The sequence below is a fragment of the Salarias fasciatus genome, chromosome 3, assembly GCF_902148845.1.
Source record: "Salarias fasciatus chromosome 3, fSalaFa1.1, whole genome shotgun sequence".
In the NCBI taxonomy this organism is placed as follows: domain Eukaryota; kingdom Metazoa; phylum Chordata; class Actinopteri; order Blenniiformes; family Blenniidae; genus Salarias; species Salarias fasciatus.
The window spans coordinates 18,899,700-19,188,057 of record NC_043747.1 but is presented as its reverse complement, the minus strand read 5'-3'; the positions used below and the strand labels follow the sequence as shown (position 1 = coordinate 19,188,057).

General features: G+C 42.4%; 10 protein-coding genes and 1 long non-coding RNA gene across 25 annotated transcripts in view; 7 read left to right on the top strand and 4 right to left on the bottom strand.

Moving 5' to 3' along the window:
• Positions 1-6,350: 6,350 nt before the first annotated feature.
• LOC115386066 (uncharacterized) lies at positions 6,351-7,623 on the top strand. The gene is made up of 6 exons (XR_003931265.1): positions 6,351-6,401; positions 6,552-6,605; positions 6,745-6,798; positions 6,903-6,965; positions 7,283-7,342; positions 7,549-7,623. It is a non-coding gene; the product is annotated as an uncharacterized LOC115386066 (long non-coding RNA).
• A 45,316-nt stretch (positions 7,624-52,939) lies between these two features.
• LOC115386234 (Fc receptor-like protein 5) lies at positions 52,940-93,854 on the top strand (the record flags this gene model as incomplete). Its single annotated transcript, XM_030088465.1, has 13 exons — positions 52,940-52,957; positions 53,139-53,174; positions 53,489-53,755; positions 56,676-56,948; positions 57,061-57,330; positions 57,813-58,097; positions 58,220-58,489; positions 59,726-59,998; positions 60,111-60,383; positions 92,104-92,376; positions 92,488-92,757; positions 93,239-93,514; positions 93,637-93,854. Coding segments are annotated over exons 4-13 (2,439 nt in total), but the record flags the coding sequence as incomplete, so codon positions are not given.
• A 15,387-nt stretch (positions 93,855-109,241) lies between these two features.
• On the bottom strand, positions 109,242-115,481 carry LOC115386050 (Fc receptor-like protein 5). Of its 5 annotated transcripts, none has more exons than XM_030088250.1 (14): positions 115,452-115,481; positions 114,669-114,918; positions 113,744-114,019; positions 112,913-113,206; positions 112,518-112,790; positions 111,973-112,269; positions 111,620-111,880; positions 111,026-111,268; positions 110,554-110,664; positions 110,425-110,440; positions 110,260-110,351; positions 110,114-110,164; positions 109,910-109,972; positions 109,242-109,812 (listed from the first exon to the last, which is right to left on the bottom strand). In XM_030088250.1, exons 3-13 carry the CDS (start codon positions 113,811-113,813, stop codon positions 109,911-109,913), a joined length of 1,770 nt encoding a protein of 589 aa, XP_029944110.1. In that variant the 5' UTR covers positions 113,814-114,019; positions 114,669-114,918; positions 115,452-115,481; the 3' UTR covers positions 109,242-109,812; position 109,910. The 5 variants fall into 5 exon arrangements, 3 of the variants coding, with proteins under 3 accessions (XP_029944110.1, XP_029944109.1, XP_029944108.1); XM_030088249.1 differs by lacking the exon at positions 115,452-115,481 and adding an exon at positions 115,236-115,277; XM_030088248.1 differs by lacking the exon at positions 115,452-115,481 and having other exon boundaries at positions 114,669-114,968.
• A 7,485-nt stretch (positions 115,482-122,966) lies between these two features.
• Positions 122,967-139,877, top strand: LOC115386048 (Fc receptor-like protein 5). Its single transcript, XM_030088240.1, has 19 exons — positions 122,967-122,987; positions 125,197-125,460; positions 127,682-127,945; positions 128,055-128,330; positions 128,823-129,107; positions 129,230-129,499; positions 133,637-133,909; positions 134,021-134,296; positions 135,060-135,356; positions 135,449-135,709; positions 137,551-137,793; positions 137,896-138,003; positions 138,139-138,154; positions 138,244-138,332; positions 138,485-138,538; positions 138,842-138,904; positions 139,223-139,282; positions 139,488-139,553; positions 139,669-139,877. The coding sequence occupies exons 2-19, from the start codon at positions 125,331-125,333 to the stop codon at positions 139,674-139,676; spliced, it is 3,039 nt and encodes a 1,012-aa protein (XP_029944100.1). The 5' UTR covers positions 122,967-122,987; positions 125,197-125,330; the 3' UTR covers positions 139,677-139,877.
• A 13,241-nt stretch (positions 139,878-153,118) lies between these two features.
• Positions 153,119-160,180, top strand: LOC115386055 (SLAM family member 5-like). Of its 4 annotated transcripts, none has more exons than XM_030088259.1 (7): positions 153,119-153,244; positions 157,927-158,232; positions 158,609-158,884; positions 159,149-159,247; positions 159,333-159,391; positions 159,502-159,573; positions 159,760-160,180. In XM_030088259.1, exons 1-7 carry the CDS (start codon positions 153,163-153,165, stop codon positions 159,802-159,804), a joined length of 939 nt encoding a protein of 312 aa, XP_029944119.1. In that variant the 5' UTR covers positions 153,119-153,162; the 3' UTR covers positions 159,805-160,180. The 4 variants fall into 4 exon arrangements, with proteins under 4 accessions (XP_029944119.1, XP_029944118.1, XP_029944117.1 ...); XM_030088258.1 differs by having other exon boundaries at positions 159,330-159,391; XM_030088257.1 differs by having other exon boundaries at positions 159,122-159,247.
• A 787-nt stretch (positions 160,181-160,967) lies between these two features.
• LOC115385896 (uncharacterized) lies at positions 160,968-166,531 on the bottom strand. Its single transcript, XM_030087976.1, has 7 exons — positions 166,431-166,531; positions 165,038-165,241; positions 164,837-164,944; positions 164,463-164,729; positions 163,490-163,630; positions 163,257-163,289; positions 160,968-163,179 (listed from the first exon to the last, which is right to left on the bottom strand). The coding sequence occupies exons 1-7, from the start codon at positions 166,471-166,473 to the stop codon at positions 163,148-163,150; spliced, it is 828 nt and encodes a 275-aa protein (XP_029943836.1). The 5' UTR covers positions 166,474-166,531; the 3' UTR covers positions 160,968-163,147.
• A 317-nt stretch (positions 166,532-166,848) lies between these two features.
• On the bottom strand, positions 166,849-174,091 carry LOC115385895 (vang-like protein 2). Its single transcript, XM_030087975.1, has 8 exons — positions 173,889-174,091; positions 170,898-171,133; positions 170,697-170,820; positions 170,012-170,619; positions 169,342-169,478; positions 169,116-169,251; positions 168,764-169,022; positions 166,849-168,524 (listed from the first exon to the last, which is right to left on the bottom strand). The coding sequence occupies exons 2-8, from the start codon at positions 170,966-170,968 to the stop codon at positions 168,267-168,269; spliced, it is 1,593 nt and encodes a 530-aa protein (XP_029943835.1). The 5' UTR covers positions 170,969-171,133; positions 173,889-174,091; the 3' UTR covers positions 166,849-168,266.
• A 1,198-nt stretch (positions 174,092-175,289) lies between these two features.
• On the bottom strand, positions 175,290-196,203 carry arhgef11 (Rho guanine nucleotide exchange factor (GEF) 11). Of its 3 annotated transcripts, XM_030086591.1 has the most exons (42): positions 194,683-196,203; positions 193,563-193,577; positions 192,709-192,800; positions 192,521-192,625; positions 191,912-191,961; positions 191,771-191,828; positions 191,490-191,689; positions 191,301-191,372; positions 191,006-191,113; positions 190,596-190,644; positions 190,432-190,469; positions 190,209-190,301; positions 188,826-188,888; positions 188,639-188,743; positions 188,434-188,532; positions 188,311-188,353; positions 188,059-188,155; positions 187,227-187,349; positions 186,795-186,818; positions 186,556-186,682; positions 185,807-185,900; positions 185,308-185,337; positions 185,016-185,148; positions 182,534-182,743; positions 182,306-182,353; positions 181,986-182,134; positions 181,616-181,756; positions 181,436-181,512; positions 181,223-181,348; positions 180,954-181,071; positions 180,719-180,867; positions 180,552-180,627; positions 180,274-180,456; positions 180,098-180,179; positions 179,926-180,006; positions 179,791-179,846; positions 179,551-179,703; positions 179,171-179,467; positions 178,727-178,831; positions 178,338-178,606; positions 178,022-178,139; positions 175,290-177,922 (listed from the first exon to the last, which is right to left on the bottom strand). In XM_030086591.1, the coding sequence occupies exons 1-42, from the start codon at positions 194,715-194,717 to the stop codon at positions 177,873-177,875; spliced, it is 4,341 nt and encodes a 1,446-aa protein (XP_029942451.1). In that variant the 5' UTR covers positions 194,718-196,203; the 3' UTR covers positions 175,290-177,872. The 3 variants fall into 3 exon arrangements, with proteins under 3 accessions (XP_029942451.1, XP_029942450.1, XP_029942457.1); XM_030086590.1 differs by lacking the exon at positions 193,563-193,577 and having other exon boundaries at positions 190,405-190,469; XM_030086597.1 differs by lacking the exon at positions 193,563-193,577.
• A 2,786-nt stretch (positions 196,204-198,989) lies between these two features.
• Positions 198,990-203,050, top strand: LOC115386083 (myeloid-associated differentiation marker homolog). Its single transcript, XM_030088274.1, has 2 exons — positions 198,990-199,112; positions 201,629-203,050. Exon 2 carries the CDS (start codon positions 201,756-201,758, stop codon positions 202,605-202,607), a length of 852 nt encoding a protein of 283 aa, XP_029944134.1. The 5' UTR covers positions 198,990-199,112; positions 201,629-201,755; the 3' UTR covers positions 202,608-203,050.
• A 1,203-nt stretch (positions 203,051-204,253) lies between these two features.
• Positions 204,254-207,135, top strand: LOC115386289 (GTPase IMAP family member 7-like). Of its 4 annotated transcripts, none has more exons than XM_030088546.1 (3): positions 204,254-204,401; positions 204,611-204,763; positions 206,051-207,135. In XM_030088546.1, the coding sequence occupies exons 2-3, from the start codon at positions 204,612-204,614 to the stop codon at positions 206,730-206,732; spliced, it is 834 nt and encodes a 277-aa protein (XP_029944406.1). In that variant the 5' UTR covers positions 204,254-204,401; position 204,611; the 3' UTR covers positions 206,733-207,135. The 4 variants fall into 4 exon arrangements, with proteins under 4 accessions (XP_029944406.1, XP_029944403.1, XP_029944405.1 ...); XM_030088543.1 differs by having other exon boundaries at positions 204,255-204,401; positions 205,849-207,135; XM_030088545.1 differs by lacking the exon at positions 204,254-204,401 and having other exon boundaries at positions 204,425-204,763.
• Positions 207,136-287,032: 79,897 nt separating this feature from the next.
• Positions 287,033-288,358, top strand: part of LOC115386028 (GTPase IMAP family member 7-like) — a 632,686-nt gene continuing 631,360 nt past the window's right edge. For all 3 annotated transcript variants that reach the window (XR_003931244.1, XR_003931243.1, XM_030088212.1), the window contains exon 1: positions 287,033-287,333. The gene's annotated coding sequence lies outside the window, so the exon portion shown is untranslated. The remainder of the gene's footprint in view (positions 287,334-288,358) is intronic.

The following is a 288,358-nucleotide window of genomic DNA, read 5'->3' as shown; positions in this document are numbered from 1 at the left end:
CAGTACTCACCCCTGGGGGAGGAAACAAGCCATGTCCAATCATGAAGAACTGAAGTTTTCCATCTTCACAATCTGTCAAGCAAATCAAAATGTGGTTTCTTGAAGTGAAGAGAAAAATCATTGTTGTGTGGTGAACGTCTCTGTTGAATAAATCGTCAGTCACACAGCTGTTTTAGAAGTACATCAGCATAAGAATGGAAAAACAAAGTTTTCAGAGAGTTCATTAAAGATGTGTGTGTTTTCCATCCACAGAGAAACCCAGGGTTACACTGCCACCAGGCACCACAACCATCTCAGTCGGAGGCTCAGTGAGTCTTTCCTGCTCTGTGAGAGACTCTGATGGATGGAAATATGAGTTTTACAGAAAATCATTGACCAGGTGGGAGAAACTAGTTGAAACAAATGTTGGGGACAATGGAGTCATCCAGGTATCTAAAGGAGGAATATATCGGTGCAGAGGAGAGAGAGAAACATCAGGTTATGTCTCTGACATGAGTGGTGAAGCCACCATTCTGATAACTTGTGAGTTCAGTATTTTTGCGATAAATAAATGTGTTTTGTTTTTTGTTTTTGTTTTTATCAGCATAGAAATCCTGATGAAACTAATGTGTCTGTTTGTTTGTTCCTTTGTTTCCTCATATCTGGTGGAAACAGTCACCAACAAGCTTGTCATAACACGACAACCCAGCTGGTCTCAGATATTCCAGGGTGAGAAGATCACTCTGACATGTGAGGTCCAGGGAGGAGAGAAGACTGACTGGAAGTATTACTGGTGGAGAAATTCAAAATCACTTCCAGACAATGAAAAGTTGTTACAATTCACTGCTTCTGAGTCCCTCAGTGGAGAGTATGAATGTATGGCCAGACGCAAAGTTGACTTCTATTCTTCAACCACATGGAGTGAAGTCTTCACAGTGTCAGTGTTACGTAAGTGATGTTTGTTGGTTTTTCCTGTGTTTGTTTGATTGATACTCAGAAAATGAGCTGATAAAATATAACATAATGTAACTGATAATAAGACATTGTTGGGCTGCCAGTCCACCCATTAAAAATGATATGGATATTTAAATGATTCAATCATAAAGAGATTTAAATGTCTTAATGGATTGTCTTGTCTGGGTTTTAGTGTTTTAGACAAGTCATATTGACACTTCTTCACCATCTAAGATATTAAAGGAAAGCAAACAAATAGATGCTGCTCAGATTCTGAGGTTTAGTTTTACTTTTATTTCAAATGTTTATCATAAAGTGTAACTTTACTGTAGATTGACATGAGTTGATTGGAGCTGAGTGCAGACCAAGTGTCTTTGAAGGGATTTGAAAATTTAAAATGACCCTGTTTGATCATATTTGCCTCTGGACATGAGATTTCACATGTTTAAGATCAAATTCATGCATCGAAAGTGTGTGTGCGTCAGCTGGATTGACTCCAAACACGTGACAGATCAAGCAGTACAGACGATGAATGGAAGAGAAAACAGTCTGAATGACCTTGTTGTTTTGTTTCAGGTTAAGCACCAAGTTCCACACATGGTTAGTTTTCAGTGGATGCAGACCTGTAGACTTCTCTGAATGTGAGAGCCATGAGTGCAGAGGGTTGTGAGCATGAAGATCAGGTCAACTGAGATGCTTTCCTGGGGATCTTTTGTTTGGAGGTTTAGTTTGATGTTACAGTAAAGGAACTTATGAGGGTGAGATTCAGGGCAGAGACCAGGAAGAAACTGACTATTTGGCACCAACCAGCTGGAGGGCAGAGGAGATGGAGCCCACCTGCTGATGAAGCCAACTGATAAGAACAGGAGTGAATGAGATCCAGAGGAAGGACAATATATTATGCATTAAAGGGCAACTCCGGTTTTTTGACACCTGGACCTTATTTCTCGGTGTGTGCATGCTCTTACACTCACTCAGACAAACATCGTGCAGCTCAGAGTCCTTCAGAAGTTATTTAGATCCAACCGATTCAGTGGGGGCCACGGCAGGGAAGCTTCAGCGCAGAACATAATCTCTACAAAATCGCTCATTTCGGCTATATTTTTTCATCAATCGCCAGTGTTATAAAGTCAGCTCGTCTCGGAGCAGATCCCACCAGAGCAGAGCAGAGCAGAGCTTTGAGCATCCAACCCCGGACCAAAAGGCAACCCCGGCATGGCACCCAGCGCCGCCGCCGTTTCGGATGTTTCCCCCGACCCAGCGGCCTAGCCTCCAGGCCCAGCTTCGCAGGCAGGAGACCGGACACACGCGCAGGCCGCCCCTGGCGTCTGACCATCTTCAGGTGGGTCAGCTGACCCTCCTGAAGACGGTAGACGAGCTGACTGTATGATAACACTGGTGATTGATGAAAAAATATAGCCGAAATGAGCGATTTTGCAGAGATTATGTCCCGTGCTGAAGCTTCCCTGCACTTCATCTGTTGTAGTTTATGGATGAATAAATTTAACTTCAACAATCCGGAGGAAACGTTTGTCCCTGCCATCTGCTGCTGAATCCATGTGTGTGTGTGTGTGTGTGTGTGTGTGTGTGTGTGTGTGTGTGACTCCTCCATATTCACTGTGAGCTCTGAGCTGAGATCAGCCAAAACAGACTCAGCAGGTGTGTTTTGTTGTCATAGAGACCAGCAGCACCCGGCAGCTGAAGAAATGTTGTCTTGAAAATCAAGACATGAAATTGTTTTTGTTTTTTTGTTTTTTTTGTTTTTTTGTCTCCCCCCAAATCTCTCTCCAAAATGCATTGGAGCAGATAGGAGAAAATTCTGCACTCTCCTCAAACAAATGCATCTGGAGAGAGAACCATTGCGCATTGTGAGAATCACAAGGAAAATTAAGCCAGAAATGCGGCCATGGGGATGAGAGAAAACTTCTTTTTTGGGTGGTTTGAATTCAGAGCCTCCCGCACTCTATATTCCATTCTCCATCTCTGACCCTCTCCAATATCGCACCCATTATAAACTCCAAAAATGGCCAAAATTCTTACCAAACTTTAAAGCTCACAGTTTAAAGGGATAGTTCAGGATTTTTGACATGAATCTGAATGGCATCCCCGTCAGCAGTATTGTTCATTCACACTGACTTACCCCTGACAGCATCCAGTGAGCGGAGATCCTGTCCGGTTGAGGTCCAGAGGAAAGTAGTCCGGCAAGTTTGCTGGGGGCACGAAATTAAAGCATTTTTCTTCTCAAACCAATATGTGTTTGAAAGAGTGATATATTTGCATCACAAAACTGTTGTCGGCGAAAAAGTCAGACCTCGTAAATGCTTGGCACTATTTTCTCTCCCTTCATATCACTCCACGCCGTCTCCACCTGCTGGCAGCGTGGAGATGCTAACAGCTAAAGCTAGAGCTAGCTAGCTCTTTACTAGCGGTAAACAAAATGAAACCAGCGTGGCTGCCCGCATCTTGAACTCTTCTGTGAGGCCACTGAGAGGAAGCTGCAGGATGTTACTTGTTCCAATACAGGGCAGCGCTGGCTGTGGGGAAGGCCCAGCCACTTTCAAAGAAAGCCGCTGATCTTCCTCTCTCGGGTCTCCACTGCTGTCATTGGGACTGCATAAATTAGCAGGGGCCACAGGATGCGGGGCAGGATTGAATGCTGGTAGATCCAGGCTTTAAACCTACCAGGCAGGCCAGACTTGTCTACCTTGGTAAGCCAGGCGGCTCAGGACCTTGCACAAGGACCGTCCTGCAAATCCCCTGCAGCCTGCCTCTATGGGCTCGTAGAAGGTCCTCCAGCCTCCCCCCCTGCACTCCTCCACCAGTTCCTGGTACTTGGCCGGCCCTCTTCCTCTCATTTACTTCCTCCAAGTGTGCTATAATTAATCTTCCGTTAAATTTTATAATGCGTTAATTTGCGGTGTAATTAATTAATCTCAATGCATTAAAGTGACAGCATTAATTTTAATGACGTCTACGCAAAAGTATGGCGAGGCACGACGGACTTGTTCAGGGATGGCTTTTGGCATTTTGTTCAGTCAGCTCTCATCCCTTTTTCATGGGGAAAAAAATGCCTGGTTTTAGGCAATTTTCTCGGAATTCTTTCAGTGGAACGGTGACAAAAGTCATAGCACACCATTCCCCAATTTTCCACACGTTTTGATGTGCTTTTTGTGTGCTGCTCCAAATGGTGAGATACGAGTTATGGACCAAAACATCGGCAGAAGACAAAAAATAAGCTCGAAATCTTGACCCTGGAAGAGGACCGGCTCGGATAGTAATCTTTGCGCCTTGCCAGAGAGGTAGACTCGAAGAATTATTGAATTCTGATCTGCTGTCGTCTATCTCTTCTTTATGAATGTTGCGAAAGAAATTCAGGGGTGGAAAAAAGTTTAACCATACAGTATACTTTGTGAGAAGATGTTCAGATGTTTTTTGATTTTTTTTTTTTTTTTTTTTTTACACATTTAATGTAATGAGAATAGTGTTCATGTGAAATGAATCATGTAATCCAGGCCAATACGTAATAACGGAATATTCTCTCTCCTACAGGACTGAAGCTCGTCCTCTCTGTGTCTCCATCATGGTTGATTCCTGGAGCTTCAGTCACTCTGATCTGTCACACTGAGCCTCCGTCAGCAGGGTGGAGCTTCTACTGGTTCAAAGCTGTTCCAAACTCTCAGGATTCCTACACCTATGAGCCTCTACCTGGTACCAGCAGTGGGACAGCAAACAATTCCTTCACAGTTCATGGACAGACACACACAGCAGGATATGCATGTTCAGCTGGACGAGGGGATCCGCTGATTTACACACAATACAGTCGTCCCACATTTGTCTGGTCTTCAGGTCAGTTTGTCTTTCTGGAACACTTGAACTGTTGTCTTCCAGCAGCCACAATAGAAATGCCATCCTTCACTGAGCCTTGATGTTTTGTCCAGGTGTTCATCCATCAGCGTCTCTCACAGTGAATCCTGACAGAGTCCAACACTTCACCTCTGAATCTCTCTCACTGACATGTGAAGGAAGCTCTTCCCAGTGGAGGCTGATCCAGTTTCTGACTGACGACTCGCTGTTGAGCTTTCTTCCTCCAGCTACAATCAGACGATCAACATATATTAAGAATGAGGCTCCAAGAAAAGCTGTGTACTGGTGTGAGTCTGGAACAGAGTTCAGCAATGCAGTCAATATCTCCACACACTGTGAGTTGTCTTTTTCTCTCCTTGTTGGAAATTTGAACCTTTTTTTTTTTTTTTTACCTGATCAGGACTGTTTCTTGAAATTGTTGATATGAATTGTATTTGTAAAGGCCTTTTGATCCCTAAACTGCAGCTCAAAGTGTAGTTTAAAAAAAGAAAGAAAAAATGAATGAAAATCAAAGCTGGTGTGATGTGAATGTGTTTGATTTTCTGTCCTGTGATGAAGTGTTGAACTGTCCAGCGTGTCCTCTGTCCTCACCCAGAGTCTGCTGAGATTTAACTCCAGCAGCCTGGAACATTCAGTATGATGGAGCGCTACAGAAGATGGACAGATGGATGAAAAACACCAACTTATTAGTGTGTATTTTCCATCCTCATCATCTCACCTTCTAATGAATGAACTGAACTCTGTTTTCCAGCTGATGGCGTTATCCTGGTGAGCCCTGTGTATCCTGTACCTGTGGGAGAGTCTGTAACTCTCCTCTGTGTCATGAAGACTGGAAATATTCCCTCTGATGTGTTTTTCTACAAAAATAACAAACTCATTGGAAATGAGAGACGAGGAGAGATGAAGATCTCTGCAGTGTCAGAATCAGATGAAGGTTTCTACAAGTGTCAGTACAATGGAAGAGAATCAGCTCAAAGCTGGATGGCTGTGAAATGTAAGTCATCTGCTGATTATTATCATCATTATCATTATTGGTACTAGTGATAATGTATTTGTTTTTTCAAAACCCATTGATCTCTGCAGTTGTATCCAGGAAAAAATGCTTTCCATTGTGGTCTATTGGGTTGATTTGTGGACTTTTACTTCTTATTTTTCTGCTGCTGTTGTTATGGCGCTCCAAAAGGACAAAAGGTAAGAGCTTTATTTCCTACGTTTCACTGATATTTTTTCAAACCTAAAACTAAAGATATGTTCGGACTCTTCAGTTCAGTTCAGTTTATTTGAGCAGATGTTGAACAATCAAGCAACAAATTAAAAATAAAAATAAAACTCTGGATTTTATTTCAAATTCGAGATTAAACAGTTTGGATTGGAAGAAAATTTATACTCTCAAACGCCTTTTTCACAGATTCATGCTTCAACAGGTTGGTATGATGCTTCTTTCTTCCTTTACAACAAACTAAAATTGCAGTTTCTTTTTGAACCTGCTGTATTAAATATTTTGAGGGTTCACAGGTGTCAAAGTTCACAGCAGAGCCAAACTCCAGACCACAGCAGCAACCAGCTGGAAGATCAGTGCAACACATATGCTTCTCCGTTCCAAGGTCAGCTTTAATACAAACTATTTTCCAACAATGTTGAAATTTACTCAGTGATGTTCAACACTATGAAGCAATCACTGCATCTCATACGTAATAAATTAATACCAGTGTTTGGAACAGTCAGTGATCTAAAAATTTAAAACTTCATTTCAGGTGAATCCACTAATGTGTTATATTCTTCAGTAGAACTTAAAAACATCAAGAACGGTGAGTACTGAATGAATGATAATCCTCAAAGAGACTGATTCTACTGACAGTAAAGAAAAAAGTTTTCCACACATGAAGCAGAGTAAAGTAAATGATTCAATGCCAGTTTCTAAACTCTAACAGTAAAACTTCATTTCAGGTGAATCTGATAATGTGACTTATTCTTCAATTGAGCTTAAAAAAGTCAAGAATGGTGAGTATTGGATGTTGTAAAGTGGATATGCTGCAGATAAAATTATCAGCCAGTGGAACAAATATGTCTACTTTCAATGAGTGAATTTTATTTCATTCTCACAGTGAAGAAGAAGAAACCAGAAGAGAGCACTGTTTATGCTGATGTGAGGACCACATCATCTCAAGGTTTGATGAAGAACAAAAGCAAAAACTCTTTTCTGATCTGTCAAACATACATTTGTTCTCCATATTAAACCAACTGGTAAAGAACAGCAGACAGCTGCTGTACAGAGAGAGCAGGGTTGTTCACTGCATGTTCAACCTCCAACATTTGTTTGAATGGAACATAAAAAAATAACTGAGCTGCTGTTGTTCCCTGAAGCTAGAACCAAAACATCTAACAATCGCTCAACAGCAAATTAGAAAATAAAGGTGGAAATGTTGGTCTGTGAACACCTGCAGAGTTTGACATCCATCCTTTTGCTTTGTTTCCTGTATTTCAGATGATGAAGTGACCTATGCTCAAGTACTCCCCAATAAACGTAAAGCAAAAGGCAAGAAAGGTACGAGACGTCTGCATCCATGTCTGCATCTGTATGTGTATTTTCAACAGGATCGTCTTGAAAACAAGGAAATGAGACGCCTGCATTTTCCTATTGATTCCTTATTACAGTAAACTTCAGGAAATGTTAAGAAAATTTGTGGAACATTTAACCATTAATTTGTAAAATAAATAATGACATGAATCCATGTAAACATTTGTTTGTAGGGAGGACAGCTCCAGCAGCCACTGAAGAAACAGTTTATTCCGAAGTCAAAGCAGAAACCACTCACGGTAACTGAGCAACAGTAAAATGTCATGTTTACCAAGATGTTAACGTTGACATGAAATGAGCTGTTGGGAACCACATCTACACAAACCCTCTGCTTCTTTTTCTTTCCTTTCAGCTGAATGAGGTACTTCATCACCATCAACAACATAAAAGAGGGACACACTCTGATCTATCCTTCTCTGATCTGATCAATTATCCTTTTGATTGTTTTTAGGTTTTTGCATCTATTCATGCACAACACTTTGTTTCAGCTAATTTTTTAAAAATGCGTAAAGTCGAGCTGAGTTTTGACCAGAAGATACAAATTAGTTAAATGGTTGATAATTATGCTGTCAATTTTAATTTGTTATGAACTGAATTCAAGAAAGTTTGACTTTAAAGGAAAAGCTGGAGTGAGTTTCTGCAACTGATGCAGCTGAAACAAAGTCAAACATTTTATTTTTTATGTTTATACATCTATTATCTAAGTTTTCTAAGTGCTACTATCTATTCATTGACAGAATTTAATCCTCACACTTTCATCCCACAGACAAAATTTGTGAAAATCTAATGTAAATATTCTGTTTATCATGTAAATAGTGAATATTCACTTGTATGTAATAAGCAGCATAACTTGTAATGATCAATAACTGCAATCATGGATGTGAGAAGTCTGTTTTCCATGGAATAGATACAACTGATATATTTAAATATTAAAACTTCTCCTGTGTAAATCCTATTTAAACAACTCAGAAACTTTAAAATTGCCAGTATTTTTCTTGACACAACTGGAATTATCTTTTTTTTTTCTAATCAAATTGATTTGAGTTCTTCCTGTCATGACCATCTCTTCTTCATCACCGCTTCATTTTGGTTTTATGGAAAATACTCCTCTCCTGATAATACCTGACATCCCAAATGTCAAAATATTACTGATAAAAATATGCTTTTGAGTTGTTTTCACTCACCAATGAAAGAATTGAGCTGCTGTGGAGATGAACGGTCTCACTCCTTGTTTCAGTCTCTCAGTGATCAACAGCAACATGAAGCTAATAAACTGTCCTGTGTGAAGATGGTTGGTTTTGTGTGACGTGAACCAAATTGAAGCCACAAGCAGGAAGTGGAATTACTGTACATTTTGTGAGTTTTCTGATTAAGAGGAGGAGGAAAGAAAAGCTTTCCTGTTTTTAATGCAAATTCAAAAACTGCACAACATTAAAAGAGTCACCAGAGGTTTAAAAGGTTTTGTTGAGACTTTATCAGTTCCACAAATGTGAATATTAAAATCATCACCTATTAAAATATGAACCAAACCTGTTCCTCCATGAAAGACTGGTGACTCAGAACGAGAGGCAGGAGTTCAGTTAAAAAAAAAAAAAAAAAAGAAAAAGTTTCAACACATCCTTTCCCATACACTGTTTTTCTAAATGTTACTGTGATCATTAGTGAACTATTCAGCAGCACATTAGAAAGGAATGAAGAAGTTCTATTTATTCATTTCATCCCGTTTCAAGGCGCCTTCCTACTTTAAACCCCAGTTAGATCTGTTTATAACAAAGTTTCAGAAAACAACTGCTGATTTCGTCTTTTAACGGAGTGATTATCACGGTTTCTTCATCCATGCTCTGTTCTGTCGCCCGTCAAGAAGAGTCAAAATGTGGAAACACATCATGTGGATTTAACAGAACGAAGTAAAGCTGGTCTGTACAACCGCGTGGCGCCCTCGGCGGCCACCTAGTACATGCGTGCGTGCGTGTGTGTGTGTGTTGTTCTGGGGTAACTTACTGACCAGCTGGACAGCAGCAATCTTGGAGGTGTGGAGCTCAAGGTCTTTCTCCCTGTTGTGGAATGAACAAGGAAGATCAATGAGAAGAGCTGGGATGGATGGAAATGTTTACTGTCATCACTGCCCAGGTGGTGTGGAGTGAACCCACACACAGCCAATCAGCTGAGTCTCCAGTCAGTCTTCTTGTGTTTGAGTTGATGGTTTAAATCAGGGGTCGGCAACCCTTGGCACGCGTGGCACTAACACTGGGCACGTTTACATGCCACCCATATAATGGCTTATAAGGCAGAGCGGATGTGTCATGTAGACGTCCGAGTGGACCAGCTTCACTCTGAGCGGATTGTATTTCGGAGCCGATTGTACGAGGTGGTGTAGACCGATCGATAACCCGCTCCGTGTCTCATATAAAAGCTGCCTGACAGCGGAGCGAAAAAAACGGGGGATTATTTGTTCCGCATGCGCGCCCCCGCACGTAGTGACGTGGCGACGTGCGCAGTAAACGGGAAACAGGACTAGGGCTGAACGATATGGGCAAAATTTCATATCTCGATATCCATGCCAGATATCTCGATATCGATACAATATATTACAATGGATTCAGTGAAAGTTAAGCATTTTTCAGAAAAATAAAAATATGCAGGGCATGAAATTCGTCAAAATTTTAACAGGCCCTCCAAATTTTTTCAGTAGGTCCTCAGAAAATGTTATCAGGTCCTCAAAAGTTTTAACAGGTCCTTAATTTTCAATTTTGTAAAATGCTGATCAAAAACAGGATCCAACAATAATTTTTTAATTAACTGTTGTATTTTGTTGTGCTTGTTTAGTTCTGTTTATATCTATTTGCTGCACTGTGTCTGGGATGGTAGATCTTCTTATGCTATATGGTCCACCCTAAGTTGCAAATTTATAAAATGATTTTTATTTATTTTGTTGTTGCATGTTGCTAATTGCTGATTGAAGCATCCCAGCTTTGACAAGTTCCTCTGGTGGTGGTGGCACATTAACCCTAGAATCCATACCAGCACAAATCACATTTCATATCATGTAGTTGCACCAAATTGAAACTAAATATTTTAGCTAAGATCCTGGTGATGGCTGTGAATATTAGTGTAGATTCTGATTCTATTCAGTTCATAATCTGACCAGGTTAGGTCTCTGTATGTATCAGACCCTAGAGGACCTCTCTCACTGATGTTCATTGATGTTGTTCTGCAGCTGTGATTGCCTCAATCAGGGGTGTAGAACTCTACTATCGCAGTAAATCATTAACTGTTTCGGCAGATTTGCATATTTACATTTAGTACTGTTTACACCCATTGCTGTCATTGTGTTCTGAAGTATTTGTTTGTTCACAGCAGCGCCTGAATCAAGCAGTACCTCCTTCAATCCAGCAGAGGGCGCATTGTGGTTGTTACATGCATAGTGCAGAGTGACGCACAGAGAAGAAGAATGCAAACATGGGATCCCAGAGTCACGAGGCGTGTTGGTTATGATTGATTCATTAAAAGAGACGCAACGCAATTTCATGATAAAAAAAACCCAACAGGCAGTAAGGACCTACTTATATGGCACCAAAACCGGCGGAGATTCCATCTCAATTGGTCCCCGCCGCCATTTTATAGGGAATTTCGCGCCCTGATAATACAAAAGAATGTAAAAAAATGCAGTTTTTTTTTTAATTATGAGAACTTACTGCCACTGCCACCAAACTCATTTGTGCAGATTCTGCAACCGCCCTCTCTTCAGCTCTCATGTTGTTGTTTTGCTTACTCTCTGCTGCGTGTAACACATGTGAGTGTGCATCTCAGTCTCCCTCCTGCCCCTCCCTCTGATGTTTCTCATTGGCTGCCATCAGTAAACGAGGTTTGTGGTTGGCTGGCCTGACCTGTGCACCGGCAAGCTTACATGCAGGGCAAGCAGGGGCAATCTTGATATCGTCTATTTTGAGAAACTAATATCCTGAATGTTCATATCCCGATATCGATATGATAACGATATATCGTTCAGCCCTCAACAGGACTGTCAAAAACAAGCAGAAAAACATTTTTTTAATAAAAACCCCGAGAGAAAAAACACTGGACAGAAGAAATGGAAGCAAATCACGCTACAGCGAGTTGTTTAAAGAGCTCCATAGCAAAAAACGAGCGACGCCCCGCCGGTGTTATGGATTAACTGGTTCCCGTGTTAACGAGTGACGGCGGACTTCTGTGTAAACACATGCTGATAACAGCAGCTGTTAAAGTAAGACTCATAAAAGACTTTAAACTTATACATTCGCTGTAACTGTAGAAAACCGACGTTCGCTAGATCGACTTCAAGTCTCATTCATCTATTGGTCCCAAGTTTACACGGGCACCAGTTAATTCAAAACATGAGCATGCAGAGCACAAAACACAAAGTTTATGAAAGCACTTTTTGGAGTAACAGAAAAAATATCTTTAAAGATATGTTTGTATCTGCTTTATCTGAAAGGAATACATTTCCAGGTATGTTGGAAATCTTTTTGTATTTTGTGTTAACTTGCGTTTTAGTTGATAATGGCACACATACTGATGAGAACATTTTAAACTGGCACTCCATGACAAAAAGGTTGCCGACCCCTGGTTTAAATGATGTGAAGCACATGATGGACAGACCCGGTTTTCCTCTAGAAAGTTGGTTTTCTGTTCCTGGATGTCTTCAGTCTTGTTTTTTGGTCTGAACATTGTTTAAGGAGCACCAAAACAGCTGTGCTTTTTGATGTCGCTCCACAAGCTCAAAGGTCAAGCACACCTGCAGAAAACCAACAAGAGTACTGGAACAGAACCATTTTCTTGCCGTTCGTCAATCACCTGACCACAGAAGTGAGACAGAGTCTGTCTTGCACTACCACGTCTCAAAGCTCAGGACCTTCTCCCTACAAATTGCCACTTTTGACACACAGGTTATGGATGGAGATAAAGGAGGAGTACGGTGCATTGATGCCCAGTGTTGACACTGCAGACATGGAGCTGAATTTATGGAGGCAGCACAACAGGCTGATGATAAACCTGTCACCAGTGACATCCTGCAACTTCTGAGTAACTGCAGACTTGTGGAGACCAGTGTTGCCAGGTGGGAAATGTAGGATTATCGTACCAGAGACATAAAATTATCGTATTTTGAGGAAAATTATCGTACACCCGTCATAATCAAACTAAAAAAGTCTGTTGATGCGCTATAGTCACTCTAGTGTTAAAAAGCATCTAACAGGCACTCACGGCGTTGCGCCAATGCGGAATGGATCAAAGAACTTCTGAATAGATTCATCAGCAGCTCCACAGTGGCGTTAGGAGAAGGTGTCCCCCATAAACAATGATGGGTGGGAACTAATGAGCCAAATCATGAGGCCTGGAGGCCACCTAATGTCAGGAAATAGACATAGCACCAGGTTTAAAAGGTAAATAGTTTTCATGATAACTGACAAGGAAATAAAGATCTGGCTTCAAGTATTGAAATTTTATTTTCAGTGAAGTAACATTGTCTCTGTCCTCACAATGAAAACAGTTCATAAAATAAACAAAAACTACACTTATGCAAACTTAAAAGCGCCTGTGTCGTGCCAAAACTTGATTTTTGCCAGAAAGTGATTTCCAGTAGGCGGAATCAGTTTTTGTCAAGCAAAATAAGCTGATTTTGACATTGTAATGTCTTTACTCATTTTTGAAGTGGTATAAAGTATTGGTTGTGTTCAAATGTTGTAAATCTGACTCTGCTGTGTTATATTAAATCATTTTGGGGCAAAATATCCCTCTATATACAATACCAGAGGCATGAATCTGTCTTTGGCAAGCAAAATAAGCTGATTTTCACATAATGTCCCTTTACTCAATATTCAAACTGTGCAAAGCACTGCTTGGGGTGAAATCACTCTGTTGAGCGATCTAGTAATTTTGGTGCAGAAAAAAAAACACATAGAACAAGGCAGCTGGACGTACAGGAGGCTATCAAATGCAAACACATATAAACATCGTTCGATGTTCTTAAACTAACTTGTTTGAGCCCGATGAAGACTGCTGCAGAGCCTCAGAAGCTGCGCTTTTCAGCCGTTCGCAGACCGGCTACGTTTCTTCTTCTATGTTTTTTTTTTTTCCTTTCCTCACTCATGGGGCGGCGCAGCGACTATTCAGCCAATCATTACTGTTGTTCTGAGGCAAGCTCATGTAACCCTCTCACCACCGGCTCTACATAAAACACTGTATAATGGACGGATGAAATAAGAGTCCCTTTAGATTAATAAAATTAAGGTGAGAGAGACATTCCAATGAAAAAAAACAGTCTAGGGTAATGTATGATTCTCACTTCACTTTGTATGAATACACCGCAGAAATAATACAACCACAACGATTGAAGTGAACTCTGTATTGAACTCTTTCAAAACCACATCAAATTAACACCTTGAATGAACAATGAATCAATCAATATAAACACAATCACCCGGGATTTAAATGAAAAAAACTATATTCTGTGAGCCTGAGTGCACTCTTGTTTTAAAGTTCAGTTTATAGTTCGTTGGCGCGCTTTACGTTGGAGCTCTTAAATGGCGTTCCCCCCCAGTTTCAAAGGTGACGGTATCCCTGCCACGCGTGTAGTTCCCCTGCCGGCAGACTGTCCTCTCTCTGTGCGAAGAAACAGCGGCCAACTGCAGGGCTCGGTCCCTCCTGCTGACCACGTACTGACCTCCACCAGGCAGCGTCCGTGCTGATTCCACAGCTCCCACCGACAGCGCTCCCCGTTCCTGTGGCGTCCGACGTTCCTCAAGCAAGCCGTGCCAAGGCCGCTCCAGCAAGCTAAGCTAATCTCGTTAGCTCCAGCTGCACGACAAATAAGCACGGGGTTCCGTCATCAAAACCCGCTCCACCCGACAGGATGAGCGAGGTCCACCCGAGAAAAGTCCGCCTGACTGGGATATAATCCAGATTTCGCTCTCCAGTACGGCTCCAAGTCTGGTTTTCTCCCCACACGTTTCTCGTTCTCTCGTTCCTCCATGCGCGGCCCCCCGTGAACCTCCGCGCCGACACCAAACTAGTCCCTCCTGCTGTGTCGTCACACACACAAAAAAAACTTTCTCCAAATTCAAAAAAAAATAATCAATATCAATTAACTATTTTTGAATTCAGTTCACAACCTCACAATGAATTATAAAAAACATTTTAACAACCATTTATGAATTTGATTCTGAACATACATAAACATCAGATAATTAAAAAACAACAACAGAGAAACACACAACTGATATTTATCAGGTTATTACACTCTCCCCCCACTAATTTAAAGGCATGCCCTCATGACTTTGTACATTACACAAATATATCAGTATCCCAAAAATGAATCACCTTGTAACATTCAAGCAACAAGTGGAGTGCCAATCCACTTATAAAAACAGGAAACATGCCTAACTGTGGGAGTGGCAATAATACTGGGACAACCAAGAGTGTCATAGGTTAACTTGAGAGGAGCTCGTCTGAGTCTGTGTGCACGTCTGGTCTCAGTCTCAAAAGCAACGTCCGGCTCAGTTTCAAAGTCTGTCTCATCTTCATGAGTTGACGGAGGTTCAGGCTCTTCGACTGTCTCAGCTGGCTCTGAACGTCCCTCTTTCTCACTCGCTTCTGGTGAAGTCACAGAGTCCACTGTTGATGGCTGTTCATTCTGGTCATGCCACAGAATGTCGAGGTCAAGACTGAAAGGTTCAGTACTTCCAGTGTGATCCCCGTTCCTGTGAGCTCCATCATCAAACCATACACCCTGTTCTTCATCATCTGAGTCTGAACTCTCAACATTATGTGCAGTAACTGTCCCTTCTTCATCTTCCAGTCTGTTCAACAATTCGACTGGTGTCTGTTCACTGTCTGATTGGTCAACACCATTGCAATGTCTCTTTCTCCTCCTATGCTTGATTCTGACAGGAAGTGCACATTCAGGATCAGAAAGTGGCTGCTGAGTCACAGTTTGTCCCAGGGGTAGGAGGTGATTCCGATGGAGAGTTTTTTCTGGTCCCTGTCCATCAGCCGGTCTTAACCGAAACACGGGCAAGTCGGACATTTGACTCTCAACAATGTACGGGTTAGAAGCCCAACGATCAGCTAACTTGTGCTTCCCTGATAACCCCAAGTTCCGTATCAGAACCCTGTCCCCAGGCAACAACTGTGTAAAACGAATCTTTTGATCATATCTCTGTTTGTTGTCTTTGTTTTGCTTAGCAGCAGCTGCTTCAGCTAAGTTATATGCTGCTTTTAACTCCCTTTTCAGGTCAGCAACATACTTCAAGTACTTTTTGGGTCGAGTTCCATCACTTGAAGTTCCAAAACAAAGATCCACAGGCATTCTGGCCTCACGCCCAAACATGAGATAATAAGGGGAGAACCCGGTGGCCTCATTAGGAGTGCAGTTATATGCATGGACCAACTGTGCAACATACTGACTCCACCTTCTCTTTCTGCTCGGCTCCAAAGTCCCCAACATGTCTAACAATGTCCTGTTGAATCTCTCGGGCTGAGGATCACCCTGAGGATGATAGGGGGTGGTCCTGGATTTGTCAATGCCAAGCATAGTCAACAGCTCACGAATAAGACAACTCTCAAAGTCCCGTCCCTGATCACTATGCATCCTCTTCGGCAGCCCATAGTGAACAAAGTACTTCTCCACCAAAACCTTTGCCACAGTCGCCGCTTTCTGATCTTTTGTGGGGAAGGCCTGAGCGTACCGTGTATAGTGATCAGTGACAACAAGAACGTTTTCAGTGTTGCTTGAGTCTGGTTCGATGGATAAAAAATCCATGCACACCAAATCCAGTGGACCATCACTGTGCATATGAGACAAAGGGGCAACTTTTCGGGGTAGAGTTTTCCTCCTGATGCAGCGTGCACATGCTTTGCAATAGTCCTCGACCGCAGTTTTCATCCTCGGCCAGTAAAACCGGTCTTTAATCAATCCATAGGTCTTATCCACCCCGAGATGACCAGAATCATCATGTAGTGACTTCAGCACCATCTCCCTATACTTCTCAGGCAAGACAAGCTGAAATTGTTGTGCTTTGCCAGGGGGAGTTGTGAACCGGTACAGGACACCCTGTTGCATCTTGAAATTACCCCATTCTCTCAAAAGTGAAGGGCAGGTTTCATGTTTAGTCTTGTCAACTCTCGACACATCACCCTGCTGAAAAGCTGACCATATTTCTCCAATGGCAACATCCTCTTGCTGAGCTTCTGACAACTCCCTGTGAGTCAAAACTGGCATTCCTTGGGTGTTCAGAGTGGACAAATTACAGAAAACCTGTGGAAGGGCATGGACAGAAGGCACTAACTGATCAATTGCCCTTGTCAGACAATGATTTCTCTGCTTGGTCACTGTAGAACTCTGACACATAGCTCTCACACCTGCAGGGGAAATGTCTTTCCATTTTTGTTCTGAGGTCTGTGAAAGATGTGGGCGACGCGACAACGCATCAGCATCAATGTTTTGAACCCCAGACCTGTACTTCAGGCTGAAGTCATATGTCGACAATGCCGCTAGCCAGCGGTGACCGGTGGCATCAAGTTTAGCAGAGGTCAGCACATAAGTCAGTGGATTGTTGTCCGTGCGGACTTCAAACTTCACCCCATACAGGTAGTCATGTAGCTTATCCACCACTGCCCACTTCAATGCCAGAAACTCAAGTTTATGAGCAGGGTAATGTTTTTCCGAGGGAGTTAAGCTCCGACTCACAAAAGCAACTGGTCTCAGGCCTTCGCCCTGATCCTGATAAAGCACACCCCCTAAGCCTTCTCGGCTGGCATCCACGTGCAAAACGTAGGGTAACCGTGGATCGGCAAAAGCTAACACAGGAGCTTGTGTAAGTCTCTGCTTAAGCATTTCAAAGGCTGCTTCACATTCTCCATCCCATCTACTCCCAAAAGGCTCAGCTGGGTTGAGGTAGTCCCTGTTGTTGTTCAACTTCGACTTCTTTGCAGCAGGTGGATAACCGGACAGTAGTTGGTTCAAAGGATAAGTGATTTTGGAATAATCCTTCACGAACCGCCTGTAGTATCCACAGAAACCAAGAAATGACCTCAAAGCAGTTACTGTGGTTGGTCTGGGCCATGTGGTTACAGCCTCGGTCTTTTTGGGATCGGTAGACACACCATTTTGAGAGATGACATGTCCAACATATGTCACTGATGGCTGACAAAACTGGCATTTGTCCAGCGACAGCTTAAGCCCTTCATCCTTGAGTCGATCAAGCACCTTTAACAACCTCGCCTCATGCTCTTCAAGAGTGGCACCAAACACAATAAGGTCGTCAAGATAAACCAACACCTCAAGCAGATTCATGTCCCCGACAGTTTTCTCCATAATGCGTTGGAATGTGGCAGGAGCCCCTGACACTCCCTGTGGCATCCGTTCAAATTGGTAGAAACCAATCGGGCAAATGAAAGCTGTCTTTTCTTTGTCACTCTCACTCATCGGCACTTGATAGTAGCCACTCCTCAAGTCAAGCACACTGAACCATTTGCTGCCATTTAGACAAGCTAAAGCATATTCAATCCTCGGCACAGTATACTGGTCTGGGACAGTACGCCTGTTCAAGGTCCTGAAATCCACACACATCCGTATTTTGCCATTCTTTTTCCTTACCACCACTATAGGCGAAGCATAAGGGCTGCGGGACTCAGTAATGATCCCAGCCTTCTTTAGCTGCCCTAAATGCTCTCTCAATGCCTCAACATCAGCAGGTGGCAGTCGACGAGACCTCTCCCTGAAGGGTCTGTCGTCGGTGGTTTTAATGGTGTGGCATGTGTTTTGACTGCATCCCACGTCAAACTCATGAGTGGAGAAAACTTCGGAGCGCTCCATCAATTTCTTTGTCAGTCTCTCTTTCCATTCTTTAGAGACGGGAGAATCTCCAAAATTTAAAGAGGCTGGAGTCATTTTATTCTTGGACTTATCTTTGGTCTCTTTGCTCACTCCATGTGGAGGCATCACCTCCACAGGAAAGAGATGAGCAATTGGCGTGCCCTTGGTCAGCGTGACTGCTTTGGCTGAAACATTTCTGACAAGCACCGTGATTCTTTTCGACATTACTACAGATGATGCCTGCAGTTCTGACCGCACCAGAATCTGATCGGGGAATCTTGAGTCATCTGACTGTTCATCGGGAGAATCCACAAGGATCGCATGACTACTGGGAATTCCTTGAAACTTTGGAACACCTGTCACTCTAGCCACTCCCCCAGGGCGCAAGGTTACAGGTTTTGTTTGAGTGAACCACACAGTCCCTCTCTTATCATCGTCATCATCACAACAGGGTGGCGTGTCAGCTAACTTTTCAAACACACCTTGGAACACAGGGTGAATTTGCATTGTGCTCAAAAAGTCCTCCCCCCTCTTGTCTTTACAGCTTTTCAGCAACCGCTGCACAGTGGGTGTGTTTGTGCCAATGAGAATGGATGCCTCGCCTTTAACCGCGGGGTCAGGACAGACCAGCACAAGAGCATCAATGTTCTCAACCACTCCGACATCAGCCTCCATGAACTCCAACCTGACTGACAAATAACCATCATAAGGGTACTCAGAAGGGCTAAGTCCCCATATTTGTAAGGCACTGATAGGCGTCAATGGCAAATGAGTCAGGTACTTCTCATAGAAAGACTTGTACAGCAGAGTAACTTGAGAGCCAGTGTCAAGGATGGCTTTAGCATAAATGCCCTCAATCTGTACTGACACAGCTGAACTGGGGCCCACTAAGCCTTCTGGTATAGTGTCTACCACTTGTTTATCACTTTTGATGCACTTGTTGGAACTTGTTTTTACCACCGGGACCCCAGGCCGTTCCTTTACTGGGTCCCTCGGTAGTTTCCCATTTTCTTGGTTAATTTTATCAGGCGATTGTTGACTCTCTTGAGGTTCTCCTCACCCTCACACTCACGTTTGAAATGTCCATCCTCCCCGCACTTATAACAGAAAATCCCTGGTTTGTCCTCATCATAGTGGGACTTTTGTAGCTGATCACTTTTCCTGAATTTCCCTTTTGGGATTTCGGCCCGTGCTTCGCGGGTGTCTGTGGGAGTCATTACGGTTGCAGCTCTAAGATTCACCATCTCTGCCTTCATGACACTGATCTCCTTTCTCAGCTGCTCCACATCAGAGTGCTCTTTGTCATCAGGAGTTGGTAAGGGCACTGAAACAGTGTTGGACACAACTTTACTTTTGACATCACGTCTGCTCTGAAGCACATCCTCCTCCTCCCTCACTTCCTTCAATAACTCGCTAAAAGAAGGAGGTGCTCGCAGCTTATGAGTCATGCGGATGCGTAAGGCAATCATGTCACTGGGTAACGCACCCCTCACAATCTGGTCAACGCGAAGCTGATCCATTTCAGGAACCTTGATCCCACCTTTTCGCAACACAGAGTGCAGTAATTTATCCAACCTGAACAGGTAACTGGAAAGTTTTTCACCATCATTCTGAAATGTGTGTCTGAATCTCACAAGAAGGTCAGAAGTGCTCTCAGTGGTCCCAAAAGCCACTTCCAAAGCCTGCATGTAGTCATAAGAAGTAGCAGAAGGGTTCTGCGTTTTTAGAAATCGGACAATGTCTGCTGCAGGCCCTTTCAAACTTTCCACCACTCTCTGTTTTTTCACAGCATCATTGCACTGCCACTCCTCGAGCAAATGCATGGTCTGCTCAGCCCAAGCATCGTACTCCTCTTCCCCACTGGGAACAGGCTTGACTCCAGAAAACATGCGCAGCTTGCGGTAGCTATGGGTATCAGCAGAGGCTGGGCTACATTTGTCCACAATGGAGCTAAGTGCATTGATCAGTGCTGTGTTTACATTAAGTGGGGAGGGATCAAGAAACCCTTGGATGTCAGCAACCGTCTTCCCTTCCTGCTCCAAAAAGGACAGTAGTTTATCTTTAAACCCTCCCTCCCCTTGAGAAACAGGAAGCACATGAACAGGCCAGGGCCCAACTTCCCCGGGAAGTCCAACACAGTCTGGCAGGTCTTGCTTAGTCAGGTCAGTGGAAGTCCGAATTAGCACAAACTGCGTCTTAGAAGCGGTGTCAAGACAGCGATCGACAATCGTACATTTTCCCAAAACTTTGACCTGGCTTAAAGCTCTGAGCAGCACATCATCTGCAACATCAGAAGCAATGTTACTCAACACAAGAGCATTTTCACAGGCGACCTGTTTCCTTCTGCACCATGCTTCAATCTCAGCAGCATCCATTTTGAAAGTCACACAGAATCACACAAGATGCTGACTTAGTTCGCCACGAGTTTCACACATCCACAGAAAAATAAAACAATCCCGGACGAGCCCCCAAAAATGTAACCCTCTCACCACCGGCTCTACATAAAACACTGTATAATGGACGGATGAAATAAGAGTCCCTTTAGATTAATAAAATTAAGGTGAGAGAGACATTCCAATGAAAAAAAACAGTCTAGGGTAATGTATGATTCTCACTTCACTTTGTATGAATACACCGCAGAAATAATACAACCACAACGATTGAAGTGAACTCTGTATTGAACTCTTTCAAAACCACATCAAATTAACACCTTGAATGAACAATGAATCAATCAATATAAACACAATCACCCGGGATTTAAATGAAAAAAACTATATTCTGTGAGCCTGAGTGCACTCTTGTTTTAAAGTTCAGTTTATAGTTCGTTGGCGCGCTTTACGTTGGAGCTCTTAAATGGCGTTCCCCCCCAGTTTCAAAGGTGACGGTATCCCTGCCACGCGTGTAGTTCCCCTGCCGGCAGACTGTCCTCTCTCTGTGCGAAGAAACAGCGGCCAACTGCAGGGCTCGGTCCCTCCTGCTGACCACGTACTGACCTCCACCAGGCAGCGTCCGTGCTGATTCCACAGCTCCCACCGACAGCGCTCCCCGTTCCTGTGGCGTCCGACGTTCCTCAAGCAAGCCGTGCCAAGGCCGCTCCAGCAAGCTAAGCTAATCTCGTTAGCTCCAGCTGCACGGCAAATAAGCACGGGGTTCCGTCATCAAAACCCGCTCCACCCGACAGGATGAGCGAGGTCCACCCGAGAAAAGTCCGCCTGACTGGGATATAATCCAGATTTCGCTCTCCAGTACGGCTCCAAGTCTGGTTTTCTCCCCACACGTTTCTCGTTCTCTCGTTCCTCCATGCGCGGCCCCCCGTGAACCTCCGCGCCGACACCAAACTAGTCCCTCCTGCTGTGTCGTCACACACACAAAAAAAACTTTCTCCAAATTCAAAAAAAAATAATCAATATCAATTAACTATTTTTGAATTCAGTTCACAACCTCACAATGAATTATAAAAAACATTTTAACAACCATTTATGAATTTGATTCTGAACATACATAAACATCAGATAATTAAAAAACAACAACAGAGAAACACACAACTGATATTTATCAGGTTATTACACTCACATTTAGAAAAGCACGATTGGCTTGAAACTGGTCACAAGGAAAGAGATGCCTTCAGGGTTCACAAAAAAAATCCGACAGACAGTGGCGACAGGCTGATTACGACCAATTACAACCACACTTTCACGGAATGGTCAAATTATCGTATATTTGGCCTTTTTGGGGATTATTCATCGTACAGAGGGCAAAATTATTGTACAAATACGATAATGATCGTACACCTGGCAACACTGGTGGAGACAGCCATGCCCACAGCCAGTGCTGAGCCTTCATTCAGTTGTTTGTGTCACTTGAAAACATACCAAGGGATAGGGATGGGAATCGAGAACTGGTTCTACAAAACAATCGATTCCAAGGAATTGTTTGTCTGTCTCCTTGATGATTCCGCTCATCGGTTCCGCTGTGTGCGTGACGACATACCATGTGCAGAGAGTAACTGAGCTCACAGCAGCCACAGCGTGGCTGCAGACCTGCTCCGGCACCAGTGTTGTCACTAACGCGCTACTAATTAATGTGTTACTTTAATCTGATTACTTTCTGTCAATTCCTCTGAGCAATTCCTTAGTCATTTCGAACAGCATACTTACTTTTTTTGTGAGGGCGATCTGTTGCTTATTCAGAGGTGAGTCGGGGAAGGTTTTCGGTACAGACACAATGGAAGTGGGTGGTATTTTTATTCCCCCTCGTCAATCTCATCAAATACAAAATCAAACAACCCCCAAACACTTTGGTGGACACGTTATAATCTGCACATTCACTACACTGTGGAAAACCAAGAAATAATATTGTAGCGTTACGACACTGAAGAAAATACTGGGAACTACTTTTTCTTTTGAAATCTCTACACCCAGATGCCATATTTATAGTAAGTAGTTCCGTCTTAGCAATCTTCGCATTAACAACTCAATCTGGTCATTTTGCATTAATATTTCACAGCGTAGTGAATGTGCCCACCAAAGTGTTTTGGGGTTGTTGGATTGTGTATGTGATGACTTTGACGAGGGAGAACAAAAATACCGTTCACCTCCATTGTGTCCGTCCCCAAAACCTTCCCCGACTCGCCTCTGAATAAACAACAGCTCGCCCTCACAAAAACAGTAAGTATGCTGTTCGAAATGACTAAGGAATTGCGCTAAATAGGCCAATTTGCCAAAATGTTGAAGTATCGCTTTAACAACTCCCATCCCTGCCAAGGGAACACCATGACAGACAAGAGGCTGAGTGAACTTGGGCTGATGCACATTCATGATATTCTATCTTTCTGCAGGAGTTCAACACAATGGGAGGCACAGACTTAATTTCAAATAGGTAGGAATAGTACTATTATATGTATTATGATTAAGTGTATTTTTGTGTGTTTTTCCACGTTTGTCTGCCTGGTGTGCCGTCACCAGGCACGTGCCGTGAGCTCCAGGGTTAAGTAGGCAGGCAGTCGCAAATTGCGACGGACACACCAATGACAATTTACATGTGTAGGCAGGTAAGTGCCAGCTTACTCTAACAAAATCAAGATCATATAACACCATTAAAAAAAGCTTAAACAATGACTTAAAGGGGAACGGTCGTTTTTACAATCTGGACCTTATTTCACATTCGTAACAACTGCATTTACTCACCCGTTTGACTTTCGTGTGGTTTGCAGTTAGTTCGGAGATAATTAGATACTCCCATATCCTTATAACGGCAGCGGGCGGGGCACCGACATGCAGCCATTACAGACGCTCTTTTCTCTTATGTTTGTTGTGGTGTGGTAGATACATGTAAATTTATTAACTCAGCATCACTTAGCGCTATTGGGAAGTCTGTAAAGCGGCTAGATTGAGCAACTCTCCGGGAGCGCTGAAGTGATGATGTCATCACACTGCGCCATGGCGCACACTCATTCTGTTTGTTTGCATGGACGTAGCGTCTCTGCTCTGCAGTCAGACCACGGCATCTCGATTGGCTTTTTTAGGCAGTCAGAGTTTATTTTCAGCTGGTTGTAACTTTGGTACAATGGTTCCAGTGTGCATATATCCTGGCTGTGAAAGTAAAATGACAGGATGGACGTCACTGAGCTCACAGGCTCCCACTTCGTGACCGGGATTTATTGACACTATGGCTAATAGCGCTCAACATGGACCCCAGCATCAAAGTTGAAACTTAACCACATTTGGATTATCGGGTGTGTAGTGCCCACTTCACATCTGTGGACTTCTTCCCAGTTCAGGAATGAAATGAAGGCCAGAAGATCCAGAGAATGAACCTCAAAAAGAATGCCATTCCAGCGGCTGCAGCAGGAGAACGGGTCGAGGTAACGTGATGCTAATGATATTCATTTTTTTCTTTATCTGTATAATTGTTAGGGATATACTTTAATTAGCACTACTACTTTGGAATAATTGTATTAACTGCACATTAGGCCTTTCCTGAGAGAAGTACACCAAGGTTATAAGATGTTCTGCTAAAGTGTAAACATACCCACACGTTCCGGAGAAACCAACACACACTCACTAGTGTTCCAAAACATACTGGATAAGGATGTCAGCTCTCGGTTGGCAGCTGACATCAATACCAAATTGTCCAATTGCGAACAAAGTCCAGCCTATCTGTCGGGGCAGGCCCAGCCCAGAAGAACATGGAATAAAAACTCTGTTTCTTCAACAATCAGGATCCTTTCGGGGCGAAATACTTTGTATCTTTCCCTGTAAGGTCCAGCGCTGAGCATTACATCTGGCTGTACTTAAATAAATGGTAATAATCTGAAGTCAGTCGTTTTGGCATTCTTTATACCAAGCATAGAATAAGAGAACCGGGTGGAGTCAGTGGGACGGAAGTCCTGGGCTCCAACAATTGGTGCCGTGACCCGGATTCTTCTTGGTATTAGGTCATTCGGAATCACGATCTTTCCAGACGGGCCTGTCTTCACCACCCAACGACAAAGGGGCGCTCTAACAAAAGAGGTAAGCAGAAAGCCTTTTCTAAAGTTTCTGCCGGACTTCGGTCTGTTTGTCGTTTGGGCGGAGATCAGAGGTCCGGAAGAAAAATCCTAATATTTGTAAGCAGCGACTCTTTAGTCCTTTTTCTCTATATAGCCACATGTAATGTATAAATCACATAAAACACACATAGGGAAAGTTAATAAGTGTCCGACCTAAATTCTAATTGGAAAACATAAGGACTCAAATGATTCTGGGAATCGGCCCTCCTTAAAAACGACGGGTGTCCGAAAATTTTTGGAAAAATCCTAGTCTGGGACTAGGTAGACCTGGGACTTTACACGCCTGCAAATTTTAGAAAAACCCTATTGTGGGACTAGGTCGGTCTGGGACCGCCGGAGTGACTACCGAAGACAGTCTGGGACTGTAAAGGCCTCTAAATTTTAGAAAATCCCTAGTCTGGGACTAGGTCGGTTGGGGATCGCCGGTGTGATTACCGAAGACAGTCTGGGACTGTATACGCCTGCAGATTTTATAAGTTCCCTAATCTGGGACTAGATCGGTCTGTGGACCGCCGGTGTGAATACCGAAGACAGTCTGGGACTGTACAGGCATCCAAATTTTTAGAAAATCCCTAGTCTGGGACTAGGTCGGTCTGGGACCGCCGGTGTAATTACCGAAGACAGCCTGGGACTGTGAAGGCCTCCAAATTTTGTAAATTTCAGAAAATCCCTAGTTAGGAACATAGGGAGTCAGGGACTCGCCTAAGAAATAAGAAATACTGGTTGACGAACCGAGGAAGAGTTAAGAGGAAATAAGGACACAGGGACAGATCTTCATCTTTATTGTTTTTCACATCAGCTGTGAGGTGGTTCCTGTGCTCTGAAGTGAATTAAACCCTCGGGGCTCAGGCCCATTGCACGGGGGTCTCCAGGCACAGTTCTGTGGGGACATTGTGGTTGGTGATAGTGCAAAACAATAAAAACGGGCATAATTTGAATTGGATACCTTAGGACACTGACTCTGAGTCTGTTGTAAAAGGGAGACCAGAAGGGTTGAGAGAAGGTTAGCAAGATTTCCCAGTTCTACGGGACTAAAAGTGGAAATACTCTCAAACCGCCGACTCGGGCCTGGGTCACACCCAGGTAGAAACAGAGCCCTCTGCCTCCCCGGCGCGGTGGATAGCGGGACCCTATGTCCCCCACTGTAGACCACATCAGACAATACGAGCAGTGTGTGTGGAACCCTTTATCGGCGTGGTGTGTATTTTCACTGAATCTGTGGCAGTAGGCCCAGGGGACACTGGTAGAGCAGATCCTCCTATTTTGACACTCACTCGGTTGCTGTATGGCGCTTGACCTCTTGGCTTGAGTCTATCGCCTCCCCAGACGTGGGGACATCGGTAGAGCAGAGCCTCACTCCTTGACACTCACGTGATCGCAGTACCGTTTGCCCTCCAGTAGCGAGTCTATCACCTCCCTAGACGAAGAGGATACTGGGAGAACTGACCCTCATCCCTTGAGATTCGCTCGACCGCAGAAAGGCGTGTGACCTCTTGGCTTTTGAGTCTCTCACCTCCTCTGAATCAAAAACCACTGCTGGAAGCAGTTCAGTGTGTGTGTGGCAATCCTTGCCTAAATATATTTTTGTGTAAAACTTAGGTTTGAAGGTTATTGACGGAGTGCAAACTAACTGAAAAACCTGTAGATATATGCGGCTCTAACACAGGGTGCTGAGGTAAAAGAACTACAATCGAACAAATTAAAACGGAGTTTTGAGCCAAGCTACTATTAAAACTAGACCAAAAGAACTCGTAAATTGTGTAACTTGGTAATTTACTTCACCTCGTACAGGTGTAGAAGAACAACTCAAACATTCTCCAGAATAGACTATTTTTTGACCTCTGCTTCATTGTCATCATCTATTTCAAAAAGCTGGTACGACAGTATTATTATCTCAGACCATGCTTCAGTGTCCCTATGCTTAAATATTCAGCACTCCTTAAATTCTGCCATAAGATGGCGCCTTCAACCTTTCTGGCTGAAAGACCCCAATTTTTTAGAGTATATTGGTGTTCAGATCAGTGATTTCTTTATAAATAACACAAATCAAACTTCAGCTTCTGTACGATGGGAGGCATTTAAAGCATTTTTAAGGGGACACATGATAAGCTATACGAGTTCGAAACATAAATCCTGGAAAGTTGAAACGGAACAATTGGAATCAAAAATAATTGAAGCTCAAGCCCAACATTTCATTAACCCTTCCCTTCAGACATATAGCGAATTAAATAAACTCAGAGCTCAATACAACACTCTCTCTACCAACAAAGCTACCAAAAGTCTTCTGAAATTAAAACAATCCTATTATGAGCAAGGGGAAAAAGCGAGCAAACTCTTAGCCTGGCGAATCAAACAGTTCGAAGCTGAAAGGTCCATAAATGCAATAGAACTGGATGATGGTTCAGAAACCACTGATCTCAATGAGATCAATAACGTTTTTAAGACATTCTATAAGAAATTATATTGCTCTGATATTACCTCTTCTGCCTTACAAAAACAAAAAGATTTTCTGGATTTACTAAACATTGCTCCACTAGAAGAAAACTTGGTTGATAATTTAAATCTTGACATATCTTGTGAAGAACTGGCAGCAGCAACTAGGGATATGAAGGGGGCAAAGACCCCTGGACCCGATGGCATTCCTATAGAAATTTACAAAACTTTCCAGGATACATTAATGCAACCCTTACTCGAGATGTACCAAGAGTCCTTTGACAGTGGGTCATTGCCCCCATCATTGAATATGGCTGTGATCACGTTATTGTTAAAACCAGGAAAAATATCTACATCATGTGGATCTTATAGGCCAATATCCCTCCTTAATCATGATTTAAAAATACTTTGTAAAGTCTTAGCCCGTCGCCTTGAGAAAGTGTTGCCAAGAATGGTCCATTCTGATCAGAATGGTTTTGTCCAAGGGCGGCATGGTTTTCACAATATTCGCCGTGTGTTTAATTTTGTGTTTGAATGCTCTGGTTTTAAGGACACTGCTATTTTGTCTTTAGATGCAGAGAAGGCCTTTGATAAGGTAGAATGGCCTTTCCTGTTTGATGTTCTTCAAAGATTTGGCATAAAGAACACCTTTCTTAGATGGGTTAAATTACTTTATTCGGACCCTCAGGCTACAGTATTAACTAATGGACAATTATCTACAGCTTTTAAACTTTACAGGGGTACAAGACAGGGCTGTCCTCTATCCCCACTATTGTTCACAATGGTAATTGAGCCGCTTGCAATAGCGATTCGAAACCATGCTCTTTTGAAAGGCATAAGTATAGGTGATACTGAGCACCGTGTTGCTCTGTATGCCGATGATGTGGCTTTGTTTTGCTCCAATTTAAAACAGTCTATTCCAGCTCTACTAGAATTGATACAGGACTTCAGTGAATTTTCAGGTTATAAAATAAACTACTCAAAATCTGTAATACTGTTTATGAATAAGAAAGAACAAATTAACCCTCCCATTCACACTCCTTTTACAGTGTCAACCAATTTTACATATCTCGGCGTTACAATTCCATCAACAGTTGATGACATTATCTCTTATAATTACAACATTCTAATAGATAAAGTTAACTTATTGTTAAACAGATGGAACAACTTACCCATTTCATTGATTGGTTGAATAAATATAATAAAAATGTCAATTCTACCAAAATTTTTATATCTTTTTCAAACTATTCCTCTTGCTCCTCCATGTTCATTTTTTAAAACACTTAACAAACTGTTCTCCGATTTCATATGGAACAATAAGCGTCCTAGGATTCGGTTTTCCTTGTTACATTTACCATATGATAGAGGGGGTTTGAATCTGCCAAATCTTCAGTGGTACTACTGGGCGGCTCAAATACGAGCCTCAATGTTCTATTTTGACAGGAACTATCCGCCAGCTTGGGTTCTAATGGAAACACATCTCCTAAATATTCCTCCAAACCTTTATATGTATTCGGCTACTAAACGTAAACTTCTTAAAAACACTAAAAATCCATTTCTCAGAAACGCGTTGTCAGTTTGGCATACTTCTCTAGCATATTTGGAAGAGGTTGCTGAACTTTCCCAGTTCTCCCCAATCTATGGCAATGATGATTTTGTTCCCGGCAGAGCAGACTTGGGATTTAAAATTTGGGCCGCCCAGGGCATTGCAAAGATGTCAGACTTATATGATGAAAACGAAACCCTTATGTCTTTTGAACAGTTAAAAGCAAAATACAATATTCCTATAAAACATTTTTTTAAATACTTGCAGCTTAGAAGTTTTATTCTTTCCAGGCAGAAAAACAATCTGACACTCCCAACTTTAACTACTCTTGAAGACTGTGCTTTGAGGGGGTTACACTCTAAAGCCCAGGTTTCAATTCTGTATCGGATCTTTGTAAGCAAATCCAAAGAATCATCTATTCAGTCTCTTCAAGCATGGAGAAAGGATTTATCTGAAGGAGTAACAGAGGAAGAATGGTCACAAGCTTGCGTATTAGCTCAGACCCAATCTATTAATACTAATTCAAAACTGTTACAATTTAAATGGTTGAGCAGGTTATACATTACACCTGTTAAACTACACCGATTTAACCCCTGCATACCCGATTTCTGTGTGAAATGTGGGGATCAGAAAGGCACACTTTTTCATTGTATGTGGGAGTGTCAGCATGTTCTATCTTTCTGGGGAAAAGTGGTAAATCTTGTGAGTGAAATTATAGGCAGGAAAATTCCTCTATCTCCTAAAATGTGTCTGTTGAATATTTATCCAAAAGAATTTGTGGTTCCTAAAAAAGTGAAATCTTTGCTAAATATATGTTTACTAGAGGCTAAAAGGTGTATTGCTTCATCATGGAAATCAGAGACTGTTTGTACAGCTTCACAGTGGATGAAGGGATTGACTTTCTATCTTGCTTTGGAAAAAATAAGCTACACAGCAAAGAACAGACTTGACAAGTTTCAGGAAATATGGACTCTCTTCTATAAATTTCTTGAGAAAAATAACATATCTGTTGATGGCTGGATGGATGACTGCTGACTTTCTTTGATTGGTTTTTTTCTGTTCTAAATGAGCAACTGCCTTCCACTATAGTTTCTAATGTCTTTACTGTTATTTCATTCGGTTATTAGAAATGAGGTGCCTCGCTGTGTGTTGCGTGTTTTTTTTTTTTGTTTTTTTTTTTTTTTTTTTTTTTTTTCGTTTTGTTTTGTTTGTTTTTGTTGTTGGTCTGTTTTTTGTATGTTCTGTTAAAATAACAAAAAATTAATAAAAACATGTTTGAAGAAAAAAGAAGAACAACAGAATGAAAGACAAAACTCTTAAGTGTTGGCAGAAACAGCAGCCAAACAGCCTGGGAGGTCTGATGTTCAAAATTAATCTTAAACAAAACACCAGACTGACCAAGAAAGATCAGGGACCGGCGTTAGAACGTTTGACTGAATGGACAGAACAGCCTCAGACAGAGGGAGAGCTGGGAACATGAGAATGGCCGCATCCAGATCCACTAAGTATACAAAACCTGATGAAAATCAAAAAAGGAAAAAGAGAGAAGGGACTTTTCTTTTTCAGAGGACAGAAAGAAAGAGGAAAGTTAAAGAGAGAGAGCAGACAGGACGGCTGGCAGTAAACACGCTCGAGCCGACCTTGAGAGAGCGAACACACAGATAGCATTTCTCACTCCTCTCCATTCAGAGAGGAGCACACACACACACACACACACACACACACACACACACACACACACACACACACACACACACACACACACACACACACACACACACACACACACACACACACACACAGGTGGTGACCATCCAAGTGAGAACATTTAAACATTCACACTGACCCATAGAGGAAGCTTGGACTGGATCACATCTCGAGAAGATCAAGTAATTTTAATTTTCACGTTGGCAGTGAAATTCTATAACTTTAAAGTTTTCAGACCGGCTTAAACCTTGCAATAGGTTAACTGTTTAGTGAAGAGACTTTAAAACTAGACATCAGGCCTTGAGTGACAATAATTAAGAATGAATGAATAAGAACACAAAACTGTCCTGAGAGTCATGATTGTTTAAAAGCCAAAGATTAAATATTTCTATCATTAACAACAGGTAACATAAAAACAACATTTCTGACCAGACCTCACAGAGTTGGTGGTCACATAGAAGTCATTTTATAAAAAAAAAAAAAAAAGAGAAAATAGAAATAATCTAACTAAGTATAATGAGGGAAAGAAAAAAAATTAATTAAATAAATAACATAAAATAAATAAATAAATAAATAAATAAATAAAGAGAAATTAAATACTGCAAAAGTCATCGCAATATGCAAATCTACAAACAGACACCAGGTCAATAATTAAGGTCTGTCTCTTTCCAAAATCATACAAAAAGTTTTTATTCACTGATCAGATAAATCTGCTGCCAAACTCAAACTGCAGTGAAAATCAGAATAGACCCAGGCCACAAAGATCCACTGCATCAATGGAGAGAAAAGATCAAATCAAACCAAATTTTACTTATAGATTATTTTTCCTGCAAATACAGGCCGCAACAGTATTAACTGTTAATACTGGACTCCTCACTAATCCTGACCCTCACTCTGGAACACCATACAGCACAATACACCAGCCACACACACCCTCAATACACACACCAGCTGTAATATTTTCCAGCAAAAAACAGAGCTATGGCCACTTTATAAAGAAATTAAAACACAAATGGGGAAGGTTAAGAACTGGAGCAGACGTTTCTACTCTGATCTGACTGTCCTGGAAATCTGCTGATGAAGGTCGTGACAGCGACCATGAACGCACAAATAATCTGTTGAAGAAAAACACACTGACATTATTTTCCCTGATGGTAGAATCAGGCGGCATCTCTGAGACAAAACATCCCATCAGCTGATACAAACAGCAGCTCAGCTCACACAGGCAGAGGTCAGAGGTCAGAGACATGGTGGGACAGGCTGAGACGTCCTGGTGAGACTCCTCTCCACGAGGCTTAGAAGAAATGGGAGCCGTGGATTAGAAGCCTCAGGACGTACATGCCCCCCGTCCACACCCCACATTGTACCTACAACTACTCACTGAACCCTGATCCAGAATATGCCGCCCTCTGGGAAGCAAAAGAACATCTATTGACCCAGGAAGACACACCGGGGTTAACAGTGGAAAACATCTACGTTGGACCAGAAGGCGTGGCCGCTGCACTGAATCTACTACAATAAAAGAAGTTATCAGAGGTAAACGTATCTCTCTTGGGACAGTAATTAAAAAAACAAACAAACAAACAAAAAAAAAACCTTAAAGAACTTAAGAATTATCCAAAAGGTCTGCGGAAAAATAACAGCGAGAAATAAGATCCTCAAGTAATGATTAGAATGAAAGAAGCTGCAAACTAAAATGTGGACATGTATAAAGAAAAGAAAAGTGGATAAAATAAAAGTTGAGGTTTCAAAACATTTGTCAGGCAAGACCTAAAGCTGCAAAATGACTGTTAAACAAAAATATGGAAAAGACAAACTATACGATCAAAATATAGAATAGCAGTACCAAAACCAAGATAAACTTACATTATACGGAAAGAGATTAATGCAGCATTTCAGAATTATTATAAACCTCTATTAAACTTAGCCACAACAACAAAATGAAGAGAATATTAAAAGATCCTTCAACTGATTAATCTTAGCATCAATCGGAAAATAAAAGAAGAAATATGACAAACCACAAGAAAAGATTTTGTCGCAACTCTGAATAGATTTAAAATTACAAGAAACCAGGAAGTGCCAGTTCACCAGTATTAGAATATTTTAAATAAGACTTTCCTCAAACACTTTCGAATTCATTTAACTGGACACAAAAAAGTGGCAACATGACCCCCTGACCCCGGGGTCAGTCCCTCCTTAGTGGATTAAGGAGGAACTTGTAGTAATTATTGCTTAATTTGATATTATTTTGAATATTTTTTGGATCATTTTAGAACATTTCAATTTATTTGGGTTTTCTCGTAGAGATTTAGACAAACTTAAAGAGATGGTTTATTTGCTCACTGAGCTGATAAATGAAAAACGACAGAGTGAATATACTACAAGAGCTCAGTTTAAAATCACTTGAGAAGATCAGGCTTAGGACATTACTGACTACATGCAAACTCTAACCTGAACTATGAAAAGTCTATCTTCACAGGATCAGGAGGTCCGGTTCCAAGACCCGGACCAAGACCAGCCTCACCAGGGACAGTGGGGGACGAGTCCCAAGAAACAACAGGGGCTGCAATAAACCATGTGACCCAGGAGACCGACCACAGTCTGACTAGACGATAACAGAGGTGACTGATGGCACAGGACTCAACATGTCTTTACTGACCCACCGACTGGCACCTGACGACACCTGAAAGACCTGGACAGAGACCCTGAGGACGAGGACGGACAAGCCTCACAGGAGGTTTGATAAGCCGTTGTGTAGATTGGGTTGTGATATTCAGTCAGGCCTGATCACCCTGCTGGTTATCACAATCCTGGCCGTCACACTCACTTTGTGGTGGGAAGCCCAGAAACATGAGAAGAGAAGATACTAATCAAATAAAATGTGACATTATGGCATTTGGAGCCTGAATAATTTAAGGGGAGACGAGTTTGAACATTGGACTCTGTATTGGCTGAAAAAGGTGGAGGAGCAGCATGTTGGAACAGTCTGCTGCTCATGTTTTCCAAACAACACAGCTCCTGATAAGTTTCTCACAAAGGCCTTCGAAGGTCTGAGCTCAGTGTCAGAGCGACTGGCTGAACACTCTGGAGCTAATAATCCCCCAACAGAAGGGGGGAGAAAACCTTTGGGAGGTAGAAATCATATATTCTCCCTCTGATGGAGCCGCTCACTGTCGTCACAGTGGTGGAGACTCTCAGCAGGTGCTGCTGTATCCCTCATATCAGAGCACTCTGCCTTAGATGCATCAATTTGGCCTTGACTAAAAGTTACACTCGAGATCCACCACCACCTTTTCAAATGGCTAAAAATTGCCCCACTGATGTCTCCCTCTGAGCCCAGAGGTCCTGACATTGAAGAAGACGACTACCTGGACCAGGACCAAGTGGGCCACTGGAGCATCCATGGCGATATCGGGATGAAGAGGATGAAGAGGACGCTGCCGTCTGATGAAGATCACCTCCCCGCCCCTCCCCATTTGAGTATAACATTTGCGTTGCTACTGCTAATACATATCTACATATATTCACGCTGCACACATGTAGAAACTCCGGAACTTTGATTTTTGAGCTTGATTCTTTAGGATGATTTTTTTTTTTTTTTAGGTTTATTTTTTCAGGTTAATGTAGGATGATTTTTTAGATAAAACATTTTTTTTTAGATCATTAATTTTTGGGTTGGGTTAGCTTGATTAGTAAATGGGTTAATTCAGTTACACATTGTCTTTTTATTTCTTTTTTTCTCTCTTCTTTCCTTCAAATTAGATTAAGTTTGGTTTAGTGATTTATGTATTGATTTACAAAAAGGATACAATCAGTAGAAGGAAAATCAGGAAAAAAAAATGACAATTTATTAAAATTAAAGTTACGGTTTAAAACAGAAATTAATTACAATATTAGATGTATTATTTTTTCTTGAAAAAAAATTAAAAATAATCATAAAATAAATAAAAATAAAAAAGAAATCAATCAATCGATAAAATCAGTAAATAAATAGTGGTAATAATAATAGTAATAATAATACAAATCACATCGTTTTTAGACAACAGATTTTACTTGGAATGATTGGGAAAAATCTTAAGGTCCAATGGCAATGGTAAGACTAAAATGATTTTTGGACACTATTAATGATTACAAATGATTACCATTAAGAACCTTAATATAAGTTTTTAATTTCATATACTAGCATTAGAAAATAGCTTCCATGCTTATTATTTTATATAAACAAAATTGTGCAAATTGCTGGAGCTGTGATCTGTGGCAATTAAGGGTTTAGAGCTCCTGAGGAAAGGTTTTCCGTCAGTACGGAGGAAGATAGGTCTAGATCAGTGAAGGGACGCTTGCTGTTTTTTCTTTTATCTTAACCTTGGTTTTTTTTCATTCTTTTAATTTTTTCTCTTTTCATCTTCTTTCCCTATACATGCAGATTTACACACGTGTCCAGCAATGAAGAACGCTTGCTGCCCTTAACTGCCTTTTCAACACGCTGACACATAGTCGCAGATGTCTTGGGATGGTAAAGGATCCTGTCTGAGATCGGAATGTACCGAGAGGGGGCGGTGCTACGTCATAGAGGATTGATGACAGGCTATTTTACCTACCTCGGCATACACATTAGCACTCACACACACGCACGCACTCACACACAATCACACACGTTCATTTTTTGGTGATATGATGAAATCATATCAAAGGGGGGAACTGTTAGGGATATACTTTAATTAGCACTACTACTTTGGAATAATTGTATTAACTGCACATTAGGCCTTTCCTGAGAGAAGTACACCAAGGTTATAAGATGCTCTGCTAAAGTGTAAACATACCCACACGTTCCGGAGAAACCAACACACACTCACTAGTGTTCCAAAACATACTGGATAAGGATGTCAGCTCTCGGTTGGCAGCTGACATCAATACCAAATTGTCCAATTGCGAACAAAGTCCAGCCTATCTGTCGGGGCAGGCCCAGCCCAGAAGAACATGGAATAAAAACTCTGTTTCATCAACAATCAGGATCCTTTTGGGGCGAAATACTTTGTATCTTTCCCTGTAAGGTCCAGCGCTGAGCATTACATCTGGCTGTACTTAAATAAATGGTAATAATCTGAAGTCAGTCATTTTGGCATTCTTTATACCAAGCATAGAATAAGAGAACCGGGTGGAGTCAGTGGGACGGAAGTCCTGGGCTCCAACATAATTATTCAAATATTTCTATCTTCTTGATGGGTGGACTGACAGGCCAACAAGGTAATGGTATTAACTATATTATGTTATGTTTTATCATCTCATTGTCTGAATATCAATCTAACAAACAAGAAAAACCAACAAGCATCACTTACGTAACACTGACACTGTGAAGGCTTCACTCCATGTGGTTGAAGAATAAGAGTCATCTCTGCATGTGGCCATACATTCATACTCTCCATTGAGGGACTCAGAAGCAGTGAATTGTAACATCTTTTCATTGTCTGGAAGAAAATCTGAGTTTCTCCTCCAGTAATACCTCCAGTCAGTCTTCTCTCCTCCCTGGACCTCACATGTCAGAGTGATCTTCTCACCCTGGAATATCTGAGACCAGCTGGGTTGTCGTGTTATGACAGGCTTGTTGGTGACTGTTTCCACCAGATATGAGGAAACAAAGACAAACACACACATTAGTTTCATCAGGATTTCTATGATGAAAAAGAAAATGAAAATATTTGAAACAAAAATACTGAACTCAGAAGTTGTCCTCATGGTGGCTTCATCACTCATGTCAGAGAGATAACCTGATGTTTCTCTCTCTCCTCTGCACCGGTAAATTCCTCCTTTAGATACCTGGATGACTCCATTGTCCCCAACATCAGTTTCAACTCGTGTCTCCGAGCTGGTTGATGATGTTCTTCTGTAAAACTCATATTTCCATCCATCAGAGTCTCTCACAGAGCAGGAAAGACTCACTGAGCCTCCGACTGAGATGGTTGTGTTGCCTGATGTCAGTGTAGCCCTGGGTTTCTCTGTGGATGGAAAAACAACACACACCTTTAAATAACTCTGAGAACTTTGTGTGTGTTTTTTTTCTTACAATGATTAAATTCTAAAATGACTTTAAATAAATTTATTGTGAGTTTATTGTGAAGTACATCTTTAACACACACTCAGTGAGAACATTTGTTCATTAGAATGAGTTTAAACCAACCTTAAAGAGCAACTAGACACATGGAGAACCAGAAATATGAAATAAATGTAGAATTAGTAAAATATATTTTGGAGAAGAAAAAGAAAAAAAAAAACTTTTGTCATGTTGATATTCAAGGTCCAGAACAAAAACATGCAAAATTTGTAAAACAGTTTTAACAACTAAAGCGGTCACACACTCTTTTCGTAAAGTGTCTTGATGGTTTATTCATTCATTCATTTATAGCTGCTCGTCCTTTTCAGGGTCAGGGGGTCTGGAGCCAATCCCAGATTCATAAAGGCGAATGCAGAGTCCAGCCTGGACAGTTCATCAGTCTGTCACAGGGCCAACACACACACACAACTTGAGGCAATTTCGGCTCACCAATTAACCTCACATGCATGTTTTTGACCACAGTACCCAGAGGGAACCAACACACACTCAGAGACACTAAATCCCAGTAGGGATTTGAACCCAGGACCTTCTTGCTGTTAGACAAGAGCAATAATCACTGCACCACCATGCAGCATGGAGGAGAAAAACATTTGTCATTCATCAGTTTTGACAGTACTGACACCACAGGATCAATACAGCTTATACTGTGTGTCAGAATGATGATAAAATGAAGAAGTTCTGTTTTACTGCTGTTGTTCATGTTGATAAAATGTTCAGGACTCACCTGCTGCAGTAAAAGAGACAGTTTTACTTTTCTCTGTTTCAGATGAACCCTTGTGACGACCAACACAATCATATTCACCACCATCATTTGAGGAAGTTATTTGGAATCTGCAGTAATTGGCTGTTTGGTAACCAGGAGAGTATTGATGTTGGTCTTTGTAGAAACTGTATTCCCAGCCTGCCTCTGCTCCTTCAACGTCACATGTCAGAGTAAAAAACTCTCCAATGAAAAGAGTCGACCAGCCAGGGTCAATCTTCAGCACAGCACCAAGAAACAAATAGAAAACAAAGCTCACAGGCAGCGCTGGAGTCCTCATACAAAACACACACATGCACAGGGACAACATGCAAACTCCACATGGAAAGGCTCCCTGGACTGGACAGTTTTCACTCTGAGGTGGAGCACCAGCCAACATGCATCCAGTCAAAACACACTGACTCCTGTAGAAGTAGCTGATACAACAATTACATTTTTAAAGATTCTGCTTTTTTAGTCGTTCATGGAAGAACAACAATGAAATAAATATCAATAACTTAAATAAAAGGCAACCGCAACAAAAAGGAGGAGAGTGTAAATGAATCACCTGCAGCACAGCCTCTGCAGAGCAGGACACAAAACACTGAAATAAAGATGAAACATGAAGACATTAGAGCTTCAGTGACTTTGACTGGTTGGTGTGTAACATTAAGTTGAATCCAATAATGACAAAATCCAACAAGTGAAAGAAACTCAGCTCTGCTCACTAAAACCCGACTGCTGGTCTGTGTGAACCGAAGAGAAGAAGTGTGTGAAATACTCACAGAAAAACCACAGATGAGAGAATAACCTGCCTCCCATTCTGACATGCAGCCTTTATCACAGGAAGTCTTTGTGTGAAGAAGAAAAGATCAGCGTTAGAGACAAAAGAGGAACTGTCAGGAAACAGAAGTGACACTTCATAGAAATGCTGCATTTTAACCTCCTTAAATTTTTTCTGCTCTTCATCCTAACAGGTTGGATGCAGCGTTGGAAAAGTGTGAAAAGATTTTAATCTGACTTGTGAGTTCAGTGAAAAAACAATATTCTGCTCTGCAAAATAAGGACAGGATATCAGCTCAGTTTTCCACATTTGAGTTCATTTAAACTGCAGTTACTCCTTAAATATTCTGCAACTGAATGAATTTGAAGGTGGAGAAAACCAAATGCAGTTTGATTCAATAATCTAATTTAAAGACATTTAATTACATGTTTGTATAAATTAGTTGTGCAAATTTTGGAAAGTAATTCATTACCATTTTTCATAACCTTACTTTAATAAACATTTGCATCCCTATCAATCATTCTGATCAATGAAAACGATTCAGAGTTCCAGTTAAGGATGAACACAGCTGATGGCAAAGTTTATTAAAGTTACAGTAAATATAAAACTCTGATTTCATAGGTTCTCTCAGAAACTTTTTAATGAGAAAACCATTTAGTTTCTGTCTGAAAGTAAGTTGAAAAAAGTTGAATGTAATTTCTCAATATTCAGCTGGAGTTTGCAAACAAACAAACATCATTCTGGAGTAAAAATAGACATCAAGTTAACGTATGTGAGATTTCCTCTTTCTTCACTGCCAGCAAAAAAAAAAAAACATTTAAACAGTCATTGTGTTGCAGTCAGGTCTTTTTCACTTCTGTACCTTCCATCAGAAGCTGCATTGTTTCACTTTTATTGAAGTTAAAAAGTTGAATCAGTCTTTTTTACACATGGATCTTAATTTATAGTTTTATCACTGACTGTCTGATGGTGATCCTCCTGATGAACTTTTATTCTTTTCATGAAACTTCAATTCAAAGACACAAAACCAAACGATCAGACAAAGAAGAAAAAACGAAATTACATCCAAAATAATTTAACAAACAGAGAAAACACAGTGGCTCTCATTTATCAAACGGTCGTACGGCCATATGCTGTATGATCATTTGATAAATGAGGGCCAGTGACATTTCCTAAAATGGCTCCAAAATATTTCTTTTAAAAAAGTTCAATATTCACACTACCAGCAAAAACAAGAGGCCAGAGATCCACAAGGCTAATTAATCCACCAAGACTTAATACATGATCAATACTGATCATCAAAGTTCTCATCATACTCACTGATCTCAGTTCTGCTCAGCAGATGTTGGAAATCCACTGAACTCTTTCACCAATATGTGGAAAATATCTACTTCTTAAAGATTTCATGTGAAAACTGAGAGTCTCTATCATGGAGAGTCCCATTAATGTGACTCAGAGGCGTCTGACTCGTCTTCTGAACGTTGAGCTGAGCTTCTGGTTTCATCAATTCTCTCACAGGAAGCCAAAAGAGACACGTTGAAAATGACAGATGAAGTTCAGCCTCCTCTGCCTGCAGCTTTCAATGATAACATGCAGTCAGTTTGCTCACAATCTGAACATTTGTGATCGGTTTTATTCTCTTTGTAACAATTCTTTTGAAAATCAGCCTTATTGCTACAAACCTGCACATGACATCTGATTTTTATCTCTCTGTGAAGTATTATTTTTTACATTTGTCCTTGTTCAATAAATGTAAAAAAAAGTATGTGTGTTGACACAAATGTATGTTTCTGAAGTCTACACAATGAGAAATCCCTGACTTTAATCTTGGCTGTGCGTTATTTTTTTCTTGAATTAAAAGTGATAAATGTCCATGTTGTCAAGTAGATTGCAGGAACTTTCTGCAGGTCTTGGTTGTTCATGCTGATCCACTCACTGATCTGCTCTCCAGACAGGGAAGAACTCCATCTGCTGATCAGCTCATGTGTTCTCCATCTGTCAGTCAGTAGTCAGAGTGTGTCCAGCGTTCATCAACTGCTTTCCAGCCTTCATGATTAACTTGTCTTGTTTGATCTGAGCTCCTTTCATCCTGTTCTGCCCTGTTGGTGGCGCTGTCACTTCACTTTTCCTGTCCTCTGCAGCCCACAGTAAAGCCTCAACCTCTGAGAGCTGCTGTGTCTCACTGACAGAGACAAGCCTTGGATTACAGAAACTGTATTAATGCTCAAAGTAAGGAGACAACAATTTCATTCAAACACCGAGTTTAAAAACATCTTCTGGTTTTGCAAAAAAAAAAAAAAAAACACAAAAGTTTAATGCAGATAGAACAAAATGTATGACCTTGTCTGATCTGAATCAGTTGCAGAAACTAAATAATTATCTGAACCACTTCAAATGTAATTTACAGCTTATCTGTCAACCAATTGTAAATCACATATTATATCCATCATATTAAACGCTACAGAATAAGTTCGAAGTTAATGTGTGAGCTTCATTCTCAGTGCTTGAGAGTTAACAGCTCTGCTTCACTTTTAAAATACATTTATTTGACATTTTATCTTCTGTTCAAAAGGATAATTTATTATGTAACCCGGTGGTAATTGTGAAATTATTACCACGTATTTTTCTGTGATGGTGATCAGTATTCCTATTTCATCCCAGTATTGAAAATTATTGGATAAGGAATATTTATATTTGACTCATGATTCATGTATTTCTCTTTTGGTTTTGTTTGCTGCTTGACTGAAGGTGATTCAGAAAAGAATTGTATTATTTAAAAGAATGATATTATTTTGTTCAAATAACGTGATGTGTTTGAAGTATCATGTTTCACCACTCTGATTGGTTGCTGATGATTAGAGGGGGTGTGGTTTTTTTGGACCTGGGGTGTGAGAAAAAAAAAGAGGGGTTCGGCTGGAGACGGTGCAGTCGGGAGATGTCTAAACGAATTCAGACGTTGTTTCTGGGACTGGGCCGTGATTTGTCCTCACTTGGACCAAGTGTTAGCAAGGCTGAGGGTTCTTGTTTCGGGGACGGTGAGGAGACCCCCAGAAGTTTCAGTTTGGACTGAGTTAGGTGGGACCGCGAGCGTCGCCATTTTTTTCCCTTTGGTACTTCCGCGTTCGCCGACACAGCGTCGGAGCAGGGAAGAGAGAGAGACTCGGGGAAATAATCGGACGGAGTTCGAAGCTGGAAGCCACGAGGCTGTGGATTATACCTGTCGGAGTATAACTTTTTTCCCGGACTTGTGGATTACTTTTGTTATTTGGGTTTTTTTTTCTTTCTCAAGGACTATCAGGCCTGCAACGAGTTTTTTTTTTCATCTCTCGCGTGATCTCCGGAGCGTGAGTACTGTGTGTGAGTGAGTGTGGGCCCACCATTTGCTGACTTTTGTGATTTTGAACCGTTCTTACCTTTCTTGTTGTATTTGATTATTGCATTGCAGTGTTGGTTTGAGTATAATTGTGTTTATATTGCAAGGAAGTTTATTGATTAGAGGAAGTGGGTGATTGAAGTGTGTTTTTTGATATTTGCATTTTCATATTATTGTTCATTAAATACGTTCCCTGTTTTATATATCTCTGGGTTGCAATATTATTCTTAAGTAGTTTGAAATTGGCATTTAAGAGTTTATTTTTTGGGGTTTTATAACAACCATCGAACCCAAGCACCCATCCTTCTCAGCTACAGAGGTGACACGGGTGCTACATAAAAATTGGAGGCACCGGCTGGGATTAAGAAAAGAAAAAAGAAAATAAAGTCTAAAACTACCTTTAAACCTAGTTTGACCCAGAGATTTAAAGTTTTATTTGGGTACAGAAAAAAAGATTTCAAAGCCTAAAACAGTGAAACTAATGGTTATTAACCCTAATTTATCTGAAATAACTCAAAGTTGGGCAAAGCAATTTTAACAAAAATTCAGAGCAACAGCACAACGTCTGGGGATGGCTCAGCTGAAGAATTGGTGTGTTGGAGAGGGAATAGATCCAGCAAACGCCTTGTTGGTCAAAGATGTTTCCCCCCAAACTGAGGTGAGCACCATTGAAGAAGCACTGCAGAGCATCAAAGCACTTGGGAGAGTCAGAGTTAGAGGGAGGATGTATGACCCAGAGTCTCAAAGCCTAACTGTGCTGTGTGAGTGCAGAGAGAAGGTCAACACAAGCTCCATTCCTCCTGATCTTCTGCCTGAAGGAGCTGCTGTGCCGTGGAGAATATTTGCATATTCTGAGCAGAGGGACGAGCTACCAGCTCAGACAGCTGGTGATGGCCACACCTTGCTGCAGCCTGATTCCAGTGTTCTGCCCACACTTCAAGCATCTACTCCTGAAGCCATAATCAGAGCCGTTGGTGACATTTTGCAACAGACAAACCCGTCGACCAGAAATGACAACAGCCCATATCGAAGACTGCGAACCTTCTCAGGGGTCACACCCACACCTGCTGGAGAAGAACAGTTGGAAAATTGGGTTGAACAAGCCAGACTCATGATTGAAGAATGTGACAAACCTGAAAGAGAAAAGAAAATGAGAATCATGGAGAGTGTCAAGGGTCCTGCTTTGGAGGTCCTACAAGCTGTCAGATTCAATGAACCAAATGCAACATCTGTGGATTACCTGAACATCCTGGAAAACACATTCGGCACTCCAGAAAATGGTGAAGAACTGTATTTTGCCTTCAGAATGATGTGCCAACATGCTGGTGAGAAGCTCTCCGAATTCCTGAGAAGAATGGAGCGAATTCTGAATAAAGTGACCCAGAAGGGTGGACTCCCAGCCGGCACAGCAGACAAAGCACGCCTCGAACAGCTCATTAAGGGGGCGACTAGATCTGATCTAATGATCTTGAACCTGAGATTGAGAGAGCGTCATGACAACCCGCCAACATTTCTGCAGCTGTTGAACGAAATACGTCTCGAGGAGGAACATGAAGCTGCACGTCGCCGACTGAACCCACCAAAAGCTGTTTATGCCAAAAGTGCCACTGCAACCTCAGAGACTGAGATTAACAGTTTAAAAGACGAAATACGGCAACTCACAGCACAAGTTTGTGAGCTCACTGTTTCCCCAGTCATGTCCAGTCATCCTTCACCAAGCTTTCAGCCATTAGCTAATGCAGTGACTGAGAGCTCAGAAGACAAGAATGTCCAAGCTCTAAAGAAAGAAGTAGTAAAGCTGCGAAAACAGTTGTCAGTCATGTCAGTCAAACCCCAGTACAACCCAGTTTCTGAGCCATGGCAAAGAGAGACTCGATCAAAGCCACCGCAGCAAAGGGCATTCACTCCCAGAGATTCAAGTGACTTCTTCTGTTATCGGTGTGGTGAAGATGGGCACATCGCACCTAAATGTTCTGCTCCTGAGAATTACCCCAAAGTGATTCAGAGACTCCTGCAAGCCCAGAGAAAGTCAAAGCATAATCAGAAACCTGATGAAACAGGAACAAAGACAACAAACGCAACCGTCAACAGAAGTGCTGTCAATGTCAGAACCAACAGTCTGCCCGAGGGACTAGTGGGCCCCCCTTCTACTGCCCAGGTGAAAATCAATGGCCGCCCCTGCACAGCACTGATGGACAGCGGTTCCCAAGTTACCATCATATTCGACAGTTGGTACACTGAAAACCTGTCACACGTCCCGCTACACCCTGTGACTGGTCTAGCCATTTGGGGCTTAAGCAAATCAGAGGACAGTTACCCATACAAAGGTTACATTCAAGTGGAGCTAGAGTGTCCCAGAAAGTCCAACAAAGTCAAGTCTGTTCCTGTACTGGCCCTGGTGTGTCCCGACCCCCGCTGTTCTGAAACCGTACCAGTCCTCATTGGCACCAATGTCAGTGGAATACGGCCTTTTGACTCCAAAGCAGTGAAAAGAGAAACTGAAAATGTCAATGTAGCCAAAGTTCAAGTGCACGGAGAAAGCCACTTACCTGTGCTTGACAGAAAGATACCTAAAGAGAACCAAAAAGACTTACCCGTTGCTGAGGTGAAGTGGGCAGGGCCTGGTCCTTTGGTCATCCCACCTGGAACCGAACACATTGCCATCTGCAAAGTTAAAGAAAAGCAAAACCTTGGAGACAGCATCTTGATCACTGAACGTGCTCACTCACCTGCCCTTCCCCCCAGTGTTCTCATCCAACCAACTGTGCTCTTCTCCAAGATGCTTGATCCTGACCAGTTCCTCGTGCTTCTGCGAAATGAGTCCCTAAAGACAACTGCCATTCCTATGGGGACAGTGATTGCTCATCTGAGTGTTGTTGACATTGTGACAGATGCACAAAGTCCTAAGGTGGACACTGTTCCAGCCATGAACCCATCTTTGTTTGACTTCGGTGATTCACCCATCAGCAAAGAGTGGAAAGAGAGATTAAGTTACAAGCTTGCTCAGCACTCCAATGTGTTCTCTACAGAGGAATGGGATGTGGGTTTGGCCAAGGGAGTAGAACATCCTATCCGTTTAAGCGACGACACCCCGTTCAGGGAGAGATCCCGCCGCATTGCCCCAGCAGACTTGGATGATCTTCGGCGTCACCTTCAAGGACTGTTGGTGGCTGGAATCATTAAAGAGTCAAGAAGTCCATTTGCCTCACCTATTGTACTCGCCCGGAAAAAGAATGGTAAACTCCGCATGTGTGTCGACTACCGCACCCTGAACCGCAGAACCGTCCCAGATCAGTATGCTGTTCCACGGATTGATGACGCCCTCGATTGCTTGGCAGGCAGCAAGTGGTTTTCAGTGCTGGATCTGCGCAGCGGTTACTACCAAATCCCAATGGTTGAAGAGGATAAAGAGAAAACGGCCTTCATATGTCCTCTGGGATTCTTTCAATTTGAGAGGATGCCTCAGGGGATTACAGGAGCCCCGGCAACATTTCAACGGCTCATGGAGAAGGTGGTCGGTGATATGCACCTGCTCGAAGTCATTGTTTACCTCGACGATCTGATCATTTTTGGCAAAACTTTGGAAGAACATGAGAGAAGACTCCTGAAAGTCATAACTCGTCTGGAAGAGGCCGGTCTGAAACTGTCTCTCGACAAGTGTCAGTTCTGCCGTCCTCGAGTAACTTATGTTGGGCATATTATCTCAGAACATGGCATCGCCACAGACCCAGCCAAAGTGGAGGCGGTAGCCAAGTGGAAACAGCCAACAGACCTCCCATCCCTACAATCATTCCTGGGGTTCTGTGGATATTACCGCCGATTCATAAAAAATTACTCCATCATTGTCCGACCACTCACCGAACTGTGTAAAGGATATCCTCCCACACAAAAGAAACGGAAGTCCCGTGCATCACCAGAACAATCCTACTACAAAGTCAAAGAGCCATTTGGGGACCGGTGGGATGAGTCCTGCTCAGAGGCGTTTCAGAAGATTATCCAGTGCCTCACAAATGCACCAGTGCTGGCATTTGCCGATCCAACCAAACCATACACGCTTCACATTGATGCAAGTTTGCATGGTTTAGGTGCAGTTCTAAACCAAGAGTCCGCAGAAGGATTAAGACCCGTTGCCTTCGCCAGTCGCAAGCTCAGTGCTTCTGAAAGGAACTATCCTGTGCACCAACTGGAGTTTTTGGCACTCAAGTGGGCCGTGGTCGACAAGTTCCACGACTACTTGTATGGAGCCCAGTTCACTGTGAGAACGGATAACAATCCCCTCACTTATATTCTGACTACAGCCAAACTAAATGCAACTGGTCATCGTTGGCTTTCCGCACTCTCAACATACAGTTTCACCCTGCAGTACAGGCCAGGGAACAGCAATATTGATGCAGATTCCCTGTCACGCAACCCACTCACCACTGCAGAAGGAGGTTGGGAAACTATATCACCTGAAAGTGTCAAAGCTCTCTGTAAACAGATCACGTGTGCAGAAACATCTGAAGAGTCCTCAACAGTTGCTGAGTCAATCGGGATGTCACCCAATGCCATTCCTGAATGCTTTGCCTACCCCGTCCGGCTGGATCTAGGGGCGTTAACACAAGTTAGCCGCAAAGAACTCATTCATGCTCAAGACATGGACCCCACTATTGCTCCAGTTAAACAGTCACTGAATGGGGGTACACCATTCTCATCCAGTTGCAACCCAAATTCTACACTGCTCAACAAAGAAGCAAGTAGACTTGTGATTCAAGATGATTTACTCCACAGGAAAGTTGAAAAGGAGGGGGCCACCGTGAATCAGCTGGTACTCCCACAACAGTATATTGACATGGTTTTGAGATCTCTGCATGACGAGTCAGGGCACCTTGGTGTGGAAAAGACTCTGAAACTGGTCAGAGACAGATTCTACTGGCCAAAGATGGGAACTGAGGTGGAGCAGTATGTAAAGAACTGTGGAAGGTGCATAACTCGCAAAGCCCTGCCCCAAAGAGCTGCTCCTTTGAACCAGATAACAAGCCAAGGCCCCCTTGACCTTGTGTGTATTGATTTCCTGTCACTCGAGCCAGACTCCCAAGGTTACGCCAACATCCTAGTAGTGACAGATCATTTTACCCGGTACGCTCAAGCCTTTCCAGCCAAAGACCAAAAAGCGACCACAGTAGCCAAAATCTTGTGTGAGCGCTACTTCGTTCATTATGGTCTTCCAGCCCGCATCCATTCTGATCAGGGGCGGGATTTTGAGAGCAAGCTGATCCAAGACCTCCTCAGGATGCTAGGTATTCGCAAGTCAAGGACCTCTCCCTACCATCCTCAGGGAGATCCTCAGCCTGAACGATTCAATCGAACCCTCTTGTCTATGCTGGGTACTCTCGATCCGAAGCAAAAACTGAGGTGGAGTCAGAAAATCAGTCAACTGGTGCATGCCTACAACTGTTCGCAAAATGAAGCCACGGGTTACTCGCCTTACCTGTTAATGTTCGGTCGAGAATCTCGCCTTCCCATCGATACCTGTTTCGGCGTGTATGACGAAAGTGAAAAGACAAGATCCTACCATCAGTATGTGGCCAAACTCAAGCAAGATCTCCAACGAGCATACACTCTCGCCACCGAAATGTCAGACAAGAACCACCAAAGAAACAAGAAAGCGTATGACAGGCACGTCAAAGAGCAAGTTCTTGACGTAGGCGATCGAGTGCTACTGAGAAACTTTGGAGTTCAGGGAAAACACAAGCTGAAATGTAAATGGAGACCTTCACCATATGTGGTTGTGGAGAAACTGCCAAACCTACCTGTCTACAGAATCAAGCCGGAGAGAGGTATGGGTGTGGAGAAAACCATCCATCGTAACCACTTGCTACCCATTGGTTATCTTGTGAGATTTCCTGTGGATGACAGTGAAGAGAACTCGCAACCAAGACCTCTAACCAGATCACAGCAACCAACCAACAGAGACCTCCCAGAGTCCCATGACAACAACGAAGACATATTCCCAGACTCAGAGTATGAGGAAGTGTCACAAACCAGACCTTTGGAGATTGACTGGGACAAGCTTCTGACACATCCATATCTGTCAAACAAGCCAGCCCAACCAGTCATCTCTGAAGAAGACAGACAAGCTCAAGATCTAACTGACACAGTGTCGGTTGATGATGTCACAGACGTGCCCCACCATGCTGATTCGGAAGCCAATCAACTAGAAGGGGGAGCAAACCAAAACCCAAGTCCAGATCAGGAAGTGGAGATCCAGCCAGTGGAACGCTCAAAACGAGTCATTCGTCCTGTGGTCAGGTTGACCTATGATGAACTGGGAAAGTCATGTGAGCAGCCTGTGAATGCCCTCAGCCATGGAGTGATGGTGGGAAGCGGAATCTACAGAGACTCCCGGAGAAGCCCCTGCCAAACCCTCTGGTGCCACCCCATGGCGTTGTGCTTAGATTGCCCAAATTTGACCTCTGCCCCTGACCGTCAGACTGTGTCAGTCATTTAAGTATATTTGATGGGGACATCAAACTCTTCTAGAAGGGGGAGAGTGTAACCCGGTGGTAATTGTGAAATTATTACCACGTATTTTTCTGTGATGGTGATCAGTATTCCTATTTCATCCCAGTATTGAAAATTATTGGATAAGGAATATTTATATTTGACTCATGATTCATGTATTTCTCTTTTGGTTTTGTTTGCTGCTTGACTGAAGGTGATTCAGAAAAGAATTGTATTATTTAAAAGAATGATATTATTTTGTTCAAATAACGTGATGTGTTTGAAGTATCATGTTTCACCACTCTGATTGGTTGCTGATGATTAGAGGGGGTGTGGTTTTTTTGGACCTGGGGTGTGAGAAAAAAAAAGAGGGGTTCGGCTGGAGACGGTGCAGTCGGGAGATGTCTGAACGAATTCAGACGTTGTTTCTGGGACTGGGCCGTGATTTGTCCTCACTTGGACCAAGTGTTAGCAAGGCTGAGGGTTCTTGTTTCGGGGACGGTGAGGAGACCCCCAGAAGTTTCAGTTTGGACTGAGTTAGGTGGGACCGCGAGCGTCGCCATTTTTTTCCCTTTGGTACTTCCGCGTTCGCCGACACAGCGTCGGAGCAGGGAAGAGAGAGAGACTCGGGGAAATAATCGGACGGAGTTCGAAGCTGGAAGCCACGAGGCTGTGGATTATACCTGTCGGAGTATAACTTTTTTCCCGGACTTGTGGATTACTTTTGTTATTTGGGTTTTTTTTTCTTTCTCAAGGACTATCAGGCCTGCAACGAGTTTTTTTTTCATCTCTCGCGTGATCTCCGGAGCGTGAGTACTGTGTGTGAGTGAGTGTGGGCCCACCATTTGCTGACTTTTGTGATTTTGAACCGTTCTTACCTTTCTTGTTGTATTTGATTATTGCATTGCAGTGTTGGTTTGAGTATAATTGTGTTTATATTGCAAGGAAGTTTATTGATTAGAGGAAGTGGGTGATTGAAGTGTGTTTTTTGATATTTGCATTTTCATATTATTGTTCATTAAATACGTTCCCTGTTTTATATATCTCTGGGTTGCAATATTATTCTTAAGTAGTTTGAAATTGGCATTTAAGAGTTTATTTTTTGGGGTTTTATAACAACCATCGAACCCAAGCACCCATCCTTCTCAGCTACAGAGGTGACACGGGTGCTACAATTAAATCTGAGGATAAATGTTCAGATTGATCCATCATGAGAAAACTGACTGATTATCATCAAGACAATGTTTTATAATATGTGTTTTTAGTAGTGCTGTCAAAAATAACGCGTTAATTGCGTTAATTAATATATGTAATTAATGTAATTAAAAATTTTAACACAGTTTAACGCATGCGCATCATGACAAGCCTGACCTCTTCCAGCGGGTGGCGGTAGTGCACCCGCATGGAATGCAAGCTGCCTGCAAGCTGCCAGCAACCGAAGAAGAAGAAGCCTCACCTCAGCCTCAGCTCGTCCATGTACGCGTATCCGCGTCCGCTTTGGAATGTCCGCGCACCACCGCAGCCAGTGCAGTGCATACTCCGATCTGGCTGCTGCGCGGACGTCCGCGCGGACCCTGGCGGACAGGAATTCATGAAGATTTTTACGTCACGCGGACCAACGCGCAGCACACACCCACGCGGACATGTGAAGCATGGACAGCAGCAGACAGGAGGCAAAGGAGGCCTGGCGTCAATGCATTCAAAACAGAAGAAGACAGGAATATGGAGGGAGATAAGCCGGCTGGCCCCATGGATTCTACTTGTTTGATGAAAAAAATGTTGAAGCAGTTTTCTGTTTTCCGCACAAAAAGGAACACTGGTTAAGAATGTCCTGTTTAATTGTGAAAGAAAAAAGTGTGATATCTGTCAGTTTTACTTTTCTTGTGGTACTACATTTGTGACAGACCTAAAAATGTAACTCCTGCCAAAAGCCAACTTTAGAGGGACTGCAGAGGGAGCACTGCACACACAGACAATATGTTATGGTGTGCATGTTTTAGTTTTTTGATTATTTATTTTATTTGGAGCCTTAAATATAAAACACATCACGTGTTAAATATATATAATCCTGTCCTGTCTTTTTTTTTGTTAATGCAATACAGGAAAAAAGGGCATATTTCAGACATAGTTGGAAATTGCGATTATTTGTGATTAATCATGATTAATTAATTTGTAAGCTGTGTTTAATCTGTGATTAATCATTTGACAGCCCTAGTTTTTAGCCATTTAGATCTCAGTATTACAACCTGCCACATTTCCAGCAGCTGAAAGACTGCAGGCAAAGTGAACATGTGAGGAAAAGTAATCTGATTACTGCTGCAAACTGTCCACTTCCTTCTGTTTCTGTCATTGAAAGCTGCAGGCAGAGGAGGCGGAACTTCATCTGTCATTTTCAACGTGTCTCTTTTGGCTTCCTGTGAGAGAATTGATGAAACCAGAAGCTCAGCTCAACGTTCAGAAGACGAGTCAGACGCCTCTGAGTCACATTAATGGGACTCTCCATGATAGAGACTCTCAGTTTTCACATGAAATCTTTAAGAAGTAGATATTTTCCACAGATTGGTGAAAGAGTTCAGTGGATTTCCAACATCTGCTGAGCAGACCTGAGATCAGTGAGTATGATGAGAACTTTGATTATCAGTATTGATCATGTATTAATTCTTGGTGGATTAGTTGTCGTTGTGTGTGTCAGATCTGAAAAATTTGTTATTTTAATGGAAACCTTTAAAGAAAAAGTATTTTGGAACTACTTTAGGAAATTTCAATGAATTTAAAAGTAAAACTATACATGTCTTCATATTTTTATGCCAAATGTTTAAAAGCCTGAATTCTTATCGAGGATTGAGGAGTTAACCTGAATTTACAAGTGTTTTGAATGAAACGTGGTCCGTTTTCAGCAGGAGGATCAGTTCTGAGACAGGAAGTAATGAATCAAACTACAAGTCCGGATACATGTTTAAAAGAGACTGTGGTAAAACTACTGATTCTACTAATTACTAATCTACTAAATCTACTAATCTACTAAAAAATAAAGCTTCTGATAGAGGGTGCGAAAGTAAAACCAAAAAAACTTTACTCTTTCAAAATGTCTGTTTCACACTTGTTTTGAGCTTGTGGTGAAGAAAGAGGAAATCACACTCGCCTCATCATAGTTTCTATTTTTATTTGAAAACGGTTGTTTGCGTGCAAACTCCAGCTTCATTCTGAGAAAAGGCATTCAACTTTGATTTTCCAGACTTTACGGTTTGCAAAAATACTTTTGCTACTAAATGATGCAAACATCTAAGTCAATAACCTCCTTGAATCAAACCGCTTTGGTGATCTCTTCACCACAAAGCATTCAGTTTAAAACACTGAAGAACTCATTTTAGTTGACTTGATTGTCGATGGCGGTGAAGTGATCTGATTTCATGTCTTTATTTGAGGAGGCAGCATGTGGCCCTCCATCATCTGAACAAGAACCAGGAGAAGAAAGACTGATGTTCAAATGAAGGACGAAAAAGAAAGAAAGTCATTAGAAAAGTAAAAACATCAGAACAGATACCTGAAAAATATCTCCTGAAATAAAAATACTTGATGTTCTCCATCTGAAGTTCCAACAGGAAACCATTTCAATGTTTTTTTTTTTTTCCATGGTGATTTTGAAAGTCGATTTAATATCACTCTTTAAAACACTTTGGATCACTTCCAGTAATCTCATGTTTGTAGATTTCTTGATCAAACTTTTTAATTTTTAATCCACATTTTAACCCATTGAAATTTTGTCACCAAAACAGACTTCAGGTGTAAATAACATCCAATAATTGATTGAGCTTTAGGACTGAGGACGCCTCAGTCAGACGGACTCAGTTTATTTACTGTGTAAAAGAATGATCTGAAATCACAATCTGATGGAAATATGTGCATGAAAGAGTGTGTATACACCACACACTGTGTCATCAATTAGTTAATGTAGTGATATCATTATATTGTTAAAAGCATCTGAATTTGATTGAAAGTTTTTTAGATATAACATTAAACACGCAGATAATCGACATTATTCTGTATTTATGTTGAAAGTTAAACAGACCAGTCATGATTCTTTAAATGAGAATCAGATTCAAATCTTTTGCAATTTTCAACACTGTTCAACCTGTCAGGCTGCTGGTTTGAGATAACAGAACATGAAGAGCAGAAAGAAGAACTTAAAGCGATACTTCAACATTTTGGCAAATTGGCCCATCTAGGGCAATTCGGAAGTCATTTAGAACAGCCTAATTACTTTTTTTGTGAGGGCGAGCTGTTGTTTATTCAGCGGTGGGTCTGAGGAGAGCTTCACTGCGGACATAATGGAAGTGGACGGTACAGTTGCTTCCCTCGTCAAACTCATCAAATACACAATCCAACAACCCCAAAACACTCGGGTGGACACGTTATAATCCGCACATTCACTACGCTGTGAAACACCAACAAATAATATTGTAGCGTTACGACATTGAAGCAAATACTGGGAACTACTTTTTCGTTTTAAATCACTACGCCCAGACGCCATGTTTAGTAAGTAGTTCCGTTTTAGCAATCTTCGCAAAAAACGCTCAATCTCGTAATTTTGCATTAATATTTCACAGCGTAGTGAATGTGCGGATTATAACGTGTCCACCAAAGTGTTTTGGGGTTGTTGGATTGTGTATTTGATGAGTTTGACGAGGGAAGCTACTGTACCATCCACTTCCATTATGTCCACCATGAAGCTCTCCTCAGACGCACCGCTGAATAAACAACAGCTCGCCCTCACAAAAAAGTAAGTAGGCTGTTCTAAATGACTACCGAATTGCCCTAGATGGGCCAATTTGCCAAAATGTTGAAGTATCGCTTTAAGGAGGTTAAAATGCAGTATTTCTATCAGTGTCTCTTCTGTTTACTGACAGTTCTTTTGCTGATCTTTTCTTCTTCAAACAAAGACTTCCTGTGATAAAGGCTGCATGTCAGAATGGGAGGCAGGTTATTCTCTCATCTGTGGTTTTTCTGTGAGTATTTCACACACTTCTTCTCTTCAGTTCACACAGACCAGCAGTCGGGTTTTAGTGAGAGGAGCTGAGTTTCTTTCACTTGTTGGATTTTCTCATTATTGGATTCAAGTTAATGTTACACACCAACCAGTCAAAGTCACTGAAGCTCTAATGTCTTCATGTTTCATCTTTATTTCAGTGTTTTGTGTCCTGCTCTGCAGAGGCTGTGCTGCAGGTGATTCATTTACACTCTCCTCTCTTTTCTTACGGTTGCCTTTTATTTAAGTTATTGATATTTATTTCATTGTCGTTCTTACATGAACAACTGAAAAAGAAGAATCTTTAAAAATGTCATTGTTGTATCAGCTCCTTCTACAGGAGTCAGTGTGTTTTGACTGGATGCATGTTGGCTGGTGCTCCACCTCAGAGTGAAAACTGTCCAGTCCAGGGAGCCTTTCCATGTGGAGTTTGCATGTTGTCCCTGTGCATGTGGGTTTTGTTGGAGGACTCCAGCGCTGCCTGTGAGCTTTGTTTTCTATTTGTTTCCAGGTGCTGTGCTGAAGATTGACCCTGGCTGGTCGACTCTTTTCATTGGAGAGTTTGTTACTCTGACATGTGACATTGAAGGAGCAGAGGCAGGCTGGGAATACAGTTTCTACAAAGATCAACAGGAATACTCTCCTGGTTACCAAACAACTAATTACTACAGATTCCAAATAACTTCCTCAAATGATGGTGGTGAATATGGTTGTGTTGGTCGTCACAAGTGGTCATTTGAAACAGAGAAAAGTGAAACAGTCTCTTTTACTGCAGCAGGTGAGTCCTGAACATTTTATCAACATGACCAACTCTCTCTTCTTCTTCATTTTATCATCATTCATACAAACAATATAATAGGGACGCACCGAAATGAAAATTCTTGTCCGAAACCGAAACCGAAAAATGAGGAAACTAAAGCCGAAAGACCGAAAGAAATGAATAATTATTAGCCTATATTCCTCAGGGATGTCCTTCAGGGATGATCAGGTTCATCGGATTAATCACTGCATCCAATTAGGTAGGACAGGAAAAGATCCTGTCTGTGGCATTTAACCTACCGTATTTTCCGCTCTTTAAGTAACACATAAAAGCCTCTAACTTTCTCAAAACCCAACAGTGCACCTTATAATGTGGTGCGCCTTTTTTGCAGAAAACACGGTAATAAAGACCACCCGGTTGTCAGTCTGTTGTCTTGACTACGCTTCCCATAATTAGTTGCGATGTGATCACATGAGCAAACAACCTCTGCTTGCTGTAGCTAAGCCAGCCACTTCAAACAGAACGGTAAACAACAGCGGAATCCACCTCTAACCCGTCAGTCACAGTTTGTCCTCCAGTCTCACGACCGGAGAGCACGGCCCGCGGCTGGCAGTCCGCACGCTGTGCCGCCGAGAGCGGACAGCCGGGACGCTGGGAGCGGCCGGCCGCTGGCCGACAGCCCGTCCGCCGGGCCGCCGGGAGCGATGGGGGACTTCACTAGCTGGCTGGACATCGGTGACCAACAGCCAAGATGGTCTGACAGACCGTTTGGGTTTTTATCATTCAAATAAATCTGTTAAAAATAATTCCCCTGTTCTCTAATTCTTTGACTTTTCCTCAATATGTGTCTTGTATGATTTTCTGAAACAAATATGGTCCTAACAATGACACACATAATATTACAAAGCATTCAGTGTCTCCAGAGGTGCCAATTCCAGATTCAGGTATCCTACATCAAAGTACAGCAAACCATGTATTTCTCGGTTCCAAAAATTTATTTTATAACGAAAATATTTTTCTGAATAAATACCTTTGTCCTGTAGAGCCTGCAGTCCCAGAATCAAATGAGCAGGGTGAGGACGGGACCGTGTGGGAAGGTGTCCGTCCCGGTGTGCAGCCGGGGAGACTTATTTTACTCATTTTAATATGTTCTTGATTATTATTGACGGTCAGTAATACATCAATTTTGTGTGTGTTGGTGTGTGTGTGCCTGTGTTTGTCAGGGAAACGAGTGCGCGGAGTGTGAGGTGACGCTGTGCAAATACGCATTGTAAAAACTTTAAAACCTGATTTGAGGCATTAGTACAGCACACATGAGGCATTAAAAGGTTTGCTTTAGCATTACCGCCACGTCATCACCATTTTTTTTCGGCCGTGTTGTTTTGGTGATTTTTTTCTTTCGGCCAAAAGCCGAAAATACACTTCTGAGTCATTTTCGGCCGAAAATTTTCGGTGGCCAAATTTTCGGTGCATTACTACAATATAAGCTGTAGTGATCCTGTGGTGTCAGTACTGTCAAACTGAGAAATATTTTTCTTTTACTGCATGGTGGTGCAGTGATTATTGCTCTTAACTCACAGCAAGGAGGCCCCGGGTTCAAATACCAACTGGGGCTTGGGGCCTTTCTGTGTGGAATTTGCATGTTCTCCCTGTGTGTGTTGGTTCCCTCTGAGGACTCTGGCCATAAACATGTATGTGAGGTTAATTGGTGACCCTCAATTGCCCTCGGTGTGTGTGTGTGTGTGTGTGTGTGTGTGTGTGTGTGTGTGTGTGTGTGTGTGTGTGTGTGTGTGTGTGCGTGTGTGTGTGTGTGTGTGTGTGTGTGTGTGTGTGTTGGCCCTGTGACAGACTGATGAACTGTCCAGGATGGACTCTGCCTCATTGTATATTTCTGTCACTGGTTCTCGATGTGTCCAGCTGCTCTTTAAGATCGGTTTAAACACATTCTTATAAATAAGTATTGTCACAGAGTCTGTGTTGAACCCAGTGTTGGACAAGTTACTCTTCAAAAGTAATTGGTGATAAATACTCACCCCCCAGAAAGGTAACTGATGTAGTAACTGAGTTACAATACTTTAAAACTAGCTAATAACTAGGAAAAGTAATGATTGTGTTGCTTAAAAAAAATTGTTTAAATGTTTCAAAAAATTTGGATCCCCTCTTAATGGAACTTTAAGATGTATGTATGTTTATTATAAACCTGAATATTGAATAATGAAATAAATGGACACTCGACAGAATAAATCACAAACAGGAAATGCTACATGAATCTAAATTATTGAAATGTTGCTGTGTGATGAAATGAGACAAGCTGCCAATCAAATTTCATTTGTACCTGCAGATAACGGTTCTACATCTGTTGACATAGATGTTTGTTGACAGATGTCTGTACTTCCATTTAAAAGCTGCCTTTGAATGAGCAGGGCTCTCTATGGCTGTATCTCTCTGATGTCAGGTGACACACTTTCCACCAATACGGTTCCTTCTTTCTGTCCTCAAACTTCATGCTCCTCCAGCTCTGCTGGACTCCAGCGAGGAAGAACCAAGCTGAAAGTGGTGAATTATAGAAACAGAAATGCATCTCATGTTATTGTCAGAAATGGTGTTTAAACACTAGAAAAAATAATTAGATTACACCTTACTAAAACTACTAATGCTGTTTACTTTAAAGCAGATATTCCCTTCATTGGTTAAATCTTCTGATGACAAACAAACATTTTTGAAGCCAACATCACTCCGGACATGGCACCATGTTAAACGCAAATCACAACGTGGTTTCTTGAAGTGAAGAGAAAAATCATCATTGTGTTCTGAATGCCTCTGTTCAATAAACTCACAATAAATTGAAAAGTTGTTTTAGAATTAAATCAGTACAAAAATGAAGAAACAGAAAGTTCTCAGAGTTATTTAAAGCTGTGTGTTGTTTTTCCATCCACAGAGAGACCCAGGGCTACACTGACATCAGGCACCACAACCATCTCAGTCGGAGGCTCAGTGATTCTTTCCTGCTCTGTGAGAGACTCTGATGGATGGAAATATGAGTTTTACAGAAGAGAAACATCAACCAGCTGGGAGAAACTAGTTGAAACAAATGTTGGGGACAATGGAGTCATCCAGGTATCTAAAGGAGGAATTTACCGGTGCAGAGGAGAGAGAGAAACATCAGGTTATCTCTCTGACATGAGTGATGAAGTCACCATTAGGATAACTTGTGAGTTCAGTATTTTTGGTTTCAAATATTTTCATTTTCTTTATCGTCATAGAAATCCTGATGAAACTAATGTGTGTGTTTGTCTTTGTTTCCTCATATCTGGTGGAAACAGTCACCAACAAGCCTGTCATAACACGACAACCCAGCTGGTCTCAGATATTCCAGGGTGAGAAGATCACTCTGACATGTGAGGTCCAGGGAGGAGAGAAGACTGACTGGAGGTATTCCTGGTGGAGAAATTCACAACAACTTCCAGAGGATGAAAAGTTGTTAGAATTCACTGCTTCCGAGTCCCTCAGTGGAGAGTATGAATGTAAGACCAGACTCAGAGATGATTATTCTTCAACCACATGGAGTGAAGCCTTCACAGTGTCAGTGTTACGTAAGTGATGTTTGTTGGTTTTTCTTGTGTTTGTTAGATTGGTATTCAGACAATGAGATAATAAAATCCAAGTTAAAGTCATGACTATGAAGTTGTAGTGGTACTGGGTTGCCAGTTCAGTCCTTTAGCTGTACATGAGTAGTAAACTGTTATTTGGCAAAACTAACTCAAGACTCAGTCTTTAAAGGATCATACATTTTAAAGTATTTCTCTTTCATGTTGGACATGTTTGGAGTCAAGTCAATCCAAACAGCAATGCAAAACATAAATCATTAGTTTTAGTAACTTATTAAAATTCGATCCAAACAGATTGACAGAATGTTTATTTTTTTGTTTACAACAGACTGTAATTCATCTTGTAGTTCAGGACATGTTTACTGACACTATTATCAGCACTACAGTCAGTCTGAAACACTGGCTCAGTCACATCTCCACCAGACTTTATACTGTTGACATGTTTATTCTGTGACTGTTCTCAACAGCTCAACCAAAAGCTCAACTGGGAACCAATAAATTCAACATGTCTGAAGGCAGCAGAGTGACGCTGACCTGCTCAGTGAATCAACCAGCTGGATGGAAATACTTCTGGTACAGAGACTCCAAAACCTCCCTCCTGAACACACATGATACTGATGAGTATCGGAGTCAGTCTGAAGTCTCACAGGAGGGTCGTTACTGGTGCAGAGGAGGAAGAGGAGGAAGAGGAGGAAGAGGAGATCCACTTTACTACACAGAGTACAGTGATCCCATCAGTGTCACTAAAATAAGTGAGCAGGATTTTCTGAAGTGCAGATTCAAATACATAAAGTTATTATAAGATTTTTTTCGCTGTTGTCTGATCCACCTGTCCTGAGTTTTCATCCTGTTTTGTGCTTTCTAACATGGACAGTCCCAAACAAGGCAACCCTGACTCTGCAACACGACAGACCACAGCTCTACCAAGGAGAGACCATCGCTCTCAGATGTGCCATCGATGGAGGAAACACAGGATGGGAGTATGAGTGGGAAACCAGCAGTTTACTCAAACCAGCAAATGTCAGCCAATACAGGATGGAGGCTCTTTCTTCACAGCACCAGGGAGAATACAGATGTAAAGGAAACAAGCTGAGAGGAGCACAGTCAACAGATTGGAGCAACACCGTCACACTGACTGTAATCAGTAAGTCACATCAGAGTTTATCTGTCCGTGTGTGTGTGTGTGTGTGTGTGTGTGTGTGTGTGTGTGTGTGTGTGTGTGTGTGTGTGTGTGTGTGTGTGTGTGTGTGTGTGTGTGTGTGTGTGTGTGTGTGTGTGTTGGCCCTGTGACAGACTGATGAACTGTCCAGGATGGACTCTGCCTCATTGTATATTTCTGTCACTGGTTCTCGATGTGTCTCGCTGCTCTTTAAGATCGGTTTAAACACATTCTTATAAATAAGTATTGTCACAGAGTCTGTGTTGAACCCAGTGTTGGACAAGTTACTCTTCAAAAGTAATTGGTGATAAATACTCACCCCCCAGAAAGGTAACTGATGTAGTAACTGAGTTACAATACTTTAAAACTAGCTAATAACTAGGAAAAGTAATGATTGTGTTGCTTAAAAAAAATTGTTTAAATGTTTCAAAAAACTTGGATCCCCTCTTAATGGAACTTTAAGATGTATGTATGTTTATTATAAACCTGAATATTGAATAATGAAATAAATGGACACTCAACAGAATAAATCACAAACAGGAAATGCTACATGAATCTAAATTATTGAAATGTTGCTGTGTGTTGAAATGAGACAAGCTGCCAATCAAATTTCATTTGTACCTGCAGATAACGTTTCTACATCTGTTGACATAGATGTTTGTTGACAGATGTCTGTACTTCCATTTAAAAGCTGCCTTTGAATGAGCAGGGCTCTCTATGGCTGTATCTCTCTGATGTCAGGTGACACACTTTCCACCAATACGGTTCCTTCTTTCTGTCCACAAACTTCATGCTCCTCCAGCTCTGCTGGACTCGAGGAAGAACCAAGCTGAAAGTGGTGAATTATAGAAACAGAAATGCGTCTCATGTTATTGTCAGTAACAAGTGTTGAAACACTAGAAAAAATAATGAGATTACACCTTACTAAAACTACTAACGCTGTTTATTTTAAAGCAGATATTCCCTTCATTGGTTAAATCTCCTGATGACAAACAAACATTTTTGAAGCCAACATTACTCCGGACATGGCACCATGTTAAACGCAAATCACAACGTGGTTTCTTGAAGTGAAGAGAAAAATCATCATTGTGTTCTGTATGCCTCTGTTCAATAAACTCACAATAAATTGAAAAGTTGTTTTAGAATTCAATCAGTACAAAAATGAAGAAACACAAAGTTCTCAGAGTTATTCAAAGGTGTGTGTTGTTTATCCATCCACAGAGAAACCCAGGGCTACACTGACATCAGGCACCACAACCATCTCAGTCGGAGGCTCAGTGAGTCTTTCCTGCTCTGTGAGAGACTCTGATGGATGGAAATATGAGTTTTACAGAAGAGAAACATCAACCAGCTGGGAGAAACTAGTTGAAACAAATGTTGGGGACAATGGAGTCATCCAGGTATCTAAAGGAGGAATTTACCGGTGCAGAGGAGAGAGAGAAACATCAGGTTATCTCTCTGACATGAGTGATGAAGTCACCATTAGGATAACTTGTGAGTTCAGTATTTTTGGTTTCAAATATTTTCATTTTCTTTATCGTCATAGAAATCCTGATGAAACTAATGTGTGTGTTTGTCTTTGTTTCCTCATATCTGGTGGAAACAGTCACCAACAAGCCTGTCATAACACGACAACCCAGCTGGTCTCAGATATTCCAGGGTGAGAAGATCACTCTGACATGTGAGGTCCAGGGAGGAGAGGAGACTGACTGGTGGTGTTACTGGAGGAGAAATTCACAATATCTTCCAGAGAATGAAAAGTTGTTACAATTCATTGCTTTTGAGTCCCTCAATAGAGAGTATGAATGTATGGCCAGACGCAGAGATGACTTTTATTCTTCAACTACATGGAGTGAAGCCTTCACAGTGTCAGTGTTACGTAAGTGATGTTTGTTGGTTTTTCTTGTTTGTTAGATTGATATTCAGACAATGAGATTATTACATGCAGTATAACATATTTTAATTGATAATAACACATTGTCGGGCTGTCAGTCTACCCAATAAGAATCAAGAAATATTTGAATAATTGTATTGTACAGAGTTTTGTCTTACGGTTATTTTCGATTGCTAAAACACGTTTTTCAAAACTGTACGTTTTTTTCAAAACTGCACACACAAAACTCCAAACATGACACACAAATTTCTAAATCCTTACATCCCCTTACAAAACAACTCTGCCGTCAAATGTATTAACATCTTCACAAAATTGAACTCGTGTTTTCATTTGATAAACACAGCCATTTTTTCACATGACACACACATACCATTATTGAAAAAACACAACTAAGCTTTTGGCTGAACACGACCAAGCAAGTACAGAACACTGTAACCCTGCAAACAGAGATGTTTTCCTATGTGGCCCACGAGCAATGGTAAGTTGAGTAGCCCTGCTGTAGCTGAAAGAGATTAATTCCTGTAACTAAAGCAGTTCAGAAGAACAATGTGTGGCTCTTCTGTCTCTCAGTACACAAACTGTGGCGGTCGTCTGATAAAACAAAAAATGTGAGTTTTAAACTGAATCTGCTTCTGTTTTTCAGATGTGGAGGCCTCCAATGAGGAATTTCTCATCCATAAAAATGTTGGAGAAACTGTGGAGTTTAAATCAGGTTTACTGTCGACTGAAGGAGTCACATCGGCAGAGTGGAAATATGGAGGCGTCAAACTTACACCAATCAACGGGCCAGTGAAAGAAAACCATCAGTTTAAGGACAGAATACAAATAAACCCTCAGAACTTTAGTTTAACAGTCAGAAATCTGACTCCTCAAGACTCAGGAGATTACCGTTTTGTCTCAGAGGTGAATGACGTGCAAAGACCAGTAGTCATGTTTGCTTTACGTGTTCATGGTAAGAAACATTATTTGTCATGCTTTGTTGTTTTTAATAATTTATTGAAGAAGTAATGACATGTAGAAATCAACATGAAGTTGCTCATCAATGACCAGTGATCGCTGTTTCTGGAACCTTTTTTGTCATTCTAACTTGGTGTGAAGGGAATTTATGATAAAGAAAAAAAGATATCATGGTGATTTTCATACAACAGTTCAATTCAGAAAAACCTCTAAGAATAAACACTTTACATCTGTTTCCAAGTGGTATTTCCATATTATCTACAGTGACAAAAGGAGGGTCAGAGTTTACTGTAAACCTGCAGATCTTGCTCATAGCAGTGATGCTAAAGCTGCTCTGTCCCTCTTTTCTCTTTCTGTTCCCACATTAGAGCCCATAAAGAAGCCTCTCCTGTCAATAATCAATGTGACTCGTGATGCATTGAATCGATCCTGCACAGTTTTCCTGGAGTGCAGTACATCTGTTCATGACGTCTCCTACAGCTGGACTGTGGGGAGTCAAAAAAAATCTGGCTCCAAGCTGCAGCACGTCATCCGACCTCAGGACGGAGAGATCAGATTCACCTGCACGATCTCAGATCAGTTCACTGAGGAATCCTCGTCCATAAGCCAAACCTGCAGCAATGACACTTTTATACACAAACCAGGTATGTTACCAAAAAATCTTTGTTTTTTGACCTCCTGTTGCAGCTGGAGTCTTCTCAACAGATTTAAATGATTTTATCATGTTATCAAACTGGACAATGTCATAATACTAGCAGACTATATTCCTCCTGTTGACCACATGTCCTGTAACATGGCTGCACAATTTAGATCTTTACTGAGTCTTTCAACTTTAAACAACATGTCTCCGGCCCACTCACACATACAAGGGTGAAGACTGGACCTTGTTATCTGTGTGTTATTGTGTCCACTGTGAAAGATGCTGTATTGGCCAAATTTCCAAAAACTATGTATTTTTTCAATTGAAACATTGTAGGATGACAGATGGTGAAATAGTCCACACTCCTCCTTCAGTGTGTGAGTCACATAAAATCACACAAACACACTAATATCACTCAACTCAGGAGGTTCCAGCCACCTGAGGAAGGTTCCTGATGTTTAGTGAGAGGTGAACTTTCAATACGTCTGTGTGATGTCATGCTTGTGTTGTCATGGTAACGCAGGTTCCAGCTCCGGCTTTATTGGCCCGTTTTTCATGGCACTGGTTCGTGGAGTTTTACTGATCGTCGTCACTTTGCTGCTGCTGCTGTTTTGCTGCAGAAAGTTTCAGGGTGAGACTCTCCTCAGTAAAAATAACTGAAACTCTGAGCTCATACAGGAACTGAAAACTTTCTTCTTTTTTTTAACAGGTCCCTGTTTCGACAGGTTGGTATAATCCCTCATTTTAGCATCAGGAACATAAGTTTAATGCTTCTTATTAAATGTTTTCATGCTTCAGGTTCAGTCAGGTTCTGGGTAGAGGCTCTGGTGCACAGCAACCAGCAAACCAGAATGAAACTCAACTTTATTCCACTCTTCTTCATGGTCAGTACGGATATTTTCCAACACTGACGTCTTTCATCACACTCATTGATTTTCTGTTTTTAAAGGATTAAGTGATTTATCATCTCGATGCTGTTTCCTCTGGTTTCCAGGTGATGGTGCTGTCTACGAGTCTGTTCAAGGCTCTGGAAGAGGAGGTGCTCTATATGTTTTAGTTAATACACAGCGGGCAAAAATAATATCTCTACAGCTGATTTTAAACATTTATTCCTCTATTGTTTAGTCTGAACTGTGTTCAGAGTTTATTCTGAAGTACAAATCATTTCATGTGATGTACTATGTTCTTTCTAAATGATAAATCACCACTGAGTTCACATTTAGGCAGCGTTTACATGACATTTAAAGTGAAAATGGAACTTTTAAGGTGAACAAGGCAACATTAATACAAAGTCTGTTTACATGGAAGCAGCAGAAAATATTATCATGCCTGACCACCAGTAGGCGCTACGGTTTATGTCATGAAACCACACACACAATTCACAATGGTGATGAGACATTAAAATTTAATGAAGTTGCAGATTTTTCCCTTCTAGTAATTTTTTGTAGGTACCTGGAGCACAACAAAGCAAATAATGTTAACTCTGAGTTCTCTCAATCAATCAACATTTGCAGTTTTAATTCAACTTTTTCTTTTCTTGTGGTTTTCTTTCAGGTCCATAAAAAGAAGACAAAATAAGAGAATCGTGGATGATGTCCTGAAAAATGTTTTGTTTTCTCAACAAATGTTACAGCTTTTGGAAAACGTTTGTCCTGCATATAAACAAATAATCAGGCTGTAATTTGTGGGAAAACAGCTGTAAATGCAATTATAGAGAGTAAAGATAACCAGCCTTTAGAAATGTATTTTATTGACTGCACAGTGTTCAATTGGAAAGTAATAGAAATTTACATGGAATATGAACCTAATTGTAGAAGAGCTTTGTTTAGTTAGTTTGTTGCTTGATCCTTCAATTCCAAAAAGCATCAGAGTTTGGTTTTATTGCAAGTTTACTGAAGAGACAGATTTGTTTGATTTGTCACAAAGCCTGAATACCAAGATAGAAAATGTTCACATTTGATAGGTGTTAGTTTACTTATTGTATTACACTTGTGCTTTTATCTGTTGTTTTGTTGTTGTTGTTGTTGTTGTTTTTTGTTTTGTTTTTTTGTGATTCATCATGACGCATTTCTGCATATTCTCTTTGTCTGGTCTATGTAATTTGTTTTAATTCACCTTTAAAGCTTCCGCATCTTATGTTGAACTGCTGTATTAAATTTTAACATTTATTTCTTTTTTGGGTTGTGAAGCACATTGTATGAAAGGTGCTTTTATAAGAATATGTTCAGTGTGGACTTGGAAAAGAAATTAGATAAAGACAAAATGAATACAAACATAATTGGAACCTGAATGACCTCTGCATGACTGGACAATGATATAGCCACACATATTTTTTCAGTTGTACAGTTTTGTTTGGGTCGTTTTTTTTTGGTTTTTTTTCTGACAAAATCCTGAATAAAGACTAAATTTTGAATGGGACTGGATGACTGAATCAGACAGTACCGACAGCTCAGCACTTGTACCTTCATCTTATGTGAGAATTAGTAGTTACTGGATGTAACTCCAGTTCTACGAGTAAGTGCGTGCCCGCCTACGGGCTTCGCTAGTGGCACACCTCCAATCTCTGTCCAATCCACTGAGACTATACAAAGCTCGACGCACCAATCCCCCGCACGCGATGGCGCAGCGCCACGCCCCACACCGAGGGTACATAACCTCGGATGGCGCTAAGCAAACCCTTCTTCTGACGTAGCAAAAACAAGGGAAGCAGACAGCTGGGCCAGCAGGTAGGCGGGCACGCACTTACTCGTAGAACTGGAGTTACATCCAGTAACTACTAATTCTACTTCGTAAGTGCTTAGCCCGCCTACGGGCTTCGCTAGTGGTACTCACCAAGGCGAAGGCCGTAGGTCGATGAATGTACTCCCAGCTGGCCTGCTGACGGGATTGGTGCATAAGACGGAAGTAAACAAACCGTACGTCCAGAACAGCCGTAGAACTCCCGAAGGACGAGGCGGGCACCTAGCGATGTAGCGCGGCCCACGACGTACAAAGCATCGCCACAGCGACACACACACACGCCGGCCGGGAAACCACAGAGGCAGGTGGTGAAGGGGGGGACCCCTGGCCCGCGTCCCACGCACGGGGAGCGGCAGCGAACCCAAAAACAGCAAGCGGCAGAACTCCTGCCCCTGCAAGACCGTAAACAACATCCGCAGACCGCGGCAGAGCCGAGCGGCAGGTGGGGAACCCCTGGTCCGCGAGCCCACCCGGGACGCGGCAGCCAGGCCAGAAGGACCGAAACAGTTAGACGACTGAACTCCTGTTCTCGCCGAAAACCGACATGGCCACAGAGTCAGTGCACATATCCAACAGATACGAACGCACGAAGGTGGACGCAGAGGCCCAGGAGGCAGCCTGGCAGATGTCACTCACCGTGACCCCTCTGCACAGGGCCGCAGAGGCAGCCACACGTCGTGTGGAATGAGCACGAATCACTGCTGGTGGCGAGAGATTCTGTGCCTCGTAGGCAGCTGCAATAGCGCCCCCCACCCAGTGGGCGAGACGCTGAGAGGTCAGCGGGGAACCACGCCCCCGGGCTCCAAACCTCACAAACAGCTGGTCCGTGGTGCGAAAGCCAGCTGTGCGCTGGACATAAAGACGCAGAGCCCTGACCGGGCACAGTGACCGCAGGCGTGGGTCGTCCCCAGACGAACCAGGCATGGAGTCAAACGTCCTGACCCGGATCACTCGCGACCGGAAGTCCGAAGTGATCACCTTGGGATGAAAGGCCGGGTTAGGCCAGAGGTGCACGAGTCCCCCATCCTGGCTGAACACCATGCAGGATGGGTGGACTGACAATGCGCAGAGATCCCCAACTCTCTTGGCGGATGCTAGCGCCAACAAGATGGCGGCCTTAAAGGAGAGAAAGCGGTCCTCCGCCTGCTCCAAAGGCTCGAAAGGAGGTCCCTTAAGGCCCTCCAACACCACATGGAGGTCCCATGGAGAGACCACATGCCTGGGGGGCGGTCGCAACCGACACGCCCCGCGCAGAAACCGCTTCACAAGCGGGTGGCTGCGTGCAGAAAAGCGGCCGAAACCGCCGTGGCCCGCTGTGATGGCCGATGCAAACACCGCCAGGGTGGATGCAGCACGACCGCTGTCCAGCAGGGCCTGGAGGAACTCCAAAACTCCACCAACGGTGCAGGAGACCGGGTCCAAGCCCCTCTCCGAGCACCATGATGTGAAGAGCTTCCACCGAGACCTGTAGGCCTTGACAGTAGAGGGGGCCCTGGCACTCTGGATGGTGGACACCACCGCTGGGGGGAGGTCTAGTTCCACCAGCCTCACCCGCTCAGCCTCCAAGCCAGGAGCCTCCCGCCCAGGAAGGGGCGGGACCGAAGGGCGCCTCCTGCCTGCTGCAGTGCGTCGGGCCCGTCGGGAATCGGCCACGGGTCCCCGACTGCCAACTGAACCAGGTCCGGGAACCACCGCGCACTCGGGGTGTCCGGAGCCACCACGATCACGTGAAGATTGTGCAACCTCACCCTGCGCAGCAGCGGGGTCAAGAGGTGGACTGGAGGGAATGCGTACAGGATGCCCGACGGCCAGCTCCTGTGTGCGAAGGCATCTACCCCTAGAGGGGGGGCGTCTGACAACCTGAGCGAGAACCAGAGTGGGCACTGTGCGTTCTCTGCACTGGCGAAAAGGTCTGCCACTGGGCATCCGAACCTGCGCCAGAGTCGGGCTGCGAACCACGGGGACAGGCCCCACTCGTCGTGGAGTGGGCCTCCCCGGGACATTCTGTCTGCACCGACGTTGAGGACTCCGGGCACGTGACGCGCCCTGAGAGACGCGAGGTGCCGGTCCGCCCACCTGAGGATCTCCGCCGCTATGCGATGAAGAGGGGGAGACCGGGTCCCCCCCTGCCTGTTCAGGTACGCGACCACCGTAGTGTTGTCCGTCCTGATGAGCACATGGCTGTCCTTCAGCCTGGCTTGGAAATGGAGCAGGACCCTCTGCACCGCCGTCATTTCCAGCACATTGATGTGAGTGGGAGTCAAATCCCAAGCACCGCCCACCGCGTGGTGGTCTAGGGTGCCTCCCCATCCCGCGAGAGACGCATCGGTGAACACTTCGACGTGATGCGACACGCAGCCCAGGGGAACTCCTTGCATTAGGAGAGCAGGATCCATCCAATAAAGGAGATCCTGGCGTGCTTGGGGCGGGATCGGGAACCGTTTGCATCCGTCCCACTTTCCCACGCAGCGGAGGCGTGCAAACCACCGTTGCAGCCTGCGCATGTGTAGAAGGCCCAGCCGGACCACTGGGTGGGCCGCGGCCATTAAACCCAGGACGGTCCTGATCAGACGAACCCCGACCAGGGGTGTGGTCACTGCAGACCTCAGGGTTGAGAGAAGGGAGGTCCGTCTCTCCTCGGAGAGGTGGGCAGTCATAGAGAGCGAGTCCAGCTCCAACCCCAGATAAGCCATGCTCTGAGCTGGGGTGAGTGCGCTCTTGTGTCGGTTCACCATGAACCCCAGGAGCTCGATGTGGTGCAGGACCTGGGTCGTGTGCAGCACAGCCTCCTGATGAGAGGACGCCAGTATGAGCCAGTCGTCGATGTAAGTGAGGATCCTCAGACCACGACGACGGAGGGGCTCCAACACTGCTTCGACACACTTGGTAAAGGTGCGAGGGGCGAGAGAATAGCCGAAGGGGAGCCGGTTGTATTGAAAATACCTGGTCCCCACGGCAAAGCGGAGGAAGGCTCTGTGCCTTCTGAGAATGGGGATGTGGAAGTAGGCGTCCGTCAGATCGATCGTAGTCATCCAGTCCCCGGGTCGAATGCTCTCCAGGAGGTGTTTGACCGTCAGCATGCAGAACCTCCTGGTGGCTATGTGAGTGTTGAGGACCCTCAGGTCCAGAATGGGTCTTACACCTCTGCTTTTCTTGGGGACCAAGAAGTAGGGGGAATAAAAACCCGAGTGCGCCTCTGTCGCGGTCAGCTCCGTGACTGCACCCCGGCGGAGGAGTGAGGCTACTTCTGCCTCGAGAGCGGCCGTCCCCGCAGGGCATGCGAGCCGCGTACGAAGGATGCCGTTGAAGAGAGGCGGACGACAGGCGAACTGCAGGGCATAACCGTTTCTCAGCGTCCTGGACAGCCAGGGAGAAAGCGGTCCCAACATAACACGCCACGTGTGAAACCGGAGCGTGAGTGGCTGTACCACGGCCAGCGGGGACGGCCCACCCGTCCTCCCGGCCTCGGGAGACGGGGGCCCCCGGCGAAAGGGCTGTGGAGCAGGCGTCCCCTGAATGAGAGCGGGCGGCCGCCAGGCGGCCGCCAGGCGGCCGCCAGGCGGCCGCGGACCGGCGCTTTGCTGGGGACAACCCGAGCAGAGGCAGCGCGATCCCGGAGTTTCCCGGGTCGCTGTCCTCGGTGCTGATGTCGGAGCCTTCCGGATCGCTGGCCGTGATGCTGAAGCCGGAGCCGGGACGCTCAATAGCGGGAGCCCGGGACGGCAGAGCTCCGCTGCTCCGAGGCTCCGCTGTGACAACACATGGGGAAGCCGAGGGAGCGCTGCCGGGAGCAACACCAATAAGGCCGGGATCGGGGCGCTTTACGGCGGACACCCGGGCCGGCGTGAGTCCGCCGCTCGGCGGAGAAACTCCGCCGGGAGCGGCATGAGTGGCGCCGGGGCTGGGGCGCTGCACGTCGGCAGCCCGGGGCGTAACGGCACCGCCGCTCTGACGCCTCGTCATGCTAACACGAGCGGAGGTCAGCGGACAGACGCTGCTGAAAGCGCTATGGGTGCGGCCGGGGCCGGGATACCCCACGGCGGGGATCCGGGCCGGGCCGGAGCCGTCGCTCTGACGTTTCGAAATGCTCACTCGAGCCGAAGCCGGTGGAGAGTGCAGCCTGAAGCGTTTGCGGGGCGCTGAAAAGACATCAGCAGCGCACCGCTTGCGTGACGCACACAGCGGGAAAGCTAGCGGCTCCAGCGCGCTGCTATGCCCCGCGTCCGCAGCCGCATTGCGGCCAGAGCGCGAAGAAAGCGCCGGTGAAGAGGCGGTTCCGTGCGCATTCCGCTCACCATCCTCAGCCGCCTTATCGCGGAGCGGGAGGAGGGAGGGAGAAGGGCCCAGCCGGGTTTTGCACTTTTCAATCATGCTAACAGGGGGGAGAGGAGGGACTGCTGCTCTCTGGAAGATGTAACGGGCCTGACGGCCTTTATTTGCATGTTTGCTGGCAGGTGCGGGTCGAGCGGACGGGGCGCTCCGTGTCTCGGGAGCGCGGGACCGTCTGGGCTGATCGGCGCCCCGGGAGGATCGGTGGAAAGACGGTCCGGTCTGTCCAGGTGCCGAGGTGCTCCAAGGAGCGGGACACCGCTGGTCCGCGGAGCGGCGGCGCTGCGGCGGCGGCTCACGGCGGGGCTGGAGGTGCGGGGCGAGCTGCTGCGAGCCTCGTGCTGCTGCCTCCAGGCGCTCGATGATCACCTGTATATCGGGCCCAAAAAGAGAAGAGGTGGACAAGGGGAGTCCCAGGACGCCCCGCTGGTCCCGCTCAGATAACGAAGACAGACCAAGCCACAGGTGCCTCATGGCGAGCTGTGCGTTGGCCATGACGCGGCCTCCACTGACGGCGATGGCTCTGCACATGCGCATCAGGACTTCGGCCGTATTTTGGACTTCCACGATGTCTTCGGGGGAAAGCTGGGACTTCTCGTGGCAGATCTTGTCCACAGAGCCCAGGAGGAAGGTCATGTTATTGGCTAGGGCGAACGTCAGGTTGCCGCTAGCGTAGCCACGATCCAGGAAGCTCGCCATGCGCCTGTCCCTTTCAGACGGCAGCACGGGCTTTCCGCTGGGCCAGGCGGAGGATCGGGGGAGGAGGCACAGCCGAACGGAGTCCTCAATGGCAGGCACTCCGGAGACCGGCGGCCAGCCCTCCACACAAGAATACTCTCGGTAGCCCTCCACCGTACCCTTGGCGGCAAGTGGCGTACCCCAGTCCCGCTGCACGTGAGCTTGAAACGACGGCACGGCGGGACATAGGACCGCAGTCCGGGACCGAGCCCGTGACTGGGTTGCCAGCCCGAGTGCAAAATCACGCTGCACCGGCTCCGGAGGCTGCGGCGGCAGCGCAAGGCCGGTGCGCTCGGCGGCTGAAGTGAAGAGCCCCGCGAGGTGCTCCACAGGCTCACGGGGGAGACGGGATGCGGTGGAGGCGGAGTCGAACCGAGTCGAACTCCGTGACACAGACATGCTGCTGCTGCTGCTGCTGCTGCTGCTGACGCTGCCGCGGATCTCGGCCCAGTCGTAGGCGGCGGCGGTGGTCTCCTCGGCGTCGTCCTCACCGGCAGGAACCGGGGAGGTTGAGCCCATGAAGGCTGCTCGCCGCTGGCTCTCTTCGAGCGGCAGCGCGAGGCAGGCCGGGCAGGAGGTCCGCTGGCGGTGATGCTGCCAGCCAAGGCAGAGGAAGCAGAGCTCGTGACAGTCCTGTACGATGAGCGGAATGCCGCAGGAGCGGCAGGAGAACGGCCCGACGCCCGATGGCGACTGGTCCCGGGCCAGCGAATCCATTCAAGTCGAATCTTGATCCGGAGAATAGAGGCTTCTAAGTCTCATGGAGATGCTGAGAAAGAAGAAGGGTTTGCTTAGCGCCATCCGAGGTTATGTACCCTCGGTGTGGGGCGTGGCGCTGCGCCATCGCGTGCGGGGGATTGGTGCGTCGAGCTTTGTATAGTCTCAGTGGATTGGACAGAGATTGGAGGTGTGCCACTAGCGAAGCCCGTAGGCGGGCTAAGCACTTACGAAGTAGAACACTGAAAGAAGCTGTGATCCTCTATTCCCACTTGTCAGCTGCGTAAACTGCAGTTTAAACAACCTGATCTCACAGAAATGCGTGACATGAGCACGCATTGTTAGAATCAGAGGGTCCCAGATTGCGTGCTCATTTCACGCAAAGTGCTGAAATTGCGTGTGCTCACCACGCAAACAGTCTCCACTAAAAGTCAATTAGAATCCGCGGCGTGGTGGAGACACGCATTCTCAGCTTCAACGACGTCGCTCCGTGGGTGCCGTTTCAGAGATCCCGGAAGTGCAAATGTAGACTAATCGATATTCTGAAGAAAGATGTGATTATTATCCAAAGCAGTGCAGCCATCCGAGGCAGACTGTGTAGCAGTGGTATGAGCTTCTGCTGAGTCAAAAAGCACCGTGAAATATCAACTCTATTTTAAGAAAACACGTTTTATTGTCAATGTAACATCACGGAGAAGGACTACAATACCCATAATCCTCATGTTTAACAGCGACGTGTCTGATTGGTCCACCTTGCTGTTACCAGCAGATTAAAAAAAAAAAAAAATTGAGCTTTTATCATATTCCCTTGGTCCTTTTTGTTCTCAACATTGGACATTAAGTCACTGCACACCTTATATTGCGCACTTTTTTTGCCATATCTGTCTTATTGTGTTGAGGTCTGGGGAAACAGCTACAGAACCACTCTACAGCCTATATGCACGATACAGAAAAGAGCAATTAGGATACTAAACAATGCAGGATACAGAGACCACACAAACCCACTATTCATAAAATCACACTTGTTGAAATTCATGGATCTAGTCAAATTCAAAACAGCACAAATAATGTTCAAAGCAAGAAATAATTTACTGCCAAAAAATATACAGGGGATGTTTGCGGAAAGGGAGGGTGGATATAATCTAAGAGGAGACCTGAATTATAAAAAACCAAAAGTTCGAACTACACTGAAAAGTATGTGCATGTCAAGCTGTGGAGTGGCTCTGTGGAACAGTCTGGACCCAGAAATAAAACAAAGTAGCAACATAAATCTGTTTAAAAAAAAGTACAAAAAAATATTTCTTAATAAGTATATGGAGGAGGAAGTCTGGAACTGTGGATGATGATAACAAATGGTGTTGAGTATTATACATATAGTGGAAATTGATATATTGCTGTTATACTGTAGTTATGTTATAATTATTCTGTTATATAGTATATATTTATGGGGATAAGTATATGGTATGTGTGGGTATATATTATGTATTTATAGGGATATCTGCACGGTATATGTATACATATATTATATTATATGATGTCCTATGATGTATGATTTTAAAACTTGTTAATAGTTAAAAAGGGGTAGGAATCTCTAAAAAGTGTTTACTTCTTCCTACTCCTTTTTTCGAACGATGCTGTTATGTTGTTTTTTTTTGTTTTGTTTGTTTTTGTTTGGGTTTTTTTTCTTTTTTCTTTGATTCGCATTAACTTTCCTTTTTATCTTTTTTCTTTTTATAAATGTTCGAAAAATAAATAAATTCATTCATTCATTCATTCATAAAATTGAATTTTCATTTTCTAATTCAATGAGTGAAATGTTCTTTTTTTTTAAATCTGAAAAACACTGGCGTTTCCCGTTGCCTTGGTAACGCTGTAGGCGTATCTGCTTAGGGTGGTGACAGAAAGAGAGCGAAACATTTATTTCCTGGTCCCAGTCATTATATGTTCTGAATTACACATATGATGTTCGTGGAATGAAATGATAATTTGTCGTGTTGAGAGTTTGATGGTTTGTTGCTCCGATTGCTTCCCTCCACTCGCTCGGTGCAGGACGGTCGGAGCACACTCTTAAAACTGCTGGGTTATTTTCCCTACCCATTTTCTGGGTAGCCCTAGATTTTGTGCAGATAGGGTCGCTTTTACCCAAAATTGGGTTAATTATTTTAACCCAGCAGACTGGGTTGATCTTTTGGCGGGAGGAAGAGAAGAGGAGAATCGCCATTTCGCCATTTTCTTCTTAACTCCTGCTGTTCCTTCTCCACCTACAGACGGATGCGTAAATGATGAGGAAGTAAGTATAAATAAGTAAATAAATAAGTAAGTATAAATTCTGCATTTGAAAGCTTAATGTGGTAGCCACTAGCCAGATAATGTTGTCTTTTCGTTACTTCTAAACGACGGTCGGCAACCTGTGGCTCCGAAGCGGTTTGAGGATGGAAAAGTTGAAAAAAAAAGTTATTTGTTTTGCATTAAACTCGAATTAATTGATGTAAATTCTGCATGGTTTAGTGATATCTGCAAACGATCTGCATTTATTTTCTATTGAATGATTATTCATTTTTTACATCGACAACTTTGCGTCATGTATGCGCCTCCCGTGACATCTGTCTGTGATCCTCAGCAGATCCGAGTGAGACGCTGCTGGAGCCGGACGCAGCTGCATCGTTCTGGGGCGACACGGAGGGCGACAGCCAGGGGTGAGATGCGAAAGTATTCAGCACACACGAAAAACAGCAGCAGCAGGCAACATCGTCAGGAGCCGCGCTGTGCAGATGTCTCTAGGGGTGTGCGATATGACGATATAAGATCGTTAAGGATTTTAACGTTGAGACGATCTCATAAATCAGAAAGATCGTTAAATCGTCAGGCACGTTCTCCTCCTCGTTCTTTTTTCACCAATATATAATATATTTTTGGAGTGATGATGTTACCTGAAAGCTTCAGATAATATCAACTAAATATTCCCTCTAGTGCAGTTCTCCACATACATAATAGATACATGCATGCAAGAATGCAGAACTTGCACGAGAGGCCCGTTTCTTGAGGAAACAAAAGAAAATATCAGCTACATGGACCTCAAATTGTAAGATTTTTGTCAGGTCAAATGGTAGTCCAGAAGAGGCAAGAGTAACGATAATTAAAAGTATAGATGATCTACAGAAATACAGAGCATAAATGTTCACCTTGATATATGGACCAAAGAAGACAAGAGGTTGAATGCACTACATCATGGACACTTAGACTGAATCATGGACACTCATATAGACACAAACAGTGACAAAATTTACAACATGGAAGCGGACATCACTGATACCATACTAACGCCAGGGAGATGTGATTATTTTACTGTTCAGCAATTCAATAACAGAACAGATATGGTGTCGGATGAGGCATTTTCCATCATTCACTTTAACAGTCAGAGTCTAAAACGGAAATTACCAAAAATTAATGAGCTTTTTGCTGATATCAAACAATCATTTAAAGTGATTGCTGTGACGGAAACCTGGTTAAAAGAGATTCATATTGATAAAGTTCAAATCAAAGGTTATAATCTGTTTTATGCAAATCGGGTGGAAAAAGGAGGTGGAGGAGTAGCCCTTTATGTAGATGAAAATCTGCATGCAAAGTCATTGAAATGAAAACTGTAATTATTCCAAACTTAATGGAAGTGCTCACAATTGAGATCATCAGCGATATTGGCAAAAATATACTTGTTAGTTGTGTTTATAGACCACCTGGGCCTGGTATAGAGCTGTTCACAGACAAAATTCTTGAATTGTTTGCAGATGTTAAAAATAAAACAATTATAGTCTGTGGTGACTTCAACATTGATCTGGGTAATAATGCAGCGTCAAATGACTTTAAAAATTATATGCAAATGGCAGGACTATGTCCTATGATTACAAAGCCAACTAGAATTACTACCCATAGCGCAACCATCATTGATAACATATACACAACTTTACATGGAGACATAATTAGTGGCATTCTTATGACCGATGTGAGTGATCACCTACCTGTATTTACTATTTTTAAAAAATTGTGCATTACCCCTGAGCGAGAAAAAACTTCAATTTTTATACGAGACAAATCCAATAAAGCCATTGAGGCATTCAGAGAGGATTTAAAGAAACAAAATTGGGATCAACTTTATACAGGAGATTTAAATAATGCCTACAACACTTTCATGGAGATACTTATTAATTTATACAACAAAAATTGCAAAATAACCAAAGTTGCTTGTGTCGAGAAAAATACTATTAATAACCCATGGATGACAAGTGGTCTGAAAAACGCCTGTAAGAAAAAAAATTATCTCAACAGAATGTTTCTCAAACTAAGAACAAAAGAAGCCGAGGTTCGGTATAAAAAATATAAAAATAAACTGATATCAATTCTAAGACAACAGAAAAAGGATTACTACACAAAATTAATAGAGAAAAGCAAAAATAGTACAAAAAACACATGGAGTGTAATTAACACAGTCTTGCACAAAGGCAAGGTTAAACCCATAATTCCAAACCATATAACCAAAAACAAAATAGACATTTTTGAAAAACAGGACATTGTAGAGGAATTTAATAATTACTTTGTGAATATAGGGAAAAATCTATCTCAAAATATCCCAGACGAAAACATAAATAGTGGAATAATACAAAATAATGAACGTAGCATCTTTCTTGAGCCTGTACAAGCAAATGAAATATTCAGTATTGTTCGTAAATTTCCAAATAAAAATTCCAATGACTATACAGACATGAACATGTCACTGATAAAACAAATAATAGATGTCGTGATTGAACCCTTTAAATACATCTGTAACTTGTCATTTACCACAGGAACATTTCCAGAGAGTATGAAAATAGCCAAAGTAATTCCACTTTTCAAAAAAGGAAATAAAAATGATGTCTCCAATTACAGACCTATATCGTTACTTCCTCAGCTCTCAAAAATTTTAGAAAAATTATTTGTGATCAGATTAAATAAATTTATTGTTAAACACAACATTTTAAGTAACAATCAATATGGATTTCGGACGAATCACTCAACCGCTACAGCAATTATGGAACTGGCAGAAGAAATTACAAATGCAATGGACAAGAAACGTTTCTTAGTAAGTGTCTTCGTAGATCTTCAAAAAGCATTTGATACTCTAGATCACGACATATTGCTGTATAAATTATATAAGTACGGTATAAGAGGTGTTGCTCACGAATGGGTCAAAAGCTATTTAAAAGACAGAAAACAATTTGTTCAAATCAACGATATAAAATCTAAAAATGGAAACGTAACTTGTGGGGTTCCTCAAGGATCCGTCCTTGGACCAGTACTCTTTCTTCTTTATATCAATGACATTGACACTGCTTCCAGCTTATTGAAATGCATCTTGTTTGCGGATGATACTACTTTGTATTATGCTGGAGACAATATAAATGAAGTATTAGAAATTGTAGAAAAAGAGTTTCAGAATGTTATAAAATGGTTCAACGCTAACAAACTATCTTTGAACATCAGTAAGACCAAATATATGATTTTCAGTTACAGAAGGACAGACGTTGACACAACACTGACAGTGGAAGGTATAGAAATTGAGAGAACAAATGAAATTAAGTTTTTAGGTGTATTGCTGGATGAACAACTAACATGGAAATCCCATATAGAGTACGTTAAAACTAAGATTTCTCAAACCATTGCTGTTCTGTACAAATTGAAAGAGTCACTTCACAATAATTCTTTGTTTCTGTTGTACAATTCATTGATTATACCATATCTGACCTACTGCGTTGAAGTCTGGGGAAATGCTTGTAAGACCTACATTGAACCACTCTTCCTTTTACAGAAACGAGTGATTCGTGTGGTGAATGGAAGTGGTTACAGAGACCACACTAACCCAATATTTATAAAATTGAAATCCTTAAAAATGAAAGAATTGGTAGAACTCAACCTTCTTAAAACAATGTATAAAGCTCACCGGAAAAAATTACCATTTAATTTACAGAATAGATTTGCAAAGCGAGACAGTCAATATAGATTAAGAGGCACTGAAGTTTTCAAACGACCAGAATCAAGAACCAAATTGAAAGAAAGATGCATCACAACAAAAGGAATCAATTTATGGAATAAACTTGACAGTGAAATTAAGAGGTCTCAGTCCATTCATATCTTCAAGAAATGTTTAAAAGCACAGTTATTGGGAGGGTACGACTCTGTTTCAAAGAATGGTCAAACTTAGAATGATTGTTTCTTTTGAACATATTTCATTAAGGTTTTTTTTTTTTTTTTCTTTTTTTGTATTTACACTTGGGAAATGGTTGTATTTGATCTGCAATTATTTGTGAAATGGTCATATTTGTATTTTGATTTAGTGAAATTGTTGTATTGAATTTTGCATTTTTTTTTTGTGATATGTTAAATCTTGACAAATTGTCATTTATTTTATGTTAATAGGGGCAGACATCATAAGTCTCACTTCTTTCTGTTCCTTTTCATTTCTTTCTTTTAAAAAAGAATGAAACAAATAAAATCAATCAATCAAAAAAAAACATGCGGAGCAACACTAACGATGATGGAAAAAAAAAACAAAAACAAAAAAAGCAGCCACAGCCAGTGCTGCGTTCAGGACGCAAAGGCAGCTAACAAGGAGCTGAGCGCTGTGGAGCTTTGCTGACTGGAGCTACTGCTGGGTGGAGGCTGTGTCAGGCAGAGCTGGTTTACAGCAGCAGTACGGGCTCTACAAGAGATCAGCCGCCATAGAAACACCCCGAAAAGCTAAAGATAAAAGCTTAGATCTCTGAACAAAAAAATTATTCTCAAGCAGCTGTATTATTCACTCAGGTTATAGATATTAAAGTTAAATTGTTTTTGTTCTAAATTGTTGCCCTTTAAGTGGTAACCGGCTAAGTTTGCATTTTTATTGACCCTTTTTAATAATGTATTTGGTGTGTTTAGTTTTTGTGTTACAAAAGTGCACTCCATTGCTCTTCATTACTTTTTATGTTTGTGTTCACTGCACATTTTGATTAGAAAAAAACTGTACTATTTAAATTAAATTCAGTTTCTTTAGTTTAAATTTTCTTTTTTTTTTCTTTGAGGGTTTTACATGTTTAAATACATTTCATACGTTTTATATGTTTGACATTGGGGAAAAAATGGTCAAACTTGAAAATTAGTCTAGAAAAATCAATACAAAAAAGAATCGTGATAAAATTGTGATCGTGATATTGATTTTAAAGAATCGTGATATGACATTTTTGCCATATCGCCCACCCCTAGATGTCTCTCTGTAACATCTGTTGGCCTGTGAGGAGGGGAGGTCTTCTCCTCGCCGTGGCCAAACTGCGCAGCCCAGCGAGCGGCTGAATCTCCCAACATAGCCGTGACACTGCACGCTACTTGCTGATAGCAGGGAAGCTACACACTCAGAGCTCACCCATGATGCTGTTTTTATGGGGATGGTTTGATTAACTTGCTTACTTTTAAATCATCGCTCCTGTTTTGAAGGGATTCAAACTTCTAAAAGATGTGTAGCCCTGGAAACATTAAGGAAGTAATTAATTTTGCTCCTAAAAGACAACAAAAATGATATTATTGTGCCATTTCAATTTGTTTGAATATACAAGTTTGTTGTATTACAATATGTGATGTAAGATTTGGAAATAATGTGTGTGGAACTGAGTTATGAGAATGAAAACACAGAGTGCTGCGGAAGTGTTTTTTTTTTAATTGGATTATTGGCTGGAAGGAAGTGTCCAATTATAAGGACTTGGTTGGAGCGTGGGGAGGAGAAGCAGCCGGAAGAGGAAGGGACTGCAAATCAAGCGAGAGGAAGTAGAAAAGAGCGCGAGGAAGGAGAAAGCACAGCACAGCAGAGCGGAGGAGAGCGATAGAGAGCTTTTAACTTTGAAAGTGGGAGAAAAGACTGTAAAACGTCCCGTTAATGCAGTGGCACGTTTCTGCAGTGGCTAACGAGCAGCTGCGTCGTCGCTCCATGTGTCGCTGTAACTACGGAGGTGAAATGGCGTCTTCTGCCCAATCCAGTGATTAAAAACAATGTTTTTGATTTTTTAAAGATGGATGAGTTTGTCCAGAAAAAACTTCAAGAGTGGAACCTGACTGAGTTTATCCCAACATTTGAAGGTATGCAAAAATGTCCAACACAAAGCAATAATAACTTTATATTTACTGTAAAAATGTATCAAATACAATGTGAATTACTCTACAAATAAACTAATTTCATGTTCATTCTATTCACATATTTCTTTCAGATATTACGGTACTTTCTCTGCTTTCCTGCTTATCAGTATATGTCATGTTGTTTCTTGCAGCTCAACAGATAGACAAAGATATTTTCTTTCTGCTGGATGAAAACAGCTTGGCCTCCCTCATCCCACTCATTGGACCACGCCTCAAGTTTCTGCACAACTTAAAAAAATTATTGGAGGTACGCCTTGCATCACAGTACTGGACATAATGGGTTATGTGTGCTTCAAGTGTAAAAAGTCTGCAGGCAAGAATGTTGTTAGGCAGTTTTTCAGCCACCTTAGGGTAATGCACAATGTATACTTTGCATCAACATTTTTTCAATGTGCTCAGCTTGGTTGTCAGCGTTCATTTAACCAAATAAGATCATTCAGGAGACATTTGTTAGCTCATGCAGGAGAACGCGTGCAGTGGGCGTTGACGCGCGCACACGCAAACGGACGTGAACGTGCAGCAGCGCACCGCAGGTAGACGCGTGCTGTGGGATCCGGGGGTGAGAAAGTCTTATTTCTGGAATTTTTTATTCTCGCATCAACACCATTGTTTTGTGTTTTTGCTTTCTAACATCTCCCCCATTCCCACTTGTCAACTGGCTAAATGTTTGCAGTGTCCACTACTATGAGGAATGTCAAATGTGTGATTTTGGTCAGTTTTCCACAGTATTTCAACTGATTTTACTGCATATTTTGATGTAATGATGATGAGTGTTTATACTGACTTTAGACTGATTTTTCGTGTGTTTGACTGGTGACAGTAGTGATGCATATATTTGTTCATTTCATATAATATCAGATAATCAGTTACTTGGAAATATGTAAATCGTAAGTAAATCAAGTAAATCAAACCATTAAATCATTGCGAGTGGATGCAACGATCCAGGAAGGCACTCTGTTCAGAAAAACCGTGTGGGTGTTAGTGAAGAGAGGAAAAGTGATTCAGTGCCAGAGTCTTATTTTCCAAAAGAATAATCAATAATTTTACTACAAAAAAAAAGGGTTTACCATAGATCAAGGAAGGAACAAAGTGAAGTCTGATTTCACTAAAATCACGAGTGAACTCAACCGACACAAAGGAACCAGGATCGAGGCCGACCAGGCAGCCAGTAAACACACACACAAGGGCGATCTACACACCAAGTGGCACCACAACCAAGGACACCCAGAGTGCACGTCACTGCAGCCAACAGACCACCACCACCGAGGGATCTGGCTGGTCTGGGGGTTTACAGTTCATGTTCCAAAAAGAGAAAAACAAGGGGGAAACGAATCAAATACACAAAACCTGCAATAGAATGGATAATACAAACAAAAAATGGAGGGTGAAGGAAAAAAAAGACACAACAATCACCACAGTGTAGGCTTCAACAGTTAAAATGAAAAAAAATATATATATTAATAATAAATTCAGCTTGGCAGCCTGACGTGGACTCAGGGTCTCTCGTAGTTCAAGTCCAGCAGAACAGCTGAGCCAAGCTGAAGCACACCAGCAGGGGCGAAGAACCAGGAATAAAATACTGCTGTGCAATGTCAAGAAAAAAAACCCATCACGGCTCTAAGCCTGCAAATAACATTTAAAATCAGTACTCTGAAGGTGCAATATTGTTCATGGCCAAGGAGCCAATCCTCACAGGTGAGCCAAGTGAAGGAGTCACGGACGGCTGTACAGCAGTGCAGAGAGTCTGCAGACAGGAAACGGCCACAACGAGCTACAAGAGCCAGCCCCAGCAGCGGGTGGGAAACACAACCTGCAGTCAGCCACACATGCAAACGTGCTGCAGGCACAACACGAGTGGTCACACAGATGCATTGTGTGAAGTGAGGGGGAAGATAAACTCACCTTTTTTCAATAGTGCAACGCCCTCAAGGCAGACCAGAAGCTTTCATACAGAAACCACAGTGCAGCCTGATACTGCCCAGCAGCACCTCTGCAGCAGTGTGAAATGAGGAAACAGGGCAGGTGTGAGTGAGAAATGGGGCAGAGATCATTCTGCTATAAATGGACGCGTGTTCAGCGCTGGAAAGTGAACAGAATCACACGTGTAATTAACAAAACTTCAGTTTAAGTTCAACAAATAAAAAAAAAACCCACAAGTTTGGACACGACCACACTTCTGTCTCAGCCTGCAGGCACCAACCTCTTGGGGAGAGAGGGTCGTATCGATGCAGCTGCTCTCTGGGTGGTCCTGCAGGCGTTCGTGGTGATTTCTTAGGAGTTAAAGACGTCACTTTAACTCAGCTTTTCTGCTGCGTCCAGCAGAACTTCGGCCGATGTGGCTCTTTTGGACGTTCATGTGATGAAAGGATGAAGTCCAGTCCGCTTCGGTCCAGACGATCCTGAGGCTGCAGAGACGGAGTTGCAGGCTGCTGATGAGAGAGGAGGGAATTCACCAGTGAAGAAGAGGCGAGAATATGGTGCAGTCGAGTCTGGGCCAGGAAGGCGGTTTTGGACCACGTGTTCTTTGCGTTCCCGTTTTGATCAGGCATCAACAAGGAACCTGACTCCTGTCATGTCTGCTTCAGTCCATCAGATTCATTCTTCATCATCCATGAGTTCCAACACAATTCTAAATCAAAAGAAGATCTAACATTTACAGAAATAGACAAATGATAACAACTAAATGTGCACACATACAAATCAAATTAATATATTTCAACTAAATTCAAACAAAGATGTAAAAAAAATGTGATGGTTCCTGTAGAAAATACCTGCTATTCTTACATTTTCCATGATGATAAACTTTGTCATGTTTTCACTCACTTTGTGATAATGTCCGACTCGAGCAGCTAAAAAGGTGAGAAGAGCTGAAACTGACAGGAAAACCACAGACCTCCATCATGTGGCAACAGATATGAGCATACAGACACGAGCCACGAATGACACTTTCTCGTTCAGTGGAATTTGGTCGAACTGACAAATTGTATTTTGTTTTAATCATAAAGTCATGATGGGCCAGACGACGCAGTTCAGGCTGCTAGTTTAAATCCACTACTGTAAAACTTCTCAGTCAGTGTCAAGATTCATCATTACATCAAATTATACAGTAAAATCAGGTGAAATCTGATAGACTGACCAGAATCACACATATTGAAACATTTCTCGTGATCAGAATAAATATTCAGGCAGTTAAAAACTGGGAATCGGAGAAATGTCAGCAAAACAATCCAGTTCAGCTCAAGATTTTGCTACCTGCTGCTTTGACCTCCTGGAGGAGACATTACTGGACTGAAGACGGAGAGAGGCTGGACTGCATGTGCCGGATCAGCAGAGCGCACGAGAGAGGAGAGACCACCGGGCTGCAGCTCTGTGAGCATCAGCCAGAGGAGGAAAGACTGCTGAAAGGTTGGACTGAGGACAGTTACTATACTTGAATTATGCTCAGTTGAAAGTAAAAGTGCTCTTGTTAGAAGAATACTGAAGAGTACAAGTTACTCTTACTCGTCTCAAAAACTACCCAGAGTACAAATTACTTTTTAACCAATGGATGTTTTCCTGCATCATCAATACCAGATATTTGACTGAATTCAAATCACAAAAAGTAGCTGAACAGGAGCTAAAAATGTTTTGATTCTGATCTTCATGTTATGAAGTTCATTGAACTCATGAGCAGACGCTGCTGTCCTCCTAGATCCTGTCCACTTGTGACAAAACCATCTTTTTTCTCCCCGTTGTTCCTAAAAAGTTCCCCGTCCACACAGCATCACTGCAGGAGATATCTGCAGCCACACAACATGAAAAAGACTCAGAACACACCAAGGAAGCAGCCCAGATGTTCCTGCCTCTGCTGGCTGAAGTCACAGCAGTAAAGACACGACTGGACAGGAGATCAATACAGCTGATTCCAACCTCTGTCCAGAGAAACGTTACAAACAGTAAAAATCTGATGACAAATGTTCAGATTGATCCGTGATGAGCAAACTGACTGATTCTCATCCAGACAATGTTTAAAAATGTGTCTGTTTTTAACCAGTTAGGTCTCAGTATTACAACCTGCCACATTTCCAGCAGCTGAAAGACTGCAGGCAAAGTGAACTTGTGTAGAAAAAGTAATCTGATTACTGCTGCAAACTGTTTAGTTTCTTCTGTTCCTGTCATTGAAAGCTGCAGGCAGAGGAGGCGGAACTTCATCTGTCATTGTCAACGTGTCTCTTTTGGCTTCCTGTGAGAGAATTGATGAAACCAGAAGCTCAGCTCAACGTTCAGAAGACGAGTCAGACGCCTCTGAGTCACATTAATGGGACTCTCCATGATAGAGACTCAGTTTTCACATGAAATCTTTAAGAAGTAGATATTTTCCACAGATTGGTGAAAGAGTTCAGTGGATTTCCAACATCTGCTGAGCAGAACTGAGATCAGTGAGTATGATGAGAACTTTGATTATCAGTATTGATTATGTATTAATTCTTGGTGGATTAATCAGCCTTGTGGATCTCTGGCCTCTTGTTTTCACTGCAAGTGTGAATATTGGACTTAAAAAAAAACATTGTAGAGCTATTTTAGGAATGTCAATGACTTTACAGGTTCAGTTCTTAACATTTTAATGTCAAATGTCAAAAAGCTCCATTTTGCCCAGGATTGAAGAGTTAGTGTGATGGAACAAAAACTTCCGGATCAAATATAATCTATTTCTCAAATGTTAAGATGGGAGATTTTTAAATGTTAAATGAGGAAAATCTGTTGTGTGACTGAATAAATAAAGATAATGATAAAGATACAAACGTGTCGGATTAAATAAGTTTTCACTTATTCCCTTTTGAACATGTGAAACCAGATTGGCACATATCGAAGATAGACTGTGTTTTCTCTGTTTGTTCACTCATTTGGATGTCATTTCTTTACTTTATCTGATTGTACGGCTTTGTGTCTTTAAATTGAAGTTTTCCAGAAAGAATAAAAAGTCATGAGGAGGATCACCATCAGACAGTCAGAGATGAAACTAGAAATTCAGATCCATGTGGAAAAAAGACTGAATCAACTTTTTAACTTCATTATATATAAATAAATAAAATAAGATAAGATAAGATAAAAGATAATAAATAAGATAATACAGCTTCTGATAGAAAGCAAAAAAGTCAAAAAAAATTTGACGGCACGCAATGACTGTCTAAAACATTTTTTTTTAAGAAAGAGGAAATCTCACACACACATTAACATGATGTCTATTTTCACCCCAGAACTGTGTTTGTTTGTTTGCAAACTCCAGCTTAATTCTGAGAAATTGCATTCAACTTTTTTCAACTTACTTTCAGACAGAAACTAAATGTTTTGTTTTTTCATTAAAACGTTTGAGAGAACTTAGGAAATTAGAGTTTTAAATTTACTGTAACTTTAATAAACTTTGCCATCAGCTGTGTTCATCCTTCAACTGGAACTCTGAATTGTTTTCATTGATCAGAATGATTGATAGGGATGGCAAATGTTTATTAAAGTGAGGTTATCAAAAATGGTAATGAATTACTTTCCAGAATTTGCACAACTAATTTGGACAAACATGTAATTAAATGTCTTTAAATTAGATTATTGAATCAAACTGCATTTGGTTTTCTGCACCTTCAAATTCATTCAGTTGTCGAATATTTAAGGAGTAACTGCAGTTTCAATTGATTCAAATGTGGAAAACTGAGCTGATTTCATGTCCTTATTTGGCAGAACAGAATATTGTTTTTTCATGAAGTGAGATTAAAATATTTTCACACCTTTTCAACGCTGCATCCAAACTGAGGATGAAGAGCAGAAAGAAGAACTTGAGGAGGTTAAAATGCAGCATTTCTATGAAGTGTCTCTTCTGTTTCCTGACAGTTCTTCTTTTGTCTCTAATGCTGATCTTTTCTTCTTCACACAAAGACTTCCTGTGATAAAGGCTGCATGTCAGAATGGGAGGCAGGTTATTCTCTCATCTGTGGTTTTTCTGTGAGTATTTCACATACTTCTTCTCCTCAGTTCACACAGACCAGCAGTCGGGTTTCAGTGAGAAGAGCTGAGTTTCTTTCACTTGTTGGATTTTCTCATTATTGGATTCAAGTTAATGTTACACACCAACCAGTCAAAGTCACTGAAGCTCTAATGTCTTCATGTTTCATCTTTATTTCAGTGTTTTGTGTCCTGCTCTGCAGAGGCTGTGCTGCAGGTGATTCATTTACACTCTCCTCTCCTTTGTTACAGTTGCCTTTTACTTAAGTTATTGATATTTATTTCATTGTCGTTGTTCTTACATGAATGACTAAAAAAGAAGAGTCTTTAAAAATGTCATTGTTGTATCAGCTACTTCTACAGGAGTCAGTGAGTTTTGACTGGATGCATGTTGGCTGGTGCTCCACCTCAGAGTGAAAACTGTCCAGTCCAGGGAGTCTTTCCATGTGGAGTTTGCATGTTGTCCCTGTGCATGTGTGGGTTTTGTATGAGGACTCCAGCGCTGCCTGTGTGCTTTGTTTTCTATTTGTTTCTTGGTGCTGTGCTGAAGATTGACCCTGGCTGGTCGACTCTTTTCATTGGAGAGGTTGTTACTCTGACATGTGACATTGAAGGAGCAGAGGCAGGCTGGGAATACAGTTTCTACAGAGACCAACAGACATACTCTCCTGGTTACCAAACAACTAATTACTACAGATTCCAAATAACTTCCTCACATGATGGTGGTGAATATGGTTGTGTTGGTCGTAACCAGTGGTCATCTGAAACAGAGCAAAGTCAAACTGTCTCTTTTACTGCAGCAGGTGAGTCCTGAACATTTTATCAACATGACCAACAGCAGTAAAACAGAACTTCTTCATTTTATCATCATTCTGACACACAATATAAGCTGCATTGATCCTGTGGTGTCAGTACTGTCAAAATTAATTCCTGACTAATATTTTTCTCCTCCATACTGCATGGTGGTGCAGTGATTATTGCTCTTGTCTAACAGCAAGAAGGTCCTGGGTTTAAATACCAACTGGGGCTTGGGGTCTTTCTGTGTGGAATCTGCATGTTCTCCCTGAGTGTGTGTTGGTTCCCTCTGGGTACTGTGGTCAAAAACATGCATGTGAGGTTAATTGGTGAGCCTAAATTGCCCCCAGTGTGAATGTGAGAGTGCATGGTTGTCTGTGTGTGTCTGTGTGTGTGTGTGTGTGTGTGTGTGTGTGTGTGTGTGTGTGTGTGTGTGTGTGTGTGTGTGTGTGTGTGTGTGTGTGTGTGTGTGTGTGTGTGTGTGTGTGTGTGTGTGTGTGTGTGTGTGTGTGTGTGTGTTGGCCCTGTGACAGACTGGTGAACTGTCCAGGATGGACTCTGCCTCATTGTATATTTCTGTCTCTGGTTCTCGATGTGTCTCGCTGCTCTTTAAGATCGGTTTTAACTCATTGTGATGAACAAGTATTCTCACCGAGTCTGTGTTGAACCCAGTGTTGGACAAGTTACTCTTCAAAAGTCATTTGTTACAAATACTTCCTCAAAAAAGTAACTGAGTTAGGAACTGAGTTACAATACTTTAAAAGTAACTAATAACTAGGCAAAGTAATGATTGTGTTGCTTAAAAAAATGTAAAAGTGTCAAATCATTTGGATCCCCTCTCAATGAAACTTTAAGATGTATGTATGTTTATTATAAACCTGAATATTGAATAATGAAATAAATGGACACTTGACAGAATAAATCACAAACAGGAAATGCTACATGAATCTAAATTATTCAAATGTTGCTCTGTGATGAAATGAGACAAGACGCCAATCAAATTTCATTTGTACCTGCAGATAACGGTTCTACATCTGTTGACATAGATGTTTGCTGACAGATGTCTGTACTTCCATTTAAAATCTGCCTTTGAATGAGCAGGGCTCTCTATGGCTGTATCTCTCTGATGTCAGGTGACACACTTTCCACCAATACGGTTCCTTCTTTCTGTCCTCAAACTTCATGCTCCTCCAGCTCTGCTGGACTCCAGCGAGGAAGAACCAAGCTGAAAGTGGTGAATTATAGAAACAGAAATGCGCCTCATGTTGTTGTCAGTAACAAGTGTTGAAACACTGGAAAAATAATGAGATTACACCTTACTAAAACTACTACCGCTGTTTATTTTAAAGCAGATATTCCCTTCATTGGTTCAATCTCCTGATGACAAACAAACATTTTTGAAGCCAACATCACTCCGGACATGGCACCATGTTAAACGCAAATCACAACGTGGTTTCTTGAAGTGAAGAGAAAAATCATCATTGTGTTCTGTATGCCTCTGTTCAATAAACTCACAATAAATTGAAAAGTTGTTTTAGAATTAAATCAGTACAAAAATGAAGAAACACAAAGTTCTCAGTGTTATTCAAAGCTGTGTGTTGTTTATCCATCCACAGAGAGACCCAGGGCTACACTGACATCAGGCACCACAACCATCTCAGTCGGAGGCTCAGTGAGTCTTTCCTGCTCTGTGAGAGACTCTGATGGATGGAAATATGAGTTTTACAGAAGAGAAACATCAACCAGCTCGGAGACACGAGTTGAAACAAATGTTGGGGACAATGGAGTCATCCAGGTATCTAAAGGAGGAATTTACCGGTGCAGAGGAGAGAGAGAAACATCAGGTTATGTCTCTGACATGAGTGATGACGTCATCATTAGGATAACTTGTGAGTTCAGTTTTTTTGTCACCAATAAGTTGTTTGTCGATCGTCATAGAAATCCTGATGAAACTAATGTGTGTGTTTGTCTTTGTTTCCTCATATCTGGTGGAAACAGTCACCAACAAGCCTGTCATAACACGACAACCCAGCTGGTCTCAGATATTCCAGGGTGAGAAGATCACTCTGACATGTGAGGTCCAGGGAGGAGAGAAGACTGACTGGTGGTATTACTGGAGGAGGAATTCAGAATCACTTCAACAGAAGAGTGAAAAAGTTTTACAGGTCACTGCTTCTACACACCACGATGAGTACGACTGTATGGCCACATCCAGAGATGACTCTTATTCTTCAACCACATGGAGTGAAGCCTTCACAGTGTCAGTGTTACGTAAGTGATGTTTGTTGGTTTTTCTTATGTTAGATTGATAATCAGACAATGAGATAATAAAGCACAACATAATTTAACTGGTGGGGCTGTCAGGTTCAAAATTGTTAATCGTGATTATGTAGTTAATTAGTTCTGTCGAATGATATATTTTTCTATCATGATAAATTGCAGAACTATGATTAAGGTGATTAGTTCGCTCGAATAAACAAAATACGAGAGTGTCGAGTTTTATGTTGGGCAATTTGTATTAAATTACTGAAGTATCGATTGCCGGGAGTAATTTATTTGAGTAAATTGTCATTTACCAATTAATAATTACAGGTCAACAATCTATTACTGTGTAACAAACTGTTTAAAGTGAAGCACAAAGTAATCTATCCAAAATGCCATTATTATTAATCCGAATAAACTGTAATTTATTCATTAATAATTTCAAATAATTAACTGTTTGGAAATGAGTAGAACATCATGGAGTGATTTAACCATTAAATCATTCATTAACCAGGTGTTATTAATTAATCAACAATGCCACAAATGACCAATTACTTGAAATGGGTGAATTCCTGAAACTGAGCTGACAGAAGTTGTGAATTATGCTTTTTTTTTTCTTTTTTAACCTGTCCTGTCCAACATGGAAGCAGCAGAATGGAAGTCTGGCTGCTGTTATATGCCCGAAAGATTTGCTCCTCCAAGAGGAGCTGATGAATATATAACTCCTCTTGTTAACATGCTTTCTTAATTATATTCATATTGAGTACTGATACATGATGTTACTGAACTGACAGGGGGGCAGAAAGACAGGTCAGAAAAACAGAAAGGAGGAAGAAAGTACAAGAAAGAAACTTGTGAACAAACCATCAAACAACACCAACAAAAAAAGAGTGAAGAGAAGGAAGAGAGTGCAAAGATATGACGGTCTTTTAACTAATGTCGACACTCCAGACAATCGGCTCCTGCACCTACATAAAGACATGGCAGAGGGCATCCTACGAACTTCTGTTGGAGAATATAGCTGGTAGTAAACTGGGGCATGAAGCTGAGGATCCAGGTACGAAATTACACAAGAGCATCAGGAGAGGCCGAGAGAGGGTGGAGGGAGAGGGAGAGAGAGAGAGAGAGAGAGAGAGAGAGAGAGGAAGTGTTTCTCGACCCTCCCAGGTCTGCGGGTCTTCCCTCCTACTTCCGCTGTAGAAGGTGGAGGGGGGAGGGAAGACTCGCTCTCTGCATACTCCACATGAGTTGAGGCGACACGCGGGCACGTGCGGGGATCCGACTGACGCTTTGCGCGCTTCTTTGAAGAATACTGTGCTTGGTTATTAGTATGAAGAGGAAAGAGATGAGCCTGCTGCTTCTTATCTAATAAGCATGAACATGGTGGCTCTGGCTGGCCGTCCTGCGGGTCTGAGGTGAGAGGGAAGTGGCTTCCTCGAGCGGCGTGTGCACATGAGTGTGCACGAGAGAACAAAAGGAAAGCAGAAACAGTCACACGTGTGAAAGAACAAAACTTCAGCTTCAGTTCACAAAAAAAAAAAAAAAAAAAAAAAAAAACACACAAGCTTGGAGATGATCACACTTCTGTCTTATCTGCCCAGCCACCCACCTCCTGTTGGGAAGAGAGGGGTGGAGCCGCTCTGCATGCGGTGAGGGGAGTCGTTCCAACTCAGTCCATCTCTGATGCGTCCAGCAGAGACTTATGGCTCATTTTGGAGGTTCACCTTAAGAAAAGATCCGGTCCGCGTCTCGGGTGACCACCTGTCCCGTTTAAGGCTATTTTGTCCCGCTATTTCAGTGTTTGTCCCGCATCATGCATATCAGGACAATGTCCCGCTTTTCCATTCATTGGCAAAAAAAAAAAAAAAAAATACAAACAAAATTAACCAGCCCAGAGCGGGTCTATTCCTCTACCTCGATGCTCTGATCTGCGCGAGCGGAGAGCATTTCGAACGCGGAATCGCTGCGCGCGGTAGCGCCGTGCACGGCGCTTCTGATCGCCCCCCACGCTATCTGACTGGCCGCACACAACATGGGGGCGCCGCGCGCACCGCGGCTCGCGCTCTGCGGCGCCCGCTCCGCTTCGTTCTATTTTTCACGCGAGCCGCGAGCGCCGAGACCGCCAATTGTCAAGCTGGATCAAGCAGATCGGACAGGACAGGAGTTCAGAAACAGGCCAACTGAGGAGCCCGACAAAGCCCTGTTCAGCTCCCTGTGCAGCAGCAGCTTCTCCTGGTGGAGAACATGATGTCAAACGACATGCTGGATGTGATTCTCATCAAAAAAAGGTCTGACAGCAAGAGACATCTAATGCAGTCGTTTTTATTGAGCCTCTGCAGTGAAAGAGAGGATCTTACTTGAGGCTGTAAGGTCAAGCAAAAAGTATAAATTCAAATCAAATCAAACTTTATTTCATATTTTTTTCATATTTATTAAAAAAAAATGTAAAGTGCTGAACAGGAAAAAGAAGAAAAGAAGAAAAAATTCAAGAAAAACTAAGGTGAGATTCAATGGTCAAATAATCATGTTTTATTGTGTATGTATCTAATGATGCTAATATTTGTTGGGTGTTTTTCCTTCTGTTTCAGAAATGTGTCCTGAGCCTCTACACAGCGCTGCAAGAAGCTGACCTACTGAGAGAAAGACACAGACTATTTCTATTACCTTGTACATTACAGTTAAACATGGCTATGCAAAAGCATGAGATTTGAAGTTGATATATATATATATATATATATATATATATATATATATATATATATATATATATATATATATTCCCACTGATATTTTATTTAAGCCAAGATTTTCACACAGTGTGCTAGTTGAATTCTGACAGTATGGGGTATGTTGGAAGTGCATATAGGCCTGTTGGTTATTGTACTGTATACTTGAAAGGCTTTATGTTCGGCCTTTTCGGTGCTTTTAGATGGATTATTAATGTTAATGTGTCAGTATATGTTTTACTTAAGTAAGTAAAATACATTTGTTACTTAATTCTGTGTGATGTTTCCTCAAAATATATAGGCTACATATTAAATATTTTGTTTTACTGGTCTTGTGGTCTAAACTGTGAAGTGTATGGTCAGGCTTTACAGATGGTTGCGTCCATCCCACCTTGTCCCTCCAAAACATGCCAGGTGTCCCACTTTTTGTCTTTCTGGAGGTGGTCACCCTATCCGCGTCTGTCCAGACACTCTGTCGGCTGCAGGCAGGGCCGGCTCTAGGCATAGGCGAACTCGTGGCCGCCTAGGGCGCAGCATACAGGGGGTGGGGGTGGGACAGTACACGTGCGGGCCCTGGCTTTGTGTACCATGTGACCACCTCCCCAGCTCCAATGCTCCATGTGAGCGCCGCGCCGCACTGAACCAGGGGCTGGTAGAATGGCGAAGGGATTTGATTGGTTTCTTAAGAGCGGGCCGCGCCTTACGATGGGTCGGAGTTTTTACACTCCTGTGGCCGCTGCAGTGGTCAGATTTTTTCCGCACCTTTTTCTGTCCACATAATGTATTGACTTCTCCCAGGGGGCAAGGAGCATTTCACTCAGTGCGACTAAAAGTGCTTTTGGACAACATCGTCTACCCGAGCTTTAATCCAAATACACCATTTGGATGAAACATTTCTGCAGTAAATCTTCTGAGTAGATCCTGTGAATAATTAAAACAAAAGAAGGATCCTGTAAATCATGGCAACACGGTGGTGCAGTGATTAGCGCTCTTGCCTCACAGCAAGAAGGTCCTGGGTTCAAGTACTGGCTGAGGCTCAGGGTCTTTCTGTGTGTAGTTTGCATGTTCTCCCTGTGTGTGTGTGTGTTTCCTCCTGGTACTCTGGCTTCCTCCCACGGTCCAAAAACATGCATGTCAGGTTAATTGGTCACTCTTTATTGCCCCAAGGTGTGAATGGCTACATGTGTCAGCCCTGTGACAGACAGGCGACCTGTCCAGGGTGGACCCCGCCCTCACCCGACGCAGCTGGGATTTGCTCCAGCCACCCGCGACCCTGAAAAGGACAAGATGGATAGAAAAGGCAGATGGATGAATCTTGTAAATCCTCCTGAACAAAAAATACTGCTGTCATCTGCAAATGAAACCAATTTTAATTTTTGTAATCCAGTACTGACCCCTGCAGGACGCCACAAGCAATGCTGAATCATGAAGAACAAAACTTTTCCAGCTTCACAAACTGTCAAGTTAAAATGACAGATGACAAGTGAAAGGAAAAATCATCACTGTGTTCTGTATGTCTCTGTTAAAAAAAAACTCAATAAATTGGAAACTTATTTTAGAATTAAATCTACATGAAAAATAAACACAAAGTTTTCACAGAGTTCATTAAAGGTGTGTGTTGTTTTTCCATCCACAGAGAAACCCAGGGCTACACTGACATCAGGCACCACAACCATCTCAGTCGGAGGCTCAGTGAGTCTTTCCTGCTCTGTGAGAGACTCTGATGGATGGAAATATGAGTTTTACAGGAGAGAAACATCAACCAGCTCGGAGACACGAGTTGAAACAAATGTTGGGGACAATGGAGTCATCCAGGTATCTAAAGGAGGAATTTACCGGTGCAGAGGAGTGAGAGAAACATCAGGTTATCTCTCTGACATGAGTGATGAAGTCACCATTAGGATAACTTGTGAGTTCAGTTTTTTGGTTTCAAATATTTTCATTTTCTTTATCGTCATAGAAATCCTGATGAAACTAATGTGTGTGTTTGTCTTTGTTTCCTCATATCTGGTGGAAACAGTCACCAACAAGCCTGTCATAACACGACAACCCAGCTGGTCTCAGATATTTCAGGGTGAGAAGATCACTCTGACATGTGAGGTCCAGGGAGGAGAGAAGACTGACTGGAGGTATTCCTGGAGGAGAAATTCAGGATATCTTCAAGGGGATGAAAAGTTACAATTCACTGCTTCTGAGTCCATCAATGGAGAGTATGAATGTATGGCCAGACACAGAGATGACTTTCGTTCTTCAACCACATGGAGTGAAGCCTTCACAGTGTCAGTGTTGCGTAAGTGATGTTTGTTGGTTTTTCTCGTGTTTGTCAGATTGGTATTCAGACAATGAGATAATAAAATCCAAGTTAAAGTCATGACTATGAAGTTGTAGTGGTATTGGGTTGCCAGTTCAGTCCTTTAGCTGTACATGAGTAGTAAACTGTTATTTGGCTAAACTAACTCAAGACTCATTGTCTTTAAAGGATAATACATTTTAAAATCTTCCTCTTTCATGTTGGACATGTTTGGAGTCAAGTCAATCCAAATAGCAATACAAAACATAAATCATTAGTTTTAGTAACTTATTACAATTAGATCCAAACAGATTGACAGAATGTTTATTTGTTTACAACCGACTGTAATTCATCTTTTAGTTCAGGACATGTTTACTGACACTATTATCAGCAGCTACAGTCAGTCTGAAACACTGGCTCAGTCACATCTCCACCATACTTTATACTGTTGACATGTTTATTCTGTGACTGTTCTCAACAGCTCAACCAAAAGCTCAACTGGGAACCAATAAATTCAACATGTCTGAAGGCAGCAGAGTGACGCTGACCTGCTCAGTGAATCAACCAGCTGGATGGAAATACTTCTGGTACAGAGACTCCAAAACCTCCCTCCTGAACACACATGATACTGATGTGCATCGGAGTCAGTCTGAAGTCTCACAGGAGGGACGTTACTGGTGCAGAGGAGGAAGAGGAGGAAGAGGAGATCCACTTTACTACACAGAGTACAGTGATCCCATCAGAGTCACTAAAATAAGTGAGCAGGATTTTCTGAAGTGCAGATTCAAACGTCGTAACATGACATAAGATTCTTTTCGCTGTTGTCTGATCCACCTGTCCTGAGTTTTCATCCTGTTTTGTGCTTTCTAACATGGACAGTCCCAAACAAGGCAACCCTGACTCTGCAACACGACAGACCACAGCTCTACCAAGGAGAGACCATCGCTCTCAGATGTGCCATCGATGGAGGAAACACAGGATGGGAGTATGAGTGGGAAAGCAGCAGTTTACTCAAACCACCAAATGTCAGCCAATACAGGATGGAGGCTCTTTCTTCACAGCACCAGGGAGAATACAGATGTAAAGGAAACAAGCTGAGAAGAGCACAGTCAACAGATTGGAGCAACACCGTCACACTGACAGTATTCAGTAAGTCACATCAGATTTTAGAATAGAAGAGAACAGCCTTTATTGGCATTATACAGGTGTGCAATGAAATTGGAGAGCTTCTCCTTCAGTGCAAGGTAATAAGTTAAAATAAAAGTATAAATAAGTATATAAAAAAGTTGCAGCATCTGCAGTGGCAGAGTTACCAATATTGCACATTTGCATTTACGCTAGTGACCTGAGTTGTCGTACAGCCGAACTCAGGGTGGTGATGACTCTTGGGAAGAAGGTGTATCAGTCTGTGTGTGTGTGTGTGTGTGTGTGTGTGTGTGTGTACTCGTATTTCTATCCTTGTGGGGGCCAAATGTCCCCACAAGGATAGGAAAACCTGGAACGACGTGCCTTGTGGGGAGCTTTTTCCGGTCCTAATGAGGAGAAACAGTGTTTTCTTGACCATGTTGTTGTTACTGAAAAAAGTAAAAGTGCAAAAACATTTTTTTTAGGGTTAGGCTTTGTTTTGGTGTGGTTTCGGGGTAGGGTAAGGGTCAGGGTTAGGAGTTAGACATGAATGGGAGTCAATGGAAGGTCCCCACAGGGATAGAAATACGAACCTGTGTGTATGTGTGTGTGTGTGTGTGTGTGAGTGTGAGAGAGAGAGAGAGAGAGAGAGAGAAGAGGAACAGATGAGAAAACAATTGGACACCTGAAGTTTTTTTTTTTTTTTTTTTAATTCAGTCAAGAATGAATCCTATAATCCAGGCCAACATTTCTTATATTTTGATTTGAGAATATAACCTCTCTCCTACAGGACCAAAGCTCTCTGTGTCTCCATCATGGTTGATTCCTGGAGCTTCAGTCACTCTGATCTGTCACACTGAGCCTCCGTCAGCAGGGTGGAGCTTCTACTGGTTCAAAGCTGTTCCAAACTCTCAGGATTCCTACACCTATGAGCCTCTATCTGGTACCAGCAGTGGGACAGCAAACAATTCCTTCACAGTTCATGGACAGACACACACAGCAGGATATGCATGTTCAGCTGGACGAGGGGATCCGCTGATTTACACACAACACAGTCGTCCCACATTTGTCTGGTCTTCAGGTCAGTTTGTCTTTCTGGAACACTTGAACTGTTGTCTTCCAGCAGCCACAATAGAAATGCCATCCTTCACTGAGCCTTGATGTTTTGTCCAGGTGTTCATCCATCAGCGTCTCTCACAGTGAATCCTGACAGAGTCCAACACTTCACCTCTGAATCTCTCTCACTGACATGTGAAGGAAGCTCTTCCCAGTGGAGGCTCATCCGGTTTCTGACTGACGACTCGCTGTTGAGTTTTCTTCCTCCAGCTACAATCAATGGATCAACATATATTAAGAATGAGGCTCCAAGAAAAGCTGTGTACTGGTGTGAGTCTGGAACAGAGTTCAGCAATGCAGTCAACATCTCCACACACTGTGAGTTGTCTTTTTCTCTGTTAAACTTTTTGCATGATGACACAGTTGTTGAAAAAAAAACCCTCATCCTCCAGTTAGGCCTTGTGTAGTGTTAGCATGTTAGCATTAGCTGCTTGTCCTGCTGAAGCCACTTGGAAGCTGGCAGGTCTGAAGAGTTTCTCACTTTCCACCATGCTGTGAGTCCAGTTTGGAGCAGATGAACCTGTCACCTGCTGCTCAAGCCACGAGGATAAGAATCTGGCTGTTTCTGGGGATGATAAAATATTTCTTAACACCCCAATGTCTTGCAGCAGCGCTCAGATTCCACACCTTCGATGTTGACTAAGACCTGAACAGAACCCGCCTGCTTGAGCTTTGCAGCCACTCACAGCACAATAAATGATCAGCTTCCTTTTCTGCACACACACACACACACACACACACACACACACACACACACACACACACACACTCTCTTACATCCATATATTTTCTTTACATAGATGCATGTAGTATGTCTTTTAATTCAGCAGAATGTTTGCATGTGACAAGAATATATTTGTGAGTGTGACAATGAATGTGAAAGGAGAATGTGTGTTTATAAACATACATTGTATGTGTGTGAGAGGTGAATGTATGTGTTGGAGACAAAGTAAATTTCATTTGTTTATTTGATATATATTTAAGTTATGGAAAGAAAAATTAAGGATTGTGTTTGTTTTTGCTTTATTGATAATCATTAGTCTGTATCTCTCCTCCTCCCAGTCAGACACTCCTCTCCACACTCAGGATAAAAGCGTAGGTGTGAGGGGTTCTGCTGAAGTGTGGAATGAGGAAGAAGAGACACAGTTTTCCACTTGTTACGGCGATTCTTTCGTGCCAATGTCCAACTATAAGATAATAAGAGTCGCTGTTTGAGGAGGAGGTCCCGACTCGCAGACAGTAGACAATGCAGAAAACTCAGAAAATGCAGACAGACTTGATTTGTTATTTTTTGAGATAGGTCAACCACGGAGAGTATTGTAGCGTCGAGCGGCGTCTTGCGGGCAAGAAGACGAGGCGAGGTCTGCTCTGTTGCTCAACCAGGCTTTATTGCAAACCCAACTAAGCACAGGGAACATTCACACACCGACACCGAGACAAAATAATGGCGGCCGTAGGCCCCAGGTCACTCCCTTTGCAACCCCTCTGGCCCGCGGTCCGACACACAATAAACACAAAAGCAACACAAATGAACTCACAAGACAGTAACACAAATGCAGAACATAACCATAATGAAACGAACCCCACAAACAGTCCCAAAAGTCCCGAACGGGGAGCTCCCAGCATGCCCCGCGGCTCCCCGGAACAGGCTGCCTCGTAGCAGTGGCCTCCAGCGACCCCCGTGGTCGCTGCAGTATTTTGGTTTGCTTGAATAAATGCAGAATTTGAATTGAAGGAAATATCTCCTTGAGTGCTTTTTGGAATCTGCGAGTCGGGACCTCCTCCTCAAACGACGACTCTTATCATCTTATTGTTGGACAGTGGCACGAAAGAATCACAGTAACAGTATGTGTGTGAGATGGCAAGAATGAATTATGTCTTGTACGGCCACTCATACATTAGTGTGTATTTTCCATCCTCATCATCTCACCTTCTAATGAATGAACTGAACGTTGTTTTCCAGCTGATGGCGTTATCCTGGTGAGCCCTGTGTATCCTGTACCTGTGGGAGAGTCTGTAACTCTCCTCTGTGTCATGAAGACTGGAAATATTCCCTCTGATGTGTTTTTCTACAAAAAGAACAAACTCATTGAAAATGAGAGACGAGGAGAGATGAAGATCTCTGCAGTGTCAGAATCAGATGAAGGTTTCTACAAGTGTCAGTACAATGGAAGAGAATCAGCTCAAAGCTGGATGGCTGTTCAGTGTATGTTGTCTGCTCATTTGTTGCTGTTGTTGTTACTATGACTGTAGCAATTATTGTTATTGGTACGAGTGATAATTTATTTGTTTTTTCAAAACCCACTGTTCCCTACAGCTGTGTCCAGGGAAAAAAGTTTTCCGATGTGGATCATTGGGTTAATTTGTGGAATTGTGCTTCTTATTTTTCTGATGCTGCTGTTGTCTTGCTCCAAAAGGACAAAAGGTAAGAGCTTTATTTCCGATGTTTCACGGACTTTTTTTTTTTTCCAAAGCGAAAACTACAGATATATTCTGACTCAGGATTTTGCTTCAAAGTAGAGATAAAACATTTTGGATTGAAAAAAATAATATTCTAAAATGTCTTTCACAGATTCATGCTTCAACAGGTTGGTTTGATGTTTCTTTCCTCCTTCATAACAAAGTTATTAAAATTGTAGTTTCTTTTTTAATCTGCTGTATTAAATATTTTGAGGGTTAACAGGTCTCAAAGTTCACAGCAGAGCCAAACTACAGACCACAGCAGCAACCAGCTGGAAGATCAATGCAACACATATGCTTCTCCGTTCCAAGGTCAGCTTTAATACAAACTATTGTCCAATAATGTTGATGTCCACTCAGTGATGTACAACACGATGAAGCAATCACTGCATCTCATATATAATCAATTAAATGCCAGAGTTTGGAGCAGTCAGTGATCTCAAAAATTTTAAACTGCATTTCAGGTGAATCTGATAATGCGACATATTCTTCAACTGAGCTTAAAGGGGTACAGCGCAGTTTTAAATATTAAATTTTCAATTATTCACACCCACACACGTTTTCACCTTTGCCTGACGGGCAGCAAGAGCTATTTTTGCAAGATCGCAGTCGCTCCTATTTTCCTGTGCAGGGCACTGAAGGCACAGCAACATGAGTGATTCGGGTACGAATCGCTCTGAGCCTGACGTAATGCGCGCTCCCGCTGGCCTGGTAATCCTTAAGTTTCGCTTTGTCGCCATTACTCCGCCAGACGCTTAGCAGCAACAACTGAGCAGGACTGAGGATGGAGCTTCCAGAAAGTAAGAAAAGACCGGCTTCTAGCACTGCCACAACTCCAGCACAGACCCCACAAAGCAAAAGAAACTTACATTTTACTGGAGCGCCGCTAAAAGACCGAGGAAGGAGTTCCCCTCTTCTGTGCACGTACATGGGCACAAGCCACAGACACGAGCTTTTCACTAAGCTACAGTTACACCTAAGGCCTGCAGGGGTCGGTGTTTCGCATAAAACGAGCAAACTGCGCTTCTTTAAAAAAGTCAAGAATGGTGAGTATCGGATGAATGATAATCCTCAAAGAGACTGATTCTACTGACAGTAGAGTAAGAAAAAACTTTTCCCCACATGAAGCAGAGTAAAGTAAATGAATCAATGACAGTTTCTGAACTTAAACAGTGAAACTTCATTTCAGGTGAATCTGATAATGTGACTTATTCTTCAATTGAGCTGAAAAAAATCAAGAATGGTGAGTATTGGATGTTATAAAGTGGATATGCTGCAGATAAAAATATCAGCCAGTGGTACAAATATGTCTACTTTCAATGAGTGAATTTTATTTCATTCTCACAGTGAAGAGGAAAAAGAAACGAGAGGGGAGCACTGTTTATGCTGATGTGAGGACCACATCATCTAAAGGTTTGATGAAGAACAAAACCAAGAACTCTCTTTTGATCTGTCAAATATACATTTGTTCTCCATATTAAACCAACTGGTAAAGAGCAGCAGACAGCTGCTGTACAGAGAGAGCAGGGTTGTTCACTGCATGTTCAACCTCCAACATTTGGTTGAATGGAACATAAAAAAATAAATAAATACGTAACTGAGCTGCTGTTGTTCTCCAAAGCTGGAACTAAAACATCTAACAATTGTTCAACAGCAAATTACAAAATAAAGGTGGAAATGTTGGTATGTGAACACCTGCAGAGTCTGACAACCATTCTTTTTGCTTTGTTTCCTATATTTCAGTTGATGAAGTGACCTATGCTCAAGTACTCCGCAATAAACGTAAAACAAAAGGAAAGAAAGGTACGAGACGTCTAGGGCTGCACGATATTGGAAAAAACTGACATTGCGATTTTTTGGGGGGCTTGCGATATATTGCGATATATATTGCGATATTAAAAATAAAAGAATTTTCACCAGATGACCTGAATATCTGTATTTGGGGAGATGGCCACTTGAGAGAAATACGTGGTGTTTCATACCGCTTGTCGAGCATGCGGATCATTTCTTTAAGGTAAGGTGCAAGGTAGGTCTCGTAGAATCTCAAAATTAAGGGAGATAACGCTCCTTAGTCTCGCTCCTTTCCTCAACTTGTTTAGGAATGGGACAACGCTTAACTTCACGGGAGCGCGCATTTTGAGGAATGAGGAGTAAGATTGAGGATTAAGCAGAGAATTGGGATTCGCCCTTTAACCATTGTCCGAAAGCAACAATCAAGCAAGAGCAAGAGTCTGAAGGGTCTGCGCTTGGTGAGTTTCTAACAGGAAAAGAGGTTTTCGCGTGTGTTTGTGTGTAGAGAAGCCAGAGCTAAAGAGCTAAAGCTAACCCTTAGAGACGCTAACGCAGCTCCGATTGGTTGAAGCACGCTGTCAGTCACAGTCCACAGGGGGAGAGGCGGGATTTTCAGTGAAACAGAGCGTTTTCTCTTCCGGGTTTCAGAATTAACCTCTAAAAATCCTTTAACACAAAATGACTTTTCCTTAGCGCCAAAAATAAACTATTACCATGTTAATGCCAATAATAGGGTTTGGACGAGCTAAAAAAGCAGGATACAGGCCCTTTAAAAATCTCCTGTGTAAATCCTCTTTAAACCATTCAGAAATGTCAAAACTTACAGTGTTTTGTTTTTTTTTTTGTTGACACAACTGGAATGATTTTTTTCTGATCACATTGGTTCTTGTTCTTAATGTCATCAACGATCTCTTCCTCTTTACCGATTCATCTTGGTTTTATGGAAAATACTCCTCTCCCGAGAATATCAGACATTCCAAATGTAAAAATTTACTGAGAAAAATATGCATATGGGTTGTTTTCACTCACGAATAAAACAATTAAGCCACTGTGGAGATGAACAGTCTCGCTCCTTGTTTCAGTCTCTCAGTGATCAACAGCAACATGAAGCTAATAAACTGTCCTGTGTGAAGATGGTTGGTTTTGTGGGTCAAGTAATATTCACATACTGTACAATTAAAAGACAAAAGGTAATATATTAAAGTATAATTATGTAAATAATACACTCCACAGGTGATTTGAACTCTATTGCTAGCTCTGCTCCTCAGACACTTTTTCAGCATCACTCAGAAACATTGTGATGTGAACCAAATTCAAGCCACAAGCAGGAAGTGGACTTGAGTTTTCTGACTAAGAGGAGGAAGAAAGAAGAGATTTATTGTTTCTAATGTAAAGTCAAAAACTGCACAAGACTGAAAGAGTTACAAGAGGTTTAAAACATTTTTTATAAATGTGACTGTGATCATTAGTGAACTATTCAGCAGCACATTTTAAAGGAATGAAGAAGTTCTATTTATTCATTTCTTCCTGTTTCAAGGCGTCTTCCTACTTAAAACCCCAGTTAGATCTGTTTATAACATAGTTTCAGAAAATAACTGCTGATTTCTTGTTTTAACGGAGTGATTATCACGGTTTCTTCATGCATGCTCTGTTCTGTCCCCATCAAGAAGTGTCAAAATGTGGAAACACATCATGTGGATTTAACAGAAGGAAGTAAAGCTGGTCTGAACCGTTTCAAAAAGCGACGGTACAAAACCTCAGCTCTGATACAAGCATGGAAAGTTTCTGTATTCCTCCACAGTCCCTCGTTTCTTTTCCTCCTGCTTGGTGAATGTCTCTTAATATTTTTTTTTGAGGTTTTGAGGATGTGAATGTTTCTCTGTGCTCTGAGCGTTTATAGATCTTCTTACAGTTTGTGAGATACTTTATTTTAGCAGACAATGTATTTGAACTTTATTTACAGGTCTGAATACACTCTTCTTTGGACACACTCCATTTGAATAAAGTTTTTATTTTCTTATGGATTACAATTCCTCTCCATGTCATAATTGTATCTCTTAAACTCGGCGAATGTGTCCCCCATAAACAATGACAGGTGGGAACTAATGAGCCAAATCATGAGGCCTGGAGGCCACCTAATGTCAGGAAACAGACATAGCACCAGGTTTAAAAGGTAAATAGTTTTCATGAGAACTGACAAGGAAATAAAGATCTGGCTTCAAGTATTGAAATTTTATTTTCAGTGAAGTAACATTGTCTCTGTCCTCACAATGAAAACAGTTCATAAAATAAACAAAAACTACACTTATGCAAACTTAAAAGTGCCTGTGCCATGCCAAAACTTGATTTTTGCCAGAAAGTGATTTCCGGTAGGCGGAATCAGTTTTTGTCAAGCAAAATAAGCTGATTTTGACATTGTAATGTCTTTACTCATTTCTGAAGTGGTATAAAGTATTGGTTGTGTTCAAATGTTGTAAATCTGACTCTGCTGTGTTTTATTAAATCATTTTGGGGCAAAATATCCCTCTATATACAATACCAGAGGCATGAATCTGTTTTTGGCAAGCAAAATAAGCTGATTTTCACATAATGTCCCTTTACTCAATATTCAAACTGTGAAGCACTGCTTGGGATCAAATCACTCTGTTGAGCGATCTAGAAATTTTGGTGCAGAAAAAAAAAAAACACACAGAAAAAGGCAACTGGACGTACAGGAGGCTATCAGATGCAAACACATATAAACATCGTTTGATGTTCATAAACAAACTTGTTTGAGCCCAATGAAGACTGCTGCAGAGCCAGAGAAGCTGCGCTTTTCAGCCGTCCGCCAACAGGTGTTCTGGCAGATTTTGCTACCCATCAAAAATTGCTACTTTGCGGCTATGCGCATGAGTTCCACGTCATTAAGATCACGCCCATAATTATTTGCTCCCTGTCGGAGTTCTCGCTGAGTGAGCATCGTGAGCAGGACAGGAGAGCTCTCGGAGAACTGTTAAGTACTTTGTGTTGTAAAACTGGAATTTATATGTCCCAGCATCCGATATCAGAGCCCTGTGTAATTATCCCAGCTGGTTTTGATGTTTTCTCAGTACTTTTATGCAGGAGCAGATTTTGATAGTTCACTTGCACGCGATCAGATAATGCTCCCAGTACTCAGTGTACGAATGAATCATTTTCACCCCAAATACCCCCGTATCATTAATTCCAGCTCGTTTTGATGTGTTTTATATGAATTGTATTATCAAGTATTATCAAAATATGGTCCCCTACAATTTCGACAAAAAAAAAAAAAAAAAATAGAGGAAGACGCAAGATTCATTTTTTTAAACTGGTAGTGTGCACTGAGTAGCATATGCTACCACCCTAAAGTACATATAAAACACATCAAAATTAATAATGGTTGATGAATTAATGATACGGGGGTATCGGGGGTGAATACTAATGATTTATTCGTGAACTCAGCACTGGGAGCATTATTTGATGGTGGGGGGGATTATTGTATTACCAAAAAATGCTCCCCTACAATTTTGGCAAAAAAAAAAAATAGAGTAAGACGCAAGAAGACTCTTTTTTTTCATGGTAACTTTATTGTAATTGGATAAACAACTGTAATGGACAAAGCTATATGTAAAAAACAGCAGCAGCAAAGTTTGACTCGGAAGCAAAAATTTATAGACGCTTCTATCGGAAAATGCTACGGTAGCAAAATCTGATAAGGCAGCAAAATCTGGCAGAACACCGGCTCCGTTTCTTCTTGTATTTTTTTTTTTTCATTTCCTCACTCATGGGGCGGGGCAGCGGACTATTCAGACAATCATTTCTGTTGTTCTGAGGCAAGCTCACATTTAGAAAAGCAGGACTGGCTTGAAACTTGTCACATGGAAAGAGATGCCTTCAAGGTTCACAAAAAAAAGTCCGACAGACAGTGGAGACAGGCTGATTACAACCAATTACAACCACACTTTCACGGAATGGTCATATTATCATATATTTGGCCTTTTATGGGATTATTGATCGTACATCGTACAGTGGGCAAAATTATCGTACAAATACGATAATTATCGTACACCTGGCAACACTGCGCGGCAGAGAGAGAGAGAGAGAGAAAAAAAACCGGAAGCACTCAGGCACGTATGCCCAGGTGTCGTCTGATCATCAACTCCTCATGTCACCCGAATCTTTTACAAATTTCAGAAAAGCACTTTTGCCACACTTAAAATGAAATTGAACTCTCTTTTCAAACAAATGAACTTCTGTGTGTGAATCTTTTTAATCTTTAACATATTTATGATTTTTAACCACAAATCCTATTTATTCATTTTATGCAGGACTGTAACTTGTCTTTCACATGATAATTTATTGGTCTAATAAATCAAATGGTGAGTTGGACTGTTAATAAGGCCTGGTAACCTGGGTTACACCAACATTGTGGAGTGAACGCCTCTTTTAATCATTCTGATGATTTGAATTATTTATATGAAGTTACCAATCCTCAAGTAATCTACTGCCTGCAATTATCAACTGAAAAATGACAATTTATCCCCATTGATAATTTGGACGTGGAATAAATTACTTCGGTGTTGCACTTTAAATGTGTTGGCTCCATTAACCTCGAAAGATCGGGGGGTGGGGGGGTTGTGCCGTGGGTCTTCAGTCAGGGAGGATGTGGCTGTAGAGGCTGACACGGGTGGGCGGGCGTGGGTGTGTGTGTGGTGTTCTGGGGTAACTTACTGGCCAGCTGGACAGCAGCATCTTGGAGGTGTGGAGCTCAAGGTCTTTCTCCCTGTTGTGGAATGAACCCTGAAAGAAGAGAAGATCAATGAGAAGAGCTGGGATGTGTTGAAATGTTTACTGTCATCACTGCCCAGGTGGTGTGGAGTGAACCCACACACAGCCAATCAGCTGAGTCTCCAGTCAGTCTTCTTGTGGTTGAGTTGATGGTTTAAATGATGTGAAGCACATGATGGACAGACCAGGTTTTCCTCTAGAAAGTTGGTTTTCTGTTCCTGGTTGTCTTCGGTCTTGTTTTCTGGTCTGATCACTGTTTATGGAGCACCAAAACAGCTGCGCTTTTTGATGTCGTCCCATCATTGCCTCGCGTCACCAAAAAAATACAAGCTCAAAGGTCGAACACACCTGCAGAAAACCAACAACAGTACTGGAAAAGAACCATTTTCTTGCCGTTCATCAATCACCTGACCACAGAAGTGAGAGACAGAGTCTGCTTTGCACTACCACGTCTCAAAGCTCAGGACCTTCTCCCTGACAAATTGCCACTTTTGACACACAGGTTATGGATGGAGATAAAGGAGGAGTACGGTGCATTGATGCCCAGTGTTGACACTGCAGACATGGAGCTGAATTTATGGAGGCAGCACAACAGGCTGATGATACACCTGTCACCAGTGACATCCTGCAAGTTCTGAGTAACTGCAGACTTGTGGAGACAGCCCATGCCCACTGCCAGCGCTGAGCCTTCATTCAGCTGTTTGTGTCACTTGAAAACATACCAAGGGATAGGGATGTGAATCGAGAACTGGTTCTACAAAACAATCGATTCCAAGGAATTGTTTGTCTCCTTGACGATTCCGCTCATCGGTTCCGCTGTGTGCGTGACGACATACCATGCACAGAGCGTAACGCTGAGCTCACAGCAGCCACAGCGTGGCTGCAGACCTGCTCCAGTGCAGCTTGAGAGCCGCGGTCCGGAAACGTTAAGCAATGATCCTATTTTTCCTGCCGCGTCAATCTAAACACAACAAGTCAGGTGCCAGAAGGAAAGTAGGTACGTGTTCCTAAATATGTGATTTCAAAATCAAATTTGTGTTGTGTTTTTGCCTTAACATTGTTTTTTGTAATTCTTCTGGTAGAATATATAACAAACAACGATATCTAATCATTATATGCATTAGTAGAATGAACGATGATGTACTGAGTCATTGTAGGAAAGTCAAACGACACCAAAACTGCACAAAACAAAGGCTGTGTTCGAAACCGCATACTGCCTACTACATCCTTCCATACTCATACTATCCATCCTGCATCCTGCATACTCAGTCCATCAGACAGTATGCAAAGCGTTTACACTACAGCATACTACATAATAACCCACAATGCATTGCACTTCTCCCTGAGCAGAAATCGACCTGTTAAAGTTGATTTCACTGTAAACTCGTCAAATGTAGAACTTCGAGATTTTTTTATAAATTAGGCAACAAAGTGGTGGTTTAGAGCCCGAGTGTGTCGTTTATTTGTCCGAATACCAGCCGTTTAGGATTTTGTTCGGACAAATTCGGCAAAATTCAAGCCAGCCGCAGTGAGCGACGCACTTCCGGTTATTTTCACCAAAATAAACCACCCCTTTCCCTTTCTCATGCAAAAATACCTCAGTGATAAATCTGTGCTTTTACTTTGAAAACAAGAAGCTAACCTTTCAGCAATATATTTCGCTTAACATCACCGTTTGGACCGGTGTCCCGTTAACGGACCAGTAATGATGCCAATTATGATGCTTTACCGATGGAGAGTTTTTCGCTCTTCAACAAAGATCAGCTCGCTGTCTTCGGTACATCATGGTCGCTTTCAACATGGACTTGTTGTCAGATGTAAGTGTTTTTTGTTTGGTTTTTTTTTTGTTTTTTTTTTTACTATTTTTAATCAATGTCAATCCAATCAGAAATCTCGTAACATAACATACCTGTGAGCACAAACAATGGAGGGAAGATTAAATCTAGAACCATACTCAGCTTGCTAAATGTACATCATGAAGAAACAGTCATTGTGAACTGAATAAAGTTTATTCAAATGTCCGTCGCGTTGCATCTTGGGTAATTTCAGTATCAGTAGTGAACTCACGATGTCTACTCAACATTTCTGGCAAATGCAGTATGCATCCGGGAACTTCTCGGGAACTCAAAATTGCATACTGCCAGTGTAAACGCACTGCATACTCAAGAAGTTAGTATGAGTAGTAGGTAAGTACGTGGTTTCGAACACAGCCAAAGTCTATGACCGGAGCAGCTCTGTGTTGCCAGATTGGGTGTTTTTCTGCGCAATCAAGGTTCTTTTGAACCCGACGGGTGTGTTGATGAAATGGTTATGTGTTTGTGACATGTCTTTTTTTAATTATGCAAATCCAGTTTTTACGGTTTTAACATGCTTTTTCTACAGAGATGGAGATTTAGGCTGCATTATATTGTTGGATGGTTTTAACATTATATTTGGGGCAGATCTGGCAACCTCCGTCAGCGGACAGCAGAAGCACTGAGGCAGTGTGAGTGACAGTGCTGCAGAGATATTAAAGAGTTAATGCAAACACCCATTTTTATTATTTCATTTCTTGCTCAATGACAATAGATAAGAGAATCGATAAGGAATTGTATTGATAATGGAATCGGAATCACTAAATTCTTAACAACTCCCATCCCTGCCAAGGGAACACCATGACAGACAAGAGGCTGAGTGAACTTGGGCTGATGAACATTCATGATATTCTATCGATTCTGAGGCCTTTCTGCAGGAGTTCAACACAATGGGAGGTGCTGACTTAATTACAAATAGGTAGAAATAGTATTATTATATCTATTATGATGAAGTGTATTTTTGTGTGTTTTTCCACGTGTGTCTGCCTGGTGTGCCGTCACCCTCACGTTTTACTGGGCTGTTATCTGTTTCTGTACGCTGTCACCATTCTCTGGTGTAAAGCCTTACGGATCTCCATGTTTCTGTTGAGTAAAAATGTATTTTGAGTGTAAGAATTCATTATAATGGTTTTTTTTTTTTTGAGTTTGTTTTTTTTTTTTTTTGGTTTGGACCTAAACATCTGGATGCAGCATTTCTCTCTCGCTCTGCTTAGCGTAGGGGAGAGCATTGATTCAGGATCATGATATTTTTCTTTCTGCACAGAGACGCATATATTTAGAGGAACAGCACTGTCAAGTCTTCTGACTTTTTCTGCCTTTCTGGACTTGAGAATGTTTCCCTCATGGGAAGTTCCACAGGATTTTATTCAAAGAACCAGTCGAAGTTTTCTTTCGTTTTTTTTTTTTTTTTTCTGTTGTCATCACGTCAGGTTTAGGTTGCAGGTTATTGTAGATTTCTTGAGCCTTTCAAGCTCCTTTAGAATTCTATAATATTCTCAAGCTTTCTAATTGTCCAGATCTTTAGGTTCGTTTATTTCTCTTGGATTTCTTTGTGTTTCTTTACTTTAATTAGTCATTCTTTGGATCCTTAAGTTTCTTTATGGAATTGAATGCTATTTATTGTCATTGCAAAAGGTTCCTTTACCAGATTGCACCAGGTTTCTTTTCGTGAAAAACCTTTACAAGGAAAACACAAAATAAAGCCCAGTTAATCCTACGAGTAGGTTTTTTTTTTTTTTTTTTTTAAACGTTTCATAAAGGTTGCTGTAAAAGTAATATGGGAACTAATTATGATTTGGTAATGAAGAACCACTTATTCTCAACAAGGCCAGATTTTAAATATTTCACATATTTAACAAATCCAGTTATGAATCCAATGCTTTTCACACAGCACGTGCTCTCAAAGTTCCTTTTCAGTAAATTTTTAACTGGACTTGGACAAAAAAAAAAAAAAAAAAACATTAAACTTATTTGAAGCCGGAATGTCCCAGGCGCTCCTGAAGGCAACAAACATTTCTCCAGCTGACGGAGATGTTTACACAAACAGCGACACATCGCGGCGCTTACCAGCTGTCCGTCCACTGTTGTTTCTCCAGAGGGGAAACATTTTACTGTTTTATTACACTGAGTGAGCTTGGTCCTGCGTCACGTGCAAGCAGGCTGCTGCACAGGTGTCTCCTCCACACCCAGCCGGCCGGGGACATTAACCAGGTGATTGGTTCCACCTGCTCTTTCTCCTCATTGACGGGGGATGGGAGGCGGAGCAGCTCACAGGTTGTTTTCACAGAATAAGTATTTTATAGTGAGCAGCAGACAAATGTCTTCTACAAATCCTGATCGCGATTGTAAAGTTTGGATGAAAACAAATGCTGTGTTTCACTATAAATGTTCAGGGAGGTTCATGAAAAACAACTTTCTCTGAGCCACATGTCACGGTTGCTCTGGCAGCTGTCCATGGTGCTGAATCGGGTGACAGTCCAGCAGTTACAAACGTTACAGGACTCAGCAAATCTCTATATCGTAATTTACACAGTGCTTCTCTAGAGACAAATATACACTTTATCTTCATGGTTTCCACTCCGTTTATGGATGTGATCTCCAGTTGTTGTTGTTGTTTTTTTTTCTGTCAATAAATAAATAATATCACTGAAGAAACTTCGTGCAGGGGGAAAAAGTATCATCAGTTACAAAAACTTATGGCAGCTTTACCTTTCAATGAAGTTTAAAGGTAAAGTTTCTCGACGTTTCCTGAAGTTTACTGTGATAATAAACATCAATGGAAAATGCAGGCGTTCCATTTCCCTGTTTCCAAGACGATCCTGTTGAAAATATACATTACAGATGCAGACGTGGATGTAGACGTCACGTACCTTTCTTTCCTTTTGCTTTACATTTATTGGGGAATACTTGAGCATAGGTCACTTCATCAACGACTATTTTCTTCCTGCTCTCTAAGTGCTGTCAGAGGTGAATTTTTAGTTACTTTAGTGGAATGTTTAACTTATTGATGACTCTTCACTTTTAGAGTTGAAGACAAAGATTTGTGCTTTCTGCTGCTTCCATTCTTCAAACTGTCTCTTTCCTTGTTTCAGTCTCTGTGAGGACGATTCACAGTTATCAGGAGTTACCAGAGTCTCTGTTTCCATTAAAATAAGTTATTAAATCAAACATTTTCATTGGAATTCCTCACGTTTTGTCTCTATAAACACAACCAGCGTATGAAGATAAAATAACCCTTAAAATAATCCCACTGGGGGAAATCCAGTCATCACAGCAGCTCTACATTCAATAAATATGAAACAAGAAGTCATAAAGTAAAGCTTACACGGACTAAATATTTATTATGCCAAAATTGAAGTAAAAGAACATTATTTACATTGCAGCGTCATTGTATTTTAGACAGTGCTTGTGCTGGAATCAGGCTGATCATGAGCCGTATCTATTCAAGTATAAAAGACAACAAAAAAGTTTTAAAAAACTGAAATTGTTCCAAAATGAAAAAGTGACAAAACAGAAATGATAAAACAATAATAATCAGCAGAACAACAGTTGGAGACTACGTATAAAGAAGGCCTGTGGAGATTTCAAATTAAAACCCTCTGATAATCACAACAAAGTGATGTGATAATTGATGTGAAACAGTGTGAAAGAAACGACTGAATCCATCAATCAACCAGACATTTTCACTGTAGACAATATGTGGAATGAAGCCTCTTCCTCCACACACCGTCCTACACACAGTGTGTATTCTGTCATGAGGAGCAGCTCCTTGTTTCAACCACCAGGCTTGATCTGGTTTCAGTCGCTTTTCATGTTTTAATCAGAACCTGTTGATTCTCGGACTCTGCTGTGGTTTCCAGTCCTGAAGATGAGGCTCCACTGGCATCACTGACACTGATTTATGGCTTTTCCTTCCTCCGTCCTAAAATTCAGTTCAAGTTTGAAATTTTAAATAGATTTTCACATATATTTTCACAGAATGGAGAGACTTTCCTTTATTTCTTATTCTGCGTACTCACATCATTCATGAAGATCATCAAGCTGGTGGGATGTGACATTGATGTAATCCTGAGCAGGTTCACCTGTATTGATATCATAAAAATTTCCATCAGTACTGTTTGATCATGTTTCTCTGTTCAGCACGTCCTTTTCACTGAGGTCGCTGCAACAAGCTCAAGACTCAACCTGGACTTTATTTCATAGAAGGTTTGTGTCAGACTGACCGTTTGCAGGGTTTCCAGGGCGTCTGAGGGATTCATAAAGAGAAACATCACCTAGAAGAAGTCAAAGAAATTCAGATCAGACACTTCAGCAAGCAGTTAAAGTCAGACCAGATGATATTAGGAGAGTATTAATTCTCAAAGTGAACCGTGCAGGAGAGAGGAGTAAAGTTGACTTTCACTCTGGGTCACTGGCTGGTTTGTCGCAGAGCTTTGATTGACATACAAAGACTCAATACGTCTGAAAATGAAGCAAATGATTCAGGAACATGCAGCTTATTGCAATTAAAACCAGAGATGAGCTTCATACCAACCTGCTGCAGCATGACCCTGGAAAACAAATCAATTATATCAAACCATACTCTGTTAACAGTTTTTAAGATTGTATAAAATCTAAGTCCATCATCATTTTTCAGGAGGTTATAAAGTGAAAATCAACTCACTCTTTTTGCATTTGTAGCAGCACAGCAGGCAGAGGATGAAAATAACCAAAACTCCACAAACCAGCCCGAAGATCAACCAGACATGGAATGAAGAGCTCTCAGATCTGGACACTGCAACAATGAATATTATGGAAGATTAAAACTCATGGTTGGAAGCGTTTATCAGGATAGTGACAATATTTGGTAACTTCCTGTTGTTTGAACTAATGCAATCTCAATAAATAGCTCATAAAAACACTGAAATATGTTCGGTTTAATGATCTCCAACACATTTTATTACATGTAAAAGGCACAGAGGTATGTTTAATCACACTCACTATGAAGTCATATAAACTTAGAGTTTAGTCTCAATGTGGATCAGTATTTTCAGTTGCCATGCATTTGGAAGCTCTTGATTTGTATCCTATCAAGAGTTAACATCACATAAAGAATTTACAATAATATTGTGAAGAACATGTAAAAAGTTAGTCACCTTTCACAGCCATCCAGCTTTGTGCTGATTCTCTTCCATTGTACTGACACTTGTAGAAACCTTCATCTGATTCTGACACTGCAGAGATCTTCATCTCTCCTCGTCTCTCATTTCCAATGAGTTTGTTATTTTTGTAGAAAAACACATCAGAGGAAATATTTCCAGTCTTCATGACACAGAGGAGAGTTACAGACTCTCCCACAGGTACAGGATACACAGGGCTCACCAGGATAACGCCATCAGCTGGAAAACAGAGTTCAGTTCATTCATTAGAAGGTGAGATGATGAGGATGGAAAATACACACTAATAAGTTGGTGTTTTTCATCCATCTGTCCATCTTCTGTAGCGCTCCATCATACTGAATGTTCCAGGCTGCTGGAGTTAAATCTCAGCAGACTCTGGGTGAGGGCAGAGGACACGCTGGACAGTTCAACACTTCATCACAGGACAGAAAATCAAACACATTCACATCACACCAGCTGTGGTTTTCATTTGCCTTTTTTTGTGTTTTACAATTACTTTCTACATTTTAAAATAAATAAAATTGACAACAGCCTCAAATCTCCCAACGAGCAGAGAAAAAGACAACTCACAGTGTGTGGAGATATTGACTGCATTGCTGAACTCTGTTCCAGACTCACACCAGTACACAGCTTTTCTTGGAGCCTCATTCTTAATATATGTTGATCCATTGATTGTAGCTGGAGGAAGAAAGCTCAACAGCGAGTCGTCAGTCAGAAAGCGGATCAGCCTCCACTGGGAAGAGCTTCCTTCACATGTCAGTGAGAGAGATTCAGAGGTGAAGTGTTGGACTCTGTCAGGATTCACTGTGAGAGACGCTGATGGATGAACACCTGGACAAAACATCAAGGCTCAGTGAAGGATGGCATTTCTATTGTGGCTGCTGGAAGACAACAGTTCAAGTGTTCCAGAAAGACAAACTGACCTGAAGACCAGACAAATGTGGGACGACTGTGTTGTGTGTAAATCAGCGGATCCCCTCGTCCAGCTGAACATGCATATCCTGCTGTGTGTGTCTGTCCATGAACTGTGAAGGAATTGTTTGCTGTCCCACTGCTGGTACCAGGTAGAGGCTCATAGGTGTAGGAATCCTGAGAGTTTGGAACAGCTTTGAACCAGTAGAAGCTCCACCCTGCTGACGGAGGCTCAGTGTGACAGATCAGAGTGACTGAAGCTCCAGGAATCAACCATGATGGAGACACAGAGAGGACAAGCTTCAGTCCTGTGGGAGAGAGGTTATTTCATGAAATCCAAATGTAATACGTGTTGGCCTGGATAACATGAGTCATCTATACCTTGACTGAGTTAACAAAAACAAAACAAACAACCTCAGGTGTCTAATTGTTTTCTCATCTGCTTATCGTCTCTCACACACACACACACACACACACACACACACACACACACACACACACACACACACACACACACACACACACACACGGACAGATACAATCTGATGAGACATACTGCTTAATACAGTCAGTGTGACGGTGTTGCTCCAATCTGTTGACTGTGCTCCTCTCAGCTTGTTTCCTTTACATCTGTATTCTCCCTGGTGCTGTGAAGAAAGAGCCTCCATCCTGTATTGGCTGACATTTGGTGGTTTGAGTAAACTGCTGCTTTCCCACTCATACTCCCATCCTGTGTTTCCTCCATCGATGGCACATCTGAGAGCGATGGTCTCTCCTTGGTAGAGCTGTGGTCTGTCGTGTTGCAGAGTCAGGGTTGCCTTGTTTGGGACTGTCCATGTTAGAAAGCACAAAACAGGATGAAAACTCAGGACAGGTGGATCAGACAACAGCGAAAAGAACTTTATAATCACTTGTTGTATTTAAATCTGCACTTCAGAAAATCCTCCTCACTTATTTTAGTGACACTGATGGGATCACTGTACTCTGTGTCGTAAAGTGGATCTCCTCTTCCTCCTCTTCCTCCTCTTCCTCCTCTTCCTCCTCTGCACCAGTAACGTCCTTCCTGTGAGACTTCAGACTGACTCTGAAACTCATCAGTATCATGTGTGTTCAGGAGGGAGGTTTTGGAGTCTCTGTACCAGAAGTATTTCCATCCAGCTGGTTGATTCACTGAGCAGGTCAGCGTCACTCTGCTGCCTTCAGACATGTTGAATTTATTGGTTCCCAGTTGAGCTTTTGGTTGAGCTGTTGAGAACAGTCACAGAATAAACATGTCAACAGTATAAAGTCTGGTGGAGATGTGACTGAGCCAGTGTTTCAGACAGACTGTAGTGCTGATAATAGTGTCAGTAAACATGTCCTGAACTAAAAGATGAATTGCAGTCTGTTGTAAACAAAAAAATAAACATTCTGTCAATCTGCTTGGATCTAATTTTGACAAGTTTCAAAAACTCAATTCAAAAATTCAAGTTCAATGTTATTATGTAAAATTCAATGTTATTTAGATTAATTTCACACCAAACATGTCAAACCTCACATGTCGGTGTAAATATATGTAAAAAACAGGACAATTTCAAAAGAACTATTATCCCTTTAAAGACAATTGGTCTTCAGTTAGTTTTGCCCAAAAACACAAAAACAAAAAACATACTACTCATGCACAGTTTAAGGGCTGAATTGGCAGTCATGTGTCATAATATTAGTTACATTATGTTGGATTTTGTTATCTCATTGTCCGAATATCAAGCTAACAAACACAAAAAACCAACAAACATCACTTACGTAACACTGACACTGTGAAGGCTTCACTCCATGTAGTTGAAGGATAAGAGTCATCTCTGCGTCTGGCCATACATCCATACTCTCCATTGAGGGACTCAGAAGCAGTGAATTGTAACAAATTTTCATTCTGCTCTGGGTGTGATCCTGAATTTCTCCACCAGTAATACCTCCAGTCAGTCTTCTCTCCTCCCTCAACCTCACATGTCAGAGTGATCTTCTCACCCTGGAATATCTGAGACCAGCTGGGTTGTCGTGTTATGACAGGCTTGTTGGTGACTGTTTCCAACAGATATGAGGAAACAAAGACAAACACACACATTAGTTTCATCAGGATTTCAGTGATGATCAATGATCAATCAAACAAATGTATTGATGACACCAGCAGCACTGCAGCAGCAGAGCCTCCATCATCATGCTCCCACTACTCCACCCCCCCCCCCCTACACACACACACACACACACTACATCCTCTCTCTGCCGCCATCAGTAAGGAGACACAGCTGAGAAACCATCAGAAGGCTGAACAGCTTCTTTCCCCAGACTGTCAGACTGATGAATGGATGCACACACCCCCCACACGCACGCGCACACACACACACACACACACACACACACACACACACACACACACACACACACACACACACACACACACACACACACACACACACAAATTTGATGGAAAGCCAAACAAAAAAATTGGGGGGATTGTTTTTGAGAAATGCTGTTGGACGTAATACATTTTTCTGATGTTTATATTGAAAACAGTCACACAGTCTTTCAGTGAAAATGAGTCAAGAATCAAGTTTGACAGTACTTAGACCACAGCGTCAATACAGCTTATATTGTGTGCCAGAATGATGATAAAATGAAGAAGTTCAGTTTTACTGCTGTTGGTCATGTTGATAAAATGTTCAGGACTCACCTGCTGCAGTAAAAGAGACAGTTTGACTTTTCTCTGTTTGACATGAAACCTTGTGACGACCATAATTGGAGAATAATTTAATTTATGTTGAATTTGTAGTAATTGGCTGTTTGGTAATGAAGATATTGTTGTTGATCTCTGTTGAAACTGTATTCCCAGCCTGCCTCTGCTCCTTCAACGTCACATGTCAGAGTAACAACCTCTCCAATGAAAAGAGTCGACCAGCCAGGGTCAATCTTCAGCACAGCACCTGGAAACAAATAGAAAACAAAGCTCACAGGCAGCGCTGGAGTCCTCATACAAAACCCACACATGCACAGGGACAACATGCAAACTCCACATGGAAAGGCTCCCTGGACTGGACAGTTTTCACTCTGAGGTGGAGCACCAGCCAACATGCATCCAGTCAAAACTCACTGACTCCTGTCGAAGTAGCTGATACAACAATTACATTTTTAAAGATGTTTCTTTTTTTAGTTGTTCATGTAAGATCAACAATGAAATAAATATCAATAACTTAAATAAAAGGTGACCTTAAAAAAAAGGAGGAGAGTGTAAATGAATCACCTGCAGCACAGCCTCTGCAGAGCAGGACACAAAACACAAAAAAATAGTGAGTATCACTGCATTAGAGCTTCAGACATTTTGACTGGTTGGTGTGTAACATTAACTTGAATCCCAATAATGAGAAAATCCAACTAGTGAAAGAAACTCAGCTCTTCTCACTGAAACCCGACTGCTGGTCTGTGTGAAGTGAAGAGAAGAAGTGTGTGAAATACTCACAGAAAAACCACAGATGAGAGAATAACCTGCCTCCCATTCTGACATGCAGCCTTTATCACAGGAAGTCTTTGTGTGAAGAAGAAACGATCAGAATTAGAGACAAAAGAAGAACTGTCAGGAAACAGAAGAGACACTTCATAGAAATGCTGCATTTTAACCTCCTTAAGTTCTTCTTTCTGCTCTTCATCCTAACAGCAGCGTTGAAAAGGTTGAAAACGTGTGAAAAGTTTTTAATCTGGCTTGTGAGTTCAGTGAAAAAAAAACATGCTGACCTGCCAAATAAGCAAAGGAAATCAGCTCAGTTTTCCACATTTGAGTCCATTTAAACTGCAGTTACTCCTTAAATATTCGACAACTGAATGAATTTGAAGGTGGAGAAAACCAAATGCAGTTTGATTCAATCAGCTAATTTAAAGACATTTAGTTACATGTTTGTATAAATTAGTTGTGCAAATGTTGGAAAGTAATTCATTACCATTTTTAATAACTTCACTTTAATAAACATTTGCATCCCTATCAATCATTCTGATCAATGAAAACGATTCAGAGTTCCAGTTGAAGGATGAACACAGCTGATGGCAAAGTTTATTAAAGTTACAGTAAATTTAAAACTCTGATTTCCCAAATTCTCTCAAACATTTTAATGAAAAAAAACATTTGGTTTCTGTCTCAAAGTAAGTTGGAAAAAGTTGAATGCCATTTCTCAGAATTAAGCTGGAGTTTGCAAACAAACACCTTTCTGGAGTACAAACAGACATCATGTTGACGTATGTGAGATTTCCTCTTTCTTCACCACCAGCAAAAGAAAAAAAAAAAAAAAACAGTCATTGTGGTGCAGTCAGGTCTTTTTCACTTCTGTACCTTCTATCAGAAGCTGTATTGTTTAACTGTCATTGAAGTTAAAAAGTTAAATCAGTCTTTTTTACACATGGATCTGAATTTCTAGTTTTATTACTGACTGTCTGATGGTGATCCTCCTGATTAATTTTTTTATTCTTTTCAAGAAACTTTACTTTGAAGACACAAAACCAAACAATCAGACAAAGAAGAAAAAAAGAATGTGCATCCAAATAAGTGAACAAACAGAGAAAACACAGTGGCTCTCATTTATCAAACGGTTGTACGGCCATATGCTGTATGATCGTTTGATAAATGAGGGCCAGTGACATTTCTGAAAATCGCTCCAAAATATTTCTTTTAAAAAAGTCCAATATTCACACGACCAGTAAAAGCAAGAGGCCAGAGATCCACAAGGCTGATTAATCCACCAAGAATTAATACATGATCAATACTGATCATCAAAGTTCTCATCATACTCACTGATCTCAGTTCTGCTCAGCAGATGTTGGAAATCCACTGAACTCTTTCACCAATCTGTGGAAAATATCTACTTCTTAAAGATTTCATGTGAAAACTGAGAGTCTCTATCATGGAGAGTCCCATTAATGTGACTCAGAGGCGTCTGACTCGTCTTCTGAACGTTGAGCTGAGCTTCTGGTTTCATCAATTCTCTCACAGGAAGCCAAAAGAGACACGTTGAAAATGACAGATGAAGTTCAGCCTCCTCTGCCTGCAGCTTTCAATGACGATATTCAGTCAGTTTGCTCACAATCTGAACATTTGTGATCATTTTATTCTCTTTGTAACAATTCTTTTGAAAATCAGCCTTATTGCTACAAACCTGCACATGACATCTGATTTTTATATCTCTCTGGAATATTATTTTTTACATTTGTCCTTGTTCAATAAATGTTAAAAAAAAAGTATGTGTGTTGACACAAATGTATGTTTCTGAAGTCTACACAATGAGAAATCCCTGACTTTAATCTTGGCTGTGCGTTATTTTTTTCTTGAATTAAAGTGATAAATGTCCATGTTGTCAAGTAGATTGCAGGAACTTTCTGCAGGTCTTGGTTGTTCATGCTGATCCACTCACTGATCTGCTCTCCAGACAGGGAAGAACTCCATCTGCTGATCAGCTCATGTGTTCTCCATCTCTCAGTCAGTATTCAGAGTGTGTCCAGCTTTCATCAACTGCTTTCCAGCCTTCATGATGAACTTGTCTTGTTTGATCTGAGCTCCTTACATCCTGTTCTGCCCTGTTGGTGGCGCTGTCACTTCACTTTTCCTGTCCTCTGCAGCCCACAGTAAAGCCTCAACCTCTGAGAGCTGCTGTGTCTCACTGACAGAGACAAGCCTTGGATTACATATCGTGTATTAATGCTCAAAGTAAGGAGACAATTTCATTCAAACACAGAGTTTAAAAACATCTTCTGGTTTTGCAAAAAAAACCAAAAAAAAAACACAAAAGTTTAATGCAGATATAATAAAATGTATGACCTTGTTTGAGCTGCATCAGTTGCAGAAACTAAATAATTCTCTGAACCACTTTAAATGTAATTGAAAGCTTCTCATTTACCATTTGTAAATTTGTAAATCACATCATAATATATCCATCATTCAACTAAACTCTACAGAGTTAGTTCTAAGTTCATGTGTGAACTTCAATCTCAGTGCTTGAGAGGTAACGGCTCTGCTTGACTTTTAAAATACATTTATTTGACATTTAATCTCCTGTTCAAAAGGATAATTGATTAAATCCGATGACTAATGTTCAGCTTGATCCGTTTAGAGTAAATTGACTGATTCTCATCCAGACAATGTTTTAAAAAGTGTTTTTTTTATTCACTGAGATCTCAGTATTACAACCTGCCACATTTCCAGCAGCTGAAAGACTGCAGGCAAAGTGAACATGTGAGGAAAAGTAATCTGATTACTGCTGCAAACTGTCCACTTCCTTCTGTTCCTGTCACTGAAAGCTGCAGGCAGAGGAGGCGGAACTTCATCTGTCATTTTCAACGTGTCTCTTTTGGCTTCCTGTGAGAGAATTGATGAAACCAGAAGCTCAGCTCAACGTTCAGAAGACGAGTCAGACGCCTCTGAGTCACATTAATGGGACTCTCCATGATAGAGACTCTCAGTTTTCACATTAAGTCTTTAAGAAGTAGATATTTTCCACAGATTGGTGAAAGAGTTGAGTGGATTTCCAACATCTGCTGAGCAGAACTGAGATCAGTGAGTATGATGAGAACTTTGATTATCAGTATTGATCATGTATTAATTCTTGATTAGTTTTCCTTGTGTGTCAGATCTGACATACTTCTTATTTTTACTAGTTTTGTGAATGGAAACGTTGTAACAAAAAGTATTTTAGAGCTATTTCAGGAAATGTCAATGACTTTATAGGTCAAACTATGACCGAACATTTTAATGTCAGATGTTTAAAAAGCTCCATCCTTACCCAGAATATAAGAATTAATTTTATTTTACAACAGTGTTTTGAATGAAACGTGGTCCGTTTTCAGCAGGAGGATCAGTTCTGAGACAGAAAGTAATGAATCAAACTACAAGTCCGTATACATGTTTAAAAGAGACTGTGGTAAAACCACTGATTCTACTGTTTAACTTCAATTAAAATAAAACAATAAAGCTTCTGATAGAAGCTGTGAAAGTAAAACAAAAAAACTTCACTCTTTCAAAATGCCTGTTTCACACTTGTTTTGTGCTTGTGGTGAAGAAAGAGGAAATCACACTCGCCTCATCGTGGTTTCTATTTCTATTCCAGAACGGCTGTTTGCGTGAAAACTCCAGCTTCATTCTAAGAAATGAAATTCACCTTTTTTTTTCAGACTTTATGGTTTGCAACAATATTTTTGATACTAAATGATGCAAACATCTAACTCAACGGCTTACAAATAACCTTCTTGAATCAAACTGTTTTGGTGATCTCTTCACCACAAAGTATTCAGTGTTAAAATACTGAAGAACTAATTTTAGTTGACTTGATTGTCGATGGTGGTGAAGTGATCTGATTTCATGTCTTTATTTGACGAGGCAGCATGTGGCCCTCCATCATCTGAACAAGAACCAGACGGTTTCAAGAACGTCAGGAGAAGAAAGACTGATGTTCAAATGTAGGACGAAAAAGAAAGAAAGTCATTAGAAAAGTAAAAACATCAGAACAGATACCTGAAAAATATCTCCTGAAATACAAATACTTGATGTTCTCCTTCTGAAGTTAAAACAGGAAGCCATCTATGGTAAATGTTTTTTTTCATGGTTATTTTGAAAGTTGATTTGACTTTTTTCTTCAAAAGACTTTGGATCACTTCCAGTAATCTCATGTTTGTAGATTTCTTGATCGAACATTTTCCTGAAGTTAATCCACATTTGAATCCATTGAAATTATGTCACCAAAATAAAATTTAGGTGTAAACAACATCCAATAATTGATCGAGTTTTAGGACTGAGGACGCCTCAGTCAGATGGACTCAGTGTATTTACCGTGTAAAAGAATGATCTGAAATCACAATCTGATGGAAATATGTGCATGAAAGAGTGTGTATACACCACACTACTGTATCATCAATGAATTTTTTAATGACACAATACATTTATATTGTTAAAAGCATCTGAGTTTGATGAAAAGGCTTTCAGATATAATGTTAAATAGACAGATGATCGATGTTATTCTGTATTTGTGTTGAAAGTTAAACAGACCAGTCATGATTCTTTTCATGAGAATCAGATTCAAATCTTTTTTCACATTTCAACACTGTGTTCAACCTGTCAGGCTGCTGGTTCCAGATAACAAAACAAGAAGAGCAGAAAGAAGAACTTAAGGAGGTTAAAATGCAGCATTTCTATGAAGTGTCTCTTCTGTTTCCTGACAGTTCCTCTTTTGTCTCTAATGCTGATCTTTTCTTCTTCACACAAAGACTTCCTGTGATAAAGGCTGCATGTCAGAATGGGAGGCAGGTTATTCTCTCATCTGTGGTTTTTCTGTGAGTATTTCACACACTTCTTCTCTTCACTTCACACAGACCAGCAGTCGAGTTTTAGTGAGAAGAGCTGAGTTTCTTTCACTTGTTGGATTTTCTCATTATTGGGATTCAAGTTAATGTTACACACCAACCAGTCAAAGTCTCTGAAGCTCTAATGCAGTGATACTCACTATTTTTTTCACAAGAGCCACATTGGCAGAGCAAAGTCAAGAGGAGAGCCACTCTTGCGACAGCCGACAACATATCAAGTCACAGCTGAGCATTTCCACATATAAACTGGTCATCCAACAAAAAATAAACAGCACAACCAAAACATTTGCAATTCAGACACTTACCTGAATACTGGGATGAGCGGAAGCTGGCATGCATGTCCTTGACTTTCTTGATGTTGTATTTGTAGTTTGTTGTTGCAATCACAGTGAGGCATTCAAGATGAGCACGGGTCAGTCTGTTTCTCTGTTTCCTCTTGATAGTATTCATGGTTGAAAATGTTGACTCACAGGTGTATGTGCTCACGAAGAAAGACATCACTTTCTGTACAAGTGGTTTCAAAGTGGGAAAGTCTGCTTGAGAAACCAAGCTCCAGAAGTGGCCGACACATGATCTGAGTTCAACTTGGAGAATGTCATTTGTTTGCAGCTAAAAGATTATTTCACTCTCCAGAGCAGCACGATTATCAGGGCAGAACTGTGTGATGGTTGGAGTGAGAGAGGATACACCCACATGGAAGGGATTTTCAATAAAATTAAAAATCTCATGTTCAGCCACATCTTTGAATCTGGATTCAAACTCGCCCTTCAGCTCCTCCAAAACTTCAACAAATCCTCTGTAGCTGAAGTGCTGCTGCAAAGATGGGTCACTTGTGGTTGTTGCTCTGAGTTTTGGGAAGTGGATGAGTTCTCTGTCAGGTATCCACAGAGCAGTTATTTTGGTTTGGAATGCTCTGATTGCCTTCAGCATGTCACCTGGAAGCTTGTCTCTTCCTTGGAGCTGCATGTTGAGTGTGTTCAGGGGACAGGTGATGTCAGTGAGGACGGCCAGCTGAATGATCCAGTGTGGGTCTCTCAGCTCTGGCTGGTGTTTCCCCTTGCTGTCCAAGAATGTGTTGATTCCAGGAAGGAGGCTCAGGAACCGCTCCAGCACCTTTCCGCGGGACACATCTTACTTCACTGTGCATCAATAAGTCACTGTACTCTGCGTCATAGTCTTGAATTAACAGCCTGAACTGTCTGTGGTTAAGTTCTCTTGAAACACAATGTACAACACATGCACAACTTTTTGCATCACATTTTGGAAATCATTGTTCCTGAGCTTTGACACCAGCGCCTCTTAATGGATGATGCAGTGGAAACTGATGAAACTGGGTATGTCATCTCTTTTCTTCATGAGGCCAACAAGACCCTTCTCTTTGCCTCGCATGCTTGGGGCACCATCAGTACACACACTTGCAAGTTTGGACCAGCAGAGGTGATTTTCCTCAAAAAATACCAAAAGCGCATTCAGAATATCCCCACCTCTTGTTTGGCCATGGAGTGGTAGTAAGCACAACATTTCCTCTTGAAAAGAGTTTTCTTTTGGGAACTTCACCCAAACGCACAGCTGAGCAGCATCAGTGACATCTGTGCTTTCATCCACTGCAGCAAGTCGGCCAACAGCTGGTCACGTATGTCCTTTCCGATGTCTTCCATCCTTCTCATGATTGCTGAATCAGACAATTGTAATCCTTTTATTTGTTTAAGGATCGCATCCTTGTTGTCAAAGTCTGTGAAGAGTATTTCTGCTGAAGCCAAAAAGCAGTCTTTTACTTTTTCTGAGTCTGAGAAAGGTTTTTTGGTTCGCGCCAAAATCCACGCAATCTCAAAAGATGCCTCTGTTAAAGGCTCTGCAGCGGAGGTTGTCCTGTGGATAAGATTTTGCTGCTCAGAGTGAATTGGTGAGCTGTGCTATTTTCCTCTTTCTGAGTTCACTGTCACGCGGATAACTTTCATTGAATTTTGGATGCGCAGTTTTGAAATGATGCTCCAAGTTGCTCCGTTTGAAACCAATGCGGGTTTGTTTGCATATTAAGCACAGAGGGTTCATGCCATGAAGAACAAATAAAAAATCGTCAGTCCAATTCTCTTGAAATTTTCTGTGCTCATCTTGTATGCCTCATACCTTACATGGCGTTTGTCCGCTTGTCCCCTCTCCTGCGTCTTCATGTTGATTTTCGTTTGCTACTTCCTCAGCCTCGTTATCCTCATTATTCCGTACAACACCGTGCGTCTGTCCATCTGGTTTTTGTCCTTTTTTAATTACAAACCGATCCATTTTGCGTTATATTGTCATCACCGGCTAGCTGAGCTACAGTGTCCCACAAGCATGTGCTGCTGTCAAGTGTCACCGGAAACAGGCTGGTTGCCAGGTTTGACACTGCCCCCCTTTGAAAAACAACATTAACTTGAGGTGAAATAAGTATAATGCAGATGTTTGCACGTCTGTAGTGTAGTGTTCATTGCATCTTTGTAACACATTTAGAAAAATGTGTTGGCTGTGTTACCATATTGTTATAAGCTACCATGCCAGCCACCAATTAAAGCTTAACGAATAATGTGGCTCGCAAGATGTGCAATGAGTATTGCTGCTCTAATGTCTTCATGTTTCATCTTTATTTCAGTGTTCTGTGTCCTGCTCTGCAGAGGCTGTGCTGCAGGTGATTCATTTACACTCTCCTCTCTTTTGTTACGGTTACCTTTTATTTAAGTTATTGATATTTATTTCACTGTCATTGTTTAAACATGAACAACTGAAAGAGAAGAATCTTTAAAAATGTAATTGTTGTATCAGTTACTTCTACAGGAGTCAGTGTGTTTTGACTGGATGCATGTTGGCTGGTGCTCCACCTCAGATACCCCTTTCACACTGCAACTAGCAGGTCGACCCGTGTTCTCGACCTACTAATAATCGCCTTTTGAGTCCTTTCACACTGCCTGCAGACCCGCCTGCTGGCGAGCCGAGTCGCTGCGTTTCCCTGCGCCAATAGTGTCCCGCGTTGATGACATCATCAGCGCGACGGAGCAAAGCGAAAGTAAACAACGGATTAGAGCTCAGTCCCCGTTACCTGTAGACAAATCTCCTCTTCCCCACGGATCGATAGGAGCTCTCTGGTCTCGCTATCTTGCCAATACTGGGTCATCTTGACGAAGGAAATCTCACGCTGTGTCCAGAAACAACAACTCGCGCGCTAACGTAGCCGCGCTGCATCGACGTCATCACGTAAGTTACTGTGTCGACTTGCGTCTGCCTTTCACACTCCCTGTCGCCCCTCCCACTAAAAAGCCGATAGCAGCGACCTGCTAAAAACCCGCGTCGATTGCAGGGTTGAAAAACCCGGGTCAAATGCTGAGTGAACACTTTAAAGGGACTTAAGGCAAGATTTGTGAAAAAGTACACATGCATTTCCACTTTATTCAATGCTAATGGGTCGTGAAGCATTAAAAACCTAAAATAATAGGCCAATCCGCGTATCTGTCTGTTGCCTTATACAGGCTGTGTGCCAAATAATTTGTTGCTGTTCGGGGTCCGAATTTCCCGCGCAATCGTGGGGACGTGACGTAAATTGACGCTGTATGCGCGTTGCCGAACAGGAAGAACATGGCCGCCGTGGACACGGACTCAAACACTGCTGGGATCAGGGGCGGGCAGTGTTTCTAACTTGGTGACTTTCTCGCAAAATCTGGCGACTTTCCAAAGCCTCTTTTCGACTTTTTTTGTCAAAAGTAACTAGCGACAAATTTAGCGGCTTTTTCTGGTGCTCTGGAGACGTGACAGGACGTCTCCGCTGTTCTCAGCAAGCAGCGGCTGCTGCGTGAGCCCCTCCCCCATCCCAAAGCACTCACAGGCGGCCAGTCTCAGCAGCGCTCCCTGCTGAGTTGGGGTCGATTGGGTAAACGGCCCGGAGCTGCTCCACGGCGGCGACGGGAGAGCTCCAGCAGCCGCGGCCTGCTTCACGCGCCTCCGTGGTTATGCGGCGGGTCCCCGCGCGCTCCGCGGCCGGCACAGAGCGCGTCTCCGCCCGGGAGCGGAGATCCGGAGCTGCCGCGCCGCGGCTTGCTCCACGGAGGCACGTGAAGCAGGCCGCGGCTTCCACGGGCCGAGTGGAGCTGCCCCACGGAGGCTGACGGGAGAGCTCCGGATCTCTGCTACCAGGCGGAGACGCGCTCCGTGCCGGCCGCGGAGCACGCAGGGACCCGCCGCATAAACACGGAGGCGGAGAGGGGCTCCGCGACGGAATTAAAAATGAATCGTTAGATTAATCAATGCATCGAAGAACTATTTCCTAGATTAATCGATTACAAAAGTAATCGTTTAACGCAGCCCTATTATCAGCGTTATCTCGTGAGTCAAAAAAAAAAAAATATGACCGAAGCAGGGCAGGCACGCGAATAAATATTGGATATGTGTTTGATTCATGGAGGGAACTTCAGCTGCATTTGGGAGTGAAAATGGATGCTTACAAAAATCACATAATATGCGCTGTGGTCCTGCAGTAATCCGCGACTTAGTAAACAGCAGGAGCATCCCCGGTGCAGCGCTGTGAAGACGGACATTCTGTAAAATGTTTGTGCGCGCTCCCGTGCTGCCTTGGCTGGTGGCTGCAGTTACCCGCAGCACCTATCGCGGCAGCACTGAGGTAAATTTTGAAAAGTTGCCTTAAGTCCCTTTGACACTGTCATGAGGAGCCGATTAATTAGCGGGTTTAAACAGGGTTTTTTTTGGCCAGTGTGAAAGGGGTAAGAGTGAAAACTGTCCAGTCCAGGGAGCCTTTCCATGTGGAGTTTGCATGTTGTCCCTGTGCATGTGTGGGTTTTGTATGAGGACTCCAGCGCTGCCTGTGTGCTTTGTTTTCTATTTATTTCCAGGTGCTGTGCTGAAGATTGACCCTGGCTGGTCGACTCTTTTCATTGGAGAGGTTGTTACTCTGACATGTGACGCTGAAGGAGCAGGCGCAGACTGGGAATACTGTTTCAACAAAGATCAACAACAATGTCAGCTAATGTCAACAACTAATTACTACAAATTCAATATAACATCCACACACCTTGGTGGTGAATATGTTTGTGTTGCTCGTCGCAAGGGTTCGTCTGAAACAGAGAAAAGTAACACCGTCTCTTTCACTACAGCAGGTGAGTCTTGAACATTTTATCAACATGGCCAACAATGTGCAGATTATAACGTGTCCACCAAAGTGTTTTGGGGTTGTTGGATTTTGTATTTGATGAGTTTGACTAGGGTAACCAAAAATACCATTCACTTCCATTGTGTCTGTCCTCAAAACCTTCCCCGACTCACCTCTGGATAAACAATAGCTCGCCCTCACAAAAAAAGTAAGTATGCTGTTTGAAATGATGAAGGAATTGCGCTAAATGGGCCAATTTGCCAAAATGTTGAAGCATCCCTTTAACTAATGATTTTGCTGTTGCATAAACTAAAAAGACTCTTCACTGAAAGAGTGTGATTGTTTCAGGCGTTCAAACTTACAAATGTTTACACATTTTTAGTTCTGGACCTTGAATATAAACATCAGAAAAGGTTTTTTCATCTTCAGCACCTCCCAAGAAGTATTTAATTGTTAATATTTTTCCATCGAATTCTGCTGTTAAAGGTGCCGTGTGTCTGGTTGTTCTTTTATGCTGTTAAGATTTTATTGTCATTTTCATACAAAAATCCAAAAATGTCATTTCTTGATCAGTAACTGCAGTGAAATAGAGACTTTAAGTGTAATAGTACACAGCACAATAAAATATAGACATCATCATGAACTAATAAGTAGCAATAAAATCAGTTTGAAACAGTTCAATCTCTCAAAGTGTCTGAAAACTCTTGACTTGACAGGTGACTGGCTGTCCAGGGTGTGTGTGTGTGTGTGTGTGTGTGTGTGTGTGTGTGTGTGTGTGTGTGTGTGTGTGTGTGTGTGTGTGTCTCGGTCCATTGATCAGTCCAACAGTCTGGGAAAAGAAGCTCCTCAGCTTCCTGATAGTTTTTCAGCTCATCCTGCTGCGTCTCCTCCCTGATGGCAGCAGAGAGAAGATGTGGTGGGAGGGGTGGAGCGGCTCCATGATGGTGGAGGTGGCTCTACTGCTGCAGCGCTGCTGGTGGAGCTCCATCAGGCAGGGGAGGGGAAACCAATGATTGACTGGCTGTCTTGACCAGTCTGTTCAGCTGCTTCCAGTCCTTCAGGCTGCAGCAGCAGGTGGTGAAGCCATCGGTCAGGAGGTTTTCACCGGGGCCCTTGAAGGAGGGGAGGCCTGTTCTCCTGAGTCTGTGGAGGGAGAAGAGCCTTTCTGAGGACTGCTGAGGGGTTAGAGGTTGAAGGCAGCTCATCATCAGTGTCTTGTTATGGGTTCTGGGAACTGCAGCAGTTCCAGCTGTTTCACTTCTTCTCTGGATGCAGACTCACTGCTGTCCTTGATGAAGCCCACCACCACCGTGTCTTCAGAAAACTTCAGGATGTGGCTGCTGCAGAATCTGGCAGTGCAGTCAAAGGTGAGCAGGCTGAAGAGCAGAGAGCTCAGCCCTGCAGGGAGCCTGTGCTCACTGTGACGGACTGTGACGTGCGGCTCCACCATCCTGACCACCTGCGCTCGATGAGTCAAAACCTTGTCGAGCCACTTCCACATGTCGCTGTCCACCTTTAGCAGCTGAAGCTTTTCCACTCGCTGCTGTGGGATGAAGGCGCTGCTGAAGTCTATGAACAGGAGCCTGGTGGAGGCGTTCTGCTCAAGATAAGACAGCATGAGGTGCAGCATGGTGGAAACTGCATCTCCTGTGGGTCTGTTTGCTCTGTCAGTGAATTATAGTGGGTCCAGGTCAGCAGGGAGGCAGTTTTTAATGTGGTGCTGGACCAGGAGTTCAAAACATTTCATCACTATAGAACTACCGGGTGGATATCAGAGAGGCTGGGTGGATTTGTTTTCTTCAGGACAGGATGATGGTGGCAGTTTTGAGGCAGGTGGAAACCACAGCCTGCTGGAGTCAGATGTTGAAGATGTCAGAAAACATCCTTCAGCTGCTCAGCAGTTTCTCACAACACATGAAGGGATGTTGTCCGGCCCAGCAGCCTTGCCTGCATTGTATTTTGACCTCAAACCATGCAGAGAAGGTGATCAGTTAATCTGGAAACAAAGGTTTGGAGTGACACATCTGCAGGGGGCGGAGTTTATAGTCACTGATAGAATGGAGTCACTGTGACGTGAATCCTGGACTTCAGTGAAACAGCTGTTCACTTCTTGTGCAAACTGCCTTTTTGCCCCTTTGGAAAGTTGGTTTAGAAATAAATTGACATAAAAATTAAGAAACACAAAGTTTTCAGAGAGTTAAAGATGTGTGTTCCTTTTCCATCCACAGAGAAACCCAAAGCAACCCTGACACCAGACGCCACGACCATCTCAGTCGGAGGCTCAGTGAGTCTTTCCTGCTCTGTGAGAGACTCTGATGGATGGAAATATGAGTTTTACAGAAAATCATCAAACACCTGGGAGACAAATGTTCAGGACAACAGACTCGGGGTATCTGAAGAAGGAATTTACCAGTGCAGAGGAAGGAGAGAAACAACATCAGGTTCTCTTTATGTCTCTGACATGAGTGATGAAGCCACCATTAGGATAACTCGTGAGTTCAGTATTTTTGTCGTCAGTAAGTTTTTTCTTGATCAGCACAGAAATCCTGATGAAACTAATGTGTGTGTTTGTCTTTGTTTCCTCATATCTGGTGGAAACAGTCACCAACAAGCCTGTCATAACACGACAACCCAGCTGGTCTCAGATATTCCAGGGTGAGAAGATCACTCTGACATGTGAGGTCCAGGGAGGAGAGAAGACTGACTGGTGGTATTACTGGTTGAAAGATTCACACCAACTCCAAGGGGAGAATGAAAAGTTGTTACAACTCACTGCTTCTGAGTCCCTCAATAGAGAGTATGAATGTATGGCCACGCGCAGAGATGACTCTTATTCTTCAACCACATGGAGTGAAGCCTTCACAGTCTCATTGTTACGTAAGTGATGTTTGTTGGTTTTTCTCGTGTTTGTTAGATTGACATTCAGACAATGAGATAACAAAATCCAACATACTTTAACTAATATTGTGATGCATGACTGCCAATTCAGTCCATAAACTGTACATGAATAGTTTTTTTTTTTTTTGGCAGAACTAACTAAAGATTAATTGTCATAAAAGGGATATTACATTTTTAAATGTATCTGTTTCATACTATACATGTGAGGTTTGACATGTTTGGAGTCAAATTAATCTAAATAACATTGTAAAACATGAATTGACAGTTTTTTAAACTTGGCAAAATTCGATCCAAGCAGATTGACAGAATGTTTATTTATTTGTTTACAACTGACTGTAATTCATCTTTTACTTCAGGACATGTTTACTGACACTATTATCAGCACTACAGTCAGTCTGAAACACTGGCTCACTCACATCTCCACCTGACTTTATACTGTTGACATGTTTATTCTGTGACTGTTCTCAACAGCTCAACCAAAAGCTCAACTGGGAACCAATAAATTCAACATGTCTGAAGGCAGCAGAGTGACGCTGACCTGCTCAGTGAATCCATCAGCTGGATGGAAATACTTCTGGTACAGAGACTCCAAAAACTCCCTCCTGAACACACATGATACTGATGAGTATCGGAGTCAGTCTGAAGTCTCACAGGAGGGACGTTACTGGTGCAGAGGAGGAAGAGGAGGAAGAGGAGGAAGAGGAGATCCACTTTACTACACAGAGTACAGTGATCCCATCAGTGTCACTAAAATAAGTGAGGAGGATTTTCTGAAGTGCAGATTCAAATACATAAAGTTGTTATAAAATTCTTTTAGTTGTTGTCTGATCCACCTGTCCTGAGTTTTCATCCTGTTTTGTGCTTTCTAACATGGACAGTCCCAAACAAGGCAACCCTGACTCTGCAACACGACAGACCACAGCTCTACCAAGGAGAGACCATCGCTCTCAGATGTGCCATCGATGGAGGAAACACAGGATGGGAGTATGAGTGGGAAACCAGCAGTTTACTCAAACCACCAAATGTCAGCCAATACAGGATGGAGGCTCTTTCTTCACAGCACCAGGGAGAATACAGATGTAAAGGAAACAAGCTGAGAGGAGCACAGTCAACAGATTGGAGCAACACCGTCACACTGACAGTAATCAGTAAGTCACATCAGAGTTTATCTGTGTGTGTGTGTGTGTGTGTGTGTGTGTGTGTGTGTGTGTGTGTGTGTGTGTGTGTGTGTGTGTGTGTGTGTGTGTGTGTGTGTGTGTGTGTGTGAGAGTGTGTGTGTGTGTGCGTGTGTGCGTGCGTGCGTGCGTGCGGGTTTTCGTATGGTCATGGGGACAAAATGTCCCACAACATAGGAAAACTAGGCACAATGTCATTTGTGGGGACATTTCTTGGGTCCCCATGAGGGGAAACAGCGGTTTCTTGGCCATGTTGTTGTTACTGAAAAAAGTAAAAGAGGAAAAACATTTCTTCAGGGCTACGCATAGTTTTGGTGTGGGTTCGGGTCAGGGTTACGAGTTACACATGAATTTCGAGTCAATGGAAGGTCCCCACAAGAGTGGGAAACCCAACACGTGCGTGCGTGTCTCACCTGAATGTACTCCCACTCTGTGATACATCAAGCAGTATGGAAGATGAATGGATGAGAAAACAATCAGAAATTTTTTAGAAAATTTACTGAGGCTTTTCTTTTTCTTTCAACACATTCCAGGTATAAATGAATTATGTCATCCAGGCCAAGTCGTTTTACATTTTTCTTTCAGAAAACAATCTCTGACGACACTGAAGCTCGTCCTCTCTGTGTTTCCATCATGGTTGAATCCTGGAGCTTCAGTCACTAAGTTCAAATAAAAACTTCTCCTTCATGTTCCACCTTTTTCTTCACTGTACTTTTTCTTACTGTTGTTTGAACTAGAGTTGGGCGGTATCCAAATTTTGATACCGTCATACTGTCTCCACATTTTACCCCGGTATCCGGTATTACCGTGACTAATTAAAAAATTATAACTCAAGGCTCAGACAGCATCACCAAACTGTTGACTTGTCCCTACACCATTCAGAAACTTAAAACCAACCACTAATAATGAAAGAACAACAACATAATGTGCAAAATATTAACAACTTTTATTAGCAACAGCTTAAAAAGTGCAAATACAAAAAACAATTAACATAACCATCCAGAACAGTTTTTGCGCAGAATGCACCGCGCACACATCAATTAAAGTCAATCAGCTTCGTATTGCACAATTTACAAATTGCCTCGTCAGTATACCGGCTCCCTCTTCTCGTTAGCTCGAACCCGAAATATTGCCGGTCTGCTGCAGTCCTGTTCTTCTTTGGGACCAGGTCACTCTGTGTGTGACTCGCCATCTTTCTTTCGCTCTCTCTCTCTGTCTGTCTGTCTCTCTGTCTCTCGCTCTCTTTCTCCCGCGCTGGCACTGTCACGTGATGACGTCATGTTCATAAACTTAATCAAAAGTCTCCAAAATTAAACTACTGTGAAATTAAAACTGAAAATTCAACCACATATAAGTGCTGCTGGACAAAGAATCATTTTTAGGCATTGACTAAATTATATTTCATATTTAATCCTTATCTTCTATATAAGTGCATTGCAATTTTTTTCAGTGACGGTACTGAAACTGGTACCGTTGCTTTTGAAAGACACCGCCTTATACCTTATTACCTTCCAACCCTAGTTTGAACTGCTTCATGGTTAAACTCTGTCTGAGCTCTCCATCAGTCTGATCCAGTTTCACTCCACATATTGGAATTGTAAACGTTTTTAAAGGTGTTTTTACAACTGGGGCGACACCAGCTCAGTTGGTAGAGCGGGTCGTCTCATAACTGGAAGGTTGGCGGTTCGATCCCCGCTCCTGCAGGCGTAAAACTGTCGTTGTGTCCTTGGGCAAGACACTTCACCCACCTTGATGTATGAAAGTAGCGTGAGAGTGAATGGTTGGTGGTAGTCGGAGGGGCCGATGGTGCAGATGGGCAGCCTCGCTTCCGTCAGTCTGCCCCAGGGCAGCTGTGGCTACAATAGTAGCTTACCACCACTGAGTATGGTGTGAACGGGTTAATGTGATATTGCAGTGTGAAGTGCTTTGGGCTCTCCCATGCAGGGTAAAAAGTGCGATACAAATGTAGTACTTTTACATGGATTGTTAAATTTTATTTCCCCACATAAGTTCTAAACACCCCCAGCCCTTTATAAATAAATAGTTGATGGATCTTCACTGGCAGGGAGTTATCTGATGATTTATAATGTTAATGTTAATGATTCCTCTGGAACTTTTTTTCAGTATGTACAGTGAATGTAGTGAACATTTGTGAGTATTACCTCAGATCACCACACATTCGTTTAAATATGGATATATGACTGAACAGTAGCAAATGTTGAGTGAACTGTGGTCCACAAAGTGTTTAGCCTTACTTAAATATTTAAATGATTCATGAAATTTGTTTTCTACATTTTTAACTTGAGATTTCCATTTTATTCATTCTCAAAGAAATTTGGCTTCATGAGTTCTCACAGTGTCAGTCCCATCAGTCTGGATTATTACCTCCGCCAGGAGGTTATGTAATCATATCGGTTTGTTGGTTTGTTGGTTGGTTGGTTGGTTTGTTAGCAAGATCCCGGAAAAAGTAATTGACAGATTGCAATGAAACTTTGTGGAAAGGTGGGTCTTGGGCTAACTTAGAATTGATTAAATTTTGGTGATGATCTGGATCACTGTCTGGATCCAGGATTTTTTTAAAGGATTCTTTATCATTGACAGATAGGGAGTCTTTCACATGGTCGGGCAGGCCCGCCAACAGGGGGCGACAAACGCCTGGTTCACACAGGACGCGCCGCTTCTGACGCGGAAGTGAGAAGCGCCGCGCACCGACTGTCAGATCGGCACCCCTGTTAACCTATCTGACGGTTCATACAGGAGACGTGGGGGACCGCCGTGCGTAGTGGCTCGCGCCGTAGACCGCGACCGCTCCGCTCCTCTCTACTTTCTGGACAGAGTAGATCGCTCCACACAGGAAGTCGGGAACGGAAAATACGAGAGAATCCGGTCAATTTTCAAATTAAAATGAAGTAAAATAACATAAATTATCTTGCTTTTCGGTTTTCCTTTTCAGATAAACACACACACACAGGGAGAGAGGGTGACAGACAGAGGCACCGCATGCTGCAGCGCTCCGCTCCGATCACACCCCCGATCACAATGTTGCTTTATTATATATGGTGTTCTAATGGTTGTTGGTGACTGATTTGAGCTGTGGCGGAGGTCTGCGCTCTCTGAGTGCCAATTTCCAGTTGATTTAATATTCCTTTGACACTGCATCAGTTTGGTTTTCTTTAGATTCAGTGATATTTTCTTCCTGTCAAACCAGTCATTTCATTTAGACCTTTGTGCAGTTATTGTTCTCAGTAGATCCTGTAATCCCGCTGAACAAAAAATACTTTGTAGATGTCATTAATGTAATGCATGTTTCACAATTGAAACTTTAATCGAACAGCCATTGTGATCTCACAGTTTCAGTTTTTTCCGCAGCAGCAAGGGCCACAATTGCCACAGCCAAAAAAGACTGAACGTTCACAAACGCACCACTTTGCAAAGCAAATTAAAAATTGGGGAATGGATTGCTGGTGCCAACCGCAAGATCAGTTGAATGGGTAAAGAGATTGGTGAGCGGGCAGTAAGCGTGCGGGCGGCAATTGGTGAGCGGTCATTGCGGTTAGGATGACTCAATATCCAGACAGTCGCACAAGTGCTGTCTGCTGCCATACAGACATTCACTGACCAGTTGAGTGCTATGCACCGACCGCACACCAATCCCACTAGCCATGCGGGCGGTCATACAAGTGCCAATTATTTTAAAAAATCTGGATTCACAATGGTAGAGTGTTCTATGCATGCAGATCATTATGGCTGCTGCAGTTTGAGCAGAATCAAAAGTGACTGTGCAGACAACTGCACGGTGGACTGTGCACCATTGAGACTGTCCACACGGCTTCCAAATTAGGACCGAAAGTCGATCACAATGTGGTCATAATCCAACTGTGAATGAAGGGTCTGTAATCCAGTACTGACCCCTGTGGAACGCCCCGAGCGATGTCCAATCATGAACTAAAGTTTCTCAGCTTCACAAACTGCCAAGCTAAAATAAACACAAATCACAACGTGGTTTGGTCTCTGTTGAATAAATTCATCATCATCGATCAACATGAAAATGAAGAAATGGGAAGATTTCACAGAGTTCATTAAAGCTGTGTGTTGTTTTTCCATCCACAGAGAAACCCAGAGCTACACTGACATCAGGGACCACAACCATCCCAGTCGGAGGCTCAGTGAGTCTTTCCTGCTCTGTGAGAGACTCTGATGGATGGAAATATGAGTTTTATAGAAAAACACCATTAACCAGCTGGGAGAAACTAGTTGAAACAAATGTTGGGGACAATCGAGTCGCCCAGGTATCTAAAGGAGGAATTTACCGGTGCAGAGGAGTGAGAGAAACATCAGGTTATCTCTCTGACATGAGTGATGAAGCCACCATTAGGATAACTTGTGAGTTCAGTATTTTTGTTAAAAATAAATGTGTTTTCTTGATCATCACAGAAATCCTGATGAAACTAATGTGTGTGTTTGTCTTTGTTTCCTCATATCTGGTGGAAACAGTCACCAACAAGCCTGTCATAACACGACAACCCAGCTGGTCTCAGATATTCCAGGGTGAGAAGATCACTCTGACATGTGAGGTCCAGGGAGGAGAGAAGACTGACTGGAGGTATTACTGGAGGAGAAATTCACGATCACTTCCAAACGAGGATGAAAAGATGTTACAACTCACTGCTTCTGAGTCCCTCAATGGAGAGTATGAATGTAAAACCAGACGCAGAGATGACTTTTATTCTTCAACCACATGGAGTGAAGCCTTCACAGTGTCAGTGTTACGTAAGTGATGTTTGCTGGTTTTTCCTGTTTGTTAGACTGATATTCACATAATGAACTGATAAAATATAACATAATGTAACTGACAATAAGACATTGTTGGGCTGCCAGTCCACCCATTGAAGTGATATGAACAATTGAATGATTCATTCTTACAGTGATTTAACTGATTTAACTTCATAGATGATCTTGTTTGAGTTTTGGTGTTTTACAAAAGTCGTATCAAAACTTCTTCACCACTCAAGAAATGAAAGCAAAGGAAACAAACAGATGCTGCTCAGATTCTGAGGTTTCGTTTAATTTTAATTCACTTCCTTTTTGTGTGAGATGTGTTTGGAGCATGTTGAGCTTTGCTTCATTTTGAGTTCAAATCTTGATATTAAAGTGTAACTTTACTATAAATGTAGTCATCTTTAAAGTGATAAAACGTTATATTTATACCTGAATATGAAGTTTAACATGTTTGGAATCAAGTTAATGTATTGCAAAGTGTGTGTGTGTGTGTGTGTGTGTGTGTGTGTGTGTGTGTGTGTGTGTGTGTGTGTGTGTGTGTGTGTGTGTGTGTGTGTGTGTTAAACTGATTTCAACTCCATGATAGATCAAGCAGCATGAATGGATGAGAAAACAATCAGAAATCTGAAGTTTGTACTTAGTTTAAAAGAGTACTGATGTTTATCTGTCAACTTATTCAAGGTATAAATGAATCCTATAATCCAGGCCAACATATATTATATTTTGATTTGAGAAAATATTCTCTCTCCTACAGGACTAAAGCTCATCCTCTCTGTGTCTCCATCATGGTTGATTCCTGGAGCTTCAGTCACTCTGATCTGTCACACTGAGCCTCCGTCAGCAGGGTGGAGCTTCTACTGGTTCAAAGCTGTTCCAAACTCTCAGGATTCCTACACCTATGAGCCTCTACCTGGTACCAGCAGTGGGACAGCAAACAATTCCTTCACAGTTCATGGACAGACACACACAGCAGGATATGCATGTTCAGCTGGACGAGGGGATCCGCTGATTTACACACAATACAGTCGTCCCACATTTGTCTGGTCTTCAGGTCAGTTTGTCTTTCTGGAACACTTGAACTGTTGTCTTCCAGCAGCCACAATAGAAATGCCATCCTTCACTGAGCCTTGGTGTTTTGTCCAGGTGTTCATCCATCAGCGTCTCTCACAGTGAATCCTGACAGAGTCCAACACTTCACCTCTGAATCTCTCTCACTGACATGTGAAGGAAACTCTTCCCAGTGGAGGCTGATCCAGTTTCTGACTGACGACTCGCTGTTGAGCTTTCTTCCTCCAGCTACAATCAATGGATCAACATATATTAAGAATGAGGCTCCAAGAAAAGCTGTGTACTGGTGTGAGTCTGGAACAGAGTTCAGCAATGCCGTCAATATCTCCACACACTGTGAGTTGTCTTTTTCTCTGCTCGTTGGGAGTTTGAACCATTTTTTTTTTTGTTTTTTTTTGTTTTACCTGATCAGGACTGTTTCAAACAGAAAGAGTTTCTTGAAATTGTTGACCCAGATTGTATTTGTAAATAGGGTTGCCAACTCCCAGAGATTGAAATAAGGAACACCTCTCGCGGGCAGCTGAAAGAAACTGGGTTTTTGGGGGGTGAAAAACGCATATCTAACAGCATTTTGCCACAGTTATACCTATTACAGACTATAAAAACACAATAGGCTACTGCATTACACCTACAGTAGCAAGACTGCAATAACTCATGATCAGCTTGATCTGTTTGTATTTGAGGCCTACAGTGAGACAGTTATCATTCAAGTATCATCATCATCATGGACAGCAGCTCTCAGCCACTGCACCGGACGGTACAGGAGCTCAGCAGCGCCCTCAGAGGCGACTGAGACCCTCAGAGCAGGAAGGAGCTACCACAGGCCTCTCATCCCCACCGCTGTCAGACTGTACAATTCTACTGTGTGGAATATGTGCAATAATCCTGGACATTATAATATCCCGCACCCCCCCTTTAAGAAATTCAGCGACACTTTATCATCCATTCACTCTGCTAAAACATATTGTACATATTATATCATACTGTATAGTTATATATTGCATCATATATTGCATATTGTATTGTATATATTGTATATATTATATATTTCCTGTTATATTTTTAAGACTCAGGTTGTACATACAGTTAGATCTTCATTGTCTTTAGCTTCTATTATCAATCCTAGTATGATTTGCACTGTAACTTGTTAATTATTGCACCATTCATTACTTTTGCACCCCGCTGTGGGTTCAATGAGCCTATACACCTGCAAATTTCTCCACTGTGAGATTAATGAAGTCTTCTATTCTTATTCCATTCTATATTTATTGCTAAATGTGCAAAAAAACATCAAACAGCTGCTGTCTCTTCTGGATTTTAACATGTTCTTTTTTTTTATTTTCAACTAAAAAAGTGCAAAATCAAAACTGAAAAACCTTCTGATCAAAAAAACCAACAAGGTTCCGTTTCTAAACTGAAAACACTCCACAGTCTGCAGCAGCAGACACACATCAATGAACTAAACATGATATATCCGATATGGAAACGGCACAAACTTACATGTCTATGGAAGCCATGCTGCGCACTGCTTTAATGTTTTCATTTACTTCTTCCCATGCGCTCTGTGACCAAACTGACTACTGGCCAATGAACTGCCGTAGCCTCCAAGGAACGGTCTTTTTTGACCAATGAGATGTGTTGTCAAGCCATCTCTGTCAGCTCATTGGCCACAGAACGTCAGAGAGCCGGTGAACAATTTACCGTAAGTTTTCATAAAAAAGCGCATGTTCCATTGCTCACGTTTTGACTCTCACAAAAATACGGAACAAAGTGCGTTCCTTTTCAGCTCAATACGGAACGCACACTTTTACATCCAAATACGGAACGATTCCGTTTTTCAAGGAACGGTTGGCAACTCTATTTGTAAAGGACGTTTGGTCCCTAAACTGCAGCTCAAAGTGTGATTTCAAAAACAAAGAAAAATTGAAAGAAAATCAAAGCTGGTGTGATGTGAATGTGTTTGATTTTCTGTCCTGTGATGAAGTGTTGAACTGTCCAGCGTGTCCTCTGCCCTCACCCAGAGTCTGCTGAGATTTAACTCCAGCAGCCTGGAACATTCAGTATGATGGAGCGCTGCAGAAGATGGACAGACGGATGAAAAACACCAACTTATTAGTGTGTATTTTCCATCCTCATCGTCTCACCTTCTGATGAATGAACTGAACTTTGTTTTCCAGCTGATGGCGTTATCCTGGTGAGCCCTGTGTATCCTGTACCTGTGGGAGAGTCTGTAACTCTCCTCTGTGTCATGAAGACTGGAAATATTCCCTCTGATGTGTTTTTCTACAAAAACAACAAACTCATTGAAAATGAGAGACGAGGAGAGATGAAGATCTCTGCAGTGTCAGAATCAGATGAAGGTTTCTACAAGTGTCAGTACAATGGAAGAGAATCAGCTCAAAGCTGGATGGCTGTTCAATGTAAGTCATCTGCTCATTCGTTATTGTCACTATGACTGTAGTAATTATTATTGGTACTCGTGATAATGTGTTTGTTTTTTCAAAACCCATTGATCCCTACAGTTGTATCCAGGCAACAAAGTTTTCCGATGTGGACAATTGGGTTAATTTGTGGACTTTTGCTGCTTATTTTGCTGCTGCTGCTGTTGTGTTGCTCCAAAAAGACAAAAGGTAAGACTTTATTTCTGATGTTTCACCAATTTTTTTCAAATTGAGAAGATATATTCTGATTCAGGATCATGTGTCAAAGTAGAGATTAAACAACTGAGATTTTTGAGAAATGAATCTGAAATGTCTTTTTCACAGACTGGTGCTTCAACAGGTTGGTTTGATGCTTCTTTCTTCCTTTACAACAAACGAAAATTGTTTGTTAATGATTCTGCTGTATTAAAATATTTTGAGGGTTAACAGGTCTCAAAGTTCACAGCAGAGCCAAACTACAGACCACAGCTGCAACCAGCTGGAAGATCAATGCAACACATATGCTTCTCCATTCCAAGGTCAGCTTTATTACAAACTATTTTCCAACAATATTGATGTCCATTCACTGATGTTCATCACTATGAAGCAATCACTGCATCTCATACATAAACAATTAAATGAGAGTGTTTGGAACAGTCAGTTATCTCAAAAATCTAAAATTGAATTTCAGGTGAATCCGATAATGTGACATATTCTTCAGTTGAGCTTAAAAACGTCAAGAACGGTGAGTATTGGATGAACGATAATCCTCAAAGAGACTGATTCTACTGACAGTAGAGTAAGAAAAAAAACATTTTCACACATGAAGCAGAGTAAAGTAAATGATTCAATGACAGTTTCTGAACTTCACCGGAAAAACTTCATTTCAGGTGAATCAGATAATGTAACATATTCTACCATTGAGCTTAAAAAGGTCAAGAATAGTGAGTATAGGATGTTATAAAGTGGAAATTCTGCAAATGAAAATATCAGCCAGTGGTACAAATATGTCTACTTTCAATGAGTGAATTTTATTTCATTCTCACAGTGAAGAACAAAAAACCAGAAGAGAGCACTGTTTATGCTGATGTGAGGACCACATCATCTAAAGGTTTGATCAAGAACAAAACTTGATGATCTGTCTTTTGATCTGTCAAACATACATTTGTTCTCCATATTAAACCAACTGGTAAAGAGCAGCAGACAGCTGCTGTACAGAGAGAGCAGGGTTGTTCGCTGCATGTTCAGCCTCCAACATTTGTTTGAATGGAACATAAAAAATAACTGAGCTGCTGTTGTTCTCCCAAGCTGGAACTAAAACATTTAACAATCGCTCAACAGCAAATTAGAAAATAAAGGTGGAAATGCTGGTCTGTGAACACCTGCAGAGTTTGACATCCATTCTTTTGCTTTGTTTTCTGTATTTCAGATGATGAAGTAACCTATGCTCAAGTCCTCCCCAATAAACGTAAAGCAAAAGGCAAGAAAGGTACGAGACGTCTGCATCCACCTCTGCATCTGTAATGTATATTTTGAACAGGATCGTCTTGAAAACAGTTAAATGAGACGCCTCCCATCAATATTTATTATTACAGTAAACTTCAGGAAATGTTAACAAACTTTATGGAACATTCAACCGTGTTTTTTTTTTTAAGTAAATAATGACATGAATCCATGTAAACATTTGTTTGTAGGGAGGACAGCTCCAGCAGCCACTGAAGAAACAGTTTATTCAGAAGTCAAAGCAGAAACCACTCACGGTAACTGAGCAACAGTAAAATGTCATGTTTACCAAGATGTTAACGTTGACATGAATTGAGCTGTTTCAGGAACCACATCTACACAAACCCTCTACTTCTTTTTCTTTCCTTTCAGTTAAATGAGGAGACTTCATCACCACCACCAACAGATAACTGCATCCAGATTTATGGAGAGTCTCCACAATGTCTTTACTGAGGAAGGTGGAAAAGAGAGACACACTCTGATCTATACTTCTCTGATCTGATCAATTGCCCTTTTTGCTCTTTTTAGGGTTTTACATCTATTTATGCACAACACTTTTTTCAGCTGTGGTTGTTTTTAAAGGGATACAGTCAGGTCGGCACCACTCCAAGTCGGCCCCGGCCAACTCGGCACCGCCCCGGGATACAGTCAACTCGGCATCAAGCCAAGTCGGCATCAAGCCAAGTCGGCATCTCGCCAAGTCGGCCTCGCGGGCGGGGGGGGGCTCTCGAGTGGCCGAGTTGGTCGGTGCCGACTTGACTGTAAGCTGCTTACCAACTCGGCCAAAAGCGTCTTTCTTTTTTTTTTTAATCACGATGGTGGATAATGTACCTGGGAGCTTCGTGTTTGACGTCCGAGTAGCTTAGCTACGAGCGCGCAACGCTTAGCGGCTGTCTGGTCATGTGACCGGTCCCAAGGCATTCTGGGAATCGTAGTGCAGCGATTCCGGCTGCGCCGCGACGATTTGCAGTTTTTTTCGTGCCGGCAGCGCCGCTTCTCCTCACATAGCAGGCAGGGGACTGGAGGACAAACTGTGTGGTTATGGTGACTGACAGGTTAGAGGTGGAGAATGGACCTGGAGCTTCATGGTTGACGTCCTGTTTGAACCGAGTAGCTTAGCTACGAGCGCACAGCGCGAGCGGCTGTCTGGTCATGTGACCAGATCATGTGACCGGCATGTGATCCGCGAACGCCACATGATCAAACCAGTCGCCTGCATTATAATTTTATTGTAATGTTCTCCACCCCCGAAGTTTGGTCAGCCAGTACAATTAATTTATTTTTACCCAATCAGTGGAAACCTAGGAAGACCGAAGCTGCATGACGAACTCGATCATACTTGTTGTATTGCATCCCAACCACAACATAATACCTGTATTGCATTATGCTTATGCTGATTTGTTCATTTCTGATCAACATTGTTAGTTTATCAGTCATTATTCTTTTCTTTAACAAACATTGTCATTTGCAAAAGTATGTATTTTGTTGTAAATGTTGTTTGCCCGCCATCTAGTGTGCGTCAACAATAATAGCAACTGGGACTGTAATATCAAACGATTACCAGTCGTACATGTTAAGCTGTTCATGTGGTTTCTTGGCGTTCATAAGCTCATAAACGTAGCCCTCCGGTAAAATATTATATACATTTCATTTCACTGAAATGACGGTCGTCATGTATACATTTAAATCACGTGTCAACCTCCAGTCCTCAGGAGCGGTGACCCTACATGTTTTAGATCTAATTGTAAATCTAATTGTACTGGCTGACCAAACTTCAGGGGTGGAGAACATTATAATAAAATTATAATGCAGGCGACTGGTTTGATCATGCGGCGTTCGCGGATCACATGCCGGTCACATGATCTGGTCACATGACCAGACAGCCGCTCGCGCTGTGCGCTCGTAGCTAAGCTACTCAGTTCAAACAGGACGTCAACCATGAAGCTCCAGGTCCATTCTCCACCTCTAACCTGTCAGTCACCATAACCACACAGTTTGTCCTCCAGTCCCCTGCCTGCTACGTGAGGAGAAGCGGCGCTGCCGGCACGAAAAAAACTGCAAATCATCGCGGCGCAGCCGGCATCGCTGCACTACGATTCCCAGAATGCCTTGGGACCGGTCACATGACCAGACAGCCGCTAAGCGCTGTGCGCTCGTAGCTAAGCTACTCGGACGTCAAACATGAAGCTCCCAGGTACATTATCCACCATCGTGATTAAAAAAAAAAGAAAGACGCTTTTGGCCGAGTTGGTAAGCAGCTTACAGTCAAGTCGGCACCGACCAACTCGGCCACTCGAGAGCCCCCCCCCGCCCGCGAGGCCGACTTGGCGAGATGCCGACTTGGCTTGATGCCGAGTTGACTGTATCCCGGGGCGGTGCTGAGTTGGCCGGGGTCGACTTGGAGTGGTGCCGACTTGACTGTAAACCGTTTTTAAAGCGCTATAAAGAAAGCTGAGCTGAGTTTTGACCAGAAGATAAAAATTAGTTTCAAGAAAATATATTTTATTCGAAAAGTCAATCACTGAGCATGAAGCTCACACATTAACTCAGAGCTGACTCTGTGGTTAGTTTTAGTTGAATGGTTGGTTATGTTACTGTCAAATTTCTAAATGTTGGATAATTGCTCAGTAAATTTTCTTTTCTTGTCAAATGATTTCAAGAAGGTTTGACTTTAAAGGAAAAGCTGGAATAAGTTTCTGCAACTGATGCAGCTAAAAAACAAGGTCGTGTAATTAATTTTTTCTACATTCATACATCTATTGTCTAAGTTTTTTAAGTGATATTATCTATTTTACAGAAGTTATTCCTTTCATCCCTCACACATTTGTGCAAATGTAATGTAAATATTCTGTTTATAATGTAAATAGTGAATATTCACTTGTATGTTTCGCAATAAGCAGCATAAGTTGTCATGATGTTATGATCAATAACTGCAATCATGGATTTGATAAGTCTATTGTTTTTCATGGAATAGATACAACTGATATATTTAAACTTCTCCTGTGTAAATCCTCTTTAAACCATTCAGAAACTTCAAAACCTCCACCGTTTCTCTTGACACAGCTGGAATGATTTTTTTTTTCTAATCACATTGATTCGAGTTCTCAATGTCATGAACGATTTCTTCTTCTTCACCGCTTCATCTTGGTTTTATGGAAAATACTCCTCTACTGAGAATAGCCGACATCCCAAATGTAAAAATATTACTGGGAAAAATATGCTTTTGAGCTGTTTTCACTCACGAATAAAAGAGGTGAGCTACTGTGGAGATGAACGGTCTCGCTCCTTGTTTCAGTCTCTCAGTTCATTCACACACAGTACAATTAAAACACATAAGAATAGATAGAATAGAATAGAACTTTATTTTTCATTGTAACAAGTACAACGAAATTGCGCAGCCCTTCAGTCAGTGCAAAGAAAGACATAAATAAGTGACATGAAAATGAAGTAGATAAAAAAGATCTATATAAATATATAAATAAATAAGATGCATACAATGCAAATAAAATAACATATCAGTGCAGGTGCAGAAAAACTGCCATCGTTTGAGTGCATTGTCATTCCATTTAGCCTTTGTTCAGGATCCCAACTGCTGTAGGATAGAAACTGTCCCTGAACCGATTTGTTCTTGCAGTAATGGACCTGTACCGCCTGCCTGACGGTCACAGACTCAACATGTGGTGACCGGGGTGAGAGGGGTCCTGGGTTATTTTCCTCGCCTTTCGGAGGCAGCGGGAGTGATGCAGTTCCTCCAGTGTGAGGAGAGGGCAGCCGGTGAACTTTTGGGCCATGTCTTTGCAGAGACGTCCTCTGGGCCGCTGTGCAGCTGGTGTACCACACACACAGGCAGTACCCCAGGATGCTCTCGATGGTTCTCCTGTAGAAGGACTCCAGCAGTCTCTGGGAGATGTTGTTCTTCCTGAGCACCCTCAGGAAGCGCAGTCTCTGCTGGACCTTCTTCAGAAGCTCAGAGGTGTTCATAGTCCAGGTCAGGTCTTTCTCTAAGTGGACTCCCAGAAAGCGGAAGTCCTCTACCCTCTCCACACAGTCCCCGTTGATGAGAAGGGGTGGGAAGTCTGTTTTAGTCCTTCGAAAATCAATGATCAACTCCTTGGTTTTTACTGTGTTGAGGAGCAGGTTGTTTTCTCTGCACCACCCAGTCAGCTGCTTCACCTCAGCCCTGAATGCAGACTCATCCCCCCCGGAGATGAGCCCCACTGCTGTGGTGTCGTCGGCGAACTTAATGATGGTGTTACTGGGGTGAGCAGAGGTACAGTCCGATGTGTAGAGGGAATAAAGCAGAGGGCTCAGCACGCAGCCTTGTGGGGAGCCGATGCTAAGGCTGACCATATCCGGATGTGCAGTCTCCCACCCTCACCTTCTGCCTGCGGTCCGACAGGAAGCTGTAGATCCACATACAGATGGAGTGTGGAAGTCCAAAGTCTCTCAGTTTCTGCACCAGCTTGAGAGGAAGGATGGTATTAAAAGCAGAGCTATAATCCACAAAGAGCATCCGAGCGTAAGTCCCCCGCTGCTCCAGGTGGGACAGTGACGTGTGGAGCGCTGTGGCTACAGCGTCCTCTGTCGATCTGTTAGCCCTGTAGGCAAACTGGTGGGGGTCGAGACTTTCAGGGAGGAATGAGGTGATGTGACCCCGTACCAGTTTCTCGAAGCACTTCATCACCACTGGAGTGAGAGCTACTGGCCGGTAGTCATTGAGGCTGGGGATGTGTTGCTTCTTGGGCAGGGGGACGATGGTGGAAGACTTCAGGCAGGGTGGGACGATGGACTGGGACAGCGACCGGTTGAAAATGTTGGTAAACACACCAGCCAGCTGATCAGCGCAGTCCTTCAGCACCCGTCCAGGGACACCATTGGGTCCGGCTGCCTTCCATGGGTTGACTGCCCGCAGCGTGCGCCACACGTTGTGCTCCACCAGTATGAGGCTCTCTGGACCGCAGGGTGAGATGTAACTGCCCCCGGAGATCCTGTCTCAAAGCGGGCAAAGAAGCTGTTCAGCTCCTCCGCCAGTGAGGCTCCTCCCTCAGCAGCTCCGGTGTTAGCCCTGAAGTTTGTGAGGTGCTGGACCCCCCCGCCACACCTGTCTGCTGTTGTTGCTCTCCAGGTGATCCTCGATCCTCCTCCTGTAGTCCCTCTTGGCCTTTCTGATGCCTCTCTTCAGGTTGGCTCTGGCTGCACTGTACAGGGTGCTGTCACCATCCCTGAAGGCGGTGTTTCTCTCCTTGAGCAGCTGCTGGACCTTCTGGGTCATCCAGGGCTTCCTGTTCGGGTAAACCTGTATGGTTTTTTTCAACTGTGACATTGTCTGTGCACTTTTTAATGTAGCACAGAACTCTGTCCGTGAACACCTCCAGGTCTGGGTGTTCGAAAATGTCCCAGTTAGTCCTTTCAAAGCAGTCCTGCAGCTGCTCAGAGGTAGGGCTGCACGATGTTGACAAAAAAACCTAATTGCGATTTTTCTGACCAATAATGCGATTTCGATTCGAATTGCGATTTTCACATTTTATTCTTTCAATTGCAGAAAACAGCTGAAATTATGGTAGAAAAAAATTGTTACTTTTACATGGTCTTGCTCAAGTTGACACATAAAATAACCTAATGTAAACTAAACTGACAAAGCGTCAGGCAGCCGAGACCATGCGTGTCTACATCACGTTTAAAAAAAAAGTGCGTTGTTTCAATTAAATAACAAAATAATAAAAACCCGATGCTGTCGAAATTGTAATTCAATACTGGTCTTGCTTGCATGGTTCACAGAAAATTTCTTAGACAACAATTTTCAAAGTTAAATAAATGGAAATTAAAAACCAGAACCGCATATAGGCACCACTGTGAAACCAACTTCAACTCGCCAAAAAAAAAAAAAAAAAAAAAAAAAAAAGAACTTGCCAGCCTCTACAGATAAAGGGTAAAAAAATTAATCCTTATTGCTGTAATATTTTTAGATCACAATCAGTTTAGTAATCCTACTCTGGGTCATCTTCCCTCACATTCTTGGGCTGCGCTTCATGTTTTCATGGAGAAAGATGAGAGCATCCACATGCTGGATGAAGGCTGAGCTGTCAGGTGAGAGAGAGAATAACCTACGACTTGTCGATGTTTCTGTAATGTGTAGCGGTGAGTCTTCAGGCGTTGGTACAAATTAGACGTGTTTCATCTGGATCTGGCTGCTGCACGGCGACACAATCTACATTTGGCTCCACGTCGTTTTTTTTTTTCAAACCCAAAGTCAGTCCAAACAACTGAACTACGATTCTTTTTTAATACCAACTGCTCCGCTCCCTCCTCTGCTGTCATCTCAGTCCTTTTCACACCGTGGACGAGTCACACTGAAAACTTTTTGCTCCTCACGACACCGCAGAGCACACGCAGGGTTTGCTGTTAGCAACCTGACGCTAGTTAGCTGCAGCGGTGCAGTGCATACATACTTGCTTCCTGTTGTCATTTCTGATTGGTCGCTGGCCCGGAATGCGAGACTCGAACGTTTTGATTGGCGGATAGGTCTGTCACTCAAATGCCGCGGAAAAACCTCAGCCCTGTGCGGTTCAGTTACCGCAGGAGTTAAAACCTCAATTTCGATGAGGTTTCGGTTAATCGTGCAGCCCTACTCAGAGGCATCACCAGGCCAGGTTGTAATCGTCCTTCTGGTGCTGGGGGCAGTTTTCTGGAGGGGGGTGTATGCAGGGATCATAAGCAGGGACATGTGATCGGACTGGCCCAGGTGTGCTAACTGCTTAGCCTTGTAGCCCAACTTGATGTTGGAGTACACCTTGTCCGGTGTATTTGCTCCTCTGGTGGCACACTTGACGTGCTGAGAAAACTTGGGGAGCACCGTTTTGAGGTCCACATGATTAAAGTCCCCAGCTATGATGTGTGCTGCTTTGGGGTGTCTGCTCTGCTGCTCGCAGCAGGTAATATATTAAAGTATAATTATGTAAATAATACACTCCACTGGTAATTTGAACTCTATTGTTAACTCTGCTCCTCAGACACTTGGTTTCAGCATCACTCAGAAACACTGCGGTGTGAACAAAATCAAGCCACAAGCAGGAAGTGGACTTCAGTTTTGTGAGTTTTCTGAATAAGAGGAAAGGACAGCTTTACTGTCTTCAATGTAAAGTCAAAAACTGCACGACATTAAAAGAGTCACAAGAGGTTTAAAAGTTTTTTGTTGAGACTTTATCAGTTCAACAAATGTGAACACTACAATCACCAACTATTAAAATTCCTCCATGAAAGACTGGTGACTCAGAATGAAAGGCAGGAGTTCAGTTTAAAAAAAAAAAAAAAAAAAAAAAAGATTCAATACATCTTTTCCCATACACTGTTTTTCTCAATGTAACTCTTTAGTTAACTATTCAGCAGCACATTTTAAAAGAATGAAGAAGTTCTATTTATTCATTTCATCCTGTTTCAAGACGTCTTCCTACTTTAAACCCCAGTTAGAGCAGCAGAGAAGATGGGTGTATAGTCCGTTTATAACAAAGTTTCAGAAAATAACTGCTGATGTCTTGTTTTAATGGAGTAATTATCACGGTTTCTTCATGCATGCTCTGTTCTGTCGCCCGTCAAGAAGTGTCAAAATGTGGAAACACATCATGTGGATTTAACAGAAGGAAGTAAAGCTGGTCTGAACCGTTTTAAAAAGTGACGGTACAAAACCTCAGCTCTGATATGAGCATGAAAAGTTTCTGTTTTCTTCCACAGTTCCCCGCTTCTTTTCCTCCTGCTTGGTAAATGTCTCTGAACAATCTTTTTAAGAGATTTTGAGGACGTGCACGTTTCTCTGTGCTCTGACCGTTTATGGATATTCTTACAGTTTGTGAAATACTTTACTTTAGCAGACAATGTATTTGAACTTTATTAATTTACAGGTCTGAATGCACTCTTTTATGGACACACTCAATTTGAATAAAGCTTTTTTTTAGTTCTGTTATGGATTTGAATTCATCAAAATGGAGTAATTGTATATTTTCAACTGGCAGATCAATATATAAAACATGATACATTATAACAAGAAATCTGTCTTCAGTAAAGTACTGCGTCATCTCCATCATTGAAGTAACTGTAGGAAAGTACAGGTTCGGAAATAAAATAAAATAAAAACTTATTTCCAAGAGTAAAAAGTGAACATTTTAGGCTTCAGTGAAACATTCTTCTAATATCTTAAATGCTTTTTGTGCTGTGTAGATACAGTCAGCACTGTTTATGAGCATGGACTGAACAGTTTAATCAGGAAACAGGAAATTTTGTCTATGCTTTATTCCAATCACAATCATATCATTTAAATCTCCATCTTGAGGTCTTTTATTTCCAACGCCGTTCAGCTATATCATGGTTTTGATAAAGTTAGTTGATGAGAGACTGTCGCTGGGAAACTGTGGGACGGTGTCACTGGGAAACTGAAGTCCAACAGTATCATCAGAAGAGGACCTCATTCATGAAATTTGTCTCATGTCAAGATTTATAAGACTGATCTCACGTTCCAGAAGTCAAGAGTGAAATGCTTAGAATGTTTAGAAGGTTTTATCTTTTGATTGCTTTAGTCTTTGGGCCTTAAAAGCTAAATAATTTAAATGGAAGTAATACAAACACAGTATAAACACATGAAAACTCTAAATATGTGCAACAACAAAGACTGCAGGAACAAATAAGCTGTTTTTACAACATGCAATAGAACCAAAAAACGGTTTTGAGATTTAGGAGAGACGACAAGTGCTGGTCAAAAAGCACCTGCCACCGAAGCCAATCTATTGCATAGTTCTGTCCTTTGCCCAAGATTACAAGGGTTTTGGTTGGACATTTTCTCCTTTTTTTACAAAAAATTTTAAAGTGCAAATAGAGCCTGATCCAGTTATAATTTTATTAGGCACCTCGGAAACCTCAAAAAACCTTTCGCAAGCTCATTATTATTATCATTTGTTATCTTATGGTCTTCTCTGTGCCAAGAAACTGATTCTGCAGCACTGGAAGGGAGAAGAAGTTCCATCCTTTACTCACTGGATAACGACACTAACAGATACCCTCCACCTGGAGAAAATGAGATATGTCTTAAGTGATAGGCTGGAGGAATATGTAAGGATCTGGAGGCCACTGATCACCTTTCTGAAGGGAAGGTAGATTATTTGTTGCCTTTGCAGCTTTACTATAAATCACCACTGGGTGGCACACCTCAGGGTTGGGGGGGGGGGGGTTATTTGTCTGTCTTATGATTATTTTGTTATTTTACTTTTAGTATTTTTTTCTTTTTTTATGCACCTTATTTGATTGTCCTGTAAGTTAGTTCTTATTGTCATTTTGTTCTTTATGTACATATGTGAAAATAAGGAAGCCTTGTTTTGTACATCTTGTTATAATATTTGTGTTGGATTTGTGGTTTGCTTCCCAGTAAAAATATTTGAAGAGAAAAAAAAAAACACCTGCCACCATCACATGAAAACTCAGCAGCCTCGGTCAGTCTTATAACCTGTCTGAAGCAGAACTGACTGCTGATAGCAGGAATCTTCCAGTGGAGGGCAATGTGACCCTGACCTGGTCAGTGAAGGCAGCATCCGGATGGAAACGCTTCTGGTTCAGAGAGGACTAGAAGGTCTTCAAGTCCTGAACACTCAAGATGCTGTTTTTCTCTCACTTGGACAAATATTTGTCTCTATGAGGGTCTGAACAAGACTGAATTCATTCTGGCCACCTACACACACACATTCTCTTGGCACATACATATATTGCTTACACACAAATATTTTCCTCTCACATGCATACAATCTCCTAAATAAACAGGCTTATGTGCATATGTACAAATAAAATAAATGCATGGAAGAGAGGAATGTGGGAAATCGGATGAAGGCACAAATACGGAGAAGAAAATCATCAATTTTCATTCACGGTTTTAAATCAGCCTTTAAAAATATATTTTACTCACAGTGTTGAATTGTAAAGAGATGGACATTTGCATGCAATTTAAATTCAACTTTAGCACTGATGAGAAGTACATGATCTACAGTATTAATGTGTGTTTGTGCTACTTATGACTATGAGAATGGTAAAGTGTTTTTAGGGTCAAGCAGGAAGCTTGCTGTCAGCAGGCCAAAGATTTGTCTGCTTTTTTGGTCTTGTCTCTAGAATTTTTGTGAAAATCTACAATACTCCATCAACTGCCTCCAAACGCTGCTGCTGCTTCGTCTGTGGTTTCATTAATTTGTGATACATGCAACATCAGAGCTGTTTTGCAACACTGATTAAAGAGATAAATTTGCAGTATTTGTCACTCAGAATATCAAGATAGAACATTCTCACATTTGATAGGTGTTAAGTTTACTGTTTCATTTCATCTTTTATATATATATATATATATATATATATATATATATATATATATATATATATATATATATATATATATATATATATATTATATATATATATATATATACATATATATATACATATGTATATTGTATTTAAGTTTAAGTTAAATGTTGATCCCCGGTGATACTTCTGTGCATATTCTTGCTGTCTGCTCTGTTATTTCATCATTTATTTAACCTTTACAGCTTCCACACAATCAATGTTGAGCTGGTGTATTACATTTTGACATATATTTTCTCCTTTTTTGAATTGTGAAGCATTTTGTGGGAAAGGTGCTTTAAAAAGAAAAAGAATAATACACTAAATATGGAAATGCACGAGAAATTGGACAATCTGACAAAGCTGAGTACAATATATTTGAGAAAATTGATTGGCCTTTGCATGATTGGGAGATGATATAGTCACGCTGCACATATATTTTTCATACATTATTTTTTGGCTTTTTTTCTTCAGTGAAATACTGAATAAAGACCAAAGCTTGGACTGAACTGAACTGGGTTGTTTTGCTCACCAACATTTCTCCTGTTCCTCGTTGTCAGCTGCCTGAATATGTGTTCTGTCCACGAGAAATGTCTCAATATGTGTGAGTTTTGCACAACATCCCAACTGATTTTATTGTATAATTTGATGTAACGATGAATCTTTACACTGACTTAGAAGTTTTACAGTAGTGGACTCGAACTAGCCGTCGCCTGGCCCATCACGACTTTATGACAAATATATAATACAGTTTGTCAATCAGACCAAATTCCAGTGAAATGAAAAGTCTTCTCGGTGTTTCATGTCTGCATGTTCGTATCTGCTGCCGCATGAGGGTGTTCTGTGGTTTTCCTGTCAGTTTCAGCTCTTCTCCCCTTTTGGCTACTCAGACGTCATCGCAAAACATGAGAAAGTTTCCTTTATCGACATGGTAAATGTAAGAATAGCAGGTATTATCTATTGAAGCCAACAGTCTGGATTAATTTAAACTATTCAATCTTTCCAGGGTGACAAATGTATGTATCAGTAATTCATATTCAAACTCGTGTGTAGCCAATAAGTTGATTGTCTGTCGACCTGAAATTATAATATCTATATATAAAAATGACTCTTAAACAGCAACACTGGCATCATTTATTATTTTTGGCTTTTCAGTCAGCCCTTTGTTCAGAAGTACACACTGTAAATTGTACAAGTATTTAAGTTTTCTGAAGTTGTTGGCAGGCGTAATCGCGAGAATCACATATGGGCCACTTGTTATAATTAGTGTAACCACACAGTAAAAAAATAAAGTAAAATAAATAAAAGCTGGATTCAGGCAGCAAATCTGATCCGGCAGTGTGAATGAAGCCACCGTGGCTCCAGCTCTGTGACGCTGCTCACACTCCTGCTGTTTTCTGGAGGATTTCTGTGCTGAGAATTGATCTGCTTTTTGCATCTCTGCTGATCTTGAACAGAAGTGTCTCGGCTGTCTCTTCGTGCAATGATTCACCAGTCAGCGTCGCTTTCTTGAAAACGGACCAGTTCTCCTTTCTGATTCTGCTGAACACGGTTATCACCCTTTTTTTGGACTAGTGAGCATGTTTTGAAACTTTTACACTTCTTCTCCTGCTTCTAAAAAAAAAAAGTGCATAAATATGTTCTGTGACTTGTAAATGTGCCTGTATATTTACATTATGATCCTGTTGTCACTCCTGTGTTCCGTGTAGTTAATTAAATATTAGTTTAATATATGTAAGAGTAAGTGGGGCTTATCTTTACATCCATCCAGCCTTGTTTTCATGTTTGTTTGTTTTCTGGATGCTGAACATAACTGGTAATGATCACTTGAAATGTTGGATTTAAAATTTTTTTTGATGATTTATCTTGAAGTCGTGCTGGAAATTGATTTCACTTCAGATTTTCACCTACACAACAACGGAGCCCGAGCATTTTGTTTGAAAAAGTTGCTTTTCCAAAGTTGTCATGTAAACAGAGACCCAACAAAGAATTGCGTTGTCACGTGGAAACATTATGTAAATTGGCCCTAAGACAGCTCTACTATGGACTCTTCAAAACAACCGCATGCTCTTTAAAATGAATCTGAATTAATAAAAATTGTTCTGAAAAGTTGGTTGAACTACATGTTTCCTTTGAAATTCACCAGAGAGCTTGAACTGAGGGGCGTGTGGTTTATGGAACGCCCCTGCGGAAAGCTCTGCTCAGCAATGAGAAGCCATTTCTCTCTCTGCGGTGACGTGGGCTGCTGGTAATCGCTGTTTTAGTCACATTCTCTCAAACAACACCAGTGAAACCGCATTCTCACTTCTCACAACGCCTGCAGCAGCAGCAGCGACGGGGATTCGGGCTCATGCTTTTGTCACTCTGATTTCCAATGCGCTGCCTGTTGACCATTTAAGAGCAGCGAGAGAATTGAGTCAGAGCAGAACGGGCGGTGGCCGCACATCCTCTTTTGCAGCACCGCTGCGAAGCACGGAGTGACCCTCATCTCCATCTGGAGGTCTTCATTTCCTTCTGCTAACACGTGCACACGTTCCAATGCTTATTCGGTTCTGCTTGTGATGCATGTGAGTGGAGCCTCACCATGTAGCTGCACTTAGCTACACAGCAGGGGAAGAATGCTTTAGTGCAGCAGTCCTGCATTTTCAACAACTTTTCACAGATGAAGAGCCGTTCACCAAAAGTGCTGGCTTTGCAGATTTTTTCTGTTGCAATGCAGGCTCAACCTGCTGACTGGCTGGTTCTCTTTAACGGGGGAGGGGGGGGATATGCTTGCAATATCAACAATCGACATTCAGACAACGTGCAAAGTATGAAAACACTGTTGGCGGGATGAACCTTCATGTAGGGCCTGAAGGATCTTGATAATTTCAAGGAGAAAATGTAAAAACACTGTTGAAATCACATGATAGTTGAGTTTGCTTTCATCAGTCTTAAGTTAGCCGCAGTGGTTGCATCTTGAAACGTGACATATCTCGCTCTAAACATTCATCAGTCGTATCTTCATCAAGCAGAAGGAAGTCCGGGTAGATCCGGATGCTGATCAGTTTGACTCGGTGTTTGCTCTGGACTGAAGTCTCCTGATGAGACTGATGTGGAGCTGAGAGCCATCTGCACAGTGATCACCAGGCTTTTCACTGTTACTCACAATCCAAACACTCTTTAACACGCTTTAATCAGAGCTCATTCTACTGATGTTTACTGAACAAGACTTCAGATTCCTCCTTTGACAGAACATATGAAACCTCCTCAGAATAAGTTGTCATGTGACACTTTGAACATGTAAAACCCGTTTTCTCAGTATCAGTAAAGCTCCCCCTCTTTGTGAAGTGTTAAGTTTTATCTCAGTCCCACTCACACCACCTCTTCCTCTTCTTCCTCGTCTGAAACCTGAAACCTCCCCCTCTCTCCGCCAGCATGACTTTTTTTTTTTTTCTGCTTGAGTTTTTCAGAACTCGAGCTCTCAGAAGAAGAAGAGGAAACAGACCTCAGCGATCAGCGATGGCTGCTGGTCGGCTTCCTCGTCTGACCTGCTTCTTCACGTTCAGTGTTCTGGGGCTTCTGGGGGTCTGCATCCCTCATGGTAAGAGCATGCTCTGTTCTCTTAGATCTGTGGATTTATGAGCTGTGTTATTGTGATATTTTGTCACGCAGGATGTGTGCATGATGACAAGAAACTAGGTCAATGTATCAGAACTGCACCAGCTGGAAAAGGCACTTGTGGCTTTAACACTATGAGTAACCAGATTAAAGGACTTGTTGGATGACTAAACACTACAAATGTTATCTAATTCTCTGACTGATGGATCCATACCTGACCTACTGCGTTGAAGTTTGAGGAAATGCCAATAAGAATATCATCCAGTCAGTATTTATGTTCACACAGAGATCCACCAAAACCTTCAGCCAGTTATAATAATTGAAATTCCATGATTATGTAGATTATGGTATGTGGCAAATTCTGAATAAATCTCAGAAAAAAAAAAAATTCAAAAAACTTACCCATCAATATTGAGAGCAACTTTGCAAAAAGACAAAGTGACTGTAACTTAATAGGGACAGAGATGTTCATAAAACCTGAATCTAGAACCAAAGTGAGGGCTCGTTGCATTCCAGTAAATGGTGATCCAGTTATAGAATAATCTCAACAATAAACCAAAAGAGTGTAATTCACACACCAGATTAAAAAAAATTGTAAAAGCAAAAACTGAAAATTGTATCCGTCTAGTTGAACTGATGGTTTTTATATTTACAATGAAATGAAGTAAACAAAACCAAACATAATATATTTAGCTGTATTGTGTCCAGACTCGTTTGAATGTGTAAAATTCCTTGTCTCCAGTTTCTTCTGTTTCCAGTTATTCAACACATTTCCTCGCAGCACTCCCTGTTTGTTTTCTTCACACTTCTGACTCCATGGCTGTACATCTATGTTTTATTCATACAGTGTTTTGACAGTACCGAGGTGGGCGTGAACATTAACAGATAATGTCAATACCTGAAAGAGTGTCTGCACGTGCTTTATTAATAGTCCACAGACAACAAGCTGTGGGTGGTTTTTACTGTCGAGACACCGTGAAGTGAAGAGAAAGCTGTCTGAGTGCTGAGGAGTGGAAAATAGCGGTGAGTCAGACATTTCCTGGGTACGGAAACGGCCATGACCGAAAGTGATGAGAGGAATCAAGTGAACTCAAGTTGCCTCAACCTCATAAACCTGAGTCAGTCGGTGACTTCTGTGGTTTTTCTTTGGCTTTGAGAACAAACACATGCTGCAGTGAACAACTGAACTACTGGGAATTAGTTTAACTTGAAAAATATTGTATCTGGTTGTATACAGGCTGGTGGTGTGTGTGTGTGTGTGTGTGGTGTGTGGTGGTGTTCTGGGGTAACTCACTGACCAGCTGGACAGCAGCAGTCTTGGAGGTGTGGGCATCAAGAAGGTCTTTCTCTCTGTTGTACAATGAACCCTGGAAGAAAAGAAGATCAATGAGAAGAGCTGGGATGTATGGGAATGTTTACCGTCATCACTGCCCAGGTGGTGTGGAGTGAACCCACACACAGCCAATCAGCTGTCAGTCTTCTTGTGGTTGAGTTGATGGCTAAATGATGTGAAGCACATGATGGACAGACCAGGTTTTCCTCGAGAAAGTTGTTTTTCTTTTCCTGGTTGTCTTCTGTCTTGTTCTCTGGTCTGATGAGAACTGTTTGCTCTCTTCTTCCTGTGACCTCTGCCCTCTGATATCTGAAACCTGTGCCCAACTACTGCCACCAAGTGCCCAACTCATGCAACAACAAAAAAGATTTAAATTGAATAAAAAGAAAATGCAACTTATTGAAAACAGCTCTAAAGGTGGAACTTTTTCAGAACAGACTAACTGCAGTTCCATGTAAACAGAAGAAAACACAAATTTTCTGAAATGCAGCAACTGGGCATGTGCGCCACAAGCACAGTAAAATGGCAGCACAGGTGAACTATGAGGATTATATTCTTCATTTGAAGTTTGAAAATGTTACAAAAATCCTGTCGATGTTTTGGACTGTTCAACACCGAAAGACAAAAGGCCTTCCCTTGAGCCTCTGAACTTTAAAATGTCGGATGGTTCAAATTCCACTGATGTGAAACTGCTCCACTTTAGTTAATAAGCATAGATAAAGCCATATTGTGCATTAAAGGGCAACTTCGGTTTTTTGGCATCTGGACCTTATTTCTAGGTGTGTGCATGCCCATATACTCAATCAGACAACCATTGTGCAGCTCGGAGTCCTTCAGAAGTTATTTAGATCCAACCGATGTAGCCACACTTAGCGGGGGCCACGGCAATGGAGCTTCAGTGCGGGACATAATCTCTGCTTCACATGTCCGCGTGGGTGCGCGTTGCGCATTGGTCTGCGTGACGTAAAAATCGTCATGAATTCCTGTCCACTAGGGTCCGCGCGGACCGATCCGCGGACGTCCGCACAGCAGCCAGAATTTGAGATCGCGTTGCGCATTGCGCGCATGTCGCGGAAGTGTGCGCCTGCGCCAGAGCGCCATAGCAAACAAAACATGACGGTAAAAGTGAAAGTAGACAGAGATACAGCCTGATGGCTCCACTTAAAGACACCGAAAGAGTGAAAGATTCATGGAAAGAGAGAGAGACTCTCTGGAGGGAGGAGAAGGACCGCAGACAGAAGTGAAAAAGTGACTAATCGCTCCGGCGCCGCCCCGCGATTCAGAAACAGGAAAAAAAGGCTAAATAAACTTTAATACTTAAAGATAATGTATTGAAAATGTATGTGCTTAATTTTCTCTAAATAATCCGTAATAAAGGAGCAGATAAACAATCTGTAGAGCCGGAAAAGCTTCTCGAGGCTGCGTGGATCAGTGCGCCTGCATGAGACGCGCACAGCTGAGCTCAAAATGTAGTATGGGAGAAAGCGCGTCCGCATCGGTGGTGCGCGGACCTTCCAAAGCGGACGCGGAAACGCGTACATGTGAAGCATGAACCAGCCTTTAGCAGGGGCCACGGCAAGGGAGCTTCAACGCGGGACATAATCTCTGCAAAGTCGCTCATTTCGGCTGTATTTTTTCCTCCATCGGCGCTGGGTTGCCTTTCGGGCGGAAGGGGGGCCTCCGGCGGTGTCCCGCGGCCTGGCTCGGAGCGCACATCCGCCGGGCAGCGGAGATCTGGATTCTCCTGCTGAAGAGAGACCCCCGGCCGCGGCGCGGCGAGTCGTCGCGCGTCCCGCGGCCGGCGTGGAGCGCGCATCCGCCGGGGAGCAGAGATACGCTTCCTCCCGGCGAGGAGAGACATCCAGCAGCCCAGCGGCCGCGCGCGAGCCGTGCGTCTTCGCGGGTGTCCGGAGCCTCCGTGGAGCAGCTGAGGGCCATTTTCCAACTCGGCCCCTGGAAGTCAGACGCCGGGGCACCGTGACAGCCGAGGCCGACACAAAGTGCCTCTCTGCTGGGGAGAGGAGCTCCGCTACGTTCCCATCTGAGCCAATTGTGGCTAAGTTAGCAAAAACTGTCAGCTGACTCACCTGAAGACGGTAGACGTGCTGACTTTATGATAACACTGGCAATGGATGAAGAAATACAGCCGAAATGAGCGATTTTGCAGAGATTATGTCCCACGCTAACGCTCCGTTGCTGTGGCCCCCCCGCTAGTGCGGCTACATCGTTTGGATCTAAATAACTTCTGAAGGACTCCGAGCTGCACGATGTTTGTCTGAGTGAGTATATGAGCATGCACACACCTAGAAATAAGGTCCAGATGTCAAAAAACCGAAGTTGCCCTTTAAATTGGTGATTTTATGTGTTGATTACAAGTTCACAAATGATGTGATTAATCACAATTCATTGTGGTCGGATTAGTGATTCATTCATTTTTTTAAATAAAATTAAACAATTGACACCACTAGAAAAAATATGAGTTTCCACTTGAAATGAAATGAGAGTGAGAATGTCTGAATGCACCAAGGAGTGGATGGAGGAAGCATGAAGGATGAGGTGGAGGAGGGTGGAGAAACGATGCAAAACACAGAATCGATACAAGATGAACGGATGAAAACATTTGAGGTGGAGAAAATCAATGTAGGATGGATCATAATGAACACGTTACAACATAACATGTTGCTTTAACACACTGTGCTACACAAGCCACTGTTACTAAAGTCTATGACGTTGTTCTTTTTGCTTCACATTAAAAGAGCTGCAGAGCCACTGTCTTCTCTATTGTTGCTCCTCAGCTGTTTCTTAGATGAACCAAGTCATTGTCCTGACAGCTACTATTTCAATGAACTCCTGTTAACTCGAGGGATGTTTCATAACTCCTGAATTGATTCAGTCCCCTGTTATCAGCCTCAGTAAAGCAGAGGTTAAAGGTCATCCTCCCTTTCTCAGAGCTCTCTGCTGCCATCTGCATGTTGGTGTTTAAACTGCACAACTTCAACCTGCTGCTTCTGTCGCCTTTTCCTGCTTCTTGTTTCTGAAGCCGCACAGCAGAGCTGAGTCTGAGTTGGACTGAGGAGGCCTTTCTGTGCTGTTTTCATGTTTCTGGTTCCTCTAACAGTCCAAAAACATGAACGTGACAGTAATCTGCCAGTTCTGTGATGGGCTGGTGGCTCGTTCAGAGTTTCCTGTTGTTGAAAGAGATTAATTCCTGCAACAAAAGCAGTTCAGAAGAAGGATGTGCGGCTCTTCTTTCTCTCAGTACATAAACTGTGGCAGTCGTCTGATAAAATAAAAAATGTGAGTTTTAAACTGAATCTGCTTCTGTTTTTCAGATGTGGAGGCCTCCAATGAGGGATCTGTCATCCATAAAAATGTTGGAGAAACTGTGGAGTTAAAATCAGATTTATTGTCGACTGAAGGAGTCACAGTGGCAGAGTGGAGATACGGAGGCATCAGACTTACATCAACAGGGACAGCGAAAGAAAACCCTCAGTTTAAGGGCAGAATACAAATAAACCCCCAGAACTTTAGTTTAACAGTCAGAAATCTGACTCCTCAAGACTCAGGGGATTACAGTTTTGTCTCAGAGGTGAATTACTTGCAAAGGCCAACAGTCACGTTCACTCTACGTGTTCATGGTAAGAATCATGGTTATTATTTATTGTGTTTTGTTGTTTTTAATAATTCATTAAAGAAGCAATCACATGCTGAAATCAACATGAAGTTGCTCATCAATGTTCAGTGATCGCTGTTTCTGGAACCTTTTTTTGCCATTTTAACTTGGTGTTAATGGATTTATGATCTATAAAAACAATATCATTGTGATTTTCATAAAAGAGGAAAAAATTCAAGGAAAACAATTAGAAAAAGATGCTTTACCTATATTGATTGGTATTTTCATATTATACTGTGACAAAAGCAGGATCAGTGTTAACTGTGAACCTCCAGATCTTGTTCATAGCAGTGATGTTAAAGCTGCTCTGTCCCTCTTTTCTCTTTCTGTTCCCACATTAGAGCCCATAAAGAAGCCTCTCCTGTCAATAATCAATGTGACTCGTGATGCATTGAATCGATCCTGCACAGTCTTCCTGGAGTGCAGTACATCTGTTCATGACGTCTCCTACAGCTGGACTGTGGGGAGTCAAAAAAAATCTGGCTCCAAGCTGCAGCACGTCATCCGACCTCAGGATGGAGAGATCACATTCACCTGCACGATCTCAGATCAAATCACTGAGGTATCCTCGTCCATAAACCAAACCTGCAGCAATGATACTTCTACAGACAAACCAGGTACATGCAAGGAATTAATGTATGGATGCCAAATTCATTTTGAATGGTCCAGATGTAATTATAATCCAAATGAGAAGGTATATAAAATAATATAATTATAATAGATGAATACATAAATAAAGGACTATAACTTTTAGTGGGGTAAAAACACTTCAGTCTGCAGTTCCTGATCATTTGTTGTCATTCGTTGTAACTGTCACTTCCTTTGGGCCTTTTCTTCTTCCTCTTAAACATCAGCTAATATCAACACATTGACATCTTCAGATGGGTTCGTCCTCATAGTGGCTGGAGGGGTATCTCTACTGACTGTCATTGTCGTTGGAACAGTCGTGGCAGTTTGTCGCTCCAGAAGAAAGTGGACTGGTAGGAATATTTCAAACGTGTGCAAGTTTTAAATCAAAACCAACAACTGCGTCATGTTTGATGGTGGGATTGTGTGTGTCAGCAGGCAGGAGCACATATGACCAGACCGTGTACGATGAAATCGCTGATGTTCCAGCTCAAAATGTAAGTATCCTCTGTGGAGAAAGAAAATAATGTTTTGGTTTTTTGTTGATATTTTTGCTCTACATTTATGTTTTTCCTCCCTCTTTGTTACATTTGCTGTAAACTCTCAGAGAAGCTCAGTGCCTTGTTCTGTGTATGAAACCATTGAGACGGTCAACACTGTCAGCCCAGTCACACCCGGGGTGAGAAAACGTTCAAATGTGAATTAAAGATATTTTTGTATAATTTAGAATTGAATTAACTTGAAATGATTAGCTCAATGAACAGAATTCATATCACCACCAAAATAAGTGAGCTTTGCATTTTGCCCAAATGTATGTTTGTATGTATAATGATTGCGATTTTCGTATTTCTTTCTCATTCACAAGGTCCAAACTGTGTATGATAAGATCCAGCTTCATCGTGTGACTTGATGCCGAACTAACAGGAGGTTACCGAGAGAGGAAATGTTATCTGACCTTTAAAATGTTATGTAAGAACTTCTGTGTAAAATGTGTTGAGCAATGTAACCACGTAACAAGTCATCTTTTCATCTGTCTTTGTCTTAAATAATAATTGTTAATATATTTTTGGGAGTGTACACTACCAATTGTACATTTTATTGTAAAAGTGCTGTAAATTCTGTAAATACAGAGCATCTATTTTAATTGTTTGTATGTTCTAAGTCCTTTGTGTATTTGCTAATAAAAAAAAACAATTCAAAATGCAGTAAAACTATTATTAATATAATATCACTGAACAATAAGTAAGACATTTTCAACAGAATTAATAAAAAACGTTTCCATTTTTCACCTGTTATTGAAGAAACATTCTCTTTGAACAGTCTGTCGTCTCATCTCCACAAATTTCTTCGTCAAAATGGGAGTTCCGGTGTAGGTGGGCGGGACTCAACGTCACACTTCCGGGTTCCAGAGCCAATCATTTTTGAATTCCCGAGGTTGCCAAAAAAGCAATCCAGCAATCCGTATTTAATGACCGCGCCATCGGCCGACGGGAAATTTTTTGGTATCATTTGCAGATATTTACTTATATTTTTTTTTACGTCTCAAAATGTATTTATCTATCTTTCCAATCCCAGCTAGTCATGAGAGAAGACGGGATGCACACAGGAAGACCTGGCAGCTATTTGTTCTCACTATAACCACTGCTTTCCTATTTATTATGATTATCTAAAATTCTGATTATATAATTCTACAATCAATACAATTAAAACAATAACTGTTAATATGTGACATTAAAATAAGAATGTTAATACATTGGTACGCAAGATTAAAATGACTAAAATCACATCAAAAATTGAAAAGAAATAAAATCAAAGGTCATGTCGGGAGATAAAATGTGACGTTAATTATAAATTACAGTAAGAATTAATTTAGATGAAACTGCTGTTGTAAAGTGTCATGTTGGGGAGCACAATGGAGCTCCGAACCGTTTCTTCCTGCCCCTGGAGGGACAGTCCTGGCTGGATGAGCTGCAGATCAGTCTCAGCTGGTCCTTCAGGGAGGAAGAAGATCGTCCTGTGGCTCCGATCCGCCCTCAACCTCCACTGATGGATGAAACACCGAAGCGGGAAGGATACAAGCAGTATAATTTTTATTTGCACACTGTACCTACAAACCCAGGCAGGCTTTAAACAATGCTGATAAAAATATATAGATATATATATATTTCAAATTAAACAGGGTAAATATACAGTACAAAAGTGTGGAACTAAGGCTCATGTATCAATACTTCTCGAGAAAATCAAAATAAAACATCTTCTGTGACGATTATTCTGACATAAACCCGTCTGAATAATAATGGGAACATAAACCATCTGATCATCATCATCACATGAACATCTTTCAGCATCCAGAGATTCTCAATTCGGTCTGTAGAGGGCGCTGTTTCAACCCTGTCAATACTTCAAAGTTGTTTTGTTTTTCATTGAATAGAAATGCAGATACACACAAAAAAGAAGGGACTGACGAAGTCCAAGACAAATTACAGATTCTGAAATGTGCTTGACTACAAAAATATTTTTTTAATAATACAGTTTTAAAAAAAATAGATATGTCATAGTATGTATGTATGTACACATGTACACACACAGACACACACTATACCGATTGTATTTCTGTGTCTGCGTGGATTTTTAACTCATGAGCATATACAATGTAATTAAACTTTTTATTTTGAATTCAGAGTGGGGTTTTTTTCCACTTGTTTTATCTGCAACAAGAAACAGCTGTTTTACTTTCAACATTCTATTTTTTTTCCAAACCGAGCTGTCCTTACGTGAACTTAAGCAGAAGATTTGAGAACTTTTGCAAGTAAATTACATCCAGGAAGTCAGAAAACTGAACTATAACAGTTCTGATCAACAGACTGTTGAACTGTTAACAACCGTCAAGATGATACTCAGTGTACACACACAGATTTACAATACTCTTAAAAAGCATAAAACTGCTGATATTCAGGAATGACAGTGCCATTACATTTAAGGTGCTTGTATAATGTGGTAAATAAATGTTCTTTCAGTCATCAGTCGATGTGTTTTATACATCACAAAAGACGATTTCCCATGTGAAAGGTTCTAAAAATATTCAAATGATGTGATAATGTGATAATATTTAAAAGAAACAACTGTAACATGAAAAAAGCAGCACCCAGAATGAAAGGAAACAACCTCGCTTCATCAGTTCTGACTCACTTTTGTAACCAAAGTGTCAATGGCAGAGTTTACTCTCCACTTTGTGTTGATCAAAGTTCTTTTAACAGTGCAGGGATGAAAACAAAATCAGAAAATAAAAGCTTGTGTTGTTTCACAGATATTTATCACACTGTACATGAGGTAGTGTATTGATACGACCAGCTCACGGCCGTAAAACAGTATTAACACACAGGTGATAAACAGTGCCATCCCGGTTGTTTTTGTCTGTTTTGACACTTAAAAAGGTGAATTGTATTGCCATGTATTGGTGGTTTATATTAAATATTGTCCCTCAGGTGGGAGTCATGCATCTTGGTCCTATGATCATACTGAATGAATGATTACTAATCGACTCAACAGTTGTGAGTGGAGGAGCCTGGCAGGTCAGGAGTCAGTCACCTTCACCACCAAAAATCCTTAATCATCTTAACTTAAGTCTATTTTGCCTGCTTTACCTATTGATAATTTCCAAATTTTTGCAATTTTTTTTCCTTTTTCTTTTTCATAATTTTTTATTTATTTTTTATTTTTACCTTTTCCTTCTTTTTTTCCTCTTTTTTTATTTTCCTCTTTCCTGTTACCGAGGAATGAAAACATCTTTGACAGAATATCTTGAATTAACTTTCCTCATATTACTTTTTGGACAAACTGAACTGTTTTAAAGTAACTGTTACAGCAAAATCAGTCAATCTGACTGATTTATCTATATTGTGTTGTGTCTGTATTTCTGGTTAAAACAATAAACTACAGTGTCTGGGCTCCACTACAGGAAGATTCTTGCCTCTTGTTGCTTCATAATACAATAGTCTCTGCTCCAATGTGGTCCTCCTCGCACACAGTCAGAGCTGAACTCCATGCACCACCAGGGGGAGCACGTTCTTGTCTCTTGTAAATATAAGAAATTCAAATTCACCAGAACACTTTTTGTTTTTTTACAGAAAAGTTCAAAAGGATTGTGGATTTTGTTTTTTTGGGTCATCCTTCTCTTCTTCTGTGAAAACACGATGGCTTACATATTGTTTTTAATTCCTATTAGTTTTGCTTCCAACTGGTTCCTCTTGTGGTTAGATGGAGACCTTGGATGAGCAACATTTACCTGGAAAACAGAGGATTGAAGTGAATCGGCCCAGCAGAGGCTGCAGAAGTTTTAGTGAAGATGGCTGAATGAATTACCTTTCAAACATTCCCCAGGAGACGGAAGCTTTCCTGTAACAGAAACAGCATGAAAAGATGAGCTGCAGAGATGATGAATGACTTTGAATTTGAATTAAAATAAGAATATAATTGAAAAAAAAATATTTTTTAAATAATTTATTTATTCATAATGAAGATTTCAAAAAATGGCATGACATATAGTCAAAAGGGATAAAAAAAAAAAGTTTGGGACATCATTATTTTCTATTTACCTTGCAAGCAGCAGCTTAAAAATATCACCAGTACAGCTCCCAAGATGAGTCCAAAGAAGAAAAGCAGGATCGCTCTATCCCTCCAATAAGATGTTATTATATGAGGTGCAGGCGGGTTCATTGTGGTCACAGTCTTTTCATCTGAAATGACACACAACACATCTTTTATTCTCCATATCCACGCTGTTTGGTATAATTTATGCTGCTGTACTCTGGACACTGCTTCATATTAAAATTATTGAATTGATCAATTGATTCATGCTAGTCTCATGTTAGTCAAAGTCCATGTTTCATATAAATATGATGGAAATTCAGCAGGATTGAGGATATACTTTACATTTATATCAAAGTGCTTTCCTACGGCACATTCGAAATCAGTAATTGTTTTAGAATTTGTCTCTCAACCAATCATCTGTGGTGCCTAAAGATCAATCAAACTTAATTTCACAGCACATGAGCAACTTAAATTAACTCCAAACTTGAGCCGAAGTTCAGTTTTATGTATATTATGATGGACATTCTCCATTAAAGTTGAACAAAAGCCTGGTGTGGCTCAATACACCACCATGTGGTGGGGAGTGGTACCGCAGACGGGCACGAAGTGGGAAAACAGGTGCAACATCTGAACTTCTATGTTCCCATACTTTATTATTCATGTGTACTTTTAATATTTGACTGTTGAGCTGAGAAATGAGGCTTAACTATTTTTGGGGCATGTCATTCAGATTCAGTGAACGCTCTATCTTTTTTTGAGTGTTGAACTTTCACTGAGTTTTTTTTTTTTTCTACTTGTATGTTCAGAGTTTAATAATTAAAACAAGTGTTTCTGTACTGAGGGTGCATGTGTGAAAACTGTCACAATAGGGAGCCTCTTCTCAACATCTGTCCTAATTTGACCATTTTTCAGATCGGCTGTGTTCCTGTTGTTCCTGTAAAATAATCCACAAATAAATAGCTATTTTTTTCTACAAACCATAACAAGTTGCTGTGAAGTCACTGGAGGCAGTGGCGCTGCCTACTGTGGACGTGCAGGTGAATTCAGAAGCCTTCTGAGTGGAGTTTGTGTAGAAGATAAGCTGTAATCCGTCAGGTGTGCTTAATGTTGCGTTATCCCCCTGGAAAGATGTGGAGCTCCAGGAGAGGTCGGCGCCCTGATTGGCCGACCTACACGTCAGCAGGACGACACAGCTGCTTTTTGTGATAATCTGCCGTTGTGTTATGACGGGTTGCTGCGGGCGTTCTGCAAGAGACGATGGGAACTTCATCAAGACCAAAGATTTATACCAGAAAGCGAAGAAATCATAATGAGTTGGTGAACTTTAAACGGGAATGAGTTCGGACACTAACGCTTCACAACCAGGTTAATCTTGTTGACCGTGTTTTCAGAGTCGCTGCTGAGGTCCACGCTGTATTCCATGGCGTCGTTCAAATTCAGATTACTAATTGTCAAGTCACCTAGAGACATTGAAAACGTTACCAAAAAACAGTCAAAAGGAATTAAAGGTAGCGGTGCCTTGCTGCTGACGGGTCACGGAGTCGATCCGTTACCCGTGGTCGTGTTGAGTCTCAGTCGGCCTTTATATCGGGGCACACGATTGAGGCTCTCCGTCTGTTCGCGGTAGGTGGCGATCCAGGTGTTGTTGGGGTAAATCGCCCACTCGATCTTGTTGAGAACCCATGATGGTTCAACCCTGGAAGGCAAAGTGACGCTTTCTCCGATGTAGCCGACGATGTTGGTGAGTGAGTGAACCGCTGCAGGGACAGACTCCTCAACATTAATCAAGGTGGCATTTTCTACCTGTGTTGTTTTTTGGGTTTTTTACCAGACTTACAAAACAGTTGAAAAAACGTCCTGAAGAAATGTACTTTACGTTTAACTTTCTGAAAAAGCTTGGGCCCAATCTTTGTGTCGATAAGTGGAAACGCTGGTACCGCGTATGTAAATAGTTCTGCACATGCTCAGTAGATGGACGTGAACAACAATGGCGTCCTCCAGAGCATCATGACCCCCAGTTCAGACTCTCCAGGGTTTTGTAGTTTGAGAGTCACTGGAATAGCAGTCCAACTCTGTCGTCTGTCCATAAACATCTACTCGCCATCATTGATAAAAAAAAAAAAAAAAAACTCTTTCAGACTTGAAGCCTCTTGTAAATGGCGTCTAAGACACGTGGACAACTGCTTCAGGATGGAAAGTACGGGGTTCCCCCGAGAAAGAGCAGACATCCTGGGGTGTCTACACACTCTGATTCCACTTTTTTCAGCCTTTTCTTTTCCACTTCTCTTTTTTAACGACAATTTTCACAGAAAGAAATAAAAGGAACTATTCACTTCACTTCTAAGGAACCACATGCTGCTGAAACTGCAGTCATGTGTTAAAGAGGTTACAGGAATATATTTTCACATAAATGACAGCTCTGTCTATTTAAAAAGTACAAATATGCTTAAACTTAACTCTTTTAAATAATACTGATTGCAAATATTAAACAGAAGATATTATTATTTGTGAAAATTGTACATCTTCAGAATGTGTCAAACACATTCAGACTGAAACCAAATGTAAGTGTATTGGAAATGGAAATTTAAAGAAAACACTGATAGAAATGTCGCTGTATGGATCATCAAGTTCATTTCCGTTCAGTTTATATTTCAAAATGGAGTTGGGTATTTCCTGCACTTTCAGCTGTCTATGTGAAACGTCAAACACACACATCGTGCTACATTTTGTTACATGTGAAGCATAAATCATCAGCAGGCTGAACAGCTACTCAACGGAAAACAGATTTTATCGTCTGTGCATTTAATCCTCTTTAAATTTTGCTTAAAAAAATGTGATGAAGTAGCTCAAATTCAGTCATTTAGATCAAATCCTATTTTAGGAATCAGTCCTCTTAATTTTGAAAAAAATAATAAAAAAAAAAAAAAATAGAATAGAAAAACATACCTTGAGAGTATAAAAATAAACCGAACAGTGAAACAAGTTTCATTGTTACGGGAAAGACGATTGACGGCGGAAAGGAGAAGTTTACATCGCTAAATACAGCAACTGAATAACGCCTCCACTTCCTGGGTGCATGCTAAACGTCTCTACTGCGTGAGGAGGAGTGAGGGGGGGATGAGGTGACGCTATAACGGAAAATGTTAACCGTAGTGTTTTGTCCATCCTCTAAGACTCGTGTCTTCTCGTGACGATAGATTCTTTCATTCATCCTTTATATATATATATATATATATATATATATATATATATATATATATATATATATATATATATATATATATATATTATTAAAAAAAAACCAAAAAAACAAACAACAATTAAAAAAAACAACAACTAATATTTTACTTAATGTACATCCAAAACAACAGTGTAACAGTCCTTCAAACATTCAAACAGTGTTAGGAAGCTTAGTTAGCTTAAAATGACCCAAAAACCCGTCTGTTAAAAAGACAAATTCTAGGGGAGCAGAGATTACAATCTCAAAAAAAACCTCTGACCACAGAAACAGTTTTATAGTGTGACAACCTGTGGTGTAATAACGGACAAACGTACTGAAACAGGGCAACATGAAATCAGCAGGTGTTCAAAAACAAGTCAGCCAAGACCAACAAGGTGTTAATAAATCAAGAAAATCTCACAAAAAAAGGTGCGACACTATGTGCAACAACTCAGATCAGGTGGATCAATATTCAAATTAATTATAATTCAAATTAACTGGATCTTTAACATTAGTCAGTTAGCGTTGATACGTTTAGTGTCTCTGAATGTCAAATTATTTTAACATGTGAGATGTTCTGTTTTGATACAATCCTACTGAAATACAGGAGACGCTGTCAGAGAAAACCTGAGGCTGTAAAGCAACGCAGGGTTGGAAATGAAATGAGCTGCCGTCATGAGTTTTACCCGTGAAAACTCAAGGTTTGCTTTCAATTATTGGATGTTCAGGGTCATTTAAGACCATCTCCAGCCCTGTGGACAGTTCCTCAGTCGGCGGTTCGCTCCCCTTCAGCCAGTCACACTCAAAAACACACATATTTACTGCTAATTCTTTTTAAAAATGCACATTACATCAACAACAGATCAGCCGCATTAGGCTGGACTGTGCTCATCCTTCAGTGTATCAGAACTCACATTGTAGTGCTGGCCCTCAGTGAAGGAACATAAAACTTAAAAAAACATATTTTCTCTTGTTGAATTGTTTCTCAAATGAGAAATATCGACAAAAGAACAAAGTAATAAAAATACCAGAGGTCTGAGCGGCTCAGCTGTATCAGTTTCCTTCAATCTAGTGTTGGAAGGAAGTACGTAGCTATTTTCATCTTTCTGTGAAATGTAGATAAAATTCTTTTTTTTTCTCAGTATGACTCGTCTTTAAAAGGTCCAATCAGCAGATCGCTTCAAACCTCTCATATGGACTCATGAAAATGTCTTCTTTGTGTAAAATCCAGGATTTACACAGAAACAGTTCATTTCATCTAGATGGAAAAACATTTAAAGTCAGAGTATTTTTGGAGTTTGGGTGGAGCTGTTGCTCAACATCTGTATCTCCCACAATCACAAGTGAAGTAACGCATGATACTGACTCACGGTCAGCAGTTTGAGGCAAAAAAACCTAAAAAAAATGTCTTTCTTCCTCCATTTTCTGTCATATTAGCAAATGTCTCCCCCAATGCGTCAACTAACAATAAACATTTGCTTAAAAAAATCTATTTGAATCCAAAAAAGTATATAAAGACACCCTGAAAGATCAGTTTCTGAGGTTCTCCGGGTTCCTCTCCTCTACACCGACGTCTCAGACTGCAGCTTCATCACAAACTTGTGGCTTTTGGGGTCGATGAACTCCTCGCCCAGGCGCAGGAAGGGCAGGGGCGTCACCGTTACGACCAGGGAGAAATCCAGCCGCCTCAGGCTGAAGACCTGGCCCCGGCGCAGAGCGGCGGTCACCGGCTCCTCGCTCACCAGAGTCCACTGCCGGCCCCGGCCGCCGTCCAGGTACTGCAGGGTGGGGCCCGGGCCGAGGTAGCGCTCCAGGAAAGCCTGGAGAGGGAGAGAGAGAGAGGGAGAGAGAGAGAGAAAGAAAAAACGTCACACATTTTAATGCAACGAAGCAGATTCATAAACAGCAGCTTCCTCTGGCGGGGATGCAGACTTCTCCATCGTTACAGCCGAATGACTTCCTTGTGTTTTATCGACATTTTATGGCCGACTGTTTGTCGGGCGCGACACCAAACTGAAAACGAGCGACAGTGGGAGGTCAGGAGGGGGGCGGGGGTCACCTTGGGCGTCATGTTGTGCGTGACGCAGAACTGCAGGTGGTTGATGATGCTCTCCATGGTGTGGTAGGACTGCTGCCGGGTGGCGCGCAGGTACTTCTGCATGGCCCGGGCCATCGGCGCGAAGATGGCCTGAGCCGCCTCGCGGGGGTCCATCACCTCCCGGGGGTGTTTGGGGGAGGAGGCGGCGCCGCCGCCGGCGGTCTCGTCGTCCTGGTGACGCTTGATGTGTGTGAAGGCTTCCTCCACTGCCACCACCAGCCTGTGAGGACAAATGTGTGTGTTAGGATTATCGTGTCACGCCCAGCTGCACTCGTGTGTGTGTGTGTGTGTGTGTGTGTGAACGTGCTCGTACCTGGCCCTGCGTTTGCGGACCCTCCGCTCCACCTCGGCCTCCTCGTAGTAGTACTCGTTGTGGGAGTTGTCTCTCCTGCGAGCGGCCGCCGCGATCATGGCTCTGGATTGGCCGGTGGAGTTATTGGTGCCGTTCTCTGTCCACACAAACACTCCAGCTCAGGACGGACGACCCGTTTAACACATCACGTTAAAATATAAACAGGCATAAGCGCGCCGTCTTGCACCTTCCCCCAGGCTGTAGACTTTGAAGGCGGACAGCTTCTTGGTGAGGATGGACTTGGGCAGGTTGAGCAGGGCCGGGTTGTAGACGGGGAAGTCGCTGTAGTACTGGTCCAGAACCCAGACGGCTGCTCTCTGAATGCTGCATGAGAGTGGAAAAAAAGGAATGAGTGGTAGTAAATTATCCCGTATCATCATTCTACGCACTAACTAAGAAGAAAAACGAGGAAGTGGTGAACAGACAGGATGTCTGCAGCTGAAAAGCAGACATGACCGCACAGCATCATGGTAGAGCAAACTGAAACACAGTCGCTGAGAACCGTAAACGTTCTGCATGAACTGAGATCCAAAAAGAACTTCTCTTCTCTAATGAAGCTTATCGCTATTGATGAAATGAAGAGACGTAGAGGAGCTGAAGGCGAACAGCTCTGAATGGGTCTTTCAGATGAACTAATATGTCCAAATGTTTTGCAGAAATGGCCAAGAGAAGTCAGATTTCACAAAACGATGCTTAATGATCATGGCGGCTGAATCCCATATAGACACATTTTACATATTTATACTTGACACACTGTGTCTTTACTGGTGTGAAGGAATTAACCGTTTCTCTTCCTGCACAGCAGGGATGTTGCTGATTCAGGACTGGAGCCTCCGGCGGTGTGCGCAGACACTCACCTCAGATGTCCCACGTTGTAAAAGCGGCTGACTCCATCCGTGGTCCTCACCACCTTCAGGCAGTACGCCGGCTGCAGGTGCCGCACCTCCAGCAGCACTAGGGCCAGGTACTGGATGAACAGCAGCGCGTCCACCAACGACGCCGCGTATCCCACAATCCCCCGGTAGTCCTTCTCTCTGGGCTCCAGGACCCGGACGCCGTAGAAGAGCCAGTAAGACGCCACGAACAGGAAGACCAGCGCCAGCAGCAGGCAGCGAAAGACGAAAAAGCGCGGCAGCGTGGCCCTTTGGGGGCGGAGGAACAGCGCCCAGGTGGAGATGAGGAGGATGAGGAGCTTGAAGGCCAGGGAGATGTAAAGGCCCTCGCACGGCGTGCCGCAAGGGTCCAGCGAGTCCCGCCACAGGAGCTGAGGTAGAGCCAGGAAGGCCAGTGGAGTGATCAGGGAAAAGAGTCCCAGGACGGCGCCCAAAGCCGGGCCCACGTAACGCCGGCACTCCGGTGGCGAAGAGTCCTCGAGGTCCTTGGTGATCCCCGTCAGGTCCTCGTTGGAGATGCTGTCCACCGACGTGCCGGTGACCACCGTGGTGGTCTCGCCCCAGTTGTCATCCTGAAGAAAGGAAGTGTCAGAGTTATACATGCCTGTTTCTGAGTTAGACAACAAGGTGAGGCCGAACCCGGTCTGACCCTCTCGTCTCCTCGAGTGGACTCGGTGTCCAGCAGCGGCTCGCCCGGGGCCTGGATGATCACTGACTTGTCTGCTCGGATGCTGATGTCCCGGCTCTTCGAGCGGTGCCGGTCCCGCCGCTCTCTGGAGACGCATCGGGAACCAGAGTCAACTTGACGATTCTCAAGTCGAAGTAGCGACAACCGACCGCGATCTCCCACCTGTGCTTACGGGAACTTCGAGAGTGGGACGACTTGTAGGAGTAGCCTGAGTACGTCGACTCATTGTCCATGTCCGAGGCCGGCGGTGGGCGGAGCTTCCGGGCCACTCCCGTCCCCGAGCCGCCCCCTTTCTCCCAGACCACGCCCAGCTGGCTCTTGCAGTTGCCGATGGAGGAGAGGGTCAGGGGGAGGCGCAGCAGGTCCACCTTACTCCTGAGGGACTCTATCTTGGAGGCCTGGGAGAGGAAGAGGAGCGAGGCGAGTGGGAACGGGGGGGGGGGGGGGGGGGGGGGGGGGGGGGGGGGGAAGATGAGGAATGAGGGGAGTCAACAGAGGGGAGGGAGGAATGAAAGGAGGAGGGATAATTTGTCATGTGAGACACAAGTGAAACAGTCTCAGAGGGACACATACCAAGTCACAAGAAGAGAGGCGGCATTGTTAAGGCGCTGGCACTCGGAGGTGTGTGAAAGTGTGCGTCCTCTCCGTCGCACAGGACAGAGCCGGGCTCCTTCTTCCGCTCTGAAGCCAGATTTTATGAGCGAGTGATCCCCCCCCCCCCCACCTCCCCCCCTCCCCTCCCGACTACTTTCTCAGCCAATAAAGGGCAATTACGCTGCCTTCTATTCCAGGCTGAGAGTCTCCTGCGTGCAGGACGAACACCAAAGTGGAAATGCTCCACTTTCATACACGAGGGAGTCGAGCAAACCCAGAAGACCGTCAGAGTCACTCGAGTGTGTACAAGCAAAAAAAAAAAAACATACTCTTTACATCTATAAGGAAGGGGAAGCTTGATTTCAGCCGGCATGCTGCAGTTTTTATGAAGTATTTCGTTACGGCTTGACGCGCGACGCACACACTCGTCCGGACGCCACATTCCCCAACAGGCCTCGGTGGTCTCCAGGGGCAACGGAGCTTAGCTCTTACAATGGGGATGAATGGACGTGTCTCGGGGTGAGAAAAGACAGGAGGAGGGGTGAGGGGTGAGGGGGTTGGGGGTAAGAGTTGCCACTGGGACCCAAACATCAACTCTGCTCCACGTCTGTGATTTGCACTTTGTTTTTATGTTTTAAAAACTGTTTTTTGTGTATATTTTCACTTCAGCTGTGTGTTTTTTTTCCTCTCTGGGTACTTTCCAAACGAGCCGGCTCTTGATCTAATAAAGGATCTCCCTCATGCTCCTTATTATTTGTGCCGTGACCGCCGGTCGTCCCTTCAGATCTCACTGATGGCTCGCATGTGATTCACTCCAGATCAGATTCTCAGGTCCAGCTGTTTACAGGGTCCTCCTTCAGCACTTTGATCCTGCTGCTTGTTCTGAGCTAAAACTGATCATACCTCATTAATCCCCTTGGTGAAATTCTATTTTAGGACTAGGGTAACCTAACCATTAACTATTAGCAGAGCTACTGTGCCTTTATTTGTTCTCGCACTGCTGCCGTGAAACTCAGATGGAAGCAAACAAAGAAAAGATTGAGCTGCAGGAACATGATGACATGAAGAGCTCTCACTATAATCACCTGCTTAAAAACAGAAACCACAATGACCCCATTAACTGGAGCCACACGAAGAATTATCTTTAGATCTCTGCAGCAGCTTGAGCTGAGCGAATGTCATCCAGCTCTTCAGTCACATTCCGGATCATAAGCACAAAGTGTCGAGTGAAGAAACAGCCTCCGCATCAAGATTTTACTCTCTGCAAGTCTTTGTAGTTTAGCCTCGGTTTGCAGAGCGAGCCTCTTCCTCAGAGCAGTGTTGATGGTGTGGTTTCCCACCTCGCCCCGGCCATGCTTGGACGTGTCGACACACCGAGGCCGAGCATCTTGCACGACAGCTGTCACAGTTTGAGTGTGTGAACGGGTGATTGCGGTCTGCAGAGCGGACCGCTTTGAGACTGACGGGAAAAAAAATTAAGTCAACCATGAGAGATATGCTGAAAAGCAGAACATGAGAGGAAACGGTAAATAATCATATTTGAGAACACACAGAGAGGCAGACACTCCCACCGTGTCGTTTGAGACGGTCGATGGGATTGATCGCGCTGACGAGCCTCTCTCTCCCTGCAATCATTTCACAACAAATTGATTTACTCTCGCAGTCTATGCTCATTTCCACCGCGCACGTGAGACTTTCCACATGCAACATGGGAGCCGGATGAGGACAACAGCACGGTGTGTGTGTGTGTGTGTGTGAGGAGATAATGTGATTTCTCAGGCTAATTACATATATCAAGAACAAACTTTACCACCAGAGTGAGAATATAAATAAGGGCATAAAAATCAAATGAGCATTTTAAAGAAATGCACAATATATATATATAAAAAACTACTCTAAAATGTGCAATATTTAATACAATATACCTTGAAATGTGCTGTTTATAATATAATATACCCCTAATTAACAATATATAATGCAATGATAGCGTTAACCTAAAGTTTTTTGGTGGTTAAACATTTATTCCTGGCTCCAGCCTGGCTCTCCGGGGCCTCCCGGCCTCAGGGTGGCAGTGGGCCAGCGAGGTGTGGCTGCCTCAACATTTACCCAGGAGGGGTTTAGTGGAGGGGGTAAAAGAGGGGAAGGAGTGGGGGAAGAACGAGGGGGGGTCACCCACAGCCCAAGCTTCGACGCCAAAAGAGTTTAAAAGTGAAAGCAGCATATTTTAAAAAAAATATAATAAAAAGTTTCGAAAATGCGCCGGTGCGCAGCGATGGAAACAAAAGCAGAACACACCCCGGATGAAGAAGAGATGCAGGCGGTGGTCACAAAACACCACAAACTCTGCCCCGCATGCGAGAAACCGGAGAGAAATCCGCCGGACGAGAAGCGATCATCTCGTATTTCTTTTAAACGCAGCCGTGCGTAAAAGCGCACGGCGGGTTAATAAAACGCACAAATGAATCGATGGTTTGTTTTTGCTTTCCCCTGCAAAACACAACAATGAAACGACTTCTTTTTTTTTTTCAAAACATTCCAGTCAGAGGAAGAAGCTCCTACCTTCCAGTCCGAGAGGGAGAAGCTGCAGCTCTGCAGCACAAAGAAGCAGCAGCAGCGTCTCCAACAAAAGTGTCTCCAGAACGCGCTCCGAGCGCCTCACTTTCTCTCCGCTCTCATCCGGCTGCTCCCTCGCTCTCTCCAGCTTCTCCTCCTCCTTCTCCTCCTCCTGCGAGCAGCGGCAGCAGCAGCGGGACGCACTTTGTGTTGTTTGTTGGGAAACAAAGGCGAACGGAGCAAAGACGCAACAGCCTCTCCCTCTCTCTCTCCCTCCCTCTCTCTCTCCCTCCCTCTCTCTCATCCCGGCGGAGCCTCTACGTCGCGCTGCGGGGGGTCTGGGGCGGGGTGGGGTGGAGTTGGGGTGGGGATATGTGGGGGGTGGGGGGTATCAATATACAGCATGGGCACGAGATCCACTTCCGGGAACGATTCCTATTATAAAATTCAATTCAAAACATTTGTTTCTTATCGTAGTCAGTTTTTTTTTTCAAAATCTTTTTATTCCCTCTACCACTTTATAAGACATTTTGAAGGAGTAATGTTTTGTTTGTAGAGATATCTGTATGTATTGGACATTGATTTATTTATTCTGAATACCTGTATCCATAAAAATAGATTTATCCCCAAGGTTCATCTCTGTCATTCTTAATGTTATTGTAAACATAAAAACTGAAGTTTTTTTTTTTTTTTTTAAATTAAAAACATATTGCCATCATGTACATTCTGCACTACAACAAAGAAAAACTGGTTGGTTATCACTCAAGGTAAAACCTCTGACTCATTCCCATTCCAAATAAATGCAGATTGGCTATTATTAAATTATTTATTAATGGCTATTCTAGATTTTTTTATATTTATTTTGTTATTCTGTTGAGTCTTGTCCATGTGCCCCTTGAACTAAAATGTTTGACACTCATGAAAAAATTTGAATGAAGTTTGAAAATGTCAGTGAGAAATTTGCATGTTAGGAATGGAATGTTACTTTTTTAACAAGTCCTGAATGAATGAATGAATGAAATACTCTTCTTCTGCCTATAAATTTGCAGTCACTGCAAAAACAAACAAAAAAATTGCTCAGATTCAGTAATAAGGACTTGAAATTTCCCTGTATCTGTAAATGTGTGATAAAAAAAAGTGTTTATTTGATGAACTATCCAGGAAATACTTCCATTTGTTTGGTCCTTTCTTGTTTCAGTGTGACGATGAGATGCAGAAAAGCTGAAAAAAACAAAACACACCGCAGCAGCCGTTTGTCTTAATCTGGTCACTTTTTAATCTCACAAAACACATGAATCCGAGACACAGGCTCGGCTTTTTGTTCTTTTGTTTTTCCTTCTGTGCAGCTAACAATCTCACCAATTTTAAAAACAAAGGAGAAGAAAATAATTTATACATCCTTTTTTGAAAATCATATCTACAAAAATAAAATCAAAATACGAGGACTAAGTCTTTACAGAAAGAAATTAACATATAAAACAAGTGGGTCTGATCTCTATATTACATGTGTGGTTTTTTTTTTATAATTAAAAAAAAAGACAATGAGATGATAGTTAAAGACGTGTTTATGCATACAGTAGTTCGCACTGTGCAGGGAAGATTTTGTGCAACAACTTTTTTTTTTCTTTTCTTTTTTTTTTTAAAAAAAAAAGGAAAATCAGTTTTAGTTTGAAGCCGCTCGCGGCCGCAACGCTGATGTCAATGTACAAGATGAATGAAAAGGGAATTATTGAAGATAGGAGGAGGTGCAGAGGTAGAAACTGGAGATATGAGAGAGAGAGAGAGAGAGAGAGAGAGAGAGGAGAGAGGAGGAGAGAGGAGAGAGAGAGAGAGAGAGAGAGAGAGAGAGAGAGAGAGAGAGAGAGAGAGAGAGAGGAGAGAGAGAGAGAGAGAGAGAGAGAGAGAGAGAGAGAAGCTTTGTTATCTCTGTGAAGTATAGCTGAGTGACGAGACGTGAAAATAGTACTGAAAGTGAACAGAACTGAAATCTGGTTTGAAAACATCACGAAAAATCCCTTTGAAACATCTCACTTTGGTGGAACTTTGTGTTTTTTTTTCCTTTGCGAGTTCCTTCGAGGTCAGCTGCTGTTTCTCTTCTCTTCTTAGTGAAACGGAGAGATCAAGTGTAGAAAGTGGCTTGTTTAGGGTTTTGTTTTTTTTTACTGTAGTGCAGTCAGTTCTGCAGCTGGTGAACCGCTGGTGAGTGAAACTGAAACTCCGTCCTCTCAGATGGGAATGTCAAAAGAAATTAATTCGCAGCGTAAATTCCCATTTCTCTTTATGGATTAGAATCAAACCCACACAGGTGTGGTTTGAGGAACAAACGACTGAGTTACAGCCACATTAGGGAAACTTTGTTTTAGCATTAATTTACACGAAACCCCGAGTTTAATACTAAGTTTCATGGATTAATTGTTCAAAGTGTGAAGAAAAGAGCTTGAAATGAAAAGAACTTTGCGAGATAAAGTCAAAACTGTTAAAATAGTCGACTTTGCGCCGTTTTGACTTCATTTTAATGGACTTTTCTTCACGTCTTTGAGCACAACTCATCATTTTCCCTCAAATTAGCTTCATTTCAGACTTTTTCTTCACTTTTAAAACACTAAATAAAAATAATCCTCTATTTTTTCCCCCTTACTGTGGCTTTAATTCACCATCATTAAAAAAAAAAAGATAAAGTAACTTTGCAAGTAGTGGTTTGATTTCTGTGAAATACACATAATCTGATATGAACACCAACACCGCTCCCTGAAATACAGAGATTTAGAGATTAACTGGCTGGATTAGCTTAATTTAGGGATTTTAAAAATGACAAATAAAACAGCCACAGCTCAGTTTTCATCCATTTGGTGGAAACAAACAGATTTACCTACTTAAACAGCGGCGAATCATCGTCACGTTTGATTTGTTTTAAAAAAAATAAGGCTTCATGAAAACAGAAATCTGGTTTTTCCACAGTGCTACATACCGAACCGACTCTCAGCCCTTCCTGCAATAAATACTTGGGAGTTAATGTCCTCAGAAACAACTCAGATATGTTTATCGGTTGGCTTTGTGAGTTTTTTCACCCCAAAAACAAAACGAAAAAACTAAATAAATCAGTGGCCTTGCACTAAACGCTTGTTTCAGGTGGAAACGGACTTCACATGAGGCTCTGCGACCCGAACGCGATGCGGGTGAGTTTGCTGGTTCACAGTATTTACCGCTGATTATGGCGTGCTGGAGAGTTATTCACAGTCGGACCTTGAAAAGTGGCGGCTTTCCGGAGGAAATTCAAGTTTTTAAATCTTCGAATCCGCTTGTTTTTTTTTTTGTTGCGTTTTCCTCCTGCTTGTCGTCGCCCGGCGCTGAAAATGAGGCCTGCCAGCATGTCAGTAGTCAAATAGAGGCTGGAGGAGCCGAGTGTTTCTTCCACAGTGAGCGAGACGGCTGAATGCTGTGTGTGTGTGTGTGTGTGTGTGTGCGCGTGTGAGACGTCGGTTTCCTTACCCAGTGCAAATAACCTGAATTATAAAGACACAGTCCTGAATCCTCCGCTCCCTGATCTGTCCGCTGTCGAGGCAGCAGAAGAGATGCATTGTGGGTAAAGTGCTGGGGGGTGGGGGTGTGTGGGGGGGAGTTGGGTCCCTCTGGTTTTTCCCTCAAACTTAGAAAAAAAAAAAAAAAAAAAAAAAAAAAAAAAAACGGTTTTCTGCTCCATTCCTTCGTTCACTTTCGCGTTTCTTTCCATCCTTCAGACTTTTTGTTTTCTTTTCCGTTCATCTTCAACTTGTCGCTTCGTCCCTTCATGTTCCAGTTTTTTTTTTCTGATGCTCCTTGGAAACCTGGCGAGTCCAAACCACAGAACTAAAAATAAAAAACAAAAGAAATGAGGTCCCTGTGATGTTCTGCACGGCTGGCGGTGCGGGGGGGGGGGGGAGGTGTGGGGACAACAGGTGCGTCTGGATGCAAGACGAAGTGCGTAGCGGGTCCGGCGACGCGGCGGCGCCGTCAGAATCCGGTGGACAGGATCTTGGGCCCCGCTGGGCTGCCCTCTTTACCTGCCCGGCGAGAGAAGAAGAGGAGAGGCGTTCAGCGCGCGAGGAACCGGATACCGGCAGCGATCTCAAGTCGATGCGGAGAACTTTGGAGGTGCTGACCGTCTCCCGAGCTGCGATCCAGAGACGGCGTCCGGGAGACGGTGGCTGAGCGGCAGTGCTGATCGTCAGGCGGCTCTCTGAGGGTCTCCAGCAGCTTGTGGTGGGCCGCCTCGATCTCCTGTGAAGGGCGGGGGTTGGTTAGGAGGACAGTAATGAACAAAAGACTCGAACCGAGAAGAGGGTCGAACGCATTGGTCCTGATCTCAGCCTGACCAGGTAAAACAGCTATAAGAACTTTACAGTTTTTCCTGTAACAAAAAATAAAAAGCATTGTGAGCAACAACACGTTGATTCTTCCACATCGGTCTGAACTCACCTTCAGCTGTCTCAACTTGGTCATCAAGCTCTCGATTGTGTGAAAAATCTCGTCTACATTTCTGATCATGTGTCTCCGCGGCACGGCCCTCTCCTGGCCCGCCTCCTCCTCCTCCTCCTGGTAGGCGCCGCCGCCTGCCGTTTGGTCCTCGGGCTGCGTTAGCGACGCCACCGGGCCGTCCGAGGGGAGGCCGTCGGCCGTGGGGGTCACGAGGTCGTCGGTGACGCTCTCTCCCTGCTCCGACGGCAGCACCAGGTAGAAAGTGTTTCCTGCGGCGAGGAGATGCGGCGACGCGTCAGCCGGCGGATCCACAGCGAGGATCATCTCTCAGAGTACGGATTAAAATTAATCTGATATCTGCAGCGCTCGACCAGATCGGTCATCATTACCCTCGGCTTTGGCCCCGCCTCTTGACCCGGCTGATTGATGGGAGACATGATCAGAGGTGCCGTCAGGGACAGAAGAAGAAGAAGGAGGAGGACCCGCAACCACGGCTATGCACAGAGGATAGAGGTGTGACAGAGGGGCGGCAGTGAGGAAGTCAAAAAAATGTTATCGTGATCGTAACGGCAAGCGGAAGTGTGCAGGAAAAAAACAATTTTGAAAAAAAAAAAAAAAAAAATCCCAGGATGTGGAAGAAACATGCAAAGAAAGCAGCAGAGGAAGAAACCGACACCGAACATTTCAGAGCGAATCACAGATGCATGTCGCCGAGTTTAGGTGGAAACGGGAGAAATATTGATCTACAGAGTTGCATTAAACATTAAGTCGACCCTGTTTTCTGTCTCCGTTCGTGGTTTGAGGACGATGCTGAGTTACTGCGACGCCGTTACCTTTCCTCATGACCTGAAAGCTCTGCAGCTCTGCGTCCGAGGGCGGAGCCTCTTCGGGCGGAGCCTCTTCGGGCGGAGCCTCTTCGGGCGGAACCTGTTCGGGCGGAGCCTGTTCGGGCTCCTCCCACTCGCCGGCGCTCGAGGCGAGGATGGCCTCGAGGGGCTCCGGCGGCGGCGGCGTTGGCTCGGCGAGCGCGCTCCGCTCGGTGGCCGTCTCGTTGGTGGGCGTGTCGTCCGAGTCGTGGCTCCACCCGTCCTCCTCCAGGTCTCGCAGGATGAGCTGCCGGAGCGTCTCCACTGCGAAGGGAAGGACGCCGAGTCGCGTTACGGTTCTGAGAAGCACACGTCTTTCGGGGTGTCTTGACGCTCGCCGCTCTCACCGTCCTGCAGAGCGGCCTCGGCCACGCCGACGGCCCCTCCCTCTGCGCTCGGGAAGGGTTCCGATCGGTCCGTGGGCGTGTCGTCGGAGAGCGCCGCGTCGTCGTTGGAGGAAAGGGGCTTCGTGGGATCCGACAGCTCCGACATGGAGTTGTCTGAAAGACACCGATCGGTTAAAAACCGGGGAACATCGGGGGAACGCGACTCTTCAGGATGAGGTGTGGCTGGAATCCGACCGTCACCTCTGTAGGCGATGCTGTCGGCGGAGACTGGGGAAGAGCTGCGAGGACTGGGGGAGCTGCAGGAGAAGACGCACAGTGATGAAGCAGCTGCTGAGTCGCCTTCATTACCGATCAACAAGCCTGAACTTCACTCACAATGTCGCTATTGATCCGTGATTGATGAGCGGAGAGGAACCGACGGCCGTAGAGATGGTCTTTTCAAGCAACTCTTTCCAGCTGTAAAACAGAAATGTAAACGTTTACACATCTGGAGTCGTGTTTCTGAAGGATCGGACGGCCCGAGACGAGAAAACAAGGCGGCACGGACATGTTTTTCTCCGACGGCGTTCCGGCCACCAGCTCGTAGATCTGCCGCTCCGTGGCGCTGATCACATACAAGGCTCTGTTATCTGGAGAGAAAAGAAAGGGTGTTCATGTCTGTAACTAAATAAATTAAAAAAAAAAAAAAACAAAAAAAACTCTAAATGTAACCAGAGCGATTACTTGTCGCGACGGAGCGGACCAGCAGCGAGTCCAGCTTCACCACGGGGCTGAAGGACGTCTTGCTGTCTCCGCCGCCGCCTCCGCCGCCACCCAGCCAGCGGGACGGATAGCGCAGCTGCAGCCGGTCGTCCGGACCCCTCTGGAGGAGGACCAGGCAGTCCGACAGCAGCAGCGCCTGGATCTCTGATGGAACCAGCAGACGTCAAGCAACGATTTAATGACATTCAACTCAACAGGTTTTGGTTAAAAAAGTCTCTTAAGCTGCTGTTTTTGCTGACCGATCCGCTTGTCTTTGCTAACTTTCCAGGTGAGAGGCCCTTCATGGATCATCCTCTTTGTGGTGAGGTCCAGACTCTAAAACGCGAGGAGAACAAAAACAAAACACTTTAAATACACCGATCGGTTTAACTGGAAGTATTTTCTAACAGATGCACTGCTGTAAAACCTTGAACTGCGGCGCAGCGTCCAGTCTGCGCTGGTACTGGCTGAGCCGCTGCCGGTGCTCCGTTTCCCGGACGTCCTCGTTGACGGCCTGCAGGATCGCTCTGCAGCACGCCTGCGCACGCTGGAGCGAGGGGAGGTCCGGCGAAGCGGCTGCAAACGGAGGGAAATAAATGGATTCCGCCGTTTCATCGTTTCTCTGCGTTTCCCAACAGGCCGGCCGCTTCCCGAGCGCTCACCCTCTGTGTGTTTGAGGATGTTGTCCAGCAGCAGCGGGTACTTGGTGAGTCTCTGCATCTCGGCCACCAGCAGGTCTTTGAGCTGCTGCCTCCGACAGAGAGGGCTCGCTTCACACTCCTGAAACAAGCCACAAGCCAGCCCAGTCACAACCTCCAGGGAGTTTACATGAAACACTGATTTCCTTTCAAAGCTTTTGAGTTCGGAAGGAGAAAATTAAGTGAATTAACCACTGTTTTAACTTTTGCACTGTTATTTACGCTGTCTGTACCTGGATTATGTGAGCAAAGCGGGGGTCTTTCCGCCGTTTGTTCTTGATGAGCTCTCGAGCCTGAGACTGCTGGCCGCACAGCAGCGACGCCTGCTCCTGAAACTCGTCTCCGGCCGCACCTTCAAACTGAAAACGCACGGCAACGATCAGCGACAAGAACAACCACCGTCACGAAGGGCCGAGAGAGCGAGAAAATCTGGATGCTGAACTGACCCTGGCCAGCATTACGTCCCCAATCTCCTGAACGATGGACGCCTCCCGTCGCTTCTTCATCGCCTCACAAAGACTTGCTGCAGAAGGAAATGATGCAGAAGCAACAATATGTCATATCCATATCTAGACTCATTTCAAACTCGTTAACATGACTTTTCTTTCGCCGGTTTGCAGACGCACCGTGCAGTTCGTAGACCTGGTGCAGGTTCGGGAAGATGCAGGCCAGCTCTTCGGAGTTGAGGACAGACTGCATTTTCTGGAAGAAGACCTGATCCAGGACTTTCAAGGTGCGCACGTGGGACACCTCTGTGGTGAAGAGCTCTGAGGAGGAGGAAGAGAAAGGAAGTCAGTGCACCTTTAAATGAGAAAAAACACTGAAAGGGTAAGTGTTATATAATTTCTAGAACGACAGGATTTGTTTGGAGGGATTGAACCACCTCCCCTGGTCTATATATTCCACCTTATGTTGGATGAAAGACTGCAAATTCAAATAAAATGTATTGAGTTGAGTCAGCGGGTTGAAAACATGTTTATCAACATCAACTCGTACCGTAGATGACGGCCTGCCGCTCCACCTCCCGCGGGCTCAGCGTGGCGAGGAGCTGAGGGGGAACCGTGTCCTGCCAGTTCTGGCGCTCCGAGGCCTCGTCGTCCGGCGCCGCGGCGTCAGGCAGCAGAGCCAGCGGCGAGTCCACACTCCTAAAAATTCAGTGCACACAAACAGAAAGGAGAACTTTGAATTTATCCTGAATAACTTTAGAGATTCAAAGTTTTACAAACCAAACTGGGAAAACGTCTGAATTCTGTGGCCTGCCGTCGTCATGAGGATTTCTATCAGCGGTCTATCTCGGGGGCTTCGAGGTGACTCACCTGCGCCTGGACCGAGGGGTGTATGGGGGTGTAGGGTTCTCTAGAGACCTGAGTGCGAGAGAGAGCGGAGACAGTTGGAGTGAAAACCTAAACTTCTCAGAAAGAGCTTTGAAGCTTTGCAGCGTAGTGGATAAAGAGCGGGTAGCTGAAGTCCGGATCGGAGGCCTCTGCTGGCGGGAGAAATCGTCAATTCACAGGAAAACGCTCGGCGAGTGTGTGTGTGTGTACCGTGCCGAGCTGCTGGACGCAGAGGACGAGGCGCTGTGCTGCAGGGGTCTGAGGCCGGCCGCCTCGCCCTCCTCGCCGCAGTCCTCCATGTCCACGTCGCTGCGAGAGCGAGGGACGGACTCGCTCCCCGCGGCGGCGCCGCCCCGCCGGCGGCCCTCGCCCTGCGCCTTCAGCGACTCGCTGCGGGCCAGACGCACCGACACCGTTGGGCTGGAAGAGAGTGACAGAGAGGACTCGTTTTGGAAGATCCGTCCACCAGTCATCACTATCTGTCAAATATTTCTGTCAATAAGTCACAGGAGCGCCAAGCTACATGCACTGCAGACTAGGGATGTGCGATATGACGATTTAAGATCGTTAAGGATTACCGTATTGGCCCGAATATAGGACGACTCCGATTATAACACGGCCCCTATTTGTCAAAGATCATTTTGTGATAAAAAAAAAAAAAAAAAACGCTGAAGACAATAAGGTCACTCATAAAACAACTTTTTATTATTCAATTATTATAAACTCAAAAACTCACAACTGAGATAACATTTCACGAGATATAAAATGAAAAAATATTACTACAGTATTGAATAAAAAATATATTCTCTTTCTCAAAATAAGAAACAATAAGCAACAAATAAGAACCTCAAGGGGTCAAAACTGCATAAATGATGTAAATAACTTTCCAGTCCCTTCAGCTGAATCAGGCTCTGGTGGTGGGCATTCTATCTTTCCGTTCTTCAGTGACGTATTCACTCACCCTTCTATCAGTCTCTCTGAAGCGCTCTTGAGACCACGGAAAGCTTTTCTCATAGCGTTACCATTCTGTGGGCGTTTTTTTTTCTGTGCTCTCCACTCTGCTACACCAGATCTCCTGGCGGCTTGGCAGTAGTTTGATGACTCTGCTGCGTTGATCACCATCAGTTTAAAGTTGGTATCATAACTTCGCCTCTGTTGTTTGCTCAGTTGTCCAGCGTTCAGCCCCTTTGTTCCAGATGATCCGCCATTTTTCATCAGATCATTTGATCTCATTTCATCGCTCCACTCGCTCTCTGGTCAGTGATACTTTGGCTCCATCTAGTGGCGCGGATGGGTAGTGACCATCTACCGTAAGTCCGCGATTATAACACGACCCCACTTTTTAGGATGCAATTTCTGGAAAAAAACATCGTCTTACATTCGGGCCAATATGGTATAACATCGGGACGATCTCATAAATCAGAAAGATCGTTAAATCGTCTATTGGGCCTCGTTCTTTTTTCACCTATATATAATTTTTGGAGTGATGTTATCTGAAAGCTTCATATAATATTAACTAAATATTCCCTCTAGTGCAGTTCTCCACATACATAATAGATACATGCATACAAGCAACATTAATGACGATTAAAAACAAAAACAAAAACAAAACAAAAACGCAGCCACAGCCAGTGCTGCGTTCATGTTGACTCGGGGACGCAAAGGCAGCTGACAACGAGCGCAGCGCGGTGTGACAGCTTCTCTCTTCTAACTGCAACTACTGCTGGGTGGAGGCTGTGTCAGGCAGAGCTGGTTTACAGCAGCAGTACAGGATCTACAAGAGATCAGCCGCCATAGAAACACCCCTAAAAGCTGGAGAGAGAGACGCTGAAGCTAGCACCGATGCTAATGCTAGCTACCGCTAGCAGTTCACAAGCTAGCATGAGGGATTTTATATACAACAAATCACAGAAATGTGAAAAGACACTTAGTGAACATAACATCAAGGTAACAGCTGAAACGGCCCTTTAGTCTGATAACTAGTGGAACGTCTTTGATTTAATGGGATTATGAGGGGCTGTATTTCAATGGAGACAGAGCCCTCTAGTGGTCATATAGCGCAACTATTAAAACTGTATCCCATTAAAACTGCTAAAAAGCTATTTGATATGTTCAGTTTTTTGTGTAACAAAAGTGTACTTTATTTTTCATTATCTTTTACCTCATTTTTAAAAGGAGATAAAAGCTTAGATCTCTGAACAAAAAATAGTGCTCAAGCATTATAGTATTATTCACTCAGGTTATAGATATTAAAGTTAAATTGTTTTTGTTCTAAATTGTTGCCCTTTAAGAGGTAACCAGACAAGTTTGCATTTTTATTGAGCCTTTCCTTTTTAATAATCTGTTTGGTGTGTTTAGTTTTTTTGTTACAAAAGTGCACTCTATTGTTCATTACTTTTTATGTTTGTGTTCATTGCACATTTTGATTAGAAAAAACCTGTACTATTTAAATTAAAGCCAGTTTCTTTGGCTTAAATCGTCTTTTTTTTCCTTTTAGGGTTTTACATGTTTAAATACATTTTATACGTTTTATATGTTTAACATTGGGGAAAAAATGGTCAAACTTGCAAATTAGTCTAGAAAAATCAATATAAAAAAGAATTGTGATAAAATCGTGATCGTGATATTGATTTTAAAAAAATCGTGATATGACATTTTTGCCATATCGCCCACCCCTACTGCAGACACTGACCTGTCCATGGCGTCGTCGCCCAGGCTGCTGGAGGAGAGCCTCTGATGCTCGGCGGCCTCGCCGCCCTCCTCGCCCGTCGTGTCCGAGTGATTCTCAAACTGCTGGATGATGTTCCTCACGTTGCCGGGACGGACTGCAGGCACAGACATCACTTCGTTTAACCGCACGATCAAACAGTGGCGTCTAAACTATCAGCAGGGAGAACTTCATGAGTAAGAAAATGTTTAAAATCAAGAAAAAAACGTTTTAAAGGTGTGTTGAAAATTAAAACTGAAGACGGGAGAGCGAGTACCTTCAGTGGGAGACAACGGGACATGGAATGCTAAAAATAAAAATGAAAAAAAAACAACAATAAAAGAAAGAAACCAATAAAGGAGCAAATCAGAAAAACAAAACCATAAGAAATAAAGACATGGATCAACAAAAGGATAAACAAGGTGAACAGAATCAAAATCAGACAAGTGAGAATGTTAAACGTAAATCTGAACTCTTTTCAGTTCCATCATTAGCTGAGAGCGGCACCATGCGGCCAACATCTCCACGCTTACAAACATTCACAAACAGTTGGTTTTATAGGTTATGGTCATGCTGGGCACGTCTGAGTCAGATATCAACTGAAACAACCCCAAATTACTGTAAAATAGATAAAAATTCAAGATAGAGATATCACATACATTCATACTGCCCTTATGGTCGGTCACAATTTGGACATATTTTTGCAGAATTCACCAAGATCAAAGTTGCTGATAATAGTTTGTAAATGAACTGTGTGTGTGTGTGTGTTTATTTACTGGATTGTGCTGTGGTCCGGGGTTTGCCGATGTACTTCAGGATGGGATTTCTCTTCTTGTCCTCTCCATCTTTCTCTTTCTTGGCACCAGGCAGCTGTGGAGAGAAGCATCACATGTTAATATAGCATGTAATATTTCCATCTGGTTAAAACACTGGACGATTAACTTTTCATCAGGCTGGCAGTAAAATCCTCATTTCTCCAGAAAACAGCCTGACTAATGAAATCAGTGATGATACAAATTTATGAAAAAGTATTTCTTTTTGTTCAGACAATAAATAATAAGAATGTTTTAGTTTTTCAATTTTGAAAGAACCGTGTTTGATTAGTTGAGCTAACACACCTTTCTTGAATACTTCCATGTAAACCTAAATGTGGAATCATGTGTGCATGTTCCAAATGTCAGTGCAAAGCATTATGGGATTGATCCGCAGAGAAAACTGGATGATGTTGGGAAAAAAGAACAACAGAGCATCCATCACAAAACTTAAAAAAAAAAAAAAAAAAAAAAAAAAAAAACAGTGGGGCAAAAAAGATGGTTCAATAAATAAATAAACAAATAAATAGAGACCTGGAACAACAATAGTTCATAAAAATAATGTGGAAAAACATTCAATTTTTAATGCAGCCCAGAAATCTTGTTTGACAAATTCACCATATTCTATATTTATAATAAAGTTTGCTAAACTTCCACCACAGCGGCCACGTCACTGCACTTTCACCCCTGGAGAAGTCAGATCCACCGCTTACCTTCTTGGTCTTGAGGAACGCGAGCCACTTCTCCTTCTCCGTGCTCAGGCCGGGGAAGACCTTGGAGTCCCGGAGCTTGATCCCAGAGTGTCGCAGGTAGAGCAGCACGGCCGACGCCAGAGGGGAACTGGGGGCGGCGGGCGGAGACAAACACACAGAGCAAACACAGGCGTGAGAAGACGAACCCGGCGGGGGAGGTGATGGTAAACAAGCAAACAACGTTTCTTCACTGCTTTTACCTTCTGTCTTCTTCATGCTTGGATCTGCAGTGGAAACAAAAAGGCATAAAAATGTTAGCTTTCTCTTGCTCGCTCAGGTACAAACTCCACCTCAAGACGCCGTGTGTGACGCCGCAGACCGGTCACGGGAACCGGCGTGAATGGGAGTCGAGTGAAAGGAGTAAATGTCATGTGCTTTCGAGGCTTTCGCGGCCGAGGGCAACGACCTTTGTTATGGCAGCGCCGTCTTCCACTTTGCAATAACTGTTTTATAGCGGCGAGAGCGACCAGCCGCGTTGCCGGGGAAACCCGGCTGACTGTGTGTTCAAGTCACACTCATTTAACGAGCCGGGACGTAATTCACTGTATTGTCAGCGAGCCGACGGAACGAAATCTACAGGTTTTTCACAGTTTTTAAGTGAGAGGAAGAGGAAAGCGTGAAAACAGACTCACAGGATCTCCCAGAGGGCCGTGACCTGTCGGTCCACCACCTGCTTCTCTTTGCTGGGGTCTCCGTCCAGGTGCTGCAGGTCTCCCTCTCCGAACAGGGAGCCCAGACCCATCATCTGCTTGTTCCTGCTCCCACAACACAACAACACTCCTGTTAACGCTGCACTGATTCTCCAACTCCGGTACACACACGCCCTCTAGTGGCATTTCAAAAAAGAGTCACATTTGTTGAAAATTAAACGATGGTTGAATATTTCTACTTGAACACACAATAGTAGAATTCACATTAGACATGTTCACTGCTGCTATGAAGATTATTTACTGAAGTTTCTTTATATTTTTCTATATACTGTACGTTTAAACTCAACTCGATCTCGTTCAACATGTTTAAAGTGAAAATTTAGAAATAGCAGCTGTTCAGACTGCAAATTGATGACAAAGATAATAGAAAAATAAATTTACATATAGATTTAAGTGGTTTTAATTGTATGCTTTGTTTCAATTTTGATAATCTTCAAATTAATTTCTATTTCAAATCACATTTTGCCTTCATCCACACACCACTCCAGGACGCTACACACACGTTCTACTATTAATGATCTATTATTTATATCGTACCAATATTTGAATGAAAATACATTCAACACGGTCCCTGTATGAGCCTTTGGTGCTTTGTTGCAACATGGTAATACTTGTAACTAGCTGAGATTTTAAAGGCTGGCCTGATTCTCTCAGTATTCAGCATGACTGTGGCGTCACGTGTCAAATTAGAGACAACAAAGTTCTGTGTTGCACACGTATGGATTGATGTTGATGTTAGTTGATAGTAACACACCTGTAGTCCTGAATCTGGTCCTGGATGTCGGGCAGCACCTGCTGCTGCAGCTCTGAGAGAGGCCCCCGGATGTCCTCCTGAGCTTGGAGCCGACTTTCTGAAAAGACGACCGAAATCACACTCAACTTCCGGCCGCCTCAGACAAATCAAATTTTCAACCAACGCTGCATTTGTTTTGTTCATGAATGTAGCAGTGAGCAAGAACTGAAACAAGCAAAGCTAAAAATTACAGTGATCTTTCAGTCGGCTTACCGATATCTGACAGGTACTCGTCTCGTACTTTGATTTTCAGAGGCTACGGGAAACAAAAGGTTTCATGTTTCAGACACGTTACAATGAAGAAATGGCAAAAGTACGCTTGACGTCGGTACATACGGCGTCTGGATCCAGGAAGTGGGAGCAGATCTGAGGGGCGAGTGCACGGGCGTCTTTCGTGCTGGAGCCCAGGTAGGCCTCCACCGACAAGTAAAACAGCTGATGGAGATGAAAGCAAATCGTTAATGGAAAAAAATTCAAATAAAAGATTCTGGAAGCACAATAAGATACGACTGAAACCAGTGTTTGGTGAGATCGGACTGACCAGCGGGTTGGGGTCCAGAAGCTGAGTGAAGACGTATCTCATGAACACCGTCATGTGCGCCGGGCGGGACTTTAACAACTCGATGTCCTGGAACGGGCCGTCCATCTGAAACCAAACAGTTTTTTAAAAAAAAGTCTGCATTTGCAAGAAAAAAAAAAAAACAGTAAAGCAAGAAGTGCGTCCTCACCTCATTAAAGGCATAACCATCTTCATCTTCCTCCTCGGGTCCGATGATCTGAGGTTTTCCAGGCTTGGAAAACAAAAACACAGACTTCATTAACAAAAGAAACACCGGTTAACGTCCTGGAAGACACGACTCGCTCATTCCTCATTCATAAAGTGCTCATGCAGTGCAAAACGAGACACATGAGAGGAGGACTGTGGTGAGACGTTTTGTTTTCAGCCTCACTGCTTCCCTCTACATTTAATCAAAGCAACTGTCATGATTAAAACCAATTAATTTCTACTTATTTACAAATTGTTCTGGTGAACGCTTCAAGCAGTCACTGCAGGGGGGCTGAGGAGAACACAGACGGTGGCAAATGGAAAGAAAAACAGTCAAACTCAGCAGGTAACAGTCATGGTGCACAACAGCCGCTTCAACTGTACTGCACCTTTCTGGTGGATATTTTCTTTCATAAGACACAACATGAGACAAGAGAGCTTAAGATGATGAGAAGTACAAAAGGAGAATAGATCGAGGACGGCGTCCATGTCTCAGATATGTCTCTCCATTCAGTCAGGGAGGGGTTAATTACTTCTACATGGATTCTTATGAGGAAAAACAGCTGACAACAAACTGTGAGAGGAAGCGAAGTTTGACTGTAAATGAAGCAGCAGGCCAGCAGCTCCTGCTCTGTACAATCAGTGTAAGATGAAGAAACACAATAAAAAACTACATTTACTTTCCAACTCTTCCGTGTTTCTCCTGAAAATGGAACTTAAACTTCATCTGTTTTTTCCTCTTTCTGAGGTTTTTCTAGTGCTTTTGTAACTGACATAAAAATCATAAATAAAAACCTAATATTAAAACATTCTGTCAGGAAACATTCTCTTCAGCACTGGATTTCAGATGATGCCTCCTCCATTTTAGTGTGGAAACAGAAAAGCCTTATTGACGTCTTTTAAAGATGAAATCCATGTTTTTTAGTTACAGAAAAGTGAGAATTACTATAAAAAGACTGTTGTAAAGTGGCGCAACGTTTAAAAGCCACTTTACTAAAACAGAGCTTCTTTAAGGATCTTTTAACGGTGTGTTTGTTGTTAGAAAATAAGTAACTTTGCTGTGTGTTTCAGGTCATTTAAAGGGTTCTGGGGTTTTTATTCTCACTGTGTGAGGTTTCATTCACACAACTGTATGAAGAAAAAAAAACTCTTTCCTAAACTGATGCAAGGCTTTAAAATAGATTAGGATCTTTCCTAATCTATTCAAATCTATTCAAATCTAATCTATTCTTCCTAAACAATTCAAAATAACCTGAAAAATAGAGGAATTCCTAAGTCAGCTTTGTGCATGTGTGTGTATGTGTGTGTGTGTGTGTGTGTGTGTGTGTGTGTGTGTCAATCTCACCAAGTCAGACAGGGTGTGTGTGTCGGAGTTCTGCCGTCGGTGTAGGGAGGTCCTGAAGGAAAATGAGGGGGAGGAGTGGGGGCTCTCAAATGCCTGGAAGGAAGGGAGGGAGGGAGGGAGGGAGGACGGACGAGGGTAACGGGATGAGCGGGATCGTCACGTGCACAAGCACACACACACACACATATACACTCACGCTTATAGAGGTGGAGACTGGCCTCACCTCCATGTCTCCTTCACTGGAGTCCATTGACACTCGTCCTGAGGAGCAGAGGAGGGTTTAAATCACTTTAAACCCACAACTTCAATCACTTTTATTCATAGTTTAAACCCTCGGAAGTGAAGATTGAAAAACACATAAAAAATTAAAGAAAAAAACCCACAGACCTTCCCCAGCAATGACGTAGCTTGAAATAGATTCTAACTTTGTTCCCTCCTGTAAAAGTAAACAAAGCACAAGTTAGATTTCAGATCAAGCAAAGAAAGCACATCACTCTTTAACGCCATCAATTCAGTTTTATTCACCTGTTTTCTCTTCACTACATTACTGGCATTTTAAGCTTTTATATAACAATTTTTATGATTAAAATGATTATTATGTACCAGTCTTTTTCCCCAACAGTGTTTAAAAAAAAAAAAATTTTATCTTTGAGGAATTAAAGTTCAAATATCAGATTATTCATTTGTGATCCCTTATTCAAACAACCAAATATGCGATCATGAATTACTAGATTTTTGTCAGATGTATTATTAGATAGTAAACATCCTAAAAGACAGATATGAGGTGGGGGTCTCACCAGATCTTGCTGAATCTTGACTCGGACTTGGTGAGCTCTCCTCTTGGCACTTTCGATCCGCTCCTCCAGTGACGGCGACGGGTTCTTCAGCTGCTCGTCCATCAGACCCTTCACGTCAAACACACAGTTATCCGATTATCCATCGCAACATTTCGGCTGCAGTCAATAGATTTACACAAAAATGCTTGAACGCCAGCATGCGTGCTTCAGTAGAAAGTGTGTTTTTGCTCACACTGAGGTAAAAGACAGCAAGATGAAACGAGGACAGCACTTTTTCTTTTTTGTACTTGCATACCTGCAGTTCAGCTTCTTCCTGCTCCAGCATTTTCCTGAGTATCTGACTGGCATGTTTTTGCACTTCTGGGTCCTAAAAGAATGCAAACCATGTCTTTTATCTGGCCTGATATCGCTCCTGCGGCCCAAACACGCCGTTTGGAGCTGGTAAATGAGTATAAATGGTGTTTACGCTGGCAGGTTGACTCACTTGCAGTGGCCTGGGCCCCGTGATTCTTTGGGAAGGGGAGATGCCCAGCCCAGAGGGCAGGGGTGGGGGCGGAGGGGGCGGGGCCTCTCCTCCCAGAGACGTTCTTTGATTGGGGGGAAGGTCAGTGGGGAGGGGCTCTAAAGGCAGGGAGGCGGCTGACGGCGGAGGCCCTTGTAGCGTCAGAGCGACGTAGGTTCCAGCTGCGAGGCGAGAGGAAAGAGTAACGGAAACATCTGCAGAGGAAAGGATGAAGTGGCGACGATTACTGATTCTAAACTCACATTTTATGAGCTTGACCACCTCGTGATGCGACATGGAAGACACCAAGGAGCCGTTCACCTGAGAAAGTTCAAGAGAATTAACAATGAATTCAGGCAGAGACGCACAGCCGTCGATTCATCGTGTGAGAAAGCCGAGAAAACCTTTATGATCCGGTCTCCTTCATGGACCCCGGCCTTGACCGCTGCACCACCTGATGAGAGACACACAGAAACATGCTAAAAAAATCCATCTTAACACAAAGAAAAACATATTTTTTTTTATTGAAATCAAACAGTGAAAATTTTAATTTGTTAACCTGAAACATTAAATAAGATATTCTTAAATCTTCCTGAAATCCAATCATATTTTGACCTGATGTAAATGAAAATACACGTTTTAAAAGTTTGAAACTGTGCAGTGTACACAGCATCAGTGTAGAAATGGCTGCGTACATTTTCAGAAGCATGTCAACAGTAAAAGTAACACAGAGAACAATGATCAAAAACAAGTCATTTCAACAGTCTTATGATCATTTGAATTGAACTATATTTGAAAAACAAAGCATTTAAAGTTCTTCTGAACTCAAGCTAAGTGAAGTAAATTCAAAAATTAACTTTATTTTTGCGGTGTGCTTTAGGATTAGAGTCATTTTTAAGATTGTCTACAAACTTTTCATCAGATTTGTCATTTTTTTTCTCAGTTCTGTAACCATACATGCATAAAGTTTGAAAATGAGTAAATAAACACATCTTGTGTGGAAGCGTCCTCACCTGGCCGCACGTTCTGCACCAGCTTGACTCTTTCTCCGCACACGGTGAAGCCGAATCCCAGCTGGTCCTTCTGCACCACCACACATCTCTGGACGAGCCCAGGACCTGACACCACAGCACAAGTATAAACTCTATAAAACAGCTCTCAAATCAAAACAATCAAGCCGGTGAGGAGAGCCCAACGTTACCTGTAGCCTCCGTGAAGACGTCCGCCGTTTGCTCTTTCTGCTGTGTGGAGGAGGATTTGCGCTCCGAGTCCCCGATTGTCAGACTGGTGAGCCTGGCGTGGAGGAACGAGGGAGAAGGAGAGGCTGAGTGTGGAATCATGTCAAGCAGGCCAACTTAAAACATACAATAACTAAAAAAAAATGAAAACCCTCCCTCGAACAGGCTGAGGCGGGCGAAGGGAGAATAAATAACAAAAGACAGGGTTGCTGAAGGAAGAGGGATGAAGAGAAGGTGATGAGTAGAAAGAAGGGAGTCTGCAATGGAAAGAAGAATGAGAAGAGTGAAGAAATTTGTGTTTGCTGGACTCCCTCAATGCTTCTTGGCAATAAATGCAATGAAATGAAAAAGCCATTTTCTTGATAAATCAGGGCTGTGAAACACGTTTTAGTTCAGGGGCCAATTTCATCTTGACCAGTGAAATTAAAAGATATAAATTCAAATTTTAAAGTTTTTCCTTATTAAGGTACAGAGCATCTATAATGAAATGAAAATATCAGTACTTTCTACAAAAAAACAAATACTACTGGAAATCATTAAAATCTCAACATAAAGGCAATTGTATCAAAACCTTCTGTATATCTACATGTGCCGACTTCAGCCAACAGCAGAATTTTTCAAGGGCTGATCCCACAAATGCAATTTTCTTACAAAAGTGGCACCTTTCATGAATGGAATATAAAGACTAATACAGTGTGAAACACAAATATCTTCATTTCAGGTGTGAAGTTTATTTGCGGAGGTAGAAACAACGTGGTGAAAAGTGCGCCGTTCGCATTAAAAAGCAACGAGAGAAGCAGAAGGCGGGAAAACTCACCAAGCAGCGAAAGGGCTGAAAGCGAAGCGTGGCAGAAAAGAAGCGAGGCCGGACAGAGGGAGAGAGGAGGAAACATTGAGAGTGAAGTACAAGGAGAGATCAGCAGGAAGGAAGAAAGCATTAAAACCATCCATCCAGCCTGTCATACTCTTATAGATTACTGAAAGTAGAGGATGCGACACAGCGAAGCGATGTTGAGACTTTATAACTGAGATGAGTTTGTTGTGACTGATATTCCCTAATCTCATCTGGGTGCAACTACTTATTTTTTATTAATTTTTTTTTAATCGTCTCAGACATTGTACACAATATTCTGGTCTGGGAGTCATGACACTCTGGAGGAAAACACTGTTATTTTTCATTTACAAAGGCATGCGCAGAGACCTACTAACACCCCCTAAACACTGCAGTAATATTAAAAATATTAGTGCAGTGTTTAATAAGTCATTCATGTCACAGGGATGGGCTGAATTACACCTTTTTTAAGTCAAATTTTGACATATTCACATGATTTTTGGTGAATGCCTGTTCCACTGGTGCTCAGCCATGACACTCAGGGGCCAAAATCATAAGAATGAGTTAAGATTAAACCGTTTATTAAAACAGTACACGTACAATATAACACAGACGTATCACTGCGTGTGGGAGTGTGTGTTTCCAAGCTCTGGTGAGTCAACATATTTGGCAAATCAGATTAAAAAATCCCACCCAGTAGGTATAAATTGGGGGAAAAGAACTGTTATCTGGAAGGAGTCTCAAAGCGCGGGGACTTTTGTATCTACGTGACTGCTTGTGTTTTTGGTAAATCATTCTGTTATCACAACACTTGCCGGAAATACTCCTGCTTATTGCAGTTGGCCTGATACCAAGCAGCAATAATACTAATGTCCGTGTCACAACAGCCACCGCTGAAGACCTTGTTCCATGCTTTAAAGAAGAGCTTGGTGTCAGACAGTTCTCCACCACAACACATCTGGGTATTACTTTAAACAGAGTTACATTCCTTCCATAATCACCTCCAATATCATCAACCTGGATCTTCCACTGAACCATGTCTCAGAGTTGATCTGTGGATCCTAACATTTGGGAGGATGTTGTGACTGCGTGTTGTGTCTCGTACCTGTCCAGGGTGGAGGTGGGCTGGCGGAGGCTCATGTCTGCAGCCCGGTGACACTCCTGTCTCCTTCCTGGTGTGGGATCAACACTGTACCTGGGCCTCTTTCATTATCTGCGTCTTCATCTCTTTCCTCTTCACTTCACAGTCCACACAATAAGGCCCCCTCTGTTGGGCTTTTTTTTTCTTCCTTTCCTTTATCAGATCCTGGAGCTACTCAGAAGCAGGTTCAGATCAGACAGAGGGGTCTTCATGTTCCCATCCACAGCAGGAGTCCTACTTATAGGGGTTTAAATGAAAGTGCTGCTAAATCCAACCCTTAAACGTGGCTATTGCTCATGCACTCACTAGTGTACGTCTCTAGTTAGAATAAATACAAGAAACAAAGACTGTTAGTGGCTTGGTGCAGCAGATAAAGAGCAGTCTGCTTCCTCAGAGGTCATGAATCATGAATGAGTGGCTGATATGTCTTGTTATTCTCCAGGTCAACAACAGCCCTGCCTTTCAGAGCCTGCCTGGAGCTAATGTTCAGTTTACCACACAGAATTCACTTATTTCACTCAAAATAGAGCTATCAGCACTGGATTAACTTAGATGTTTAGTGACCTTTTCCTTCACAGCAGACACAAAAGCCTGTGTGCCGAGCAAGATAATCCCACACAAACAAACTAAGGTGGCTAAACTGAAAGTGATTTAAAACGTCATATGACCTGTACTGGTAGGTTAGTGCAAATTACTCCACATACGACACGACGTACCCAGGCTTAACGAGTAAACAGTGCATCTCCAAACCACTTTCCAGGCTGACTGTAAGTGTCTAGAAATGAATGTTAGCACAGTGTAAACAATCAGGACGAAACCAAGAGGCTACGACTGGTTTCGCTAACAAACGAGCTAATTAGCAAGTATGCTAACATTAACGAGTCCCTCCGCAACGCAGAGCGAGCACAGTGAGGAGGAAAAGGCCAGAGAAAGGTGCGTCTGGGGTTATCTAATTAGCCAACCCGGGAGATCCTGTCGACAACCTGAAGCGGCCTCTGATGTCCAGCTAGCGTTAGCTTGTGGAAGTTAGCTCCGCGAACGGGCCACCTCCAACCAGCGGCATGGCGTTCCAGCTCACGCCGAACCGAAGCACTCAGTGCACGGCTGCGAGACGCGAGTCAGCCCCGCCGCGCCGAGCTGGCCAGCCGGCTGTGTCCTCAAGGCGAAAAGCCGGTCATGGGGACTCCGGGTCCATGCAAATCCCGGCGGAGGCTTTTAGCGTGCAGATTCAGACACAAAGTTGCATGGTTAGCGACTTAGCCAGAAGGCAATACGGTGCCACCTTTGGTCTTCTTTACCCCCAAAAAATGAACACAGTTACAGCGGGACCCGTGTGTCTCCTGAGGCCTTCCAGAAGAATCCACGTTTATCCGCAATCCCTGCTGTTATATTTATTTCCCTTTGCGGCCACAGTTCCGAGAAGTAATGGTGCCTGCTGTGTTGTTATCTTGATGTCCCGACTGGCTTCTGATCCACCACCATGTCCTCAAAGATCAGGCGTCTGAAGCGGTGAAACAGCACCGCCCAGCGGCCAGACGGCGCTACTGCATGCAATTTAAACTTCTTTAACCCTTGATGGCATTTTCTTCATTTTCTGTCACATTACAAGTTAAAAATTCGTGAAAACCACAGAATGCATGATTGATTTGTCATATTAAACATCGAAGCACGTGTTGTGTTTATGTATTGTCTCCTGACCTTTGGCACAACACTCCTTCTCCTGCAGTCGGTGAAGCTGATTGATGCATTCAGGTTGAATGTGTAAAAACACCCGCACCTAAAATAAATGATGCAAATATACATTTTTTTGAAAGACATTGCTTCAAGAAAGTTGTATTTATTACTACAAATCAATACATGATATAATGGAACATCAGTGCTCAATACTGTGTTGCCAGTCTTTTACAGAAATAAAAAGTCTATCTACTTGAGACAATTATTTTTGGGAGAAATAATTCGATTTGAAAATCCTGCTACAATTACCAGCCACATCTTTCTTTGTGTGCTTTGCGTGTTCTCCCAGTGTGTGCATGGCTTTCCTCCAGGTATTCTGATTTCCACCCATAATTCAAAAATATGCATGAGGTTCACTGGAGAGCCCAAATTGCCCCCTGGTGTGAATGCGAGTGTGTGGGTTGTCTGTCTTTCTGTGTTTGTCCTATGATGATCTGATGACCTCTACTGGGTGTATCTTGCTGAGACCGGCACTGGTGGAACAGTCTGCAATATTTCTAGTTTCTGTAAGTCAAGAATAAAAAAAAAAACACAACCAACCTGTGTGTTCAGAGGGACTCAGTAAGTTCTTGTGAAAGGATTATGTTCATGTTGTTCTTATGCTGCTTGACCCACATAATAAAATACCTCACTCTTTTGCTGTTACGCGTTTGTTTTTTCTCAAACATGTGTGAAATGTATGCCTTTTGCTCTATAACCTACCTGTTTGATTGGTAATAATAAACTGATACTGTGAGGGCAGGTGAAAGTAAATGTCTTAATGGTTGACCGTTCTCATATATTTTGGAAATGTTCAAAACTTGAAGAATTTTGGAAAAACAAATACAATGTCCTGTGTAAAATTTTGGCTCATGCAGTTCCTTGGGACCCTGAACTTCTTTAGCTATGTAATTTCCGATACGGCGTTATTCAAAAAGTTGATCAGTTTCTGGTAAAGATCTTGTTAATTGCAGATAAAAAAATGTATAACAAGGAAATGGGGGAAGGTGGACATACTAACAGAAGATCAATGGACAGCTACAATAGAAGACATTCACAGACTGAGATTAAAAGAACCACAAATGTAGAAGAGATGGGCAAAATGGTAATTGTACATGCAAACACATTTTAAGTGTACTCAGATATGTTCATGTTTGTTTTTGTTTTGTTTTATATTGTCATGAAAATTTAATAAAAGCACAAGTGACAAAAAAATGTCTTAATAGTTATTCTATTTCCTAGAGGTTTACTGTCTTGTTCTACATATCTTTTGATTTATGTTGAAATTGTTCATGCTGCTTGTTCCACACAATTTCAGTTCTTTTTTTAACAGAGCTGTAAGAAGTGCTACATACTAAATGCAGTGCATTGCATGCAGCGGACAGCATAAATCTAACACTTAGTAGAGACAGAAGCAAGGTGAGAAACCGCAAAGAACGGGGGCAGCAGCACAACACAACCTGCTCTTATGAGGTAATGAGGTCTTGTGGCTGCTGAGACATCGACACAGCTATGCGAGAGCAGATGCTGCGGATGTGTGGACCCAGTTCAAACAACCACGACACGGTTGAAAGAACCACTACCGGGTTTCAAGAACCACCGCCCAGTCAAGACTGGTGGCTCTCATCTCGCACTCAGTCGTTGGGCACAGCAGTAGATCACTAATTTATCATGGCAAAATGAAGAAACCCTTCACGGACTTGAGGATTATTGTCCAATAGCTCATTAATTTACAGTTTTTCTCCAATGGTTTGACTCATTTCTCGAAACGGAAATCACATTCTCAAAACAACATGGACAAACCCACAAACTACTTAGTATTTCCTCACAACAGAACAGTATTTCTCATTCATTTTATCACATTGTGCATGTTCCAATTTCTAAAAACATCTTTGCAAATGATGGTCTAATGTCTAATGTCTGATTTTCTCTGCAAAACATATCAGCAACATTTCATTGTATCAGTCATCACATGATCAATCGTCTGATCAGCTGTCGAAATCAGTCAAGAGCATACTGTAATACCATGAATAACATACATAAATGAGTTTGCGTGAGGCTACATACAGTTTTCCTTTTTTTTTGGTTTTGTTTATTTGTCAGATATGTTATACTTTGATGGATGAAAGCTACTTTGTGTGTGAATAAAAATACTGTGTGAAGTCAGTGAAGGACTGGGCTCAGACAGAGAGGCAGATGAGGGATATTTCAATGCTTCGCTGCCTTAATTCCAAAACATCTACAGTGCTCACAAAATGAACAACGGGCAATGCATTTTTAGGGCACTGACCAGTTGTACGAGACAGGAATTTAGTTTTGAAACATGAGTAAACACTACTTCTGTTGTCATTGGCGCTGTATAAATAAAGCTGAGTTGAATTGAGAGCTGAAAAAAGTCAGAATTCTGAGAAGAGAAAAAAGGCGGAATTTAAGATTTCTTTTCCCCAGTGGCTCCAATCTCTCCCTTGACCATTAACCCCATGAGAAGAGGAACTGCTGTGGCCTTCCTGGACCTGAAGTGGGTTTCCACACATTACCAAATAAGGCGCGTGCGGGGCGTGGGATGGATGCGTTGCGCTGCGCGCTCCGAGGAGCTGCTGTGGATGGAAAAGACGCACGGAGCCACCTCGGACTTACCGCCTTACTAAAGCATGAAAAGTAAACTCCGAGCGGGGAAATCGGTAAGAGCAACACTCGGATCAGCTGTTCTCCTCACTAACTATTCAGCAGGAATCGGTTTGTGCGCGTCCTGGTCTATTTTAAGAAGAGGCTGACACAATGGCACAGGAGGAGCAGCAGGGCGCGGCGTGTCCGCTACTTGAAACGGGAAGACATTTAACTTAAAGTACCTCTTTCTACACTCAGAAACTTCCGCTTATGTAAATTGTTCCCTTTTATTCACTTCGAGATATTCCTGAGTCTATTTTTCTCATCAAAGTATACATTCTTCTTCTGCCGTGTGAGTGAAGTTCCAGGTGTGCAGCGACTTTCTCGTAAAACAACAAACTTTTCTTTCTTTCACTCATTTCATCCCCGCCTGCGAGCGATCGGCCCTGCTGTGTTCCTTCCAGCGCCCTGCTATGATTATGTTAACTCGTAGGTATGCAAGGCATGTGTGGTATCAAAACCAAAATGGCAAACCAAAACCTGGTTTCCTGTGTGCAGGAAGCCACACACACACACACCCCAAAAACCGCCCTGCTCTCTGCAGCTCAAACAGGAATTAATGTGCATCGGCTCTCATGATCGGTGTGTGTTGAAACTTGCAGGTTTCTTGAAGATCAGCCACCATATTAGAATTATTGGGAGGAACTGTTTGTATCTTCAGTCTGTTGAAATTATGTCTGAAAAATGATGAATGATGTGGTTCCTGTGGACGTGCCATTAGCTCTGCAGAGCTGCTTCCTTTATGCAACATAACAGGAAGCCAATTAGTACAGCTAATGCAATTTTACCATGAGGAGGGAGTGCATGATCTTTCTCCATGTACATGGTATCTGGAAGTTTCTGAGATCAGATGTTTCTATTCTACATCATCTCCCTTCATCAGTGTTTATTTCATTCTTTAAAAAGAGAGAAAAAAACAAGTAGGAAAGAAATATTTGATTGAAAGGGGGCAAAAAGAAGTGAATTCTCCAACGTAAATCACAATTAAATCCTGCATTGAGCATCTTTTGTGCTTTTTGCATGGAAATTAATACATCGTATTTAGTTTTATTTAAAAAAAAAAACCCAATATGATTAAGTCACTATTGACCATCATGACCATATTAGGTGACTCTGAGAGTTCTACCAAGCTGACAATGCCATCTTAATGACGTGACTCTGTTGTTGTGCCAGGGAGTTACAGAGATCAAGATTTCGTAACACTTCTGGAATGTGTAAACATATGGTAACGCACAAAACTCATCACTTATATTTCTCATAACAACATTCTTTTTTTGTGCTCTTGTGTTCAATGAATGATTGATGCATCTAATCTGAATATCCATAAAACAATGGAGATAAATTCTGTGTAGTCACACTGTATCTGATTACATGTTTGGAAAATTTATCAAGAAATGTGTGAAATGAAGTAAAAGTTTATTACAGAATGACCACAGAGACACACTCACGTCTACGGCTGGTTTTCAGTCATGAATTATTCTGAACAAGCACGATCTTTGAATTATGGGAGGAAGCAATGACAAATTCACACATGCACAGGGAAAACATGCAGACTCTCAGAAACAAAGTGCATCTGTTTAACTGTTTTGCACCTCATTGTACCATAATTTGCATATTAAGTTGGCGAAAAAGACACTCATACACAGGCGCAATGTGCAAACTCTGAACCTTTTCATTGGAGTGTAAGAATATTCACCCGTACTTCTCCACCATACTTCCCATCTTCCTTATTTGACCTCTCAACGATCTTATGTGACCGCTGCTTGCAGTTTTCATATTTGTGCAAATTTGAAATGAATAAAAACTGATGTATTTGATTGTATTGAATATATGTGGATTTAAAAACAGTTGTGGTTGAAACAAAGAGTTGACAAAATCAATTTTGTGGTGATAACAATAGAAAAGTGGTTCTAAAACTTTTTACAGTGAGTAATACTTGAGAAAATATGGATTTCTCTCGGATTTATGAGCAGACAGAACAGAAGTAATGTTACGGCTGTGGATACGTGCCATATTCAACATTTTTGCTACAGTTAACAGTTTTATTACACACTTTAAATGTCCCCGGCTGGACTCCAGGCTTCATGTTCTTCCTGTGTGTGTCTTTATATGTCTCTGTGTCTGCATTGTAATAGATGAGCAGCTGTAACTGCCTATACCCATCCTGCCCCATCAGAACTACCCCACTGGAAACACTAGAGGGCGCCAGAAACTCTTCATGCATTCCAGGCTGAGGGACTTTCCTTGATGCAAAAAGAGTCTGACTTGAACTTCCTGTGTGTGCAGGTCACAGCAGGCATTACTTTGTCTTTACTTGCTAAAATGTTATTTAGGGATGACTCAAACTTTGTCGGAAAAGCATATTTGTAAAAGATGCAGTTAATATACATGAGGCTTCTTTACATAAAAGAAGAAAAAGTTTCTAAAACAAAAAAGTTGAAAGAAATTTAAACTCATTGCATTCTTTTAAATTGCATTATTATTCCAAAATGGTCCTTGTATTCATTCCACCTTTCTTTTCCTCCTGCAGATCATGTGATAAATACTGAGCCAGAGCAAACAGCCACTTCTGGATCTCATCGAAGACTTATCTCAGCGTTTTCCGGACCACAGAAGTGATTTTTTTTTTCCCTCTGAAGTGACGGTGACGTCCCGCCATGCCACTGATTGCATTTCCCACGTCCCAGCTGCTGTGGGTGCGGCTCGCCGCCCTGGTGTTCACCTGTGTGGCGTTCAGCGTGGCGGCGCACGGAGCCGAGCTGTCCCACAGGGGCATGGCCGACTGGTGCATCTTCTGCTGGGCGTTCAGCTTCGCCTGCACGCTGCTAGTCCTGCTGGTGGAGCAGTTTGGCCTCCAGACCCGAGCTCCGGTGTCCTGGTCCAACTTCCCCATCACGGTCGCCTGCTACGCCGCGCTCCTCTGCCTCTCAGCCTCCATCATCTTCCCGCTCTTCTTCCTCAAGGACCAGTACCTCCGGAATGAGGTCCGGGACCACCGCATCGCCTCCACGGTCTTCTCCTGCCTGGCGGCGGTGGCCTACATGGGGGAGGTGAGTCTGTCCAAAGCCAGGCCCGGGGAGGTGGCGGGCTACATGGCCACGGCTCCAGGCCTGCTGAAGGTCTTCCAGACCTTCGTAGCCTGTGTCATCTTCATCCTGATCAGCGACCCGGTCGCCTACGACCACCACGCGGCCCTCAAGTGGTGCATGGCCGTCTACTGCATCTGCTTCATCCTGTCCATGGGCGTGGTGGTGCTGTGCGTGGGAGAGCTCACCGGCTGCCTCCCCATCCCCTTCTCCAAGTTCCTGTCGGCGTACGGGCTGCTGGCCGTCGTCATGTATCTGACGGCCACCATCATCTGGCCCGTGTTCCAGTTCGACAAGAGCTACGGGAGCAGAGGCCGCAATTCCCCCAGGGTGATCGCCGCAGCCGTGCTCACCGCCTTCAACTTCCTGCTTTACCTCGCCGACCTGGCGTACACGGCCAGATTAGTGTTTGTCACCGTCTGAGAGCAGAGGAAATAAAACAGGGATAACAATACTTTGCCTCAGATGGCGAGTGGTTTAGCTGATATTTAAAATAAGACGTGAGTGTATTAAAGGACTCGATGCATTCTGTTTTATAGTCCTCGAAATTAAAAGCTCCTCCAGTGTTTGTGTGTTTTCTGTGGGATTTAGTGACTTCAGGACAGTATGAACCCATATTGTGAAGGTGTTTTTTATGTGTTTGATGTGAAAATGACTGAGACTCTCGAAAAAACAAGTTAAAATAAGTTAAGACACTGGAACATAGGAGAAAAGCAACAGTGTTTTAATGACTTTTACTTCATCACAACCTGACAAAATGAGTTGCTTATGGTCCATGTTATAATGTATTGATACAGTATTGTCATAAATGTCAGATTTGGAAAACTGAAGCAATGTAACTTGGTTGAATAAAGTATTTTGCCAAATAAATAGTAGTTTCTTAATCCAGTGGGAGTGAGACTGTGGCCTTGATGACTTGACAGTGACAAATGTGCCTGAACAGAGGTCACACAGAACATGGAGTTCCCAAACTGTTTTGGAAATGGAGCAAACGAAAAATGCAAACTTGCAAAACTGTAATTCCATTCATATTGAGTAGGACAACCACACACACACATGCCATATCAAAAATGTGTTGCTTGTGTTGTTTGATTGTTGTGTGCCACTGCTCATTAAAATGTCATCTTTGCTGTCAGTCGTGGTCGCTCTGTGTATTTTTGGAAAGTGCTGTTGTTTAGTTGTATAACTGTTTAGACTTGTGTGGTATTTGGACCAGAGTTTTAGTGGTCTTCAGTATATTAGAGTGGAACTTTTGAATTTTATAATAAAAATTCTAAAAAAAAATTGAAAAAGCCTTCTTTTTTCATATATATCCAAGTGTGGTATAATCAGCAGGAGACAAGTGAAAGCTGCAGTGATTTTACATGTACAAAAAAATACACAATTCTTCCACTTTACAGGGTTGTGAAGTCTTTTTTTCCCTCAATAATTAGCACTGAATTGCAGCAATAAAATGTTAAATGTCAAGCGTTAACAAACTGTATTTACAAATACTGAAGACAAAAGAGTACCACTAGTGTCTTGGTATATTTTCTATTGGCTTTTGAAAAAATATGTGAAAAAAATATATTCAGAGAGCACTTCCTTTCACAGAAGAATGCAAAAATAGAAAATTGTGTCAAAGCACAAAAATTTAACTGTACAAGCAAAGTCTTTCAAAAGACATTTTCTGAACATTTTAACAAAATAACATCAATGTATCTGAATATTTTCCAGAATTGCTGTTCTCAACCTTCAAGAGGAGATGAAATCATTTATTCAAGACACAAAAATTACATTTCCTCTCATTACTGATGGAGGACGCTGTTCATTTCTTCACTGCTGGATTGGTTGGAGCTGTTAAGCCACGCCCACCGCAGCACGAGCTTGACATGAGTACTTCACGTGCACCACGGAACTCCTATTTGTCAACAGAACATAAAGTTTGCGGGTCTATATTACAATATTTGACCTCCTCAGTTCTCGTTGCACCTTTCTGCTTCCTCCTTTCAGCTTTTTCTGTTCGGACGGTTCGTGTTCCTTCATTTAGACGCTCATTCACTCCATCAGCTGGCTTGCTGGTGCTGCGCCCTCCAGCAGATGGCGCTCTAGACCACCGCCTCAATCCGTCACCAAGAGGAAAGAAACAAGATCGAAACCGAAAGTAAAGAGACTCAAGTCTTTATTCAGACTGAAAAGTTCTCGACACTTCACAGCTCGACAGCCGTCTGGACTCTGGTAAGAGTTTCTACACTACCCAAGGCTTACAGCACGATTTGTTCTATAACAAAAGAAAATGTTGTCTGGAGTTTGAAATTATTTATATTCTCCTGAAGAGATTGTTAAATATTTCGACATTCGGCAGTTTGATGTTTTCGTCCAGCACAGGATAATCTATGCAACAGTAATGTGTGTAATTGTTCTTCAATGTGTGTTTGTTTGATCAGAATGCAGCCAGCAAGAACAAGATTAAAAAAAAAAAAAAAAAAAAAAGACTCAAGAAGCAACTCAGAACAAGAGGAGGAAGAAAAGCTCACAATCAAGACTTCTTCTCAACCCAGTCGTGTTTGCATCAATTTCCCTTTGAGACAGAATGGAAGGTAGGACACATTTATTCCTGTTGTAGTTATTAATCAGGTTCAGAACCAGAGAATATATTCTAAACTTATTTGTCTTTATGGCTTTCTACACACTCACACTCCAAAAACATGTTAAAAACACAAAGTTACCTTCAGCTCTCTCTCTGCCTCTCCCTTCCTCTGAGAGAGTGTTTGAAGCAGTTTGTCTTCCTTGTTTTATAAACATGTTCTTTCTCATGTGGACCGTGGCCGATTGAGCCAAGTTTATAATCACAACAATTGTATTTGTTCAACATGCCAAAATGAACAAAAGACTGAGGCTGCTCATATTTGTGGGGGGTTTTTTTGTTTCCTCTCCTTGCACCTCATGTCACTCTGAGTTATTTGCTGCTCAGAAATGTGCAGTTTTTACAGTTTTTTAGTTGCCGAATTGTAATAGACTAATATAAATGAATTAAGGTGAGTGAGTGATAGTTAAAGAAAAAGCTCATGAAGTATGTGTGAAGGCAGCAGTTTATAAACAGGCTCATTCAATACTGAAAAATAAATGTAGTTACCAAAATGATATATTAAATAAAAATAGTAAACTGAAATGACATAATATTTGGCTGGAAAAACTGAATTTTATATCTAACAGTCACAAACAATTGTTAAAATATTGAAATGTTTTACAATTTGCTTCCATGCATGGCCTCAGCAAGAGCATCAACTTCTTTCCACAAATAAAACTGAATATTTCTTTTTTAAAGTGCAAACAGTATATTCAAAATTTTGACCAAAGTACTGCTCTGTTAATACAGAGCGCATTGTGTTCATACAGTTGCATTTTCTTGGTGCTCTTAAATTCTGTGTCTTGCCTGTCACTTGTTTACTGTTCATGATTTCCACTGAGGAGCAAATTGCTGCAAGACAAACCATTTAAAAGTGGCGGGGGAATCTTCAGTGCATTTTCAGATGTTCTGGCTGCGCTTGATCAGCAGCAGCGTCAGTTAACACTTAACTGCTCTGCTTCTTGTTGCTCTTGTTTTGAAAACAACAAAACACTCTGGAAAAGTATGGAAATATATATCAATGACTTACTTTGACATGATTTTTTCCCCCCCTAGTACAAAACGCGTTGAGGATTGTGATGCTGGGAAAATATGGATCTGGGATTAGCAGTCTGGCTAACACCATACTTGGAGAAAACTACTTCGAAATCAACAGTTTAAGTGACTCAGAAACACGTTTTTCTCAGAGCAAAACCAAATCTGTCCAGGGCAGAGTCCTCACTTTGATCGACTCTTCTGGATTGTTCCTCCCGGGCAGGTCTGAGGAGGACGTGAAGGCCTCCAGACTCCGCTGTATGATAGAGTGCGCTCCAGGGCCGCACGCTTTCCTCATCGTGCTCAAAGTGGAGAAATTCACAGAGCAGGAGGAAGACATCATCACACAAATCTGCAAACTCTTTTCTGAAGACGCCTTGAAATATGCAGCGGTTGTCTTCACTAAGGGGGACCAGCTGCCCGAAGGGATGAAGATCAGTAAGTTTGTTGATGACAGCAAGGCTCTGAGTGAGCTGGTGAGGAAGTGTGGAGGGCGCTGCCACGTCTTTGATAACAAATACTGGAAGCAAACCCAGCAGGATGAGTACAGAAGCAACCAGTTCCAGGTGGCAGAGCTGCTGAAGAGCATAGACCAGATTGTGAAGATGCACAGTGGTGGTTACTACACCAATAACAGGCTTCAGGAGGTGGAGAGTGAAATCCAAACAGCGCAAGAGCAGATCAGAGAGTCATCAGAAAACATGGTGGAGGAAGACATCAGGGAGCAGGCTAAAAGGAGGTTCTTTGAGAGGTCGCTGGAATGTCGCCAACGCTTATCTTCTATGTTCAGATGGGTGATGCGCCTTGTCGTACCGGGATTACTTGCAATTGTCGTTGGTGTGATCGGTTCAAAACTGAAGAAGTTTTTATATGAAAGAATATATGATCCATGGAATGAGCACTGAAGAAGTAATGAAATAGAAAACCTGGATGAACCTTTCAGATTGTAATTTTTTTAATGGGATCAATATCTATTGGCTAGTGAGGCTTTAATTTGATTTGTGTGTTTATTGTTGCAGGCCTGAACTGATCAGAAATCACACTTTTTACTTTTCCACAATGCTTGAGAAATGACAATAAAATATGTCATAACTTCAGTGATGATTCCAAATGTGTATAAACTGTTGACTTTAATTCATTATATACAACATGCATGCATTTATTCTATTGTGCTATATTCTAAAACCGGCTAGACTTCTTCTTTTTTTGTATCTTTTTTTTTTTTTTTGCTTTCAAACAATATCTACGATGTTTTTTTATCACTTGGCTGTGAGTGAATTAAGCAACAATAAAGAAGCTTCTTTGTCACAAGTGTTTGATTTCTTTTTTTCTTTTTTTTACTTGGGGTTTACTTGCAATTGTCTTTGGTGTGATTGTTTCAAAATTGATGAAGTCTTCAAATTAAAGAATATATGGTCCCTAGAAGGAGCACTGAAGAGTGATGGAACAGAAAGCCTGGATGAATCTTTCCAGATTTTTTTTTTTGTCAGTGGGATCAATATCTATTGACTCGTTAAGGGTTAGGGTTCTAAATGTGGACAAAGTGTTGACTGGAGCCCCAGTATTAATGACCCTCAATTTCTCCTGGTGTGGATGGCCCCACTGGTAGTGTTTTCCCAAGATGCTCAGTGCCATGCCATGTCTCCTCTGTTCTGTGCATCATAATGGGAGATTGTGTGTGTGTGGTGTGTGGTGTGTGTGTGTGTGTGTGTGTGTGTGTGTGTGTGTGTGTGTGTGTGTGTGTGTGTGTGTGTGTGTGTGTGTGTGTGTGTGTGTGTGTGTGCGCGCGCGTGTGTGTGCATGTGTGTGCGTGCGTGGTGCATACTGTTTGATGGCGTGGTTTTTAGGGACCGAGCCCGGAGGGCATGGTGGCCGCAGGCCACCATGCCCGGAGGGCAAGGTCTCTATTGTTTTTCGTTCGTTTATTAGGGACCGAGCCCGGAGGGCATGGTGGCCGCAGGCCACCATGCCCGGAGGGCAAGGTCTCTATTGTTCTTCGTTCGTTTGTCGTTCTCCTCCTCCTCCTCCTCCTCCTCCTCGTTCTCTATTATTATACTAACGCCCAAATAAACGCGAATTTGACCCCCTAAACATGCACGAAAACTCACCAAATTTGGCACGCAAATCATGACCGGCGAAAAATTTTATAAAATGGAAAAATTTGCCCCATCTGCTCTCTAGCGCCACCTAGATCCCAAAAAACATCTAAAACAGTCGCTACGGCCCGCAGGAATGTCGGAGAGAGATCAAACCAACACTCATGCGTTCGTCTCATCAAGATCTACATTTCACGCGCTCACACCCCTGACCTAAATCCAACAGGAAGTCCGCTATTTCCCTTTCAAAGTAAAATTTTGATCAAAATCACTCATCACGAAAAAATTATCTCCTCCGAGACCGTTTGTTGTACACACATAAGAGTCACGCGACGTGAAAGAGGACAAATTTCTCTACAAAAGTTGTGAACAACTTTGTCAAAAGTCTAACGGTGTGGATTTTATTAGCGTTCAAAGTTGGAAGTCTGAAATCCTGCCTTGCTCCGGCCCTCATCCGTTATAATGGGGAAAAAAGGAAAAAAATCGCCTTTTTTCAGCACCTCGAACAAGTGGCGACTGCGGCTAAACCGTGACTGCTATCAACAAACCGAGCACACGTAAAGTTCCAGCAGGTTCTCCTGAACAAGATGATGTAACATAAGTGGGGAAATATGATGATATATGCATGTTGACACAGGTAAGAATTGGGGTGCGCTCTGCATTTTTTTTGCTCTCAGTTATAATGGAGCCGGATGGGGAAAAATCTCGCGCTTCTCACAAACTGAGGCCTCTGGGGTCCAAACTAAAAGTCTCAATGCTCTGAAAGCCTCACCAACTGAAAGACAACTAATTTTCCTATCAAACGTGATATTTTTTGTTCAGTTTTGCCAAACAGGAAAGGTACAAGGAGCAGTTGTTTCGCAGAAGGAAACTGTAATTTTCTCCTCTCTCCACTCTAACTGAAATGACCATATATGGACATGCAGAGCAGTTACACAGCTGACAGCAGCTGTCAATCAAACTCTGACACTCAATGACTTCATTCAGTGACTCAGGAAAGCAGATGGCAAAAGCTAACTACTCCTTGTTAATGGATGGGAGATGCTAACGACTCCATGTTAGTGGATGGAACATGCTAACAACTCCATGTTAGTGGATGACTGAAGCCACCAGCTCCATGTTAATGGATGGAACATGCTAAGAACTCCATGTTAGTGGATGGGAGATGCTAACTACTCCATGTTAGTGGATGGGAGATGCTAGCTACTCCATGTTAGTGGATGGGAGATGCTAACTACTCCATGTTAGTGGATGGGAGATGCTAGCTACTCCATGTTAGTGGATGGGAGATGCTAACTACTCCATGTTAGTGGATGGGAGATGCTAACTACTCCATGTTAGTGGATGGGAGATGCTAACTACTCCATGTTAGTGGATGGGAGATGCTAGCTACTCCATGTTAGTGGATGGGAGATGCTTACTCCTGCTTGTTAGTGGATGACAGATGCTAGCTACTCCATGTTAGTGGATGGGAGATGCTAACTACTCCATGTTAGTGGATGGGAGATGCGAGCTACTCAATGTTAGTGGATGGGACATGCTAACTACTCCATGTTAGTGGATGGGACATGCTAACTACTCCATGTTAGTGGATGGGAGATGCTAATTACTCAATGTTCGTGGATGGGAGATGCTAACAACTCCATGTTAGTGGAAGACAGATGCTAAGAGCTCCATGTTAGTGGGTGGGAAATGCTAAGAACTCCATGTTAGTGGATGGGAGATGCTAACTACTCCATGTTCGTGGAAGACAGCAAACAACTCCATGTTAGTGGATGGGAGATGCTAACGACTCCATGTTAGTGGATGGGAGATGCTAACTACTCCATGTTAGTGGATGGGAGATGCTAACTACTCCATGTTAGTGGAAGACAGATGCTAAGAGCTACATGTTAGTGGATGGGAGATGCTAACTAATCCATGTTAGTAGATGGGAGATGCTAACAACTCCATGTTAGTGGAAGACAGATCCTAAGAGCTACATGTTAGTGGATGGGAGATGCTAACTGCTCCATGTTAGTGGAAGACAGATGCTAAGAGCTCCATGTTAGTGGGTGGGAGATGCGAACTACTCCATGTTAGTGGAAGACAGCAAACAACTCCATGTTAGTGGATGGGAGATGCTAACAATTCCATGTTAGTAGATGGGAGATGCTAACTTCTCCATGTTAGTGGATGGGAGATGCTAACTACTCCAGTTTAGTGGATGGGACATGCTAACTATTCCATGTTGGTGAATGGGAGATGCTAACTACTCCATGTTAGTGGATGGGAAATGCTAACAATTACATGTTAGTGGATGACAGATGCTAAGAGCAACATGTTAGTGGATGGGAGATGCCAACAACTCCATGTTAGTGGATGACAGATGCTAACAGCTACTTGTCAGTGGATGGGACATGCTAACAAGTCCACTATTACAGATGCTAACAGCTACATGTTAGTGGATGGGACATGCTAACAACTCTATGCTAGTGGATGACAGATGCTAACAGCTACATGTTAGTGGGTGGACGTCTCAGTCGCTGGCCGGCGGGGAGGCTCGGTCCCGACCAATGCCGCTTGCGGCTTTAATTAGGGACCGAGCCCGAGGGCGAGGTGGCCTCAACTGAGGCCACCTTGCCTGAGGGCAAGGCCTCTATTGTTCTTCGTTCGTTTTTTCTTATTATTATACTCCTGGCGTCTTTAAACGCAGTTTTGCCCCCCTAAACATGTTCAAAAACTCACCAAAATTGGCAGGCACATGCAGACTGGCAAAAAATTTTATCCTATTGAAAAATTAACCCCTTAACTCCATCCGCTCTCTAGCGCCACCTAGAAACGTGAAAAAAGCCCACCGTAACTCGCAGGAATGTCGCAGAGAGATCAAACCAACTCTCATCCGTTCGTCTCCTTGAGATCTACAAAAAATGATCTGTTTTTTTTTGGCTAAAACCAACAGGAAATCCGCTATTTTGAGTTATATGTCAAATTTTGATGAAAATCAGCCGAAAATGACTCCTCCTTTAAAAATTATCTGTGCCGAGACCGCTTGTCGTGGAGACGTCAGAGCAGAGCACATAAAAGAGGACAAGTTTCTCTCACAAAGTTGTTAAAAACTTTTTCAAAAGTCTCAGGGTGTGGATTTTATTAACCCTTAAAGTTTGAAGTCTGAAAATGCACTTGCAACACTACAATGGACAGTGCGACCTGCACGAATGTCGCAGAGAAATAAAATTGACATGGATGAATTCGTCTCATCGAGATCTACAATTTACCAAGAGACATACCTATACCTAAATCCAACAGGAAGTCCGCTATTTCCTGTCAAATCAAATGTGCCTGAAAATACTCCTCACCCCAAAACCAAGACAATGTATTGTTTGTCTTTCAGAATGTCGTACAGAGAAAAGAAACATATGCATGCGTTCGTCTCATCGAGACCTACAACTTTCTCACTCGTGCCTATGACCTAAATCAAACAGGAAGTCCGTCATTCACACTTTCTGCTCAAAATTTTGCTCAAATTTTGCTCAAAAATCTCACCTTCTTCATCAATTAAGCCTCCCGTTTCAAAACTATAAGTCTGACTGCTCTGAAAACTTGAAATATGTAAAGACAACTAAAATGCCTATCAAACTTGAGGGTGTTTTTTTCATTTTGGGCAACGGGAATGCCAAAAACCAGCTGTTTTTACCAAAGAGAAACTGTGTGTCTGCCGAGTCACACTCTAACATCATGTGACCTACTTATGCCATATATGGGCATAGCAGCTGCTCTGGGACCTGCTGTAAAACATTCTGCATGTTGTACCTGCTTTCCACAGTAGATGGCGCACCGTGACCACAAATCACACATGACTGAAGCAGCAGTGCCCCTGCAGCAGCAAGCCACTGAGGAAGCAACACTTGAAACACATTGGAATTATCTAAACAGATGTCACCCTGCAGAAATGTCACCTGACACACACCATACACCTGAAATCAGTCTTTAAGTTGGTGGATAAATGATGGATGGATGGATACGTGGATGCACAAACAGACAATGGGATGTATGGAATAATGCTACTCTGACACTCAAATGGATATATTGGTGTTCGTGAAAGCAAAGAACACATGACTATCAAAATAAAAGCCTCACCCCTTCAAAATAAGTCACATGTATGCAAAAAATGACATTTTTAACAAAGCATGTTCATAATTCATGTTCATAATTTCAGGTTGAACAGGTTTTTTTTCTTTTCTTTTCTTTTTTTTTTACTTATCTTTGAATTTTCTTTTTGTTCTGATGGATTTATTTCTCAGTTTTATATCCCATTGTTGTTTTTATTCTGCTGTGCAGCACTTTGGAAGCATCTGTTGGTTAAATGTGCCATAGAAATAAAGTGGATTGGATTGTATTGAATACTGTTAGTGGAATCACTTATTTCTCTGCCGGAGTGATGGCTGAGTGGTAGAGCATCCACCTCACAACCCACACCGAACACTTTGAAAATAGTACATACTGCCTTCTAACCAGTTGCTCGGCATATATGGAATGGGGCAGTGTGTCGACAACAGGTCTCACCCCCCCCCCCCCCCCCCCCCCCCCGCAGCTTTCACTACTCATAGTGGCTGTGTGGCATGGGGGTAAGAAACGGAGACAGGTGAAGCCTCATGCACTTGTGCATAGGGAGACTTTGACTTGCACTTTTTGCAAAAGTGGAGCAGACATGACTACCAAAATAAAAGCCTCACGCCCCTTCAAATTAAAAGTCACATTTTTGCAAAAAATGACATTTTTAACAAAGCAGCTTCATAATTTCGGGGTAAACAGTGTTCGTGGAAGCTTGTACTACGTTTCCAAATTATAAGGTCAAAATTCCTTCAAAATAAAAGCCCATTTACAACACATAATGAGGTCAAGTCATGTGAATGGATGTTTATGGAGGAGCAACATGTATACATTGGTCTTTGCTAAAGTGGAGCACTCATGACTATCAAAATAAAAGCCTCACACCCCTTCAAAATAAAAGTCGCTTTTTTGCAAGAAATGACATTTTTAACAAAGCAGCTTCATAATTTCGGTTTACACATTGTTAGTGGAAGCATGTACTACGTTTCCAAAATGAAAGCCCAAATTCCCTTCAAAATAAAAGGCCATTTACAACAGGAAATGAGGTCAAGTCATGAAAATGGTTGTTTATGGAGGAGCAAGGTTCCCAGTGACCTGGACTTCAGTCATCAAGGTACAAGGACGACCTCAGTCAGGCCACCTTGCCAGAGGGCGAGGTCCCGTCCAATGCCGCTTGCGGCTTTAATTAGGGACCGAGCCCCGGAGGGCAAGGTGGCCGCAGGCCACCTTGCCCGTAGGGCAAGGTCTCTATTGTTATTCGTTCGTTTATTGTCGTCGTCATTATTATCGTCGTCGTTCTATATTATTATACTAACGCCCAAATAAACGCGAATTTGACCCCCTAAACATGCACGAAAACTCACCAAATTTGGCACGCACATCGTGACCGGCGAAAAATTTTATAAAATACAAAAACGAAAACCATCAGCTCTCTAGCGCCACCTATATCCCGAAAAACGTCTAAAACAGTCGCAACGGCCCTCAGGAATGTCGTAGAGAGATCAAACCAACACTCACGCGTTCGTCTCATCGAGATCTAAAATTCACGCACTGACACCCCTGACCTAAATCCAACAGGAAGTCCGCTATTTCCCTTTCAAAGTAAAATTTTGATCAAAATCACTCCTCACGAAAAAATTATCTCCTCCGAGACAGTTTGTCGTACAAACACAAGATTCACGCGACGTGAAAGAGGACAATTTTCTCTATAAAAGTTGTGAACAACTTTGTCAAAAGTCAAACGGTGTGGTTTTTATTAGCGTTCAAAGTTGGAAGTCTGAAATCCTGCCTTGCTCCGGCCCTCATCCGTTATAATGGGGAAAAAAGGAAAAAAGTCGCCTTTTTTCAGCACCTCGAACAAGTGGCGACTGCGGCTAAACCGTGACTCCTATCAACAAACCGAGCACACGGAAAGTTCCAGCAGTTTCTCCCGAACAAGATGATGTAACATAAGTGGAGAAAATATCATGTTATATGTATGTTTTCACAGGTAAGAAAAGGTGTGCGCTCTGCATTTATTTTGTTCTCAGTTATAATGGAGCCAGATGGGGAAAAATCTCGCGCTTCTCACAAACTGAGGCCTCTGCGGTCCAAACTAAAAGTCTGACTTCTCTGAAAGCCTCACCAACTGAAAGAAAACAAATTTTCCTATCAAAAGTGATATTTTTTGTTCAGTTTTGCCAAACAGCAAATGAACAAGGACCAGTTGTTTCCCAAACAGAAGCTTTGATTTTCTACTCTCTCCACTCTAACTGAAATGACCATATATGGGCATGCAGAGCAGTTACACAGCTGACAGCAGCTGTCAATCAAACTCTGACACTCAATGACTTCATTCAGTGACTCTGGAAAGCAGATGGCAAAAGCTAACTACTCCTTGTTAGTGGATGGGAGATGCTAACTACTCCATGTTAGTGGATGGAAGATGCTAACAACTCCATGTTAGTGGATGGGAGATGCTAACAACTCCATGTTAGTGGATGGGAGACGCTAACTACTCCATGTTAGTGGATGGGAGATGCTAACTACTCCATGTTAGTGGATGGGAGATGCTAACTACTCCATGTTAGTGGATGGGAGATGCTAACTACTTCATGTTAGTGGATGGGAGATGCTAACAACTCCATGTTAGTGGATGACAGATGCTAACTACTCCATGTGAGTGGATGGGAGATGCTAACTACTCCATGTTAGTGGATGGGAGATGCTAACTACTCCATGTTAGTGGATGGGAGATGCTAACAGCTCCATGTTAGTGGATAGGAGATGCTAACTACTCAATGTTAGTGGATGAGACATGCTAACTACTCCATGTTAGTGGATTACAGATGCTAACAGCTACATGTTAGTGGATGGGACATGCTAATAACTCCCATGTTAGAGGGTGGACGTCTCAGTCGTGGGCCAGCGGGGAGGCTCGGTCCCGACCAATGCCGCTTGCGGCTTTAATTAGGGACCGAGCCCCGGAGGGCAAGGTGGCCGCAGGCCACCTTGCCCGTAGGGCAAGGTCTCTATTGTTATTCGTGTGTTTCTCGTTCTCGTTCTCGTTCTCGTTCTTCTTCTTCATTATTATACTGACCTACCAAGTAAACGCAAATTTGACCCCCTAAACATGCACGAAAACTCACCAAATTTGGCACGCACATCATGACCGGCGAAAAATTTTATAAAATGGAAAAATTGACCCCATCTGCTCTCTAGCGCCACCTAGAAACAGTAAAATAGGCGCCACGGCCCGCAGGAATGTCGCAGAGAGATCAAACCTACGTTGACGCGTTCGGCTCATCGAGATCTACATTTCACGCGCTGACACCCCTGACCTAAATCCAACAGGAAGTCCGCTATTTCCCTTTCAAAGTAAAATTTTGATCAAAATCACTCGTCACGAAAAAATTATCTCCTCCGAGACCGTTTGTCGTGCAGACATAAGAGTCACGCGACGTGAAAGAGGACAAATTTCTCTACAAAAGTTGTGAACAACTTTGTCAAAAGTGTAACGGTGTGGATTTTATTAACGTTCAAAGTTGGAAGTCTGAAATCCTGCCTTGCTCCGGCCCTCATCCGTTATAATGGGGAAAAAAGAAAAAAAGTCGCCTTTTTTCAGCACCTCGAACAAATGGCGACTGCGACTAAACCGTGACTCCTATCAACAAATCGAGCACACGTAAAGTCTCACCAGATTCTCCCGAACAAGATGATGTAACATAAGTGGGGAAAATGTCAAAATTTATGTACGTTTTCACAGGTATAAGTTGGTGTGCGCTCTGCATTTTTTTCCCTGTCAGTTATAATGGAGCCGGATGGGGAAAAATCTCGCGCTTCTCACAAACTGAGGCCTCTGAGGTCCAAACGAAAAGTCTGACTGCTCTGAAAGCCTCACCAACTGAAAGACAACAAATTTTCCTATCAAACGTGATATTTTTTGTTCAGTTATGCCAAACAGCAAAGGAACAAGGAGCAGTTTTTTCCCCAAAAAAGACTTTTATTTTCTCCTCTCTCCACTCTAACTCACATTACCATATATGGGCATACAGTGCAGTTACACAGCTGACAGCAGCTGTCAATCAAACTCTGCCACTGATTGCCTTCATTCAGTGACTCTCAAAAGCAGATGGGAGAAGCTAACAACTCCATGTTAATGGATGGAACATGCTCAGAACTCCATGTTAGTGGATGGGAGATGCTAGCTACTCCATGTTAGTGGATGGGAGATGCTAACTACTCCATGTTAGTGGATGGAACATGCTAACTACTCCATATTAGTGGATGGGAGATGCTAACTACTCCATGTTAGTGGATGGGAGATGCTAACTACTCCATGTTAGTGGATGGGAGATGCTAACAACTCGATGTTGGTGGATGGGAGATGCTAACTACTCCATGTTAGTGGATGGGAGATGCTAACTACTCCATGTTAGTGGATGGGAGATGCTAACTACTCCATGTTAGTGGATGGGAGATGCTAACAGCTCAATGTTAGTGGACGGGAGATGGTAACAATTCCATCTTAGTGCATGACAGATGCTAACAGCTCCGTGTTAGTGGATGGGAGATGCTAACTACTCCATGTTAGTGGATGGGAGATGCTAACTACTCCATGTTAGTGGATGGGAGATGCTAGCTACTCCATGTTAGTGGATGGGAGATGCTAACTTCTCCATGTTAGTGGATGGGAGATGCTAACTACTCCATGTTAGTGGATGGGAGATGCTAACTACTCCATGTTAGTGGATGGGAGATGCTAACTACTCCATGTTAGTGGATGGGAGATGCTAACAACTCAATGTTAGTGGATGGGAGATGCTAACAGCTCCATGTTAGTGGATGGGAGATGCTAACAGCTCCATGTTAGTGGGTGGTAGATGCTAACAGCTCCATGTTAGTGGATGGGAGATGCTAACAACTCAATGTTAGTGGATGGGAGATGCTAACAGCTCCATGTTAGTGGGTGGTAGATGCTAACAGCTCCATGTTAGTGGATGGGAGATGCTAACTACTCCATGTTAGTGGATGGGAGATGCTAACAACTCAATGTTAGTGGATGGGAGACGCTAACTACTCCATGTTAGTGGATGGGAGATGCTAACTACTCCATGTTAGTGGATGGGAGATGCTAACAACTCTGTGTTAATGGAAGACAGATTCTAAAAGCTTCATGTTAGTGGGTGGACGTCTCAGTCGCTGGCCGGCGGGGAGGCTCGGTCCCGACCAATGCCGCTTGCGGCTTTAATTAGGGACCGAGCCCGAGGGCGAGGTGGCCTCAACTGAGGCCACCTTGCCTGAGGGCAAGGCCTCTATTGTTCTTCGTTCGTTTCTTCTTATTATTTTACTGCCCGGACATCGACGGCCAATTTGACCCCCTAAACATGCATGAAAACTCACCAAATTTGGCAGGCACATGCAGACTGGTGAAAAATTTCATAAAATGGAAAAATTAACCCCATATCTCCATCCGCTCTCTAGCGCCACCTAGAAACGTGAAAAAAGCCCACCGTAACTCGCAGGAATGTCGCAGAGAGATCAAACCAACTGTCATGCGTTCGTCTCCTTGAGATCTACAAAAAATGATCTGTTTTTTTTTGGCTAAAACCAACAGGAAATCCGCTATTTTGAGTTATATGTCAAATTTTGATGAAAATCAGCCGAAAATGACTCCTCCTTTAAAAATTATCTGTGCCGAGACCGCTTGTCGTGGAGACGTCAGAGCAGAGCACATAAAAGAGGACAAGTTTCTCTCACAAAGTTGTTAAAAACTTTTTCAAAAGTCTCAGGGTGTGGATTTTATTAACCCTTAAAGTTTGAAGTCTGAAAATGCACTTGCAACACTACAATGGACAGTGCGACCCGCACGAATGTCGCAGAGAAATAAAATTGACATGGATGAATTCGTCTCATCGAGATCTACAATTTACCAAGAGACATACCTATACCTAAATCCAACAGGAAGTCCGCTATTTCCTGTCAAATCAAATGTGCCTGAAAATACTCCTCACCCCAAAACCAAGATAATGTATTGTTTGTCTTTCAGAATGTCGTACAGAGAAAAGAAACATATGCATGCGTTCATCACATCCAGACCTACAACTTTCTCACTCGTGCCTATGACCTAAATCAAACAGGAAGTCCGTCATTCACACTTTCTGCTCAAAATTTTGCTCAAATTTTGCTCAAAAATCTCACCTTCTTCATCAATTAAGCCTCCCGTTTCAAAACTATAAGTCTGACTGCTCTGAAAAGCTCTACAGTGAAAGACAACTAAAATGCCTATCAAAGTTGAGGGTGTTTTTTTCATTTTGGGCAACGGGAATGCCAAAAACCAGCTGTTTTGACCAAAGAGAAACTGTGTGTCTGCCGAGTCACACTCTAACATCATGTGACCTACTTAAGCCATATATGGGCATAGCAGCTGCTCTGGGACCTGCTGTAAAACATTCTGCATGTTGCACCTGCTTTCCACAGTAGATGGCGCACCGTGACCACAAATCACACATGACTGAAGCAGCAGTGCCCCTGCAGCAGCAAGCCACTGAGGAAGCAACACTTGAAACACATTGGAATGATCTAAACAGATGTCACCCTGCAGAAATATCACCTTACACACACCATACACCTGAAATCAGTCTTTAAGTTGGTGGATAAATGATGGATGGATGGATACGTGGATGCACAGACAGACAATGGGATGTATGGAATAACGCTACTCTGACACTCAAATGGATATATTGGTGTTCGTGAAAGCAAAGAACACATGACTATCAAAATAAAAGCCTCACACCCCTTCAAAATAAGTCACATGTTTGCAAAAAATGACATTTTTAACAAAGCATGTTCATAATTCATGTTCATAATTTCAGGTTCAACAGGTTTTTTTCTTTTCTTTTTTTTTTTTTACTTATCTTTGAATTTTCTTTTTGTTCTGATGGATTTATTTCTCAGTTTTATATCCCATTGTAGTTTTTATTCTGCTGTGCAGCACTTTGGAAACATCTGTTGGTTAAATGTGCCATAGAAATAAAGTGGATTGTATTGTATTGAATGTTGTTAGTGGAATCACTTGCTTCCCTGCTGGAGTGATGGCTGAGTGGTAGAGCATCCGCCTCACAACCACAAGGTTGTGGGTTCACGTCCCGGACGGGTCATACCGAACACCTTGAAAATAGTACATACTACCTTCGAACCAGTTGCTCGGCATATATAGAATGGGGCAGTGTGTCGACCACAGCCCCCCCCCCCCCCCCCACTGCAGCTTTCACTACCCACAGTGGCTGTGTGGCATGGGGGTAAGAAATGGAGATAGGTGAAGCCTCATGCACTTGTGCATAGGGAGACTTTGACTTGCACTTTTTGCAAAAGTGGAGCAGACATGACTACCAAAATAAAAGCCTCACGCCCCTTCAAATTAAAAGTCACATTTTTGCAAAAAATGACATTTTTAACAAAGCAGCTTCGTAATTTCGGGGTAAACAGTGTTAGTGGAAGCTTGTGCTACGTTTCCAAATTATAAGGTCAAAATTCCTTCAAAATAAAAGCCCATTTACAACACATAATGAGGTCAAGTCATGTCAATGGATGTTTATGGAGGAGCAACATGTATACATTGGTCTTTGCGAAAGTGGAGCACACATGACTGTCAAAATAAAAGCCTCACACCCCTTCAAAATAAGAGTCACTTTTTTGCAAGAAATGACTTTTTTAACAAAGCAGCTTCCTAATTTCGGGGTAAATAGTGTTAGTGGAAGCATGTACTACGTTTCCAAAATAAAAGCCCAAAATCCCTTCAAAATGAAAGGCCATTTACAACAGAAAATGAGGTCAAGTCATGAAAATGGTTGTTTATGAAGGAGCAAGGTTCCCAGTGAGCTGGACTTCGGTCATCAATGTACAAGGACGGCCTCAGTCAGGCCACCTTGCCAGAGGGCGAGGTCCCGTCCAATGCCGCTTGCGGCTTTAATTATTATTATTATTATTATTTTACTGCCTGGACATCGACGGCCAATTTGACCCCCTTAACATGCACGAAAACTCACTAAATTTGGCAGGCACATCAAGAGAGATGAAAAATTTTATAAAATAAAAAAATTAACCCCATCTGCTCTCTAGCGCCACCTAGGAACTAGCAAACACGAGAAACAGTAAAATCTCCGCCACGGCCAGTGCGAATGTCTGAGACAGATCAAAGTACCGCCCATGCGTTCGTCTGCTCGATATCTAACAATTACGATCTGTCCACGATGACCTACATCCAACCGGAAGTCCAGTATTTCACGATCAACATAATAGCCAAAAGTTGCTGTATTCGACACCAAATTTGACCCGCTAAACATGAACGTCTAGTCACTAAATTTGGCAGGCACATCCAGACAATCATAAAATTTTCAAAAGTGGAAAAATTAACACTATAACCCCATCTGCTCTCTAGCGCCACCTAGAAACAGTTAAATAGCCGCCACGTCCCGTAGGAATGTCGTACAGAGATCAAACCAATGCTCATGCGTTCGTCTCATCGAGATCCAAAAATTCCCAAGAGGAATACCTATACCTAAATCTAACAGGAAGTCCGCTATTTCCCTTTCAAGATAAAAATTTTCAGAAAATCACTCCTCATTTAAAAATTATCTGCTCTGAGACCACTTGTCGTAGAGATGTCAGAGTGGCGTGAAATGTAAAGGACAAGTTCCTCTTCCAAAGTTGTTAAAAACTTTGTCAAAAGTCTCACGGTGTGGATTTTATTAACCCTTAAAGTTTGAGTCTGAAAACCCACTTGAAGCACTGAAATGGACGTTGCTACCCGCACGAATGTCGTAGAGAGATCAAATTGACATGGATGCATTCGTCTCATCGTGATCTAAAAATCTCTCATTGACAAAAATGTCCTAAATTGCACAGGAAGTCCGACATTTTCCTTTCAGTGTAAAATTTGGTAAAAAAAAAAAAATTCCTATGCAACGGCCCGTGGGAATATTGTAGACAGATCAAACCAATTGCTCACGCGTTCGTCTCATCGAGATCTAAAAATCTCTCATTGACAATAGTAACCTAAATCCAACAGGAAGTCCGCTATTTCCCTTTCAAAGTAAAAATCACTCCTCATTTAAAAATTTTCTTGTCCGAGACCGTTTGTCGTAGAGACGTCAAAGTAATGCGGCCTGAAAGAGGAGAAGCTTCTCTACAAATGATGTTTCAAACTTTGTCAAAAGTCACACGGTATGGATTTTATCAGCCCTTCAAAATAAAAGTCACATTTTTGGAAAAAAATGGCCGCTGCAGCCCGTAGGAATGTCGTAGAGAGATAAAACCAATTGCTCATGTGTTCATCTCATCGAGATCTAAAAATCACCCATTGACACCAATAACCTAAATCCAACAGGAAGTCCACTACTGACCATATATGGGCATGCAGTGCAGTCGACAGCAGCTGTCATTAAAGGGTACATATGATGCTATTTTTCTGTCATGTCATATAGGTCTCTGAAGGCCTAAAACATAGTATTCAAGCTTCTTTACAACAAATTCATCCTTCTTTCAGAGTTTCAGCGATGTAAAAAGTCACTCTCGGAGTCCTTCAGAAGTTACTCAGGTCCAACCAATTCAGCGGGGGCCACGGCAATGGAGCTGCAGTGCGGGAAGCTCCATTGCCGTGGCCCCTGCTGAATCTGTTGGATCTAAATAACTTCTGAAGGACTCCGAGCTGCACGATGTCTGTCTGAGTGAATAAATGAGCATGTACACACCTATAAATAATGTCCAGGTCTCCAAAAACCGGAGTTGCATGTACTACCTTTCCAAAATAAAAGCAAAGAATTCATTCAAAACAAAGGCCCGTTCACAACAGAAAATGAGGGAGAGTCATGAAAATGTATGTTTATGGAGTACCAAGGAGTTAGCCAGTGATTATGACAGGGTGTACTGCCTTTCCAAAATAAAAGCCTAAAATTCCTTCAAATTAAAAGCCCAATTACAACAGAAAATGAGGTCAAGTCATGAAAATGAATGTTTATGTACTGGCAAGGTTCCCAATGACTGAGACTTCAGTGCTAACAGCTAAATGTTAGTGTATGAGAGATGCTAACAGCTACATGTCAGCGGATGAGAGATGCTAACACCTACATGTTAGTGTATGACAGATGCTAATATCTACATGTTAATGGATTGGAGATGCTAATAACTCCATGTCAGTGGGTGACAGATGCTAACAGCTACATGTTAGTGGATGGGACATGCTAACAACTCCATGTTAGTGGATATGAGATGTTAACTGCTGCATGTTAGTGGAAAAGACATGCTAACAGCTACATGTTAGTGGATGGGAGATGCTAACAACTCCATGTTCGGTGACAGGGTGCTGGAAGTCTATGGAGGAGCAAGGTTCCCAGTGACCTGGACTTCGGTCATCAATGTACAAGGACGACCTCAGTCAGGCCACCTTGCCAGAGGGCGAGGTCCCGTCCAATGCCGCTTGCGGCTTTAATTAGGGACCGAGCCCCGGAGGGCAAGGTGGCCGCAGGCCACCTTGCCCGTAGGGCAAGGTCTCTATTGTTATTCGTTCGTTTCTCCTTCTTCTTCATTATTATACTGACCTACCAACTAAACGCGAATTTGACCCCCTAAACATGCACGAACACTCACCAAATTTGGCACGCACATCATGACCGGCGAAAAATTTTATAAAATGGAAAAATTGACCCCATCTGCTCTCTAGCGCCACCTAGAAACATTAAAATAGGCGCCACGGCCCGCAGGAATGTCACAGAGAGATCAAACCTACGTTGACGCGTTCGTCTCATCGAGATCTACATTTCACGCGCTGACACCCCTGACCTAAATCCAACAGGAAGTCCGCTATTTCCCTTTCAAAGTAAAATTTTGATCAAAATCACTCCTCACGAAAAAATTATCTCCTCCGAGACCGTTTGTCGTACAGACATAAGAGTCACGCGACGTGAAAGAGGACAAATTTCTCTACAAAAGTTGTGAACAACTTTGTCAAAAGTCTAACAGTGTGGATTTTATTAACGTTCAAAGTTGGAAGTCTGAAATCCTGCCTTGCTCCGGCCCTCATCCGTTATAATGGGGAAAAAAGAAAAAAAGTCGCCTTTTTTCAGCACCTCGAACAAGTGGCGACTGTGACTAAACCGTGACTCCTATCAAAAAACCGAGCACACGTAAAGTCTAACCAGATTCTCCCGAACAAGATATTGTAACATAAGTGGGGAAAATGTCATGATTTATGTACGTTTTCACAGGTATAAGTTGGTGTGCGCTCTGCATTTTATTCCCTGTCAGTTATAATGGAGCCGGATGGGGAAAAATCTCGCGCTTCTCACAAACTGAGGCCTCTGAGGTCGAAACGAAAAGTCTGACTGCTCTGAAAGCCTCACCAACTGAAAGACAACAAATTTTCCTATCAAACGTGATATTTTTTGTTCAGTTATGCCAAACAGCAAAGGAACAAGGAGCAGTTGTTTCCCCAAAAAAGACTTTTATTTTCTCCTCTCTCCACTCTAACTCACATTACCATGTATGGGCATGCATTGCAGTTACACAGCTGACAGCAGCTGTCAATCAAACTCTGCCACTGATTGCCTTCATTCAGTGACTCTCAAAAGCTGATGGGAGAAGCTAACAACTCCTTGTTAGTGGATGGGAGATGCTAACTACTCCATGTTAGTGGATGGGAGATGCTAACTACTCCATGTTAGTGGATGGGAGATGCTAACTACTCCATGTTAGTGGATGGGAGATGCTAAGAGCTCCATGTTAGTGGATGGGAGATGCTAACCGCTCCATGTTAGTGGGTGGTAGATGCTAACAGCTACATGTTAGTGGATGGGAGATGCTAACCACTCCATGTTAGTGGATGGGAGATGCTAACCACTCCATGTTAGTGGATGGGAGATGCTAACAGCTACATGTTAGTGGATGGGAGATGCTAACTACTCAATGTTAGTGGATGGGAGATGATAACAACTCCATGTTAGTGGATGGGAGATGCTAACTACTCCATGTTAGTGGATGGGAGATGCTAACTACTCCATGTTAGTGGAAGACAGATGCTAACAGCTCCATGTTAGTGGGTGGGACATGCTAACTACTCCATGTTAGTGGATGGGGGATGCTAACTACTCCATGTTAGTGGATGGGAGATGCTAACTACTCCATGTTAGTGGATGGGAGATGCTAACTACTCCATGTTAGTGGATGGGAGATGCTAACTACTCCATGTTAGTGGATGGGAGATGCTAACCACTCCATGTTAGTGGATGGGAGATGCTAACAGCTACATGTTAGTGGATGGGAGATGCTAACTACTCAATGTTAGTGGATGGGAGATGATAACAACTCCATGTTAGTGGATGGGAGATGCTAACTACTCAATGTTAGTGGATGGGAGATGCTAACTACTCAATGTTAGTGGATGGGAGATGCTAACAACTCCATGTTAGTGGATGACAGATGCTAAGAGCTACATGTTAGTGGATGGGAGATGCTAACAACTCCATGTTAGTGGATGACAGATGCTAACAGCTACTTGTTAGTGGATGGGAGATGCTAACAATTCCATGTTAGTGGATGACAGATGCTAACAGCTACATGTTAGTGGGTGGACGTCTCAGTCGCTGGCCGGCGGGGAGGCTCGGTCCCGACCAATGCCGCTTGCGGCTTTAATTATTATTATTATACGTCCCTCCGCTTTGAACCCAAATTTGACCCCCTAAACATGCACGAAAACTCACCAAATTTGGCACGCACATCATGACCGGCGAAAAATTTTATAAAATGGAAAAATTGACCCCATCTGCTCTCTAGCGCCACCTAGATCCCAAAAAACGTCTAAAACAGTCGCTACGGCCCGCAGGAATGTCGTAGAGAGATCAAACCAACACTCACGCGCTCGTCTCATCAAGATCTACATTTCACGCGCTCACACCCCTGACCTAAATCCAACAGGAAGTCCGCTATTTCCCTTTCAATGTAAAATTTTGATCAAAATCACTCCTCACGAAAAAATTATCTCCTCCGAGACCGTTTGTCGTGCAGACATAAGAGTCACGCGACGTGAAAGAGGACAAATTTCTCTACAAAAGTTGTGAACAACTTTGTCAAAAGTCTAACGGTGTGGATTTTATTACAGTTCAAAGTTGGAAGTCTGAAATCCTGCCTCGCTCCGGCCCTCATCCGTTATAATGGGGAAAAAAGGAAAAAAGTCGCCTTTTTTCAGCACCTCGAACAAGTGGCGACTGCGGCTAAACCGTGACTCCTATCAACAAACCGAGCACACACAAAGTTCCAGCAGGTTCTCCCGAACAAGATGATGTAACATAAGTGGGGAAAATATCATGTTATATGTATGTTTTCACAGGTAAGAAAAGGTGTGCGCTCTGCATTTTTTTTGTTCTTAGTTATAATGGAGCCGGATGGGGAAAAATCTCGCGCTTCTCACAAACTGAGGCCTCTGAGGTCGAAACGAAAAGTCTGACTGCTCTGAAAGCCTCACCAACTGAAAGACAACAAATTTTCCTATCAAACGTGATATTTTTTGTTCAGTTATGCCAAACAGCAAAGGAACAAGGAGCAGTTGTTTCCCCAAAAAAGACTTTTATTTTCTCCTCTCTCCACTCTAACTCACATTACCATATATGGGCATACATTGCAGTTACACAGCTGACAGCAGCTGTCAATCAAACTCTGCCACTGATTGCCTTCATTCAGTGACTCTCAAAAGCTGATGGGAGAAGCTAACAACTCCTTGTTAGTGGATGGGAGATGCTAACTACTCCATGTTAGTGGATGGGAGATGCTAACTACTCCATGTTAGTGGATGGGAGATGCTAACTACTCCATGTTAGTGGATGGGAGATGCTAAGAGCTCCATGTTAGTGGATGGGAGATGCTAACCGCTCCATGTTAGTGGGTGGTAGATGCTAACAGCTACATGTTAGTGGATGGGAGATGCTAACCACTCCATGTTAGTGGATGGGAGATGCTAACCACTCTATGTTAGTGGATGGGAGATGCTAACAGCTACATGTTAGTGGATGGGAGATGCTAACTACTCAATGTTAGTGGATGGGAGATGATAACAACTCCATGTTAGTGGATGGGAGATGCTAACTACTCCATGTTAGTGGATGGGAGATGCTAACTACTCCATGTTAGTGGAAGACAGATGCTAACAGCTCCATGTTAGTGGGTGGGACATGCTAACTACTCCATGTTAGTGGATGGGGGATGCTAACTACTCCATGTTAGTGGATGGGAGATGCTAACTACTCCATGTTAGTGGATGGGAGATGCTAACTACTCCATGTTAGTGGATAGGAGATGCTAACTACTCCATGTTAGTGGATGGGAGATGCTAACTACTCCATGTTAGTGGATGGGAGATGCTAACCACTCCATGTTAGTGGATGGGAGATGCTAACAGCTAAATGTTAGTGGATGGGAGATGCTAACTACTCAATGTTAGTGGATGGGAGATGATAACAACTCCATGTTAGTGGATGGGAGATGCTAACTACTCAATGTTAGTGGATGGGAGATGCTAACTACTCAATGTTAGTGGATGGGAGATGCTAACAACTCCATGTTAGTGGATGACAGATGCTAAGAGCTACATGTTAGTGGATGGGAGATGCTAACAACTCCATGTTAGTGGATGACAGATGCTAACAGCTACTTGTTAGTGGATGGGAGATGCTAACAATTCCATGTTAGTGGATGACAGATGCTAACAGCTACATGTTAGTGGGTGGACGTCTCAGTCGCTGGCCGGCGGGGAGGCTCGGTCCCGACCAATGCCGCTTGCGGCTTTTTATTATTATACTCCCCGCGCCTTTGACCTCAAATTTGACCCCCTAAACATGCACGAAAACTCACCAAATTTGGCACGCACATCGTGACCGGCGAAAAATTTTATAAAATACAAAAATGAAAACCATCAGCTCTCTAGCGCCACCTATATCCCGAAAAACGTCTAAAACAGTCGCTACGGCCCGCAGGAATGTCGTAGAGAGATCAAACCAACACTCACGCGTTCGTCTCATCGAGATCTAAAATTCACACGCTCAGACCCCTCACCGAAATCCAACAGGAAGTCCGCCATTTCCCTTTCAAAGTAAAATTTTGATCAAAATCACTCCTCACGAAAAAATTATCTCCTCCGAGACCGTTTGTCGTGCAGACATAAGAGTCACACGACGTGAAAGAGGACAAATTTCTCTACAAAAGTTGTGAACAACTTTGTCAAAAGTCTAACGGTGTGGATTTTATTAGCGTTCAAAGTTGGAAGTCTGAAATCCTGCCTTGCACCGGCCCTCATCCGTTATAATGGGGAAAAAAGGAAAAAAGTCGCCTTTTTTCAGCACCTCGAACAAGTGGCGACTGCGGCTAAACTGTGACTCCTATCAACAAACCGAGCACACGTAAAGTTCCAGCAGGTTCTCCTGAACAAGATGATGTAACATAAGTGGGGAAATATGATGATATATGCATGTTGACACAGGTAAGAATTGGGGTGCGCTTTGCATTTTTTTTGCTCTCAGTTATAATGGAGCCGGATGGGGAAAAATCTTGCGCTTCTCACAAACTGAGGCCTCTACGGTCCAAACTAAAAGTCTGACTGCTCTGAAAGCCTCACCAACTGAAAGACAACAAATTTTCCTATCAAACGTGATATTTTTTGTTCAGTTATGCCAAACAGCAAAGGAACAAGGAGCAGTTGTTTCCCCAAAAAAGTCTTTTATTTTCTCCTCTCTCCACTCTAACTCACATTACCATATATGGGCATGCATTGCAGTTACACAGCTGACAGCAGCTGTCAATCAAACTCTGACACTGATTGCCTTCATTCAGTGACTCTCAAAAGCAGATGGGAGAAGCTAACAAGTCCATGTAAGTGGATGGAACATGCTAACAACTCCATGTTAGTGGATGACTGATGCCACCAGCTCCATGTTAATGGATGGAACATGATAAGAACTCCATGTTAGTGAATGGGAGATGCTAACTACTCCATGTTAGTGGATGGGAGATGCTAACTACTTCATGTTAGTGGATGGGAGATGCTAGCTACTCCATGTTAGTGGATGGGGGATGCTAACTACTCCATGTTAGTGGATGGGAGACGCTAACTACTCCATGTTAGTGGATGGGAGATGCTAGCAACTCCATGTCAGTGGATGGGGGATGCTAACAGCTCCATGTTAGTGGATGGGACATGCTAACAACTCCACGTTAGTGGATGACAGATGCTAACTACTCCATGTTAGTGGATGGGAGATGCGAACAACTCAATGTTAGTGGATGGGAGATGCTAACAGCTCCATGTTAGTGGGTGGTAGACGCTAACAGCTACATGTCAGTGGATGGGAGATGCTAACTACTCCATGTTAGTGGATGGGACATGCTAACTACTCCATGTTAGTGGATGGGAGATGCTAACTACTCCCATGATAGGGGTTGGACGTCTCAGTCGTGGGCTGGCGGGGAGGCTCGGTCCCGACCAATGCCGCTTGCGGCTTTAATTTTAATTCTTCATTTTATGACTGTTTTTGCTGTTCAGCACTTTGCGTTGTTTTTATGAATATGAAACGTGCTATATAAATAAAATTTGATATACAGATCCATGTGTCAAATATAGACTTTTGAAATGGTGTTCACTTAAAGCGAACCCCGATTAAAATGTCTATTAGCTCTACAAATGTTGTCGCTGATGTCTACACTTAAAATACGCTGTTAGAAAAGTATAAACATAATGCATAAGTTATAAAATGCCACTCGTTTATAGGATTATTGTTTACATGGTGGCGGCCGTGTTTTGGCCGCGCAATGCATTCTGGGAGTGATGACGTCAGGTAGTTGTCTGTTCACCGAACAAAGCCACAAACTACTGTGATGATGAATGAATATGAAAATGGCGGACTTAATGTCCTGGACTTCACCACTCTTAACAATACTTTAAAAATAAATTGGACCAAACATTTTCTAAAAAACCCTTTTTCAATATGGAACTTGATCCCTCACCACATTTTTTCTAAATTCGGTGGCCTGAACTTCATACTCGGATGTAACTATAATGTAGACAAACTCCCAGAAAAATTATCTCTATTCCATAAACAAGTATTATTAGCATGGTCTCTTATATTTAAGCACAACTTCTCACCACATAAATACATCATATGGAATAACGAGAACATTTTATACAAAAACAAATCTCTATATTTTAGAAATTGGGTAGAGAAACAGATTGTGTTGGTAAGTCAACTTTTCAACACTAGAGGGCAGCTTATGTATTATACAGAATTTTTAAACGTTTATCAATTTCCAGTCACACCTAAAGAGTATGCTGTTCTTTTTGATGCTATTCCTTCAGGCATTATTATGCTATTCAAAAGTTCAATCTTGCCCACGCCACTTTCTGTTTCCCTCCCCAAAGTCATTGAAACACAAACTGGAAAAATTTGCTTTTCTCAAAACAAAAACTGCAACAAAAACATTAGAGTGTTGTTCCAGAAAGAACTTGTATCTATCCCTCATGTTGTTTCATACTGGAATCAATTTGTTGATAATATTTTATGGAAAAAGGTCTGGTCCATCCCAAACAAGTTTCTTTTAACAAACAAGGTGAAAGAAGTATCTTTTAAAATTATTCACAAATATCCTGTAAATTACTTCATGACTAAATACAAGAGGGATATCGATGTGAACTGTGCTTTTTGCTGTATTCATCCAGAGACTGTTCAACATCTATTTTGGACATGTACACACTCAAAGACATTCTGGAAAGACTTCTGTAACTTCATACACAGAAATATTTTGAAGGACTTCATCTTGAAATGGGAAATTGTGGTATTCTGCTTGTTCAGAGAGCATAAAGATAAAGACGCTGTATTTATGATTAATCTATTAATATTATTAGCTAAATTCTATATTCATAAATGTAAATTCTCAAATGCTAAACCCAATTTCAAACATTTTCACAGTGACACATTATTTTATGTCTCAACCCTAAAAAACTCTATTAACAAAAAAGCTATGACTACTATTAATATTTGTGCAAAACTTCACATATTTGACATTGTATAATGCAATTTATACTGTACACACCCCCTGGCATTCACTGTACTGTTATGTTTAATTTATATACTCTGTATACTGTTTTTTGCTAAACAAAAAAAAAAATAAAGCCACAAACTACTCACAAAGTACTTCTCTCGTCTGCTACAACTGAACAAAATGGGTCAGGGGCCGACCAAGGTACGTTTTATCAGTTTGATTTCCTGTTAAATTGACATCATCAGATTCCAAAAAACGGGTCATTTTCTCGTTTTTTCGTTTTGTGAAAAAACGAAAAAACGAGAATTCAACTCGTTTTTTCGTTTTTCCGTTCTGACTGACAAAATGGATTTTCGACTTGTTTTTTCTTTTTTGACAGGTGGGCGGGGCTTAACACTTCTCGCTCCTGATTGGCTCATGTTTGCACCGTGCTCTTCAGAGTAAAAGTCTTTACACGATTCTTTCTGACTGCAGCTGCTCCAGCCTCCTGTCAGGACCGCAAATATCTCATCGTAGCTATATTACTACTACGCAAATATGATGACTCAGTGCTTTGCTGCTCTTTGGTTGTAATTGTTGGACTCTGAACTGCATGTTTTCGACTCCTGACTTCATGAAAGTAGTTACAAAAAATGACCAGCAGGAGTCGCCATGTATTGATCTCCTCATCTCTCAGTGTTCCGTGCTCAATGTCTTAATCAATCGAAATGTGAAAAAAAATAAATGTTATACGGTTGTTTATTAGTCAAGCTCTCAGTGGACTGTAGCGTCAATCATCTGTGATCAGTGGAGGAACACAGTGGAGTTCTGCAAGTTGTAGGACTGTTTTCATGTGTTGCCACGTAAATATCATAAATCCAGGACAACAGCTCGCTTCAATACACGTTTCAAACGGTACTTCTGACAGAGAAGCATCATAATTCATTCCCACATATGACATGATCACTGAAACTGGAGCCATTACAGTCAGAATGGTCTTATTGTTGTTATACAGTGTACAATGAAATTGGCTAGTTTCTCTTTTCCAGTGCAGGCACAACAAATATAACAGTGTTTGACCACACTTCCCTTGTTCTGGACAATAATAATGTAAAATCTGAGATGAACATCAGTCCTCTTTATCTGTGCTTGGGAATGGTCAGTATCCTTTCTGGTCGTCTCATGTCAGCAGTGTGATCCCATGCTCTCAGAATGTTGTCATACTGGGTAAAAGTCGGCCTGTGGATTTATGTTGATAAATATAGTACAATAACAAAAATACCATTCTGACTGTAATGGCTCCAGTTTCAGTGATCATGTCATATATGGTAATGAACTGAGATGCTTCTCTATCAGAGGAACCATTTGAAATGTGTATTGAAGCCTGCTGTTGTCCTGGTTTTATGATATTTACATGGTAAAAATATGAAAATAATATAACAATAATCTGCATAACTCCACTGAGTTAATCCACTAATCACAGATGATGAGGCTACAGTCCAGTGAAGGCTGTAATAACTAGACATAACCACATGAGATGTTTTTATTTTTCAGTAAATCCACATTTCTATTGATTATTTAAGACATTAAGGGTATAAATTCGGAGTGATGATGAGATCAATACAGGGTGACCCCTGCTGGTCATTTTTTGTAACTACTGGCCCATATGCACGCAACATTTCCGCGTTCTGTCTCAGCTGGCATAGCAACTTCCGGTGCGGCTCGGAAACGGCTAACCCAAGCCTGCGAGCCAGCCTTCTGTTAGGATCTGTTCGAGTGAGCGGCTGCTCTCCGTCGCTCCAGACCCCAGTCAGCACCGCGCAAAATGCAAGAAACTGAGGATAGATTACAAAAAAAAAAAAAAAAAAAAAAAAAAAAAAAGGATCACAACAGCCGAAAAACCGGCGGTGGTTTGACGCCATGGACCGAATTTATGATCATAGACCAGCGAGTGAAGGCAGAGGAGGCTGTGAGGACGGCACGGCACGGCCGCCCAGCTGAGGTGGCGCTGATGGTAAGTTTTGATGGTAAGCACGCTAGCTGGTTAGCATTAGCACGCGGCTAGGCTAGTTAGCTTTACACCCAGCTGGACTTCATATTCCATGTAGCATTGTCGTGTTGTATGAAGTGTGGTATGTGTAATAGGGCTGCACGATATTGGAAAAAACTGACATTGCGATTTTTTGGGGGCTTGCGATATATTGCGATATATATTGCGATATTAAAAATAGAAGGATTTTCACCAGATGACCTGAATAGCTCTATTTGGGGAGATGGCCACTTGAGAGAAATACGTGGTGTTTCATACCGCTTGTCGAGCATGCGGATCATTTTTTAAAATCCCTCTTTAACGATCCACGGTGTTCAATGGCACCATGTCTTTCGCTAGGTAAAAAGTTATTGCATCCATGATTTGTCGATGCTGTTTGGAGTTCCTATCATACGGTGTTATGCCGGCAAAGGTTTCTGTAATTGTTTTTTGAGAAGATGAAGTTTCACCTGGGGTCTTTGGTTTTGCACTGGAAATACAGGAGCTTGTGATGGCATTTCAAATGGTCCAACAGGTTTGACGTATTACCTCGTGTTGAGGCAACCACGACGAGGCACTGTCGGTAGAGAACGTTTTTTTGTTCCGTATCGTCTTTTTTTATAGCCGAAATATATCCAAATTTCACGTGTTGGCCTTCTTTTGGGGACTAAACCCTCCGTCGCTTCCTCCTGCATGTCGCCTGTGTTCAGAGTGTAGCCCGAACCCCCCCCCCCCCCCCCCCCCTGCTGTGGAGGAGGGAGGGGGGTGGCGAGTACTGAGCAGGAGGGAGGGAGAGAGTGGCTTTGTGAAGCATGGAGCAGCTTGCTGCAAAACAAAAGTTAAAAATAACAATAATAATAATAATAAAAATATTGCACATCCTGCGATGTGACTATTGCACATACGCACATTGCGATGGCGATGTTCAAACGATATATTGTGCAGGCCTAATGTGTAACGTTTCTGCAGGCGGACAGGAGTCACTTCTGAACCAGGAGTCCTTCTCTGGGCCCAGGGGGGAGGAGGGAGGAGCAGGATGGAGCATCCACTCCACCTCCACCTCCAGCCAGACGGTCCTGTGTTATGAAGCCTCAGCAGCTCTGAGGTGAGCAGCAGCCCTGTTCATGTTGTAGATACTGCAGTAAATCATTCAGCATCCATACTGGTATTCTATCAAGTAAAAGCACAGAGATCCATTCACCACTGCTGCTCCAGCTGGATCCAGGGCCCAGTGGACAGCACAATGGATGCAGAGCACTGAAATAAATAAATGCTGCTGTTTCTGAAGCTCCAGTTTGCTCTTTGAACTGTGGATGTTTATGTTGAACAGCTGTCTCTCTCGTCCAGTGTTACAGTGAACACAAACTACTGAAGTAACAAAAACTGCTGGACAAATGACAACAGATAATATTGAATCCATTACAGAAGAGCAGTCAGCTGATCGGCCTCACTCTGCAATTACACCCTGAATAACATCCAGCAATGTTACTGTCCAGGAACATCTCCACCAGCTGCCACCACAGGGTCTGATGGGTGGAGGCAGGGTGTGGGTGGCAGTGCCTTGCTCAACTGCTCTCTTTCCCCCTTTGCTTTTTAACCAGGAGGAGGCTGGAGCACCAACCAGACCTGACGGTGGTCTTGACAGAAATCCAGGCTTCCGGTGAGCTTGGAGCTGCAGCGTGATGAACAGCATGTCCATCAGGAGGAGGAGCAGGAGGAGGAGGAGCGGCGTCTGAACCTGCAGTTCCTTGAAGATGAAGCAGGGCAGCGAGGCTGAATGAGGCTGATTTGGCCTCTCAGCAGCAGCAGAGCCAGGCCTTCAGACGTTCCTGCAGCGGGTCTCTCTGCTGGTCCAGACTCCGAGAACCCACAGGAGCAGCTCAACAACTGGTGGTGTTGATGTCCTTTCCAATAAAAACAGTTTTCACCCCATATGTGTCTGAATTCACTGGTTCTTGCTCAACACAAGCACAGCAGTGTTTTTGCATTTGGCATTTCTTTCTAAGTAGTGGTGCTGAATGGAGATGAAATAACTCCATTTGTAAAGGTTGCATGTGGTGTTTTGAATATTTTACATGGTGATTATCATGAACTTCAATCCAGATAACTCTGCACTGCGACACGTTACAGTAACGGTGCTTTATGGAAACACACTTCAGTCTGACTGCTGCTGAAGAGCCAAAGGTAAGGTGGAGCCAGAGTCATCTACATGTAGGAAGAAGTCAGTACTGATTTAATCTTACCGTGTTACATGTTTTAACACAACTGTCACTATATACAGCCTTATAAAACAATCCTGTTATCAACCTACTTTTTTGAGCTGGCCTCATGTTGACAAGCATGTAGCCTGCACAATTCCTAAGACTAGTTTGAAACTGAAAACCTCCTGACAGTGCTGTCAGAGGAATTTATGAATGTTTCCCAGGTATGGGCAAATCTATGCTTCATATAGAACAGAATAGAGTATCTCACCATGGAGACATTTAGTTATGGTGGCTTGAAGAAAAACCGGGTGCAAAAAAAATTAGGAAATTTGAAAATAAAGAATAATTTAAAGAAATTTAAAAGAAGAAAAGATCAAACTTAATATACAACAGATGTAAAATATAACTACTACTACTAAAATATAACAGGAGCTATAATATGTACAAATATGTACAGATATTTTTAGTGCAACAGAATGAGTGTATAATAAAGTGTCTATGATTGGCGGGATCACAAAGTGACCATAATAAAACAACCAGGTAAAGTCAAAATGTTAAAACATTTTCTCACCTATGATTTTCAATGAGTTTGCCATGACTTCATAATTTGGTGCCGAATTTCCATGACCAAAACACAGCTTCACTGAAGTGGATATTTATTGGAGTATTGAAACATGAGGTGCTGAGCAGAGCTCCTCAGAGCTCCTCCACTCCTCGTCTGATGTCTCCTCCTCATCATCTCCACTCCTCTCGGTCTTTCCTTGGCAGCGGCTCTTCTGCTGAGTGGAGTGTTATTTAAAACGCAGCCCGCCTCTCTCCAGGCTATATTGTACACACCAACTGTACTAAAAATAGTAAACAAACAAAGAAACGTTGATTTGAAATAATAAAAAAAAACATTATAATCTGTGATCACCTGGAGATCGAAGTCGAAAGGACACCGTCCGTAGAGGGCGTCCACTGTAACCGGAAGTTTTTTGTGCGGTCTGAGATTTCAGCGGAAATGACGTCACGTTAATCCGTGCATAGCGCCTAACAATCAGGACCAAAGAGCAGCTAAGCACTGAGTAATTATGTGTGCGTAGTGATAATATAGCTACAATGAGATATTTGCGGTCCTGACAGGAGGCTGGAGCAGCTGCAGTCAGAAAGAATCGTGTAAAGACTTTTACTCTGAAGAGCACGATGCAAACATGAGCCAATCAGGAGCGAGAAGTGTTAAGCCCCGCCCACCTGTCAAAAAAGAAAAAAACAAGTCGAAAATCCATTTTGTCAGTCAGAACGGAAAAACGAAAAAACGAGTTGAATTCTCGTTTTTTCGTTTTGTGAAAAAACGAAAAAACGAGAAAATGACCCGTTTTTTGGAATCTGGTCAGGGGCCAAAAGTATAATCTGTTTTTCTGACCAAACCAACAAACGAAAAGGGAAAAAATAATCCGTGTATCATTCGTTCAATTAATATTCAATTTAGAATCAAAAAACAAAATATTGAAAAATGAGTCGTTTTTCCTTTTTTCGTTTTTAAAATGAAAACAAATAAATGAAAATTGGTTCGTTTTTCAATATCCCGTTTGTTAAGACAGATCAAATAAAGGAAAGTTGAAATACGACCACAGAACAGACTTTAATGTGATTTTTCAATTTCTTCGATCTCCGTGACCCGGAAGTTCTATCGTCTGTGTTTTGGTTTTTGCCCGGCGGGAAACGTGGGCGGGTCACGTCAACCTGTAGTCCAGCACACACTACAGAAGGATCGGGCCGAATTTTGCCCCAATTTTCTCCTCTCTACCGAAGACAAGGTCCAGGAGTATGCTAATGAGTTCGGGTCCGATCTTCGTGTAGTGTGCGGTGTGTTCAGAGAGATTTTTTCCGGTCGGAGCCTCTCGGGAGGCGTCGGAAGGGGAGATCGTAGATAATGAACATGTTTAATATTTCTGATCGCAAATTCTGTGGAGTGTGGAGCTCTGAGAGGCGCTGATCAGCTCCGAGCTGACCTGTCCACTCCCTCGAAATAAAGCTCCCTGATTGGCTGGTGCTGCTGCTTAAAAAAAAATCCCCTCTCAGCTGTCAGAGATGGAGACATATGTGAAATATATTCACTATATGACAGTGAAAGAGAAAAGTCAGAACTCCTAAACTCAGCAGTGAAGAAAGTGAGGGGTTAATCCTCAATCCTCATCCTCCACTACACGAAGTTCAGACCCGAGATCATTATCATACTCCCGACAGTCGGACCTTGTCGGCTTCGGTCGGGAGGAGAAGATCGGGGCAAAATTCGGCCTGATCCTTCTGTAGTAGTGTATAGTAGTGTGTGCTGGCTTTAAACTGACCCACAGGGTCCCGTGACCCGCCCACCTTCCCGCCGACAAAAACCAAAACACAGACGATAGAACTTCCGGGTCACGGAGATTGAAGAAATTGAAAAATCACTTTAAAGTCTGCTCTGTGGCCGTATTTCAACTTTCCTTTATTTGATCTGTCTTAACAAACGGGATATTGAAAAACAAACCAATTTTCATTTATTTATTTTCATTTTAAAAACGAAAAAAGGAAAAACGACTCATTTTTCAATATTTTGTTTTTTGATTCTTAATTGAATATCAATTGAACGAATGATACACGGATTAAAAATGACCAAGGTACGTTTTATCAGTTTGATTTCCTGTTAAATTGACATCGTCAGATTCCAAAAAACGGGTCATTTTCTCGTTTTTTCGTTTTTTCACAAAACGAAAAAACGAGAATTCAACTCGTTTTTTCGTTTTTCCGTTCTGACTGACAAAATGGATTTTCGACTTGTTTTTTCTTTTTTGACAGGTGGGCGGGGCTTAACACTTCTCGCTCCTGATTGGCTCATGTTTGCACCGTGCTCTTCAGAGTAAAAGTCTTTACACGATTCTTTCTGACTGCAGCTGCTCCAGCCTCCTGTCAGGACTGCAAATATCTCATCGTAGCTATATTACTACTTCGCAAACATGATGACTCAGCGCTTTGCTGCTCTTTGGTTGTAATTGTTGGCCTCTGAACTGCATGTTTTCGACTCCTGACTTCATGAAAGTAGTTACAAAAAATGACCAGCAGGAGTCGCCATGTATTGATCTGCTCATCTCTCAGTGTTCCGTGCTCAATGTCTTAATCAATCGAAATGTGAAAAAAAATAAATGTTCTACGGTTGTTTATTAGTCAAGCTCTCAGTGGACTGTAGCGTCAATCATCTGTGATCAGTGGAGGAACACAGTGGAGTTCTGCAAGTTGTAGGACTGTTTTCATGTGTTGCCACGTAAATATCATAAATCCAGGACAACAGGTCGCTTCAATACACGTTTCAAACGGTACTTCTGACAGAGAAGCATCATAATTCATTCCCACATATGACATGATCACTGACACTGGAGCCATTACAGTCAGAATGGTCTTATTGTTGTTATACAGTGTACAATGAAATTGGCTAGTTTCTCTTTTCCAGTGCAGGCACAACAAATATAACAGTGTTTGACCACACTTCCCTTGTTCTGGACAATAATAATGTAAAATCTGAGATGAACATCAGTCCTCTTTATCTGTGCTTGGGAATGGTCAGTATCCTTTCTGGTCGTCTCATGTCAGCAGTGTGATCCCATGCTCTCAGAATGTTGTCATACTGGGTAAAAGTCGGCCTGTGGATTTATGTTGATAAATATAGTACAATAACAAAAAGACCATTCTGACTGTAATGGCTCCAGTTTCAGTGATCATGTCATATATGGTAATGAACTGAGATGCTTCTCTATCAGAGGAACCATTTGAAATGTGTATTGAAGCCTGCTGTTGTCCTGGTTTTATGATATTTACATGGTAAAAATATGAAAATAATATAACAATAATCTGCATAACTCCACTGAGTTAATCCACTAATCACAGATGATGAGGCTACAGTCCAGTGAAGGCTGTAATAACTAGAAATAACCACATGAGATGTTTTTATTTTTCAGTAAATCCACATTTCTATTGATTATTTAAGACATTAAGGGTATAAATTCGGAGTGATGATGAGATCAATACAGGGTGACCCCTGCTGGTCATTTTTTGTAACTACTGGCCCATATGCACGCAACATTTCCGCGTTCTGTCTCAGCTGGCATAGCAACTTCCGGTGCGGCTCGGAAACGGCTAACCCAAGCCTGCGAGCCAGCCTTCTGTTAGGATCTGTTCGAGTGAGCGGCTGCTCTCTGTTGGCTCCAGACCCCAGTCAGCACCGCGCAAAATGCAAGAAACTGAGGAGAGATTACAAAAAAAAAAAGGATCACAACAGCCGAAAAACCGGCGGTGGTTTGACGCCATGGACCGAATTTATGATCATAGACCAGCGAGTGAAGGCAGAGGAGGCTGTGAGGACAGCACGGCACGGCCGCCCAGCTGAGGTGGCGCTGATGGTAAGTTTTGATGGTAAGCGCGCTAGCTGGTTAGCATTAGCACGCGGCTAGGCTAGTTAGCTTTACACCCAGCTGGACTTCATATTCCATGTAGCATTGTTGTGTTGTATGAAGTGTGGTTTGTGTAACGTTTCTGCAGGCGGACAGGAGTCACTTCTGGACCAGGAGTCCTCCTCTGGGCCCAGGGGGGAGGAGGGAGGAGCAGGATGGAGCATCCACTCCACCTCCACCTCCAGCCAGACTGTCCTGTGTTATGAAGCCTCAGCAGCTCTGAGGTGAGCAGCAGCCCTGTTCATGTTGTAGATACTGCAGTAAACCATTCAGCATCCGTACTGGTATTCTATCAAGTAAAAGCACAGAGATCCATTCACCACTGCTGCTCCAGCTGGATCCAGGGCCCAGTGGGCAGCACAATGGATGCAGAGCACTGAAATAAATAAATGCTGCTGTTTCTGAAGCTCCAGTTTGCTCTGTGAACTGTGGATGTTTATGTTGAACAGCTGTCTCTCTCGTCCAGTGTTACAGTGAACACAAACTACTGAAGTAACAAAAACTGCTGGACAAACTACAACAGATAATATTGAATCCATTACAGAAGAGCAGTCAGCTGATCGGCCTCACTCTGCAATTACACCCTGAATAACATCCAGCAGTGTTACTGTCCAGGAACATCTCCACCAGCTGCCACCACAGGGTCTGATGGGTGCAGGCAGGGTGTGGGTGGCAGTGCCTTGCTCAACTGCTCTCTTTACCCCCTTTGCTTTTTAACCAGGAGGAGGCTGGAGCACCAACCAGACCTGACGGTGGTCTTGACAGAAATCCAGGCTTCCGGTGAGCTGGGAGCTGCAGCGTGATGAACAGCATGTCCATCAGGAGGAGCAGCAGGAGGAGGAGGAGCGGCGTCTGAACCTGCAGTTCCTTGAAGATGAAGCTGAAGCTGAAGATGAAGCTGATTTGGCCTCTCAGCAGCAGCAGAGCCAGGCCTTCAGACGTTCCTGCAGCGGGTCTCACTGCTGGTCCAGACTCCGAGAACCCACAGGAGCAGCTCAACAACTGGTGGTGTTGATGTCCTTTCCAATAAAAACAGTTTTCACCCCATATGTGTCTGAATTCACTGGTTCCTGCTCAACACAAGCACAGCAGTGTTTTTGCATTTGGCATTTCTTTCTAAGTAGTGGTGCTGAATGGAGATGAAATAACTCCATTTGTAAAGGTTGCATGTGGTGTTTTGAATATTTTACATGGTGATTATCATGAACTTCAATCCAGATAACTCTGCACTGCGACACGTTACAGTAACGGTGCTTTATGGAAACACACTTCAGTCTGACTTCTGCTGAAGAGCCACAGGTGAGGTGGAGCCAGAGTCATCTACATGTAGGAAGAAGTCAGTACTGATTTAATCTTACCGTGTTACATCTTTTAACACAACTGTCACTATATACAGCCTTATAAAACAATCCTGTTATCAACCTACTTTTTTGAGCTGGCCTCATGTTGACAAGCATGCAGCCTGCACAATTCCTAAGACTAGTTTGAAACTGTAAACCTCCTGACAGCTGTCAGAGGAATTTATGAATGTTTCCCAGGTATGGGCAAATCTATGCTTCATATAGAACAGAATAGAGTATCTCACCATGGAGACATTTAGTTATGGTGGCTTGAAGAAAAACCGGGTGCAAAAAAAATTAGGAAATTTGAAAATAAAGAATAATTTAAAGAAATTTAAAAGAAGAAAAGATCAAACTTAATATACAACAGATCTAAAATATAACTACTACTACTAAAATATAACAGGAGCTATAATATGTACAAATATGTACAGATATTTTTAGTGCAACAGAATGAGTGTATAATAAAGTGTCTATGATTGGCGGGATCATAAAGTGACCATAATAAAACAACCAGGTAAAGTCAAAATGTTCAAACATTTTCTCACCTATGATTTTCAATGAGTTTGCCATGACTTCATAATTTGGTGCCGAATTTCCATGACCAAAACACAGCTTCACTGAAGTGGATATTTATTGGAGTATTGAAACATTTGGAGGTGAGCAGAGCTCCTCAGAGCTCCTCAGAGCTCCTCCACTCCTCGTCTGATGTCTCCTCCTCATCATCTCCACTCCTCTCGGTCTTTCCTTGGCAGCGGCTCTTCTGCTGAGTGGAGTGTTATTTAAAACGCAGCCCGCCTCTCTCCAGGCTGTACTGTACACACCGACTGTACTAAAAATAGTAAACAAACAAAGAAACGTTGATTTGAAATAAAAAAAAACATTATAATCTGTGATCACTTGGAGATCGAAGTCGAAAGGACACCGTCCGTAGAGGGCGTCCACTGTAACCGGAAGTTTTTTGTGCGGTCTGAGATTTCAGCGGAAATGACGTCACGTTGCTCCGTGCATAGCGCCTAACAATCAGGACCAAAGAGCAGCTAAGCACTGAGTAATTATGTGTGCGTAGTGATAATATAGCTACGATGAGATATTTGCAGTCCTGACAGGAGGCTGGAGCAGCTGCAGTCAGAAAGAATCGTGTAAAGACTTTTACTCTGAAGAGCACGGTGCAAACATGAGCCAATCAGGAGCGAGAAGTGTTAAGCCCCGCCCACCTGTCAAAAAAGAAAAAACAAGTCGAAAATCCGTTTTGTCAGTCAGAACGGAAAAACGAAAAAACGAGTTGAATTCTCGTTTTTTCGTTTTGTGAAAAAACGAAAAAACGAGAAAATGACCCGTTTTTTGGAATCTGATGATGTCAATTTAACAGGAAATCAAACTGATAAAACGTACCTTGACCAAGGTACGTTTTATCAGTTTGATTTCCTGTTAAATTGACATCATCAGATTCCAAAAAACGGGTCATTTTCTCGTTTTTTCGTTTTTTCACAAAACGAAAAAACGAGAATTCAACTCGTTTTTTCGTTTTTCCGTTCTGACTGACAAAATGGATTTTCGACTTGTTTTTTCTTTTTTGACAGGTGGGCGGGGCTTAACACTTCTCGCTCCTGATTGGCTCATGTTTGCACCGTGCTCTTCAGAGTAAAAGTCTTTACACGATTCTTTCTGACTGCAGCTGCTCCAGCCTCCTGTCAGGACTGCAAATATCTCATTGTAGCTATATTATCACTACGCACACATAATTACTCAGTGCTTAGCTGCTCTTTGGTCCTGATTGTTAGGCGCTATGCACGGAGCAACGTGACGTCATTTCCGCTGAAATCTTAGACCGCACAAAAAACTTCCGGTTACAGTGGACGCCCTCTACGGACGGTGTCCTTTCGACTTCGATCTCCAGGTGATCACAGATTATAATGTTTTTTTTTTTTTTATTATTTCAAATCAACGTTTCTTTGTTTGTTTACTATTTTTAGTACAGTTGGTGTGTACAATATAGCCTCGAGAGAGGCGGGCTGCGTTTTAAATGACACTCCACTCAGCAGAAGAGCCGAGCTGCCAAGGAAAGACCGAGAGGAGTGGAGATGATGAGGAGGAGACATCAGACGAGGAGTGGAGGAGCTCTGAGGAGCTCTGCTCACCTCCTCATGTTTCAATACTCCAATAAATATACATTTTAGTGAAGCTGTGTTTTGGTCATGGAAATTCGGCACCAAATTATGAAGTCATGGCAATCTCATTGAAAATCATAGGTGAGAAAATGTTTGAACATTTTGACTTTACCTGGTTGTTTTATTATGGTCACTTTATGATCCCGCCAATCATAGACACTTTATTATACACTCATTCTGTTGCACTAAAAATATCTGTACATATTTGTACATATTATAGCTCCTGTTATATTTTAGTAGTAGTAGTTATATTTTAGATCTGTTGTATATTAAGTTTGATCTTTTCTTCTTTTAAATTATTCTTTATTTTCAAATTTCCTAATTTTTTTTGCACCCGTGTTTTCTTCAAGCCACCATAACTAAATGTCTCCATGGTGAGATACTCTATTCTGTTCTATATGAAGCATAGATTTGCCCATACCTGGGAAACATTCATAAATTCCTCTGACAGCACTGTCAGGAGGATTACAGTTTCAAACTAGTCTTAGGAATTGTTTAGGCTACATGCTTGTCAACATGAGGCCAGCTCAAAAAAGTAGGTTGATAACAGGATTGTTTTATAAGGCTGTATATAGTGACAGTTGTGTTAAAAGATGTAACACAGTAAGATTAAATCAGTACTGACTTCTTCCTACATGTAGATGACTCTGGCTCCACCTTACCTTTGGCTCTTCAGCAGCAGTCAGACTGAAGTGTGTTTCCATAAAGCACCGTTACTGTAACGTGTTGCAGTGCAGAGTTATCTGGATTGAAGTTCATGATAATCACCATGTAAAATATTCAAAACACCACATGCAACCTTTACAAATGGAGTTATTTCATCTCCATTCAGCACCGCTACTTAGAAAGAAATGCCAAATGCAAAAACACTGCTGTGCTTGTGTTGAGCAAGAACCAGTGAATTCAGACACATATGGGGTGAAAACTGTTTTTATTGGAAAGGACATCAACACCACCAGTTGTTGAGCTGCTCCTGTGGGTTCTCGGAGTCTGGACCAGCAGAGAGACCCGCTGCAGGAATGTCTGAAGGCCTGGCTCTGCTGCTGCTGAGAGGCCAAATCAGCCTCATTCAGCCTCGCTGCCCTGCTTCATCTTCAAGGAACTGCAGGTTCAGACGCCGCTCCTCCTCCTCCTGCTGCTCCTCCTCCTGATGGACATGCTGTTCATCACGCTGCAGCTCCCAGCTCACCGGACGCCTGGATTTCTGTCAAGACCACCGTCAGGTCTGGTTGGTGCTCCAGCCTCCTCCTGGTTAAAAAGCAAAGGGGGAAAGAGAGCAGTTGAGCAAGGCACTGCCACCCACACCCTGCCTCCACCCATCAGACCCTGTGGTGGCAGCTGGTGGAGATGTTCCTGGACAGTAACATTGCTGGATGTTATTCAGGGTGTAATTGCAGAGTGTGGCCAATCAGCTGACTGCTCTTCTGTAATGGATTCAATATTATCTGTTGTCGTTTGTCCAGCAGTTTTTGTTACTTCAGTAGTTTGTGTTCACTGTAAAACTGGATCAGAGAGACAGCTGTTCAACATAAACATCCACAGTTCACAGAGCAAACTGGAGCTTCAGAAACAGCAGCATTTATTTATTTCAGTGCTCTGCATCCATTGTGCTGTCCACTGGGCCCTGTATCCAGCTGGAGCAGCAGTGGTGAATGGATCTCTGTGCTTTTACTTGATAGAATACCAGTATGGATGCTGAATGGTTTCCTGCAGTATCTACAACATGAACAGGGCTGCTGCTCACCTCAGAGCTGCTGAGGCTTCATAACACAGGACAGTCTGGCTGGAGGTGGAGGTGGAGTGGATGCTCCATCCTGCTCCTCCCTCCTCCCCCCTGGGCCCAGAGGAGGACTCCTGGTCCAGAAGTGACTCCTGTCCGCCTGCAGAAACGTTACACATACCACACTTCATACAACACGACAATGCTACATGGAACATGAAGTCCAGCTGGGTGTAAAGCTAACTAGCCTAGCCGCGTGCTAATGCTAACCAGCTAGCGTGCTTACCATCAAAACTTACCATCAGCGCCACCTCAGCTGGGCGGCCGTGCCGTGCTGTCCTCACAGCCTCCTGCCTTCACTCGCTGCTTTATGATCATAAATTCGGTCCATGGCGTCAAACCACCGCCGGTTTTTCGGCTGTTGTGATCCTTTTTGTTTTGTTTTGTTTTTTTTTTGTAATCTCTCCTCAGTTTCTTGCATTTTGCGCGGTGCTGACTGGGGTCTGGAGCCAACAGAGAGCAGCTGCTCACTCGAGCAGATCCTAACAGAAGGCTGGCTCGCAGGCTTGGGTTAGCCGTTTCCGAGCCGCACCGGAAGTTGCTATGCCAGCTGAGACAGAACGCGGAAATGTTGCGTGCATATGGGCCAGTAGTTACAAAAAATGACCAGCAGGGGTCACCCTGTATTGATCTCATCATCACTCCGAATTTATACCCTTAATGTCTTAAATAATCAATAGAAATGTGGATTTACTGAAAAATAAAAACATCTCATGTGGTTATTTCTAGTTATTACAGCCTTCACTGGACTGTAGCCTCATCATCTGTGATTAGTGGATTAACTCAGTGGAGTTATGCAGATTATTGTTATATTATTTTCATATTTTTACCATGTAAATATCATAAAACCAGGACAACAGCAGGCTTCAATACACATTTCAAATGGTTCCTCTGATAGAGAAGCATCTCAGTTCATTACCATATATGACATGATCACTGAAACTGGAGCCATTACAGTCAGAATGGTCTTTTTGTTATTGTACTATATTTATCAACATAAATCCACAGGCCGACTTTTACCCAGTATGACAACATTCTGAGAGCATGGGATCACACTGCTGACATGAGACGACCAGAAAGGATACTGACCATTCCCAAGCACAGATAAAGAGGACTGATGTTCATCTCAGATTTTACATTATTATTGTCAAGAACAAGGGAAGTGTGGTCAAACACTGTTATATTTGTTATGCCTGCACTGGAAAAGAGAAACTAGCCAATTTCATTGTACACTGTATAACAACAATAAGACCATTCTGACTGTAATGGCTCCAGTTTCAGTGATCATGTCATATGTGGGAATGAATTATGATCCTTCTCTGTCAGAAGTACCGTTTGAAACGTGTATTGAAGCGAGCTGTTGTCCTGGATTTATGATATTTACGTGGCAACACATGAAAACAGTCCTACAACTTGCAGAACTCCACTGTGTTCCTCCACTGATCACAGATGATTGACGCTACAGTCCACTGAGAGCTTGACTAATAAACAACCGTGTAACATTTTTTTTTCACATTTCGATTGATTAAGACATTGAGCACGGAACACTGAGAGATGAGGAGATCAATACATGGCGACTCCTGCTGGTCATTTTTTGTAACTACTTTCATGAAGTCAGGAGTCGAAAACATGCAGTTCAGAGTCCAACAATTACAACCAAAGAGCAGCAAAGCACTGAGTCATCATATTTGCGGAGTAGTAATATAGCTACAATGAGATATTTGCAGTGCTGACAGGAGGCTGGAGCAGCTGCAGTCAGAAAGAATCGTGTAAAGACTTTTACTCTGAAGAGCACGGTGCAAACATGAGCCAATCAGGAGCGAGAAGTGTTAAGCCCCGCCCACCTGTCAAAAAAGAAAAAACAAGTCGAAAATCCATTTTGTCAGTCAGAACGGAAAAACGAAAAAACGAGTTGAATTCTCGTTTTTTCGTTTTGTGAAAAAACGAAAAAACGAGAAAATGACCCGTTTTTTAGAATCTGATGATGTCAATTTAACAGGAAATCAAACTGATAAAACGTACCTTGGTCGTACCTTGGTCAAAAATGGCTCAATTTTCCTTTTTTCGTTTTCAACAAAAAACGAAAAAACGGTTTTTTTCTTTCTCAATTCAAAACCAAAAACAAAACCAACACAAGCAAATTACGGCCGAATTTTGTTTTTTGGATTTCAATTTTTCGTTTTTTCGTTTCAGGTCTCAAAACGAAAAAACGGAAGCACGTGACGTGACCCCTGACGTCACGGGTCAAAGGGACTCCCTACCAAAATAAAAGCCTTACTAATAAATGGGTAATAAAAGATAAATTACGTTAAATAGCGTTTTTATTTTTGCACAGCATTTATTGCATACACTACTAGGCTTGTGATAATGTTGGAAAATAATAATAATTATTATTATTAACAACAATGCTTGTGGTGTCGCTACACAAAAGTCAAATTTAAAAAGTTGCATGTGGCATACAATGATGCCTTTAGGCTTCAAATGAAGGTCCCTCAGTGGACCAGTGCAAGCCGGGTGTTTGTGCAAAATAATGTCAGAACACTGAATGCTGTTATTAGAAATTTTATTTTTAAGTTTATTAAGCGACTCATGGACTCTGATGATAAAATTATTCAAGCTTTTGTCAAACCTGGGAAGAGCAGTGTCTGGTACACTTCTGTGCTCTGGAGACACTGGAGAGAGTGTTTAGTTTATGTGTCGTGCTCTTTTTCTGTTTTGTTGCTGTTTTTAGTATTTGTGTGTAATTTTATGAACCATTTCGAGTCTGGAATAAAGAATGAAGAAAGAAGAAAGAGGAGCATGCCACTGTTTGTCCATAGGAGCATATGAACATTGTCAGATCCTTACGGCCCGAACGCACTGGACACGGAAGCGTAGCGGAGGCGCCGCGCGCGCCGCGAAGTCTCCGCGCCGGCGCTTGGGCTGTTCGTATTGGAGGCGTATCTGCTGCCTGCGCTCTCCGCCTGGTCACACATCGACTGTACTCAGCTGGATCTGTCTGCTCTCGGTTTTCCTCTGTCTCGCTCTGCCAGGATGGATGTGTGTGTTTTGGTGACCTGTGGAGAGACATTTTCTCCTCCTGTCCTCTTTTTTCTGCATCACGCGAATCTCTGTCGCTGTGTGTGTGTGTGTGTGTGTGTGTGTGTGTGTGTGTGTGTGTGTGTGTGTGTGTGTGTGTGTGTGTGTGTTTGATTGGGTGCATACGTGCATGTCTGTTTGTGTGTGTCCATCTCTCTTGTGATTAGACCCAGTGACAGACGGACGAGCAGCACCGTAACTAATCGTCATTTAATTTTTTTATTTTGAAAATTGACCGGATTCTCTTGCCTTTTCTGTTTCCGACTTCCTGTCTGGTCCGATCTGCTTGGTCCAGCTTGCCGCTCTCGGCGCTCGTGTCTCGCGTGAAAAATAGAACGAAGCGGAGCGGGCGCGCTGCAGAGCGCGAGCCGCGGCGCGCGTGGCGCTCCCCTGCGTGTTGTGTGCGGCCAGTCAGATGGACATGGGAGGCGATCAGAAGCGCCGTGCGCGCATCCAGTGCGTTAGGGCCGTCAGTCCCTCAACTGAGTACTGGATTTTCTTCTAAATTGGCTCACACTGCCATCTACTGGGCGAAAAAGGGAAACGTTTCTCATCAGCACACGCCATGCAGCTGACATGTCACAAAGTTAAAATGACCCACGTATTTTATGATCAACAGACATGTCACACTTATGGAAAAGGTGAACACTTAACGATCTCGCGTCCGCGAATTAGATGTATGCAGGCCAGGCAGCAGACCTGTAATCATTATTATTATCATAATTATTCTCATAGTAGTAGTAGTAGTAGTAGTAGTAGTAGTGGTATTGTTGTTAATAATAATAATTATTGTTATTATTATTTTCCAACATTATTACAAGCCTAGTAGTGTATGGAATAAATGCTGTGCAAAAATAAAAACGCTATTTAACTTAATTTATCTTTTATTACCCATTTATTAGTAAGGCTTTTATTTTGGTAGGGAGTCCATTTGACCCGTGACGTCAGGGGTCACGTGCTTCCGTTTTTTCGTTTTGAGACCTGAAACGAAAAAACGAAAAATTGAAATCCAAAAAACAAATTTCGGCTGTAATTTGCTTGTGTTGGTTTTGTTTTTGGTTTTGAATTGAGAAAGAAAAAAACGTTTTTTCGTTTTTTGGTTGAAAACGAAAAAAGGAAAATTGAGCCATTTTTTCCTTTTTCGTTTGTTGGTTTGGTCAGAAAAACAAATTATACTTTTGGCCCCTGACCCAGATGCCAAATCAAGTTGCAGACCCCTGCCCTATATTAATAATGATGATAAATAATTGCCAGAACATTTATACCAAGGTTGCTATTTGAAATTTAGGCTTGTAAGTCCCACAGCATGGTGCGTGAGCATTTGCGTGTTGTTTTCAGCATTGTTTTCTGTTTTTTTTGTTTTTTTTTGTTTTTTTTCAGCACTGTTTTCTGTATGCGTTCCGGTACCTTATGATTTACGAATTAAGCACTGGATATTTTACTCTTCGTTAGATAAAATACTTCTCTGTTGGTGATTAGGCTTATGTCGGGTAGACCGGTACTGAATCATCATGAAGGCTGGCCGGGGCCCACAACAAGTTCGGGTTTATGCAGACAGCCTGAAAGTTCGGATGCGCTGTGATACAGGGGAGATCTATGGTAAAGTAGAGAGAGCAACCATCTCCGTTTGTCATTTTTGTGTTAATTATGTTAATCGTGACGATATAAAGTGAATAAGTGCCATGAACAGCGACAGAAAGAACATTGAGCTCTTTGCAGCAGACGCTCTCTCTTGGTCGCCACTGAGAGGCAGCATCCACAAAGGCACCAGCGGCTGTGACCGACTCTCTCTTCCTCTTGATAGCGACCATTTTTATCGTCATCTCCTTTGTTACTTTCATTTTCGTCCTCGCTCTGTATTTGGTTTCGTGTTGGTTCGAATTGAAAGGGTTGAACACTCATGCTTATAAAGCTGTGAATAGATCACTCCTAAAAACACTGCTGAGAGGTGAAACAACTTTGTGACGTCACTACCCAGAATGCTTTGCAACGTGCACAACAATGGCGGCCTCCGTGCGAAATAAACTTTGTTAAAATATAGTTAACTGAATATATATATATATATATATATATATATATATATATATATATATATATATATATATATATATATATTTTTTTTTTTTTTTTAATTATTCATAGATATGTTACTGACAGCAAGCTGAACCATATAGAGCAAATTTATCATTATAGTCGGGGTTAATTTTAAAATTCCCACTGATGTAACAGCTTCCAAAGTAATTTGCAATTTAAGTTACATTCACTTGTTTAATCATTCATCCACACCAATGGAGGCAGCTGCTTTTCAAGGTCCGTCTATGTTCGAGGTTCAGTGTATTGATCAAGGTAAGTTTATGTGGTTTGCACAATTCAAAGAAGACAGTTTAAAATGCTTCACAAAGGCAACGAAATACATAGTTACATTAAAATCATTGAAATAAAAGATATTTAACTCTGTCAACATGTTCCTTTATACCAAGAAAAGCACTGTGGAAAGATATCTTTTAATTTAAATTTTGATTTGATGTTTGATTCCACCGTGCATAAAAGGGTAAAACCAATAGAAAAAAGTAATTAAAGAGCATTATTACTCTTTACTGTAAGATTAAAAACATTTGTAATGAGCTTATATTTATATTTTTCCCCATACCTCCACACAGAAAGATAAATAAAGAAACACTAGAATGTAAAGTGATTTTGTGTGTGGGTGCGAGATGTATGAGGGTAAGAAACGCTGAGAGGTGAAATTAAAAAAAAAAAAATAAGGAGAAGAAGAAGCAATACCTGGATTAACTAGATCAGTTGTAGTTCTTTAGTTCTTTTCTTTTTGAAAATTTATTTTGTTGCTGTCTTGGAAATTTAAATGTTGCTAGGGGTAGGTGATACAAGTGATAAACTTCTGCCTATACCCTTTCAGTCAAATGTATTGTTCAAGTGAAAGAATTATGCTACTTGTGTTTTCCATGTAAAAAGAAGACTGACATAAACTAACTTAAATAAATAAATAAATAAATAAATAAATAAATAAATAAATAAATAATACATTTTTAGTTCAACATGTCTTTTGCTTTGGCCAGGACTGAGATGCTTCTGAATATTTTCTTGTGAAGATATTTTATGGGAGGTGTCCAGTAAATTTTGTCATCACCTCTTAAAAAATATGTTTGATTCACCCTTTGCATATCTAGACCCTCTATTTTTACCTTTACCTTGATTGATTGTTTTTCATTTTCCAAAAATTCAAATTTTAGTTTTACACAGATGTCATGATTACTTAAAGCTCGTGTCCGGAGTTTTGAAAGACAGAGTTTTTTTCTGCCCTCCCTCTGCTTTCTTGAGCGACCAAGCCACGCCCCTTTAATAATGCACGCGAATCATCTGTTGGGTGAAAATGAAAGCCTCCGAGTCCTACAGCATCCTAAATGTTTAGCTGTTTACGGTGGATGTTCAGCAGACAGTGGATATATCCGAGGCAAGCGGGGCGGCTGCTGCATAGCTAACTCTCCTCTGTCTGGGCGAGTGCGCATGCTCTTGTGCACATGTTGATTGACGGCAAGACAAGGCGGAAGCTCTAAATCTATTGGCTGACGCTGACCAGTGCTTTTTCGGATAACATGGGGGTCTATGAGACGAAGGCGGGGCTCATAAATAAATTTTTATATTGCTTTATGCTAATATTATATTGTAGTATCGAACCAGACTGACACATTTAAGCTCTGTTAAAAAATGATACATACATTGGAAACGAACGGAAACTCCAGACACGAGCTTTAAAGCTGGGGTTGGCGATCTTGGAAAACTAGCATGTAGCACGAATGTAGCATCTCCCCAAGGCTCCGCCTAGCTCCGCCCAGCTCCCACCCCATTGGAGGAGCTCCCGTTGGGAGCTCGGACGCACCCGCTTACATGCACGAGCACTGCTGTCCTCAGCGCTTCGTTTCTTCGTTTTTCTTTATTTGCACTATTTCTTTGTTTGCAAGTTATGGCGCACTCAATGGTAAGTGAACCCCCAAACATTCTTCTCCGCCATTCTGCAATGACGCTCCGTCCTTCTACGCCCGCACTGAACCAGGGTCAGTGCACGCCATTGACATGTACACACAGGGGACAGGTCGAACAGCGAAGGGATTTGATTGGTTTAAAAAAAGGTGTCCCGGCAAGACTATTGATCGCTGTTTTTCCCGTTTTACTCCTGCTGTAGATAGCGGATATTTTCCAAACTACTTTCAAAACACGCTATGAATTGCTTCCCATCGGGTCATAAAGATCATTTTAATCAGTATTTAAAAAAATTTATCTAATTCAGATCGCCAACCCGAGCTTTAAAAAAAAAAAAAAAAAAAAAAAAAAATTAAACCATGATTAAATTTTATTCATCTCTTTAGTAATTTGGTCCAAAAGATACTGAGTCCTCACCAGTGCCTAAAATACTTGTGTCAGTGGCAAATAATCTGAATTTCATTCGGTCAGACACTTTACCACAGTTTGACACTGTTTAAGTCTCAACACTGACCCCTGGGGGATGCCACACAATATCCAAGTATTTTGATTAATAGTCTCCCCTCTCCACAAACTGTTTCCTGAATTGTTTCCAAATCTTCTTGCCGCACAACTCCAAATTTCATACTGTTCCAGTTTATTGATCAATATATCATGATTTATCATGTCAAATACTTTGTGTAAATCAATGAAAACTACAGCTGTGAATTTTTTATTGTCTATGGGTTTTGACATTCCCTAATAAGTTCAATTAATGCTAGTGATATTGACCAGTTAGTTCTGAATCCATACTGACTGAATGCTTCAATGAATTTGTCTAATCTGTTGTTCCACGGGGACTCTTAGCATCTCACCTACTATACAGGAGCATTGATTTACAACGTCAAAACCTGCCTTCCTTGCTGCCATCTGTTTTCTCCTGTTAGGTGTTTCCATCACAGTTGAGACCTCTGACTTTCTCTGTGTCTCCCACATGATCTCCAGCCATCCAGAACCTGTCCTTGGAGTTTGACCCCTGACGCCTGTTCTTGGAGCCTTGGGTCATGTCCCTGGAACTGAACCAATTTTTCTTAATCACTCCCCCATGAACTTTATTCAACAAACAGAAGATCCTCATGTTCCCAAGAAAACACAGTTTTTTTCTCCTAATCTTTACACACACACAGCCTTTCTATTAGCCGGACACCCACATTGAGAAAAAGTTTTTATGGGGTGCTTAATGTACATTTGGCAAGAAGGACTCCCAGGCAATGAGAAATAAGTATTCTCTGTTCTGATGAGACCAAGATTGAACTTTTTGGTGTTAATTCTAAGCTGTATGTGTGGAGAAAACTAGGCACTGCTCATCATCTGCCCAATACAATCCTTACAGTGAAACATGGTGGTGGGAGCATCACGTTGTGGGCTGTTTCTCAGCTGCAGGGACAGGACAACTGGTGCAATTGAAGGAAAGATGAATGTGGCCAAGTACAGCAATATCCTGGAGGAAAACCTCTTCCACAGTGCTCTGGACCTCAGACTGGGCAGAAGGTTCACCTTTCAACAGGACAATGACCCGAAGCACACAGCACAAATTACTAAGCAGTGGCTTCAGAACAACTAAAGTCACTGCTCGTCCTGGCCGTCATCATTGCCACAGTGTCATAAAAAATAAATTAATTTCTTCTTCTTTATGATAAGAAGCATAATCAGACCATCATATTATCATATCAATTCCAGGGAAACCACACAAATAACGCATCTTATAAAACATTGAAACATGTGAAAGTTATATATAAGTTACTCAAAAATCAGTTCAGATAAAGAACAAGAAGTTATGAAGTCTGTGATGCTTTGGCATTTCTGATTGAAAGCATGTTTTTTAACATAAAATAAATGTATGAAATAAGTATTCATATTTGTAATAATACTGACGTCAATTTTTTTATTTTCTTCTAGAAAAACCGAGAGTCGTCCTGCTTGGAAAAACTGGAGCAGGAAAAAGCAGCTTTTGCAATACCTTGATTAGAGAACCTGAATTTGACGTGCGTTTTTCTTCAAGCTCTGGTACAAGTACATGTCAGACCAAAGAGAATGATGAAATCATATTAATTGATACTCCTGGTTTCTTTGACACCGGCACAGAAAAAAATAAGAATCTCAAATCTCAGGCAATAAAGATTATGATAGAGTGCTCACCTGGACTAGCCTCGTAAACCAGACCCGCTCACTCCTCATCCACATTTGGATTTGGAGTTAAGCTTAGTCTGGATAGGAGCCCACAGAAACTTCTTGCAGGGGGCGTTGGTTACTCCTTTGACTGACAGCGCACTTCAGCCAATCAGCGCTTCAAAACAAATACGTCATCAAAATGCGTTCGCTTCTCTAAGGGTTAGCATTAGCTCATGCTCTAGCTCTAGCTTCCTTACATGCAAAGACACGCAAAAACATCTTTTCCTGTTAGAAACTCACCAAGCGCAGACTCTGGCTCTTGCTTGATTGTTGTAATTCTTGCTATTTCGGCTATAACTTTACTGATTGCAGCTTTCAGACGATGGTTAAAGTTAAAGTCCGTCATCTCCAATACGCGCAGCGATAGCGTCACTTCTGGTTCACCGGTCCACCGGAATTTGCTAAAAAAATTTGAAAACAAAAAGCGGCAACGCTGATTGGCTCGGCCGTTTCAGGACTGCGTGAAATCCACTTCTATGGGCTCCTACCCAGACTGAGCTCATCTCCAAAATCCAAACGGACGAGTAGTGGTCGGGTCTGGTTTACGAGGCAACATCTGGACCGCATGGTTTGCTCATTCTCCTCAAAGTGGAGAAATACACTGAGCAAGAGATCCAGATTATTACAAAAATAAAAGAGTTATTTTCTGAAGAGGCTTTTAAACGTGCTGAACTGGTCTTCACTCAGGGTGACCAGCTTCCTCAGGACAAGAAAATCAAAGACATTGTCAAGGGAAACAAGGATCTGGAACAGCTTGTAGAAAAATGTGGTGGCCGCTGTCATGTTGTCGATAATAAATACTGGAACAACAGCCAGCCAGAGCATTACAGAAACAACCAGTTCCAGATCACACAGTTGCTCAACACGATCAATGAAATGGTGGAGCAACACAGAGGCTGCTATACCAATAAGTTACTGCAAGAAGTGGAGAGAACATGGACGGAAACAGGAAGAGATTAAGCAAACTGGATCCAGAGAGGAGGCCAAGAAAATTGTCTTTGAAAAGTTCCAGAAGAAGGCAGCTCGCCTGAACACAAGGGAGTTTCTGGCAGCTTTTCTTGGTCAACCAAAAAAGGTTGCTTTGGTTCTTGCAATAGCTTTTGGTGTCGTTGCTGTTGTAGCGCCAGCTGTTGGAGTACAGAGTATAGAGTTGAGACCATGTGTGAACAATCAAACACACCGAGAAAAACAAAGGCTGAATAGAGAGGCATACTTCTGAGAAAAAGCAATCCTAGAAAAGCAAGCAAGGAAAAAACTTGTTTTTTTTTCTCTCTACATTAATAATTGATTAGTGATCAGTGTAGCGGCCCCCTTGGAATCTCCCAGACGACGTCGATGAGCAGAGAGTTTCAACAGATGTTTCTTTATTTCTTCACAAGGAAGAATTACAATGAAATCCATGAACACCGTGAAAACTACAAGAAAGAATAAAACAAAACCCAATACTTCCTTTTAGTTTCACAAAGATAATATACAAGTGATTTTTACACAAATCCAAACAATCCATACAACTAAATACATTCTCCAGGGTTTAACCAACACAATATGTGCAAATAAATAAATGAATAAACAAACAAGGACACCCCAAAGCAAAACAACTCCCCATTTCCCACGATAGACAATATACATTTTCACCTCGTTTCTGCCTTTCCAAGGCGCCGGTTTGTTCAGCCGTTGGTTAATTGTTTTCGGATGTTTCAGATTCTTAGGATTCTTAATAATTGAATAAAAGTACAGACATGAACAACAATAAGTAAATGACATTAAAATTGTTACTAAACAATTTACCATATCAATCAATAAATATTCAAATGTATTTGTAGCGAAATGTTACCGATCTCTTCCGAGCAAGCGCCTCCGCGGAGCCATAGCAACTGACGCTTTACAAAAAAAAAAAAAGAGAGGGCTCAACGGAAGAGAAACGGTGTCCTTCAAAATAAGGGCATTTACACTCCCACCAAATCCTAGTACAATTAATGAACAAACACGTAAAGTAAAAAATTGTACAGGATTTCTTGAATCTAACAAATGAGATTTCACAAGGTAAGCAATCAGAAATAGCTATATTATCACATACAATACAGCGGTGTATGCAAAGTTCTTAATCCCTTTGTTGTAATCAGTTTTCAAGAAGAAGTACCAATTTTTGGATTGGTCTCTCAATCACTGATGGCTTAGAGAGAGGATCATTTTTCCTATGAGGCTTTCGCTCCCCAACTTGTACTTTAACCCGACGAACTAAGCCGTCACCACTTTGAACAGTATCTATCACTCGTCCCAGTTGCCACTGATTTCTTGGGAGGTTGTCATCTTTGATAATGACAATGTCATTCACCTTGAGGTTGCGTCGAGGTAAGTGCCATTTTTGCCTAAGGGATAGATTTGACAGATACTCCCTTTTCCAGCGACTCCAGAACTGTTCAATGAGATACTGAACTCTTCTCCACCTCTTTGTTGCGTATAGATCTTCCTTGACAAATTCTCCAGGGGGAGGAAGAGCAACCTTTGATTTCATCAAAATGAGATGATTTGGTGTTATAGGCTCCAAAGCCTGAGGATCATTGATTCCATTTACTGTTAATGGGCGACTGTTAACAATAGCCATGGCCTCGTATAGCAGTGTTCTGAGAGAGGCGTCATCAAGACGACCTGGGTATTGTGCAAACATCCCATTTAATACATTTCTTATGGTTCTAATTTGGCGCTCCCAGACCCCACCTGCATGACTGGCAGAGGGGGCATTAATGACAAATTCGCACTGTTTCTCAGCCAAGAAGACTTTCAGTAGGTTGGTGTCACATTGCTTAAGTGCGTTTTGAAACTCATTTTTGGCACCAATGAAATTAGACCCTTGATCACAGTGTAGTTGACGAACAGCTCCCCTCAGACTAATGAAGCATCTCAATGAGTTAATGAATGCATCTGTTGACAAATCTTCAAGCATTTCAATATGAACAGCTCGAGAGTACAGACACGTAAAGATTAAGCCATATCTTTTGTATTCTTTACGGGCCTTGTTTATAATGAAAGGTCCAAAACAATCCATGCCACTGTATGTGAAGGGTGCTGAGGCTTCAACGCGTTCTCTGGGAAGTTGAGCCATTTGTTGCTGTTCTGTTGGCCGTCGAAGTTTTCTGCAAGTCACACAGGTATGTATGAGCTTCGCAATCAGCTTGCTCCCACCAATCACCCATAATCCGTTTGCCCGAAGCTCCATTAGAGTCTGGTTTCGTCCTTGATGGTATGTCTTGGCATGGAAGTGGGACACAATTAGTTTAGTGATGTGACTGTTTTTCGGTAAGATGACTGGATGTTTGACTTTATGACAGAGGGATGATTGTTTCAATCTCCCACCAACACAGAGAAGTCCATTGTACCAGATAGGATTGAGTTTGAAAAGAGAGCTTGAGTTCGGAAGATTCTTTTTGCTCTGAAGCGTCTCTATCTCCTGTGAGAAGGCTCGCTGCTGTACAATCTTAATCACACTTTCAGCAGCCCTTTCACATTCATTAACAGTCACATGCTCACTGTTTTGTCTCTGTTTACACCTCAGCCTCTTGATTCTTGCAATCACTTTGACAATTCTCGTCCAGGAGGAGAAGTGACTCAGACGACTGAGGATGTCATCACAGTCTCTGACTTGAGTTGTGAGCACCTGGATTGTTTTGACTTCCGGATCTCCAACGAGTAACTCTGTTGGTGTGCTGGGTGTTAGCTGCAATTCACGCTCCCAGAGAAACTTTGGTCCTTGCAGCCAGTTTGTTGATTGAATGTCTGAAGCATTGAGACCTCGGGACGCGTGATCGGCTGGGTTTTCTGCAGTATCCACATAATGCCACTGACTGGGATCACTATTATCCCTTATTAGCTGGACGCGGTTTGCAACAAATATGTGGAACCTACGGGCATCATTATTAATGTACCCAAGCACAACTTGTGAATCTGTCCAAAAAACCTCATCATCGATTTTCATGTCAAGTTCACCCTTTAACATGGTGCTGACTTTTGTAGAAGTTACAGCTGCTGTGAGTTCCAGCCTCGGAATACTTGTAACCTTTGAGGGTGCAACCCTTGCTTTCGCCATTACAAGACTGCAATGGACCTCATCTTTGTCATTTTTGTATCTGAGATATGAACACGCACCATATCCCATGCAGCTAGCATCTGAGAAATGGTGTAACTCTACTCTGATGATGTTATTGAAGTCGTGTGGATGATAGCATCTTGGAATTGAGACCTCTCTTAGTTTGTGAAGACTATTTCTGAACTCCTCCCACCGTGGTTTCATGTCTTCTGGAAGTGGATCATCCCATCCTATGCCTCTATGACACAGCTCTTGGAGGATGCGCTTTCCCTTTAGGATGAATGGAGCGATGAAACCAAGTGGATCATAAAGAGAGGCAACAACAGATAGGCAGCCACGACGGGTTGCAGACTGGTCCTTCACATTGATATTGAAGCTGAAAGTGTCATTTTTAACTGACCATTGAATGCCAAGTGCGCGCTCTGTTGGAGTTGGATCCAGTTCCTGAGATGTCTTGGATGCTGCTCTTTCTGAAGGATCTAGGCATGTGAGAGCTGCTTCCTCATTTGAGTTGAATTTATGTAGGCTTAGGCCTCCCTTTTTACACAACTGTTGTGTCTCAGCAATCAATTTTTTGGCTTCCTCAACGGATGAGACACTGACTAAACCATCATCCACATAAAAGTTTTTCTCCACAAAAGTTGATGCTAGTGGATAGGTAGTTTTGTGCTGTTGTGCCAGATGTTTCAAGCCAAAATTGGCACACCCTGGAGATGAGGCCGCTCCAAAGAGATGAACTGTCATTCTGTACTCCTGTGGTTCCTTTACTAGATCTCCATTTTTCCACCAGAGAAATTTCAGATAATTGCGAGATTCAGGGGTGACAGAGAATTGATAAAACATTGTCTTGATATCACATATAATGGCTACAATCTCTTTTCGGAAGCGACACAGAACTCCCACTAGAGGATTAATTAAATCGGGCCCAGTAAGCAGAGTGTTGTTCAGAGAAACACCATGGAATTTGGCTGAACAGTCAAATACTACTCTCAGTTTGTCTGGTTTTCTGGGATGATAGATGCCGTGATGTGGAAGGTACCATTCTGTCTCTCCTTTAGTTGTTGCAGGAGCAGGTTCTGCGTCACCATTTTTAATTGTCTCCTCCATGAATGTTTTGTATTGTTCATAATATTGTTTGTTGGCCTTCAATTTTTTCTTGAGAGACTGCAGGCGGAGTGCGGCTAACCTCTTGTTGTTTGGTAAAGTGGGTGGACTGTTGCCCTTGAAAGGTAGAGGTATCTCATAATGGCCATCCTCTTTCTGTGTGATGTGGTTGCTGAGGAACTGTATGAACTGAACATCATCCTGGGACACATATTTCTCTTCGTAAGTTCTCTCAGTGAAGTCTAATTCTAGTGCCTTTAAAACATCTGAGGTTGAAGGAGTTGGCAGCTCTTTTACTGTGAGCCGATGCACAAAGCTCTGACCTCGTCTGTCTAGGTGGGGATATGATGAGCCTATGATACTCCATCCTAGTTCTGATCTCTGCGCAAATGGTTGATTTTTGTCACCAACGATAACCTCAAGAGGAGCTAGTGCTGATGGACAGTCATATCCAATCAGGAGTCCAACATCACAGTCCTGAAGGGGTGGTAGTTTATCTGCTAAGTGTTTGAGATGAGGCCATAGTATTGCAGTTTCCATTGTTGGGACATATGACTTATCTACTGGAATGAAGTCTCGACTGTAGGCCTGATGTAGTTGGATGTGATTCTCAGAGTGGAACCCTCGAACTTGTAAATCACGGACATTCTTACTTGATATGATTGAGTCAATTGCTGTCATCGTGCTGAGTTTTAGTTTTACTGGTTGGGCATTAACATTTAGTTTGTCAAGTACATCTTCTAAGACAAATGTTGAGTCACTCTGTGTGTCCAATATTGCATGTCAGTACTTCTCTGTGTGGCTCTTGCACTGTAGACACAAAGACTGGAATAATGCTTGAGGTAGCGGAAGCGCTTCGTGTTGCTGCATGGGACATGACTCTGTGTGTTTCCTGACTTGTACGATCTTCTGTGGGAGAGGAGCTACTGATTGTTGTTTCTACAGGCCTTTGTTTCCTGTCATCATGCAAGCAGGTTGGGTGACGACGACTGCATGTGTTGCATGTGTGTCGCCTCTTGCAGTCTTTGGTCATGTGACCCTTTCTCAGGCATCCAAAGCAGAGCCGATTTTCAATTATAAATGCTCTTTTGTCTTCACCACTTTTTGCTGCAAATGTGGGACATTTTGTAATGTTATGAGTTTCACTTTTACATACAGAGCAAGGTGATTTTAGTTTACTGCTGCTTGTGTCTTGTTTTTCTTGAGTCAAACTCTTTGTTTGTGTATTTGTGTTGAAGGATTTGACTTTTGTAGTCAGTTTTTCATGTGTGGCCTTAAAATCCTTTGATAATGAAGAAGCAATTGGGTTACAAACGATACGCGCTTCTTTGCTCAGGAACTCTGTGAAGCATGAAAATTCTGGATAGTTTCCAGTTGTATCGAGTTCATCAACAACAATTCGACTCCACTTGCGCACAATCCAATCTGGCAGTTTTTGGAGCAACTTGTGGTTTTCCTCACAATCATTTAAGATAGCCAGACCTTTCACGTGTGGGATCGCTTCAGCACAGCCTTGGAGGAAGTCAGTGAACTCTCGTAGTGCTAGTGGGTCATTTGCATTGATTTTTGGCCAATTCATGAGCTTGTCTCGGAAAGCTTTTTGAATGATGAATGGGTTCCCATATCTGTCTTGTAAGACTTTCCATGCTCCTTTGTAAGCGTTCTCTGAATCTCTATAGAAGAAGCCTTCCACAGCTTTGCGTGCTTCTCCAGCAAGATAATTTTTGAGATAAAACATTTTTTCGCTTGGTGGGAGGGGTTTGCTGTCGATGAGGGTTATAAATGACATCTTCCAATCTGTAAAACTTAGTGGGTCACCACTGAATGTTGTTGGTTGAGGAACTGGCAAGCGGTTCATGCTTAATGAGCTGGCAATTGCTTGGGCAAGACTGACAGATTCTTGGGTCGTTGTCATTTCAGGAGCTGCACGGTGAGCTTGGAATGAGGCAGCATCTGGATTCAATTGAGGTTTCGTTTCCATTCTATAGTGAACAGAGTTAGTTACATCATTAATGTCCTCAACATAGTTTTTGAAACCTTCAAAATTGTCATATGCTCTTACATGAGCTGCTGCTATAGCAATATCCTTTTCTGCTTGCAACTGTTGCAACTTTGCTCTCTCTTGTTCCAATTTTTGTTGCATCTCAACCTCTTTTTGTTTCATTTCTGTCAACATTTTTGCCTCCTTAAGTTTCCAGTCACTTTCTAACTTGTGGAGATGTGCTTGCTGTGCTTGAATTTCTTTCATGGCCTTTGAATGTTCCAGCTTAGCGGCAAGTTCTGCTTGTGCATCTACTCTGCTGCTGTGGGTACTTGCTGAGCTGGAGTGGTTGCTTGATCTCTCCGATGACTCTGATGAGCTTACAGTTTCAGTTCTGGTGTGGCCAAAGACAGATCCATACTCATCTTTGTTTAGTGTTTCTCTTACTCTTTCCTTCTCAAGTTGATCATTAAAATCTTGATTAACAGTCTCTAGACGGTTAGTTATGAGGCCATGAATTTCCTTGGTTAGCGTAACACAGGCATCCATTTTTTTGACAATCTCTGGTGTGGTGTGACTGTTACGCAGAATAGGTTCATACTGCTGGCGTACGGCATCATGTTTTGTTTGAATTTCTTCCTGTAATCTATTCAGATCTTCTAATAAGCAGGAAGTCTTCAACTTTGTTCTAGTCTCCCTGGCTGCCAGCTTCCACGAGTCGTAGGACTTGTTAAATGTTTTCTCACGTTTTTTGATGTCTCGATCATACATCTCTTGGCCTTTCTCTGTTAGTTTCCTTTCACGTGAGCTTGACCTGACTGATGTGCCTGTAGGATTGTCTGTCTTTTCTACTGGAAGCGACATTTCTGTTTGTTTGTTTCACTGTTTTGAGTTGAGTTTGCCCTTTGATTGCTCTGTGCCTGTATTCACACTTGTAAGCTGTAGTTATCCCTTACCACAGAGTAATATTATGTCAGGCATTCACAAAATATGAACATTCAAAGGAAATTTTGCATCAACAGTGACACCAAGCATTAATAGTTAAAGCACTTCATCCTTCTGCTTTTTCATAAACAAACATCTTATCAATGGTTCCTTCACAGACACATGTACCAGTTTTTCTGAATGTTCAACAATTTGAGAAGTGTTCAGAACTGGGTGTGTCACGAATTTTGTTGACCTCACAATATTGTTTATATCAAAGTCCTTTCAGTTATGCCATAAGTTTGCGTGTATGTGTCATGGTCCTTTTATAATCCTCTTCTTTTCTTGACGTCCAGAGTCTCTTTGCCGTCTGTAGTTGTACCTCAAAGCTGCAGACAAGGATGGCAGGGCTGGTGTAGAGACGAGTTTTCACTGTAGCGGCCCCCTTGGAATCTCCCAGACGACGTCGATGAGCAGAGAGTTTCAACAGATGTTTCTTTATTTCTTCACAAGGAAGAATTACAATGAAATCCATGAACACCGTGAAAACTACAAGAAAGAATAAAACAAAACCCAATACTTCCTTTTAGTTTCACAAAGATAATATACAAGTGATTTTTACACAAATCCAAACAATCCATACAACTAAATACATTCTCCAGGGTTTAACCAACACAATATGTGCAAATAAATAAATGAATAAACAAACAAGGACACCCCAAAGCAAAACAACTCCCCATTTCCCACGATAGACAATATACATTTTCACCTCGTTTCTGCCTTTCCAAGGCGCCGGTTTGTTCAGCCGTTGGTTAATTGTTTTCGGATGTTTCAGATTCTTAGGATTCTTAATAATTGAATAAAAGTACAGACATGAACAACAATAAGTAAATGACATTAAAATTGTTACTAAACAATTTACCATATCAATCAATAAATATTCAAATGTATTTGTAGCGAAATGTTACCGATCTCTTCCGAGCAAGCGCCTCCGCGGAGCCATAGCAACTGACGCTTTACAAAAAAAAAAAAGGAGAGGGCTCAACGGAAGAGAAACGGTGTCCTTCAAAATAAGGGCATTTACAATCAGTGGGATTGACTGGATACTTATGAGTATGATGACAAGTAGTTTCATTTGGGTTCTTGACGATACAGAGAACTGAAAGTAATAAGACATCTCAGTTTCTTGAAACGTGTTTGGATTTCATTCATTTCAATAAATCAACATGTTTCCACTCCCTCTGTAAATCAGGAGTTAACTGAACATGTTCCACGTCTGTCAACATGTATTGTTGTATATTCATTTCATCGATTACTGTTCCTTAAAAAAATCTGTCCTGATCACTGTACAGCTTATCTTGTTTGAATTCAGTTTTTTGTTTTCTGCTTCTTCATGGAAACCGATTTGTAAATGTAACAGATTCCTTTAGCATGAATGTTTTCATTCACTTTGTGTATCGATTGCATTTGAGTTTATCTAGAAATCACTTGATTTCTTTATTTAATCAGAAATAGTAAATGCAAAGTCTCCCAATGAATTAAATGATGAAAATAAGTTTAATGTTTGGTGTGATTTGAGGAATAGTTTATCTTTAGTTTGCAGTGTAGCTTGGTGATTTTATTTTCACACATGCAGTAAAATTGTGATCTTTTTTCCTCATATAAAGCAAAGTTTCCAGCTCTATATTCAAACCTTTTCTGAAATAAAATACATAAATGAAATTTCATCATTTCTGTTTCTTGTGTTTTTGTAACAGTTATCCAATCCCTGAGAAATTTAGTATTTCATACTTATTGGTTTTCCTCTGAAAGACTTCCATTTGGTATAGAGAGGTAATTGTTTTTTTGTTTTGTGTGTGTACAGTGCATAAAGCATCTTGTCGTGGGTGCAGACAGTACTGCTTGATTTACCCGCCACAGTGTCAGAGACTGCAGCACTGTTAGAAACTTTCCAGAGGACATGAAAGAAGGATTTTGCCGTATTGTCAGTTAGCAGGCTCCACTGGAACGGACATTTAGAAACTGATAATGGCTAACAGATAACATTAAAAATAGCTTAAACTACTGAAAGTGACTCAAAAGTGCCCAGCTGGCATTCAACCGACCTTAAACGTTGAAATTTAGTTGAAATAATTTCAGTTGATGAAAAACATTAATTCAACATCAAAACAACGTTGACACTAAATGGTTGAAGTTGTGTCGGAAACTCGCTGTGGATTCAACATTGAAATATCAACATTTTTTAAATGTATATCTATTCTTCAGTATTTTTAAAATCATGACTTCTAAAATTTTTGCTGAAATATGTCAGTTGAAAAACGTTATTTCAACATCCAAACAACGTTGATAAATTTACCATTGGAAAAGTGTTTATGTGAATGTCAACCCCCGCCTTGTATTTCTTTTTCTTTGAGTCTGTTTATTTTCATTGTCTCGTGAAGATGGAATTATGTCTAATAAAAGAGCCGCCCAAGCAGTTAAATTTAGTACGTGATTTCATCAACTTGTGAACTTGGGTGAAACACAAAACAAACATTTTTAAAACCACCACTTTGTTTCGCGTGTATTGCACTGTATTTCAGGATAAGTAGTTTTCTGCAAAATAGTGGTCACTATCCCATTTATAGATTAGTTATTAAGTTGACTAATAGCTGAACAGGTAAGGCTGATGCTTGTAGAACAGTAAGTTGTAAGTTCAAAGTCAATTTAATTTATAATTTTCTGCACTTTTGCTGCTATACTGCTCAATTTAACTAAAACCAACATTGATTCATGTTTGAAAACATGACGTTGAAATAACGTGATTTCAACGTTGATCAGATTTGCAAAATCAAAACAAAATTCAATAGTTATTCAACATTGATACCTGACGTTGATTCAACAGGGATTTAAAGCTAGGGTTGGCGATCTTGGAAAACTAGCGTTAGCATGTAGCATCTCCCCAAGGCTCCGCCCAGCTAGCTCCGCCCACCTCCCACCCCATTGGAGGAGCTCCCGTTGGCAGCGGAGACGCGGAGACGTTCGCGGCGCGTGCGGTGCGCGCGACACTTCCGCGTCCAGTGCGTTCCTGGCGTAACCTGTCCTCAGCGCTTTGTTTCTTCCTTTATCTTTATTTGCACAACGTCAAGGTATGGCGCACTGAACGGTGAGTGAACCCCCAAACATTCGTCTCCGCCGTTCTGCAACGACACTCCGTCCTTCTACGCCCGCACTGAACCAGGGTCAGTGCATGCGTGCATGTACGCGCAGGGGGCAGGTCGAACGGCGAAGGGATTTGATTGGTTTAAAAAAAGGTGTCCCCTCAAGACTATTGGTTGTTGTTTGTCCCCTTTAACTCCTGCTGTAGATAGCGGATATTTTCCAAACTACTTTAAAAACACGCTATGAATTGCTTCCCATCGGGTTATAAAGATCATTTTAACCAGTATTTAAAAAAATGTATCTCATTCAAATCGCCAACCCTAGCTTTAATGCTAAAATGCCAGCTGGGTGAATATCCAGGCCCCTGCATCATTGGTCTGGACCTGCTGAGCCGCTGGAGAGCCAAGATCAATGTCACCAGAGGCAGCATTATTCTGGGGTCCCACATCCTCCCGCTCCAGCCTGACCAAGAGAAACACTGCCTAGTGGAGCAGACCGACGAGTCCGCCCACTCCAAGAAGCAGTTGTCAACTACGTCCGTGGAACGCGAAGTGAACTCCATTCCTACAGAGTGGGCACCAATCGCAGAGCGAGAGCAGAGCTCCGCCCCCTTCAAAAAGCTGTCTCCAACGACGTCCGCCGTCCAGAGACAGCGCCTCGCCGAGTCCACCCTCCCTGGTGGCCACCCAGCGTTAGCAGCATCGCCGCCGTTGCCGAGCAGCCCCTCTGCTGAAACCGCCAAGGCGATTAACGAACTGTGGCAGCGTAGCAGTACCGGGCTAACTCCGCACCAGCAGCAGCAGCTGAGAGAGCTTCTGGGGCAGTTCCGAGACATCTTCGCGGCCAACACCAAAGACTGTCGGCGAACCTCCCTCGTCCAACACCACATCCGCCCATCCGACTGCGCCCCCACCGGCTCGCGTTCACAAAGCGGCAGGCAGCAGAGGAAGTACTCCAGGAAATGATTGACGCTGGGGTGGTGGAGCCCTCTGACAGCCCCTGACAGAAAGGAGGCGGGTGGCGGTTCTGTGTGGATTATCGGCATCTCTACAACGTAACCAAGAAAGACTCGTACCCACTGCAGCGCATCGACGACGCCCTCGACTACATCTCCGGCTCCAGCTGGTTCAGCTCCCTCGACCTCTGCAGCGGCTACTGGCAGGTGGAGCTCACCCCCGAAGTGAGACCCAAAACCGCATTCACCTTCGGCCAGGGGCTGTGGCAGTTCCGGGTCATGCTGTTCGGCCTCTGCAATGCTCCCGCAACATTCGAGCGGCTGATGGAGAGAGTGCTGACTGCCGTCCCACGTGAGCACCGTGTGGTGTACCTCGACGACTTGCTGGTACATGCTGACAGCTTTCTTGAGAGCCCTCGCCAACTTAACAGAAGTCTTTGAGCGCATGTGCCAGGCCGGGCTGAAGCTGTTCCCGGGGAAGTGCTGCCTGCTGAGCTGGGAAACAGAGTTCCTGGGTCACATCGTCAGCACTCGGGGTGTGGCCACTGGCCCCAACAAGGTGGAGACGATCCGGGACTGGCCGCAGCCGACCAACGTCAGTGAACTCCAAAGCTTCCTGGGGCTGGCCTCGTACTACCGCCGCTTCGTGAAAAACTTCGCCACCATCGCCAGACCACTCCACCGGCTGACCGACAAGGGCCGGCCGTTCCAGTAGGACGACAGCTGCACCGCCGCCTTCCGTTCCCTCCAAGCTGCGCTGACTGAGGCTCCCGTCCTGGCGTATCCATCCCCAAACAAGCCATTCATTGTGGACACTGACGCTAGCAATATCAGTGTGGGAGAGGTGCTGTCCCAGGGAGAGGGGGAGACCAAGAAAGTCGTGGACTACTTCAGCAGAGCCGAAGAGAGCTGCTAGCAGTGGTGCTGGTTCTGCGGCGGTTCCAGCCGTATCTCCTGGGCCGGCGGTTTCTCCAGCTGCAGGCAGCGCGGAGATGCTAACAACTAAAGCGAGAGCTAGCTAGCTCTTTACTAGCGGTAAACAAAGTGAAACCAGCGCGGCTGCCTGCAGCTGGAGACGGAGTGGAGTGATATGAAGGCAGAGAAAATCGACAATGGTTTTGTGATGCAAATATATCACTCTTTCGCACACATATTGGTTTGAGAAGAAAAAACGCTTTATTTTCGTGCCCCCAGGGAACTTGCCAGACTACTTTCCTCTGGATCTGAACCGGACAGGATCTCCGCTCACCAGGGGCGGACTGGGGGGTAAAAGTGGCCCGGGAGACATGGACAGACTGGCCCACTTCATGCGTAGTGTGGCAACCAACCAGCCAGCAACACAAGTTTCATGTTCCTGAGTTCCTCGCTGGAAAAAGAACCAATTTGGACCACAATCATATAATAATAATTAACCTTAAGCTTTAAGTAGCTTACTGTAAAATAATTGTAGGTATATTATGATTTTATAGCATGTTGGTACAATAGAATTTAGCTTACCTATTTGCCAGTCTGTTAGTGACACCACCTGTCTATACCATGAGTCAACCACTAGAGGGCAACTTAATTACAACAATAAGTTCATTTCACAAAGTTTGTTTTATTTAAAAATAGATGAACAATATAGATGTAAATATTATTTATATATATATATATATATATATATATATATATATATATATATATATATATATATATATATATATATATATTATAGATAAATAAACTACACAGCAAGCAACTATACAAACAGCTATATGTGATAACTTATCCTTTATATAAAATAAAAACTGTGCAGCTATTACACAAACAACTATACACAATAATACAATATAAAAACTTATAGTTATTTATACCTTAACCTTTGTCAGTCAGTTGTGTTAAAATGTTCCCAGCCATCCACAATGTGGATCACAGTCCTCTCCAGGTCCCCTCTGGAACACATGCAGGCCTTTATGGGTGAGAGACAAAACATTACATGAGCTATAATAACACATCATCACGTCCTGAAACCTGGGTTAAAACTAATAGGTCACATTGTAAATGTTAGTTCAAGAGTCTGTAACAATAAGTCATTCACTAATTTAAAGATTAGTCACACGCAATGTGAATAGAAATATTCCCGGATTTCGGTGGCGGTGGTGACCTTCATATAGTATTGGATGGTGGTGATGATGTAGTTGATGGTTGTTTGATAGGAAAGTGACAAGGGAACCTCGACCTCCTCCTGATCCAGAGTCAGACTGAGGGATTTGTTTGGTTTTTTCTATGTTGAGAGTGAGGTGTTCCTTGAGACAGACATCATATTTTCCAAGTAAAAGAATGATGTCTAAAAAACAGCCATGATCAATAGTCTCATCATCTAAGGTGTGTGCTGCTTCTGCCTGCTTTCCTCTGTGACTCAAACCCCTTCTGCCGATGAGCTTGATCACATCCATGATGCGCTCCAACACTTGTCACCTCTTGCATACTTGCTGTCTGTCATACTCATCGACTCTCAGGTGTATGTGGGTGAAGGTGGTCATGCCAGTGATAAAGGAGCTGCTGTCTCAACATTACCATAAGCCATGCAAAGAAAGCAGAAGAGTGTTTTGGTTTGTTCATGATATTTCAGTCATTTCTGGTTTGTTCCATCAAACAAAATGGCCTCTGCACTACAGAGCTGTCTGCCTTCTGCTTGTGGTGAAAATGGAGGAAGAGGTCTAAGTCTGGCTTTGGCCTTGTGAAATAATCAACTGATGGGGGGAACCTGACTTCTTGTCCTTGGCCTTCTGTGTCAGCAGCAGGGACATCAGACTCCAAAAAATGATTGTCAGTGTGAATTGTTAGAGCAGTTTTAGTGGTTTTCTATCAACAGCATTTGATATTAGTGCATGTGGATTATGGTTGGGCAAACAAGCATTATTGTCATCAGCCTTACCATAACAAGTCTGGGATTCACTTCTCTTTCCACATGTGGGTTATATTTAATCTAGATAAGAGATTAATATTATTAATTATGCTAGTTTACCAATCATCATCATCACGCATCATCATCAGTAGGTATTTTACATAAAAAAGAAAAAAATAATAAATTCTGGGATGGTATCACTGAATTATTCTGATAGCGAACTTGTACAGACAAGTAAACAATTCATTAATTTATGGTCATTTAGTATTACAGTCAATTAATTGATAAGAACAGGTTAATTTCAACCAGATGACAACGTGGCTACAAAGGTGAAAGACCCCATCCCATCATAACTAGCAACAGCACAGCCAGGTTCACATCTACAGGAAATGTCGCTGTGCTGAATTATCTCACTTTAACCAAATACATTTTCATCAAAGCATCAACAAGTACCAAACATAACTTACTTGCCGGTCATGAAGGGATTTTCTCTTTTTGTCCCTGAGCTTCTCAGCGCCACCTTTTCGTTTTGTTTTGTTTTGCTCCATATTTTGCGCATTCTTGCATCCATCCAAAGTTGCCGTCAGATGTCCGTCTCGGCTGTGTGTGATTGACAGGTGAGAGCAGCTGCAGAGTGAGGGAGTGGGTGGGACTTAACCGCCGCAGGGATGAAATGTGATTGGCTATCAGCAGCAATCCCAGGTAAACCAGCCTATGGCATCAGGAGCTGTCCAGCTGACAGCCCCGCCTCCTTGTGGAGCGGACCATAGCGCGGTTGGCGGTGTCGCGTCAGACTTTTTTTTTTCTCGTGGTCCGACTGGTCCACTGAGGCAGCGGCCCACCGGGAAACCTCCCGGTGCTCCCGATGGCCAGTCCGCCCTTGCCGCTCACTGGACGCTGTCAGGGGTAAGTCTGTGTGAATGAATAATCATGCTGACGGAGATGCCATACAGATTCATGTCAAAAATCCCGAACTATCACTTTAACACCTCCTCCTCATGTGTCTCCAGACGCGCGCACACACACACACACACACACACACACACACACACACACACACACACACACACACACACACACACACACACACACACACACTGCTTGCAAGTTGAATATGTTCTGTTTGTGTTAATTAGATGTGTTAATTAGTAATAGACATTGTTAATAAACGCTCATTAACTGAACTGAACGATACATTCTTGTTTTTGGTGGTCTTGTGACTAAGTTCCTGGTTGTATCAGCCTGTGCTTGATCTCACACCTTCTCTGATAATTTAACAGTTGTTTATCCAAAGATTAACAACCAGCTTAAATTATCTTTCCATCTTTGAGACTGAAAATTGGTAATGAATGCTCTTCTGATGAGATGGTGCCCCGGAATTATTAATTAAATAACCCACGGGTTTATTTAATGCATAATTCACAATTTCCCTCAGCTCATTTTCTGTAATTTGCCCATCCCCAGTAATTGGTCATTTGTGGCATTATTGATTAATTATTAACACCTTGTTAATCAATAATTTGATGGTTAAATCACTCTGTGGTCTACTCCATTCCCAAATAGCTGATTATTTAACATTATTAACGAATAAATAACCATTTATTCTGATTAAAAATAATTGATGTTGGGTTAAATTACGTGGTGCTTCACTTTAAGCAGTTTATTGCGCCGTAATTGATTGTTATTGGTGATCCACTGTAAATGACCTGCAATTATTATTTGGTGAATCAAAATTTATTCAAATTAATAAGTAACTAAATTACTTAAAGTAATCAATTACTCTCAGTAATCAATACTTTAGTAATTTATTCCCAATTACCAATCATAAACCCCAACAGATGCAATTCGATACAGTGTAGGGACGATACGATTAGATTTGATTACATACATCTCATTTTGTAAAATAAAGAATTCTATGAAAATAACCTTTTTTAAAGTATTTTCAAATTTGTGAAAGACCACATATATCCCCACGGATCCTGTAAGGCACTGGTAAGTACCGTATTGGGTAAGATGACCCCTATTTTTCAAATATAATTTTGAGAAAATAAAAATATGTTAAAGACAATAAGGTTACTCATAAAAGAAGTTTTTATTGTACAGTTATTCTGTACAGTTATTCTCCTCCACAACCGCTGAGTGGCTGGTGGAGGAGATGTTTTGCAGGTTCGGCATGCCGGAGGAGCTCCACAGTGACCAGGTGCGGAACTTCGAGAGCCAGGTGATGGCGGAGGTCTGCAGGCTGCTCGGAGTGAAGAAAACTCGGACCACACCCCTCCACCCCCAGAGCGACGAGTTAGTGGAGCGCTCCAATCGCACCTTGGCCACACAACTCGCCATACTCACCAGCCGCCACCAACGAGACTGGGACCGCCATCTGCCCCTGGTCCTGTGGTCGTACCGATCCGCGGTACAGGACTCCTCCAAGTGCACCACCGGAACCAGAGCTTGCTGCAGGTCCCAAGCTGGGCTACTTCCAGCATCTGAAAGAGCGCCTGCGTGTGGCACACGCTTGTGCCCGGCAAGCCCAGGAGGACGTGGGGCTCCAGCAGAAGTGTGCGTATGACACCCAATATCGGGGGCAGCCCCTCACCCAGGGACAACGGGTGTGAGTGTACTGCCCCACTCGCATAAAGGGACTTTCACCGAAGCTCTCCACCCACTGGCACGGACCAGTCATGGTGTTGGAGAAACTCTCGGACGTGGTGTACCACGTCAGGATGGCTGACCGAAGATCCCCGGTGGTTTTGCACCGGGACCGGCTCTCCCCGTACCGGCCTTTGGAGTTGCCCGGGGGGGCAGAAGCCGGCACCGCAAGCCCCAGAACTGTTGACGTAGACCCCCGGCCAGGACCGGCACCGGAGGGTCTGCGTCGCTCCACTCGCCACCGGCAGCGGCCGGGACATTTGGACTTGTTTTGTTCATGGCTCCAGGGTTTCGGGGACGTTTACACCCCTCGGGTGGGGGCTATGTAGCGACCACGGGGGGTCGCTCGGGGGCGCCAGAGGGCCGCTGCCTTGCAGACTGTGTTCCGCCGCAGGGGATTGTGGGTAGCGGGACTGTTTGGGCCGTTTTGGGCCAGTTTTGTGTGTTCTGTGTGGGTTATTGTGTTTCCTTTTATTGTGATTGTGTTTTGTTTGTTGTTGTGTGCTGTTTGCCACCGTTTTGTGTTCTTTTATTTCATTTATGTGTGCACCGTGGGTCAGGGAGACCTCCAGGGGAGCGGCCTGGCCTGCACGCTGCTGGAAGGGCTGGTGCACAATGTGGGTTAGTTGTTGTCACAATAAACTTCCATGCTTGTGTGAAAATAAAGAGCAGACTGAGTCTCTTTTGCCGTCTCCGCCGCTCGCTCTGAATTCGCCACAATATTTTAATGGATTCTTGGTTTTAAAATGAATAAATTACGCCTTGATAATTCCCTCCTGCCAGGCTCAAGTCCTGGAGGAGTCCGGAAATCTAAAGAAAGTCATTTCTTGCACATATGTATATATATATATTAAGGCTGTGACTTTAACGCGTTAGTTACGATTAATTAATTACAGAAATTTTAACGCGATAAAAAAATTATCGCAAATTGTCGCGGAACGTTTGTCACCGGACGAGTTTCACCCGGACATATTTCGCTGTGACACCACAACGAAACAGCTCCCGATTTGGTGACTTTCTCGTTAAATCTGGCGACTTTCCAAAGCCTCCTGCCGACTTTTTTTGTCAAAAGCGACTAGCAACACATTTAGCGACTTTTTCTGGCGCTCTGGAGACGAGACAGGACGTCTCGCTCTGCAGCTGCTGTCCTCAATGAGCTGCGGTGCTGCGTGAGCCCCTCCCCCGTCCCAAAGCACTCACAGGCGGTCAGTCTCATGCAGCGCCCCCTGCTGCAGTCAGAGCAGAGAGGAGACCCACACCACTCCTCCACACTTCAAATGAATCGCGTGTGCGCAAATACGCCACTGCTCACTTGCTGACAAACCAAGAATAAACAGAAGAAAATTCATTTGTAGTTCTAAACATATTTAGGGTGTTTTTTTAACTCACATTTAGCTTCTCCCATGACGTTATTCCTCTCTCCTACAGCGTCCATTACAATTACATGCAAATTGCAAATTAGGTAACGACGTCATCTAGCAACTTCTGGCGACTTTTAGGACAGCCAATAGGGACTTTCCTTACTGGGGAGTTGGCAACACTGCTCCCGACGACAGCGCACTGCTTGGTCTCGTGCACAGAAAATTTAGATTTAAAAAGCCAGCGGATGGCAGCGTGGATAAAACCAAAGCTGTATGCATATTGTGCAGCAAAGAATTTGCATACCATCGCAGCACATCGAGCCTGCTATATCATCTGAATGCTAAGCATGTCGCAGCAGCGGCCAACACGCAAGCCTCACATACAGCTAGAGTTAAAGAGGACGTCACTCCGACTACTTCAAGGACCCTCGCCCAGCCCAACAAAAGTTGCACTAATCAATGTGTATTGGTTTATTTATCTTGGTTAAATTCCTCCTTCCCTGCTGAAAAAATGAACAGTGTTTTGTTGCTTAAGCTTATGTATCACTATATTGATTCACTATACCAAAATCCATTAGAAAAAGAAAGGTTCTCACTGATCTCGGGTCAAATATCGATATGCGATTAATTGAGATTAATTAATTACAAAGGCCCTAATTAATTAGATTAATTTTTTTAATCGAGTCCCACCCCTAATATATATATATATATATATATATATATATATATATATATATATATATATATATATATGTATATATATATATATATATATATATATATATATATATATATATATATTAAGGCTGTGACTTTAACGCGTTAGTTACGATTAATTAATTACAGAAATTTTACCGCGATAAAAAAATTATCGCAAATTGTCGCGGAACGTTTGTCACCCGGACATATTTCGCTGTGACACAACAACGAAACAGCTCCCAACTTGGTGACTTTCTCGTTAAATCTGGCGACTTTCCAAAGCCTCCTGGCGACTTTTTTTTGTCAAAAGCGACTAGCAACAAATTTAGCGACTTTTCCTGGTGCTCTGGAGACGTTACAGGACGTCTTGTTCTGCAGCTGCTGTCCTTAATGAGCTGCGGGTGCTGCGTGAGCCCCTCCCCCGTCCCAAAGCACTCACAGGCGGCCAGTCTCAGCAGTGCTCCCTGCTGCAGTCAGAGCAGAGAGGAGACCCACACCACTCTTCCACACTTCAAATGAATCGCGTGTGTGCAAATACGCCACTGCTCACTTGCTGACAAACCAAGAATCAACAGAAGAAAATTCATTTGTAGTTCTAAAAATATTTAGGGTGTTTTTTTAACTCACATTTTGCTTCTCCCATGACTATTCCTCTCTCCTACAGCGTCCATTACAATTACATGCAAATTGCAAATTAGGTAACGACATCATCTAGCGACTTCTGGTGACTTTTAGGACAGCCAATAGTGACTTTCCTTACTGGGGAGTTGGCAACACTGCTCCCGACGACAGCGCACTGCACAGAAAATTTAGATTTAAAAAGCCAGCGGATGGCAGCGTGGATAAAACCAAAGCTGTATGCACATTGTGCAGCAAAGAATTTGCATACCATCGCAGCACATCGAGCCTGCTATATCATCTGAATGCTAAGCATGTCGCAGCAGCGGCCAACACGCAAGCCTCGCATACAGCTAGAGTTGAAGAGGACGTCACTCCGACTACTTCAAGGACCCTCGCCCAGCCCAACAAAAGTTGCACTAATCAATGTGTATTGGTTTATTTGTCTTGGTTAAATTCCTCCTTCCTTGCTGAAAAAATGAACAGTGTTTTGTTGCTTAAAGGTGCATTAAGGAGTTTGCACGTTTTATGTGTAACAGCGCCCCCTGCAGGCCTTGGGCGTAACGCAGCTTAGTGAAAAACTCGTCCCTGTGGCCCTCGTGCACGGAAGAGGGGAACTCCTTCCTCGCTCGTTTAGTAGCGCTCAAGTAAGATTTAAGTTTCTTTTACCTGGTGGAGTCTGTGCTGGAGCTGTGGCAGTGCTAGAAGCCAGTCTGTTCTTACTTTCTGGAAGATCATGCTCAGTTGTTGCTCACTAAGCATCTGGCGGAGTAATGGTGGACATAATGAAACCTAACAAGCCGGAGCGCGCATTACGTCATTCCTTTCAAATTCTCCCCAAAAAAATTCTGGTGCCGGACCGGCACTGCAACTTTCAAGTGACAATTATAGCGCTGTTAACGGTACTTGTAATGAAAAAGTCAGGGCACACTGTACACATCATTAAAAATGTGTAACATATTTATGGTGGAAAATAAGTATTTTTAAGGTTGTAAAACTCCTTAATGCACCTTTAAGTATAGCCAGATAATGCTCAGCGCTGGACCTTATAGGGAAAGATACAAAGTATTTTGCCCCAAAAGGATCCTGATTGTTGATGAAACAGAGTTTTTATTCCATGTTCTTCTGGGCTGGGCCTGCCCCGACAGATAGGTTGGACTTTGTTTGCAATTGGACAATTTGGTATTGATGTCAGCTGCCAACCAAGAGTTGACATCCTTATCGAGTATGTTTTGGAACACGAGTGAGTGTGTGCTGGTTTCTCCGGAACGTGTGAATATACAGGACTGTCTCAGAAAATTAGAATATTGAGGTAAAGTTCTTTATTTTCTGAAATGCAATTAAAAAAACAAAAATGTCATACATTCTGGATTCATTACAAATCAACTGAGATATTTCAAGCGTTTTATCATTTTAATATTGCTGATTATGGCTTACAGCTTAAGAAAACTCAAAAATCCTATCTCAAAATATTAGAATATTTCCTCAGACCAAGTAAAAAAACAAAATTATAACAGCAAAACAAAATCAAACATTTGAAAATGTCCATTAATGCACTCAGTACTTGGTTGGGAATCCTTTTGCACGAATTACTGCATCAATGCGGCGTGGCATGGAGGCAATCAGCCTGTGGCATTGCTGAGGTGTTATGGATACCCAGGATGCTTCAATAGCGGCCTTTAGCTTCTTCTTGACAATACCCCACAGATTCTCAATGGGGTTCAGGTCAGGGGAATTGGCAGGCCAATTAAGGACAGTAATGCCATGGTCAGTACACCACTTACTGGTGGTTTTGGCACTGTGGGCAGGTGCCAGGTCATGCTGGAAAATGAAATCATCATCTCCATAGAGCTTTTCAGCAGAAGGAAGCATGTAGTGCTCTAAAATCTCTTGGTCCACAGCTGCATTTACTCTGGACTTGATGAGACACAGTGGACCAACACCAGCAGCTGACATGGCTCCAAACCATCGCTGACTGTGGGAACTTCACACTGGAGTTCAAGCAACTTGGATTTTGCTCCTCTCCAGCCTTTCTCCAGACTCTGGCGCCTTGACTTCCAAATGAAATACAAAACTTGCTTTCGTCTGAAAAGAGGACTTTGGACCACTCTTCAACTGTCCAGTGCTTCTTTTCCATAGCCCAAGTCAGACGATTTTTCCGTTGTCTTGAGTTCAGAAGTGGCTTGACCATGGGAATACGGCTATTGTCGCCCATTTCCCGGACACATCTGTGAACAGTGGCTTTTGATACCTGGACTCCAGCTTCAGTCCACTGTCTTTGAAGCTCCCCCAAATTCTGGAAGCGGCTCTTCTTCACAATGCTGTTCAGCCTGCGGTCATCTCTCTTGGTTGTGCAGCGTTTCCTGCCACATTTCTCCCTTCCAACAGACTTTTTGTGAATGTGCTTTGAAGCTGCACTCTGTGAACAGCCTGCTCTTTGAGAAATTTCTTTTTGTGTCTTACCCTCCTGATGAAGGGTGTCAATGATGGTCCTCTGGACAGCAGTCAGATCAGCAGTCTTCCCCATACTTGTGACTTAGTTTACTGACCCAAGCTGAGTGTTTTTCAAGGCTCAGGAAACACTTGCAGGTGTTTCAAGTTATTTAGACGATTCAAGTGATTAGTTCAATAGCCAACTAGCATACTTTTTCATGATATTCTAATATTTTGAGATAGGATTTTTGAGTTTTCTTAAGCTGTAAGCCATAATCAGCAATATTAAAATGATAAAATGCTTGAAATATTTCAGTTGATTTGTAATGAATCCAGAATGTATGACATTTTTGTTTTTTTAATTGCATTTCAGAAAATAAAGAACTTTATCACAATATTCTAATTTTCTGAGACAGTCCTGTATTTACACTTTAGCAGAGCATCTTATAACCTTGGTGTACTTTTCTCAGGAATGGCCTAATGTGCAGTTAATACAATTATTCCATGGTAGTAGTGCTAATTAAAGTATATCCCTAACAGGTTGGTGACCTGTATGCTCTATCAGTGAGTCCTTCATGTACACGGTTTTCTGGTGATGGGACTAAGGTTACTTTACACCCAAATGTGACGTATTTACCTAAGGTCATCCCTGCAGCCTACAGCACTATGACCTTTGAACTTTTGAGTTTTTGTCCACCTCCTTTTGCGTCTGAGGAACAGAGGAGGTTGCATTTAATGTGTCCGGTGCGGGCTTTACACACCTACATTGACCGTACACGAGTGTGCATTCTTGTGACCAGTTATTTGTTTGCTTTGCTAATCCAGCAAGAGGTAAGGCCCTGTCTAAGCAGCAGCTTTCTCACTGGATTGTGCAGGCCATTTCTTCCACCAACAGCAGCAGGTTCCTCCCGCTGCCCCAGGGAGTGAGGGCTCATTCTACCAGGGGCCTGCCTACTTCTTGGGCTATGTTTAAGGGAGCGTCTATAAATGATGTTTGTGCTGCAGCTGACTGATCATCTCCACATACATTTATGTGGTTTTATTGGCTGGATGTGACGGCCCCTTCGGTGGCTCAGTCTGTCCTTTCTGCTGGGTCGGCTTTGCACTAGGTTGCAGGCTAGGCTCGGGTTCGGTGGCAGCTCTGCAGGGCGGTGGTTTATTCTTCTTATTTCTGAGAGTAAATGAAACTGGTACATGATTGCTAATAGTAATAGGATGGATTTTGATTTCTGAGATGTCATTCATCAGTGTGCTGCTAGTTAAAGGTGTAATATAGGATTTTCTCGAAAAGATGAAGCCAAACGTCTGTTACTCACTTTTTGAAAAACGCGTATCCCCCAAGACCATCCGCCCTGCTCTCCTGCATGTCCCAGGAAACGCCTATCAATGGCGAAAGCGTGCGAGCGCGACCTCATCTTCTCCGGGCGTGCACAGCTCTGTTTACAGTTTCTGCGATCGGCCTCTCTCATAAAGCTTATTTTCCAAAACAGTTACAGTTTCTTTATGTCAGACTCGCCATCGGTAAGTACTAGCTGAAACAGCTACATAAACACTCTGAATGCACATGCGCAAATGGGAGAATCTTATTGGGAGCAAGCACGTAGAACGGCCTTGCGAAAGCACCTCGTCAGAATGATTGACAAACAGACCCACCAGTTATTCTGATGATCCACCCGGAACTCAAAGCAAATAGAACATCCTATATTACACCTTTAAGAAATAATCTAGAGTGCGAATGGTGAACTGAAGAGAAGAATGTGTATTCTCTTGCAGTGGGGTGGTGAGAGCGCCAGGAATCGCAAAGACCACAATCCGTCATGTATTGTTTCACAGTTTCTGAGGTTTGCCAGGCTTGTTGGCTTCCTGTGGTACTGAGCCTGTCCATTCCTGGGTCACACACTACGTTGAAATCCCCTCCTAAAATCAGTGTGTGACCTGAGTGATCATCCAGTGAGGAGAAGAGGGAGTGAAAGAAGGAGGGGTCATCAACATTAGGTCCATACACATTAGCACTACAGAATTCAACGTTTGGATAGATAATGTGATGATGATAAATCTGCCTGCTGGGTCTATGATTGAACTTTCAGTAGAAAAGTTTAACCTTCTGCTGTTCAGAGTTGCTGCTCCTCTTTGCCTGGAGTTGTAACAGGCTGAGTGCACGTGAAAACTGCTGATGGAAGAATATCTTTTTTTTTTAGAACTTAATTTTTATTTTGTTTTAACATTGCAAATGCTCATACAGGGACTTCAGTGTTACATATGGAAACATAAAAATAATAATTAAACAGACACATACATTCAATTCTGAAAAAACAGGGCATTTGATGTCCTACTGATGACTACTGATGTCCTACAAGATAACATGTCATATGCAATAATCTGAACATGACTTTGAGATGGATTGTGTGTCTGAAAGTGGACATATTGTGACTTGGTGTGAATAGTTCAAAACACAGTGGTATTTATGGCATTCTGGTTTGCGTGACAGATGTCTCATCTGTTTTTATTATGATAAGTTTTCCATGACCTGAACAAACCTGTCCGATCAAAGATAGAAGAAAGATAGCAAAAGATAGAAGCAAAGATACAGTCTGGTAAATACAATGAATAGAGACTTTAGGATGAATTAAAGCGGAAAGTATTGAAAGAATGTTTTTATCGATGTCTTGAACTTTGTCCTGTAGTGATGGGGGTAGTGAAGGAAATGTTAAAGGGACAGGCACACACACATTGATCGTGATAATAATCAACAGATTAGGAACCTGTAGCACTTGTGAAATCAGTCAGACTATCAAAAATCTATGCCACAATTTCACTTTTCATGAGTACTTTTTTCTTTCTTGGCCTCTGACTTCAACAAAGTGTCTCTTTATTTCAAGTCAGTGTCGGCCTGGGCGATAAGCTGAAAATTTACCGATACAGATAAGTAGGCTGTGTTCATGTCCCTTGAAGACACTGCATTGCGTGACTCCACTAACTCCTGTTTAAAACCACCATAATACATAAAAAAAGTTTGTCAGCAGACCAGACAGGCACCGTGTCAACTCTGTGAACATCTAAATGAGGAGCCTTATACTTGTAAGCTCCTCTTGGAAGAACAAATCTGTTGGACACATAATAGGAGCCAGATCTCCATTCTGCTGCTTTGATGCTGGACTAGACAGGTTTGAAAAAAAAAAAAAAAGCTTTCAGTCACAAAGCCGCAAGTGACAGGAAACACGAGGTTTCGTGATTCATATCACGAACTGCCGTGAGACTGGGTTGTAAAAATAGCAGAAGGATTGTATGACGGAATGAAGGAATCTGAAAGAACCAGTTAGTTAAGCTCATCTAAGATTGCAGCCACAAGATTATAATAAAAGACAACAGAAACAGCAGGTCAGAGCAAGAGGACAAATAAAGAAAGCTCACAATCAAGACATTTTCCCAACATATATTCATATTTGCACAGATTCCTCTTTGGGACTGAATGGAAGGCAGGTCACATTTATCCTTAATGTAAGGTAGTTCATTGGGTTTTAATTTTCTTATTAAAAAAAAATAAATTTTAAAGGAAGGCTTTCTGACTTTCCATACACTCACAATTCCAAAACATTTTGCAAGTGCAAAATTAACTTCTACCACATTTGACAAGATTGTAACTCTCTGTGTGTGTATGTATGATGTCCAGATCCAGGGGTTTAGCTGAGCTATGTCTCTCCTTGTGTTGAAACTACAACGCTATTTTGTCAGTTAACTCAGAATGTGACATTTATTTGAGTTTTTACAACAAAAAACTGAAAATGAAACTCAGAAATGTTCTCAAAGTGAATTAAAGGACACAAAGCAGCTGAGTCCTGCATTTCCTGTTTTAAGTTACTTTCAGGTCTGAATGTTTTTCCTTTTTTTCACACAATTACTGGAAGCAGTTTTTGTCCAGCATCATGGCATATTTCATATTCCGTTTTACAGCACAAGATAATCAATTACGAAATAATGTGTATAATTGTTTTTTGGTGTGTTTGTTTAATCACACTGTAGCCAGCAAGAACAAGATAAAGACAAACACACTAAGTCAGACCAAGATAAGTCTCTCCTGCCTCTAGGGTACTCCAGTCTCCCCTCCTCAGGTGGTACCTTAAGACACACACACACACATTTTATTACACACACTTGCATCTGCATGTTGGCTATTCTAGTGTGTACAAACTGTCTGTTGCACATCTGAATGATACACACTGTAATCTGAACAATTGCACATGTGTCTTACTGTATTTACATTTATTAAGTTATTTCATTTATTTACGTTATTTTACTAATGTTGTATTTATATCTTATAGTGATGTAATCTGTTGTATAGTGTTGTAATCTGTCATTGTATGGATTTTTATAAGTTTAGATTTTTTTACCTTTCTGTTATTGTTATTGAGCTTTTGAAACCAATTAAACACTCTGGAAAAGCGTGGAAATATATATGACTTACTTTGAAAAATTATGATTTTAGTTTTCCCCCTAGTCTAGTGAAACCGATAGCGTGTGACTCTGCATTGTCTTGTGTGTATGAAAACACTCAGACGATGGTTGCTTCGGAGGCAGTCTCGTTTTCATCTGAACAGTGAAAAATAAAACAAAATCCTCTGGTAACTTGGCTCCACATAAATGTGTCCCCACACAAGTTAACGACAAACATATTTCAACAAATTTTATGGCAGAACAAAACCCAACTGCAGGTCTGCTCACCTCTCCCATGGAGATCAGCAACAAAAAGGGGAGAGTAAGCTTGCAGGAACCCTACATATAATAGGGGTGTCACATTTTAACAGGCATGTACGGGTACAGCCTCAAAGTAGAGTTCCCCACACTGACTTGGAGGCCCAACTCCCAGGTATAAAAAATAATAAATAAATAAATAATAATAATAATAATAATACTAATAAGTACACAAAATAAACTCCCACACAGATTTTCGTGTAATTATAACAATAACTTATGCACCAAAACATATTAAACACACAAAGATTTGACCCTGTTAGACTAGTGCCAAATGGAGGATTGCCCGTCTGGGAAAATATCAATCTGAGATTAGCAGTCTGGCTAACGCAATACTTGGGAAAAAACATTTCAACATCAATAGAGTAGTGACTTAGAAACATGTTTTTCTCAGAGCAAAACCAAATCTGTCCAGGGCAGAGTCCTCACTTTGATCGACACTTCTGGATTGTTCCTCCCGGCAGGTCTGAGGAGGACGTGGAGGCCTCCAGACTCAGCTGTATGATAGGGTGTGCTCCGGGGCCGCACGCTTTTCTCATCTGGCTCCAAGTCAAGAAATTCACGGAGCAGGAGGAAGACATCATCACACAAATCTGTAAACTCTTTTCTGAAGACGTCTTGAAATATGCAGCGATTGTCTTCACTAAGGGGGACCAGCTGCCCGAACGGATGGAAATTAGTTACTAGAGGGGGAAGTATGTGTTGTAACATGTGCATATAAGTGCTAAGTCAGCACCTGTTACAGCGGCCTTTAGACGGGTTTTGTTTAACTGTCACATAGCTAACCTCAGCTGCTGCTCGTATGTTATGTCAGTCATTTGCAGACAATGAAGAAAAAGTAGACAGACATTTCTTATTTTAAGAAAAAAGAGATGATAGGAGAGCATCAGAGGCTTAGTTAGGAGGAGGATGAGAAGGAGAAGGAGAAGTAAGAAGAGGAGAAGGAAGAGGAGGATGGAGTCGAGGATAAGACGGAGCAAGATATACAGCCAGCATCAGCAACAGAGCCAGAAGCCAGGCAGGACTCAACAAAAGCAGCTGTTTGACATGTTCCTGGACCAACAGGTGAAATTATGACTGTGTTGCCTTGATAATGAAAATGATGGCTAGCCGAGATAGTAATGATATCTGGAGAAATGCATGTTTTGTTTAGTGTGTTTTCGTTAAATTACAAATAATGACGTCATCATTTAAAGCTTTATGATTCATGTCTTTTTGTAGTTGAGTGTCATTTGTCTGAATAGAAATGCCCACAGGCTATAATTACAGGCTATAATTGATCATTTCAATGGAGAGGGACTAAACTTTTATTAATATTGTTTTAATGTCTGTTTTAATGTAACTGATTTTACCTATCGTTTATCATAGATATTTCCTAGTCAAGAGCAGAGAAGTTGAAGCAGCTACAACTGAAAATTTAAATAAATGACTGGAATACTATCAGAGTAAACACTCTGCCTACTGTTATGCCTGCTGGTACTCCAGTCTCCCCTCCTCAGGTGGTACTTTGGAGGTCGCAGAAAGAGGAGATGGACAGGGGAGTAGGATCGAGTGAGGTTTATTTTCCACACACACGAGTGACAGCTGTCATCCTGGGAAGCCCCACCTGACAGATCCCTTCCACCTTTTTACGCCCACCGTCAGTGCACCACACCTCCCCACGTCAACAAACTCCGCTCCTTCTAATGTCAGGAATTCCCCCTCCCAGCAGAAGCCACAACCCCTTGTTTTGAAGTGACTCCGAGGGACTCTCAGGCCCAATTCCAATTCTATTTTTCATCCCTTCCCCTAGCCCAATAGCCCTTAACCCTTCCCCTAGCCCTACCCCTTGAAACGGACTGTCAAGGGGTAGGGCCTGAATTCCCCCTTAAGAAATGGGACAACCCTTCGAGATCATCCTATGTCATCAGCAGTCGCCCGTGACATAGTAAAATGACGCCGGTATTATTTACGATGCGTCTCCAGCTGCGCTAATCTCCCTTTCCTGGGCAATTGGATTGTTTTTTTCTGCTTTTTCTGTGTGCATGCGTAAAAAGGTTAATAATAATTCATACAAATTGGAAAGAATGCATTTTATTATGCAATTGGCATTACCAGCAACAGTTTTAACTTCTTTTGCTCCAAAATTAATAAAATAGTATAAACATGTAAAAGGTTTAAGCTGTGTGTAAACATCCACCTTCAATATTGCACAACAACCAAAATAAACATTTTGGTCAAACCAGTAGTTCTGTAAAACAAAAAAAACGTTCTCTTATATATTTAACTAACCATTACAATAATGAAATGTGCAAAAGGGTCCGACACACCATGGTATGGACAAGGATTAATTATTTGCATCTGGCAAAAAGGCTCAAAAAACACTCAGTTTTGGCTTCACTCTCTTTGTGGCACTTCTGCTCCTTTGCATTTTCCTCTTTCAAAAAGTAATTTAGGTTGTTGCTCCTCTTCCTCTTGTTAAGGGAAGGGGTTGGAGGGGTGGAGGTAGCCATAGTGGAGGGTGAGCTGCAGGTTTCCATGGATGTGCCTAAGGTCGAGGTGCTCCCTGAGGTCGAGGCGATGCCTGAAGTGGAGGTGAAAGAGGGGCTCGGCTCTGGGGTCTCAATCATTCTGGGCTCAACCATTTCCTGAAAGAAATAAAAAAAGGAACAAATGAGAGGGAGATATATGCCAGAACTAGGTGATAAGGCCACAAAAATAAAACTGTAGCTTCACTAATCACATCATTCCACATAAACACAGCACTTTACTGTTTAATTTTTTTTTGTAATGCTTTTCAGTAGCTTTACCAAAAGAATTGGAACAGGATCCTCATTAGCCACAAAGGATGAAACCAACAGAGGATAGTCGATCGAAGGCCTGGCACCCAGCACCTCCTGCATGTCTTCAAAAAACTGCCAGGTGGCAGCCGTTGTCTCCCCACTATCAGTTCCTGATCCAGATTTTGGAGTTTTTAGGTCCTGCAACAAACACATTTAAAACCCCACATTGCAAATCATTATATTATGTTTTCAGGACCATTTTATAGTGGACTGAAGTGGACTTCAGGATTATGAGCTGTTATGCATCTCATTAAAATTCCTCTGATTACCTTGTTTTTTTTTTAATTTTCCCACTTTTTTTAAGCCTGCTGAGGGGTGACCTTCTCCTGAAGTCCCAGGTTGCTGAGAAACACCCTGTATAAAAAGCAAAGTGAAATATGAGTGAAAAGTTATGACACAAAAAAGGGGTACAGCTGTTATATGTGAATAAAAGCACAAGTAATGTGCTGTTGTAATATGCTGCCAGGCTAGTTATTTTATTATATAACGTTTTGTAGCGCTGAAGAGAGGGAGACTGAGGCGGAATGTCGAAAACTGGAGCAAGCCTCTTTACTGACATGAATGAATGAAAAGCCAAAAACTTACAGCACAAGTAAAACGGTAGTGCAACAAAAATAGTAGTCCGTGCGGAACCCACCCACGAACAATGTTCCGTGGGTGAATTATGCCAACCCACTACAGTTTTCACAATTGTCTGGTTGATATGCTACACTGTTGTGAAGGAATTATTCGTTCACAACCCACACGTTTCATTCTTCATCAATCATATGATCCCAGCGGTGCTCATTGATGTTAATGTTACAGTCCATGATACTGCATAATGCTCCGGTAATGCTTACTTTACTAGGGGAGCACAAATGGCATATTTTCGGGTGTCTTATCCGCTCAAAGCAGAAAAGTAGGCTGCAGTTTAGTTTAGTTTAGTTGATTAAGATCCCCATTAGCCACTGAAATCTCAGTAGCTATTCTTCCTGGGGTCTTTCCAAATTCATTACATAAATTTTATTATAATATAGGCACACACACACACACACACACACACACACACACACACACACACACACACACACACACACACACACACACACACACACACACACACACACACACTGAATATGAAAGCCCAATGTAAATCCTGATCCCATTATTTTCAACTCTATGGACACACAATATAAAACTATGTAAAACGGTAATATCATTAAAAGGTGTCATGGTCGTGCAGAACTTAAAACAAGTTAATTGTTAACGTTACATGAGCAGATGCACTTAACCCTACACAGTTAGCTGTCACCAGGGGCGGAGCAGGGGTCCCAGCCCAGGGGGGTGAAGCAATTCTCCATGGGCCGTTGTCGCCTAAACATCCCCATTAAAACATAATCGCTTAAAAAAAAATGCAGCAGATAATGCCATGTAAAATGTACAATGTATGTAATGTACTACACTGTCTGGTTCAGACACACCTCTTTGTTTTAGCTTTTAACATTTTCAATAATTTTTATTAATATTTTTATAAAAAATAGATTTTTTTTTCTCAGTAGCTCCCAGGTTATTTGACCTATTGACTCCAAATCACCTGTGAATCCCATCCCATCTGGTTCAGACACACGTCTTTTGTTTCCTCTGTTAATGTTCCTAATAATTTTTATTAATAATTTTATAAAAAATACAGTATTGTAGCTCAACAGCTCCCAGGTTATTTGACCTATTGACTCCAAATCACCTGTGAATCCCATCCCATCTGGTTCAGACACACGTCTTTTGTTTCCTCTGTTAATGTTCCTAATAATTTTTATTAATAATTTTATAAAAAATACAGTATTGTAGCTCAACAGCTCCCAGGTTATTTGACCTATTGACTACAAATCACTTGTGAATCACATTACTGTAGTGTCTCTTTTAGACACACCTCTTTGTTTTCGCTTTAAATAAAAAAAATAAAATAAAATTATATATGTATATATATATATATATATATATATATATATATATATATATATATATATATATATATATGTAAGAGAAATGCAGCATTTGAGCTCAATATCTCCCAGTTCATTTGACCTATTGACTGAAAAGCAGCATTACGACAAGCTTTCCTTAATTTACTTTGTTAGTCAGTTTAGTTTTTGTCAACATTATTCATGCATCTTATATTAATTATGAACAAGGTTATGATCAACATTTGTTTTGCAATCCTCTCGGTTTTGCTTTTACCATAATGTGTAAAATATGTGCGCACTGCAAAAATAACGTGTCGGCTCACTTGACTGTGTTTGTCAGAGCGCCGGCTGGCTTGACCGCAGTAAAGTCACTAGCGACACGTTATTTAGCGGTGCGCACATATTCTACGCATTACGGCAAAAGCGAAACCGAGAGGATTACAGGCTGCGCCTCCGGGAAAATGAAACAACAGACAACATGAACGAGCATTTTTTCATTTTTATTTTTAAAACAACTTTATCCTCATAAACGCGACTGTTATAGAATCCAACTTTCCTTCCGTACCATTTTCTTCAGCACACTTTCCCCCCGCTTTCAGGATGGGCCCCCACGCATCAGTGGGCCCGGGGCAGCCGCCCCCTCCGTCCCCCCCCGCCTGCTCCGCTATTGGCTGTCACGTAACATTGCAGCGACCTTAAAATAGCGGGGTTTTTTTCCAACAAAAAATACTCACAATTGTAGATTTCTTTAGCTGCTGCTGATGTTTTCTTCGCCATTTCCCAGCGCAATGTGGGAAATTTCACATAGCCCTCGTTTTCTAGTGTGCCCTCAGATAATCTCCGTTTCAAGGGCCAGATAGCCCTAGCATTCCGCCCTACCACTCGGTCTGAAGGGGTGTGAAGTAGAATCGGGACACCGCTACCACTTCACGTGAACATGCAATACCAAGGGCTAGGGCCAAGGGCGAGGGCTAAGGGGAGAATTGGAATTCACCCTCAGTGGGTTTTTGGCTACGAGTGTATTAGACAACAATTAAGATGTTTATGTGTCACAAGTGATTTTGTTTATTTGCACAGCACCATTCTTACACAAGACAATCCAAAGTGCTTCACAAAGGTGAAGAAATACATGAAATCACAAAGCTGTGCGGTCACACAAGGAGGAGACGAACGAGAGAGTAGAGCTGGGTGTTGTTTATTCACAACACACAGGTGACAGCTGTCATTTCAGGAAGCAACCCATTGACAGATCATTTCCGCCCTTTTAAACCCAACCAACAGTGCACCACACCTCCTCACGTGACTAAACCCCACCCTTTCTAATGTGAGGAACACCCTCTCCAACAAACACAACACTCCAAAGACTGTTGATTGCAGACATTTATATTCTAGAACTTAGCATGTTCCTTTATTTGAAGAAAACTACTGCTTTGTTATGATGTGGTTAAAAAACCAGAATTATTAGAAGGATTTACTGGAAATCGCCAGACAGGAAACAGAAACCAAAAGTAAATCTAGAGCAGTGAATATAAGACTGCAGCCAGCAAGTCACTACAGCACAGACAGCAGGTCAGAGCAAGAGGAGGAGAAAGAAAGCTGTCAATCAAGACATTTTTGCAACCTAAATTCAAATTTGCACCGATTCTCCTTTGGGACTGATTGCAAGGTAGGCCACATTATTTATCTTCATCTTCTTCTTCTTTTTCTTCTTTTTTATTGAATAAAGATCTCAGCTTCACTTTTCCATCTCACTAAGATCTCAGACAATTAGTGATCATCAGTGGTGGGCGCAGTCTGCTAATCAGCTAACCGCTAATTAGCAAAGCTAACATTTTCATTAGCGGATTAGCTGTTCAGCTAACTTTGAAAAACAATAGCGGACTAATTAGCGTCCACTAAATTTACATGTTACCGACTCTGGTTTCCGAGGGTACTTGAACGCCTCTGTGCTTCTGTTACTGTGCAAAGTAATGAAAAGTCTCTTCTGTGCGGTTAAAAAACACAGAAAATTGTTTCGAAAAAACATGGATATTGTAATGCATATAACCCCCAATCCGTTTGTCCGATTGAAACGATTCAAAAACTGTTAGAAAGCCCCGGAACTCAAGATTCCGGGGATATTTGAATGACTCGCGGACGTGCTTGCATCATGGCGCGACGTCAACAAATAATCCCCTATGCGCTCTCGGCGCTCAGGGCTCGCTGAGAAAATAGAGAGGAGCAGAGCAGGTGTGCTGCAGAGCGTGAGCTGCTCCGCTCGCTGTGCTACCCCACGCCTATTAACCGTAGTTCGATCCGAAACTCGGTGTGCGTTGCTGCCGCTTCCGCGCGCGGCGCATCCTGTGTGAACCAGGCGTTAGCGGATATTGTTAGTTTCAGCTATATCTTTTCGCACTTTATCGGTTTGGCGTTATCGAAGCTAACTTTTCAGTAAGCGGAAGAACAGTTATCGAAGCTAACTTTTTGGTTAGCTGTGCCCACCACTGGTGATCATCATGGGAGTTGTGTGTGCGTCACACCCAGATGCAGAGATTTTTTAACAGAGCTGCTGCTTATGTCTCTTCTCTCGATCAAACAACACTACTTTGTCAGTTAACCCAGAAAGCAGCATTTATTTCAGTGTTTACAGTGAAAAAATGCAAATGAAACAGAAATGTTCTCCAGTGAATTCAATGACATAAAACAGTCTAG

What these genes read in the sequence shown, in the direction of transcription:
- LOC115386050 (XM_030088250.1), bottom strand. Translation starts at nt 113,813, where the DNA reads ATGGCCAGACGCAGAGATGACTCTTATCCTTCAACTACATGGAGTGAA. An exon ending in CACATTTGTCTGGTCTTCAG is followed by an intron (nt 111,881 to 111,972) that starts GTCAGTTTGTCT and finishes TGTTTTGTCCAG; the next exon opens with GTGTTCATCCATCAGCGTCT. An exon ending in TTACTCCTCTCTCCTGCACG is followed by an intron (nt 110,165 to 110,259) that starts GTTCACTTTGAG and finishes GACTTCTTCTAG; the next exon opens with GTGATGTTTCTCTTTATGAA.
- LOC115386048 (XM_030088240.1), top strand. Translation starts at nt 125,331, where the DNA reads ATGTCAACAACTAATTACTACAAATTCAATATAACATCCACACACCTT. An exon ending in CTTCACAGTCTCATTGTTAC is followed by an intron (nt 128,331 to 128,822) that starts GTAAGTGATGTT and finishes TGTTCTCAACAG; the next exon opens with CTCAACCAAAAGCTCAACTG. An exon ending in GAGGACCACATCATCTAAAG is followed by an intron (nt 138,905 to 139,222) that starts GTTTGATCAAGA and finishes TCTGTATTTCAG; the next exon opens with ATGATGAAGTAACCTATGCT.
- LOC115386055 (XM_030088256.1), top strand. Translation starts at nt 153,163, where the DNA reads ATGGCTGCTGGTCGGCTTCCTCGTCTGACCTGCTTCTTCACGTTCAGT. An exon ending in GTTCACTCTACGTGTTCATG is followed by an intron (nt 158,233 to 158,608) that starts GTAAGAATCATG and finishes TTCCCACATTAG; the next exon opens with AGCCCATAAAGAAGCCTCTC. An exon ending in CTCCAGAAGAAAGTGGACTG is followed by an intron (nt 159,248 to 159,329) that starts GTAGGAATATTT and finishes TGTGTGTGTCAG; the next exon opens with CAGGCAGGAGCACATATGAC.
- LOC115385896 (XM_030087976.1), bottom strand. Translation starts at nt 166,473, where the DNA reads ATGAAACTTGTTTCACTGTTCGGTTTATTTTTATACTCTCAAG. An exon ending in GAGACTCAACACGACCACGG is followed by an intron (nt 164,945 to 165,037) that starts GTAACGGATCGA and finishes CAATGTCTCTAG; the next exon opens with GTGACTTGACAATTAGTAAT. An exon ending in CTTCACAGCAACTTGTTATG is followed by an intron (nt 163,631 to 164,462) that starts GTTTGTAGAAAA and finishes GTGTCATTTCAG; the next exon opens with ATGAAAAGACTGTGACCACA.
- LOC115385895 (XM_030087975.1), bottom strand. Translation starts at nt 170,968, where the DNA reads ATGGACAATGAGTCGACGTACTCAGGCTACTCCTACAAGTCGTCCCAC. An exon ending in CCACTCGAGGAGACGAGAGG is followed by an intron (nt 170,620 to 170,696) that starts GTCAGACCGGGT and finishes TCCTTTCTTCAG; the next exon opens with GATGACAACTGGGGCGAGAC. An exon ending in TACAACGTGGGACATCTGAG is followed by an intron (nt 169,479 to 170,011) that starts GTGAGTGTCTGC and finishes ACTCTCATGCAG; the next exon opens with CATTCAGAGAGCAGCCGTCT.
- arhgef11 (XM_030086590.1), bottom strand. Translation starts at nt 194,717, where the DNA reads ATGAGCCTCCGCCAGCCCACCTCCACCCTGGACAG. An exon ending in CGTCTTCACGGAGGCTACAG is followed by an intron (nt 192,626 to 192,708) that starts GTAACGTTGGGC and finishes CTGTGGTGTCAG; the next exon opens with GTCCTGGGCTCGTCCAGAGA. An exon ending in ACGCTGCGCCGCAGTTCAAG is followed by an intron (nt 180,628 to 180,718) that starts GTTTTACAGCAG and finishes CTCGCGTTTTAG; the next exon opens with AGTCTGGACCTCACCACAAA.
- LOC115386083 (XM_030088274.1), top strand. Translation starts at nt 201,756, where the DNA reads ATGCCACTGATTGCATTTCCCACGTCCCAGCTGCTGTGGGTGCGGCTC.